Consider the following 241,705-nt stretch of genomic DNA (forward strand, 5'->3'; position numbering starts at 1 on the left):
AAACTTAATGAAGGAATGGATTGGGGGCAGAGGGGTTGGCAATGAAACAAAGAGATGAATCAAAGATGATTTGTAATCTCAAAATAAATATGCTGAGTGAGAGAAACCAGATGAGAAAGAGTAACATGCTGTATGATTCCATGTCTAAAGTTCTAGAATATGCAAACAAATCTAAAGTGACAGAAAGAAGATCAGTGGTTACTAGACAGACTAGGGGTGGTGAAACCTAAGGAAGAAGCACAAGGAAGTGATTACAAAGGAGCATTAGATAACTTTTGTGGTGATGGATATACTTATTATCTTAATTCTGAAGGTGGTTTCCTAGGTGGAAACTTATCAAAGTGTACACTTAAACATATTCAGTTCATCATATGTCAATTATACCTCAATCAAGTTGTTTTAAAAGAAAAGCAAAGACTCCAAGGTTTTTGACCCAAGCAAACTATTAATAGTTGAATGATAATGTCTTTTACAGAGAAAAGAAAGTTAATTCTTATGATATAGCCTATAAGCAGTTTCAAAGCTGCTCTATAGGAATAGTAAGAATAATCTTTCTCCCTGTGAACAGACTGTATTAGTTAGAGATACGTTCAGCTGCTATAATAGAGATCCAAAACAACAATGGCTAAAACAAGATAGAAGTTTCTTTCTCTCCATCTCAATCATCCAGGCAAAAGCAATGTAGGGTAAGTATGTGAGTTCTACAGTGCCGCAGTTCCCAGGCTCCTTCTATCTTATCCCTGTGATCCAAAATGACTCATCACCACCATGTTCATAGCCTAGCTACAAGGAAGGGGAAAGGACCCAGGGGTCGGCAGGAGGGGAGGGGGTGCGGGGGACACTCACTCTGTCCCTTTAAAGGCGTAACCCAGAAATAAAAATGTGGCTCTGTTCATATCACATTAGCCCAGACAGAATCACATGACCATTCCTGGAGACCAGAAAAACTGGGAAATGTAGTTATTATTGTGGGCAATTATGTGACCAGCTAAACACCAGGAATTATATTATTATGAAAGAGAAATTGAAGAGAGATACTGGGTTAAAATTAGCAGTTTCTGACATCAGAGCTTTTCAGCTTACAAAGCCATTTCTTATTTATCAAGTTATTTGATCTTAACAACTTTGTAAGATGGATAGACTCTGAAGGGTTCATTCCATTTGAAAGTTTAGCAGAGTAGTTAAGAGTATAGACTTTGAAATCTGACCTTCTAGTTTCAAATTCTGTTTCTACTATTTTCTAGCTGCAAGATTCAAGGAAAAGGACTTAACTTCTCAAGTCTCCTTCTCTTCAACTATAAAACAGAGATAGTAATAGTACCCATCCCATAGGTTTTTATAAGGATTAAGTGAGATAATGCATGCAAAGTTCTTGATATACAGTTACACCTAATCTACACTAGCTACTATTATGTATCAAGTATTACAAACCTGCAGATAAATAAAAGAGCAGTTCACAGTACAGCAGGTGTCACAGATAAACAGTTATGAAAGAATCTGAAAATTCAGCTGTAGAGAAAGTGACACCAGGAGTTGGAAGAACAGAGAAGAGGGACTCCTAATCCAGGAGTCTTGCAGGAAAAGTAAGAGTTTGCAGCAAAGAAAGTAGAAACAATATGCCTAGAAGAGACTAAGACACCAAGGCAAGAGCCTAGTGTCTTTGGGGGAATACAAATTGTTTGGTATGGCTGAAGCACAGAGCATGTTAAACACTGAGAGAGAAAGGGACAGAGCGATGAGGGCCAGCAGTGGAGGGCCTTCCAAGTCAAGCTCATTGAGTGCGATGGTCATTGAATGCAATGGAGTGTTGTAAGCAAGAGAGTGACTGGTCACATTTATTTACACTCCAGAAAATTGTGGTGGCTGCTTTAGGGGGAGTGATTCCTAGAAGGCAGAAGATGAGAAACCAGATCAGAATAGAGCAGCCATGAAGATAGCAAGGGCCCAAAACTAAGGCAGTGGGAGAGAGGAGAGCCCTAGGGTTCATCTGCTTTTCAAAATTCCTTTCCTTTGAGCAAGTTCTCTCTTAACTCTGCCTTATCTCAGCTGCTTTTGCATCACTTAATTTACTACAGAAACATCTTCTTTGATAATATTTCTATATTCAGGTGATCAACCATCATGGTTTACCCAAGACTATACCAGTTTTTGCACTGAAAGCCCTGTGATCTGGGAAACCCCTTAATCCTGGGCAGGCCAGGACAACCACTCAGCTTACAGAGAGACTGTGTACTGGATAAAAGAAAAATTCTGGACCCAGATTGCCTGGATTCAAATCCTAGCCCAATTATGAATCAAGTATAGGACCTTGAGCAAGTTACTTTACCTCTCTGTAGTTCAATTTCTCCACATGAAAAATGGAGATGATGCAATGTAGTAATTACCTCACAGGGTTATTGTGAAGATTAACTGAGTGAATAATATAGACTGGCCTTTTGTATCTGTGGATGCAATTTCAAGATAGGGGCTAACTCTAAAGGACTTGGACATCCTGAGATTTTGATATCCACGGGATCGGAAGAACCAATATCTGGTGAATACTGAAAGACAACTATACTATTTAAAATTTAGACTGATACCCAGAAAATTGTATTTGCCATGACCATTCTGAAATTATAGCTGTTATAAACCTACTGGGCTTCCCAGCTGGCACTAGTGGTAAAGAAACTGCCTGCCAATGCAGGAAACATAGGAGTCACAGGTTCGATCACTGGGTTGGGAAGATCCCATGGAGGAGGAAATGGCAACCCACTGCAGTATTCTTGCCTGGAAAATTCCATGGACAGAGGAGTCTGATGGGCTACAGTCCATTGGGTCGCAAAGAGTCAGACACGACTGAGCAACTGAACACGCATAAACCTACTGCCTTCTGGTTTATTTCATTTCTGTCCCACACGTCCTCTTGCTCTGTCATTATTTCTTGGATGTCTCCAGATCTTTCATTCAAGCTCCCAGTCACCTTACCCAAGGATGGTGAGAAAAAGTAGTTCTGTGATCCTGGGGACTCTGTTATCTGTGGGTAGCCTCTGGGAGCATTAAATTGAATTTAATAGTGTTGAAGGCCTTTAAGATTCTCTTCCAAGTGGGCTACTTCCTGATATCCTCAGGAATAGGGAATTTGCACCTGTTTCCTCTGAAAATGAATTATGCAGGGGTCTGCCTAGGAGTAGGGTAGGATGGGGTGGGGCATTTGTATGACTTATATGGTTCTGTAAGGGCTTTAGGGACAAGAATAGGGAGTGGTCCTTCCCAAGTGACACATTTGCAAAGAAACTGAAGTAGCTCTTCTGGCTGACAAAGTAAGATTTGGGGCTGGGACATTCCTAGGAGGGAGCCTTAGCTGTGCCTAGCAAATGAAACAGTCATTGTGAACTGCAAAGAGAGGAAGTGAGTTGTCCTAAGGAGGAACAGTCAGCAGCTTTTCCCAGGCACCTGGCCACATTTGATTCAAACTGTTTATGAAAAATCCAAAGAAAGTGGGTACTTTCAATCAATCTGATGATTTAACCTTGCCTCAGAGATGAAACTGGGTAACAGAGCATAACAAAGACTGGGATATTTATCCCATTGCTCACCAGAGAAAGTGAGGGTGTGGGGCCTGGCAGAGGTGAGAGCCAAGAATAGAAGACTCAAGAATAGGGAAGCAATAAAATCAGAAAAATCAAAAGCTTAGTGGAGAATCCATGTCTCTATCGCCCAGCTCACCCTAAATGGAAAATGTTCATTGTCCTTTAAAACAGGAAGAAGAATACAATGGAGTTGGGTTGAGATCTGGACAAAACTCCACAGGCGATTTTTAAATAGGCTCCAAAAAAGCATCAACATGGAAGAATGTTTTTCTGTCCTCAGAGCTGTTCCTAGGACATGGTGACTAAAGCTTTTCCTCAGAGCACTCACATAGAGCAGCTCCAAATTTTTTAAACAAGGGTTTCTAAATTGTAAGAATCTTTAAAACTTACTATTTTTCCTTTCAGAAATTAGAACATGAGTAAGTGTAACACCTAATAAGCAGAAAACTTAGTTGAACAAGAAGCCGCACATTGCCCACCTTGTTATTAACTCTCATCTGTAGTCACAAGCAACTCCAGGCTTCCATTTGACCAGTTTAGCCTCCAAGCAGAGAGAGACCTCTTTCCTTTGTTTCCAGAAAGAGTGCCAGGATTGGATTTTCCAGGCCTAGGTTGGATCATATGCCCATCTTTGAAACAATCACAATAGCCAATGGCATGGCTCTTGATCAGCCAGGAGCAGGTCATACAACCATTTCTGGAAGGTTAGGGGTACAGCCCCACCCAAAAAGCACAAGGATTGAGAATGAGGGAAAAGTGTCTTCTTTACCAAAGGACAAAGTGTAACTATCAAAGAAAGAGGTGATGGATGTCACAAATAGGGGAAAAAATGTGTCCACTACAACTTAGTGTCCAAAATTTCAATTTTCTCAATCCTCTCTCCTAATGACTAGGTCAATTCCATTTCAGTCAATACATGAACTTCATGATAGTGAACCTCTATTCTTCCTGAGATGGTGGAGGTCAGGGACTTCAAGGAAAGAGTTTTATTTTGCAATGGAGTCCTTGGATCATAGAATATGGAGGGTCCCACCCAAGGGCACTGAATCTAAGTTTTAGAATCGTTTGGCGTTTCTAGCTCAGGGACACTAAGGACTATCTCTTTGTTTCATTGATGACAAATTGTAGCAGGCATTGTTGAGGGGATGTGGAAGTTACCACTTCCTTTTGTCCCCTCAGCTAAGGTCAAATGCTAAGGTCAGCTTGGGCTTGGGAAGATGGCAAAGGGTAGCTGGCTGTGGGTAAGTGACCTCATAGGTCTTGGTCTTTCTAACCACAGGGATTAGAAGAATACATAAGAAGTCCCTAGCAGAAATACTTATCCGGAAACATCAGCTTCTGAGGACAGAAAGCCACATAGAATCAGGGGGCAAACTGCAACGGATCCTAATTAGTCCATCCATTTGTCACCTATCCTCTCATTTTATAGTTGAAAATATAGAAAATACACAGAAATATATAGGACAGCATAACATAGAAATATAGAAAATGAAGCTCACAAAAGAAAAGTAGTTTGTCTAGAACATAGCAAATTGGTATCCAAGCTGAGACTAGAGCCCAGGAGTCTTGGATTTCCTTCCAGAGTTCCTTCCATGCCACCTTATGGCCTCTTTTGAGTGGATCCTGGCAAAACTATGCTGAATCTCAAACAGAATTTAGAATCAAAAGTTTCCATTTGTCTTGGGAATATGGGACTCCTTTTTGTAACCACTTACTCTTGACTGGACTTTAACATGCAGATCTTGGAAAAGGACCTCAATCCCAGGGCACAAAGAGAAGTTGGTATAGAAAAAGCTCTAGGCCTCTGCTCCCTAGAAGAAACATGAACCTGGTGTTATTTCAGATTTGGACTACACATGAACTCTGGGGACACCATAAGCACAACTGTGCTTCATGACTCGTGGGATCTTAGTTCCCTAACTAGTGCTCACATCCGGGCCCTCAACAGTGAAAGCACAGAGTCCTAACCACTGGACCGTCAAGGAGTTCCCCAGGAAATCTTCAAAAGCACGATATCTGGGCCCCTCCTCCTGGGGAGATAGATTCAGTGGATCTGTGTGCTGGAGCCCAGAGAACCTGCATGTTACCAGGAACTTACCAGGAAGGAAATATTAATGAAATGCTTTTCTGGAAGAGAGAAAGAAAAATTAGCTCAGAACTTTAAAGCCGTTCTGATATAAATGCTTCAGGTGCTTATTACAAAGAGAAAATGAGAATTCCTGGAAAGGGAAGGAAGTTGAAACCCAAGAAGCCGTAGAGAGAACAGTGGAATTAAGCAGGTGCCGAGTTTCTGCTGTACTGCACTGTGACCACAGGTCATACCCAGCAGATCAGCTCCTAGCCCAGACTTTGTTTCCCTGACTCTACCCACCAGTGACTGTGTGATTCTGTGAATTCCCAGTCCTTAGGGCAGTAGAGCATTAGTGCAAATCAATCCCTTCTTGGTATTTTTATAGTTTCTGAACAAAAACTACTCACACATTGGCTTTGTGCATCTGCTAATCCCGTTAGATTCTAACTCTCAACCCACCCCCCTACACCCCTCTCCCTTGGCAACCACAAGTCTGTTCTCTCAGTCTGTGCTGACTCCAAAATGTAAAGTAGATGCCTCTGTTATCTTCTCAGAGAATCCTACACTTTTTTTCCATGGCATTTATCACAGTTTTTAATATATTTATTTGCATGATTTTTTTTAAATATTTATTTATTTGCTGCACTGGCTCTTCACTGCCGAATATGGAATCTTAGTTGCAGCATGGAAGATCTAGTTCCCCTACCAGGGATCAAACCTGTATCCTCTGCATTGCGTATGTGGAGTCTTAGCCACTGGACCACCAGGGAAGTCCCAAATCACTTTTTTTAAAAAAAAAAAGGTAACTCATGCAATAACCACATATTAAATGAAAACTGTATAAATTATATATAGCAGGGAAAGAAAATTAGCTTCATGCTCCTGACCCCCTGATTCTCAGCTCTTCTTCCCACAGCCAAATGCCATTATATTCTATAAAAATTCTATATAGTTTTGTGGGTCCATGTAATTATTTGTTAAATGGCTATCTCCTATATTAAACTGAGAGTATGTACTGTGTATATTTGTTCATTGCTTTATCCCTAGTGTTTGGCACATAATTAGAAATTCATCAATGTTTGCGGGGTAAAAGAAAGGATCTCAAAAGAAGAGAGAGACTGGGTCAGTATCAGAACTGCCAGCTTTTGCACATCTTCCCTGCCCCCTCAGCTCTGAGCACACAGTAAACTTGACCAAAGTTCCTGCGGGCTCCCAGCTCTCCATCAACACCTTCTGGAGAGTAGCTGCTTACATGATGCTGAAACTGTAGTTCCCTCATCTGTCTCTCAGTTGTCAGTGAGCTCCTCCAGGGCTGGGACCATGTTTAACTCTTTTAAAATGTCATGTTAAGCATCTCAGACATTAACACTTTCCAACTGGCTGCTTAAACTAACCTAACTCATTGGACTGTTGACTCCTTTGCAATTCTGTTCTCAGCCTGTCAGAGCAGCTCAGAGTTATTATTTTTCTGATAAAGACTAGCGTTTACTTCAACATCTCTAGTTTAGAGAGATGCACTTTACCTAAGCCTTCCTGCAGATTCTCATTCCTTTTGGGACTCAGTTTCCTCATCTATAAAATGGGGGTGGTCATGCCAACCTTCCAGGGTTGTTGTGATAATTAAATGAGGGCTTATGTAAAAGCACTGAGCACATCAAGGCGATTGTTCAATTCTCAACATCCTTTCAGCAAGAAGAAGAGTCTAGGTGTCTGTTTTGCTGAAAAGAAGAGAAGCTCTCTCTGTGTAGGAAGTAGGGCAAGCAGACAGGAACTTTCATTCCGACCTACGTTCAAACACTATTGAGACAGTGATGTGCAAATCACTAGTGAAGTAAAAATTGCCCACTTTGGACAATGACTTGAAATATAATGATTGCATGTCAAAGATGCTGCTGAGTGATGCATCCTCAGGACAGAATACAGAGACTTAAGAGGTTCCTCAAGGCTATATGTGGGGTGATTCATATAGGTGATTCAGTGGTTAAGAATCTGCCTGCCAATGCAGGAGACATAAGAGATGCGGATTTGATCCTGGGTCGGGAAGATCCCCTGGAGTAGGAAGTGGCAACCCACTCCAGTATTCTTGCCTGGGAAATTTCCATGGACAGAGGAGCATGGCACACTACAGTCCACGGGGTTGCAAAGAGTTGGACACGACTGAGCACACACGCAAGGCCAAATGCAGTCTGGTCCCCCCCTGCCCACTGTCTCATCTTGCAGCACTTCCTCCATCCTCCCCTCTAGGGTCCAGCCACACTGAACTTCCTTCATTCTTCCACACACCCTTTTGATGCCAGGCTTTTGCACATTCTTCCATCTTCCGGTCACCCACTTATTTTAAGCTTAAAAATTTCTTTTCCAGGAAGAGCTCTCTTGACCTCCTGAACCAGAATAGGTCACTGTTGTGGGCCACCCCACAGAAACCTGTCCTCCTCCTTTCCTAGCACTCATTACATATATAAATTCCCAAAGGGCCTTATTCAACCATCTATGTATTCGACAATCATTTCTAGAATTCCTACTATGTGCCAGGTCTTGTTTGGGAGCCTGAGGATACAGTGGGAGGCTAGATAAGCCATAGACCCTACTCATGATACTAACATTCTAGTGAGGGAGGTAGACAATAAACAAATAAGCCTGCTCTTTTCAATGCTGCATTTGCAGAACTGGACATTGTATACCCCCATACAGTAGATACTCAATAAATGCTTGTTGAGGTGAAGGAACGTAAGTAAGGGTGAGTGGCAGCCAGCCTCAGGGAAGAGGCAAGGGTGGCCAGTGTCAGAATCAACGTGCCTCACTACTGCAGGATCATTTCACCCTGAAGATCTGTTGAACTTACAGGAGGGATCAAAATGGGCTGGAGTCTACCCTCTCCTGTTGGTCTCTAAGAACATGAGCCTGGGGAGGGGAAGAACTAGCTTACCTTCACTTCTGTCTGCCCTGGGCCTGTGTAGGCATATAACAAATAGGGGTAAATGAATGGGCACAAGCTCCAGACTTGCCAGATGATCTTATCCTCTCCTGTGCATTCCTGTGCCAGGCACTGGCTAGCTGGTTGCCAAACCCATTTCCTCTTTCTCATAGACACCCACCTAGACTATGCTTTCCCACTTCTCTTATAGCTAGATGTGACCACATGATGAGCTTTTGTCAGTGGGATGTGGACAGAAGTGATAGAAACTCCCATGCACAATCCTTCATGTTCTTGCTACATCACAGTGACCTCAGAGGTCGAGTCATGTATTAAAGATGGCAGAGATCCAAGATGAAAGGACTTAGGTCCCTGAACTAATATTTGGAGAAGAGCCTCCCATTTATTAAGAACACCCTATTTTTTTTTCCTTTTTTTTTGGCTGTGCTGCATGGCATTCAGAATCTTAGTTCTCCAACCACAGATCAAACCTGTGCCCCTTGCAGTGGAAGTATGGTGTCTTAACCACTGAACCACCAGGGAAGCCTTAATAACACCTATTTTAGACTTGATCTGAGAAATAAACCACTGTGATGGACCACTAAGCTGGGCATTTACCTGTTAAGAGCTGATAGCATTATCTTAATTATATAGTTCCTTACTCTGTCCAGGATGATGATACCTCTCCAGCCCAGAGCCTCTCCTTTGGAGCTAAGCTCCAAACTTAGCTCTACAACTAAGCACCAGACACCCTACTGATAGGGTGGGATGTCAAATGTGGTCAATACTGGGCTTACTCTCTTTATCCCCAACCAGCTTCTACTTCTCCAGTAAGGCCCATCTCAGTGGATGGCACCACAGTCCATCCAGGCACATAAGCCTAAAACTCAGAGTCTTCCTTGACTCTTCTCCCTTTCTCTCCTCCACATGCCTCATAAACATCTCTTGCATTCATGTACTTCTCTTCTTCCTCACTGCTCCCACCATCAGATACTGCTATCTGGTTACTACAATAGCCACCACTAAACAGTCTCACTACTCTACCATTGCTACCCTTCTAGCTTGCTCTCCATACTATAGCCCGAGGCATCTACTCAAAAGCAGATCCAATCACAGCATCCCCTACCCACCCTTACTATTTTTTAATTAATCAAGTTTTAATTGACATATAGTTGATTTACATTGTTTCAGGTATATAGCAAAGTGGTTATATAAAACCTTTTTCAGAATATTTTCCATTATAGGCAGTTATAAGATATTGGATATAGTTCCCTGAGCTATACAACAGATCCCTGTTGTTTATCTATTTATATGTCATATATAGTAGTATGTATCTGTTAATCCCAAACTTCAGATTTATCCCTCCCCCACCTCTATTCCCCTTTGGTAACCATAAGTTTTCTATATCTTCTTTATCCATTCACCTGTTGATGGACATTTAGGTTGTTTCCATGTCTTGGCTACTGTGAAGAGTGCTGCTCTGAACATTGAGGTACCACACTTACTTTATACCCTAGGCTGGCTCCCTATCACCCTGCGGATCCAGTATAAACTCCTTGGCAGTGTCTTGAAGGCCCTGCATGATCTGAGCCAGCCTCCCTCTACCTCCTCGCCCCTCTGCTGACCCCAGCCCAGCTGTCTGCCCTCCTGTCACAGCAAATTCAGTTCCTCATTCATATCATCCTCCCTCCCCCAACTGACTGTTCCTCTGCTTAGAACAAGCTTAACCCCTCTCTTCCCCTGGGCCACATCTGCTCATCTTTTAGGACTCAGCTTGAATTTCACTTCCTCAAGAAGTGGCCTCCTTGACCCCTGGAGCAGGCTCACCCACCTGGCACTGCCTACTGCCCATCACAAGTCTCTTGATACTTGATTGGTGTGACTTGTTTAATTGTCTATCTTTCCTGTTAGAGTGCAAATTCCAAGAGGGCAGGGCCTGAGTCCTGTTCAGTCTTGCGTTCTTAGCTTCTAGAACAAAATAGGAATCACTGTATGACGGTAAATGAACATATGCTCTCAGTAAACTAGATCAGTAACTATCAACTAAAAGTTGCAGTATGGCCTCTCTCAGCAGCCTCTTAGGAATATCAGTGCTCTTTCATGATAGCAGTTAATTCTCAGAGTTTCTCTGTGATCTGAGTCAGTGGTGATGTGCTCTGATTTCTTAATGAGGAAACAGAGCTCCAAGGGAGCAGGTGATCTGCCCCAGGGAAGCAGAGAGGTGAGGCAGTCACAGGGATCCAACTATGACCACACCACCTCCACCTCCCCCCACCCCACTTTTCTTGTTTCTGAGCACCAGGCGGAAATGTAATGTCATGACACACTGGGGGATTTCTTTCTTCCACAGCATTTTTCTGATGTGACTCCAGCCTGGGGGGTTGGGGGAGCACAGGCCACAGCGGGAGGGAGGCGGTGGCGGGGAGGTTCGCTGCCACCACATTCCTCAGCGGCCTCCGTTTGCATAGCTCTGAGAGAGAAGAAAGAAGTTAGCAAGCTTTGGCAGACGCACTGGGCATTCAGCTCCTGTTCTGGCAGCTGCAGAGCCTGGGCCCAAACACATACTCTGCCAAGGCCAGGGAGGCCGGCCCTCTCCCGGCCCAGGCTGCCAGAATGAGGTAGAGGAGGTCAGGGCCTCTGCCTAAGATGGGGGATCACAGAAAGAGTCCCCTTCTTTCTGCCTAGTCTGGCAGCCAGTTGGCCAGGAGCCAGTAAGTGTGCATGCATGGGGTAGGGAAGTAATGTCAGTACTTCAAGGCAAATCCTTCCAGGTTAGAGGGCTGGTGTGGACACTGGAGAGCCTGGGAGGCTATCTCTGCACTTGCACACCCTGGAGATATTGGAGGGGAAGCCTCTGGACAGATGTCCCCACCCAGTTGCTGGGGCCACTGCCACCAGATTCCAGAGAGGGCCACAAGTCACAGACCACAGACCATAGCTTGAGAAAGAACATGCCTTGCTCACCATGGAAACCAGGCTTCCTAGGAAAAGGTCACATAGTTGATGTGGCTGTCATCCAGACACCTTAAAAGAAGCCCTGTTCCTACTTTTTCTAAGGACGCCTGCCCGTAGAGAAGGCCTGAGATAATGGGGATAGCCGCTGACCTATTGTGCCCGGCTCCAGGCAGGACCCTGTCAGAGCTTCCCCCCTCTCAGGAAAGCCCAGTGCTGTATGCACATCCATAGCCTGACTCTGACTTGTACCCGCACAGCCATGAGTCTGGCAAGGAGACTGCCAACAAGATCCACCATGGGAAAAACCAGCAGAGGGCTAGAAGTCGGAGCTTGTCAATAGCTATCCTGGACTGAGTATGTCCTTCACACTGGGTATTATGATAAATGCTTTACATGCACCATAATCCTCACAAAAATCCTAATAGGAAAAGTGAAGCTTTATACAACTAGAAATTATCATACCAAGTGAAATAAGTCAGAAAGAGAAAGATAACATATGATATCACTCATAACTGGAATCTAAAATAACACAAATGAACCTATCTATGAAACAGAAACAGAATCACAGACATAGACAACAGACTGGTGGTTCCCAAGGGGGAGTGGGTTGGGGGAGGGATGGAGTGGAGATTGGGGTTAACAAAGCTAAGCTTTTATATAGGACAGATAAACAAGGTCCTACTGGTTAGCACAGAGAACTATATTCAATATCCTATGATAAACCATAACAGAAAAGAATTTTTAAAAAGTAAAGCTTTGAGAGGTCAAATAACTTGTCTAAGATTATTATACAACCAGAAATTGGCCTGGTCAGGATTTGAGGACTTCCCGGATGGCTCAGCGGTAAAGAATCCACCTGCAATGCAGGAGCCGCAGAAGCTGGGGTTTCAATCCCTGGGTTGGGAAGATCCCCTGAAGGAGGAAATGGCAACCCACTCCAGTGTTCTTGCCTGGAAAATCCCATGGACCCAGCTTTGTCTAATGCAGAGCCTGAACTCTTAACCTCTCCCCTATTTTCACTCATTTCTTTATTCATGCATTCATTCATTTATTCAATTGTCCATTCATGCATGCATCAAGCATTTAGTGAGAGCCTCTGATGAGCTAGGAACTGTGTCAGGTACAGGCAGAGAGAGCTGGAAAAGAACACTCTTCAAAAAAAAAAAAAAAGAACACTCTCCATGACTTCCATGAGCTCACAGTGGGAAAAACAGATGAGCAATGACCATACACAGTGCAATGGAAGCCATGGGAGAGGAAAACCAAAGCTGCTATGAGAAGAGGACCAATTTTCCTTGCATTGTCCAGGCCCAGGTGCTGTGAAAGCGCAGAGGAGGAGTGACAAACGCAACTGGGACCTGTGGACTTTCTCCAGGTGTCCAAACTAGGAAAGGATGTTTGTACCTGCAGGGTGGAACTTGGATCAGGCTTCTCTCGCCTTGAATCTTGGGGTCTGGAGTTGCATCCGCTGGGCAGGAGAGCACACTTACATGCAAATGGACCTGATCAGGCCCTCCTTACCAAGCACAGGGCTTCCCAGGGCCACTGATCCACTCAGTACCACCGAAGAAACAGAAAGAAATCAAGCCTTCCTAGACAGTCTTGGGTGAGAGTGTGGTATACATAACCAGGCTTAACCCAGACACTAATGGCATAAGGAAGAACAAGCTGGTAGCTTCTTCCTTTTTTCACACTCTCAGTGAAGCATGCCTGCTGTTGAAATCTGGAGGACAACAAAAATAAAACCAGTCTCTCATCATAGGGAAACCAACCCAATGACTTCTAGGTTACAAGGAAATGAGGGTTGGGGAAAAGGGTGACTTAATTCCTCCCATCTGTCTGGTTGCTGCACCCACATCATACATCTTTGGGGAAGCCTCCCACACAGACTATGAGCCACTAACTACAGCACTCCAGCTCTGAAAGGAGCCCTTTTCCTTAGATGCCCTGTTGTTTAGTAATGGCCAAGATGCTGGGAGGGAAGAAAGAAGGGAGGGGACATATTCTCTGAAGAGCAAGAGGGCTGGCTTCCTTTACAGCTGTGTGGGTGGCAGTGAGCTAAGAGGTCCCATTTTCTTCTCCATCAGTCAAGGGGGAAATCAAGAAAAAATATGCAATTTTAAAAATTCAAAAAGAAAATCCAAACCACAACAACCTCCAAATTACATTAACATGGTGGTGGCCTGACACTCCAGAAACCAACCATGGAAGGGGCAATTCTAACTTCCCTCTTCTGCTCTCAGACAAGTTTAGCCTTTTCCTTTTTTCCAAGAATGACACTGCCTGGTGTCCTATTCCTAGAGGCCTGTCTCAGCTTGGGCACCTTACCACAGCAAGAAGGAAAACACAGAGCCTTCTTCTCTCTTTGGAGAACAGGGGTCAAGATAGAAGCTTGAGGTCAGTGAGGAGCCTGGGCCCTGCCTGATTAGGCAGCATACACCAAATTGCATTCATTCCTCTGAGTTTCAGGGCCTTCTTCCATTAAACTGGAGATAATAATACTACCCATCTCCCCCAGGCACTATAAGGATTAAATAAGATCCTCTAACAGAAGAGTTGTGAAATACCATATGTCAAGTGTCTTTTCTTTTTTTCCTTTTTCTATCTTCAAGTCCTTCTTATTTACCTTTTTGGTTCCATTTTTCTCCTCCTTGCATCTTTTTCCCACCCATCACTCTCACTTGTAGTGCCTTTCTTTACCTCATTTGGACTTAATATGTCCATGAAAGAATTCTTGATTTCTGTGGCCCTTGTGAACATGCCTGCCCTGTTCCTTCCCATCCTGATGAACAGAACCATTATGTGGCCAGTTTCTCAGGTTAAAATCCAAGAAATCAACCTTGATTCTTCTCTCTCCCACAGTGCCCACCTTTGATCCACCAGCCTATCTTATAGGTGGTTCCTCCAATATGTATCCTGTATCTGACCACCACCTCCTCTGCTCCCACCGTAATCTTGGCCACCATTGTCTTGCCTGGATGACTCCAAAGGTCTCCTAACTTTTGTCCCCTAAGACTCCTTCTCTGTATATCGAAGTCATATGTGTTAAACGTACATCAAATCATATCACTCCTCTGCTCAAAACACTCCACTGGCTTCCAGATTGTTCACCACAGCCTACAAGGCCCCACATGATCTGGTCCTTACCTCCTTTTTAAATCTCCAATGCCTATGCTGCAGCTCAGGGGTTCTTTTTTTGTCACACATACATACTAAGCTTATTCTTTGCGTGCCTGATCTTGTCTTGTCCCAGTTCAGATGTTATCTCCTCAGAGAGACCTTTTTTGAGCCACCTATATAAATTAATTCTACCCCCACTGACTCTCTAGCAGAATACACTTGTATATTTCTGAAATTATTCTATTTCTTTATTTACACATGTATTGTTGATCCACGTGTCATTCTTGTTCACTGTTCTCCAGAAACAGGGATAGTACTTGGCACGTTATAAGTGCCCAGTCGATTTTTTTGAATGAGTAAATGAATGTACTTGCTACAAGACAACTTCTTCTCCCTCCCCTGCTTCCCACAACTCCATCAAAATGCCCTCCCTCTTCTTCAGAGCATGGATTTCATTGGAAGTTGACAGAGAGGCCTCTACAAATATTCACTGAATGAATGAAGCTAAAATGACTTATGTCAACTAAGAATGCTAGCCTCTTAACACATGGCTGTTCCCAGGAGTATCAGCATTCTCAAACAGGAAGCTTGAATTTCAGGCACCGCTGACAAAGGGAAAAATTTCAGGCCAGCCAAGTTGAAGTGATATGTTTGGATTGAGTTGCTGTTCCATGGCTTCTTAAATCCACAGATATTTGTTAAAAACCAAAACTGATGACAAAATGTAAGACAATTGAAAAGTATTGCTTGTTTCTAAGGAAAAGAACTGTGGACTGAGAATCAGAAGCCTGGGTTTCAATCCTGGATGTGCCACTAATTAGCTTTTTGGACAGGTTGCTGATGATAATCAACATTTACTGAGCATCTAACATTTGGCTGGCCCTGAGTAAGGCACTTTACTCACACATATAATTTCTGCAACTCTTCCAGGTGGGTATTTTTAGTATGTCTAGTTTATAGGTAGGAAGGAAGGTTCAGAGAGGTCAGGTATCATGCATGAAACAGTGGAGCCTAGACACGGGCTCAAGTGTGTATCAGGCTACACTCCTGCTCCTCCCCTGGCACCCTAATAAGGCACCTTGGGGCAGGAGAAGAAACTCTGAGGAGCTGCTCTCTCAGATTCCTTTGATGGGATTTCTTCACTATATTGTTTTTGGATTTGGGAGGAAGAGAAGATAAATATGACCCCAAGAACTCATTTGGGAATGTAGTTAGTGGTTAAAGGATTAGGTTAACAGTCTAACTTTACCCCTTAACTTAAGCAACTACAACACAGGAGAGTCAGAGCACTTCTCTCCTAACCCAGCAGACCCGGTTCAGTGAGCACTCAATGACTGTTAAATCTTTATTAACCTGATAACAATGATTATGAACATCATAAAATAAAGTCTCTCCAAGGCTGCTGAAAGGGAAGTTCATAGACAAGAGGTAGATGCTTCTCAGTACTCACAAGGGCCCAATCTCTTCTGCTGACCAATCTTGAAAAGTGGCTGATGGTTCAGAGGCTCCCAGAGTCACTGTATCAGCCAGGTAGATGCCCAAGGGACCTCCTCTGAGGATGCTGAGGAGAGATTTCAGCAGCAGCAGGGGCAGGAGGAGAAAGCAGCTGAAAGGCAGGAAGCCCAGAGCCCACAGGAAACATTAGCTGTGCTCAGAAAAGCCCAGCCCGTGTGAGGACTAGAGGCTTGAAGCTTAGAAGCAGGAAAGGGAGCCCCATGAAGAGTTCAAAGTAACTCATACTCCAATTACTTCTGACATCTATACCATTTTTTCTGACTACTACAGTAATACATTGGTATTTTACAGAGCTTTGCATAATGCAAATAGCAAAAGAGTCCCCTACCCAAGTTTTAAGAATCTTTGAAGTTTAAACAAAAAAAAAGAAAAAACAAAGAAGAATCTTTGAAGTTTAGTACCTATAAAAAAATTGCACAAATCCCACTCAATAAATTTTCTCAAAGGGAGGGGGCCCCTAGGTAGTCAGTACCTAAATCTTGGAATATAACATTATCAGAACACCAGAAGTATCACCATCTGTCCCCTTCCAGTCATTACAGATCCTAATAGCAATCCCTTTCCTGATTTCTTTCCCTATATATTAGTTTTAAAATTTTAAATAAATGGGATCACACAGAATCCTTTTGAGTCTGGTTTCTTTGGTTCCGCAGTATGTTGTGCTGTGTGCTCGGTTATGTCTGACTCTCTGCAACCCCATGGATTGTGGCCCACCAGGCTCCTCTGTCCTTGCGATTTTCCAGGCAAAAATACTGGAGTATGTTGAGATTCATCCATATTGCTATTTAACATTTCATTATATAGCTGCACCACAATGCATTTATTCTTCATCAAATACTCATGAGCAATGGGGTAGTTCCCAGTTTTCAGTTATTGTGAATAATGCTAAGATCATTCTTGCACATACCTTTTGATGAGCACACATACTCATTTGTCTTGTGTATATCCCTGGAAGTGCTTGGTTACAGGTGTGCATGTGTTCAGTTCTGGATATTCAAAGAGATATAAGATCTCTATGTGGGCTCCTGGAGAAACTTCACAGTGTCACAACTCTCTACGAGAAGAGGATGAGGAGGGGGCATCCATTAGCTCTTGTTCCATGGCCTCCCAATGGATCTCTGCCTCCAGTCTATCCAGGGCACCATGACCTGCCCCAATTTCCATTCACCCTGTCATCCCCATCCATCCTCCCCAACAAAGACCCTTCTTTAAACCTAACCACACTTCCAGGGCAGTACTCCATCCCGTATCTGTCCATTTGCTGGCCTTGGACTGGATTTTAGTCATCTCTTACATTCACTTATCCACATAACAAATATTGTGTGCCTACAACTCAATTACACTGTTTTACAATCTGGGATTGGAGCAATGTCCACACCCCAATCTTCATGGAGCTAGCATTCTAGTAGGAAGAGATAGACAAAAACAAATAAGAATATGTTAGTGGTGATGAAGGCAGTGGAGAAAAATAAGGCAGAATAACAAGGAGAGCAAGAGTGGGCTGGGAAGGAATGTGCTATTGTGTAACAGGGTGGTCGGGAAAGGCCTGCAAGGCAGACAAGATCTGGATTATGTTTTAAATGATCACTGAGTTTTATGTTGGAAATGGGCTATATGGGAGTGAGGAGGAAGAAAGGGGACATCACAAGAGTCTGGGTAAGAGAGAATTCCCTGGTGGTTCAATAGTTAGGACTCCACACTTTCACAGCTGAGGGCACAGGTTCAACTCCTGGTCAGGGAACTAAGGTCGCCACAAGTGGTGAGACAAAATCAAAAGTTAAAAAAAAAAAGTCTAGGTGAGAGATGATGGCGAATTTGACTGAGATGATGATGGTGGCCGTGATAAGAAGTGGCTGCACTCTGCATATATCCAAAAGATAGGTCTGACAAGATTGGTTGATGGATGATAGATGGAATGTAGAGCACGAGAGGGGAGTCAAACGTGCCTGTTTCCGCCAGGAGCAATGCCTGCTTGCACAGACAGCATAGTAGGGTCAGGCCCTGAGGCCAAGGTCTGCTGACTGAAAGAGTAGATGTCTTTCTTGGTTACAACCTTTCCTTTGTGAAAGTCTGTTCTCTCTTGCCTCAGATATGCTATCATGTAAGTATTAAGACAAATAATAAAAGTCAGATTACCAGTTGCAGCTCTGTCACTTACCAACTAGGTATCCTCAGGCAAGTTACATAGACTTTCCAAGCCTCAGTTTCTGATTCTGGAAAAATGGGACAACAGTAGCTCCTACACAGGATTGTTGGGGATACTGAGATAGTATAAACAGACTTGATGTAGAGCCCAACAGAGAGTCAGGGCTTAGAAAATACCTACATTAAACCACTTCCCAGTTAAAACAAGCACACAGAAGACTACAGAGTAAGGGTTATCTTTATTTGAATTGCAAAGTATAAACATGAACCAAGTTTGGAAATACAGTTTTAGAAATACAAGTTTGGAAATACAGGTTTGTAACAGTTCAGAAATGGCACCAGAAACTTCCAGAAGGGACCATGACAGCATACCTTTGTAGTTTGGGTGAGGTGGGTGGGATTACACAAAAGCCCTCCCCACCTCCATCCTTCTCTGTAGCAATTGGTAGGTTATCAATTACTAAGAACAGTCAGCTCCAATGTCTCCTGTTCCTCCTCAGCCTTTTTCTTTGCAAATACCTTCTCTAGGTTATCCCCTGCTGCATTGACCCCTGTATGGAGTAGCACCAGAAGAACGGCAGGAGTAAGAGAAATGTCTTGACACAAGGGACAGTGAGTTCCCACTCTGTGGACCTGGGCCCACAGAGAGTGAGGGGCCAGGAAAGCTGGAGGCATGGAAGCCCAACCTCTTCTGGGATTGGGCAGGGAGAGGACACAGGATAACACTGATATCTGTTACATCTTGACATCAGCACCGCGGGCTTTCAAAACACAAACGGTAGACACAATCGCCTAGGCAAGACTGCAGTCCAACTCACAGAGTGGATCTGACAAAGTTAATTCCTACATCCTGACCATACAGAACTCCCCCTGTGGCACTCTGATCATGGAAGATCTTCAGAAATGTGGACAGACAATGGATGACTACAGATGGGTCACAGAGCCATCTCATGTTTGCAGCAGAAGAGTCTAATGTTGAGCCAGATGGTGGGGGATGTGGGGTGGAGGGCCAGGAAATTGCCAAAGTAACAGTCTAGGCACTTGAAAAATTGTTAGATTGTTAAAAACTAAATAAATTAACATACATAGAATAAAATAAATATATAATTTAAGAGGCATTTTACAAACAAACAAACAAAAATAGTTGTTATTTTTCCATCTGGGTAGAAGTCCCAAAATTCAGAGTTCTCAGGTCTATGGTATTTCACAGTTAACCCATCAAATCCAGCGCTGGAGGGTCCAAATGGCAGATCCCTTGGTGGTGACTTGAGTACATGGCTTCTCGATCTTTATTACTTTCTTCCAGTCCCCAAATCTTTCTTTCTTCCTCTCCTTCTGTTTTTTCAGTCAAAGATCCTGGAGCATATGGAATTTAACTGGCATTTTTAATCCAGAAGAGAAGTGTTCAAACAAACGTATGGGGGTAAGTAGGGCTTGGTGCAGGAGAATCAGGACACGAAGGTCCCTCACTTTTGCTTTCTTCTGACCCAGATCCCACTGGACATATTCTGTTTGGCACTTGAAAGCTCTGGTATTTTGGCAAAGCAATTATGGGAGGCCCAATCTAGATGGCAACTGGGGATGAAGGAATCTTCATGGCTAGTTGTGAAGTCCTTCCCCTCTGTAGAATCTGTGATCAACTTGTATCTTCTCAGAGGTAGCAGTCCCCAGCTGATTCCTAAAGTACAAGAAGAAGGTATTTAAAGCTGGATCCAGCTTAAGAGGTCTTAAGAGTCTCCTAGGTCCAGCCCAACAACTACAACAAAAAGAAGTGGAAAGATTTTCTGGGAAGGGGTGGGAAGGAGAGGAGAAGAGGATGGGAGAAGCTGTCTTCTCAGGCATCTCTCTTGGGTATCTCTCTGGCAACTTTCACCCTAAGTAGAGATGCAGCACTGACAACCTTTTTGAAAATAATTCCACAATGGGTCCCTGACTCCATGGAAGCCTGCCCCCTAACTTCCAGGTCAAGAGAAAAATGCCTAGAAAGAAGAATCCAGCATGCTTGGATCTCTTCCTAGATCCAGGAAAGGCGGTGATGGTACCATGGGGCAAAGGATGGACCATTACCTTGAGCGCAGGTTCCTCTCAGTGGGACGTAGTCATGCCCAACTTCACTTTCTCTTCATTTTCCACGTCATAACCTCCTCTTCTGTGGTACCTGAGGAAGGTAAGTTTTGTGAGCAAGTTCTGCCTGCTGTAACAGGGTGTGGGTTCCAGAGCTGGCCCTCCTAAAAGATTCTGGCGCAGTGGTTCTCTTCACACTTGGAAAAACCCAGAGGACATGGTGGGTCAACAGACCTCTGCCCAAAGGTCCAAATGCCCATATCCAAAGGATGCCCGTCTCTTAATTGCAGGCCACAATTTGCCAAGAGTTTTCATCTAATTTATACAATCCTCACAACATGCTTATGAAGTAGGGGAACAGAGATTACAATCCCTGGAAGATTACAGCTCTTAGAAAGACAGGTAATTAGATCCAGGTCTCACAACAGATGAGCTGCACTGCTTATAAATGGGCACAGAGTGATTAATAGGTCCCTCCGATCTAGAACAGAAGCAGGATCAGAAGTGTGGCCTGAGGTCCGGATGCCTCAGATTTAGAAAAATATACCAATAGCACCATTCATGCTCTGTTGACCAAATCACATCCTGATGCCAACAGAAAATAGAGTCAGGAAAAAGAACTGTGTGAAGATGTGGCTTCATGGGAGGGCTGCAGAGCCTGCTAGAACAGGACCTCCTATGACCTGGTGACTTTGGCCCTGGGCTCTAGACACTGGACATACGTCATACCAAAGAAGCCAGGCTCTTGGAGGGCCCATACCCAGGAATGTCAGTCAGGTTCTTAGCCCAGGATTTGGCAGAGGGTAGGGGGGAGTAGGAGGTGGGGTTGGAGGTTTGGAGGGCTCATGTGACCATCAGATAAAAGATCCTAACGAAGGAGAAATAGAAGTGATTTTCAGAAACAGCCTGTAACACTCACCAAAACATGAGAAGCCCCATGATGACCAGCAGACAGACGGATGATAGCACCACAGCCACCACAACCAGGATGGTTGTGTGATCGTACGTATATAAGCGATTTTTCACCGGGAGGCTCAGCCCATGGCACCTCTCTCCGTGATAACCTGGGTGGCAGCTGGTCCAAAACAGAAGAAAGCAGAGACAAAGTTAGTGGTCTGGTTTCACTCCTGATGATGGGCTGCCTACATAAGCCAAACTCCACTCCTCACAGCTTCAGCCTCTCTGTCTCTGTGATCCCTGTTGCTCCTCTATTCTTCTCTAGTACAAGGCTCTTTGGAAGCCCCTCTAAAGGCTCTGTGGCCTTCCTCCTTCACTCCAAGCCCTCCCCTTCTTCATTCCCTTTGGTTTTCTGGCCCCAGAATCCTGCTCCAGGCAGGAAAAAAGAAAGGACTGCAGGTTTTGGCTAGATAGGTTCCACGTGTGGATGATTAACTACATGTGTGTAAAGATGTTGTTTCAGTCAGTTCTGAGGACTTAGGCACATGGGTTGAACTGAGGGGATTCAGTATCACTCTCTCTAGTGAGGCCCCTCATCACTCTGACCCAGAAATAAACCCAGCCTTCCCCACCGATGCTCCCAGCAGCCAGTCCCTCTCTGCCACTGCCCAGCCTATTAATAGGCCTTGTTCCTTTGCCAGGAGTCATTTTTCTCAAGTTTCCTTCATTTAACTCCCAGCTCCCCCTGGGTGCAAGGCCCAACTTGAAAGCTGAATTCTGGCCTTTGACCTCTGAACATCCAGCTATCATCCCAAGACAAAGCAACAAAGCAAGAAAAACATCTTGCCCAGCTGTCCTGCCAGCGCATTTTAGATCATCAGAAACAACCCCCTCGGCTTTTTTCACTCAAGAAATAAATCAGGAGCTTCCCTGGAGGTCCAATGGTTAAGACTCTGTGCTTCCAAGGCAGATTTGATCCCTGGTCAGGGAACTAGGATCCTTGCAACAGGGCATGGCCAAAAAGAAAAAGAAAGAAATCACAGGCAACAGCCTCTTCTAACACAAAACTTTTCCTGGAAGCTCTTGGGAAGACTGAGAAATGCGCACTGTTGATCAGGCACATTCACGTCCCTTTCTTTATCTGAGCAGCCCACAGATCCTTTGATGTAGGTAGGAGCCCATGTCACAGAAAGGCAGAGAAATTTTCCCCATGGTCACACAGCAGGGCAGAAACACAGATGCAGACTGTCTGACGCTGAACTCAGCATGCTGCTCACTCGCATCCACGAATGCCTAGTCAGGGATGTGGTGGCCCTGTCTGCCCATGGCCTTTAGGCCATTTGCTGCAAAAGGAAGCACCAAGAAGTTGGGGGCCCTTTATTCTGAACTGCACATCCTCTGGGGAGAAGGTGAGGCACCTGGTTCCTCAGAGCAAAGCACCTCTTTTTCCTGTGGAAGGGTAGCAGGCAAGTTCCAAGGAACAGACCGACGCAGGCCCAGGGGCAGGCTGCCCCTGCCATCCTGCCCAGCACCTCTTTCTCTCCCATCTCCTGCACGTTTTGAGAACCATCTCATTGCAAGATAAAGGTAGGTCAGGCCCACAGCACAGCACACAGTTCCGTGCCCAGCCTCTCCACACAACTGTCCCATCGACCCAGGTGGGCAAGACAATGACCCCTCTTCCTGCCGGGACATACAGGATGCTCTCAGGAGCACCCTGGAACATCACCTGTGCACCACACTTTACAAGACACTATTCTTATCAACTAGCTTAACTAAGACAACACCCTGGTAGGCAGCGATAGCCTCTTTTACATATTGAAAGACTAAGATTAAGGTCAGAGGAGAGTAAAGAATTTGCCAAATGTTTCAAAACTAGAGAGCAGAAGGGCCAAATTCCAAATTCATAATTCTTTCCATTCTGAACACTGTTACCCCAAGGAAACACATATCTGATGGGCTTGATGGATTTTTGGGGGTTGTCTGACTCTGATTTCTTAATTATTAGTATCTTGAATGATAAATAAATAATAATTAATAGCACACATTATAGGTTTACTATGAGCCAAGTACTGTGCTAATGGCTTTACAAGGATCACTTCTTCTTAAAAATATCCCTCTGAAATAGGAGTTACTATCTCCATTTTAAAGATGAAGGGACAGAGGTTGGACTTCTGTTAGATAACCTGCCGAAGACTACACAGCGTGTAAGTGGTAGAGTCGAGTAAGGATTCAACCCAGTAATCTGGCTGACTTCAGAGACTGTGCTTTCCTGGGGGGAGGGGAGCTGAAGTTGAGTCTGTTTTTCACTTCAAGCCCATCATTCAAACCCCACAGGTACTTACTCAGATGATAGAAATAAAGCTTGGTCTCAGAGTCCCGCAATTCAGTTACATAATCCCTCCACCCCCTCCGCCACCCTGAGTCAAAAGGATAATAATGTAAACATCCTAATATTACCCACCTCCCCCTCCCTTTGTAGACAACTCCTGGCTCCCCCAGGGAAGGGGCATTCCAAGCATCCCAGGGTGGTGACAAGATCATGTCTCTTGCCCAGAGCCGGCGACCCATCAAATTGGGACGTGTTCCTCCTACCCAAGTCTGTGGCCCGTTTCAGAACGTGTATTATAACAGAACCCTCTAGAGTCCAGAGACATCTTCCAAGTTGGATTTCTCCATGCCTATCCCAGGAGGTGGAGGGGCACCATTTGGCAGAGGGGACTCTGCATATATGAGTTCCAGACTGGCTCTGCTACTATTTCTAGCCAGGTGATCTGGAGCAAGGGAGGGTCACGTTTCCAAGCTTTGATTTTCTCATGTGAAAGACAGGAATAATAAGTGCCTACCTCACTAGAGCTTTATGAAGATCAAATGAGATAATATGGATAAAAGCACTGAATAAAGGCCAAATCCCACTTGTGTGGGAGTTAATCAGATTCCAGAGGATACTGCCCATATCCTTAGGAAAGGGGTACCAGAGTCAGAGTCAAGGGGAGGGGGGCTCGCTATTGCTTCTTGGCAACTGGGCAGCGAGGCCAAGTAGAGCCCTCTTTCAGCCCTGAGTCCTCCTCAGGCTAACTGTCCCTAGGCTTCCTCCAGCCACAGGAAATTTTGCAGTCAATTTCTGGGTCAGCAGCTCGTCAGGAGCCCCAGGAAACTGCTCTTTGAGGGTAACTTTTGGCTGGTGACACAAAAGGGTTTTCCTGTGGATGATGGCTGTGGAGGGCTGGTTTAGGAAGCTGGCCAGCCTCAAGCTTACCACGGCAGCCTGGACACACCCTGGCTGGCGGTTGCTGGGTCTGGAGGCTAGAAGGAGCCACAAAGGGCCCCAGATTTAGGTGCCCAGATGTCACATTCTCCCAAACCAGGAGCTCTATGTCTTTTTGCTGTCTGCTGCCCTGAGTACCAAGGGCTGGAGGCAGGAGGCAGAAAAACCAGACACAGAATCCAGCCCCTTGAAAATCTTGCCTTGGAAGCAGACAAAGTAGTCACATCAGACTTCAACATGTTCTTCAACTAGTAAAAGCCTTAAGAGACCTCTAGTATAATAGCTGCTCTCTATAAAACTGTGCTCCAACTCTGTAAGAACAGACGGGGAAGAAGGAAGCAAGCCAACACCTAGTGCAGCCTGGGGGCATGAAAAGCATGTTGGACTGGAAGTTAGGCACCTGAGTGCCTGTCCTATTTCCACCCACTTTATTTAGCTGCTGATCTCAAACCAAATCATTTCCTACTTCCGGGCTCCAGTTTCCTTATCTTTCAAGTAGAGACAGTAAGCCCTGCCTAACCAGCAGAGTGTTTTTGAGAATACAGGGCTATATTTTCCCATCCCCTAGAATAACTGGCACCAAGTGGGTAGTCAACATATACCTGTTGGGCTCAATTCATATTAAATGTAAACTGTTAAGCTCCAGGAAAAAGGAGAGAAGGCATCATCACAGTCTTCATCACCATCCCTAGGAGCACCTTGGCCCTGGACACCATTACCTAGGTTCTTTGGGCTTAGGTGGTCGATCGAGCCCAGGTGTCCAGGAGAGCAGCCTTACAAGGGTTCTCAGCTGAGCAATGGAAGTCCACCCACCGGTGCCCTGGCCAGTTCAGCCCAGACAGATTCCTGGCCTGAATCCATCTTGACAACCCTCAGAGTGACTGCCTCCACCCTGTGTTAATGAGGCCATTTTACAAATTTAAGACAAACATTCCCTGCCCTGTCCCCAGACCTCTGGAAGAATAATATGGGAACTGTTTAGGTTACTCTTAAGCACCCCCATCCAACACCAAGTTCCTGATACAGATATTAAAGGAGACGACCCACAAGTGACTGTGGACATGGAGAGGGGTGATGGATCCTACTGCCAAATACAGGGCAACTCTGCTATATGAGACCAGATGGCAAAAGGAAGCTTTAAAAAAAAAAAAAAAAATCAAAGGATCTGTACCAATCACAGAAGCAGAAGTGCCAGGCAGCCAAGCCTTCCTGCCACGCTGGGAGGCAGTGTGCACACAGTAGTTTCCTGATCTGCCCAGAGTCTCCCAGGTCACAGAGGCTGCCTCCCCATAGAAACTCCAGCCCGAAAGAAGACAGGGCATGATTGCAGCCTGATGTGGGTGTGGGTCTTGGGTACAGTGGTGACATTATGCCTGCCACAGAGCATGGCAGTGTCGTCATCCCTGAGGGACTGCCAAGGCAGCCGTTTGCTGGGCTCAGCCTAGCAAAGTAGCTGGGGAACCCATGGCCCCTCCACCCACACCCCTGCCCAGGGAAGGGGTGGTGCCGTCTGACCGGGGGCTGATGCCTACTGAGATGGGTTCTATTTTCCGTTAATCCTGCACAAAGGAAGTGTTCTCCCACCCCCATGGCCAAAGGTCAATACCCACCACGTCCCCCACATCCTGGCCCTCGCTGGGGTGAGGAAGAAGGGTTTCTCCCTGCTCCCACAATGATTGCTTTCTGTACAATCCTGCCATGCCTTACAATTAACCCACATCTGCTCACTCACATGCACATTTGTCTGAGCACACCTGCACAGCACACGTCCAAAGGCACCTCGTACCTGCCTGCAGGACTTAGGAAAGGAGGCCACGGGAGCTGCACTCCGCCCAGGAGCCCCACTCTGCCGTGTTTCCTACTTGCTTCTCCCATCTGGAGTAGAGCATGAGGCAGAGATGAAGAACCTGCCTTCAGGTGTCAGCTCTCCTAGTCACATGCTCATTTCTGAACAAGCAGGAAATGCCCCCAAAGATGAAAGAGCGTCACAAACCCACGCCACAGGAAATTGCATCCTATGTTGGGGGGAGCCCCTTCCGCTGACTAAAAATATTTCCCCTCCTCCCAACTTCCTCCCAGAGGGTGAGAAGAAACTGAGTGGATTTATGAATTCAAGGAACAGTGATAATGGAAGAACAGCCACTAGGCTGACAGACCGAGCTGATAACAGCCACAGGGAAGGGACACTTACATGCAGGTTGGAACCCGGAGCTCCTTCACGTATTTGCATTCTCCGTGGATGCAGAAGTCCTTGTATCTCCGAAGACATGGGTTTCTCTTCTTCCCTAACCCCTTGCCTTTCTTCTTTCTTTTCCCACGCTCCTCCTTGCTTGGTGTGGCCAGAGCTTGTGGCTTGGAGGAGAAAGCAGCTGCAGTAGAAAAGTACCCTGTTAAGTCTTTGACTCCCTCAAGGGAAAAAAAAATCAGAACAGCACAGTGTTTGGAAGGACACTTTGATTCTACCTAAAGTCAGTCTGGGCAGACCACCCAAAAGTGGTAGAGGAAGTAGAGGCTGGTGGGGGGTCCCAACGAAGGTATTTCACAACCTCATTTTAAGAATCTCATTCTAAGAATGCTAGCTTCAGTAGAGTAATTGCAGCTGATTGGGCAATTCTACCGACCTCACTCCTACCCCTGTCTATACTCAGCTCCTACTCCCCCATACCCACTTGGTTCTATTTTGGCCTTAAATTAGCCTCATTTCCTGATGTTGCACTCAGTGACCCACTTACAGGAAGACAGTGTCAGAGATAAAAACTGCTTCTGGAGAAGGCACTTGGAGGGTATTTTAGAGGAAAGAGGTTTCTAAAATAATAATAATGCCCAGGCGGTACCCTCTGGGGTACCCTGTAGCACCAGGGTACCATAAGCCCAGACCAGAACCCAGCTCAGGGACAGCAAGCAGGCCATCCTTGGTCAGACACTTGCTTCTTAACTTAAAAAAAATTTTTTTAATTTTAATTAAAAAAAATATTATTGATCTATAATTGATTTATAATATTGTGCTAATTTCAAAGAGCCTTGCTTTTTTGACATATTTACCCTGCTCGGGTAAATATTTACCCTGCTCGGTGCTCTTTGCAGTTCACTACTTCTCGAAGGCCCATTTACATTTATCCCCAGATGTCCTGTTTATTGCTTTCTAGGATGGGGTGCCCAAGAGGCAGAAAGACGGAGAGCAAAGAACTATCAAAAGGAACTAGAACAATGATGGCTCTCTCCATTCTTTCCATGCTTCAAAGGAGAAAAACAATCTCACACAGACATCCAGCTGGGACTGACCTTGGGCTATACCCATCAGCCCAGGGGTCTGACGCCAGTCTTCCCTTCCCTGTCCCAGCAGAAGAAAAGGTGCCTGCTGTCTATGGCTATAGGCACATGTCTGGCAGAAGGGTGAGCATCATACATTATTAGATTGAAGGCTTAGGATTCTGAAAGTAGAACTTACTTCAAAATATATGGCTTTCCATTTTCAGATGAAAAACCTGAGGTCCCAAAAGGTACTGACTTGACCAAGGTCATGCAGGTTGGGATCTGAAATGTGGTCTCTGGACTCCATATCCAGTGCTCTTCCCCAACACACTAAGCTGCCTCATACACCCCAGCAGTGTCCTCCTCCAGACAAGCCCAGAGCACTTGGGATGCTGAGCCAGGAACCAGACAATGAATGGGCTCTGAAGTCAGCAGAATGGTGCTCGAATTACAGCCATGTGATCCTGGGCAAGTCCCTTAATCTCTCTGAACCCTGAGGTTCTTGGTAAAAAGTGAACAGGCGTTCCTATTTCAGAGGGTTGCAGCAGGATTAATTAATTCACAATAACATGTTAAGTGACTAGAACACAGAAGACACTTAGTAAATGGTAACAGTTACTTATTTCAGGTGACAGGATCCCTAGACTTGAAAAATAGTCTTTGCCCAGCAAACCTGAGAAAAGAGAAGAGACAGGTGCCAATAGTCCCATAGTCCCCTGTTCCTACCGTGCAGACCCAGGCCCCTTCAGAACTCAGAAGAAGCAGATGCTCAGAGGAAATTAGTGACAACAGTTGTGGTGAAACTGAGGCAGGAGAAACGAGCCAATCAGAAAAGGGAGGGAGAGAGTGACAGGGTGACAGTCAGGCTCCTGCTGGGGAGAGGGAGCAGTGAGTCAGGTCTGCGAGGTATGAGGAGCAGCTGTGTGGGTGGAGAGTGAGTCACAGCCTAGCTCTGCCCTTCCTAGGAGAGGGCCAGGAGAATCCAGGTTGTTCAGGCCAGGGGTGATCCCCGCCCCCTGGAGGGCTACTGTGAAAGGATGGAAGGTGAGAGCCCAGCCTCAGCTTTGGAGTGGACAGCACCTAAGGTAATCCCTGGGTAAGGAAGAAGAAGAGTGGCAGAGAAGCAGGCAGAGTTAGAACAGGTGGGTATCTTTCCAACCAAATATAGTCATTCCGGGGCTCCAGGGCTCAGTCCCTGCTCCACCCTCAAGAATCTCTGCAGGTGACTGGGGGCAGGGAAACAGGCAATACTGGAGGCTCTGGACTCTGCCCTGCACTTGTATGTACTTGGCCACAGCACCTTTGCTGGTTGAAGGATCCCACCTGGCCCTTCCTCCTCTGGAGCCCCTCTCAGGGCCTCCAAGTGGTCAGGAAGTATCCAGGCTTGTGAAGGATTTGTGGACACCCAGCATATCAAAACAGCTCTCTAGGGTCCCAGTGCTCGCCATTCACAGCCTCCCCAAGAGGTGCCGGCCTCACCTGGCAGGACCAAGTGTTCCTCATTCCCCACTGTTTCCCCAACCTGGAGACAGGTGGATGCAGGAGACTAATCCTGCACACCTGGTATGTGCCTAGCACCTCCACATCTGTGATTTTATACATAATAGTCAATTAATGTGGAAATTAGATCTTGTGCACATTTTTATATAGAAACTCTAGGGAAAGCATCTCAACCAGTCCTTGTTCCTGTCACCTAGCTTACCTCAGAGAAGAACACACAAAACCCAAGCACCTTGCCTGTCTCAATTTGCCCCCAAGTATGCAGAAGGGCAGCAATGTGGCATGTGAGACCCGAGGACAAAAAAGATAACAGGACCTACGTTCTAGGATCCCCCAGGGAGCTTGTCAGGCCAAGAGGCTTTTCCTTGAAGTCCTCTCTTGAAAAGCTCCAAACCACAACTGTGCCCAATCGGCATAAATGCCAGATCCTATGATACTTCAACTGACCACCAGGGTCCGAAGATGGGCAGCCCCCACACGCACCTCTGAAAAGGTCCAGGTTTGCCTCTTCCAAGTCCAGGACTTCCCGGCCTTGGCCACCTCCCGCGGGCAGCAGCTGGTCCGTAGATTGAGTAGGGGTGTCCAGATTGCTGGTTCCAGCAGCCAGGCCTCTCCGAAGCCGCTCCAGGCTCTCGCCAGTCACCAACGCCGAAAGCACTGCGGGTAAGGGGCGAGGCCGCCTCAGACCCCCAGCCCAGACCCCAGTCGCCATGCACCGCGGCCGGCTCCCGCAAGCCAGGGAGCACGGGCCCCACCAAGTGGCTCGCGCCGGGGACGCTGCAGCGATCTTCCCCCGTGCCCCCAGCAGAGTCCCCATCCCCCCAGACCTCCGGGAGCGGCGGCAGCCCGCTTACCTGCAGCAAGAAAGAGCTTCAGCACCACCGACGGCAGCAGCTTCATGGTCCCGGACTCGGCGGAGGCGAGGCAGCAATCACTTTGGGGGGCGGCGACCACCGGACGCTGGCACGGGAGACGGGCGGGAGAAGCTCTGGAGATCCCGGCGGGCACGGTCGGCTGCCGGCCTCTGGGTGCAAGCCTGCCTGGGATTTGCGCGGAGCTCGCGGCCGCTGGGCGTCTCTCTATTCACTCCGTCTGTCCGACCGCCCGAGCCCTAGTGCCTCAAGCAAGAGAGCCAGCTGCTTGCCGCGCGCAGCTCCCTGGGTCGACTGAGCACTCCTCGGCGTGCAGCCTGGAATAAGGCTTCGGGAGGCGCCGAGGCTCCGCCCCGCCCCCCGCGGCCCCCTCCCGCCTCCCGCTCTGGGATGCCGGCCGGGCTCCAGGCGCCGACCGCTCAGCCCCCGACCCCGCGGGCGCGGCGGGGAAAGGGGGCGGGAGAAAGGGGCGGCGCTCACATATTTTGGGACTAGGCCAGTGCAGCCGCGGCTTGACTGTGGGTAGGGCTGCTGACCGGCAGGTGGCGGGGACCAGTTCCTACCTTTCCCCAAATGCTGGTCCGCCGCTGCAACCTTGTGACCGCTGAGCTGCGCTTCGCCCTTGGACACCCCTCGTTTTTTCTTCTCTTCCAGGCCTGGTCTCTTCGGTTATCCGTACTCTAAACCAGAGATCTCCGCCCATGTCTTCTTCTGAGTTTCAGAAACCTGCTTCTTTGCCTACCCACAAATCAAGGAGTAAATAATAATTAATTCATTTATCATTTAAAAATTAAACACATGAATGCCAGCAAGTGCAGCTGCAGGCATCTGGTATCAACCCAGCAAAAGCAAAGGAAGTTAGTATTCTTCCATCCACTGGAGTGGCTTCTTTCCATCTTTGTCCCAGATGACATAGTCTCCATTAGGATTTTTGAACTCTGGATTATAATTCCCAGGCTTCTGGGATTGAAGAAACACAGGCTGTGAAACAAGCCTCATACTTTTCTTTGTCTTTGAACGCCATCTTCTTCAACAGAAAAGCTGAGCCCCCTCCCACAGGACCCAGCTGGCTGGCCTAGGTTGCCACCTTCAACAGGTGCCAGGAGATTGATGTGTTTCTCTAACAATCTATGTATTTTTACAGAAATCCTCTGGAGTCAATGTCCTGACCCAAAGAAATAACTCTCAGTAGGCATTTCAGCTCCCAGGGACATGCTGGGGCGGGAGTTGTATGACACAAGGCTGGGTTGGCATTCAGAGCCCTCAAATTGTGCCAGATAGAGCTGCTTGCCTGCTTCAGCCCATGTGTAGGGATAAAAACAGGCCTGCTATTTATACACAGCCTGTTCCACTCTCCCTCCCCATCCATAATTCTGCAGGAGTCCATGGGGCTCTGGCTTCTTAACTTGCCCCTAGCAACTACCCCCAGGTTTAGGTTTCCACAGTGCCCTGGAATCACTATAGACCTTAGCTGGAATCCTGACTTGGCTTCTTACTGTGTGACCTTGGACAAGATGTTTAATCTCACTGAGTCTCAGTTTCCACGTCTCTCAAATGGGAATAACAAAAATAATAATGCCTACTTTATAGAGAGCTTCTTGAAGATTGATCAAGGGAACAGACATGTTCTAGTAAATGTGCCATATTATTATCATTATTATTACTAAGCATTCTACATTGACCATTCCATTTCCTTAGAGACTTCTTTTCTCTCCCTTCCCCACAAGTCTGAGGCTTCATGTGTGGTTGGGCTGGTTTTAGGAGGAAGCTTACCTATCACCTATTTGGCCAAGCGCCACTGTGGGATTGTTCCTTTGGGTGATCAGTATCGGGCCTAGGACCTCAGTAGACAGTCACCACCCAGGCCACACCTTTGTTCTCCTTCAACAGCTGCCTGACAACCTGCTTCCCCACAACAAAACTGCCTCAGGGTTAGGGCTCTCCCCAGGGGAGGGTGGGGGGAACACTTCCTGACACGCAGCCAGGTCACCCCTCCCCCGGCCCCTGCCAGGGCCACACCCTGCTCTCCTGTCTCAGCCTGCCTCTCACAGGCTCTGTCCTTCCGCCCTCTCACCCTCACATCAGTCGTAGCCCATTCACGGGGCAACTCCAAGTTTTCATCACACCTGTGAGCCTCACCCCAGCTACGTTTGTATGTCATTCACTTTTTACAGGAAGGACCTGGAGAAAGAATTCAAAAGGCCTGGAATGGTTTGGGGACAGTCACTTCTCTCAGAACTTTGAGTGTCCTCTAATCTGAAAAAGAAATCACGGACTTACCTGGTGGTCCAGTGGTTAAGAATCCACCTGCCAACGCAAGGGACACAAGTTCGGTCCCTGGTCCCAGAAGATCCCACATGTTGCAGAGCAACTAAGCCTGTGTGCCACAATTATTGAGCCCACGAGCCCCAACTACTGAAGCTTGCGGCTAGAGCCTATGCTACGCAACAAGAGAGTAGCCTCCACTCATCACAATCAGAGAAAGCCCACGCACAGCAAAGATCCAGCTCAGCCAATAAATAAATTAATTTTCAAAAATAGAAAAAGGAGGGGCTTCCCTGGTGACTCAGTGGTAAAGAATCTGCCTGCCAACGCAGGAGATGTGAGTTCAATCCCTGGTTCAGGAAGATCCCACGTGCCACAAAGCAACTAAGCCCAAGAGCCACAACTCTTGAGCCTATGCTCTAGAGCCTGGGAGTTGCAACTACTGAAGTCTGGGTGCATAGAGCCTGTGCTCCTCAACAAGAGAAGCCCGCAGTAAGAAGTCTGCACAACAACGAACCCAGCAGAGCCAAAAATAAATTAAAAATATTTAAAAAATAGAAAAAGGAATCACAATTCATTCTGGGGCAGTATCATTAACTCATTTATTCCACAATCACCGAACACTTTTCAGGCACTAAGAGACAGCAAAAAACAAGACAGCCAAGGATGTGCTATTATGGAGCTCACATTCTACAGTAGGGGGAGACAGGCAACACATTAAATAAATTAAAAAGGAAAATAGATCCTATGATGACAAATACTAAGATGAAAGTTAAATTTTAATGGTATACTCTAGGATGCTATGTCCCAGTGCTCGGAACAACACTTTAGATTTGGTGACTGATTAGCAAAGGTCTTTCTGAGCCTGTGACCTGGAAGCTGATGCTTGAATAACAGAAGGAACCAGCTTTGTGATGATCCACTGCTGAAGTATTCTAAGCAGAGCAACTCGGGCAAAGACTTTGAGGTGGAAACAAGCCTGGAGCACTCAGGGAACAGCAAGAAGGCCAGAAAGGAGGGAGGGTTAGATAACATTAAAGCAAAGACCAAGGACAGATAACAGAGGATGTTATAGGCCCCAGGTTGTTGTTATTGTTTATTTGCTAAGTCATGTCTGACTCTCTTTGAAAGCCTTTGAACTGTAGTCCACCATGATACTCCTCTGTCCAGGTAAGAATACTGGAGTAGGTTTCCATTTCCTTCTCCAGGGGTCCTCTCCTGCATTGGCAGGCAAATTCTTTATCACTGAGCCACCAGGGAAGCCCCCAAGCCCCAGGCAGATGCTGGTTTTTATTCCCTATCTCTGTGAGCATCAAAGGCGATGTCAGTGGGAAAGCACAGTTATAAAGGATTCTTTCACCTCCTCCCCTTTCTCCACCCAGGCCTCCTCATGCTCTCTGGCATTCAAGCACCAAGGACACACTCCTGAGGAAGCAGACAGGCCACTCTGCTTTCCCTAACTATCTAGTGATGGACAATGGGCAACTGAGGCTTGGAAACCTGCTGGCCCTGGGCCACCAGTGAGTCCCAAGGGGGCAAATCCACAGCAGAAACCCTGGCATCCTGCTTCCCAGCTCTGTGCTGGCTTCCCAGGCCTCTGGAAAGGCAGGCTTCATGGGACCCTGAGTGTCACTGACTCTCTGCTAGGCCACACAGACCTACATTTGGGAAGAGCACTTTCAAGCCAGTGGGGAGGAGGTGCTGGTGGTGACAAGAAAGGGGAGAAGGGGACATGAAGGGACCCACCTGAGTCCCTTCTCCAAATGTGGCTGAGATGTCTATGCAGGTCAATTGTGCTCCCACACCTGACTGTGCATCAGAATTACCTGAGAATTTATTTAAGATAAAGAGGTCCAAGCCTCATCCCAGTCCTCCTAATTCAAAACTTCCTGGGGTAGGGCCCAAACATTTACATTTTGAGCATGTAAGTTTGACATCAACCAGGATTTAAAGCACTGGTCTACATAATTAACTAGGGTAACGAATTAAGCATCTGAGCAAAATCTGAACCTCTGAGGCAGAGACGGTCGAGCTTTAAGCAATGACACTTCCCATGTGCTCATAATCTTGCATGATCTTCACAACTGCCCTAAGACTAGATACTCCTCCCTATTTTAAAGGGGTAAAGCAAAAAACAGGTGAGTAACAGCCCAATGCCACCCAGTTATCAAGAATCTCAGACTCAATTAGAATTCCTCTCTTTCTTCTGGGCCTGTGCTCTTAAGGTTCAGCGCTACTCTGAACAAACACATGAGACGATGGCCGCCCTCCCTCTGCCTCTACAGACAGTAACGTCCTCAGCTTCACTGAGGCTCAGTGCTCCATCTGTCCTGGGGGAGGTGGTAAGAATCTCTGCCTCACAGACTGGAAGGAGGCCTAGGTAAGAGCAGCAGGGCAGTTAACGAAATGGGTACACTCTCGGGAGCCAGACTGTCATGGGTTCAAATTTGGGTTCTGCTATTTTTCTAGCTTTCTAACTTTGGACATGTTAGTCAATTTCTCTTATCTATAGTTTGTTCATCTGCAAAATGGGGGCAATAATTATAGAATATGATGCCTGGCCCATTGTAGGTGCTGACTTGGTGACAGCTGCAGTTAAGAGCAGATTTGCTTTCTTCCTCTTTATTCCTTCCCCACTTCCTTCCTTTCTTCCTTCATTCTTCCCTCCCTTCCTTCCAGTGGGAGTTTAGTAAGGTGCTGCTTTAACCTGGACCAGTCATCCTCAGTTGAAGTGGTCCCTCTCTGCTGGGAGATGGCCATAATTACCAATGAGACAGTGGCTCTGCAAGGCCACTCAGAGTTTCAGAAACCTCCACCCAAGAAAGCAGTCCTGACTCACAACATGTGTCCCATGGGGGAGGGATACAGCTGCCTTCTCCTTCTATTCTGACCCGGAGAGGTGAGTGCTAAGTGGACCCAGAGCTCAGCTGGCTGGGGAGACTGCTAAGGGAGGGGTTCCTCCATGGAAGATACTTCTATCACCAGGTGGCCATGGGCCCAGTTACCCAAATTTGGAAGCTCAGGGTAAGGGGTCATTGCTCCTATCCCAGTATGATTTCTCTCATCCATATCTCTTTCCCCATCAGAGCCCGTTGATTCAGCAGTTTTGGGGGTGCAGCTGGATTTGAACTCTGGTCTACCCTTTGAAGTCCCCTTGCACCTCCTATGCAAGGGGACTGGGGGCCCCTGGAGGAAGTGCCAGATAATGCTTCATGCATATTCAGGGGGTGGAGAGGCTCTGCTGTCTGATTGCCTGGAGTCAAGATCCTTTGAATAGGGTGAAAGTAGGGATGGATGGAGGGGGAGGTTAGAGGATGTCTGGAACCCATGTCATCCACAGAAGATGTGGAGGAAAGGGATTTATGATGTGCTTGGCGAAGGCCTGGATTCCAGGCCATCCTCCATCATTTCTGGGCCCATTTCTGTGACTTCAAGAGATTTAAATTTCCAGTCCCAGGACTTTACCCCTTCAGTCATCCCCTAGCATAGACGGCTATGTGATTCTTGTGCATCACACAACCTGCCTCCCTCCTCAAGCCTCAGGTTCCTCTGTGTAAAATGAAACTTTGAAACAATTGTTCTGTATTCAGGCACTGGCCAGTGATGTCCATCGTGAACTGTTTGCAGTCATGTTGCTGTGAAAAGGCTTGCCAAGACAATTCTATGACGATCTACAGTGCCTGATCTACAAGATGTGATAAACTTTCTATGTGATAACCTTTCTCTCTGTGCCTCAACTTTGTCTTCTGATGGGGAGAGAATAACAATCTTCTTAGGGGGCTCTTGACAATTGAAGGAGATAGCATCTCCGAAAGTGCTTGGCAAAAGGGAAAGCACTATATGAATAGGCCAGAACTACTATTAACATCTCCAGAGCTCAGTCTTGGAACAAGATCACATCACATCCTGTACCAGGAATGTGTAAGTTTCATTCCCCTTAGAAATGTGGTCGGGGCTTCCCTAGTGGCTCAGTAGTAAAGAATCTACCTGTCAATGCAGGGGACATGGGTTCTGATCTCTGATCCAGGAAATTCCCACATGCCTTGGAGCAACTAAGTCCATGCGCCACAACTATTGAGCCTGTGCTCTAGAACTTGTGAGCCATCACTACTGAAGCCCGTGTGCCGTAAAGCCCATGCTCCGCAACAAGGGAAACCACAGCAGTGAGAAACCTGAGCACTGAAACTACAGAGTAGCCCTTGCTCGCTACATCCAGAGGAAAGCCCCTGTGGCAATGAAGACCCAGCACAGCCAAAAATAAATAAATAATTAAAGAAAAAAAAGGAAAGAAATTTGGTCACAGAGAGCTGCAATTTAACAACATCCATTTGCCTTTTTATTATTTTATTTTATTTTGGGGGCTGTGCCTAGTGGCTTGCAGGATCTTAGTTCCCCAACCAGGGATCAGGCCCATGCCCCCTGAAGTGGAAGCACAGAGTCCTAACCACTGGACCACCAAGGAAGTTCCATTTGTTCTTTTTTATAACTTAGGATTGATCTAAGACAATGATTCACAAAGGAAGAGGTACTAAGTCTTAAGGAACATTTTAGAAATCTGTGGGAAAGTTTTCATTGTCACCAATTGAGGAACCCAGACAGAGAAGCCTGGTGGGCTGCAGTCCATGGGGTCGCTAAGAGTCGGACACAACTGAGCGACTTCACTTTCACTTTTTACTTTCAAGCATTGGAGAAGAAAATGGCAACCCACTCCAGTGTTCTTGCCTGGAGAATCCCAGGGACAGGGGAGCCTGATGGGCTGCCGACTATGGGGTCGCACAGAGTTGGACACGACTGAAGCGACTTCGAAGCAGCAGCAGCAGCAGCAGGCATTTATTTGTGAGGGAAAGCTGTTGGGCTCACACTATTAAGAACTGCCTGTTGTGGAGAAGGAAATGGCAACCCATTCCAGTATTCTTGCCTGGGAAATCCCACAGACAGGGGGGCCTGGTGACTCTCTACAGTTCATGGGGTTGCAAAGAGCTGGACACGATTTATGGGGACTAAACAACAGCAATGTGGTATCTATTCATAGGTAAATCTTATAGTATACTATGGTTACTTTGTCTTTTCCAGTGCATTTTGTTTTCCCTGGAGTGAAATGATTTTCTGGCATTTTTATATTGGGTTAATTTTCTATGTACTTAGTAGTAATTCAAATCCAAACACTTCCTCAGTTATGTAAATCTCTTTTCAAAATCTTCAAGTTCATTGAGGGTTATGTTAAGTTTGTCTTCTTGAAGAAATCACTCCTAAAGTTCTCTAACAATGTGGGTTCAGTGTTGTCTTAGCCTGGTTCCCCGTTACTGTCACCCTCAGGATTCCTTCTGATTCTGCCTTGCGTTGGATCTTCTGAACCCCGGACCCCCATATCTGTATGTATTCGGTCCAAACCTCTGTTTTTTGGTAGACGACATTCTCCAGTAGTTTTCTAATAAAAGGAGTTTGGGAGATGGAAAAAAAAGAATTGCCCCTGGGAATTGGAGGATGCTTCAATGACATTTAAGATTCTTGATGGGTTGTTTGTAAAGGTGACTTGGACGGATGTGTCAATAAGCAATTTATGAGGGAAAAAATTGCCGCACATTCCACACTGCTGTTGAGTGTCTCACCAGACACTCATATGGGTAAAACTCTTGATTACAATTACTTGAACCTAGGTTCATTCCTAATTCACACAGAAACACAAAAAGAGGGACTTCCCTGGTGGTGTTGTGGCTGGAACTCTGTTCTCCCAATGCAAGAGGCTTGGGTCTGATCCATGGTTGGAGAACTTCTGCAGCTAAGAGGTCACACGCTGCAACTGAAGATCCAACTTGCAGCTAGGACCTGCAGCAAGGCCAAATAAATAAGTAAATATTTTTAAAAACACAAAAATGGTTTTTGCACTGTTTTCCAGGAATGGAATTAAGCGTGAATTATTAATGTTGGTGGTATTTGAGTTGCTGAACAAAAAACCTATATTTATATTTGTAGTTGTCACATTCAAGACAAGTCTGTGTAGGTGCAAGTAATGGGCTACTTCATTGAGATTTCTAGAGTAGTTGTGGCCAAGCATTTGATATTCAAATATCATATTTTTAATCACTTTTATATTAATTAGGGTATTGACTATATATATATACACACATATATACATACGCACACATATATATTTTAATGCTTAGAGCACACCACGTGGCACACCACGTGGGATCTTAGTTCCTCAACAAGGGATGGAACCCATACAACCTGCATTGAGAGTGTGAAGTTATAGCTGCTGGACCGCCAGAGATGTCCTGGATATTGACTTTCTTTAAAGAGAAAAGTGTGCAGATAGGATATTATTGTTAACTTCATTTCAGAATATTAAAGGGTTGTTAATATATTTGTAATAAAAAAGGAAATACTGATTCAGAAAGGGTTGAGAACCACTAACATAAGACATATTCACATGGAATATGAATATCTGTATCCTTTATAAAAGCACTGTTCTAGATATTACTACATATAAGGCCCCTGGCCAGTGCCTGAATGAAGTACAATAAATTCTCTTGTAGCTCAGTGTTAGAAAGTTTGGCTCATCTGGTATCTGGTAGAAGTACTTCCTTTTATGAGACAATGCAAGTGTAGAATTCATATGTTCCCTTTTTGCATCCACCGCCAGGAAGCTCACAGTTAAGCTTTGATGCTCAATTACAGCAATTATCCCCTATTCAGCATTTTGAGGACAATTATTTCTTTCTTCTCCAATTTCATTTCATTACGGGGTTCTTTAATCATTCTCTAAATACTTGTTTCTATGTCTCTTGCTGTCTAAACCTTTTCTGGAAGTAAGGGGAGCATAAGTAATTACTCTGAAACTCAACAATCACATACCTGCAGTTGCCTTTCCAACAATTCCTGAGCCTGGCAGTCTGGGTCAGAGGCGCCTGGTAGAGCGATTTAGGCTCAGACAGTTTTGCTCTTTTTCCTCTACTTCGTTCTTTCAAGTGGTTCAGAGGTAAAGAATCTGTCTGCAATGCAGGAGACCTGGGTTCAATCTCTGGGTTGGGAGGATCCCCTGGAGAAGGAAATGGCAACCCACTCCAGTATTCTTGTCTGGGAAATCCCATGGACAGAGGAGCCTGGCAGGCTATAGTCCATGGGGTTGCAAAGAATCGGACATGACTGAAGCAACTAACACGATTTCCTTTCATAGGCTCTCACTCTTCCGCTCCAGATGGAGTCTGGGTATTGTGAGAAGTGGAAGCAGGCTCCAGCTGTTAGGGTACACTCCCAAGTCTTGACTGGATGTTGGTGGTCTGGGGTCAAAGTGGGGTCAGAGAAGGGCACCCCAGCTCCAGGACGAGAGAAGCCCAAAGCTCCAGCTGGAGAGACCCTCCTTCCACACACATTCCACACCTTGTCTGAATCTTTCAGCGAGGAGCTTTGAAGCTCAGGTTGAGGCATGCAACTGACCCCTTTTTAAACCCTGGGCCAACCAGACCCTAATTTTGATCTTGAGCAAGGTACCTCTCTGAGCCTCATCTGCTTCCTCACCAGAAATGAGAATGTTAGCTATCTCAAAGGGCTACTACAAAGACTCACTGAGATAACCTGCTAGGTGTTCAGGCAGTGACTGGAACATAACAAGTGTTCAGAAACCACCAGTGGCTGTTCATTCCAGTCTGCTCTGGGTTGGTATGACTCATAGGCCTGTCTGCTGCCCCACAGCTGTGAGCTCCTGGAGGCAAGAGTATGCATTCAATCGTGGCTCCTCATTCATAAGCTTAGTGACTATGGCAAAGTGCTTTCCTTTCTGAGCCTCAGTGCCTTTACAATAAAATAAGGATAATGAAATACACCTAAAATTTGTGGTAAGAGTGAAAATTTGAGGTATGGGCATTTGAAAATTTATTTTAGTTTTAATCTTATGAATATTTTCTGTTTTTTTCTATAATGTGATGTGAAGTCGCTCAGTCGTGTCTAACTCTTTGCGACCCCATGGACTGTAGTCCACCAGGTTCTTCTGTCCATGGGGATCCTCCAGGCAAGAATATTGGAGTGGGTTGCCATTTCCTTCTCCAGGGGATCTTCCCGACCCAGGGATCGAACTTGGGTCTCCCGTGTTGCAGACAGACTCTTTATCCTCTGTGCCACCAGGGAAGATATTTTCTATAACAAATATAAGTTATTCATATATTATAAGTCATTTTTTTCTAAAAAATGCTTTTTTTCTGGGGAAAAAAAAAAAACTTAAATTTATTGAATACTTGCTACTCAATTTTAGGTGCTGTTCCAAGCACTTTACATACATTATTTCATCTCATTCTCACTCCCATTTTATAAATGAGAAAACCAAGTCTTGAGGAGCAATTTGTCCAGTTGGGTGTAAGTGAATCTATACATATGATAAAATTGCATAAAACTATACACACAAACACACACAGACACATGAGTGCCAATAGAAACAAGTGAAACCTGAATAACGCCTGCAGTCTAGTTAACAGTGTTGTACTTATGTCATCATCCTGGTTTTGATGTTGTACTGTTGTTATGTGAGATGTTACCACTGGGGGAAGCTGGATGATAGGTACCAGCCAGAGACTTACTTTTTTTTCTTGCAACTTTTTCTATAATTAGACTCACATAAACAGTTTTTTAAAAATAAATTAAAAGTTTGTAAAAATAAAGTTTTTTATTTTATTTATTTTTTTTAATTTTATTTTTTTTAATTTTATTTTATTTTTAAACTTTACATAATTGTATTAGTTTTGCCAAATATCAAAATGAGTCCGCCACAGGTATACATGTGTTTCCCATCCTGAACCCTCCAAAAATAAGGTTTTTTAAAAGCTTGTCCTAAGGATAATATAAGAAAATGTGCCACGCACAGTGGTTGGATGCAATTGACATTTCAGCATACATTTTCTTTTCTCTCCACTCTAGAAGTGACTATATTCATCATTTTTAATAATAACAGCCTCCCTTTATTGTGTTTACTATTTACCAGGCCTATTTTACATGCATTGTTTCTTTAATAAAGCCTATGAAGTTGGCACGTTTATTATTCCCCTCCTGCTGATAGGAAAACTCGGGTTCTGCGAGGATAAATCTCTTCTCCACTTGCTAGACAGTGACCAAGCTGGAATTTACACCCAGGCAGCCAGCTGATGACACGGCTCCCCCATGTACTGCTAAAGGTCTGCTTTAAACACTGTCGCAGTTTTGGTAGAAGAAAACAGGCTCAGAGGCGGGAAGAGCTTTGCTCAAGAACACCTGACAAGTCTGTGACTGAGCCAGGAGGAGAACCAAGTCTTTGCATCCTGGGCCAGGGCATTTTCCAGGGCTCATGCCCAGTACTGATCTCTCAGACAGCACACTTTCACTGGCCCTGTCTGGGAGACCACTGATGCCCACAGACAGATCTTCACTCACTCCCTCATCAACCTGTGCAGCTCAGAGCACTTGAGACTTAAGAGAAAAAAGGGTCTGGAGAGGATGGAGGCATGGTGGCCTTCTACTATAGGCAGCCTGGGGAGCCAGAGTAGCTGGGGCCAGAGAGGGCAGGGCAAACCCTCTGAACTTTAGCTGGAGTAGGGGTGGGAAGGGAGGACATGTTTGTGAGGGGGTATTCATGCTAAATCCAGCTCCTGTCCCCCTCAGGCTCCCTTGAGTCACTGGCCCCTGGGGTTAGGACGCATTCTTGAAGGAGTGGTCACAGGGATTCCCTGAACTTTCAGTTCTTAGGCCAGTTTCTATTCATCCTTGATTGAAACCAATTTCCCCCCTCAGACTCAGCACCCATTCCCAACTGGTAATATGGTGACTCGATCCTCTAATTCCTGCCCTGGGACCTCCGTGAACTTGGAGATATTTGCCACAGGTCCAGACCTGGAGTTGGTGGGGAGGACTGGCCTGAATCCCATTTCTCAGAGAGGAAATGGGTCCCAGGTATCTAGTGGGGGGTTTGATTGACCCACATCAGATGAGCCTGATGGGTCTCTCGCCCCAGGCCGTTGCTCCCCGCTACACCCCAAGGCAAGGCAAAATATTCAAGGACCTCCTTCGGGCCGCCCCTCCATCTGTGCACTCTGCGGGCCCGCTCAAGAAGCAAACTCCGCCGCTTGGCCCAAGGGAGCGGCTCTAGCGATCCTGTCCGCGGGGAGCAGCGCCCTCGTGTGGTCTCCAGAAGAAGCGCAGCGCTTCCCTTAGCCCCTCCCTTTCTATGAGCTCATTGAACAGGTATTTATTGAGTGCCACTAGGTGCTCTAGGGGCAGTGGTGAAGAAGATAGATAAAATATCTACTTTGTGGACTGTACATTCCAGTGTGTGTGTGCGCGGAGGGGTAGGCAATAAACGATTAAAAATAAATAAATAAACAAGGCAGTTACTAGTAGTGACAATTGCTGGGTAGAAAATAAAACAGAGAAAAGTGATGAAGAAACTAAGAATTCCATGAGTAGGTAATGTCTGAAATGAGACTTAGGTGACAGGGATGCAGTCCTGTGACAATCTGGGGTAAAAACCCTTCTTGCAGAGAGAAAAAGTGCTGCACAGACCCTCCCTCAGGAACAGGCTTCACGTAACAGAGGGAGGCCAGTGTGGCTGGAAAGGAGCGAGCAATGACAGAACAGTAAGAGCCCATCAGGGAGGTGGGCTGGGGCCAGACTATAGATCAGATCTTCAGGTCATGACAGAGTTTAATTATTCTACTAAGAGTAATGAGAATGTATTGTGTGGATTTTCAGCAGAATAAAAGGACCATTACGTTTGAATGAAATGGAAATGTAGTTTAAACATTAAAAATAAAAATAATAGGGCTTCCCTGGTAGCTCAGTGGTAAAGAATCTGCCTGCCAATGCAGGAGACACAGTTTCGATCCCTACTCTGGGAAGATCTCCCATGCCATGGAACAACTAAGCCTGTGCACCCAACTATTGAGCTCAAGCTCTAGAGCCCAAGCTCTGCAACCAGAGAAACCACTGCAGTGAGAAATCCACACCTTGCAATGAAGAGTAGCCCCACTTCATGCAACTAGAAAAAAGCCCTTGAAGCAACGAAGACTCAGAACTGCCAAAAATAAATAACAAGATTATTAAAATAATAATATAATAGGGCTTCTCTTGTGGCTCAGCTGGTAAAGAATCTGCCTGCAATGCAGGAGACCTGGGTTCGATCCCTGGGTTGGGAAGATTCCCTGGAGAAGGGAAAGGCTACCCACTCCAGTATTCTGGCCTGGAGAATTCCATGGACTGTATAGTCCATGGGGTCGCAATGAGTTGGACACAACTGAGTGACTTTCACTTACACTAATAATATAAAAAGGTCCTCTTGGTTGCTTTGTGGAGAATGAAAGAGTGGAAGCAGAGAGATCTCCATAAGAAATTAGAAAGCTGCTGAAATAATTCAGGTGAGACGTGATTATAGCTTGGAACAAGGAGGTAATGTTGGAAGTAGGGAGGTGTGGTTGAATTCTGGGTCTGTTTTGAAGGTTGAGTCAATAGGACTTGCATGTTAACAGACCATGTTCTCCCTTGCTCATCTAGCTCCAGGAACTCCTCCACACACACACCCTAGGTGGCTCCTCCATCTTCACTGGGGGGCTGAGTTAGAGAGGCCAATACCAGGCACACAGCTAAATTAGGAAGTTTCCAGGTGTGGCTGAACAAATGAAGTTAAGATGCGGACCTATGTTCTCCATGAACGGCCTCCACTTTCCATCATTAGCTCATTTAATGACAGGGTCTCTGCTTGCTGTCTCCCTTCTTCGTTAGTCTGCCTAACTTCTACAGACCCAGTTATTTAGTAGGCCTCTGTTTCTCCAAATGTATATCCTCAGGGTGTGTTGGTGACACCCAAAACAGTCCACTGTATTTTGTGTTTGTATTTGATACAGAGTATGGGGTGGTATAATCTGGGGGTCAGTCCTCAGACCCAAGCCAGTGATAGACTCCCATTAATTTACACAAAATACAATAGGGTCAGACCTGATCCCACAGGAAACACGCATAACACTTTTGCTCCAGGTTGGGCGTTTCTGGAGAGCCTGGAAAATGTTAGGTTGGCCTCACACTCAGGCTAGCCAAGAGGGGAAAACAACCACAGGGGAGGTGACCAGTTGGCTCTGGAGTCAGCAGGTCTGGCTCTGTTTGTGTTGTATGGCGGGGTGGGGGGTGCATTATAAATGCAGCCAGCCAGAGGGCCCCTGGCCTCAGAACCTAGGACCACACCAGTCCCTGAGAGTTTGTAGAAGCTTCACTGAGATGAAGCTGCCAGGTCAAGAGGAGTCTGACATCTCCAGTGCTAGTGAAAATGTGCCCACAGGAGAGCTGGACAGTGGCCCTGGCTCTGGCCTCAGCCCTGATGGCCCCTTAGACACAGACAGCAGGGAACTGGAGGTACCCAAGGACCCTCCGCTCTTCATTCAGCTGAATGAGCTGCTGGGCTGGCCCCACGCACCCGAGTGGAAAGAGACAGGCAGGTGAGTGGGATCCAGGACAGTTTTATTGGGTCCTTCCCTTTCCCCCATTGGGTCCTCCTCCATGACCCCAGCTCTTCCTGTGTGCGGGGTTGGTATTATCACCTCCAATCATGAGTTTCTTTTTGTGTTCCCCATTTCAGACCCTCATGCTCTATGGTGCTCAGCCTTTTCTGCAGTCTGGTTTTGAGTTCCCCAAGATCCAAGATGAGGGGGTGACTTCCCTGGGGAGGGGCTCTGTACCACTGGGCCCATGACTTCACCCTTGTCTCACCTTCCTTGGCTCTCCTGCATCCTCACTCTTGGACCTGGGAGAGATGCCCCCAGTAACACTGTCTGCCCCTCTCACCATAGGTGGGTGCTGTTTGAGGAGAAGTTGGAAGTGGGTGCAGGCCGGTGGAGCACCCCCCACGTGCCCACCGTGGCACTGCCCAGCCTCCAGAAGCTCCGCAGCTTGTTGGCCAAGGGCCTTGTCCTGCTGGACTGTCCAGCTCTGAGCCTCCAGGAGCTCACAGGTGCCCTGGGACCCTTTGCTGGGAGGGCCTGGGCATCCTCATGATTTCTCTAAGATTTTCCCCATGAAGTCTTAGAATTTTCCAGAGCCCACCCCACCCTACTCTTGAGAATTATCCACCCCTGTATCACAAGGAAGAGGTGGAAATGCAGAGGGGAAGAGCAAGTCCATTGGTTGGACTTGTGTTCCCTGAGACTCTTGGAAGGGAAAGGAGCCTGGGCAGAGGGGAAAGGGGAAGAATTCAGGGGCAGGGAGTTCTCAGGAAAGGATGGGAGCCCCACCTCTGTTCTCCAGAGCAAGTGACCAGAGTGGAGTCGTTGAGCCCAGAGCTGAGAGGGAAGCTGAAGGCTTTGCTGCTGCAGAGACCCCAGCACCTCATCCAGACCCCATGCACCGGCCCCTGCTGGGGTAAGAGGGCCCTCCCTGGGCCCAAGACCAAAATCCCTGGGGTGGGAGGACCCCAGGTCTCCCCTCACCTTCCTGGACCAGCAGTGGCCTGGCATTGGGTCAGACCTCAACTTAGGACTCGAGGGTGAGAAGCAGCAGGGGCAGTCCTGAGGGGAGAGGAAGGGCTAGAAGCACAAGGGCCAGAGCTCCATGAAGAGATGTTCTTGGCGGGCATCGTGGTGAGCTTTACACACAGCAGATCATTTCATCTTCACAACAACACTGGGAGGTAATACCATAATTATCCTCATTTTAGTGATGAGAAAACTGAGGAGTAGCAGGGGGAAGGTGTGCTCCAGTTTCCATAACAATGCAAAGCTGGTCAGGGAACCCTGGTGGATCCACCCCCAAGTCCTGTGGTTTTTTATAATATATAGATATTCAGTTTAGTTCAATTCAGTTGCTCAGTCATGTCCGACTCTTTGGAACCCCATGGACTGCAGCATGCCAGGCTTCCCTGTCCATCACCAACTGCCGGAGGTTACTCAAACTCATCTCCATTGAGTCAGTGATGCCATCCAACCATCTCATCCTCTGTCATCCCCTTCTCCTCCTGCCTTCAATCTTTCCCAGCATCAGGGTCTTTTCAAATGAGTCAGCTCTTCACATCAGGTGGCAAAAGTATTGGAGTTTCAGCTTCAGCATCAGTCCTTCCAATGAACACTCAGGACTGATCTCCTTTAGGATGGACTGGTTGGATCTCCTTGCAGTCCAAGGGACTCTCAAGAATATTCTCCAACACCACAGTTCAAAACCATCAACTCTTTGGCACTCAGCTTTCTTTATAGTCCAACTCTCACATCCATACGTGACTACTGGAAAAACCATAACCTTGATGAGACAGACCTTTGTTGGCAAAGTAATGTCTCTGCTTTTTAATATGCTGTCTAGGGTGGTCATAACTTTTCTTCCAAGGAGTAAGTGTCTTTTCATTTCATGGCTGCAGTCACCATCTGCAGTGATTATGATATACTGCTGCTGCTGCAAAGTCGCTTCAGTCGTGTCCGACTCTGTGCGACCCCATAGACTGCAGCCCACCAGGCTCCCCTGTCCCTGGGATTCTCCAGGCAAGAACACTGGAGTGGGTTGCCATTTCCAATGCATGAAAGTGAAAAGTGAAAGTGAAATCGCTCAGTCGTGTCCGACTCCCAGCGACCCCATGGACTGCAGCCTACCAGGCTCCTCTGTCCGTGGGATTTTCCAGGCAAGAGTACTGGAGTGGGGTGCCATTGCCTTCTGCAGATTACGATATAGCTTTTATTTATTATTATTATTTGTTTGGCTGTGCTGGGTCTTCCTTGCTGAGCAAGGGCTTTCTCTAGTCACAGCAAGTAGGGGCTGCTCTCTAGTTGGGTTAGTTGCTCTGTGGCACGTGCGATCTTCCCATACCAGGGACTGAACCCATATTCCCTGCACTGGCAGGTGGATTCTTAACCACTGGACCACTAGGGAAGTCCCCAAAGCCTGTGCTCTTAAACATAATCCTGTTTTGTAGGATCTGCCCATCCAAGAGAGGCTTCTCAGGAGGAGGAAGCCCCCCTGAAGGAACAGGTTTGTGGCCCTTCCAAGGGCAGGGCTGGGAGAGAGGTCAGGGGAGCCACCCTCCACTGGGCTCCTTATCAGTCAAGGTCCTGCCTACATCCTCTCCCCTGAATAACCTTTCATCGTCTGTGTCTCCTTGAACCCCCACCCAGCATCAGAACCCTCTAAGACAGAAGTTCGCTGCAGGGGCTGAAGCAGGAGCTGTGCTGGCAGGACAGCTGGGCTTCCTGGAACAGCCACTGGGGGTCTTTGTGCGACTGAGGGATCCGGTGGTACTGGGGCCCCTTATTGAGGTGCCCCTCCCCAGCAGGTGAGGTGGCTGAGTTGGGGGTCAGGGATCCTGGAATCCAGAAAAGGCCTTTACCCAGGAGGGTATTAGGAAGTCTTTGGGACCAGTTCTTTAGGGTGTGTGGGGGGTGGTGCTTAGGGAGGGGTAGTGGTTAGAGCTGCAAAGACGGTGTGAGCGTGTATACGGGGAGTAGTAATGAGGTCAGAGGCCAGGGCTGCCCTGTGAGATAGCAGCCTCTGATTCTCTCCAGGACCTGGTTCTTTCCTCAGGTTTTTCTGCCTGCTCCTCGGTCCCCCTACACTGGGAAGGGGCTACCATGAGATGGGCCGAGCAGTGGCCATCCTCCTCAGTGACCTGGTGAGCTGGACAGGCATGTGTGTCTGTGTGCATGCACATAGGCTTGTGTCAAGTGAGTGTGTGTGTACTCTCTAGGTGTGACTGAGTACGACAGTGAAGCAGAATGTGGCTTCCTGTCTGTGAGCAGGAGGATTGAAATTGCCTTGGCTACCACCACAGCCCCCCTTACCTAGCACAGAGCTGGCACACAGTAGGCACCCACAGATACTCCCTGAATGCATGCATGCCTGAATGAATGCTTAAATGACTCATCTGCCTATGTGACCTGTGTCTAGTTTTGAAACTGTGAAAATGCATGTAAGAACAGATCTGTATTTAGACTGTATTTAGTGCCTCTCTGTGCCCCTATCCCCAGCAATTTCAGTGGAGAGTTCGGCGGGCCAGCAGCCTTCATGACCTTCTGGCAGCCCTGGATGCTTTCCTAGAGGAAGTGACAGTGCTCCCTCCAGGTCGATGGGACCCAACAGCTCGGATTCCCCCACCTAAATGCCTGCCCTCTGAGCACAAAAGGTATCTGGGGGGTCATCATGCCATAGAGATCCTTCCAGTGTTGAGGAAGGGAAGTGGGGGAGGGGGGCGAGAGGAAAGGGTAAGACCTGCGTTCTGCTGGACCACTCTGTGGCTGTGAGACCTTGAGTACCTTCCCGTGCTGGAGCCTGGCTTTCACTATTAGAAGGCGACCTGGACCTTGTGGAGTTGCGGCGCCCCCAGCCCGCAAACACACAACCCGCCGCCAGGGGGCGGATCGCCGAGAACTCTGGCGCCGAGTCGCGGTCTGGTAGCAGAGCCTTAGCCAACTCGGGTTCCCCTGGTCCTCAGGCTCCCTTCGCAATTGCGGGTGGCCAAGGGGCCCTCTGTCCGGAGAAGGACCCCAGCTGAGGACAGGCACGGCCGCAGACAGCACGCGGCTAACCCGGAGTTGCAGCGGACAGGCAGGTGAGGCGTGCTGAGGTGGAAGCCAGGGTACCTTGGGTGGGGGGGGGCAGTGGGGTGTCATGGGCTTGAGGTGTGCAGTCACTGTGGGGGACGCGGGGGGAGGCTCACCTGGCCCCAGGGACTTGGGATGCTGAAGCCTGGATCACTGACAACCCATGGGCGGGAGGCTGTTCGGGGGCCTTGTCCAGGACGTGCGGCGGAAGGCCTCGTGGTACCCCAGCGACTTCTTGGACGCCCTGCACCCCCAGTGCTTCTCGGCCGTGCTCTACATTTACCTGGCCACCATCACTAACGCCATCACTTTTGGGGGTCTGCTGGGAGAAGCCACCGACGGTGCGCAGGTGGGTGGGTGGGAAGCAGGCCTATCTTCTGTGTTCAACCAGCCGTGCCCTACGCCCTCCTCTAGTGTCTATGGTTGGGCTGAGGAGGCTCCCAGGGAACTTGGGTACCTGTCCTGACAGGGGCCATTGTTGGCTTCTAGGGGGTGCTGGAAAGCTTCCTGGGCACGGCAGTGACTGGAGCTGCCTTCTGCCTGATGGCTGGCCAGCCCCTCACCATCCTTAGCAGCACCGGGCCAGTGCTGGTCTTTGAACGTCTGCTCTTCTCCTTCAGCAGGTAGGAGAATTCCCCCACCTCACCTGACCTCACTAGCACACCCTCAGCCTGGTCTCAGCTGGGTTAGTAGGGGAGGGTAGAAACTGGCTCCAGGGGCACCTGACCTGGGTTAGGTTGGGAGTAAGAGTGGGCCCAGGCAAACCCTGCTGTCTCTTACCTCCCCCAGAGATCACAGCCTGGATTACCTGCCCTTCCGCCTGTGGGTTGGCATCTGGGTGGCCATCTTTTGCCTGGTGCTGGTGGCCACGGAGGCCAGCGTGCTGGTGCGCTACTTTACCCGCTTCACCGAGGAAGGCTTCTGTGCTCTCATCAGTCTCATCTTCATCTATGATGCTGTTGGAAAAATGCTGACCTTGACCCATGCCTATCCCATCCAGAGACCTGGCTCTCCCACCTATGGCTGTCTCTGCCAGTACCCAGATCCAGGAGGTGGGTGAGGGAACTTGTTGTTGTTTGGTCACTAAGTCATGTTCAACTCTTTTTGCAACCCCATGGACTGTAGCCTGCCAGGCTCCTCTGTCCATGGGATTTCCCAGGAAAGAATATTGGAGCGGTTGTCATTCCCTTCACCAGGGTATCTTCCCCACCCAGGGATCAAACTCACATCTCCTGCATTGGCAGACAGATTCTTTACCACTGAGCCACCTGGGAAGCCCGAGGGAAATAGGGAGCTTGGCAAAATAAGGGAGGATGCAGGAAGGGTTGTTGTCCCCTTAGTTAAGTTCAGCAAAATGCTGAGTACCTACCCAGTAGCCAGCAGCAAACTTCCTTTCTTTGGTTCTGAGTCAGATGAAAAATAAGTCAACAGAGCAGGCCTAATTTCATCTTTTACTTCTGCCAGTGCTAAGAGAAGACCATGGTTATATCTATGAGTATGTGGGCTTCCTAATGATGAAACCAAAATTGGATTGACTTACTCACCCAGTCATGGCCATGCTGGACAGGGACTGTCTCACCCTAGAGGAGCAGAGCTCAATGCATGCAGGGTGCTTACTCCCTAGAGAGGGAGAGGAAGGGGCAGGACCAAGCATGCCCAGCTTCTTCTCCCAAAGTCACCAACCAAATAAATCACCACTCTTCCCCTGGGCCATGTGAGTGACAGGGTGGAGAGGAGCTCGGACTATTGCACCAGCACATTTCCTTCCACATGGCCAGGAACACCAGGACTGGGGAATAGGCATCCTCTCAAGAGTGCCAGACTCTGTACCAGGCACGAACAACAATAATTCTGATGCTGGTGGAAACACACAAATGTGTGTGCTCAGTCATTTACTAGGCACTTGCTTTGGCCGGTCCTGTGCCAGCCACCAGGGATACAGATAGGGAGGGAATTTGAAGGGATAAGGGTAAGAGGCAGTGTCCTGAGAACAGACTGGGTAGTGATTGGAGTCAGCAGACAGATGAGTCAGAACAAAGAACTCTCTGGTTCAGCTGGACCTGTGAAATTAGGCTTCTAATTAAGGCTGGAGAAGGTTCCCAGGGGAAGAAAACTCACTTGAATTCTCTGCTTCCCAGGAAATGAGTCTCAGTGGACAAGCACAAACCCTAAAGACAGAGATGACATCTTGAGCATGGTGAGGGCCTGTTCCTGGGAGGGCCTGAGAAAGAGAGGGTGGAGGTCAAAAAGTTAGTGGTTCCAGGCTCTTCTGACCCTTCATAGGCCACTGAGGCCCAACCATTTGCTATGGCTGGAGATCTCTTATCTGGTGTCCTCAGTCTCATTGGGCATCAGTGGACCTTTATCTCACTGCCCATAATCCCAACCTGGATGACCTCTCCACACAGGACCTAGGCCTGGTCAATGCATCCTTGCTGCCCCCACCTGAGTGTGCCCAGCGGGGAGGCCATCCTCGTGGGCCCGGCTGTCATACAGTCCCAGATATTGCCTTCTTCTCCATCCTCCTCTTCCTTACTTCCTTCCTCTTTGCCATGGCCCTCAAGCACGTAAAGACCAGTCGCTTCTTCCCCTCCGTGGTGAGTGTCACCTGGACTTCTGTGGGAGAGAACTGGCTCTTGGCCTTGGGCCCTGTCTGCAAATGGGAAAGGGGGCAGAAGGAGGGGGTGGTGGCCTGAACCTGACTGAGTGTCCGCTGGGTGGCCAGGTACGCAAGATGCTGGGTGACTTCTCCTCGGTCCTGGCCATCCTGCTAGGCTGTGGCCTCGATGCCTTCCTTGGCCTAGCCACACCGAAGCTCATGGTGCCCAGAGAGTTCAAGGTGAGAGCTGGGCATGAAGGGGAGAGGGCAAAGCAGAGTCAGCAGACAGGACCCTAGAGGAGGAAGATGAATCGATACCACACTTCTCTAGCCTTCCGTTTTCTCATTCATAAGATAGAAATAGTATAATAATGGTCTTACAGAATTGTTGTGAGGGCACATTGTGTACCAGACACATAGTAAGCCTAGGATAGGTAGCTACTGTTGCAGGTAAGAGGTTAAAAGAGTGGGTTCTGGTTAGCCAGCCCTGGGTCTGAGTCCCATTTCTGTCACTTCCTAGCTGTGTGTCTTGGGAAAGTTAACCCACATTCTGAGCCTCAATTTCTTCATCTATAAAATGGAAATAATAAATAACAATAGTTTCTGCCTCATAGCTTGTTTTGAGGTTCACAGAAGATCATAGTCCCAAGCACTGTCACATTACTGGGACTGACTCATACCAACACCTCAATTAATGCTAGTTATTGTTGTTCTGTGTTCTCCCTACCCTCGGCATGGCCCTACTTACTACTCCCCACTCTCTACTTTGCACCCCCAATTGCCTGCTCTGATGGGGTCAAGCTAGAGCTCCCTGCCCAGGGCATGACAGTGCACAGGACAAGGCTCAGCGCTCACTTAGTACCTAAACTTTGTCGGTGCATTTGGAGACCTCCCCTCCAGCTTCCCTCAGGACAGGAAAGCAGGGTGGCTCCAAGGCTCCAAGGCAGCCTTAGGGGCTCAGAACCCAAGATAGCAACTGAGGCCCTCCCCGACACAGACGCCTTGTAATCAGAGCAGACGCAGACACACCCAGCCCTATCCCTGCCCCAGCCCCAGATCAAGGCAGGTCTGAACCTGAGTTGCCCGGCTCTTGGTGGGGGAGGGGGGTGGTTGCTTAGGGAGGAGTGCTCTGTACATCAAGAAGTGTGGGTGGGCCTCATCCACTACCTCCTCCTCTTACAGGGAGGGAAGGACCCTAAGACTCAAAGTCCAGAGCCCCTGGTTCCAGCCCAACCCCCAGGCTGGTCTCCGTCCTTCTGCCCTGGGATGCGCTGAACCAGCTGTACACACACAGACTGCTCCCACCTAGCATCCAGTGTCTTACAGTGGGTGGGGAGGGGGGCATTGTGGAAGAATGCCATGGCTAGAGTGTGTAGATGAGGTGTTCTTAAGATAGCCTCTCCAATTTGTCCATGGACTCCTCTTCCCCAGCCCACACTCCCTGGACGTGGCTGGCTGGTGTCACCTTTTGGAGCCAACCCCTGGTGGCTGAGTGTGGCAGCTGCCCTGCCTGCTCTGCTATTGTCTATCCTCATTTTCATGGACCAGCAGATCACAGGGGTCATCCTCAACCGTGCTGAATACAGACTGCGGGTAAGGCCTGCAGGGTCAGACCCCAGGTCCCTAGCCCAAGGGACAGGAGCTCCAGGGTGGGGTCTGGGTTCCCCCTCTCTCACCCCAGAGGACAGAGGGCCCAGATCTGGGCTAGCTTCATCCTCACTGCCCCACACCGCCTGCAGAAGGGAGCTGGCTTCCACCTGGACCTCTTCTGTGTGGCTGTGCTCATGCCCTTCACATCAGCGCTTGGGCTGCCCTGGTATGTCTCAGCCACTGTCATCTCCCTGGCCCACATGGACAGTCTTCGGAGAGAGAGCAGAGCCTGTGCCCCAGGGGAGGCTCCCAGCTTTCTGGGCATCAGGTAAGGCCAGTATTCAGGAGACTGGAATGAGACGTGGGCAGCAAAGTCAGGTACTGGGTACAGCGCAGAGTTATTTGGGCAACTTAAATTCTAAGCTGGTGACTCCAGAGGGCTCTCTCACTGCCCCATGAGCACTGAAGTGGGGTGAATGGGTGGGTGCTGGGCTCCTTCAGTCATGGCACTGGGAGGGGCCTCCAGGGGAGCATCATGGAGGTGAGTGTGAAGGCTGAGCAAGGATGAGGTGCCACCTAAGAATCCCACTCCGTGTAGAAGCACCTCATTGATATTATAGAGTAACATCACAAAAACAATTTTATTGGAAATGCAATCTAATTGTTGAGAGTATGGGAAATCAACTTTGTACATTATGAAGTAAAAGTTTTTATGGTGGTATAAGATTGCTTAATTTTCCATCAAAATAAAAACAAAGACCAACTTTGAACTTGAGCTGCTGAAGAGGACTGGGACCCTCATATAGAGGTAACCTGTCCCTTCTTCTCCACCAATTTTTCACACCAAGCTCAGATCCCCTCCCTTCCAGGGAACTATCAGGGGATCCCTCCACTTCCCTCATGCCAGGGCCCCAAACCTGGCACCCCAGGGGCTCCCCCAGAGCTAACTCCTCCTTTCCCCACAGAGAGCAGAGGCTGACGGGCCTGGCAGTATTCATCCTCACAGGAATCTCCATCTTCCTGGCACCTATACTCAAGGTACCTTAAACAAGCCAGCATCAGGGTCAAGGCAGTAAAAATAATAAATATAGCAAGAATTGACATTGGCTGAACATTTACTACATACTGGGCACTGTGTTAAGTTTTCTTCACCCACAGTCTCATTTAATCCTGGCATAACCCATGAGAAGCATATACACTTTTAAAGTGAGGAAGCTGAAAGTTAAAGAGGTTAAGGAACTTACAAGAGACCACCAAGAGACCTGGTTTCTCAGATCTATCTGAGAACCTGAACTGTGACCCAATTGGCTTTCTACCCAGTGGAGCCAAGTAGAGACACGCCATCATCCCCAGGGGCCAAGCACTAGCTACTCTTACTCCATACTCAATGAGGCTTAGACTAAGAACATGATCATCACAATCCAGGAAAACTTCTGAGGCAAAACCCCTTCACATCTCCCTCACCAGATGTTTATAGAATACCTGCTGGAGTGCAAGGCTCTGAGAGGCACCTGGGAGAAGGGAATGGGAAGGGGAAGGATACTGAAAAAGAATATGGAACCAAGCCCCTGTCAGCAACACATACACATGAATAAAAATTATGTAACAAGTAACAGCAGAAAGGTTCAACAAGCCAGTACAGCAGAGCAGTCAAGGAGGGTGTGGAGAATTGTACACAAGAGTCACTGGCAGGATGACAGGAGGTTAGGGGAGGGAAAGGTCATGGAAGCTGGATGAGAGGAGAGTAGTTGAAAGAGCCAGATGGACTGGATCAGCCGCTGACTAAACTAGGTGACTCCCGTTCAGCAGATATTTACCGAGCATAAGCCATATGCCAAGTACTGTTCCAGGGACCGGGGATATAGTGGTGATCAAAAGAGGTCATCCACATCTTGCATTCTGGTGAGAGGAGACAGATAAAAACAATTAAAACAATAAAATAGGATAATTTCAGATAGTGATAACTTCTATGAAAATAAAAGAGGGTGGGGTGATCTTAATGGTGCACTTAATGGCAAGGCCTTTCTGGGGTGTCATGACAGGAGTAATGAGAGGGAGGTCAGGGAAGAGCATTTAGGTGGAGGGACTAGCAAAGCAAAAGGCCTTGCAAAGGGGTAGAAGTAAATGTGGGCACATTGAGGAAAGGAAAGGGGGCCAGTACAACAGGAACAGAGAGAACAGAGAGGAATGCGAGAGAGGAGTGGAGAGGTAATGGGCAAGTTACTTAGCCTCTCTGAAATCCAACTTCTCCATCTGTAAAATGGAGACAATTATAGAATTTACCTCATCTGACTGATGTGAACATTCAATGAAATCAGGCATGCAAAGTGGGTATGTTTAGATCTTGGAGGCTGGAGGCTGGAGGCTGGGGTTATCTGGGCAGCTAGCAGAGGCGAACTGCTTTGCCAGCTCTCCAATTCTCTCTACCAGTTCATCCCAATGCCTCTTCTCTATGGCATCTTCCTGTACATGGGGGTGACAGCGATTAGCAGCATCCAGGTGAGCCCATTACTTCCTGCCTACATTTGCTAGTTCTCCTCCTCTTTTCCTGCTTCTCCTGGGCACAGAGCCTCTGCTGCCACACTCTGGATGGAGAGGGGACCAAGGGAGCCTTCTGACCTCCAAGCTAGGCTTGGATAGCTAACAGTGACACCCTCCAGACTACCTGAGTACCCTGTTTTCTTCCTCCCCTTGTTCCCCCAGTTCACGAAGAGGGTGCAGCTATTATTGATACCAGCGAAGCACCAGCCAGACCTTCTGTTCTTGCGGCATGTGCCCCTGAGCAGGGTCCACCTGTTCACAGCCATCCAGCTTGCCTGCCTGGGTCTGCTTTGGATAATCAAGTCTACCCCTGCAGCTATCATCTTCCCCATCATGGTGACTTGTGGCAGGGTTGGGTGGTGTCCTGGTGGCTCTGAGCCTGGGAGGGTGGTCAAGGCCTCACAAGAGGAAGAATCTCTCCTCTGTCACTTGTCCTGGCTCTGCCTGGTTGGGAATCTCAGGACAAGGAAAGATGGCCAAGGGATAACTGTGAGGCTCTGGACCTGGGATATCTGGTTTAATTCCTTTCCCAACCTCTTTGGGCTCGTCAACCACAGGTAGGGATAGAAGGCCCAGAAGGAAACTGAGGACCTGGGAGAGGCAAGGCTGGCACTCTTTTACCCAGTTAGGTGATACTGTAAGCTTCTGGCTTTGTTCTTACCAACTGAGGAAGTTAAGAGTCATGGGCTTTGCTTTGGAACCAATCTGGTTACTACATCTCAGTTCTGTGACCTCTGAGAAGTTAGTAAGCTCCCAGGGTCTCAGTTTCCTCCTCTGTACAATGGAAATAACTATCATGTCTACCTCATATGAATGTGTTAGCATTCACTGAAACTATACACAATGCGGCTGTTGTTAACGTTCCTGCTGCTATTGCTGACAGCCCTTGGCTTTGTTTCTATCCCTGCAGTTGCTGGGCCTGGTGGGAGTCCGAAAGGCACTGGAGTGGGTCTTCTCGCCACAGGAACTCCTCTGGCTGGATGAGCTGATGCCGGAGAAGGAGAGAAGCATCCCTGAAAAGGGAGTGGAGCCAGAGTACTCGTTCAGTGGAAGTGACAGTGAAGATGTGAGCTCCTGGAGAACAGGGCAGGGGTTGGGGAGAGAAGTCATCTCCAGGAGTTTAACTGAAGTATAATATCTCTATTAAGTCTGAAGATCTGATCAACACAGTGACTCCTCCTAGTTCTGTATTAACATAGGCACACTGAAGGAGTGAGGGAAATTTTTCTTCATATGAGTCCAGGGCTGTATGAGGGTTGGAAATGGTCGGGGACAAAACTCTTAAGTGGATTGTCTTACCCAGGATCTTTGTCTTAAGGTGGATTTATATCCTTTCACTCTCTGGGTCCTTTTCTTTCTGCTCTTTCTCTCAGTCTTTTGTCTTTTTATTCCCAACTCATCTTGAGATCTCTGTTTCACAGTCAGAACTGATGTATCAGCCAAAGGCTCCGGAAATCAACATCTCTGTGAATTAGCTGGAGTAGCAGTATGGAGTTGAGACCCAGGAAACTGAGGTAAGGGTGTGAGGGAAATGCCCCCAGGGTCGAGGGTGGGGCGGTGGGGGCTCTGGTGGTGGAAAGCTCGTCTGTGTGCTGAATGGCTGTTTCCTCTACATGTTCCAGTCCTTCATGAACCCCAGAGTGGGAGTGGGTAGGAGAATCTCTCCAGAGGAAAGCTGGAAACAAGAGAGGGTACCTGGGCCTGGCTCCCTGTGGCACTGAAGTCTAGCCAGTAGAGGGAGCTCAAGCTCACATCAAGCTGGCAGGGATGGGAACTGGGGAAGGGAAGGGTTCGAAGATAAAAGAATGGAAAGGAATGGGAGGAGAGAAAGAGAGGATAAAGCTCCCAGCAGCTTGCTTGCTTGCTGAGCCTTGGAGGCTCCTTCCAGAGGCTGCCAAGAACCACACTACAAACAAGTGGGGGTGGGGGGTTCTTTGTCACTTGCCCTCTCTGCCATTCTTTTATTTTATTCATCTATTTCTCAAAATATTTTCTTAGCACTTCTGGAGTGTCCAGGTACTAGTGGTATAATAGTCACGGTTCCTGACCTCAGGAAGTTAAAATTCCTGTGGGAAAGACACACTGGAAACTGTTAGAGTGGGCTAGTGCTGGCTCAGGGAAGGAGAGGCTGTGGCAGCAGAGAGGCCTCCAAGGAGGGTGGTGAAGTGGTGGGAGCTGGGTAGGGCTTCCAAGAGGAAGTGGTCCATAATTTGAAAACTGAAGAACAAACAGAAGCTAGTCAGGATAAGATGAAGGGAAAACGTTCTAGGCAAAGGGTGCAGCACGTGCAAAAGCCTAGAATTTTTCCCCTTTGATAAAATGAACTCTTTAGGGTTTGTCCTCTCCATGGTTCCCCAAGTCCAAGAACCTGAGTCCCCACCAGCTGCAGTGGAAAATTCTGGGGGCTAGAGGGAGACAGGGCAAATCATGGTCTAGCCCAGAACGAGATCTCCTGAGCTCGCCTTACTCCCGGTTACTACTGCTGGCTGTGTTCGTTGTTTTACTTGTGTCCCTGAGCACTTGCTCTGACCCCACTATGTCTTCTCTCTGTTCACAGGTATTTATTCAGGAAGTCAGGAAATTACTGGCCTTTGGCTTAACTGCCAGATGCTCAGTCAGCTGGGAGCCTGGAACACTGGGGCAGGACTGGAAGGCAGCTGGCCAAGACCTCAGTCACCCTCCTGAGCTGGGGGTGGAGAGTGGCAGGGAACAAGCAGGCTTGCTTTGTGGTTAGGAAAGTCTGGTAAGTCAGAGGGACTGACCAGGCCCCATTTACTCTTTACTCCATTAAAGGAACCTAAGTCTAGCAGCCCTTCTCATTTTGAAACTTCTATCCTCACAGATTCTCTTTTATACAATCAGGGGGTTGCCAGGGAACTCTTCTCAGTTTGCGAAAGGGAAAAATGTCCCTCTTTCCAGAATAAGTACTCCTCTATTTTAAAGTGTTTTTACATGTTTAAGAATAAACTTAATTTTTTTTAACCACAGAAGTGAATGAGATTACTGCAAAATATTGGAACACTCTAGAAATGTATAATTTTGAAGTGGAAACCATTCCAGAGATAACTAGGGCTCACCTTTTAGTATATATTGTTCAGGTTTCTTGAGTTCTATAACATGCTTGATACTTAGGATGCATTGGATGTTTTCCCCATGTCAGTACTGCATACATATCCAACTTATTCTTTTTGCATAGAATAAATAACTTTATAAGCTGGGAAAGATATCATATATATAAAAGAGTATATAAAATGTCTTCTGCAAGGGCAAGAATTTCTCCAGAGTATATACCTAGGAGTGAAGTTAAGGAGTAACAATAAAAAGAACACCTGCCAAAGAAGATATAGAGATGGCCAACAAACACATTAAAAGAGAATCAACACTGCCCGTTATTAGAGAAATATAAATCAAAACTACAATGAGACACCACCTCACACCAGTCAGAATGGCCGTCATAAAAACATCTACAAACAATAAATGCTGGAGAGGGTGTGGAGAAAAGGGAACCCTCTTGCACTGTTGGTGGGAATGTAAATTGATAAAACCACTGTGGAGAAGAGTAAAGAGGTTCCTTTAAAAATGAAACTACCATATGATCCAGCAATCCCACTACTGGGCATATAGCTTCAGGAAACTATAATTCAAAAAAACACATGTAAAAAATAATAAAAAACAAAAAGCAAACAAACAAAAAGACACATGTACCTCAGTATTCATTGCAGCACTATTTATAATAGCCAAGACATGAAAGCAACCTAAATGTTCATCAACAGATGAATAGATAAAGATGTTGTACATATGTACAATGGGATATTACTGAGCCATAAAAAGGAATGAAACTGATCATTTGTAGTGATGTGGATGAATCTCGAGTCTGTCATACAGAGTGAAGTCAGAAAGAGAAAAATATTTATATTGACACATATATATGAAATTTAGAAAGTAGCACTAATGAACCTATTTGCAGGGCAGGAATAAAGATGCAGACGTAGAGAATAGACTGTGGACACAGAAGGGGAAGAAGAGGGTGGGATGAATTGAGAAAGTAGCACTGACATATATACACTATCATGGGTAAAACAGATAGCTAGTGGGAAGCTGCTGTTAAACACAGGGAGCCCAGTCTGGTGCTCTGTGATGACTTAGAGGAATGGGATGGGATGGGGGAGAGAGGGGATATATGTATACATATAGCTGATTCATATTGTTGTACAGCAGAGTGTAACACAATATTGTAAAGCAGTTATACTCCAATTAAAAAAATAAATAACAGACAAGTAAATAAATAAAATTTTTAAAAGAACACATGTATCCAACACTCAGGTGAGAGGTATCCTGTCATTGATGGTGGCGTTATTCAGTCACTAAGTCATTTATGATTCTTTGAAACCCTCGGACTGCAGCATTCAACGCTCCCCTGTCCTTCATTATTGCCTGCAGTTTGATCAGATTCATGTCCGTTGAGTCAGGGATGCTACCCAACCATCTCACCCTCTGTCGTTCCCATTCCTTTTGCCTTCAATCTTTCTCAGCATCAGGATCTTTTCCAAAGAGTTGGCTCTTTGCATCAGATAGCCAAAGTATTGGAGCTTCAGCTTCAGCATTAGTCCTTCCAATGAATATTCAGGGTTGCTTTAGTTTAGGATTGACTGGTTTGATCTCCTTGCATTCCAAGGGACTCTCAAGAGTCTTCTTCAGCACCACAATTCAAAAGCATCAATTCTTCGGTGCTCAGTCTTCTTCATGGTTCAACATTCACACCTGTACCTGACCATTGGAAAAAACATAGGTTTGACTATATGGAACTTTGTCAGCAAAGTGATGTCTCTGCTTTTTAATATGCTGTCTAGATTTGTCATAGCTTTCTTTCCAAGAAGCAAGTGTCTTCTAATTCCATGGGTGCAGTCACCATCTGCAGTGATTTTTGGAGCCCAAGAAAAAGAAAGTCTGTCACTGTTTCCACTGTTTCCCCATCTATTTGCCATGAAGTGATGGGACTGGATGCCTGATCTTAGTTTTTTGAATACTGAGTTTTAGGCCAGCTTTTTCATTCTGTTCTTTCACCCTCATCAAGAGGCTCTTTGAGTTCCTCTTCACTTTCTGCAGTTAGAGTGGTATCATCTGCATATCTAAGGTTGTTGATATTTCTCCCACAGTCTTACTTCCAGCTTGTGCTTCATCCAGCCCAGCCCAGCATTTCAAATGATGTACTCTACATGTAAGTTAAATAAGCAGGGTGACAATATACCAGTCACCCCCGACCAGTAATGCTGAAGAAGCTGAAGTTTAACAGTTCTATGAAGACCTACAAGACCTTCTAGAACTAACATCCAAAAAAGATGTCCTTTTCATTATAAGGAACTGGAATGCAAAAGTAGGAAGTCAAGAGATACCTGGAGTAACAGGCAAATTTGGCCTTGGAGTACAAAATGAAACAGGTCAAAGGCTAACAGAGTTTTGCCAAGAGAACACACTGGTCATAGAAAACACCCTCTTCCAACAGCACAAGAGAAGACTCTACACATGGACATCACTAGATGGCCAATACTGAAATCAGATTGATTATATTCTTTGCAGCCAAAGATGGAGAAACTCTATACAGTCAGCAAAAAAAACAAGACTGGGAGCTGACTGTGGCTCAAATCATGAACTCCTTATTGCCAAATTCAGGCTTAAATTGAAGAAAGTAGGGAAAACCACTAGACCATTCAGGTATGACCTAAATCAAATCCCTTATGATTATACAGTGGAAGTGAAAAATAGGTTCAAGGGATTAGATCTGATAGACAGAGTGCCTGAACAACTATGGATGGAGGTTCGTGACATTGTAGAGGAGGCAGTGATCAAGACCATCCCCAGGAAAAAGAAATGCAATAAGGCAAAATGGTTGTCTGAGGAGGCCTTATGAATAGCTGAGAAAAGAAGAGAAGCAAAAGGCAAAGGGGAAAAGGAAAGACATACCCATTTGAATGCAGAGTTCCAAAGAACAGCAAGGAAAGATAAGAAAACCTTTTAAAGTGATCAATGCAAAGAAATAGAGGAAAACGATAGAATGGGAAAGACTAGAGATCTCTTCAAGAAAATTAGAGCTACCAAGGGAACATTTCATGCAAAGATGGGCTCAATAAAGGACAGAAATGGTATGAACCTAACAGAAGCAGAAGATGTTAAGAAGAGGTGGCAAGAATACACAGAAGAACTGTACAAAAAAGATCTTCATGACCCAGATCATCACGATGGTGTGATCACTGACCTAGAGCCAGACATCCTGGAATGTGAAGTTAAGTGGGCCTTAGAAAGCATCACTACGAACAAAGCTAGTGGAGGTGATGGAATTCCAGTTGAGCTATTTCAAATCCTAAAAGATGATGCTGTGAAAGTGCTACACTCAATATGCCAGCAAATTTGGAAAACTCAGCAGTGGCCACAGGACTGGAAAAGGTCAGTCTTCATTCCAATCCCAAAGAAAGGCAATGGCAAAGAATGTTCAAACTACTGCACAATAGCCCTCATCTCATACGCTAGCAAAGTAATGCTCAAAATTTTCCAAGCCAGGCTTTAACAGTACATGAACCGTGAACTTCCAGATGTTCAAGCTGGATTTAGAATAGGCAGAGGAACCAAACTGCCAACATCTGTTCAATCATCAAAAAAGCAAGAGAGTTCCAGAAAAATATCTACTTCTGCTTTATGGACTACGCCAAAGCCTTTGACAGTGTGGATCACAACAAACTGTGGAAAATTCTTCAAGAGATGAGAATACCAGACCACCTGACCTGCCTCCTGAGAAATCTGTGTGCTGGTCAAGGAGCAACAGTTAGAACTGGACATGGAACAACAGACTGATTCCAAATCAGGAAAGGAGTATGTCAAGTCTGTATATTGTCACCCTACTTATTTAACTTTAATGTAGAGTCCATCAAGCTAAATTCTGGGCTGGATGAAGCACAAGCTGGAATCAAGATTGCCAGGAGAAATATCAGTAACCTCAGATATGCAGATGACACCACCCTTATGGCAGAAAGAGAAGACGAACTAAAGAGCCTCCTGATGAAAGTGAAAAGAGGAGAGTGAAAAAGTTGGCTTAAAACTCAACATTCAGAAAACAAAGATCATGGCATCTGGTCCCATCACTTCATGGCAAATAGATGGCTAAACAATGGAAACAGTGACAGACTTAATTTTGGGGGGCTCCAAAATCACTCCAGATGATGACTGCAGCCATGAAATTAAAAGATGCTTGCTCCTTGGAAGACAAGCTATGACCAACCTAGACAGCATGTTAAAAAGCAGAGACATTACTTTGTTGACAAAGGCCATCTAGTCAAAGCTATGGTTTTTCCAGTAGTCATGTATAAGATGTGAGAGTTGGACTATAAAGGAAGCTGAGCACTGAAGAATTGATGCTTTTGAACTACGGTGTTGGAGAAGACTCTTGAGAGTTCCTTGGACAGCAAGGAGATCCAACCACTCCATCCTAAAGAAAATCAGTCCTGAATATTCATTGGAAGGACTGATGCTCAAACTCCAATACTTTGGCCACCTGATGCAGAAAACTGACTCATTGGAAAAGACCTGATGCTGGGAAAGATTGAAGGCAGGAGGAGAAGGGGACGACAGAGGATGAGATGGTTGGATGGCATCACCAACTCGATGGATATGAATTTGATATAGCTCTGGGAGTTGGTGATGGACAGGGAAGCCTGGCATGCTGAGTCCATGGGGTCACAAAGAGTTGGATGTGACTGACTGACTGAACTGAACTGAACTGAGAATATACAGCCTTGTTGTACTCCTTTACCAATTTTTAACCAGTCTGTTGTTCCATGTCCAGTTATAATAGTTGCTTCTTGACTTGCATCCTGCTGCTGCTGCTGCTAAGTCGCTTCAATCGTGTCCAGCTCTATGCGACCCCATAGATGGCAGCCCATCAGGCTCCACCGTCCCTGGGATTCTCCAGGTAAGAACACTGGAGTGGGTTGCCATTTCCTTCTCCAACGCATGAAAATGAAAAGTGAAAAGTGAAAGTGAATTCGCTCAGTTGTGTCTGACTCTTCGCAACCCCATGGACTGCAGCCTACCAGGCTCCTCTGTCCATGGGATTTTCCAGGCAAGAGTACTGGAGTGGGGTACCATTGCCTTCTCTGTGACCTGCATCCTAGTACCTCAGAAATCCCTCTGTATGTACCTTACATATTGCACCCCCAATTCCATTAAACACATCTTAATCTTATGGTAATTATTTTCTTGCTTTTCCTTATAGTTTTAACATTTATTGATGCTTGCTGCTGCTGCTGCTAAGTCGCTTCAGTCGTGTCCGACTCTGTGCGACCCAATAGACAGCAGCCCACCAGGCTCCCCCGTCCCTGGGATTCTCCAGGCAAGAACACTGGAGTGGGTTGCCATTTCCTTCTCCAATGCATGAAAGTGAAAAGTGAAAGTGAAGTCGCTGAGTTGTGTCTGACCCTCAGCAACCCCATGGACTGCAGCCTTCCAGGCTCCTCCATCCATGGGATTTTCCAGGCAAGAGTACTGGAGTGTGGTGCCATTATGTATTTATTATTTTGCCTATTTAAAAATTATTTACTTATAATTTATTTTGACTGTGCTGGGTCTTCACTGCTCTACTTAGTCTTTCTTTGGTTGCAGTGGGCAGGGGCTACTTTTTGCAGGTGCATGTGCTTCTCATTGCAGTGGCTTTTCTTGTTGGGGAGCAAGGCTCTAGGTGCATGGGCTTCCGTAGTTGCATCCCTCAGGCTCAGTAGTTGTGGCTCACAGGCCCCAGAGCATACAGGCTCCAATAGCTGTGGCTCTTGGGCTCAGTAGTTATGGGCTTTAGTTGCTTCTTTGAGTGTGGAAGCTTTCAGGACCCGGGATCAAACCCGAGTCCCCTGCATTGGCAGGTAGATTCCTATTCACTGTACCACCAGGGAAGCCCTGTTTTGCCAATTTTTGAATATTATATAAATGTAATCACAGAGTATGAGTTCTCTGGCTGCTTCTTTTAACTCAACATTGTTTTGAGAATCTTTGATGTGATGTCTGCAGCTGTAGTTTGCTCATCTCATTGCTGTATAGCACTCCATTGTATGTCTCTACCATGATCAATTATCCATTTTTCTTTCAACTCCAAGAATTCATTCCTGAAGCCATCTGGACCTGGTGCTTGCTTTGAGAAAAGTTAAGTTCATTCAAATTCTTTAATGGCTATAAGATTTTTTTAAATTGAAGACTATATATTTTTAGGATGGGAAAAAATCTAACTTTAATTTATAATTAACAAAGGTAAAATGAAGTTTGATTTTTTTGTTTTTGTTTTTTTCTTTTTTGGCCTTGCCGCTTGAGGGACCTTTGTTCCCTGACCAAGGACTGAACCTGGGCCCCCCAGCAGTGGAAGTGACAAGTCCTAACTACTGGATCACCAGGGAATTCTCAAAATGAAGGTTTTTATTGGATTATTTGACAGCCTAAAAATTTTTCCCCAAAACATGACAATCCAAACGTCCTGTAAACAATAAACTGTGGTTCCAAAGCACACAGCCTTTTTCATTACTGAAAATACTATCTTTATCTTATTTCCATTGGTCCAAGGTGGGTTTTAGCGGCATTATTTTGGTAATTTGGGCTTCTCGTTGCTTCATTTTTTAGCCCTCAAAAATGAAAATTACTGTCTCTTTTGCCATGCTTTCCCAGAATGATTTAAGAAATCTGCTTCACTGTTTGCAACACTGGTTGAGAGTAACTTTTGGGGGAAGGTACACAATGCAAAAGACAGTACATAGTCTATTAATATTAATTTATGACCTCAAATAAGGATTTAAACAATTGGAGGGGACTTCCCTGTTGTTCCAGTGGCTACTCCAGGCTCCCAGTGCAGGGGACTTGGATTCAATCCTCGGTCAGGGAACTCTATCCCACATACTACAGCTAAGAGTTAGAATGCTGTCAACAAAGACTGAAGATCCCAAGTGCCCAAACTAAGGCCCAGTGCAGCCAAAGAAAGAAACAAACATGGGAGCCTGAATCAGTGGTGTAATTTTTTCATGGTGATGAAAGGCACTAAAACAATGACATCTGTATCCATAAGAGAAAGGAAATATGAAGTATTAAGTTCATTTTTTTTTTTTTAGTTCTATCAGTTTATTGCTACCAACCCATCACCCTCCACCCTCATGCACACATGCTCAGTCATGTAACCCCATGGACTGCAGCCCGCCAGGCTCCTCTGTCCATGGACTTTTCCAGGCAAGAATACTGGAGTGGGTTGCCATTTCCTTCTCCAAAGTATTAAGTTCTTAAATGTAGTTTTTAAAATTGAAGAGTCCTAATTTTCCCTTTCATCACATAGGCAGCACTTTTGAAGTAAAAATCCCTAACTTGATCAGTTTTTTGGAATGCAGATCACAGTATGCCCCAACCTAGCTTCTGATGGTTAGCTGTATCATAAGCTCCATGGCCTCATCTCTGGGAAAGATTATACTTTTTTAGCACAGTTTTAGGTTCATGTTACAGATTATAGGATTTTCAGGCTCTTTATTTCTTCTTTAGCCAGTTTTGTGGACTTGTATTTTTATAAGAATCTATTCATTTTATCATGTTTTCATATTTATTGGCATAAAGTTATCAAAACCTTTGTCTGTTTAATCTATGTAGCACACTTAGCTATAGTCCCTTATCATTTTGTTGTTGTTGTTGTAAATATTTATACATTTCTGAATTTTTAATATCATTTGCATTTTCTATTTCTGTTCTTGGTCACTCTTGCCAGAAGTTAGCTAGTTAGTCTATTTTATTAGTCTTTTCAAATTAACTTCTGGTTTTGTTGATCTTCCCTATTAATCCTTTTACTTCATTAATTTCTACTCTTTATTATTTCCTTCTATTTTCTGTGGTTTATTCTGTTAATTTTCTAACTTCTTAGCTCATTATTTTGAACTTTATTTCTGCCATTGATTTTCTTCATAGTACCGCTTTAGCTGCACCCCAGTTTTGATATAGTATCCTCATTACCATTTATTTCTAAGTATTTTCTAATTTCTACTCTGAATTTCTCTTTGACCCACAAGTTGTTGAAAAATATATTTTAAAAAATTTCCAAATAACACTTAGTAAAGTAGGCACTTGAAATTCCAGGTGGAAATTCAGAATGTATATGTATTCAGAATTCTTCTTTACAAATATAAAAGAAGAAACAAATTTTCTTTACAAATATAAAATCTTTCATTAAACAGGAAAGTCTTAAATGCCAGTCAAAGCAACTTACTTTTAATAAGCATTCTTAGACGCAGTGCTGTCATAGTAAATCCATTGCTGGCTAAGATACCTATCCGAGATTAAGATATATTTTCTCCATGTCTCCGTGGGGGGTTTGGATATAATACAGAAGACTCTAAGGGTATATAGTTAGCCTCTTAATGGCTCTAGTAACCGTTCTCAGTTTACTCTGCCTTCCTCCATAAACATGTATTAAATGAAGACCCTCTCCAGCACCAGGACACAGCCAGCAACAGCCTGTGCTGAACGAGACAAGTGTCAGGTGTGTTCCTAAGACTCTTCCTGCCCTATTGGAAGCTCCACGACTGAGGGCAGATGGGTCACATGGCTGCCACTGAGGGACGGGGTGAAGTGCTTCAGCTTTTTCAGAAATCACTTTCATAAAGCTTGGACAGCAGGCCAATCTGCTGAATGGGTGGAAATCTTTTCTTGTCATTCTTTCGGATGATAGAGGTGAAAATAAAAGATGGAAGATACAAAAAAAAAAAAAAAAATTCCAGGGACTTCCCTGGTGGTCCAGTGGTTAAAAATCTACCTTCCAGTGCAGGGGATGTGGATTCGATCCTGATTGGAGAACTAAGATCCCACGAGCCACAAGGCCCACAAGCCACAACTACTGAGCCCATGGGCTGTGGAGCCCAGATTAGCCAAAAAAAAAATTGTTTCCAAACATATGACTTTTTTCCCCTTATCTTTTTATAGCTGATTTCTTTTTTTAATTAATTAATTAATTTTTATTTTATTTTTTAACTTTACAATATTGTATTGGTTTTGCCATATATCAACATGAATCCACCACAGGTATACACGTGTTCCCCATCCTGAACCCTCCTCCCTCCTCCCTCCCCGTACCATCCCTCTGGGTCGTCCCAGTGCACCAGCCCCAAGCATCCAGTATCATGCATCAAACCTGGACTGGTGACTCGTTTCATATATGATATTATACATGTTTCAATGCATTCTCCCAAATCATCCCACCCTCTCCCTCTCCCACAGAGTCCAAAAGACTGTTCTATACATCAGTGTCTCTTTTGCTGTCTCATATACAGGGTTACTGTTACCATCTTTCTGAATTCCATATATATGCGTTAGTATACTGTATTGGTGTTTTTCTTTCTGGCTTACTTCACTCTGTATAATAGGCTCCAGTTTCATCCACCTTATTAGAACTGATTCAAATGTATTCTTTTTAATGGCAGAGTAATACTCCATTGTGTATATGTACCACAGCTTTCTTATCCATTCATCTGCTGATGGACATCTAGGTTGCTTCCATGCCCTGGCTATTATAAACAGTGCTAGATGAACATTGGGGTACACATGTCTCTTTCAGTTCTGGTTTCCTCAGTGTGTATGCCCAGCAGTGGGATTGCTGGGTCATAAGGCAGTTCTATTTCCAGTTTTTTAAGGAATCTCCACACTGTTCTCCATAGTGGCTGTACTAGTTTGCATTCCCACCAACAGTGTAAGAGGGTTCCCTTTTCTCCACACCCTCTCCAGCATTTATTGCTTGTAGACTTTTGGATCGCAGCCATTCTGACTAGCGTGAAATGGTACCTCATAGTGGTTTTGATTTGCATTTCTCTGATAATGAGTGATGTTGAGCATCTTTTCATGTGTTTGTTAGCCGTCTGTATGTCTTCTTTGGAGAAATGTCTATTTAATTCTTTGGCCCATTTTTTGATCTAACTTAACTGCATTTGGAGATCCAACCAGTCCATTCTGAAGGAGATCAGCCTTGGGATTTTTTTGGAAGGAATGATGCTAAAGCTGAAACTCCAGTACTTTGGCCACCTCATGCGAAGAGTTGACTCATTGGAAAAGACTCTGATGCTGGGAGGGATTGGGGGCAGGAGGAGAAGGGGACAACAGAGGATGAGATGGCTGGATAGCATCACTGACCTGATGGACGTGAGTCTGAGTGAACTCCGGGAGTTGGTGATGGACAGGGAGGCCTGGCGTGCTGCGATTCATGGGGTTGCAGAGAGTCAGACACAACTGAGTGACTGAACTGAACTGAACTGAACTGCATTTAGACATTTGTTAGGTTAACTTTATGTGTGTGGTTGATTTTTGGAAATGTTCCCATAGATGCTTGAAAAAGAATGTTTATGCTCCAATTTTTGGGAGCAATTGCTATCTATTTCTATTAGGACAGCCTACTAATGGTGCTGTTTAAAATGTTCTATGTATTTCATAACTTCTTTTTGGGTCTGTTTGAACTATCAAATACCAGAGGAGGTATTTCAATATACTTACTCTGATAATAAATTGATTAATATCTCCTTGTAGACATGTCAAGTTTTGCTTTTATATCTTTTTAAAAGCTGTGGTATTGGGCACTTTCCAGTTTAGAATTGTTATATTTTCCTGGTTAATTGTTATATCTTCCTTGTTAATTGGTTTATTATTTTGTAATGACTAGGAATGCTTTCTGCTTAAAAGTTATTTTGTCTTCTAAAAATACAGTTAATTCAGCTTTGTTTTGGTTAGAATTTACCTATATTGTACATTTACAGTCTTTGAATTTTAGTCTTTCTGTGTTTTGATATTTTAGGTGTATCTATTATAAATAGCACATAGCCAGATAGTTTAATTCAATTTGACAATCCGTCTTTTAGTTAGAGAACTCAGGACATTTATATTTAGAGTAATTACTAACATAGTTGGTTTTCTATTCTGTTTCTCTGTTTCTTTTCCCTTTTCTTATTTAGAATTGATTGTGATTTCTTGTCTTTTATTTCTCTTTTTCATTTTCCTCCCTCTGCTCGTTTAGGATATGAAAAAAAAAATGGAAGTTAAGGATGACTGCAATGTTTTTCACGTAAGTAACAGGAAGAATGGAATTGCCATTGACTGAGTTCATATTTTAAGTATAATGCTTTTTAGATAAAAAGGCAGAGATGTCAAATATGCAGCTGGTCATGGAAATCTGAAAAGTTCAGTGGGGGAGGTCTGAATCAAATAAAAATTTATAAGTTTATTAGTATATAAAGTATATTTAAAATGGACTAGGTAAGATGGCCAAGGGAATGGACTTAGAAAAGAGATTCAGGGATCAAATTTTGGAACACTCCAGTGTTAGGAGGTTAAGGAGCAACTGGGAAAGAAGAAGACTGAGAGGCTGGTGACATGGAAGCAAAGCCAGAAGAACATGGTGTCATTCTTGTAGCAAGAAAATGTTTTACAGAGACGTGTTTGTTTGGGGATCATTCTCTTTACTATTGTACCAGTTCATCTATGAATTTTAAAGTTAAAAAGTATATTTAACCTAGCATTATATTTGTTTAACCTAGCATTTAGTGTTTAGGTTGTTTGGAAATTTTAATCCATATAATGCCAGAAATGGAAATTCTGATGCTTTATTTTAGTGTTATAAAGAATAGTCCAAGTGTCTATTGATTGAAAGAATATGTACCAAAAGTATCATTTAAACTTTAGATAATTGTATATTTTGTTCATTTTAACAGCATCTATATATTGTTGAAAGCACCTTCATTTAAATGCTTAAAAATTTTTTAAACATTTCTTTTTAAGTCATTATTGAATTTGTTACAATACTGCTTTAATTTTAGGTTTTTTGGCTATGAGGCATGTGGATCTTAGCTCCCTGACCAGGGATCAAACCCACACCCCCTGCACTGGAAGGCAAAGTCCTAACCACTGGACCACCATGTAAAACCCCTAATATTTATCTTTATTTATTTATTTGGCTGTACAGGGTCTTAGTTGTGGCATGCAGGATCTAGTTACCTGACTAGGGATTGAACCCAGGCCTCTTGCATTGGGAGTGTGGAGTCTTAGCCACTGGACCACCAAGGGATTCCCAGAAAACATCTTCACTAAGACTTATTTAAATATTCAACAAACAGTTACTGAACGTCCACAGTGTCCTATCAAATAAGGTTTCTGATTTCATGGAATTTACATTATAGTGAAGGAGAGAAGTAAAAAGCAATGAATAAGATCATCTCAGATAATGGCAAATAAAAATCAAATAGGGTAGTATGATAAGGATGGGAAGAAGACATTATTTAAGATGAATGTTCAGGGAAGGCTTCTCTGAGGAGGTGATCTTAAGGTAAGACCTGAGTGACAAAGAATCAGTCAAATTACTATCTGCCTGCAGTCAAGGAGTGGTAAACATACACATGAATTTAGGAGCTCTATCGTCTTTTTTTTTTTTTCGGTTGTGCCAGGGCAACATTTTAGTTCCTTGACCAGAGATTGAATCTGTGCTTCCTGAAGTGGAAGCATGGGGTCCTACCCACTGGACCACCAGGGAATTCCCAAGAGCTCAACAGTCTTTAGATTGGGAACCACTGTCACAGAGCAAAGATTTTGCCGTCAACACTGGCTTCAAACTTAGCCCTTATCTTGCTCAGTCCAGACCATATGAGCCTGAGATATTCCTTTCCAGGCTCTAACCCACAGACTACAGTTTTCTGTCAGTAAAATGGGGCCCAGAGCCTAGATTCTAGGGTGCTACAAGAGTTAATTAATGCCTATAACATTCTTTAAGTTCTTTAGATGAAAGACCTACTGCTACATAGAGGGTTATTAGAGCCTCCCAAGCCCCAGGGAAAATGTCTCCATATCCTAGGTTCTCTTCTCTCCAGTCCGTAGCTATGGAACAGTGGTTCTCAAACTTCAATGGGAATTAAAATCAAAGGTTTTTATAATGTGAATTTCTGGGTTCTCTACTTCAAGTTCCTTGTTTGTCTGCTTGAAGTTCTGATTCTCCCTAAGGTTCTGGTTCTCATCTTCTTGGTTCTGTGTTCTTCTGTCCTCTTGTCCTGTGCCTCATACTTCCCATTATTCCAGATTTTTGTCTTTGCAAATGGACCTGAGTGCGCATTTGTCTATATATACTATGATCAGAGACATTTTTGGTCATTTTTTCTGAGAGTCATTCAGAGCAGCTATTGGGAGAGGCAGGAATGTGTCTGTATCTACTTCTCAAATGTAGTCATGAGTTAGAAGGAGGATTTGGGGAAAACTTTTTTAAAATATATTTATTTATTTATTTTTGGCTGCTTGCACTGGGCCTTGTTGCTGCAAGCAAGTTTTCTCTAGATGTAGCGAGCGGGAGCTTCTCTCTAGTTGTGGAGCACAGGTTCTAGGTACATGAGCTTCAGCAGTTGTGATGTAAGAGCTGAGTTGCTCCTCGGCATGTGGGATCTTCCCGGACTAAGGATCAAATGTGCGTTCTCCACAGTGGCAGGTGGATTCTTTACCACTGGACCATGAGGGAAGTCCCAGAAACTTTCAAATAAAAGGAGGAGGAATTGTTGACTGGTACTAAATGGGAGATAAATACATAGAAAGTACTTAATCCTGATTTGAGGACAAGTTCACTGCTTCTTACTTTTTTTTTTTTTTTGGTGTTGTATCCCAGTATATGGGCTGTGCAGGTCTTGAGTCATCAATTCATTCATTCAACAAATATGTATGTATTAAATATCTATCCTATGTCAGGTAGTGTTTATGTGTTGGAATTCACTGTTAAATCAGATCTCTTTTTTTTGTGGAGTACCCATTCTATTAGGATGAGACAGAAAATAAATATATAAATATACATACATAAGATTGTTTCAGACACTGATAAATACAATAATACAAGCTAATGTGATAAAGAGGGTGAGTGACTACCTTAGATTAACATTTGAGCAGATACCTAAATGACAAAAAGGAAGTCTTGAGAATAGGGAGGAGGGAACAGAGGGGAAGCATTTTTGGCAAAGTGAATATCACTGCAAAGGCCTTCAGGCAGGAAGAACTTCAGAATGTTTGAGAGACTGAGAAAAGGCCCATATATCTAGAGTGAAGGAGTGAGGGAGAGAAAATTTCAAGATGAAGCTGGAGTGTCTGAGGATTAGGGTTGTAGGTATAATGTATACCTTGGAAGAAGTAGTGCTGGTGAGACCTTGTCCCTTGGGGTAAGAATAGGAGAGGCCAATTCAGAATTGCCAAAACAATCTTGAAAATGAAGGACTGTATTGGGGGACTCACATTTTCCAATTTCAAAACTTAATTCAAAGCTACAGTAATCAAGACAATGCAATACTGGCATAAGGAAAGACATACAGAATTGATAGTCCAGAAACAAACCCTCACTCTTATAGTTAATTAATTTTTGATAAGCGTGCCAAGACAATTTAATGGTGAAAGAATGGTCTTTTCAACAAGTGATACTGGGAAAGCTAGATATCTACATGCAAAAGAATAAAGTTGGTCCCTTCCTCACACCATATGCAAAATTTAATTCAAAATGGATCAAAAATCTAAATGTAAGAGCTAAATCACCTCTTAGAAGAACACATAGGTATAAATTTTCATGACCTTGGATTTGGAAATGGTTTCTTAGATATGATACCAAAAGCACAAATAACAAAATAAAAAAATTAATTGGGCATAACCAAAATTTAAAACTTCTGTCCTCCAAATGACACTGTCCAGAAAGTGAAAAGACAACCCATAGAATGGGAGAAATATTTGCAATCATATATCTTTTAAGGGACTTTTATCTACAATTTATTAAGAACTCTTACAAAATAATAATAAAAGAGACAAATAACCTGATTTAACAGTGGACAAGGGGGGAACATCCCTGGTGGTCCAGAGGTTAAGAATCCACACTCTACTGCAGGGGGCATGGACTCAATCCCTAGTCAGGGAACTAAGATCCCACATGCAGTGCAGCATGGCCAAAAAAAAATAAATAAATAAATGTTTTTTAAAGTGGACAAGGAATATAAGTAAACATTTAGACATATAAATGGCCTATAAGCACATGAAAAGATGCTTAACATCATTAGCCATCAGAGAAATGCAAATCAAAAATACAATGAAATACCATTCATATCCACTAAGATGGTTATAAATAACAAGTATTGGTAAGGATGTGGAGAAACTAGAACCCTCACACATTGTTGGTGGGAATGTAAAATGGTATAGCAGCTCTGGAAAACAGTTTGTGTTCCTCAGAAAGTTAAATACAGGATTAACATATGGCCCAGTAATTCTACTCCTAGGTATATACCCCAAAGAATTGAAACCAAGCACTCAAATACACACTTGTACATCAGTGTTAATGACCCAGCTACTCAAACTGATGAATAGATAAACAAAATGTATTATATCCATACAGTGAACTATTATTCAGCAATAAAATGGAACAAAGCACTGATACATACTACAACACTGATGAACATTGAAAGTATCATTCTAACTGAAAGAAGTTAACCACAAAGGACCACGTTGTATGATTCCATTTATATGAACTAGCCAGTACAGGCAAATATATAGAGACAAAAGGGATACAAGTGGTTGCCTAGGACTGGGAACCTAGGATGTTGAGAGATAATGGCTAATGGATTTAGGATTCCTTTTTAAGGGTGATGAAAATGTTCTGAAATAGATATGATTGTTATGCAACTCTGTGAATATAATAAAAAGTCACTGAATTATACACTTTGGATGAATCATGTGGTATGTGAATTATATTTCAATAAAGGTGTTTAAAAATAAAAAGAATGGTAGGGGCCAGAACCTGGTATCTAATTAGCAGAGTCACAACAAGGAGGCTGAAAACCTCTAGGGTCTCCAAGACCAAAGGAATTACCACTGCTGGGCAAGAACTGGGGAATTCTCCAATACCAACTCTAGGAACATACTAGTTAAGTGAGCCCAAGGGAAGAACCATAGCCTTAGGAGGTTTCTGCAGGTTGTTTTCAGAAACCTGTGTTTGTTCATCTCCCATGAATATATCCATGTCCAAAGGGGATAATATGTAGTGATGCAAACTAGAGCTATGTTCCTTCTCTTGATCCTCTGCTCTTTTCAGTGACAACATATTTATTTCAGAATCCTTAACTCCAGCCTGGACATATCTCCTGTTTATTGATAACTATAGGATCACAGAGCTGGAAGATCATCTCATTTGAAAGATACAGAAACTGAGTGTCCAGAAGAAATTGACCTGCATGATCACACAGCCAGTAAATGGCACAGTTGTTGTTTAGTCACTAAGTCATGTCTGACTCTTTGCCACCCCATGCACTGCAGCATGCCAGGTTTCCCTGTCCTTCACTATTTCCTGGATAGTAAAGGAGTTTGCTCCAAACTCATGTCCATTGAGTCAGTGATGCTATCAACCATTTCATCCTCTGTTGCCCCTTTCTCCTCCTGCCCTCAATCTTTCCCAGCATCAAGGTCTTTTCCCAAGGGACTCTCAAGAGTCTTCTCTAGCCCCACAATTCAAGAGCAATTCTCACATCTGTACATGAATACTGGAGAAACCATAGCTTTGACTATATGGATCTTTGTCAGCAAAGTGATGTCTCTGCTTTTTAATATGCTGTCGAGGTTTGTCATAATTTTTCTTCCAAGAAGCAAGCATCTTTTAATTTTATGGCTGCAGTCACCATCCACAGTGATTTTGGAGCCCAAGATAATAAAGTATGTCACTGTTTTCACTTTTTCCCCATCTATTTGCCATGAAGTGATGAGACTGGATACCATGATCTTAGTTTTTTAAATGTTGAGTTTCAAGCCTGCTTTTTCACTCTCCTCTTTCACCCTTATCAAGAGGTTCTTTAGTTCTTCATTTTCTGCCCTTAGAGTGATATCATCTGCACATCTAAGGTTGTTCATATTTTTCCCGGCAAGCTTGATTCCAGCTTGTGATTCATCCAGCCCAGCATTTCACATGATGTACTCTGCATTGACATAAATAAGCAATATATAGCCTTATAGACAATATACAGCCTTGACATAGTCCTTTCCCAATTTTGAACCAGTCTGTTGTTCCACGTTGGTTATAACTGTTGCTTCTTGACCTGCATAAAGGTTTCTCAGGAGGCAGGTAAGGTTGTATGGTATTCCCATCTCTTTAAAAATTTTCCACAGTTGTAATCCAGAGTCAAAGGCTTTAGCATAGTCAATGAAGCAGAAATAGATGTTTTTCTGGAACTCCCCTGCTTTTTCTCTGATCCAAGGGATGTTGGCAATTTGATCTCTGGTTCTTCTGGCCTTTCCTAAATCCAGCTTATACATCTGGAAGTTCTTGATTCATGTACTATTGAAGCCTAGCTTGAAGGATTTTTTGAACATTACCTTGCTAGCATCTGAAATTAGTGCAATTGTATGGTAGTTTGAACATTCTTTGGCATTGCCTTTCATTCCTTTGGATTGGAATGAAAACTGACCTTTTCCAGTCTTGTGGCCACTGCTGGGTTTTCCAAATTTGCTGACATATTGAGTGCAGCACTTTAACAGCATCATCTTTCAGGATTTTTAAATAGCTCAGCTGGAATTCCATCACCTCCACTAGCTTTTTTGTAGTAGTGCTTCCTAAGGCCCACTTGACTTCACACTCCAGGATGTCTGGCTCTAGGTGAGTGATCACACCATCGTGGTTATCCGGGTCTTTAAGATCTTTTTTGTATAATTCTTCTGTATATTCTTGCCACTTCTTAATATCTTCTGCTTCTGTTAGGTCCATACCATTCCTGTCCTTTTTGTGCCCATCTTTGCATGAAATGTTCCTTTGGTGTCTCTTTTTCTTGAGGAGATCTCTAGTCTTTCCCATTTGATTGTTTTCCTCTATTTCTTTGCACTGTTCACTTAAGGCTTTCTCTTATCTTAATGGCACAAAGGAGACTCAAATCATGGTGAAATGCCTTATGCCTAAATTCCCCATCCTAGTGACTATATCCCTAATGAATCAGTAATGGCCTAAGGGAAGAAGGGCTCAGACCAGGAGAGAGGTAGGAGGTAAAGGAGAAGCTTAGGTGAATGTGGAGATAGAAGGGGAGAAATAAGGAAAAGTAGCAGTTACTATTGTGTTGGTTTACATTTTTTTCCTCTTTAAGTTTGATTTCTTTCCATTTTGATTTAATTAACTATGTGGTACTATGGCCCAGAAGAAGTGTTCATTCTTAAGGCCATTGAAGGGTCTGTGCATACTTGCTCAGTCGTGTCCGACTCTTTGCAACCCTGTGAACAATAGCCCACCAGTCTCCTCTGTCCATGGGGATTCTCCAGGCAAGAATACTGGAGTGGGTTGCCATGCCCTCCTCCAAGGGATCTTCCCAACCCAGGGGTCGAACTCAGGTCTCCCGCATTGCGAGCAGATTCTTAACCAGCTGAGCTACCAGGGAGGGTCATTAAAGGGTTTAGGCCATTTTAAGAAATAGGCCAAAGCAGAAGGAAGGGAATCCAAGGATTACTGCTTTAGGGATGTCGCAGGCTCCTTCCTGTCCATGCTATTGAACCCAAGTGGACCAGATGTGGCCCCTGACAGTTTGTCTTTACTGGCTAACTCTGGGGTTTCTAAATAAACTCCTTAATGGCTGTCAAGGTGCATCACTCTCATCTGCCCTTTCCTAGACTCTTTACTCAGCATAACCCATAAGTCTTATCTGGAGACTTAGACAAGGAGAAGAAGGGAAAGAAGTACCTTTTCCCTTTCACAGACTGATATCAAAGATACGCAGAGCACAGTTCAGACCTCTTATTCCCATGCTCGGCTAATGATGAGTGATGGCTGATTGGGAAAAGACTGAAAACCCAGCAGAGTCTCCACAGGTCATCTACTCCACTCTTCTGCCTCCACTGGAACTGCTATACTACAATGCTGCAGCAGCTCTGAAACTTTTTGGTCTCAGAACCCTTTACACTCTGAAAAATTATTACAGACTCAAAGAGCTCTTATTTATATATGTAGGCTTTGTATATTGATATTTTTGTCTATCAGTGTTTACTGTATCAGAAATTTAAACTGAGGAATTTTTTTTTTTCAGCCATACTGTGTGGCATGTGGGATCTTAGTTCCCTGACCAGAAATCAAACCTGTGCCCCCTGTATTTAAAGTGTGAGTCTTAACCACTGGACCGCCAGAGAGGTCCATAAACTGAGAATTTTTTTTAAATCTGTAATTTGATTTCATAAATGTGAACACTAGTTACATATTTTTTATGAAAAAATGTATCTTTCAAAACAAAAAGAATTTAATGAGAAGAGTGGAATTTTTAATGTCTGGCTTAATAAAGACAGATGGACTCTCTTATCTGCTTCCACATTCAGTCAATTGCAATATAGCGTTTTGGTTGAAGAATAGGAAGCAAGTTTGGACTCACACAGATATGAGTTGGAAAAGGGAAAAATATTTTAATGGCTTTTCCAGATAAGCTTAGTTATTTTCTTTAATACCACACCAAAATTAAATGACTGTTAGTTTTGTAAATGTTTAAAAGGTAACTATAAAGTTTTCATGCTCTGTTACATTAAAATCCATTGGTCTATCTTTGGATGGTTCTTTTATTCATTTATGGGTTTGCAACATCAAATATTGATCATTCGGGAAATATTGGTCCATTGAGTTATGAAGGACTTGGAAATACTGACACATTTAACAATATAATTTTAAAAAACCACATTTGTTAACATTATAATTATCTCTTCAGAAAAATCTTTATGTTTTGGGAAACAGTAAACCAATGGTTGTGGATACAATTTTTCAAAATCCTCATTTTTGCCCCAAAGCCTGAATTTTATAACTGGAAACAGATACTGTCAGCTGTTTCCTTTCAAGTGGCAGGCTCCAGAAAATGTCTGCCAAACACACAAGTCTGAATTACCAAAATTTATCTGTCAGTCACACTTTCAAGTAAAAATGGTATTACATGAAAAAGTGGTTAGTTCAGCTTTGCAACTGGAATAGTTGCCTAAGTGATTTTCCTTGAGGCAATCAATGTATCGTAGACAAGCAATGTATAGAAGTGCTTTATGTATATTTCCCATTTCCTCATGTAGAATGTTTAAAATATATATACTCAAGGGTTGAGTTTTAATAAAATTAATTTTACTACTCCATTAAGGATATTCATAGTAAACTTGCCTTTTTTCCCCTTTGAGTGCTGATTAGGGAAGACTACAGTAACTGCTAGTACAGTTTGATACCATTGCCTTGAATAGTGCTAAGGCACCAGCAGTTTGAACCCACCACTGCTTTTGTACTATCAGAAAGTCAACATGGTGAAATGTAGTATAGAATGATAATGGAAACAGTTTGACTCACAGCCCTGAAAAGGCTCTGGGGCCTCCAGGAGTCTATAAACCATACTATGAGAACTGGCAATATATGCATGTGTGTATGTATGGAAATATATGTAAAATAGTTATCTACTAAGTTGACATTTCTCTGAGTTAAATATAATTCCCTACATTTGACCTAAAAAAAGGTGCATTCTAAATTTTAACTAATTTGCTTTTCCCCCAAGTTTAATTTATTGGATAAGTAACATAACAACAATAAAGATATTTTAAATTAAAAAAAATCATCTACCAATTTCTATAGTTTAATTTTAAGGTAGTAATGGGAGTGCTTTTGGAAATCTTTTATTACAAAAGTATCGTATTCTCATCATAAACAAATTCAAACAATAAATGTACAAATATTTTTATTCAGAAGCAGAAATAATTGCACTTTTTCACTCAGCAGTTTACCATGAATATGGGATTACTCACAGGGATTAACTTGGTGGTCCAGTGGCTAACACTCCACACTCCCAATGCAGGGGGCCTGAGTTAAATCCCTGGCCAGGGAACTAGATCCCACATGCCATAACTAAGATCTGACATAGCCAAATAAATAAATGTATTTTTAAAATTTTTACAGATTTCACTCATTCTTATTAACAAATACATACTAAGTTATTTTATAGCCATACTGCAACTTATTTAGCCACTTTTTTTTTTTTTTAGCCACTTTCTTATTGACAGAGAAGCAGGATTTCAATGAATCAGTTCAGTTCAGTTCAGTCGCTCAGTCATGTCCGACTCTTTGTGACCCCATGAATCGCAGCATGCCAGGCCTCCCTGTCCATCACCAACTCCCGGAGTTCACTCAGACTCATCGAGCCCATGATCCAGCAGATGGACTCATGACGTCCATCGAGTCAGTGATGCCATCCAGCCATCTCATCCTCTGTCGTCCCCTTCTTCTCCTGCCCCCAATCCCTCCCAGCATCAGAGACTTTTCCATAGAGTCAACTCTTCGCATGAGGTGGCCAAAGTGCTGGAGTTTCAGCTTTAGCATCATTCTTTCCAAAGAATACCCAGCGCTGATCTCCTTCAGAATGGACTGGTTGAACCTCCTTGCAGTCCAAGGGACTCTCAAGAGTCTTCTCCAACACCACAGTTCAAAGGCATCAATTCTTCGGCACTCAGCTTTCTTCACAGTCCAACTCTCACATCCATACATGACTACTGGAAAAACCATAGCCTTGACTAGACAGACCTTTGTTGGCAAAGTAATGTCTCTACTTTTTAATATGCTGTCTAGATTGGTCATAATTTTCCTTCCAAGGAGCAAGCGTCTTTTAATTTCATTGCTGCAATCACCATCCACAGTGATTTTGGAGCCCAGAAAAATAAAGTCAGCCACTGTTTCCACTGTTTCCCCGTCTATTTGCCATGAAGTGATGGGACCAGGTGCCATGATCTTCGTTTTCTGAATGTTGAGTTTTAAGCCAACTTTTTCACTCTCCTCTTTCACTTTCATCAAGAGGCTCTTTAGTTCCTCTTCACTTTCTGCCATAAGGGTGGTGTCATCTGCATAGCTGAGATTATTGATATTTCTCCTGGCAATCTTGATTTCAGCTTGCGTCTCCTCCAGCCCAGCATTTCTCATGATGTACTCTGCATATAAGTTAAATAAGCAGGGTGACAATATACAGCCTTGATGTACTCATTTTCCTATTTGGAACCAGTCTGTTGTTCCATGTCCAGTTCTAACTGTTGCTTCCTGACCTGCATATAGGTTTCTCAAGAGGCAGGTCAGGTGGTCTAGTATTTCCATCTCTTTCAGAATTTTCCACAGTTTATTATGATCCACACAGTCAAAGGCTTTGGCATAGTCAATAAAGCAGACATAGATGTTTTTCTGGAACTCTCTTGCTTTTTCAATGATCCAGCGGATGTTGGCAATTTGATCTCTGGTTCCTATGCCTTTTCTAAAACCAGCTTATACAAATATTTCTGAGCTCATATGTGAGTGTCTCTGTGCACTATACCCCTCAGAATTGGAAGTGGACTTGCTAATCAAGCAGTGTATGTACATTTAAAAATTTGAAGGCATTTCCAAACTGATTTCCCTAAAGACTGTATCAATCTACACACCTGATAAAGGTATATGAGAAAGCAACATAGGACTTTTAAGTGTAAAAAAACCTTCCCTGGTAGCTCAGACAGTAAAGAATCTGCCTGTAATGCAGAAGACCTGGGTTCAACCTCTGTGTCAGGAAGATCCCCTGAAGTAGGAAATGGCAACCCACATCAGTATTCTTGCTTGGAGAATCCCATGGACAGAGGTGACTGGTGGGCTATAGTCCATGGGGGTCACAGAGAGTTGGACATGACTGAGCGACTTTCACTTCACATGAGACAATCAGGGTCTGAATAGTGGTCTCACTATTTTTCTCCAGGGTATTTTTTTTTTTTTTTTTAATATTTCTGAATCCTTTGGTCACTCTTCAGGGATCCTAATACTCATCGAAAATCCCTACTAGATAGATAAATATTGCTGCTTTCTTAGGATTCTCTATTATGGCTCAATTTTGTATAAAAACCCTGCCAGATTATGGGCAGAGGCATTGGGACAATCAAGGGCTTTAGCCAAACCCCAGAGGCCACTGACAGGCTTGCCCACTTCTCAGACATTTGTCCCACATAACTCTTGTACTGATGAAGCAATCTTCTTCAACTGACAAACCTTTTGCATCTACTTATCTCTGCTGGAAAAGTTCAACTCTGGCTCTTTTCTTTTTGTCACTGGTGTGCCAATGCCAGGATTTAAGAGGGCTCTCTATGTGAGAAGTTTCATTGCAGAGTCCTGAACAGTTTTTCTTGTAGCTTCTGTGAATTTGTACCAGATGCATGTCTCAACTAGACTGTCCATAGGTATCTTTTCGGGGCCATAGCAGACACTATGCCACTTCTTTAGGGCAGAACATCTGGGAGGTGGCATTTGTAGCTGCCCTGCAGGTGAAAGCCATGCTGCGTCTCCTGATTTATGAGCCTGCCTTGATGAGCAAGGGGTGTGGTAAACTGAGTTCAGTTCAAACACTCCACAAGAGTCTCCAAGATCAGCCTTCGGAATGACTCAGTTCTCACGTGTAAGCCAAAATTCCTCCCCGAGCTGGAATCCTGGGCTTGCTGTCTTCTCACTTTGGTAAGCAACAATGTACCTCGGATTTTTATAGGAAACAGAGGGTTAGATAGATGGGGTCATATAGGAACCAGAGATTTTCCTGGAAGATACTGACCCTAATACCCATTTCTCCCGTTCCTCCTTTATTAAAAGGAGGAGTACTTATTAAAAAGACTAAAGGACTCCTTAAGAGCTCTTCTGATTCAAAACTGCTGATTTACTACATGCCAAAATTAGAGATACCAAGGGAATATTTCATGCAAAGATGGGCTCAATAAAGGACAGAAATGGTATGGACCTAACAGAAGCAGAAGATATTAAGAAGAGATGGCAAGAATACACAGAAGAACTGTACAAAAAAAGATCTTCACGACCCAGATAATCACAAAGGTGTGATCACTCACACTCACCTAGAGCCAGACATCCTGGAATGCGAAGTCAGGTGGGCCTTAGGAAGCATCACTACAAACAAAGCTAGTGGAGGCCATGGAATTCCAGTTGAGCTATTTCAAATTCTAAAAGATGATGCTGTGAAAGTGCTGCACTCAGTATGTTAGCAAATTTGGAAAACTCAGCAGTGGCCACAGGACTGGAAAAGGTCAGTTTTCATTCCAATCCCAAAGAAAGGTAATGCCAAAGAATGCTCAAACTACTGCAAAATTGCACTCATCTCACATGCTAGTAAAATAATGCTCAAAATTCTCCAAGCCAGGCTTCAGCAATATGTGAATGGTGAACTTTCAGATGTTCAAGCTGGTTTTAGAAAAGGCAGAGGAACCAAAGATTAAATTGCCAACATCCGCTGGATCATTGAAGAAGCAAGAGAGTTTCAGAAAAACATCTATTTCTGCTTTATTGACTTAAGCCTTTGACTGTGTGGATCACAATAAACTGTGGAAATTCTGAAAGAGATGGGAATACTAGACCACCTGACCTGCCTCTTGAGAAACCTGTATACAGGTCAAGAAGCAACAGTTAGAACTGGACATGGAACAACAGACTGGTTCCAAATAGGAAAATGAGTACATCAAGGCTGTATATTGTCACCCTGCTTATTTAACTTATATGTAGAGTACATCATGAGAAACACTGGGCTGGAAGAAGCACAAGCTGGAATCAAGACTGCCAGGAGAAATATCAATAATCTCAGCTATGCAGATGACACCACCCTTATGGCAGAAAGTGAAGAACTAAAGAGCCTCTTGATGAAAGTGAAAGAGGAGAGTGAAAAAGTTGGCTTAAAGCTCAGCATTCAGAAAACAAAGATCATGGCATCTGGTCCCATCACTTCATGGCAAATAGACGGGGAAACAGTGGAAACAGTGGCTGACTTTATTTTTCTGGGCTCCAAAATCACTGTGGATGGTGATTGCAGCAATGAAATTAAAAGACGCTTGCTCCTTGGAAGGAAAATTATGACCAATCTAGACAGCATATTAAAAAGTAGAGACATTACTTTGCCAACAAAAGTCCATCTAGTCAAGGCTATGGTTTTTCCAGTGGTCATGTATGAATGTGAGAGTTGGACTGTGAAGAAAGCTGAGTGCCGAAGAATTGATGCTTTTGAACTGTGGTGTTGGAGAAGACTCTTGAGAGTCCCTTGGACTGCAAGGAGATCCAACCAGTCCATCCTAAAGGAGATCAGTCCTCGGTGTTCATTGGAGGGACTGATGTTGAAGCTGAAACTCCAATACTTTGGCTACCTGATGCAAAGAGCTGACTCATTTGTAAAGACCCTGATGCTGGGAAGGATTGAGGGCAGAAGGAGACGGGGACGACAGAGGATGAAATGGTTGGATAGCATCACCGACACAATGGACATGGGTTTGGACGGACTCCAGGAGTTGGTGATGGACAGGGAGGCCTGGCGTGCTGCAGTTCATGGGGTTGCAAAGAGTTGGACACGACTGAGCAACTGAACTGAACTGAATGAGACCACTATGACTTGAAAAATAAGTTGATTCTTGCTGTGGGGGTTACTATTTAACTGTTCTCTCATCAGTTGCTACTTAACTATGCTCAAACCATGAGATTCCAAACTTTTGCCAGTCCTGGGACTTTCTAAAGTCTATGGAAGAAGGCTGTGGTACCATCCAAGAAGAGCTTCTAGAGAGGATGGATGTGGCTGCCCAAGCTGTAGGACACAAGCGGATGTTTGGAGTGGTTAGCCTCAGGTTCTCTAACTGTGGAACAGGAGAGGTAGGAGCTTCATTGTGATGCACATGGTAGGGTTCTGGGTTTCTCCAAGGCATCTATTGATTGCATTCTCTTTGAACCCTGTTCCTGTCAATGTACTTTACACCTGTGGACTAGTGCATCTCGGCTGAACCAGAACCCCTACATACTTGCTGGTTCTTATTCCTCAGTGTTATTCTTGATTTTCCCTTTGAATTAGTACTGAAGGATGGTGGGAAGCACACAGAATTGCTACTAGTAACATTTGCAGTATGTATGTATCTTTTAGTACAGGCAAAACCTAAAACATGTTCTCCAAGGACCCACCTCAGGGGTAAGTGACTTAACTTTCATTGCTAACCACATGACTTTTTGCAAAGAGATGTTTCTTTTGTGAAAAGCTACAACTTGACATCTTTTAAAAATTTGTTTCCAGTTATGGTAAAGACTACATCTGCTTCTGTTCAGTATATTTCTCTTGAGGGTTTCTTGCTGACTTACCATGCAATGTTCTATATTGGCTAAGTTCCTCACATTGCTTTCTGAAACAAACAGACTTCTTCATCTGAAAAAGAATCATTCCTGCTTAATTTTTCTAACACTGCCAATAAATATCCTATTTGATCAGTTACTTGACTCTATACCAAAAGTGATTTTTTTTACACTTTTTACACAATTTAACTTTATTAAATTTTTCCTGATCACTAGAGTAATATATTACTTATAGAAAATTTGAAAACATAAATAAAATAAATAAAAATCACCCATTATCCCACCATCCACAGATAATCTCTCTCCTGGTGTATGCGATTTTGATGTATGGGAATATTCTACTCATTTTAGTGTATTGGGATTACTACATACCCTTTGTTTTATAATTTTATCTTCTATTTAATATAATGTGAACTTCATTTTTAGTGACTATAGGATCAAATTGTATAGCCACATTCAGCTAACATCAATCAATTCCTGTTAGATATTTAGGTTTTATTTTTTTTTGCTATATATTTTGTGCCATGTCTGATTAACTCTTAAATTCCTAGAAGTCCAAGGAATAAGCATTTTCTAAAAGAAAAATTTATGAGAGTCGATCTTAAAATTCTCATCACAGAAAAAAACTAAAACTATGTAAGGTGACATTTGTTAACTAAACTTATTGTGATAATAATTTTGCAAATATATACATATATCAAATTGGGCTCAGCAATAAAGAATCCACCTGCAATGCAGGAGACAAAGGAGACACAGGTTCAATCCCTGGGTTAGGAAGATTCCCTGGAGGAGGACATGGCAACCCACTCCAGTACTCTTGCCTGGAGAATCCCATGGACAGAGGAGCCTGGCGGGCTATATTCCACAGGGTCACAAAGAGTCAGACACGACTGAAGCGACTAAGCATGCACGCATGCACATATATCAAATCATTATGTTGTATACCTTAAACTAATACAATTAGTGTCAAAAATTATATGTTAATTATATGTCAATAAAACTGGAAAAACTCAATAAAAACAAAATAAATGAATGTAAGTAATTAAAATTTAATTTAAAATGAAAACTTTAAATTTTGGAATAGTTTTAAAGAAAAGTTGCAAAGACAGTACAGAGTTCTCAAATAGCCCATCCTGTTTCCTCTGTGACTAACATCTTATATTAGTATGGTGCATTTGTCACAATTAATGAGGCAACACTGATATATTATTATTAGCTGGTTGACACATTATTATCAACTAAGGTCCATACTTTGTTCAGATTTCTTCCTTGTTTACCTCATATCCTTTTTCTGTTCCAGGATCCCATTCAGTATACCACATTACATTTAGTCATCATGTCTCCTTAGTGTCATTTTGACTGACATTTCTCAGACTACTTGCACATAATGTCAAGGATATATACTATCAACATGGTTCATAACTGTTGATGTTAGTCTTGATACCTGGCTGAAGTAGTGTTTGTCAGTTTTCTCTACTATAAAATTACTGTTCCCCCTCCCTTTTCCATACTGTACTCTTTAGAAGGATGTCACTAAGCACAACCTACACTTAAGGAGAAGGGAATGCTTCACCTCCTTGAGAGCAAGTAACTACATAAACTTGGAATTTTTCTACATGGAAGACTTATCTATTCTCTCCATTCATTTATTCAGTCATTTACTTATATTCATGTGAACTCATATTTATTTTATACTTTGGGTTATAATCCACTACTATTTATTTGCTCAAATTGTCCCAGCTTTGGCCATTGGGAATTCTTTCAGTTAGCTCCTGTATCTCTGAGATACCTTCATTATTTTGTGTATGATTAGTACTTTCTTACTTTCTGGCACTATGAGATGATCTAGGCTCATCTTGTATATTTCCTGCCCCAGTCCCAGAATCAGTCATTTCTCTAAGCATCCATGGTTCCTTTTATTGAAGCATGATATTAAAAACCAAGATCTGGGTATAAAGTGTGCATGTTGCTACTGGAATGTCATTTCTAGCTGACAGAGCAAGAAAAAAAGTGTGTATCTAACTTGTGTATATATAAATACCTACATATATTTCTACATGTATCTACCTGTAACTATATTAAACTGAGTTCATACTGATGTTTCCAACTCTGACAGCCATCACCTCACAGATCACTGTAGTCTATTCCGCTTGTTTATCTGCCATGTTCCACTCCAACAGTGAGAAAGTAGGCTCCTACCATCTGTTATCTATTTACATAATTGTTCAATTCCCGTACATATGCATAGTTGTTTCAAAACTGCTAATGTGTATCTCCATGGGAAACAACTTGATCAACAATAGTACAGTGCTTATGTGCTGTTTCTTTTGTTTTTAGTCTTAGAGCCACTCACCAGTCTTCTTTGTCCATGGGATTTTCCAGGCAAGAATACTGGAGTGGGTGGCCATTTCTTTCTCCAAGCGATCTTCCCCACCCCGGGATCGAATCCAGGTCTCCTGCACTGCAGGCAGATTCTTTATCAACTGAGCTACCAGGGAAGCTCAGCCCTACAGCCACCACTCATTTCCAAAGTTACATAGATCAGTATATTTTCCTCTGCTCCCTTCAGTGAGGTTGTTTCACACATCTGTGATACAATTAGATTCTTTAGTCATGGTCTGCATTCCATTCTGGGATCCCCTGGCCTACTAAATGATTAAAAAAATTTTTTCATATATTAAACGTCACTCTTTGTACTGTAATGTTCTATAGGTTTGTTAAATGAACACCATCATATAGAATACAATATCATAACAGAACTGTACCACTGTAAAAAACCCTCTGCTTCACTTATTCAACTCTTCCCCTACTTCGATCCCTGGCATATTGATCTGTTTACTATCTCCATACTTTTGCCTTTTCCAGAATATCATATAAGTAGAATCATACAGTATGTGGCCTTTTCAAACCGGTTTCTTTCACTTAGCAATTTGCATTTTAAATTCATCTTGGTCTGTGCATAGTTTGACAGCTCATTCCTTTTTATAGTATTCCACTGTATGGCTGTATCACAGTTTGCTTACCTGTGCATTTATTGAAGGACATCATGGTTGCTTCCAGAAACAATGATTATGAAGAAAGCTTCTATAAACATCTCCGTGAAGGATTTTACATGGATATAAGTTTTCAAATGAGTGTAAATACTTAATACTGCACTTGTAGATTGTAAGAAAGAGCATGTTTAGCATTGTAAGAACTTTCCAAACTCTTTTCCAGAATGGCTGTACCATTTTGCATTCTCAATCAGTAATGAATGAGAGTTCCTGTTGTTTTGCATCCTTATCAGCAATTGGTACAGTCAGTTCTTTTTTCCAGTAGTCATATATGGATGTGAGAGTTGGACCATAAAGAAGAATTGTGGTGCTAGAAAAGATTCTTGAGAGTCCCTTGAACTACAAGGAGATCAAACCAGTCGATCCTAAAGGAAATCAACCTTGATATATATTGGAAGGACTGATACTGAAGCTCCAATTCTTTGGACATCTGATGCAAAGAGCCAACTCATTGGAAAAGGCACTGATGCTGGGAAAAATTGAAGGCAAAAGGAGAGGGGGCAGCACGGGATGTGATGGTTAGATAGCATCATTGACTCAATGGACATAAATTTGAACAAACTCTGGGACACAATGAAGGACAGGGGAGCCTGGCGTGCTGCAGTCCATGGGGTTGCAAGGAGCTAGACATAACTTAGCAATTGAACAACAACAATAGGAGGAAATAAAAATTTAAAGAAAGGATCTTGATCCACAGTGCCACATTTCTCTTCAGAAAGTTTGTACTTATTTCTCTGAAGTAACTTGTTCCTAACTCTATTGTTCCCCACATTTCATCAGGCACCAAGTCATGCTGATTTTTATGCTTGTTGACAGTTCCATTCTCTCCATTCTGAAAGCCACTCCCCCGATTCAGGCTTTCATTACCTCACACTGGGACTAAACACAACAGCAAGACTGCTTGTTTCCTAGACTCCAGTACCTCCTTGTTACATATCCCAACCATACAATGCAGCCCAAACAAAACAAAACAAAAAGATGTAATCTCCCTGTGACAATTTTTATCTTGGTAACTTTTTCTTTTCAATAACTATGAAGTAAAATTTAAAGCCCTTAGTCCAGTATTCAACATTTCTTTAACCTAATTTCTCTTTAATCCTCTTTCTGATTTCCCTGCACTGACCAAATTAGTCTTTTAGCCATTCCTTTCCATTTGGAAGGCTTTACTTTTATTTTCCTTAGTTAGTTCCAAGTTCAAAATGATAATAATCAAAGCTTTTGCCTAAACTTAATGTATTTTGATTTCTCTTTTACTTTCTATCTACTCAATACTGCAAAATAGTTTATTCAGTTCAGTTCAGTTGCTCAGTCGTATCCAACTCTTTGTGACCCCAGGGACTGTAGCACACCAGGCTTCCCTGTATATCACCATCTCTCAGTGCTTGCTCAAACTCATGTCCATTGAGTCAGTGATGCCATCCAACCATCTCATCCTGTCGTCCCCTTCTCCTCCTGCCTTCAATCTTTCCCAGCATCAGGGTCTATTCCAAGGGGTCAGTTCTTTACATCAGATGGCCAGAGTATTGGAGTTTCAGCTTTAGCATCAGTCCTTCCAATGAATATTCAGGGTTGATTTCTTTTAAGATTGACTGGTTAGATCTCCTTGCAGTCCAAGGGACTCTCAAGAATCTTCTCCAACACTACAGTTCAAAAGCATCAATTCTTTGGTGCTCAGCTTTCTTTATAGTCCAACTCTCACATCCATACATGACTACTGGAAAAACCACAGCTTTGACTAGATGGGCCTTTGTCGGCAAAGTAATGTCTCTGTTTTTTAATATGCTGTCTAGGTTGGTCATAGCTTTTCTTCCAAGGAGCAAGCATCTTTTAATTTCATGGCTGCAGTCACCATCTGCAGTGATTTTGGAGCTCCCCAAAATAAAGTCTCTCACTGTTTCCATTGTTTCCCCATCTATTTGCCATGAAGTGATGAGATCGGATGCCATTATCTTAGTTTTCTGAATGCTGAGTTTTAAGCCAGCTTTTTCATCCTTCTCTTTCACTTTCATCAGAAGGCTCTTTAGTTCTTCTTTGCTTCCTGCCATAGGGGTGGTGTCATCTGCATATCTGAGGTTATTGATAATTCTCCTGGCAATCTTGATTCCAGCTTGTGCTTTATCCAGGAGTCAAATTTGCTTTTCTGTTGTTTAATACTATTCTCTATTATTCCCACTTGCATTTTACTACCTAATCTTAGTTAATATGTATATTCATCAGTGTAACTGAAAAGAGGTACTTTAAATCATCTGCTTCTTTTATGTTTTCTCTAAAGATTTGGCAAAGTACCATGTATAACAGGAATTAAATAAATGTGAGTTGAATGAATATGTGAAAAATTGCAAAAGTAATTTGAAATATTTTATTTGAATTTTTATTACACAAAAAATATATCTTCACTGTGGAAAAAAGAAAAGTCTAGAAAATATAAATATTCAAAAAAGAAAAAAATTTAAATCTCCATATAATTCCATTATCCAAAGATAATTACTATTAACAGCTTGGTTTTACATGTAACATATCATACTTTTTCCATACATGTATGATATTTGATTGGAAGTGATGACTATGCTTTGTAATATGGAATGTCTCTTAAGTTATGTACCTTTAAAATGTACCTCAAGGGGCTTCCCGAGTATCTTAGTAGTAAAGAATCTGCCTGCCAATGCAGGAGACACAGTTCCATCCCTGGTCTGGGAAAATCCCACATGCTGTAAGTAAGCCTATAGCCCACAACTATTGAGTCAGTGCCCTATGGCCCAGGAACCAAAACTCTTGGGTCCACATGCCACAATTACCGAAGCCTACAACCTTAAAGCTCATGTTCTGCAACAAGAGAAGCTATCACAATGAGAAGCTGATGCACTGCAACTAGAGAGTAGCCCCTGCCAATCACAACTAGAGAGAAGCCCATGAAACAACAAAGACCCAGTACAGCTAAAAATAAATATTTTTTAAAAAAGTATTTAAGAAAAAAGAGAACAAAAATTAACTATAAAAAATAAAGTGTACCTCAAAAGGTCAACTGGACACACAAAATTTCTTGGTCAAGGTGCATAGCATCACACACAGAAGTATACTAGTCACTTGAAGTAGACTTGGTATTTCTGATTCCCAGTTTAGAGACCCTCCCATCAAATCCTACTTTCACTCAACCCTACTGCATATTTTCCTTGACATGTTGTCCTTTATCCAGCAATTTAAGGATTATGGAATCATGACAGAATCCCAAGAAAGAAAATGGATATTAACTGTTTTCTCCTCTCTCCATCATTGAGAACTTCAGTGATTCTACCACAAGAGGTATTTATATACTTGATAGTTTTACAAGTTTGAAATACACACACACACACACACACACACACACACAAGTGTATTTAAGTGTATACATACATATACTTTTCCCATTTTGGGGTAGGCTCAGTAAATTTTCTGAATAATTTGGTATAATTTTCTTAGGCGGTGTGGTGGGTAGTCCAGCTGCAGGCATAGCTCATTATTTTTTAAAATATGCTTGATTCATACATCTTGCAGGTATATTCAGTTATGGCGTAAATAAGTGGTAGCTTTCGATTTAGTTGCAATTGTATGGTTTTTCAATTGAACAAAGTTGTGCCCAGAACTTCCTGGAGGATGGACAGTAGGTTAGAAAGTTAGGCATCAGTAGCATTGTTTTCGGAGAAGGCAATGGCACCCCACTCCAGTACTCTTGCCTGGAAAATCCCAGGGACGGGGGAGCCTGGTAGGCTGCAGTCCATGGGGTCGCTAAGAGTCGGACACGACTGAGCGACTTCACTTTCACTTTTCACTTTCATGCATTGGAGAAGGAAATGGCAACCCACTCCAGTGTTCTTGCCTGGAGAATCCCAGGGATGGGGGAGCCTGGTGGGCTGCCGTCTGTGGGGTCGTACAGAGTCGGACACGACTGAAGCGACTTAGCAGCAGCAGCAGCATTGTTTGGTTAAAAAAAAAGGGGTGTGGGGCTTCCCAAGGCTCAGTGGTAAAGAATCTGCCTGCTAATGCAGGAGACACGGTTCAACCCCTGATTTGGAAAGACTGCACATGCTGAGGAACAACTAAGACCATGAGTCACAACTTCTGAGCCCACTGCTGAAACTACTGAAGTCCAAAGGTCCTAGAGCCTATGCTCTGCAACAAGAGAAGCCACCACAATGAGAAGCTTGTGCACTAGCCTGTGCAACTAGAAAGTAGCCCCTGTTTGCCGCAGCTACAGAAAAGCCGGAGTAGCACAGCCAAAAATAAATAAAGTTATATTAAAAAAGGAAACAATCTAAATGTTCAACACTATATAGAACTGGATAAACACTAAATTATTGTATCCCTGGTTAACAGAATACTGTGAAGCAGTAAACAAGAATTTCAGAGATCATTATATATACTGGAATATATATATATATTCCAGTATATATAATGGAATATCTCTGGAATATATTAGGTGAACAAAACAAGATACAGAAGTGTGGATTGTAAGCTGCCATTTATGTTAAAAAGGGAAAAAATAGACATGTACATAATTGCTTATATAGGTATAAACACTTCTAGAAGGAGACTTAAAAATCTAATAACATGGTTTACTTACAAGAGGGGTTCTGGGTGTTTAGTGGATAAAGTAAAAGGACATCTTTCATTGCATTTTTAAAATTCTTTTTGAAATGTGAACTATGTGAATATATTACTCAGATTTTTTAATGTGAAATTACATGGTCTAATAAACTAACATAGTTGGAGAAACCAGAAGACAGTTTTAAATTAAATGTCTCCAACTGTTACGAAAAAGAGATCAAATACTGAAGCAACTTAGCAGCAGCAGCAGCATGCTAATTGTTGAAGTATTATATCAGTTTACCTGATTGATGAAGTTCTTCTGCCATTGAGTGTACCATGGAATCAATGTGATATAGTGGGAAGAACATGGGTTTTAGGAGCAGGCAGAAATAAATTCAAATCCTAGCCTTTTTCATTTTTTGGCCTTGGTGGGCCATATATCGGAGAAGGCAATGGCACCCCACTCCAGTACTCTTGCCTGGAAAATCCCATGGATGGCGGAGCCTGGTAGGCTGCAGTCCATGGGGTTGCTAAGAGTCGGACACGACTGAGCGATTTCCCTTTCCCTTTTCACTTTCCTGCATTGGAGAAGCAAATGGCAACCCACTCCAGTGTTCTTGCCTGGAGAATCCCAGGGATGGGGGAGCCTGGTGGGCTTCTGTCTATGGGGTCGCACAGAGTTGGACACAACTGAAGAGACTTAGCAGCAGCAGCAGGGCCATATATGGGATCCCAGTTCCCCAACCAGAGATTGAACTCCCACCCCCTGCAGTGGAAGTGCATAGTCCCAACTACTGGACCACCAGGGAAATCCCATTCAAATCTTAGCCTTTTAATATACTGGCTTTATATGTTTGGGTAAGCTATTTAACCTTTTTGGAGTTTCAATTTTCTTATCTGTAAAATGGGTGAAATCTTGATAGGGTTATTATAAAGGTTAAATGACATAACACCCAACAGGAACAAATTGGTTGGTTTACTTAGCCTTCTCTCCTTACATGGGTGAACTGAACTGAGATGAACTGATATGCAGAAATTAAATGTCCTGAGAAACTGCAAGTTGCATGGTAAAGTACTACATGTGTCTAAAGGCCCTGTATCTACAATTCAGTTGTCAATCTCATATTTCTTATGAGGAATAAATTCTTTTATTACCTCATAATTTAAAAAACCCTTGGGGGAATTCCCTGGTGGTCCAGTGGTTAGGACTCTGCACTCTCACTGCTGAGGGCCCAGGTTCATTCCCTGGCTGGGGAACTAAGATCCCACAAGCTGTGTGGTGTAGCAAATAAATAAATAAACAAAAGATGCAGTTTAAAAAAAAAAAAAAAACCCTTGGGCTATACAGTCTTCCCTTTTGCTTCTCTGTCTGAAAGATGATCAAAAGGAAGACAGTGCTTTGCAACACATTACAACTACACCTTAATAAATATTCCCACTGGTTTTCTGTGGGAAATATTTTATTCTAATGTTAATTTCCAACAAATATACTTTTAAGAGGGATATTGTACTCCACTACTTATTCAGAATTTGAAATATCAGTGTATCTTTTTTTTCCCAGTAGTAAATACCATCTTAATATATATCAAAACCAAGGTTACCCATTAAATCACATTAATACTTACTGATATTTTACCCTGAATAAGACTTTTTTTTTTTTGCTGCACAGCACAGGCTGTGGGATCTTAGTCCTCCTAAGGATCAAACCTGTACCCCCTACATTGGAAAGCAAAGTCTTAACCACTGGACCATCAGGGAAGTCCTGAGAATGACTTTATTTATTTATCAAATGTGTTACTTGATATGATGATTTTTCAATTAGTTTTCACATTTGTAAAACCACAAGAATTTTGCATATATGGAAATATTAAATTATATTTAATGTAGACTCTTTATAGCAGTCACCAAAATCTAGGAGACTGAGAGGTCCTAACTCGAATACTGACTGTCAAACTACTGACAAGTGTCTCTGGTACAGTTCTTGGTGAAACAAAGGTCATTGCTCAATCATATTTTCTCAGTTATACTCAGGATAAGTTGTTAGGAACTAAGTAGAGAGTGTATTTTTCTTTTTTAAATATACTGGGGGAAATGTATATATCCAGATTTTCTTTCTGTCAGTCCTTGAGATTCATTACATTTGTTTAAATGAATTTAAAGAGTTTGTTCAGGGAGCTTTATCAGAAATTATATTTGTATTAGTGGTAAGAATGACAAACAGTTCCTTTGTAGTGTTGCACCAGTCAATACCTGTTTTTGCCTAAGGATGTAGCCATACCAATTCTGGATAATCCAGCTTTGATGTGGGTTGGGCAGTGCTGGGTTTCTTTTGTTGGTGCTATTAATTTGAGTTGTGACCTAGTCACACATGCCTACTGAAGATATAATGTAATTAAGCTCCATAAATTCTAACTAAAGCCAGTGTACATGGCATTTTACATCAAAACAGTTTTCAAGAAAAGGTACTTTTCCCCCACTTTCTATGATGTACTATCTAGAAGGAATATTTACCTAAAATGTTCTGTTCATGGAAAATAGTCTCTTTTAGGCATGTGAAATGCCAAAGCAAGCATTTACCAAATGTTCACCATCTTCAAAAAGCTCTTTAAATAAATGTTTGGCAGAATTTATTTTAAAAGTCATTTTCAAAATAATTTTTTGGTAGAATTTTTAGATTCCAGTTCAAGGGAGGTGAAATTTTAAAAATTACACAATCAAGATATACAAAGCCCTTTGTTAAAGCTGCAAGAGAGTAGCCAATACCAAAGTTTTTGTTTTTAGCCAGTCTCTCATGGTTAAACTCATATGGACATTCTCTGGGTCAAAGAATATTCGCCATTCAAACTTTTAAAGCCCTCACTGACAAAGGCGATAGAGAAAGATAATAGAGGTAAAGAGAACGCTCCTTAAAGCTAAGGGTAGAAGACCCCCTTAGCTAGCCTTGTTTCGCATCAGAGACCTGACAAAAATTAGTTTGGCTGCCAGGGGTAGGTGGAGGACTCCGGAAAAGTGACTAAAAAAATGAGTCTTTGCTATAAGTTTGGCACTTTGCTAAGAACCTGAAGTTGTTACCAATTTATTCAAAACAACAAGTCAATCAGGGAGGTACTAATATTATCCGCATTTTGCATACGGACGAACTGAAAGTCACAGAGATTAAACAACTAACGCCGGGAGGTCACAACAGCAAGTAAGTGGCGGCACTAAAACTCGAAACTGCGCCAGAGCACGCACCCTGAACCATTGCGTTCTGCCCCGCGGTGTGATTCCGCACGCTGTCGCGGCCTTCCCACCCTCCTTCGTGGGACAGTTCCCAGTACTGAGGCATGGCGCTGTCCAGCCCTGAGGCCCGCCGCCTTCAACAGGCAAGAGAACGTAGCCCCGCGGGGCGACCCCGCCCGCAGGTTGTAGAACAGCCGCGCCCAGCCACGTCCAGGCAGGCAGGCTGGCCGAATCGCCTCCCGGCGGTCATCCTCAGCAGCCTCTTTGGTTCCCTCAGCTCGGCGGTCTAGGCTCCGCTCGGAAAGGCTGGTGGCACGCAGCCGGAACGTCCCCGCTCACTTGCCTGTCCTAATCCCCCACTCCCACCCAGAGACTGAAGCTGAGTTTACACAGCCTCACCTGTCCCAGAGGAGGCGACCTCTCTAGTGACTGACGCACCGCTTCTCCAACCAGGGATTGGCAGGAAGGTGGAGCCTAGCTGAGACTGATAGCTTCTTCCCTCCAATCCCCGTGCAGGAACTCTCCGCGCCTGGCGGAGAGCGACAGGTGGGAGCTGCGTTACCTCCTTGCCTCTTGCACACTTGACGTAAGAGCCTTACTAAGCCCTGGGTGAATTCACTCCAAATCTCACCAATTCTTGCAGGTCGTCACTGCAGCCGTCATTTTAATCAAGAGTGGAAATTCCCCAACCCTTTCCCGTCACCTCAGATGGGGGCGGGATGAATGGTATCCTTACTGACCAATTGTACCACGCGACGTCCTGTGACAAAGTGACCGACACTTTATGTCGCCAATGAAGTTTCCCATTGTCTGGGGTCACTGTGACTGACCACAAGGCCAACTAATCCACTTTAAGGTCGTGAGGCGATAGTCAGAGAGACTGGCCAATAGACATAGAAAAAGACCGGAAGTCGGCGCGTGGGGAATAGGAGGCGGGTGTTCGCAACCGCCTAGGCCTGCGCTGGTCAACGCAGCTTGAGGGCCTCGAGCCAGCGAACAGCGCGTGACGAAGAGCCTGAGCGACGGGTCACTTTGACCAATGATCTGCAGCCGCTGGGGAGCTGCAGCCAGTGGCGAGTGTGCGGGGCGGGAGGCAGCAGGTTAGGCAGTGAGAAGTTAGTGGCGCTGCTGGGACGGGGGGAAGGAGACGCTTCTTCCTCCTGCTGCTTCTCTCGTTCCCGGGATCGGCGGCGGCGGTGGCCGCGGCCGCGAGTGACTCGGCAGCGTCTCCGGCTCCGCGTGCGAACCATGCTGACCGACGGCGGAGGCGGCGGCACCTCCTTTGAGGAGGACTTGGACTCGGTGGCTCCGCGATCCGCCCCAGCCGGGGCCTCGGAGCCGCCTCCGCCGGGAGGGGTCGGGCTGGGAATCCGCACTGTGAGACTCTTCGGGGAGGCCGGGCCGGCTCCGGGAGTCGGTGGAGGCAGCAGCGGTGCAGGCGGAGGGGACGCGGCGCTGGATTTCAAGTTGGCGGCTGCTGTCCTGAGGACCGGGGGTGGAGGTGGTGCCTCTGGTAGCGACGAGGACGAGGTGTCCGAGGTACGGCTCTAGGACCCCTGCTTTCTACACAGCTTGAGACACGAATTCTCTCTGGGCCGGCGCAGGGCTCGGGCCACCCTCCCGCTGCCCAGATGGAGTCGTTCACTGTCAGCGATCGGCTCCCGGGCTGCAGTGGCGGCGGTGCGGGCCTAGTGCGCCCTCGGCTTACTCTTCGGCTCGAGTCGGACCGGTTCCCGTCACCATCCATACACCCACAATAGGGAGTCCTTTGGTCTCTGAGCTTCGCGCGGGAAGCGGGACTCCTCGGGCACCTCCCGCCCACCCCGCTTTGGAGACGAGGGTGGGGGCGGGGTCTTGCCAGAGTCCCTGCCCTTGGTACTGAGAGAGCGGGACAGAGAGAGGGTGAGGGTGAGAGACAGACAGAGAGGGCTGGCTTGCGTAAAGAACGTTGCCACTGTACTGTGTCTCTTCTCTGAGTTGAAGGATTGGGCATTATTTGCCTTATGCCTTACTTGTGTGCTAAAGGAGGGTTCTTAATTCCAGTTTGGTCTGAGACAGGTGAGTACTAAGGAGCTCTCTGCTTTTGCGCTGAAAAGTCACGTGGGTCCTTGCACCTGGGACTGTGTGAAGTTAGACAGGAAGAGAAGGTTCCAGTTCTCGTTTGGGCTTCGCAACAGCTGGATAGCTGAACTCTGGAGATTTTTAGGCTTGGAGAAGATGAGATCCTCTTTGGAAACCTTTTGCAGTGAGGGAAATTTGTTATCAGGACCTTCATTCCTTTCAGCTCTTAGGCGCATACTGGACATTTTTAGGTCTAGGCAACCTGGAATGGGAGGCATCAACTTTCGGGCTCTAGGGCTAAAGGAGATATTTTACGTTTGTACTTTCTCCCCCTGACTATGGCTTTGTTATAGTTCTGTCCTGTGGTGACTGTTGTTCTAAGAGCTCAGAGTATTCTATTTTGATTCTAAGGTGCCTGGTTCATCCCCTATGACCAATTATTTTAACCTCTGATCTTGGTCTTAAAGTACAGGGGCTTCTGTGTATGTACAGCTGTTCTGGCTGTTGTATTGAGAGGAATAAGGAGAAACTGTATTTATGGGTTGTAGAATACAATTAGTGCAGTCTTACCATTCTTGATCTGAACAGGAATTCTTTTAGTGTTTTCTAACCCCAGTATTTTGCTTGGAATAAACTTTGTGGGTTGTAAAGGAGACAGTTCCTTGAATGTCTCTGTCTTTTATTTTCACCAAAAGAGAAATAACTTCTAAGCCAAGGTGGTACAGGATTTTGAGTAGGCAGTTATGGAGAGTGTCTCTGGGGCACTTCCACTCCTGAGCTTGTGGAAGGCTTTCATTTAGACTTTGAATGAAAATTGATGAGAGATGAACCTAGAATATAGTTACTTTTTACCTAGGAAGTAAAGATTAGAGTCTGTTTTTCTTTGAAACTTGTTAGACTGAAAAAGTTTGCTTTGGTCTGAATGTGATAGAAGGATGATGTTCTTGATTTTCTGAACCATTTTTGCACAGTTGTCATTGATGAAGTGAGAGATCACACATTTGTTTTTACTTCAGTAGTAGTCTTAAATTTCGTCAGAGGTAGAGTGCTAGTGAGCCTCCATAGTTATGAATCTCTAACTCTATGGGCTTCTGTGTTATATCTGGAGAAATGAGCTTTTGAAGTAACCAATTTTGCAAGGTTTGTTCATACACACAGCTTATTTCATTTGGAGTCTTCACACTAGGCTGTTAAAAGCTGTGAGCAGAATTCACACCTTTTGTGTGATTTTCTTTGGTGTTATCATAGAAATTATTCACGATTCCTTCAGCCAGTTAGGCTAATGGTAGAAGAACTTCTTCTTCTCCTAAATTTTCTATGCTTAAAAGATTTAGATATTAAGTGTATATAGGTAGACATCACTTTTGGATAGAGATTTCTAGAGTACCCACAAACTTGAGCCTAGTCTAAGATAATGCTCAATATGCATATAGATTCTTTCTTAACCTGAGGAGAAAGGAAATTTTGTTTTTATGTCCTATTCATCCATATCATATAAAAAAGAAATTCCTGGAATATCTAGTGTATGTTGAATGTGTGGTAGGGTATAGTCTGTGCCTTTGTGAGTGAAATGACCTTTTTTTCTCAAGCAGATTTCTTGGATTTTCTCATTTCTCTCTGACAAGATCATAGTCTTCTCCCTTATTATTACCTTTGAGTTTCATTTAGTGTAAAAAGATCATAAGTAATATTCTTCAAAAAATACTTACCCAACTGGCATTTGATGAATAATAGTAGAATTTTAATTTTCGTTATACCTCTAGATGTTTTAGAACCAAATATTTAGAATGTAGACATTCAGAAGAGTATGTGAGTGAAGTTTGTCTTGTTCCCCAAGTGGGGCAGGAGTAGGTGAGAAATGAATAAGAAATATGGAGGCTTAGAGCATTTGCTCTAGAATTAGCTGAAGGATTTTGAGTAGGGAGTAGATATTTGGTATACAAAGATATAAATACTTTAAGGATTTCTTTTCTATTCATTGTTAGAGCCTACATCTGAGGAAAAAAAAAAAAAAAACAAGGTACTTTCTCTTGCTGGCTGAGTCAAAAGACCTTTTAGTTTGAAGAAGAAGCTTGGATCTTTTTGTAAATTTCTTATATTAGAATTGATTCTTGTTGCTTTAAACATTGGGGTGGATACCTGTTTTGTATTTCTTCAGACATGTTGAGCATGTTCATTAGCTGTCAAGGGCCTTGAACAGAGGAGTCAGAACTTGCCCTGGATTCCTTTGAAATGTACCCATTTTTCAGAATAGAAATCAGGTTGAAAATTATTTAAAAAATAATTTTTAAATGTTAATTTTAGATTTGTAATTTTTTTTTTTTAAAGTAAGGTAAAAGGAAAATAAAGTTCTAAAGAGAGAATTTTAGATTTGTAATTTTTTTTTTTTTAAAGTAAGGTAAAAGGAAAATAAAGTTCTAAAGAGAGGGTTTTGGTGAAGTTTATGACCTTTAATTTTTCTGTGTTAAGAATGTATGCATATACTGTATGTATACGTGTGTGACATCTTCCTTTTAAAATTAAAAAAATAATAAAGTAATATAATCTTATGGTTAAAAGTTCAACAGTGTAGATAGTAGATATAATATGAAAAGTAAAAAGTTCTCCTCACCCCTACTGACCTTTCAGATCCCACTTAGAGGTAATGAGTATTACAGTCTTCCTTTGAGTAAAATTTCTAGGCCTATATAAGCCAATGCATATATGTTTACCTGTTCCTATACACACTTAAAAGATTATAAATTAGAAATCATTGCAATTAGAAAGCATTGTTGAGGCTTTTTAATCTGAGGCAGATGCTATATTTACAATTAGGTAAAAGCAAAAGGAAATTGGGTTTAACATTTTATAGCAAATTATAGCAAAAGCTTTGTAGGGATTTTTTTTTTCCCTGAAAATTATGTTAAGAGTCAAACGCACAAGCCATACAGAGGTTCCTTCTGATTTTCTCTAATAGGAGATGGATCATTTCCTTTAGGGTTATTTACAGTCTACTGTATGGAGCAAAGTTTCTCAACTGAAACGTATCGAAATTTGGAGCTATATTAATTCTTTGTTGTGAGGGGCGCTCCTGACTTTTTAGCAGCATCCCTGTCCTTTTCCTACTAGATGCTGGTAGAACACACCTAATTAATTGTGACAGCTAAAAATGTCCTTGTTGTTGTTTAGTCACTAAGTTGTGTTCATGTCTTTTTGCAACTCCATGGACTGTAGCCTGCCAGACTTCTCTGTCCATCGGATTTTCCAAGCAAGAACACTTGAGTGGGTTGCCATTTCCTTCTCCAAGGGATCTTCCCCATCCAGGGATCGAATCCTGCTTGGCAGGTGGATTCTTTCTTTACTACTGAGCCACCAGGGAAGCCCCAAAATGACCTTAGACAAAGCCAAATGTCTTTGGGGACAAAATCACCCCTGAGAACCACTGGTCTAGAGGCCCACTCTTATCTGGGATGGCAATTTTGTCATCAGTACTCTATATTCAAAGTTCAGGTAAACAAGGTGAGTCACTGCTTTTAATAACATCTCAGGGCTTATGTTCATAACTGAACAAGAGAGAAATTGAAAGAGGGTGGGTACTGACAGGTTTAATGTTATAAATTTTCCATGATAAATTTATAATTTTAGGAAACTTTAAAATGCTATGTTGTTTTTGAAAAATTCATTTATTGCCCATGAAAATGAATTTCTAAAAAACTTTTATGGGGACTTTGTTAAAGGTAGAAAGGCCTTATTCCATAAATTATCAGCAGTAGTGATAAAACAGGGTTTTCCAGGTGACACAGTGGTAAAGAACACACCTACAAATGCAGGACGTGCAAGAGATTCAGGTTCAATCCCTGGGTTGGGAAGATCCCCTGGAACAGGAAATGGCAACCCACTCCTGTATTCTTGCTTGGAAAATCAAATGGACAGAGGAGCCTGGTGGGCTACAGTCCACGGGGTCGCAAAAAGTCGGACACGATTGAGCTCACACACACACACACACACACACAGTGATAAAATAGGAAATATACCTTTGTATTCTAGTGAGCAGATTTTGGAGAGATGAGAATGTCAGTTGAAGGAAAAATGACGTATTATGACAATAACAAATTTTTTATATTACATGAGTACCAACCTTGCACAAGTTTCATTCTATAAAGCCTTTGGACTTTACATAAAATCATTCATTGATGAGTATAGTTGTATGAATGGCAGGTCAAAACAGAGTTGACTAGGTATGGGTAGAGGAAAACCTTGTTGTGAAACTTGAAGTATGTAGAGATTTTCTTTTGGTTATTATTTAGTACATTTTGATAGGTGATTTATATTTGCATAGTTCATAAGACTAATGCAAACACAGTAAAAAGGTCTTGACCTGCCCTTTATACTTTTAATGTCTTGATGTCCTATCAGAATATCATTATGGAAATACAAATGTATAGTTTTATTTTCCCCATTATTATACAAAAGATAACATACTATTCATGTGAGATTTTTAAATGGTGAATTTGATAAGAATTTAGACTTTTTATCTAATCAAAGTGATAAAACATGTTAAGAATGAAGCTTTGGAGATGAGTTTAGGCACATTCTTTTCTGAGCCTATCTGGTGGTAGAATGATGACCTCTGAAAATCAACTCTGGTCTTCTGATTCAATGAGATAAGATAAATAAAATTTTAGTATTAGTCTTGAGTTGGAAATTTACCTTCCTACAGAACCAAAGTTTTAATAAATTCTTTATCTTTTTTTCAGTGCATTATAAATGAACTCTTCCAATATATCTTCTTGGACATTATTATTTACAATTTTCCTCTCCTGTTGCTTGTCTATATAGTCACAGAATCTTGGTGATAGTCCTGTCTCATCTCATTTTTAGGTAACTGCTACCGTTTACTGAATGCTTATTATAGTCCAATACCATATATATAAGGGCTTCCCAGGTGGCTCAGACGGTAAAGAATCTGCCCGTAATTCGGGAGACCCCAGGTTCGATTCCTGAGTCAGGAAGATACCCTGGAGAAGGGAATGCAACTCACTCCAGTATTCTTTCCTGGGGAATTCAATGGACAGAGGAACCTGGTGGGCTACAGTCCATGGGGTCCCAAAGAATCAGACACGACTTGAGCGACTAACACACACACCATGGTATATACTTCGGTTATTTTATTTAATCACTCAACATCCGTTTGAGGTGGGTATTATCTACACTTTGATAGATGAATAAATGTAGGTTCAGAGAAATGATCAATCCAGAAAGCAATAAAATATGGTTAGTGTTATTTATACAGCTAGAAATCAATAAAGCTAGGATTTGAATCCAGAACTCATGCTATTTCACATTAAGAAGTAGGCAGAGTTTTTGGTTACCAATGCTCTGCCTCCAATAATTACTTGCTTAATCTATATTGAAGTTTTATAAGTCCATAATGAAGTCAGAAAAGTAAGGACAATGTAGTGAAATTCTCATAAGCAATCTTTTCCCACTTTTTTTCTATTTTGAGTTAATGCCCTTTGTACTGTTATGAAAATTAATTTTTAAAATATCTGTGTTTGACAAAATATCAAATTGGAAAGTTCATGTTAGGACTCTGGGTAAAGCCTCAAAAGTCTGGGAACCATTGATCTGAATAACTTGCTCAGGATCACACAGCTAATTTATAGTAGAAAATAGGTCACGTGACTCCTATTGTACTTAACTGCTGTATTGTCCTGCTGACTATTTCTTTTCTGACGCATGAATTTATTAATAATTAATTGCTTAAGAAATGCCTATGAGCTTCCCTGGTGGCTCAGATGATAAACAATCTGCCTGCAATGCCTGAAACCCAGGTTTTGCCCCTTTTGGGAAGATCCCTTGGAGAAGTAAATGGCAGCCCAGTCTAGTATTCTGCTTGGAGAATTCCATGGACAGAGGAGCCTGGTGGGCTACAGTCCATGAGGTCACAAAGAGTCTGACACCACTGAACAACTAACACTTACTTAAGAAACATATGTCTCAAACTAGCATATAATCTGTAGTTGACCTTGTTGAAAAGCTTTTATATTATATAATGAAATTGATGACTGCCATGTGAATCAATTTATTTTAAGAAGGCAGTCAAAGATGTACCATTGGGGATCAGAGTAACACAACTTTAAGGTAATTTTGTCATTGTGCTTAAACTTGAAAAGTTCAGGCCTTCTCATTATTCATTTTAAGAGAATTAAATATTAAAAGTACCAATATAGAAAGGCAGATACCCAACTTTGCACCTTTGCCACTAATAGGAAACATTGGTTTTAATTTATAAAAATTAAAATCTGTGTGCTGTCTTATAGTTACTTACAGTGTACAGTTCTTGTGAATGAAGATCATTTGCCTTATGATGGTTGACAGGTTTACCTTTTTTTCTGGTCAACTTTACCTAAACCAGGAGTAAAGCAAAGTTGTATATAAAGCTTTTTTACTTGATAAGCTGAAATTTAGCAACAGTTTATCAAGAGTACATTATGCTCTTCCTCCACTGTATATCCTCCTGTTCTCACAAAGTTTTCCGCTGAATGGATGCTGCTTTTGTTAGTAAAAATGGGTTTTTTGGTTTGTTTTTATGTAGATATCCCACTGTATCCTAATGTTTTGATTCACCTGCATTAGTTTGCAGTTTTTAAAAAAAGCAAGTAAACTCCCAGGGATTAGCCCCAGGAACCAAAGAGCTGAACAGAACAGTTTATTAAATTGTTATGATGCTATGTGATGAGGACAGTTAGGTTGAGAACAGTTTTTTAAATTGTGGTAAAACATAACAAAATTCACCATTTTAACCTTCTTTTTTTCCCCCAATTGTGGAGAAGGAAGTGGGAAATGGCAACCCACTCTAGTATTCTTGCCTGGGAAATCCATGGAGAGAGGAGCCCAGTGAGCTGTGTACAGTCAGTCCCTGGGGTGGCAAAAGAGTCGAGCCCGACTTAGTGACTAAACAACAAAGTCACAAGTACTGTTACCTTGGAAATTAAAATCTAAAACTTTGGCTATATTTCAGGAGCATACACATAACTTACTAAAGCTGAACAGAACCATTAAAATTAACCTTGCTGTATATTTGCAGAAAATAATGAGTTGAAAAAAGTTGCCTTTGATGTTCTGGTTGAAAAAAACTTCCTTTGTTTTAAATATGTTTGTATATGTTTCAGTACATGTATCACATATGTACTAAACTAAAGTGATGAGAAGTAACTTTGTATTTACTTTGTAGGAGTTACTGTGTAAATATACAGACAAATGTATTTTGGATTGTGTGTGCAGTGAGTTTTTTGTTGGATCCAGCTTATAAATATGCCAATTATATACCCTCATATACTTGTCTGATTTGAGTTTGTAAAATGAGGACTCTTTTTTACACACTTAACAAAGAAGGAAAAGGGCTAAAAAAAATTGTGTTAAAATATGTGCAACAGAAAATTTACCTGTTTTTTTTGTCACCCTGAGCATGTGGGATCTTAGTTCCCAGACCAGGGATGGAACTCACATCCCGTGTGGTGGAAGCAAGAAGTCTTAACCACCTGACTACCAGAAAAATAAAAAATTTACCATTTTAAAGTGGTTATAAGTACATTCACATTGTTGTGCAACCATTACCACTAGCCATCTCCAAAACCTTTTCATCTTCCAAAACTGAAACTCTGTACCCATTAAGCAGTAACGCCCTGTCCTCCCTTCTCCAGCCCCTTAATCACAAGTAACTTCCTTTTCTGTGATTTTGTCTACTCTAGGTATCTCAAATAAGTGAAATCATTCAGTTCTTCTGCTTTGGGTGATTGGCTTATTTTACCTAGCATAGCGTCTTCAGGGTTCATCTATGTTTGCAGCATGTGTGAAACTTGTGCTGTGCTTAGTCGTTCAGTCGTGTCCGACTCCTTGCGACCCCATGGACTGTAGCCCACCAGGCTCCTCTGTCCATGGGGATTCTTCAGGCAAGAATACTAGAGTGGGTTGCCGTGCCCTCCTCCAAGGGATCTTCCCAACCCAGGGATCAAACCCAGGTCTCCTGCATTGCAGGCAAATTCTTTACCCTCTGAGTGAGGAGGGAAGCTTGTGTGAAACTTAACTGAATACTATTCTATTGTTACATATATAACATTTTTGTTCATCTGTTGATGGACACTTGGATTGCTTCTCTACCTTTTGGCTTTTGTTAATATGCTGCTGTGAACATGGGTGTATAAATACCTTTTTGAGTCCCTGCTTTTGATTCTTTTCTGGTATATACCTAGAAGTGGGATTGCTGGATCATCTGTTGATTCTATTTTTAAGTTTTTGAGGAACCACAGTACTGCTTTCCTATAGCAGCTGTACCATTTTACATTCCCACTCGCAAAGCACAAGGTTTCCAGTTTCTCCATATTCTAGCCAATCTTCTTGTTTTCGATTTTGAGACTAGTCATCCTAATGGGTGTGGTTTCGATTTGTATTTCCCTAAAAATTAGTGATATTGAACATCTTTTCATGTGCTTCTTGGCCATTTGTGTCTCTTCTTTGGCGAGATGTCTATTCAAATCCTTTGGCCTTTTTTTTTGGCCACATCTTGGAATTTGTGGGATCTTAGTTCCCTGACCAGGGATGGAACTGGCCCCACCCACCCCCACAGTGAAAGTGCTGAGTCCTAACCACTGGATTGCCAGGGAAATTCCTCCTTTGCTCATGTTTAGTTGAGTTGTTTTTTCATTAATTGTAGGAGTTCTTTGGATGTTAATCCCTTATCATATCATATATATATATAAAAATATAATTTACACACATTTCTCATATTCCACTGGTTGCCTTTTTACTCTGTTGTCCTTTTGTGCTTAAACAGTTGTAATATTATTTATTTGACTGCATTGAGCCTTAGTTTTGGCACGTGGGGTATTTGTTGCATCATGCAAGATCTTTTGTTGGGGCAAGTCTGCTGTAGTTGTGGCATATGATCTCCAGAGCACTCGGGCTCAGTAATTGCTGTGCAGGAGCTTGGTTGCCCAGCAGCACGTGGGATCCTTAGTTCTGCAACCAGGGATTGAAGGTTTTATTCTAGGGACTTCCCTGGTAGTCCAGTGGCTAAGACTGAGCTCCAGTGCAGGGGACCTGAGTTCATTTCCCACTGGGGAACTGGATCCCACATACTGCAACTAAAAAGTGCTGCACCTAAAAGATCCTGCATGCTGCAGCAAAGATCGTAGGTCCCACACCCCAACTAGGATCCCGCACAGCCAAATTAATAAATAAAAGAATTTTTAGAAAGGTTTTAATTTAGATGAAGTTCAGTTTATCTGATTTTTTCCTTTATTGTATGTGCTTTTGATTTCATATCCATAACGTGCATGTGTGCTAAGTTGCTTTAGTCTCACACTGTTCTCCATTCAGTAGCTATTTACTGACCATCTAGTGTATGTCAGGCACTGTGCAGAACAACTGGGTATAAACAATGGTGAAAAAAATAATCATGAATCTTGGCCTTCATAGATCTTCCAGTCTAATTGGGAAGTGAAAGTGAAAGTTGCTCAGTTGTGTCCAACTCTTTGAGACCCTATGGACTGTAGCCTGCCAGGCTCCACTGCCCATGGAATTCTCCAGGCAAAAATACTGGAGTGGGTTGCCACGCCCTCCTCCAGGGCATCTTCCCAACCCAGAGATCGAACCTGCAACTCCTGCATTACAGGCAGATTCTTTACCCCTGAGCCACTGGGGAAGCCCTTTCATATCCATAAAGTTGTTGCCAAATCCAGTGTCTTGAAGATTTTTTTCCCAATGTTTTCTTCTAAGAATTTTAAACTTTTAGCTCTTACATTTAGATATTTGAGCCATTTTGAGTTAATTTTTGTATATGGTGTAAGATCGCAGTCTTAACTGTATTCTTTAGCTTGTGGATATCCAGTTTTTCCTGTACCATTTGTTGAAATGACTATAATTTCTCCTTTGAATGGCCCTGACATCCTTGTTGAAATTAATTGGTCATATGGGGGAGAGTTTTTTCTGGACTTTCTGTTCTATTTCTTTGGTTTTTATGACTGACTTTATACCAGTATTGTACTGTATTGATTGCTGTAGTTTTTGTAGTTAAGTTTTGAAATTGGGCAGCATTAGTCCTCCAACTTTGTTCTTTTATCAAGATTGTTTTTGGAGAAGGAAATGGCAACCCATTCCAGTATTCTTGCCTAGAGAATCCTGTGGACAGAGGAGCCTGGTGGGCTGCTGTCCATAGAGTCACACAGAGTCGGACACGACTGAAGTGACTTAGCATGCATGCATGCATTGGAGAAGGAAATGGCAACCCACTCCAGTGTTCTTGCCTGGAGAATCCCAGGGACCGAGGAACCGGGTGGGCTGCCGTCTATGGGGTCGCACAGAGTCGGATATGACTGAAGCAACTTCGCAGCAGCAGCAGCAGCGGCAAGATGTCACATTTCCTTAAGATTGCTTGTGGATTTTAGGATTGGTCTTTGTATTTCTGTGAAAAATGCTGTAGGATTTTAATAGGGATTAATGGCACCCCACTCCAGTACTCTTGCCTGGAAAATCCCATGGATGGAGGAGCCTGGTAGGCTGCAGTCCATGGGGTTGCTAAGAGTCGGACACAACTGAGCGACTTCACTTTCACTTTTCACTTTCATGCATTGGAGGAGGAAATGGCAACCCACTCCAGTGTTCTTGCCTAGAGAATCCCAGGGACGGCGGGGCCTGGTGGGCTGCCATCTATGGGGCTGCACAGAGTCAGACACGACTGAAGCGACTTAGCAGCAGCAGCAGCAGCACTGAATCTATAGATTGCTTTATGAGAACAAGTTTGAGTATAGATCTTACTTAATTGATTCACCACAGTTGATATTAGCAAATCAAAAAGCTTGAGATTGACAAAACATTCGAAACATTGGAAGACTGAACTTTCACTAATGTCTTCCCAAAGCCATTGAATCCAGTTCACGTGGAATACTGTGCTGTAAGTAGATGTTCCTCTAATATGGTGGGTTTTTTTCCCCAGTTTGTCCTCATATTAACTAATTTGTGACTGATCACAATGCTTCACATACTGATTAAATGCTAGAAATAATAATTTTTATTCTTTTTATCACTAGAGGTGAGTTCAGTTTTGAAAAAATTATCTCGATCTGGTATTAAATCTAGATAAATGAACCTGTAGTATTTTCTTTAATAATGTAGAATTTTAAAGTTTTCATATAGGCATTTTATGAAATCCGAGTCAGAAAGTAAAGGCCATGTCAGTTGATACCTTGAGTGGTACACTGTACTTGCAGCACTTAATCAGCTTCTAATTGACTTTTTTTTCTCATGTTTACCTATTCTGCTAAATTTCTGATTTTGCCTTTTAAAAAATATACAGTTGCTAATTCAATGACATGTGACACAAACTATCATTATCAAAGAGCAGATACCAAGGATATATTCTCCCTCTTTTTTGCTACTTTTTATTTTGATATAATTTCAAACTTACTAGAAAGTTGCAAGAATAGTACAAAGAACTCCCCCCCATATAACCTTTGTCCAGACAGACCAATTGTGTTCATTTTATCCCTTTCCTGTATCCTTCTGTCTCTCAAATTTATTTTCTGCATAACTTGAAAGTAGGTTGCATACATCATGCCTTTTCTCTTACATAACCACAGTGTATTTATTTATCAAGATAGGAAATTTAACAAATTTCAAAAGTATTATTTGAATTCACATTCCTAAAGTTGAAAAAATTGAAATAGAATTCACATAGTATAGGATTCACTCTTTAAATTGTACAATTTCAGTTGTTTTTAAATATATTCACAGAATTGTACAACCTTCACCATTATCTGTTTTAAAACATTTTCATCACCCCAAACAAAACCTTGTACCCATTAGCAGGCATTTCCCATTCTGCTGTCCCTGCAGCTTTTGGTAATCACTAATCTGTTTTCTGCCTCTCTGGATTTGTCTAGTCTGGAAATTTCGTATAAATGGAATCAAACAATATGTGATTTTTTTGTGTTCATGTCTTTCACTTATTATATTGTTTTCAAGATTTCTACATGTTGTATCACGTATCGGGCTTTCCTGGTGGCTCAGCTGGTAAAGAATCCACCTGCAGTCTACGGCTATACCACCCTGAATACACATGATCTCGTCTGATCTTGGAAGAATCCGCCTGCAATGTTGGAGACCTGGGTTCAATCCCTGGGTTGGAAAGATCCCCTGGAGAAGGGAACAGCTACCCACTCCAGTATTCTGGCCTGGAGAATTCCATGGACTGTCTAGTCCATGGGGCTGCAAAGAGTTGGACACAACTGAATGACTTTCACTTTCACTTTATCATGTGCCAGTACTAAATTGAAATGTTTTGTGGATATACAACATTTTGTTCATTGGTTGATGTTTGGATTATTTCCATCTTTTGACTATTATAAATTATGATACTATGAACATTGGTATGCAAGTTTTTTATGACGATATCTTTTCATTTCCCTTGAGTGTATAGCTTGATCACATCATAACTTTTATTTTCTGAGAAGCTACCAGGCTGTTTTCTATAGCAACTTCATGACTTTACATTCCCACCAACAGTATATGAAGGTTCTAATTTCTCCACATCTTTGCTAACATTTTTTTAATAGCCATCCTAGTGGGTATGGAGATTATTGTGACTTTGACTTGCATTTCCCCAGTGACTAGTGAAGTTGTATCTTTTCACGTGCTTGTTGTCCATTTGCATGTCTTTGGAGAAGTGTTTTTTCAAATCTTTTCCCCATTTCTTGGTTGGATTATCTTTTTATTGTTGAATTATGTTTGTTCGTTTTTAGGGGAAAAAACCCCATGTATTCTGGATACTGTCCCTTATCAGATACGTGATTTTGAAATATTTTTTCCCATTCTGTCAGCTATCTTTTCACTTTCTTGATTGTGCCATTAAATTTAAAATCTTTGGTTGGGCCCAGTTTTTATATTTACCTACTCTTTCTTTTGTTGCTTGTGTATTTGGTGTCATGTCTAAGAGACCATTGCATAATTCTGAGTTATGAAGATTTACTCTTGTTTTCTTCTAAGAGTTTTATACTTTAAGCTCTTACATTTAGGTCTTTGATCCATTTTGAGATTTGAAGAAATTATTTATTTTTGGCTCTACTGGGTCTGTGTTGCTATGTGTGGACTTTCTCTAGTTGTGACAAGTGCGGGCTCCTCTGTAGTTGTGGTGCATGGCTTCTCATTGCGGTGGCTTCTTTTCTTGCAGAGAGCATAGGCTCTAGGGCTCATGGGCTTCAGTAGTTGTGGCTTGTGGGCTCAGTAGTTGTGGTTCGGGGGCTCTAGAGTGTGGGCTTAGCAGTTGTGGTACACAGGCTTAGTTGCCCTGTGGCATCTGGAATCTTCCCACAGCAGAGATGGAACCTGTGTCCCCTGCATTGGCAGGTAGATGCTTAAACCACCAGACCACCAGGGGAGACCCATTTTGAGATCTTATAGATGTGAGATAGAAGTCTAACCTCATTCTTTTAAATGTAGATATCTAATTGTCCCAGCACCATTTGTTGAGAAGACATTTCTTTCTCCATTGAAGTGTCTTAGCCCCCTTTTCAAAATTCGTTTGACTTTAAAATATAATGGTTTATTTTTGGAATGTTTATTTCTGTTTTATTCCACTGTTCTGTATGTCTTATGCCAGTTCCATACTGTCTTGATTACTACAGTTTTTTGGTAGTAAGTTTTGAAATTGGGAAGTTAAGTCTTCCACTTTGTTCTTTTTTCGAGATTCTTTTGGCCTTTCTGGGTTACTATATATGTTCTTGTTCTTTAGTCTTCAGAAGAGGCTTAATAGAGGGTGTTTTGTATGCTACAGAATTTGTGGTCACACACAAAACCCACCCCTTCTCCATTAATAATGTTCATCTCTTGAAATTTCTGCTCCTCTTGTATACACTGAAGGTGGATGGTTGGGAACTCTTATGATTAAACCTGTGTTTGCAAGCTATCAGAAGAACAAGTTGTTGTAGTGTCTTTTTATGCATCCCCTCCCAGAAAGAAACTGGGTATATATTTGAGAGGAGACTAACTTGAGGAGGAAGGAGGTGGTTAGTTTGAATAGTTGTAGTCTAAGTGCGTCTGATGTGGACTGTATATATAGCCTCAAGAGGAATATGGACAGAATTTCTTTTTCCAGAATAATAAACAGGTAACTAGAATAAAGTGTAAAACATGTCAATTAGAGTGTTTGCATCTGGTATCTTCTGACAGTTGTTTAAGAGGTATGAATTCAGTATTTGAGTAACATACTATTCGCTTGACACCCAAGCCAGTGTTATCACCTGTGTTATTACACAAACAAATCTTAGATATTACTGCCCAAATGGTCTCAATTATGTTAATTTACTAGTTAGTTTGGCTCTGAATAGTGAGAATGTGTACTATCTTTTAGTACCTGATGTGCTTGGGACTTGACTGACAACAAAGAAAAGTTTATTTTCTTTTGGTTTGAAGAGATTATTATTTAAGGCTATACTTAAATCAGGAGCATGGATTTGACCTATTACCACCCTTTCCCCCACAAAATTTTGAATAATATAAAAATACATTATCAAAAGTACTTACTACTGTGTATTATCTCCTTGTTAGTCTGTTAAAAGCATGTTCTCAGTCTCTACTGAGGAAAATCAATGTTTAGTTTGGGGTAGGGCCTCTTTCATGAACTCACATCTTACATAATAAAATTATATCTTTCAGAGATTAGAACCCTTGGCACTCTGTTTAAGAATTCTGATTGGTATTGCAGATTCCACAGTAATTTAACTAGAACCTGCTATTTGTTAAGCTTTGTTCTGGGCTTTAGGATTAGATTACAAAGATGAAAAAATATGGTGCCTACCCTTAAAGACATCAGGCTTTTCAGGAACATGAACATTTCAGAGAAATGTGAAACAAGGTAAATTATTTATACAAATTATATTTCCCCTTCTAAACTACTTTTACATAGTAACAGATTATATTTGAGTGTTTGTTCAAGGCGTGTGTACCTTAATTGCATAACCTCATTTAATATTTTCCTAGTCTTGTGACAGCCTAAAATCCTTACCGCAGTATAGGGATCATTGCCCTGTGTTAGTTGGATGATCACTCTAAAGGTTGATGTTTGAGTGTTTTCAAGAGTTTGATGGGCTTTAAGTGACAAGTTTAAAGGGGCAGTGATTTAAAATGAAAGGATACAAATTTCATTAGCATAAGACATTTGAGCAAAACCACAACTACTACATTATGTTCTGTCAACTCTCCAAGCATGTTCTGCTCCAGAGCTTTTGGCATTTGTACTTCACTCTCATAGGAGCTTTCTTCTCTTAGATACCTGTATGGTTTCCCTCTTTTACCTATTTTAGTAGTCTAAGAGCATTTCCTACTGCCTACTGTATGTATGTTCCATAAACATCTCAGATTCAAGTCCTAAAACTGAACTCATCGCTTTCCCCCTCCCCCGCCCTCTCCCCACCTGTAAATTGCATTGCCCTAAAACTAGTCAGTGTAGTTAGAAACCTTGGAACTTGCATCTGCTGTTTGTTACCACACACATCCAAACAGGCACTGAACCCTGTAGTTTCTTTCTTAACATCTTGTTTATTTGTTTCTTTCTCTGTATTCTCATTGCTTCTGCTGTAAATCAAACCATCATCTTTGACTTACACTTACTGTAGTAATACCTGGCTCTATCTATTCAATACCTCTATGATTAAACCTCTAATTCTTCTCTACCCTGCTATCACAGTAAATTGTCTAATGCCAGTTCAGTCATGTCACTCCTTTGGCAAAAAGCCTTCCCGTTCCTTAGATAAAGGATAAATCAAATTCCTTGGTGTGGCATACCAGGTTATTTAGGATTTGGTTTCTGTTTCTTTCCTTGCTGTATCCTCCTTTATTTGCTTTTTATATTTCAGCCATACCAAATTTGCTGTAGTTCTCTGAACATAGCAAGCTATTAAACGTCCGGAGTGAATTACTTCACTGCTTTGGGTTCTAGTATCAGGATAATAGTTACTACATGCTAAGTTTTTATTGTCCAGTGAACTAAATGCTTACCTTTATATTCTAAAATAAACTTTACAACTATCATATGAAGAAAGTGATATTCCCAATTTATAGATGAGGAAACTGAAGCTTAGAGACGTTACATAATATGCACAAAGTTATACATCTAGTAATAATGGAGCCAGGGTTTGAATCAGGTTTCTTGGAATATAAAACCCATGCTTATAACTACTACTCTGCAGCTGTTACAATGGCCCTCTTCCCCATCCTGTTGGATACTTTCTTGTTCCATTTCATCAACTCTGATTTCCTTCATTACTGCCCCAGCTAGAACTGACCATTTCTTCCTTCCTCTGTGTTCCCATGTTGTCCATATATAACTCCCTGTTAAACAGCATCTTTAGTACTTTATTGCATTTATTTGATTATCTGTCTTATGAGCAGGAGTCATGTCATTTATTTTTATGTTCCCTGTATGTAGTAGAATGTCTGGCACATAGTGGGTACTTATTAAATGTTGGATTTAATAAGCCAATGTATCTTGAATATATATGTATAGTGTTTAATATGCTCAGATTACTTGTTAGCCTAAGACAGTGTAAGGGATTTTATATTTTTGTGGAGTAGAGAGTAAGAGATAAACTGACCTTAATAATAAAAAAGGTAATAGTAATAACAGCTATTTTTTGTTGAGTGATTACCAGGTGTTAAGTAAGTACTGCTGTGCAGTTTTAGGTATAGTGTCTTGCTTAATCATCAATAACCCTGTGATGTGGTTACTACTATTATCCTTATTTTATAAGCTGAGGAAAATGAGGCTAAGAGCGGTAAAACGAGTTAGCTAAGATGGCACTGTCAACAGTGGGCTAGTGTTTTAAGACTCCTTGCTCTTAGTCATTATGCTCTCCTCCCATTATTGGTATGAATTGGAGGTTTATGGGTGTTTGAGGCTCTTTTTAACTTACTCAAATCAAGTATTTCTTTGGAGTGTTTGATGCTTATTTTTTATTTAGAGTAATGAGTAGAAGCCAGGACTTCTCTCTAACCTCAGTCTTACCCATTTATTATGATAGGGCAGATACGATGTTTCTATTTTCAACATTAAGATTTTCTTGGACTTGATTGCCAGGTTCTTCATTCCTTGTGACTTTCCTAGTGAGTATGTGAGCAAGCTTCTTTTTTTAAAAAAACCTGTTGTGGCACAAATTTTGTTATATGTTTGTTTGTTAGAAATAATGTAGTTGTAGCTACCAGAAGTATTTAAATAAAATCATGCTTTGTCTGTGTAAGAACTCTTTGTGGCTTGATAATCTATCACATTTAAAGATTTTTTCCTGACATTGCTCTTACTTTTAAACTTTGACATTATGATACTTGTAGATTCTCTGTTTAGTACATATTTGGTTAGTATGTAATTGTTTTAGTCATACTCCAATGTTTAGAACAGTCACTTAATACAGTTTATTTTTTTATTTTTTTTTTAAATATTTATTTATTTGGCTGCACCAGATCTTAGTTGCAGCATGTGGGATCTAGTTCCCTGACCAGGGACTGAACTCGGGACCCCCTGCTTTGGGAGCACAGAGTCTTAGCCACTGGGCCACCAGGGAAGTCCCTTAATACAGTTTAGTCTGGTGAAAATGGTGTGAACTTTGGAGTCTGAAGTACATGGCTTCAGATCTGCTCATGGTTATGTCATCTTGGATAAGTCTCTTTGACTTTTCTGAATTTCAGTTAAAATGAAGATGTTAATCTACTTCATTGAGTAGTAAAGATGATTGAGTGGAATAATATATGGAAAATGCACTTAATGGTAGCTATTATTTCCTTTCTCCCATGTTTAGAAACTTTAAAAAATAATAGATTCAGTATTAAAGATACGGTTTAAAAATGAAGTTTTTGTGGTTGACCAGAGTGGAGTACTATCTGCCTGCAATGCAGGAGACGCAGCAGAAGCCTCTGGTTCAATCCCTCGGTGGAAAGATCCCCCAGAGAAGGAAGTGGCAATTCATCCCAATATTCTTGCCTAGCAGGCTACAGTCCATGGGGTCGCAGAGAGTGGGACACAACTGAGCAACTAAATAACAACAATCACCACAAAAGTGGAGTTAATTTTCTTCAGCTTTAACTGAGAATTAGGAAAAGCCTGGTGGTTCTCTCTTGTGCTTATTGAAGTTAATTAACTTCAGAAATCCCAAGATAACATTGATGTTTTTTTGAGAAGAGGATTGTGGATCTGAAGTTTTTGTGGCAGGGTGGATAGTCTTTTCATTCCATTATTTCCAGTGTTGCTGATTATATTGGGCCTTAACAGTATTAGCAAAACTCTTTGCTAAATTTGTCATTATTTGGTCTCAAATTGCAACTGTATTACTTTTTCCTTTTGAATGGATCTTGGAGCATGTTTGTGGTGAATGTGACTGTTTGGAGTACCACCTTTTTTGCAAAAAGGAATTACTGTGTCCTTCAATAATTATCTCTGGGAATGCTGACCCATCCTTTTTGCTGCTCCAAGTAGAAACCAGTATTAAGCCACCTGCATTCTAAAATTGGTGTGATTCTGACTTAGTTGAGGGCTTACTTTGGGTGGGAAAAGGTAAGACAAGTTTATCTCTCCAGATACAAACTAAACAAGAGAGAAGAGAAGTAATAGCAAATACATTTAAACATATATATAATATTTTGGATGTTTAAATATTTTATTTAAACATTTTCATTTTTAATGATCAAATCTGAATTTCTTAAGGAAGCTTTATTTTTAAAGGTTTGTAAGAAGAGTTAGTGAAAAATAAAGATTTAGCCCCTTCTCTTAAATAGCTCTGGTGGGAATTCATGGGAGTGATGATTATTCTTAAGGATTGCCAGAAGCAATATTTGTGACTACTAATATTTCAGTCCATAACTCAAAAAACAAATGTATTTAACATGTTAAAAATTTCATAATTTGTAAGTGAAAAGGCATTTGTTGGTGTTCTTTATTTGCTTTTTGCATGATATGACCATATAACTAGAGAATATATAAACAGAAATGTTACATACCTGTTTTATGATAGAATGTTTTTTACTAACCTATTTCCTCTATTAACTAGCCCTCACTATTTCCAGAAATTTACCCTTAGAGAAGGTAACAAATGTACAGGTGAGATTTTATTTTGCTGTCATATGACTTAAACCATATTAATATTATTGAAAATGTTAATTTTAGCACTATTTACTTGATAGAAATTGTGTTTTTTTGTTGTTTGTTTTTCTGGTGGAAGTAAGTTTTGGCTAAATCATAGCTTAGGCTAATTAATGGTTTTTTTCTAATTAGATTTTGGCTAGGGTTGCTGGGTTTTATTTTAGGTGATAATAGCTGAGTCTGTGGTTATTCTCCCTAGTAACTATTGCCATCCAGTGGTTTATTTTTGAAATGTCATATGGGACAAAATGCTTATTCCGCTCTTTTCCCTTCTCGCTGTTTAGTCGCTAAGTTGTGTCCAACTGTTTGCAACCCATGCACTGTATGTAGCCTGCCAGGCTCTTCTGAGATTTCCCAGGCAAGAATACTAGAATTATTTAAATTCTAGTTGAAGCTAAAAACTGGACATATTTTTTTTAGAAAAAGGGAAGGATAAGAAAGACTTTTGACGAGGAAGACCTCAAGAGTTTGCCTTTAGCATTTTAGATGAGATAGTTGTGAAAGATGTTAGATGAAAGATGTTTAGATGTTGTGGAAGTGTTAGTCAATCAGTCGTGTCCGACTCTTTGTGACCGCATGGACTGTAGCCTCCCAGGCTCCTCTGTCCATAGAATTCTCCAGGCAAGAATACTGGAGTGGGTTGCCAATTCGTTTTCCAGGGGATCTTTCTGACCTAGGGATCAAACCCAGGTCTCCTGCATTGTAGGCAGATTCTGTACTGTCTGAGCCACCAAGGATGCCCGTAAGGAAAAAAACCTATATGTAAGGAAAAAACATGTAGTTTTTTGTGGGCCAGATTTCCTCACATCCTTTTTCTTCCACCTTTTATTTTTGTACCTAATCAGAAGTAGGAAAAGAAATCTGCCATGTTTAAGACTGGAAATAAACTTTTTTGCCATTACTATAAAAACAGTACCACTGTAGGTTGTTGCATTATGTTTGCTGCTCAATGTAGCTGCTGGATAGGGGTGAGCTTTCTATCTTTAGGCAATAAGGAAATTTCTGTGATCCTTTAGCTGTATTTGATCCATAAGCTGTGTGTTGCTTCTTCATCATTTGCATAATGAAGACTAATTTCATTAGATATAACATTACTTTGAACTTATCTATTATTTAGACATTTTTTGTGTTATATCATTGAGCCTTTATATTAAATGTATGGTATTGGTCTTAATTAACATTTCCATGTTTCTGAAAATGGTTTCCATCTTGACTGGCCAGATACATTTTGAGGTAATGCTGTTGCAATTTGCATTGCAACAGTATGTGCTTCAGCAGGTTTGTCAGGTAAGATATTTATGAACTGCCAAAAGCAGTCCTCCAAATAGTCCCAAAGTAATGGGCATAACTGGATATTTTATCCTTTTATTGATCGCATGTTGAGACAGGCTTTTGTTTTTTTATTTAAGTTAAAAAAAAAATTGGCTGCGCTGGGTCTTTGATGCAACACACAGGCTCTTTATTGCTTCACCTGGTCTTTATCTAGTTGTGGCGAGTAGGGGCTACTCTCTAGTTGTGGTGCATGGGCTTCTTATTGTGGTGGCTTCTTTTGTTGTGGAGCCCAGGCTCCAGGGTGTGAGGGCTTCAGTAGTTGGAGCACTTGGGCTCAGTAGTTGAGGTGCATGGGCTTAGTTGCCCCTCAGCCTGTGGTATCCTAGTTCCCCGACCAGGGATTGAACCCATGTCCTCTGTGTTGGCAGGTGGATTCCTAACCCCTGGACCACCAGGGAAATCCTGAGACAATTAAGATTTTACAGAGAGTAGGGCAGAAAAGTATGAGAATTGAGTACCTTTTGGCACAAATCGGCACAAATGTATTCAAGACATTTTTGTGTCTAGTTATGTATAACTCATTCTGGGAACTTAAGATTTTCCCCACAAGTGTTACAGATATTTAAAATTTGATCTTTTGGGTCAGAAGGTAAATATAAAATGCCTAAAACTATGTTTAAAAATTTAAGTGGATTCTAACTAGGGAAAAAAAATTGTAATTATGTGAGGTGATAGATGTTAACTTATTGTGGTAATAATTTCATAATACATACTGTTAGCAGTCATTCCCATTCCTCTTTTGCCGGCTCTTCAGTAAACCACTAATCTTTCTGTCTCTTTGGATTTGCCTGTGCTGGACATTTCATATAAACGAATTTGTACAGTATGTGACTTTTTGCATCTGACTTTGTTCATGCTAAGCACATGAACTTGGCTGAATAAAATTCGATCGTATGGATATTATTATTCTGTTTATCAGTTTACTGGTTAACATATGGGTTGTTTCCACTTTTTGTTTACTATGCTTAATGCAACTATGAATGTCTGTGTACAAAGTTTTGTATGAACATGTACATTTCAATCTTCTTAGGTGTATACATAGAAGTGGAATTGCTAGGTCGTATTCTGTGTTTAATTTTTGAAGAACTGCCAAACACTGTCCCACAGGCACTTCATCTTTTATGCTTCTACTAACAGTGTACAAAGGACCTTATATTTTTGAGGGTGGATCATTCGTCACTTTCTAAATGCATCTTCAAGTCCATTTTTTAATTTCATTCCCTTAGTCCCCACCTACATGTCTGACCACCTGTGCAATTCTATGCAGCCTTCAAAGCCTAGTTCAGATTCTACTTGTGCAAAGTCTACTTAGAGTACTGGGGCAGGAAGTGATTTCTCTCTCTTTAATGCATATAGTTTTACCGTTTATTTCTCTTGGAGGCCTTTTGTGACAGTTGTTGGTGTCTTTGACATTTCTTCTACCACATTTTTGTATTCTCATAGTAGTTTGTATAAAACAGGACTTGAGTAAATATTGGAGAATGAATGGGAGAAAATTGGATATCCTTAATTTGGATTTTTAAAATGTTACATGATAGATGTAATCTGTATTTATCTTTGTAATATGTGTAATGGTGTATGAGACCAGTGCTTTTATAAAATAGACATATTAGCATCTAAATACTGTTTTTAATAAATTCAGAATTTTAATAAATTTTAAAAAATAAATTAAATTTTTAAAAAATTTTTAATAAATTTCAGAATTTGTAATGGTGGTTTTAACTGTCCTTACAACTGCAGATGTATGTATCTAAAAATATGTAATAATTTCCTGTGCTTGCAACAAGCTCTTTCTTGTATGAGCAGTTGCCTTTCAAATCACTGGAAAACTGATAGTATACATTTATCTGTTGGCTTTGATCTAGAATGACATCTTTGTCTATAATTACATATTAAAGAAGTTGTATTAAAACACAGTACATGGCTCAGTGTTATTGGATATGATGTTAAAGATTTACTTTAAAGCACATCATTGGATAAAAAATATATCAACATCATTTTAACTTTACTGTCTTTATTAGGATATCTTTATTTGGTATCCATTGTGAAAATTGATCACCAACTAGTCAAATATTCCAAATAATGTAATCCAAATACTGTGGTACTTTGTTTATGAATGTGTTACTATCTATTGCTTAATGTCTAAGAGTCACATGGCCTGTGTTTGAAATGTGACTTTGCCATTTATTAGCTATGCAGCCTTGGAGAAGTACTTAACCTTTCTGTTCCTGTTTTTCTGTCTACAAGTATGTTAACCTGCCTGGTTAGACATATTTATATATTATAGGCATATATAGGTATATAAATATGTATTCATGATTATATATACATGAGTACTCATATGATCTTCTTTGCATACATATACATACATACTTTTTGCAAAATAAAGATTGTACTCTTAAATCTTGTGGTTTTCACTTAATTTTATGACTTGAGCCATTAAACATGCTTCAAAAAATATTATTCTTAATGACTGCATAGTGGTCCATCCTATGAATATACAAAATGTACTTAACAAATCCCCTGTTGTTTTTTTCACTTCATTTTTGGAATTTTAGTTAATGCTGCAATGAACATCCCTGCGCATTTTTTCCTAGCATTCAGATAATTTTTTAAAGATGGAAATGGAAGTGTTATTCACTCAGTCGTGTCCGACTCTTTGTGATCCCATGGACTGCAGACCCCCAGGCTCCTCTGTCCATGGGATTTCCCAGGCAAGAATACTGGAGGGGGTTGCTGTTTGCTTCTTCGGAGTATCTTCCCGACCCAGGGGCTGAACTCAGGTCTCCCGCATTGTGGGCGGATTCTTTTCTTTTTTTGACTGTGCCGGGTCTTTGATGCTGTACACGCTTTTCTCCAGTTGTGGTTGAGCAGGGGCTACTCGCTAGTTGGCGCAGGCTCGGACTTCTCATTGTGGTGGCTTCTTTTTTTGTGGAGCATGGGCTGTAGAGCGCGCGGCTTCCGTTGTCGTGGCTTGCGTGCTCTAGAGCACCGGCTCTAGGTAGTTGTGGCGAAAGGGCTTAGTTGCTCTGCGGCATGTGGGATCTTACTAGACCAGGGATTAAACCCGTATTTCCAGCACTGGCAGGCAGATTCTTTACCACTGAGCCACCAGGGAAGCCCAGGTAGATTCTTAGAGATTTCTTTAAATGAAATTACTGGATCAGAGAAGTACTTTTTAAAGCATTTTGATTCATTTTTCCAAATTGCTTCCCCAAAAGGTTGTACATATTTTATTTGGTAAGAAAATTTAGAAATAATTTAAAATTATAGGGTTGCATGTTTATTTTTATAAGTTAATTTTACTTATGCTATTCATTCAACAAAGTTGTATTGAATAACAAGATATTCATAGGCTCAGAGGATAGAGCAGTGAACAAATGGCTATGATTCCTAACCTAATAAAGTTTTCCTGTCTAGAGCACTTAAGATATTTGACAGTAGATTAAATATTCTTTTCTTTAGTGTAAGAGTCAGAATTGACTATATTGACTGGAAAAGAGGAGAAACTATACCTCAATGACCTGTTTATGCTATCTAATCTTTTTACTATCTAGTCCTGTATATGTCTTCCTAGGGGCTGTGTTGATGTACTTGTTTCATTTAAAAAATGCTGCTTTTCAGGCTCTGTGGTGGGCACAGAAGATTCATTGCTCTCCAGGAAACTTGAATCTGGTGTGTCTGAAGAGGCTCCCTAAAAGTCCTTCCCCATAATCTCCTGTTTTTGCAGTAATTTATTTGGTTATGTTTAAATTCCAAATCAGAAGTCCTATGACCTTCAATTGTAGTATTCTAACTATATTAAGATCAGCTTTATGAATATTGCATCTTTAATTCATAAACAGGTTGAATCATTTATTTTGGACCAAGAAGATTTGGATAACCCAGTGCTTAAAACAACATCAGAGATATTCTTATCAAGCACTGCAGAAGGAGCAGACTTACGCACTGTGGATCCAGAGACACAGGCACGACTAGAAGCCTTGCTGGAAGCAGCAGGTACTTTATTTTTTCTTTTCTCTTTCTCATCTCTTTAAAAGACTCCAGAGAACTCCCTGGTGGTCATGGTTGGGACTCCACACTTCCACCGCCAAGGGCCCAGATTCCATTCCTGGTGGAGGAACTAAGATCCTGTGAGCAGCAAAAAAAAAAAAAAGACTCCATCTCTATTCAAAGTTATACAAGATTATCACCAAATTATATACTATATAAAGTTTGAAGTCTGTAAAACTTATGGTTTTTTAAAAATTTCCTAAAGAAAATGTTCACATTTTATGTTTAAAAAATTCTTGCTTGAAAGTTCTCAATGAGTGATTTCTAGGCTCAGCACTAACTTTTTTTAAAATTGAAGTATAGTTGATTTACAGTGTTGTGTTAGTTTCAGGTATACAGCAAAGTGATTCAGTCATATATATATATGTATTCTTTTCTATTATGGTTTACTGCATGACATTGAATATAGTTCCCTGCTGTACAATAACACTAGCATTTTTAAAGTATTAGATAAGTAGCTAGTTATTAAGGAAAACTTATTACCAGTTACATTGTAAAATTAAAATGCGTGAGGTAAATTAAATCCATCAAATTATGAGTCTTTTAGCTGATTTAGGGAACTGTGCACATGATTACTGACTTTAGTCTGTAACTTAATTGTAGATTGCTTTTTTTAACTTCGAAGACATTTAAGTAAAAATTGAACACAAAATTGGACCAGAATTTACCAAACTCTGTCAATTTCTTGTTTTGAAGCAACAGAAAAATAAATTCTGTGATAAGCATGCTTTCTCAAAGTAATATATACTTCTATAATAAATAACTATTTTATATTCTAAAACCTTCTCACAATTTGCCTAACAAAATTTCCATCACACTGTAATGAAAGCCTTTCATTTCCTAAAATTGTTTTAAGAGGGAAGTTATCTTTTTCTAATCTTTGTATATTGCTTTTGAGATATGTTTACTTTGTATGATATTCCCTTCTTTTATTGTTGTTGTTGTTCAGTTGCTTAGTTGTGTCTGACTCTTTGTGACCCCATGGACTGCAGCATGCTAGGCTTGCATGTCCTTCACTATCTCCTGGAGTTTGCTCAGACTCGTGTCCATTGAGTCGATGATGCCATCCAATCTCATCCCTATATTTATTTAATGTAAATACATGTGTACATTACACATACATAAGAATTTAATCTAGAAGAATTTACAGGTGTTTTTTCCTTTTCTGTTGGCTCCGGTGTCTTGTTGGGTCTCCTAGGCTCTTCATTGCTGCATGCGGGCTTCTGTCTTGTTGTGAAACAAGGGCTCTAGAGTACCTGGGCTCAATAGTTGTGGTACCCTACATGTGGGATCTTAGTCCCCCCACCAGGGATCAAACTCTCATCCCCTGCATTGTAAGGCAGATTCTTAACTGCTGGATCATCAGGGAAGTCCCTATCAAATGTTTTTTAAAATGTACTTTCGAAGCCCTGTCCAAGGCAGTTGCTTAATGAATACTTTCTTTTTGTGTATTAGTATTTTCATTTGTTTTTTTGTACATTGCATGAGCCTATAACATTTAAGAGGAATTTTTAGACTTATGTTTGTTTTCAATTATGAGAATGTGTTAAATATTACTAGACTTCTAAAGATAGGTTTTTTTCCTTTATAAATATATTTAAAAAATTTTTTAATTTTTTAATGAAAGATAATTGCTTCACAGATTTTGTAAACATCAACATGAATCAGTCATAGGTATACACGTGTCCCCTCCCTCTTGAACCTCCCTCTCATTTCCCTCCCCATCCCACTCCTCTAGGTTGATATAGAGCCCCTGTTTGAGTTCCCTGAGACATACAGCAAATTACCATTGGCTATGTATTTTAATTATGGTAATGTAAGTTTCCATGTTACTCTCTCCATGCATCCCACCCTCTCCTTCCTCCCCCCATCCTATGTCAATAAGTCTGTTCTCTATGTCTGTTTCTCCATTGCTGCCCTCCAAATGAATTCATCTGTACCATCTTTCTAGATTCCATATATATGTATTAATATAAGATATTTATTTTTCTCTTCCTGGCTTACTTCACTCTGTATAATAGGCTCTAGGTTCATCCACCTCATTAGAACGGACTCAGATGTGTTCCTTTTCATGGCCAAGTAATATTCCATTGTGTATATGTACCACAACTTCTTTATCCATTTATCTGTCAGTGGACATCTAGGTTGCTTCCATGTTCTCACTATTGTAAATAGTGCTTCAGTGAACACTGGGACACATGTTTCTTTTTCAATTTTGGTTTCCTCAGGGCATGCCTAGGAGTGAGATTGCTCAGTCATATGGTGGTTTTATTCCTAGTTTTTAAGGAATCTCCATACCGTCTTCCACAGTGGCTGAATCAATTTACATTCCCACCAACATTGCAAGAGGGTTCCCTTTTCTCCACACTCTCTCCAGCATTAATTGTATGTAGACTTGTTGATGATGGCCATTCTGACCAGTGTGAGGTGATATCTCATTGTAATTTTGATTTGTATTTCTCTAATAATGAGCAATGTTGAGCATCTTTTCATGTGTTTGTTAGCCATCTACCTGTGTATCTTCTTTGGAGAAATGTCTGTTTAGGTCTTTTTCCTACTTTTTGATTGGGTTGTTTGTTTTTCTGGTATTGAGTTGTGTGAGCTGTTCGTATATTTTGGAAATCAATCCTTTATCAGTTGTTTCATTTGCTATTATTTTCTCTCATTCTAAAGGATGTCTTTTCACCTTGTTTATAGTTTCCTTTGCTGTGCAGAAGCTTTTAAGTTTAATTAGATCCCACTCGTGACTTTTGTTTTTATTTCCATTACTCTAGGAGGTGGGTCATAGAGACTCTTCCTTTATTTATATCATCAAATGTTCTGCCTATGTTTTCCTCTAAGAGTTTTATAGTTTCTAGTCTTACATATAGGTCTAAAATTATGAAATGCTTCATAAATTTGCGTGTCATCCTTGCACAAGGGCCATGCTAATTTTTTCTGTATTGTTCCAATTTTAGTGTATGTGCTGCTGAAATGAGCACTAAAGACAGAATCCTTGACACTATTTTAACTGAAAAAAAAAAGTTGAAAATATTTTTTAAGGTTGTTTGAGAATTAAGGCCATTTCAAGAAGAATTTTTTAAAATTCTTTTCTAAATTATAAATGTAATATATAATACAAAATCACATGGACCAGAGCCTTGTATAACTCAATGAAACTATGAGCCATGCTGTATAGGGTCACCCAAGACAGATGGGTCATGGTGGAGAGTTCTGACAAAATGTGGTCCACTGGAGAAGGGAATGGCAAACCACTTCAGTAGTCTTACCTTGAGGACCTCATGAACAGTATGAAAAGGCAAAAAGATAGAACACTGAAAGATGAACTCCCTAGGTCAGTAGGTGCCCAATATGCTGCTGGAGATCAGCGTAGAAATAACTCCAGAAAGAATGAAGAGACGGAGCCAGAGCAAAAACAACACCCAGTTGTCGATGTGACTGGTGATGGAAGCAAGGTCCGATGCTGTAAAGAGCAGTATTGCATAGGAACCTGGAATGTTAGGTCCATGAATCAAGGCAAATTGGAAATGGTCAAACAGGAGATGGCAAGTGTGAACGTCGACATTTTAGGAATCAGCGAACTAAAATGGACTGGAATGGGTGAATTTAACTCAGATGACCATTATATCTACTACTGTGGTCAAGAATCCCTTAGAAGAAATGGAGTATCCATCATAGTCCAAAAAAGAGTCCAAAATGTAGTACTTGGATGCAGTCTCAAAATGTAGTACTTGGGTGCAATCTCAAAAACGACACAATGATCTCTGTTCGTTTCCAAGGCAAACCATTCAGTATCACGGTAATCCAAGTCTATGCCCCAACCAGTAACACTGAAGAAGCTGAAGTTGAATGGTTCTATGAAGACCTACAAGATGTTCTAGAACTAACACCCAAAGAAAAGAAAAGATGTCCTTTTCATTATAGGGGACTGGAATGCGAAAGTAGGAAGTCAAGAAACACCTGGAGTAACAGGCATATTTGGCTTTGGAGTACGGAATGAAGTAGGACAGAGGCTAATAGAGTTTTGCCAAGAGAATGCACTGGTCATAGCAAACACCCTCTTCCAATAACACAAGAGAAGACTCTACACATGGACATCACTAGATGGTCAATACTGAAATCAAATTGATTATGTTCTTTGTAGCCAAAGATGGAGGAGCTCTATACAGTCAGCAAAAACAAGACCGGGAGCTGACTGTGGCTCAGATCATGAACTCCTTATTGCCCAATTCAGACTTAAATTGAAGAAAGTAGGGAAAACCACTAGACTATTCAGGTATGACCTAAATCAAATCCCTAATGATTATACAGTGGAAGTGAGAAATAGATTTAAGGAACTAGATCTGATAGACAGAGTGCCTGATGAACTATGGATGGAGGTTCATGACATTGTACAGGAGACAGGGATCAAGACCATCCCCAAGAAAAAGAAATGCAGAAAAGCAAAATGTCTGTCTTAGGAGGCCTTACCAATAGCCGTGAAAAGAAGAGAAGTGAAACGCAAAGGAGAAAAGGAAAGATATACCCATTGGAATGCAGAGTTCCAAAGAATAGCAAGGAGAGATAGGAAAGCCTTCCTCAATGATCAATGCAAAGAAATAGAGGAAAACAATAGAATGGGAAAGACTAGAGATCTCTTCAAGAAAATTAGAGATACTAAGGGAATATTTTATGCAAAGATAGGCTCAATAAAGGGCAGAAATGGTATGGAACTAACAGAAGCAGAAGATATTAAGAAGAGGTGGCAGGAATACACAGAAAAACTGTACAAAAAAGATGTTCACGACCCAGATAATCACCATGGTGTGATCACTCATCTAGAGCCAGACATCCTGGAATGCGAAGTCAAGTGGGCCTTAGAAAGCATCACTACAAAGCTAGTGGAGGTGATGGTTCCAGTTGAACTATTTCAAATCCTAAAAGATGATGCTGTGAAAGTGCTGCACTCAATATGCCAGCAAATTTGGAAAACTCAGCAATGGCCACAGGACTGGAAAAGGTCAGTTTTCATTCCAATCCCAAAGACAGGCCATGCCAAAGAATACTCAAACTACCACACAATTGCCCTCATCTCACAGGCTAGTAATGTAATGCTCAAAATTCTCCAAGCCAGGCTTCAACAGTACATAAACGGTGAACTTCCAGATGTTCAAGCTGGTTTTAGAAAAGGCAGAGGAGTCAGAGATCAAATTGCCAACATCTGCTGGATCATGGAAAAAGCAAGAGAGTTCCAGAAAAACATCTATTTCTGCTTTATTGACTATGCCAAAGCCTTTGTGTGGATCACAATAAACTGTGGACAATCTGAAAGAGATGGGAATACCAGACCACCTGACCTGCCTCTTGAGAAACCTGTATGCAGGTCAGGAAACAACAGTTAGAACTGGACATGGAACAACAGACTGGTTCCAAATAGGAAAAGGAGTATGTTAAGGCTGTATATTGTCACCTGGCTTATTTAACTTATATGCAGAGTACATCATGAGAAACGCTGGGCTGGAAGAAGCACAGCTGGAATCAAGATTTTTGCGAGAAATGTCAGTAACCTCAGATATGCTGATGACACCATCCTGATGGCAGAAAGTGAAGAACTAAAGAGAATCTTTGATGAAAGAGGAGAGTGAAAATTTTGGCTTAAGCTCAATATTCAGAAAACAAAGATCATGGCATCCAGTCCCATCAGTTCATGGCAAATAGATGGGGAAACAATGGAAACAGTGTTTCCATTGACTTTATTTTTGGGGGCTCCAAAATCACTGCAGATAGTGACTACAGCCATGAAATTAAAAGATGCTTACTCCTTGGAAGGAAAGTTATGACCAACCTAGACAGCATATTGAAAAGCAGAGACATTACTTTGCCAACAAAGGTCCGTTTAGTCAAGGCTATGGTTTTTCCAGTAGTCGTGTATGGATGTGAGCTTTGGACTCTAAAGAAAGCTGAGTACCGAAATTGATGCTTTTGAACTGTTGTTTTGGGGAAGACTCTTGAGAGTCCCTTGGACTGTAAGGAGATCTAACCAGTCCATCCTAAGGGAAATCAGTCCTGAATATTCATTGGAAGGACTGATGTTGAAGCTGAAACTTTAATACTTTGGCCACCTGATGTGAAGAGCTGACTCATTTGAAAAGACCCTGATGCTGTGAAAGATTGAAGGCAGGAGGAGAAGGGGACGGCAGAGGATGAGGTGGTTGGATGGCATCACCGACTCAATGGACATGAGTTTGAGTAAAGTCTGGCAGTTGGTGATGGGCAGGGAGGCCTGGTGTGCTGCAGTCCATGGGGTTGCAAAGAGTCGGACACGACTGAGCAACTGAACTGAACTGACTGAAAACAGAATGAGATGTATTAATTTGATTGTAAAGGTTTATGTATACTTGTCAGGATTTACATATACTTTCAGACTTTCACTTGTAGTTTTATAAATACATGATTTTTTTTTTAAGTTAAATAGGTTCATATTAACAAATCATAATTTTCCTTTTTTTAACTTTTCTTTTTTGGACTTCCCTGGTGGCTCATATGGTAAAGTGTCTGCCTAAAATGCGGGAGACCCAGGTTCGATCCCTGGGTCAGTAAGATCCCCTGGAGAGGGAAATGGCAACCCACTCCAGTATTCTTGCCTGGAAAATCCCATGGACAGAGGAGCCTGGTAGGCTATAGTCCATGGGTTCACAAATAGTCAGACACGACTGAGCGACTTCACTTTTTTTCACTTAATTTATTGTGTTCATCCTTCTATAACATTATATGTTGATATTTTTAGGTTATTTCCAATTTTTTTATATCACAAATACTGCTATAGTTTATATCCATATATATCCATGACTTTTCTTGCTTGTGCAAGTATCTTCATAGGACAGAGTTTTAGAAAGTGATACTGCTAGGTCAGAGGATATTTTTGCATTCAAAATTTTGATAACTTTTATCAATAGAAATGTCAAGTTTATGTCAGTATACCTTCCTATCAACTGTTTGAAAGGGTCTCACACCTTTGTTCTTTTGGTCAGTTTCATAGTTTGTGTTCAGTCAATGTTATCAACAAGTTGTGTGGTAGTTCTTTATAAATGATATAAATTAATTGTGTGTTAATTTTTCCAGTGTTTATTTTGCCTTAATTTTATTTATAGTGCCTTTAATTATATAGAAATTTTTATTGAAAATAAACATGTTTAGTATCCCATTTACTAATTTTTTACTTTATAGCTTTCGTGATTTGGTCTCATGCTTAGAAAATCCTCCTTAACATCAGCAATAGAAGAATACTACATAGTATAATAGTACTTTTCAGATTTCATTTAAGTCTACCAGGTTTTTATTTTTGTAAATGGTATGAATTTGAGATCTTACCTAATTTTCAAATAGCCAACTTCTGAACAGTGTTTAGGAAATAAGCTCTCTTATCTCCATTGATTTGAAGTGCCACCTTTGTCATATATTGAGTTCACAAATAATCCAGGATCTTGGGGGCTCTATTATATATCCTTGATAGAATTATTTTTCTGTGCAGGTGTCATACTATCATACTGTTTTAATTGGAGAGCATCACAATGTCTATTTTTTCTCTTATTGTGCAATTTTTCCCTTCTTTTTTTTTTGTTCTATAAATTTTTATTGGCTATTTTCCTCTCATTTTCAGCAGTAACAGGTGGTGATATTATCAACAAAGTTTTCTGTTACTGATTCCTCACTGAATCTAGAGAAAAAGATTTATTGGCAGCCTAGACCAACCAGATTGTGAGCTCTGTAAGGACAGGAGCTACGTTTTATTCCTTTATGTCTGGTACATTTAAAAGCACATAATAAATGTAAAATATGATAATTTATTTTAATTTACCATGTTTACCCAGAAAATGGTTCTAGGTGGCTGTTCAATCAAAGGAAAAAACTGTTGGATTGTTTGTTGTAATATTAAAGAATATTTCCTTCATTACTACTAAAAATATCAATAGATAGATAGGATCTTATACTTTAGATCTGATGCTGTAATTATACTTTGATAGAAATCTCATCCATTTTTTTACAGTAAGCATTAAGTTATATTTGGAGTTAGGTAGAGGACAAATTAGTGTTATGTGAATTGTAAAGATGAAAAGACTAAAACATAGGTAGTTATGAATGGCCTTTTGATGTTAGTGGCAAAATTTAAATTGTCAGCCTTACACATGCATTTTGCCCTAGATAATAGTGTTAAGAAATGTAATTACAATTTATACATTTATGCTTCTTCTTTCCCTGCACCATCTAATTGATGCACACTGAAGGAATTGGCAAATTGTCAACTGCTGATGGTAAAGCCTTTGCAGATCCTGAGGTACTCCGAAGACTGACATCCTCAGTAAGTTGTGCACTGGATGAAGCTGCCGCTGCACTGACGCGGATGAGGGCGGAAAACAGTCACAGTGCAGGACAAGTAGACACGTATGTGTTTAATGACTTCTGCTGAGTATTCAATTCTGTATCTGATTTTCATTTCTAATGAAGTTACTTACTCCAAAGGTTATAGTTGAAACTCTAAACTGACCGCCTGAGTAATAATAAATGAAATGGGTTGCTAATGCAGTAATCTAGGTCCTTGCTATTCAAACATGGCACTTGGAACTAGCAGCATCAGCATAACCTGAGAACTTATTAGAAATGTAGAATTTCAGACCCCACTTGGATCTACTGAATCAGAATCTACATTTTAACGAGAAACATGGGCTGTTTGTATGCACATTAGAGTTAGAGACTCACCGATTTTGTTAGTCATTCTGCAATAAAAATTTTATTCAGATTTTCATCTTCTATTACCTCACTATTACCGAGTAAAATTTAAGATAAATACGTCTTTGGGAATCATAACATTAGTTTAAAAACTTGTTCATCTAATGCTTTATACAGTTTATTTAAAACTTAATATGACATGACAATATGACAGCTGTTTTCACATTTACTTATTGCTTTCTGGCTTGGTCCACATACATGAAAAATTAGTATGCAAATAAATATTCAAATAATTTTTTTCTTACAATATCAGCATTTTTCTTGGTATAACTAACTGTATATATTTAATACAATTCATTATCATAGGACCTTGAGTTTTTCTGTGTTGGTTTGTTTTCAGTCGCAGTCTGGCAGAAGCTTGTTCTGATGGGGATGTGAATGCTGTTCGTAAACTGCTAGATGAAGGCAGAAGTGTAAATGAACATACTGAAGAAGGAGAAAGCCTGCTGTGTTTGGCTTGTTCAGCTGGGTATTATGAATTAGCACAAGTAAGCAGAAGTAATCTTTAGTGATCAGAATTGTGGAAGATTTTGATGTTTTATTTATTTTTATCATTAATAAAAAAATCATCATTAGAGACCAGGGTCTTTCCTTTTTTGGCAGTAGGTTAAATAGAAACTGATACATAATTAATTTTTGTTCTCTGTGCATGCAACTTGTCATGGTCCATTTTTTCTGCCACTTACTCAAAAATAGTCCTAATGAATGAGAGACACATAGGGAAAAAAAGGAAAGGAAAAAAAACCACATAGAGATAATATTAATAATAGTAAATTTTAAACTTGCCATTAGAAATAATATACAACTATAATGAAAAATGTTGATTTACTTTCATTCCATCTGGATTATCCCAATTCTTTTTAGTTTTTTTTTCTGTTAGAGCAATATTGGGAAATAGCCACGTGTTTACCAATTAGTTTCTGTCTTGTGAATAGGTTTGCTGTTCTCTTGCTAGATAATCCTAAGCATAATACAATTTTTTTGACAGTAGCAGTTAAATTTTATAATTGGATGGTTATATGATTACCTACTTTACTTAGAGATAATATGTAATGGTATTATAAAATATAACATTTAACCAGTGTTTTTTTTGAGCAGTGAACACTAGCATATTTTCCCCAAAGGTGATTATTTTTATTTTTACTTGTCTCCATTCTAAAAGAGTATCTTCCCAGATTCAGTATATTACCTAGAGTACTATTAATTGTAAGAATTGACAGTTTCTCTCCATGTGCCTATGTGTTTTAAAGGTATTGCTTGCTATGCATGCTAATGTTGAAGACAGAGGGAATAAAGGAGATATAACTCCCCTAATGGCAGCATCTAGTGGAGGTTATTTAGATATTGTGAAATTGTTGCTTCTTCATGATGCAGATGTCAACTCACAGTCTGCAACAGGTATGTCGAAAGTGATGTGTTCATTTGAGGAAAATAAATTGATGTGAATAACTATAACCTGAGAGAGAAAAAAATTTGATTCCTAGGGATAGTTGGTTGTAAATATACAGAAAAATCGTAGCCATTGTTTAGAATTTCTGAGTAAAATATAGATTAATTTGTTATCTTCAGAAGTCTTTGGAATACTCTTACATTCTGTTTGATCAGGATTGACAGTTTTTCTGCTGGAGACAATTTCTTTGCCACAATGATATATAATGTTTTCAAGAGGCAAATTAATGAACTGTATCTTTCACAATTCTTTGTCTCATTTAAATAGCAACTACCTTGTATATATTAACCTGAGAGTCAAAACCTTATAGAGTTTTTTATGTCAAGTGTACAGAATGCATTTACTAATAAGGTATTTTCCTGGCAACATGAAAGCTACTCTAGTAAGGTTCTTTATTACTCTTGGTCATATGTCTTGCTGCTGCTGCTAAGTCGCTTCAGTCGTGTCCGACTCTGTGCGACCCCATAGACGGCAGCCCACCAGGCTCCACCGTCCCTAGGATTCTCCAGGCAAGAACATTGGAGTGGGTTGCCATTTCCTTCTCCAATGCATGAAAGTGAAGTCGCTCAGTCGTGTCCGACTCTTCGCGACCCCATGGACTGCAGCCTACCAGGCTCCTCCGTCCATGGGATTTTCCAGGCAAGAGTACTGGAGTGGGATGCCATTGCCTTCTCCGCATATGTCTTGAGTTGCAGAAAATATACATTTAGTAATGAGATTCCTAAATCTCAAGCAAGCACATGGTTTAAAAAACAGTTTCAATAATGAAAACATATCAGTGTTCCATTAAGTGACATTTGAGTATATGTTAGCATACTTAAATAAATGTTAAATGCAACCTAATTTATTTTTAAATGACCATGACTTCTTAGAAGGGATTGTAGGTCACTTTGCTGACCATTTTGCCATAGTTGTAGTAAAATTAATATCCTTAATGTCTGAGACTGTTAAAACAGTTGAATTCTGAACAACTTTGGCTTTGAAATGATAATTTTCTTGCTGAGCCTTTAAAACAGTCTTCTTCAGTCTCATACTATTGGGTAGTTAAACCATTTCCCTACTCCCTTTAATAATAAAAGTCCTCAAAACAAATCAAGAAAGAAATAAGTAGCAGATCAAAGAATAATGACCTTTTAAATAAATTTTTATTTTGAAGGAGTTAAGCTGAGGGAGATTTATTTCTGTCTCCTTGGGTCTCATAAATGTAGGCTAAACATATATTTCAGAAAGAAAATGTATCTAGAACAATGAATTGTGTTATGAATAAATGTTTAAAGATAAAGGAGAAGTAAAAGAAAATTAAGAAATGAATACACATAGAAAATGTTAAGTGTTTCTAAGTTGTGTAGTGTTGTAAGAAAAAGCAATACTTTGATACATTAGAATATTTTATTTTAAAATATATTGAAGTAATTTTTCAAGATGACAATCTTATTTTACAAGCTAAGGAAATATGAAGAGAGGTAAATTGGCTCATTTATAATAAACCTTTTAATTAGTGATAAAATTCAGATGATGCTTCTAACCAATACAATGAAAAACTTGAGATAATAATTGTAGTGGTTTATGTAAGGTAATTGAAGCAATAGAACTAGAGCAGTAGTATAATAGGAATTGTATCAGTTTTATCATAATTTTTAATTTCTTTTTGTTAGGCAACACTGCATTAACTTATGCCTGTGCTGGAGGATTTGTTGATATTGTGAAAGTGCTACTTAATGAAGGCGCAAATATAGAAGATCATAATGAAAATGGACATACCCCCTTAATGGAAGCAGCCAGTGCAGGTCATGTGGAAGTTGCAAGAGTTCTTCTAGATCATGGGGCAGGCATCAACACTCATTCTAATGAATTCAAAGAAAGTGCTCTTACACTTGCATGCTACAAAGGTACTCTATAAATGTATATATGTTTATAGAGTTTTTTCATAATAACTTTGAATATTTAAATATTTGGATACTGAGTATGAGTTAATTTTTTATTGTTTATACTTTCCCTGTGCTATAAAATTATCTAGCTTCTGAGACATTATATAGAAAGTCCATTTTAGCCTGTATTTCCTATAGTATAGTTTCATAGTATATGTTTTCTTATTATTTTAATTCAAAATTTACTCAACTAGCTGTAAAGTCAACCGGAATTCTTAGCACAGACTTAGAGGGTTTCCATTCTTTAATAACTTTTGTTTTATATGATTTTTCCAATCTTTATTTCAAAAATAATACACACTCAAATAATAATAGTCACATGATATATAAATCCTAAAAAACAGAATAGTGTAAAGAAATTTTACAATGACATATAATGTTACCATCTAAATATTTAAAAAGCATATAAACAATATTTTAGTATAGTTACTTCCAGCGTGTTTTTTAGGTATATTTATAAACAAATGTATACACACTTGAGTCTTACAACTTGGGTTTGAACTGCACAGGTTCACTACATATGGATTTTTTTCAATAAATATGTACTGTAGTACTAAACAGTTCAAAGCTGGTTGAATCCTCGGATATGGAACCATGGATACAGAGGGCCAACTGTGATGTGGATTTTTGACTGTACCCTAACCTTCCACATTGTCCACAGGTCAAAATGTATATATACATTTTAAAAACTAAATGGTCATACTCTAACACTTTTATAGTCTGCTTATCACGAACACTTCCCCATCTCAATAAGTATTTTTGTAGTACAACTTTTGATATTCTCATGGTATTTCACTATTTTAATTAGGAGTAGATTTGGCTGCTTTTGTTACAAAACCTAAATTAATAATGATTTGAACAAAAGAGAAACTCATTCTCATTTATATAAAACAATTCTGGGAATTCTCTGACAGTCCAGTGGTTAGGACTCCATGCTTTCACTGCCGAGTGCCAAGTTCAATCCCTGGTGGGAGAGCTAGGATCCTGCAAGTGGTGTGGATTAAAAAAATTTTTTTTAAGTTACAAAAATAGGCTATCTAGAACTGAAAAGGCAGTTCCATTTTTATTAAGATATCAGCATTCTGCTCCACCCATCCTAGTGTGTGGTTTCTGTTCTCAAGGTTACCTATTATCTGTGCTCAAAGATGGTAGCTAGGGCTCCAGCAGTCCATATTCTAGGAAGGATGCAAGGGGTAAGGGCAAAATGAGGAAATGCCTTCCAACGTCAGCTATCTTTAAGGAGTCTTCCTGGAAGTTCTGCCTTGTAAGTCCCTCCTACATCCCACTGGCTACACATAGCAGCAAGGGAGACAGGAAAATGTAGTCTTTTAGTCAGGCATGTTGCCACTGAGATGAAATCAGGATGAAAATGAAAGAATGGATATTGGGTAGGGAATTAGCAATCTCTGCCAAATACATCAAATGGATGCACCATAACTGCCTATTGTTGGACACTTGAATTGTTCCCAGTTTTTCACTATTATTAAAAACACTGTGATAACATCCTTGTGCAGACATCTTTGCCTAATCTCTGATTATTTCCTTAGGATAAATTCCTGGAAGTGGAATTGCTGGGTCAAAGGGTATGGACATTTTTAAGGCTTTTGATACATATTGCCAAATTGCCTTCTAGAAAGGTTGAACCAATTTACACTCCCACCAGCAGTGTTTGAGAGTGCCCTTTACCCCACCCTACACCCTCACCAACACTGGGTATTATCATTCTTTTTAATATTTGCCATTTTGATAGTAAAAAATGGTGTCTCATTTTAATTTGCATTTGTTTAGTAGGAAGGTTTAATATATTTTTCATCAGTTTAATATTCATTTTCATTTCTTTTTTTTGAATTGCCATTTCATGTCCTTCATCCATTTTTCTACTGGAGTGTTTGTCTTTTTCTTATTGACTATTAAGGCTTTTTATATACTAAATGTATCAAGAAGGTTGAAATTATTTTAAGTGGAGTTTTCTGTGCCTGCTCATTGCCACAGTGAGTTTATGGTTATTGTTTTAAAGCTTTATTTCTGAAAAATATGATCCAAACGTACTTTACTTGGCATTCTGTTTTATTTCAGTGTTTTGATTTATAGTTTATATAGATTAAATCAAAGTATAAGTATTACCATTTTATTGCTTTACCTAGCTTGAATTAATGTGCTTTGGACTAATTTGATCTTTAAAACCTAGATAAGACCTTGATGAGAGCCTGCTTACTATTTTGGATTGGCTTTGTAGAATTGTTGATTTATTGAATGCAAAATAAGTTCTCTTATAAATTTTTGTATAGACATCTGAAAGAAAAATATTTCCCATTTTAATACTTATATATTAAATTGATAGTTCTTGAGAAATATAGTTTTAAAATTTGTTTTCTTCTTTTTTTAAGGCCATTTGGACATGGTTCGCTTTCTGCTTGATGCTGGTGCAGATCAAGAGCACAAAACAGATGAGATGCACACTGCCTTAATGGAGGCTTGCATGGTAATTTTAAATTGCACTTGAGATTATATGGGACGAAAGAGTCATATGTATTTAAGCCTTTGAGAATTATTACTATTTTTTGGAAAAATTGTTATGAGATGGTGAGGAATCTGAAAATTTTGTACGTTATTAGAGGCTGAAGGGGATGTGTGCAGTGTTTAGCTTTTCATAGTAAATCTATTGATGTAGGAAATCATACGAAAGGCAGCCTTAGCTATGTTATTTCCAGCACACTCATGTACTTTTATTTTCTTTCCAGCTTTCTCATCATGGTAAAATACACATGTCATAAGTATAATTAAGAGGATTACCACTACCATACTGTTTTCTACGGCAGTATATCTTCTAGAGAAATGTCTATTCAAATCGTTTGCCCATTTTTGAATTAGCTTGTTTTCTGTTGATGAATATTAGAAGTTCTTTATATTGTCTGGATCTTAATTCCTTATCAGATATATGATAAATATTTTCTCTCATTTCATGGACTGCCCTTTTACTCTGTTCATAGTCTCCTCTGTGCACAAAAGTTGTGCTTTTGTTGGTTTGTTTTTCAGAAGTCCATCTCATCTATTTTTGTTGTTGTTTCTTGTGCCTTTGATACCATATCCAAGAAGTCATTGCCAAATCCAGTTTCATGAAGCATTAGTCCTGTGTTTTCTTATAGTTTTAGCTCTTTTTTTTAGGTTTTTAATCCATTTTGAGTAAATTTATATATGATATTAGGTTAAGTGTTAAATTTCACACTTAGGCATGTGACTATCTGGTTTTCCCAGCATCAAAATTAGAAAGACTGACTTTTCCCATTTGAATCATCTTGACACTCTTATCAAAAATTATTTGACTGTACATGCAAGGTTTATTTCTAATCTCTCTGTTCTCTTTCATTGGCCTGTATGTTTGTCTTTAAGTCAGAACCACAAAGTTGTAATTATTGTAGCTTTGTTTAAGTTTTGACATCAGGAAGTATGAGTCCTCCAGCTTTGTTTTTCTTTTTCAAGTTGGTTTTGGCTATTCAGGGTTCCTTTAGATTGCATATGAACGTAATGATGAGCCTTTAATTTTTGGTTTCACTGATTTTTCTCTGTTTTTCTATTCTTTTTAAATTTTATTTATTTATTTTTGGCTGTGCTGAGTATTCATTGCTGCACACAGGCAGTGTAGTAGTTGTTTTGAAGTTCTTTTCTTCTATCTTGTATATCTGATTCAATTCTGGGTCAATTTTTATTATTTTATGTCTTGAGGTCAGTCACCTTTTCTTGCTTCTTGATTTGTCTAACTGTTTTTTATTGTAAGTCATATGCTGTAGATGATCCCTTTTCAAGGCTCTGGATTATCCTGTCCTTCTTTTAAGACTGTTAAATTCTGTTCTATCAGGTACTTAAATTACCAGTGAATCACCCTGATCCTATTGAGGCTTAATTTCAGCATCGCTTTTACTCCTAGGTCTTTAACTCTTTGGTCCTAAAGATGTTCATTCTTTGTTTAGGCTTTATTTCCTTGGGCCATGGTTTGGAAGATGCCTAAAGAGAAAAAGTTAGAGTGAATGTAGCACTTATCTCATATGCTTCCTTCTTTCAGTGATTATAACTCTAACCCTAGCTTGGTTGCTGTCCAGTGCCTCTAGTAGTTTTATCCCAATTTTTATAGTTTGTGATAGGAGGGTAAGGCCAATCCCAGCTACTGCTCAATGGCTAAGACTGAATTCTTAGAATTAAAAAAAAAATTAATATTGATATTAGGCCTTTAAGAGTGGATTATTATTATTTTATTTATTTATTTTTGGTTGCTCTGGGTCTTCAGTGCTGCACGGGCTTTTTCTCTAGTTGAGGCGAGCAGGAGCTACTCTGTAGTTGCAGTGCGTGGGCTTCTCATTGTCGTGGCTTCTCTTGTTGCAGAACATGGGCTCTAGGGCACTCTGGCTTCAGTACTTGTGGCCCCTCAGCTCTAGAGCACAAGCTCAGTAGTTGTGGCACACGGGCTTAGTTGCTCTGTGGCATGTGGGATCTTCCCAGACTATAGATCGAACCCATGTCTCCTGTACTGGCAGGTGGATTCTTTACCACTGATCCATCAAGGAAGCCAAAGAGTTGATTGTTCTTAGTACGTTGTTAGATGCCCAGGGGCCTGGGGGAGGTGGGAGGAGGAATGGGGACTTAGTGGTTAATGGGAACAGAGTTTCATTTTAGGAAATTGAAAAATTTGGGAGATGAATGATGATGAGAGTTGCATAACAATGTGAATGCATTTAGTGCTGCTGAACTGTACAGTTAAATATGGTCAAATTATTTTTGTTTAAAGAGTGGATTATTCTTTTTTAATTTTATTTTCGTATTCTTTTTTCCTTTGTTAGAAATAATACTGCACATTAATATTTAAAAAGTTCTTAGCACAATTTCACTGTTAAGGTCTGTACTCTAGGTATGTTAGCACAATATACAAAGAATCTTCAAAAATTAAATTCATACAAAACAGTTTCTTGGGAACCTAAAGAAGCTGGGTGCAATAGTAGTTCCCTGATTTGTGGACACTTATAAACCCTTATTTTCTTTTAAATTAGGTGTATATTTCAGATACCAAATAACTCAATATAGGAATTTGGTAAAAATGTGTTTTATTTTAATGTGAAGTATTTGTTCATATTAAAGCTAAAGTGATTATAACTAACTTATTTATTTAAGTATAATAAAACTCTAGATAGATACTGAAACCTAATATTTAAGGTTTCTTTCATTAGTTCTTCAGTAAAAGAGTTTCCCAACCTTATAAAACCTTATTTTTCTATTCTGTTTACTTTTCATTAGCAATATTGGGTCATTTTTTAAAATAAAGAACAACATACCAGCTCTATCTTTATTTTCCACAGGAGTTAAGACCCATAAAATTTTGAAGCAAAGAATTTGAAATTAAAGAAATGTATTTATGATGATAAAGGGGTAGAATGGGTACCTCCATGAGAATATTTTGTTAATTGCCTATCTATGCAGATAGGCTCATGGTAAAATTATTTACAAGTGAGTAATTTTTGCATCTTTGTAAAATTCTTTGCCTTATTACAACAAACTAGTGATAAGAAAAAATATAAGATAGTATCAGTCCACAGGGATTTACCTTGGTGATATAATCCCAAATGATAATGACTTCACAGAATTTGTTGTTATTTTTTCTCAGTCTTTGTTTCTTAAATAGATCTAACACAATTTCTACACTTAAACATGACACTTAAGTTTGAGGCTATAGCTACATTTGACCCTGGCTGTAGTATAAATAGTAATTATTTTATTTTGAGTTACTGATGACTATGGATTTAATACTTTTTTGAACTTCAGAGAATGTAGAAATTAAAAATTATTTGAAATTGTAACTGTATGTACCAAGTTTGATTCTTATGGAAAATTTTGGGCTTACTCTAAAGTAAGGTAAAATAATTTTAATGGACTTTTGATAAGACAGATTTCAAAACTTCTCAGATGTGTATGATAATATATATGCATCTAAGCTGCCTCTCCTTTTCTTCCCTCCTGTCTTTCCACAATCTGTTGCTTTTCTTCTCCCACTTAAAAAATATCAAAACAAAAATTCTTTTCTTCTTGTTTTACTTCTGAAAATCTGCAGGATGGACATGTAGAGGTAGCACGTTTGCTTTTGGATAGTGGTGCTCAAGTGAATATGCCTGCGGATTCATTCGAGTCGCCGTTAACTCTGGCTGCCTGTGGAGGACATGTTGAATTGGCAGCTCTGCTTATTGAAAGGGGAGCAAATCTTGAAGAAGTTAATGATGAAGGATATACTCCTTTGATGGAAGCTGCTCGGGAGGGACATGAAGAGATGGTGGCACTACTCTTAGCGCAAGGTAAAATAGTTCTACTTCTTTAATTAAAAAAATCAATTTCCTTTGAATTTTTGTGTCAGTATCACTGAAGTTTATTACAACTAAGATATTGTTTGCATTGATGATAAAATAAGTTTTCAACACCCTGGGTGGAACACCAGAAACAGAAAAAATAAGAGATAATTATCAGAAATCAGAACACTTAATTGTAAGTCTTTTGTAATTATAGTTTTATCTATTTTTATGCTTTTCCCAGGAGCAAATATAAATGCTCAGACAGAAGAAACCCAAGAAACTGCTCTGACGTTGGCTTGCTGTGGAGGTTTTTCTGAAGTTGCAGACTTCCTGATTAAGGCGGGGGCTGACATAGAACTCGGCTGTTCCACACCTCTGATGGAGGCTTCTCAGGAGGGACACCTGGAGTTGGTTAAATACTTACTGGCTGCTGGTATGTGGCTTTAATAACGCCTTTTGGAGAAAGAATTTTATATTGCTTTTCATAACTTTAACAATTAACTCTATTTTTTTCATTTCTACAAAGGTTGAAAAACAGCTCCACAATTTAACTCTCGTCTTAGGCTTTTAAATCTCCAAAAATGTCTTAAAAAAAAAAAAAAAGTTTTATAAAGTAGTTAATGTTTGCTTAGTGATGGTAAGACTTCCCGTTGATCTTCTCTTTCCATTGAATGATTTGTAGTTTCTGAAGGGGAGAAATTAGCTCCTTCTACAGTCTTTCAGTGAGAGAATATAGGGATGACATAGAGGTTATAATTTGATAACCTCTATAACATTTGACAATGTCATTTCTTGACATTTCTTACTTCTCAAAAAAAAAAGAATGAATGAAAAAGTGGAAATTGTTTTTTGGCAGAAATATTTGGTCTTTATATAAAATAATTTGTGCTTTATATATTGTGAAGTAGTAGTAAGAAATCAGTGTTTTTACATATAGTTTTATATAGAGCAAGTTAAGAATATATCAAAAAATTGATATATATATATTGATCCAGGCAGATGTAAGCCTTTATATTTCCTTTGAAAGTAATTTTTTTAAATCCATGTCTAGTAAATTGTTTAAAACTTGATGTATAAGGAAATTAATGTATAAAGGGAAATGAAATATTAGCAAAACTTTATTGATCCTTTTTGGGCTTTCACTGTTAATTTGATTATAACCAGCATCAATTTTTCCTTTGAATTATTATTAAAATAATTTATTAATCCAGATCATTAATGGTTTGAATGATTGTTTAGATTTTGAACCATTGCACAAACCAACCATACAAGCTGACCTCTTCCTTGGCTCAAAAATTATTATTTGCTATAGATAGTATATGTATGTATATTATTCAGTTACTGTTCTCTCATTATTTTCTGTAATTGTCTGTGTCCTATTTAAGAGTCTTTCTTCACCAGTCTTCATTCTTCCCACATCCCTCTAAGTAGTCATGGTATTGTTAAAGGACTTTTAAAAAAAGGAATAAATAATGTTAACTAAGAAATCACTGGATATCAGACATTCTGCTCAGCTCATGTGTTCTCTCTATTAATTACCATTGGCCACTGGTCTGTTAAGAAATATTACACACATCTTATAGATACAAAAACTAATGTACAATCATGTTACATAGCTTCTCTAAGCAAATCAAGCTAATAAGTGACAGGGCCAATATTCGAACTTAGAGCTCCTGACATTGTCTTTTCTATCATCTCACCATTAATTCTCACATTTAGCAACTTTTGCTAATTTGAAGTGGGTAGTTTATGAAACTGTCTCGTGGCTTGAGAATCACTTTTTATGTAATCATAAAAAGTATTCATAAAATTTTTCAGAAGAAACTAAAACTACTGCCGATATGATTTCTGAAAACTTATATTTTTTGTATTTTTTGTTTTAGCAGCTCTTTTATTTCTTAGAGTATATCTTACTGGGGATATATAGACAGACTATTATAGTTTTTAGTTGTTTGGTATAGTTTCTTTATGGCTAAAAGCATTTTTTCAAAGCATTTTTAAAGGAAAATTAGGATTCTTAAAATATATTCTGATGTTTTCATATTTAGAGTTTATGAGTTTCACCAAATTATAAAATCAAATTATCTAATATAATTTTAAAATTCACAGAATAAATGTGTAATTTTTTTTGCTTGCCAGGTGCTAATGTTCATGCTACAACAGCAACAGGAGACACAGCTTTAACCTACGCTTGTGAAAATGGACACACGGATGTTGCAGATGTTTTACTTCAAGCAGGGGCCGATTTAGTAAGAGATTTTTAATTTCACATATTTTTGTATGAATGTTAATTCCTTTATTTTTAACATTTAGAAAACACTAGTAAAGCAGATCAATAGTTCGCATGCTTTATATAAAATAACTTGAAAATCTGGCTACTTGTTCTTCGTTGTTGCATTTGTTAAATGTATTTGAAAATAATTTTTAAAAGGGCATACTGTTTTTTTCTAGGTAAAACCATTTATTTCTTTCTTTCTCTCACCCCAGTCCCATTTAACATTCCTGAACCTTTTTAACTGCCCTGTATGAGTTATAATGCAATGATTTGTTTATAGAATAGAATAACCGTTCAAATCACTGAGTGATTTTCTTATGTTTTTCTAATCAGTTAGACATTTAAAATAAAACTACTGTCATCTTCCTAACAACATTATAGAGCATTTCATTCTTTTTCTATTATTTTAATATCTTCTATTTTGGCTTTTTAAAGTTTCAAATTAGATGGCAGGTTCATAAGTATAATAATCCTTACAACAATGGGAAATTGTAAAATAATATCCACTAGAAGGTTTATGCTTCTTGCTGAAATGTTTGCCTTTTGTGAGAGTATTTTAAACTGCTTTCTGAGGTTTCTTCCACAATTCCTTTATGTATTTCTTAAAAATCTATGTGAGGCACACATAGTTAATAAATGTTGTAGACAATCAACTTTACTAATTTCCCTTATATAGAGAAAACTTTCTAAGTATTGTCTTTTAATCCATTTCTTGTAACAGCAGTTCCTCCCAAAATCCCTCAGAACATTGTGGAAAATAGTTATTAACTAAAATAAGAATATAGTGTAATTATGCTATTTGTTTATCATGATTTCTACTACTACTAACTATGGTAATGATAACACTAGCATTCATTCTCATTAATGAGGTTCTGCCAGTTAGAATTTCTAAGAGGTGTAATTTTTGTGTTTGAAAATTATGACAGGTATGTTAAATAGATCTTAATCTTCTGCCTTCCTTAAGAGTTGCTTTGGGTCATCTATAAAAATTAAGAATTGAAGTATTTGATCACTTGAAATAAATAGGATAGAGCATAAAAGCTTAGATACTAGAAGCAAATTTAATATTCTTATCCTCTGAATTCTTATAAAATTCATTGTTCTTCCATTTTTCCATAGCAAAGTCACTTCCTTAATTTATTTGCTAGGAGTTCTTCTAAAAATATTAAATAGGAAAAAGAAAAATTACCTGTTAAATGCAGTATAAAGTATAGCAAAACTTACTGATTTTGACAGTTAAAAATTTGTTATGAAATATTTTTAAATGTCTTATAGTCCTCTGTAATTAGGTCAGTTGCTTGTGATTAAAGTTCCTTAGAAGAATTTCATTAAACAAGCAGATAGGTTTTCATTTGTCATATGTTTACATTCAAAATATAAGATTAAAAAATGGCTTAGATAAATATTTATCTTAAGTACAGAGCTAATGCTGTTATTCTAACATAATTGTTTTCTACTTTATAAACCATCTTTGTATTCACATTTATATGTAATTATAATTAAATTACAATTTCCAGCTGTGTGTTCTATCATAATCTTTTCCTTATTCCTACATATTCTCTATGTTTGTAACTTGTCCATAATATTCCATCAAGTTGATGAGCCATCATCATTCACTTATTATTGAACTTTTACTTTTTATATTTCACTGTTGTAAATTATTAGATCTAATAATTTCATGTGCATAACTTTTTCCTTTTTTCTACTTTTGAATTATTTCATATATAATTTTCCATTGAAAAAAAATTGTTCCTGTTTCATGCTTTTGCTGTCTGGGGAAAGATATTTCAATTTTAATGTTATTTTCCTGATTGTAAAAAGCAATTCTTGTTCTTTATAGAAAATGTGGAAAGTTTGGAAAAGTATAGTAAGTTTGATATTTAAAACCTATAAATAATTTCAGGATTTAGTATAAGCCAGAGGTGGGCAACGAACGACCTACTGAAAAACAAGAAGTGCAGGCAGATCAGTCCTTGAATCCTGAGGAAAAAATGACTGATAATTCTTGCTAACTGGACCTAAAAAGGCAGCATCTTTCTTGTCCTTCATTCTTTTCTGTCATCTCCTAGTGTCTGTTTAGGACTGTGGATTGGAATTGGAAAAACTCTATACTCCTATTGCATGGACTTGAGTTGTTTAACATTTCTGGATCCCATAGATGTGTTCTCGATGTCTAGGTTTGGTAGTTCTTTAAGGTAAATAGTTTTTTTTGAGAATCTTCATTTTGTGGGTAACTATTTTTACCTTCAGTTTTAAATAAGAACTCACAAGTCAGTGTTTGAAACTCAATCTGGACTAACCTCATGTTTTCTTAGATTTTTAGAGCTTAACTTTTGCCACAATTCAAGGCTTTGTTATTATATGTTTTTTAAAGGAGCTTAAAAGCTGTTGTCTCTCATTCTTTAAAATATTCTATACTAGAATCAGGATGTTAATTATAGTTTTATAAAAATGTAATGCAACTATTTGAATTCCTTTTATTGTTTTCTGAGATGAAACTGGGAGTTTTTAAGGCTTTTCACTCTACTTGTTTAGGAGGTATACTTTAGAACTTAGTTTTAAAGGAAATCTAGACAGTTTTTTATTTAATGCTTTCAAAAAAATCTTCAGCCAGAACTGATGGTATACTTGAGCTTTTCAGGTAGATCCTCAAAATATGTGCATATTCTCATTTGAATCTTAGTTATTTGAGGTTTGATTTTTTTCTTGTTTTAAAAATATTTAAAATGAAAAAGTATTTATAGATATTTTTAATAAAAAAACCACTGAATATCCATCATATTTAGAAGATTATGAATTGATATGTAACTTGTCTAACTTTGTAATAATTACATAAATGTCAATAGTCCATTATTAAAAACCTTTGAATGAGATTAGTAGTCTTAAATAAGCCATTTAAAATGTTCCTTTTAGAAATCAAAAATTAAATGAAATAAAAACTGTCTGTTAATTGCAGAGTTTTTTGAAAATTCTCCCTATTAACATGCAGAATCATTTTAACTACTCAATAAGTAGAGAGCCTTGAACAAATCACCTAATCCATATCTCCCTGCTGTTTGTACCTCTTGTTACCACTGTAATGGGAATCATTGTATACTGAAAGATAGTATTCCTTTATGTGCTACTTTCTCAGCACAGCATCTTTTATTGGGCCCAAATTTGTTTTTAGTATTTGATATAATGACAGGTATAATATGATGTAAATCCATTGTAAGAAAGTTTTTTATTAAAAAACATTAGCATTCTGTAATATATTTAAAATCTAAAAGGAATTTTTTAAAAAAGAGAAGACACCTGCCTTTGAAAACTAATCTTGTTTCTCTGAAAAGAAATGTACTATCAGTGTCCTTACAAATTTGTTACTCAATTACTTGGCAAAAAATAACTAATAAATACCATTTCAAAACTGAAGTTGAGGGACTTCCCTGGTGGTCCTGTGCTTAAGATCACGGTTCCACTGCAGGGGGCATACATGGACAAGTTTCATTCCTGATTGGGGAACTAAGATCCCACAGCTGTGCTGCCAAAAAGTAAAAAGTAAAACTAAAATCAACATCTACAGTATTAGAAAAACAAAAACTGAAGTTGATTCAGTTCCATAGTCTTTGAGTCACTGTCCTGGTGTCCTGTATAGTTGTTACTCTAGGCCTTTCTCCCTATTTACTGGTTTTTAGACCAGAAGACAGAGTTTTAATGTTTCATTCTTGTTCGTATCTTGATAGCTTACTTCAGCTAAAGCACTTACATGGCTTGATTTCTTTTACCACAGTCCTTTAGCTCCCTGTTCACTATTACTTTTATGTTCAAGGTGGAGAATTTGCATGAACTATTCAACAGTATAATTTGGATTGTAAAACACTATTCTGCTTCTTTCTCATTTTTTGGCTTGCTTACTTTTAAAAGATTAAAAGATTACTTTTAATCTTGACTTACTTTGTTATCTTTGTTTTCCTGGCTTCCATGTCCAACCATTTTATTGTTAGAGAGTTGTTCCATGTCTATGAGAGATGACTGCGTCAGGTCAGAGTTTACAAAGGCCCTAATAATAGTATGTTTAGGTGGCAACACTGTGTTGGTTAACATGTCAGTATTGTTTTTTCTGTTTTTAAGTGAGAGAGAGAGAGATATATATATTTAATATATATATTTATCTATATATATTTTTAAAAATATATATATTTATCTCTATATATAGGAGTTTTTATTGTGTTTTATTTAAAAAAATTTTATTCCAGGTTTATTAAGATACATTTGACATACAACATTGTATAAATTTAATTTGGGATTATCATAATAAATTACTGAACATATATCATCTCATATACTGTGTGTTCTAAGTCACTTCAGTTGTGTCCAACCCTATGGACTATAGCACACCAGGTTTCTCTGTCCATGGGATTCTAAGGCTAGAATACTAGAGTGGGTTGCCATGCCCTCCTCCATCTCATGTAGACACAAAGTTAAAGAAATAGAAAAAAAAATTTATTTCTTGTCACATGATCTATTAGGATTTGCTCTCTTAACAGCTTTCATATATAACATACAGTGTGAATTATATTTACCATATTGTATAATACATTCCCAGTACTTACTTATAAGTCGAAGTCTGTGAAGAGTTACATTGATTTTGTGTGTTTGTGTTTTTCAAACCATTTGTGAAGATGGTGGAATCTTTCTATTTTCATCATGGCATGTTAATTTCAACACTAAAGCTTTGATACATTTGTTAACATAAAAGAAATACTTGTCATCTACAGAATTTTCCTTCACAAAGTTAAGGTTGGAAAGGGAGAATAATATATAAATTAGTATTCCTTCCTTGTCTCCAGCTCCTTGGCCTTTCATTTTAGAAGAGGAACTCAAGTAGTATTTCCCATAATAAACAACTGACATAGATGTTAGAGAAAGTAAATACATTCTAGTTGTATTCATGTAAAGATTTTTTATGATCTATTTTAGCATGTTATAGGCCTTCATTGCTGTTTGAAAATAAATCAACTAAAAGGTAGAAGTACCTGCAGAAAGCACCCTGTAATCCTGTATCTAAATGGAGGGCTACACTTAGGTTATTTAGAAAAAAGTCTTCATTAGAGATGCTCTGAACATTAGACAAGACCTAAATTTTCATTATAGCCATAAAACCACTGATCTTAAGTAAATAGTTGCTTCAATAATTTCATCTGTAAAATGAAATCTAGTATTATTTTCTGGACTATTTTACCCAAGTCATGTAAATATTGTTTCTTTGGTTCTGCTGAATGTGCTAGCAAATCACTGAGACTCCCTAGGCTTTTTTTTTTTTTTTTTTTCTTTCTTCCTCTTCTCCCCCCTTTCCTTTTTTTAATGAGGGGTTTGGACCAGAAGATCTTTAATGATGTGTGTTAAGGAATCTAATTTTATGTTTTTTTAAAGAACAAGTTAAGCAGCTACTTGTTTGGAGGTATTGAATGGACTAGATGAGTGCTTAGCCCAAGAATGTGTAAAGTGCTATAGGATTCTTGAAGAAAATGAAATTTTAGTTGCGACTCATCATTAAGAGCAGTGATATGTTACACAAATGATTCTATCTCTTGAAATCTTTGTGTATATTAAATGTATTAAATTATTTAATTTTGGATGGTGTTTATAGTTAATAATTAGCAGATTTAGCTTACTATAAAATATTTTAATAGATAAAAGTTGCCAATCCCTAGAAAATACAGTAACTTGGCAAGGCCACCCCAGTAAGGATTATTTGGCAATACAATGCTAAATCATTATGTCTTCCACCCTGTCTTTTTACTATCAATATTTTTTCCTATTTAAATACTGTCAAAGAAGTAGGAAGAGTTTCCTTGACATGAATTTTTAAGTAAATTGTTTCCTTAAGAATAAAATCTCCAGTTATCTTTGGAATTATTCAATTAAGAATTTATTCTTCTTTTCCTTCAGTTAAATTTTATTTCAGGTAGCAGAATAAACTTTTGTTACATCCTCTTCTCATCTTATGTGGCTTCAAACTTTTCAAAATTTCTTTAAGATACATATTCAGTGGCTGGGAATTTAGAAATACTGTTTTGCTTCAAGATGTTCACCATCTTGAAAGTAAGGGTGGAAGACAAGTTTTTCCAGGGATAAGATAGGACATGGTTTCTTTCTTTATGTTCATAATCTGCTATAGATGCAGTATCAAAGAAAATAAGTAGAACCAACCTAAAGAAGTGTAGTAGGTACACAATGTTGCTAATTCTGCATCTTTGCCGTATTGAGTAATAGTTGGTCTTACGCAAATCAGTTGTAGTTTTTCTTATTTTTTAAATAGGTAATGCCTTTACATGGTTCAAAACTTGTTATGTTTTAAAGTGTCTCATGGGCACCCAGTTTTCCTCTCTATTAGCAATCAGTGTTGTTCTTTCCTTCTATTCTTCTGGAGATATTTTATATAGATATGATGAAAAGTCACATATTGAAAGAAATACATACTCTAATTAATGCTTAGTGCTTTGTATAATTCCTTACTTAAATAGAAAATTGGTTTTTACTATACTGATTTTCTTTGTAGAGTTGATCATAGCTTTTAAGGTTTATTATTTTTAACATTGGAGTAAAAATTGAAGCACTTCTGCACTGAGTAAATTGGGCCCCTTGAATATATTGTAGTGGCCTGTCACTGATTTTCCTCCCTAACCATAGAAAGTAAGCTCTCTGACCTCTGTTGGCTTTTCTTAGACTATTCTACCAGCCAAATGAACTTTGGGGGAGGATTTCCTAGAATAGTTGAACTAGTGGAAACTGGGTATTTTGACTGTGGATATATTAGCACCCTCTGGTTTCTTACTTCTGGAAATTAAGATTTGATATGGACTTATCTTAAAAGACAAAAATTTTGAAAGATCAGTTTGTTATCTGTATTAAATCTTACAAAATAGAAATCTTCATAAGATTTTTTTTTAACTTGAGCAGTATGTTGTGTGTCTTTCTAGATATTTCTGTACACCCAAGCATGTATATATTCTGTGTTTGTGAGCTGTGTCTCTTTTTTATATGAATAGATTTGTTATCACGTATACTGTTCTGAAACATTTTTCTTTTTAATATAATATTTTTCCTATCAATCCCTAAGATTTCTCACTCTTTTTCACAGGTTTCCTGTGTGCTGTGTAATTGATTAACCACTTACTTATTCATAAACATTTGAGTTATTATAATCTTTAAATATTACAAATGGTGCTACACCAAATATTGTTATGTACATTTATATATCTTTGCTACTTTTGTGAGTTTATCTATAGGGGTAAATTCCTAGAAGTGAAATTGCTGGTTATCAGAGGGTCCACATCTAGAAATTTGATAGCTGTTGCTAAATTGTTCAAAAATGCTGAACCAGTCTACACTTCTGTTAGCAGTCGAGGTCTCCAGATTCTTAATTCTCCTTAAAATGAGTTAGATTTCTTCTGTCTTCCTTCCTTTCTTTTTTTATAATTTAATATTCTAATCTCTGATCATAGCCCCCATGTTCTTTTATCTTAAAAAATCACAATGTTCCAAGTAGCCCTGTTAGCTGCTCACTAATTGCTCCCAAAGCTTTGGTGAACTATGTAAAACACAGATATAAAGTTATTTCCTGGAGAAGTATTCAGACATCATGTACAAGTGCAAATTTTGAAATATTTTGTTACTTTCTTTTTAAAAAACTGATTTTTAAAAAATCTAATATTTAGACAATATTTATTAACTCCATTCTGAAGAGGAGATTGTGTCTTACATTATAGAATTTTCATGAGTTATTTTATTTTTACATTGTTATGATTTTACAACATTTATGTTCTGTTTTATGATCCTATTTCTCAAAGTTGTTTAATTGTATATTTAGGTGGATTCATTGTTTACCTTACTAGTCTTTCATATTATATAGATTCTGAATTCCTGATTTCCTGAACTTGACTCAAGTTTTGGCTGGCTGATATTAGTATTTTGTTTTGAATTTACTCTCCTCCACCAAAAAAGTTTACAGGTGTTTGCATTTTTAGGACTATTGTTTGTTGTATTTATAAATGAATGTGCGTGCGTGCATGCTCAGTCACTAAGTTGTGTCTGACTCTTTGAGATCCCATGGATTATTGCCCAACAGGCTCCTCTGTCCATGGAATTTCCCAGGCAAGAATACTAGAGTGGGTTGCCATTTCCTCCTCCAGGGAATCTCTTCCCAATCCAGGGTTCAAACTCGCGTCTTGTGTGTCTCCTGCATTGGCAGGCGGATTCTTTACCACTGACCCACCATGTAGCCATATATAGAATTATTGAATCACTGGGTTTTTTCCTCTCAAAATTCTAAGCCCTCTGTTCTATTATCTTCTGGTATTAAATATTGCAAAAGCCTGCTAGAATATTCCCCAGTGTATGTAAGTATATGTAAGCGACTTCTTTTCTGCCTGGATTATCATAAGATTCTTTCATTATATTAAATGTTTATGATTTCTCCAGGATGTATCTTGGTGTGTATTATTTTATAATAGTTTTTCCTGGAAAATCATGAATGCTTTCTATTTGAAGATTTTAGTTCATCCTCTTTCCTTTCTCCTTTTCTTTCTCCTCCTTATCATCCTTCTCCAGTTTTCTTCTAGTATCATCCTTCTTCCAGTTTTCTTCTTCTTCAGTTTTCTTCTTCTATAGAACACTTCTTTTTCTATTCTTTTTTCTCCTGGGACATTTATTATCCATATATTGAATCTCCCTTATTTGTATTATCTTTATGTCTGATTCTTTTCACTTCTTTTTTTTTTTCCTCTGTATTCTTTCTTAATAGGGATCATCCATCAGGGCCCTATTTTTTCTGCAAAGTTGTCGCTGCTTCTAATGTGGTTTTCATGGTTTCCTCATTACTTAGTATCTTCTGCTCTTCCAACTCACTTTTAAATTTCCTCTTGCTGTTATATCACTTTGTCCCACTGTTTAAAGCATTTGTATTCCCTTTAATTTTTTGAAAGTGTAGGGAATATTTGGGTTAAATTTTCTTTCTGTTTTTTTAAGAACTTCTTAATATGTTCTGTGTTGGATACTTTGTGCTTATCTATTCATATTTGAATGGGACTTGTTTTTGTTGAAACTCATATGTGGATGAGAAAGGAAGAACAAGTGAGCTTTAACAGTCAGCTTCTTCATATCATATAGTTGTCTCAGAATATTTTCTCACTAAATCTTTGCCATAGGAGCATGCACCTTCTTAGGTAAGCACATCTTCCAGGGTAGGAGGTAGGAGTGACTTAGAGTGAAGATTTCTCTAGGCCACATCTCTTTTATTTGGAGATATAGTTGACTCTGGTCAGTGATTGCAGTGCTCCTTGCTGTTTCTTCAGCTATATTCCTGTCTCATCTGCAAGAACTTTCTTCCTATCTGGAGTCTAAGATCTAGAGAAAATACAGATATTCCATCTCTCAAGTTCTTTCAAGTCTCCTGTTTTAGTTGAAGTGTGAGGACTGACTGCATTTATAATGGGAGGAGGAGGTACTACAGAACTGTTTAATCATCTTACAATACTTTCCCTACTTTTTCTCTCAGTTTCTGATATTCACAGATCTTTCAATTTAATTATTTCCCTTGGTTAGATATTAAGATACTGCTCTTTTTTTCCTGTAGTTTTAGTTGTATTTGAAGACAAAGGTATGAATTCTAGACATTTAGCAGAATTATGTCTGCATATGTTAAGGTTTATGTTAAAATTATATTGGTAGAGACCATATTATCATGCTGTTAAAGAAATAATACTCTGTTCATGAGATTATGGTCTCTATATATGGGAATCTTTTTAGCTGAAGATCCTAAGTTAACAAAGCCCAGCACCTGAAGTACCAGTCACAAGGTCTTCATGGCCAAATGTGATTTTCATTTTTGGAATTAGATCCGTGAGTTCTTCTTTTTCCTTTCACAGGACAAGCAGGAGGACATGAAGACTATTTTGGAGGGCATAGATCCGGCCAAGCATCAGGTGAGGGTGGCCTTTGATGCTTGTAAGCTACTACATAAAGAATAGATGATGTAGGTAACCAGAACTCTGGGTATCTGAATTCCAGCCAAGAAGTTCCAGGACCCTGCTGGGTGACAAAGGAAATACTCTTCAATTGAAAAAGATTATGAAGTTCCAATAAAAAGAGATTTATATTACTAGAGGTTTGCTTCCTTAGTATTCATCTATGTAGTATTCCTAAAAAACCTCTTAGGTGAAAATAGTTTTTCCTATTCAGATAGTTCTTTTGCATTCTCCTTTATTGAGAGAGTTAAGATATCCCTCAGTCATAAAGCCCTTTGTATTCAGCTTTGTTCAACAAAAGTCTGAAACTCAGATTTAGAGTGATACAGTGGATTATTTTTTATATAATCCTCAAACAACAACAACAAAAAATAGTGACACATTTACTAGCTGATGCCCTAATTTCTGTAAAATTAAAATTTTCTTAATATCCTCTCATGTAGCCTCATTCTGAAATTGTTGTTTATAAACAAGCATTTCTTTTCTTTTGAAAAAAATGTGTGGAATTTTTGCCCTAATGGTTTTAAAAGTCAAGCAAATTTAATATCCATTATAATTCAGAGAGATTTGTTTACACTCAGGAGCAGTACTTAATTTTTAAATTAAGAGTGAGTTGTGATTGTATCACAATTTAGGCCATCTAAAATAAATTTTTCAGTATCAAGCCACTTTTAATCATAATGCTTGTTAAGGATCACCTTTATTGGCTTTTGGAACAAGAAGTTGTTATATATTCATTCTATTTGGAATAGAGTAAATAAATTTCTTTCACAAAATATTAGGTGAAAATGTAAACTTTTGCTCAGTTTATGTAGTAACTCTGGCTCCTGTCAAGAATGTAAAACTGAGTGTTAGTTCACATAAAGTTATTTCTTTCTCTCTGGGTTTGTTAAAGGAAATGTGATTATAAATCTATCTCTAGCTGTAAGTCTTAAGACTTGGGATTTTTATTATTATTATTTATTGGAGGATAATTTTAAAAATTAGGTTTGCAGCCCTCCTTTTAGAGGTTCAGATTCAGCAGCTCTGAAATGGGGAGTCTGCACTTTAGATGATATACCAGGAGATTCTCATTAAGTCCTTTATATTCCATACTTTGAAACACTGCTATCTGTCTGTAGAGACTCTGCTGTCTATACTGTAGAGTCTGTAGATTATTCTGCATCATTGTTGAGTTCTGTTCTCATCTTTGCTTTATTATCATCCTTCCTCCATCCAAACTGAATGAACTTGGTTTTTGTCTTTGTTACATGTTTTTAGAAACTGAGCTAAATACAAGCACTAATATGGTGCCTCTTAATCTTTCTCCATCTCAGTTCTATTGAAGGATATGAATCTGATCAGTAACAAATTGCTAAGGTAATGATCAGTATACAGAGTAGTGGGTTGGAAGAGCATATTCACTAAGGGAGATGTAAGAATCCTTTAGTACATAACATAGTATAAACAATCTCCTTTTCCTCCCTCTGATTCTGGTCCTTACCCCAAGACATTGTCCACCTTCAACTCCAAGAAGCACTGTCTCTGTGATATAGTGACAATCTTGAACAAATACCTTGGGTGGCCCGGACTGTGGTTTTTAAGGAAATTGACTTATTTTAAAGGAAAAAAACCTTAATCTAAAATTTTTGTTATCTTAAGTCAAGTAGAAAAAAACTTGTACCTTTTTTCTCATAGTATTTATGCATCAGAACCAGAACTTTGCAGTACATTTTTTATGAAAAAAAGTGTAGCAGACTTGTAAGTTCTAAATATCTACTTATCAATATATTTTAAGTATTAGTGGTTAGTTTACCTTAATAAACTAAATAGGACCTCCCAGTTTTTAAATAACTTTTCACTAAGGAATAACATATACATATTTTAAGATTTTACTACTTAAAGCTGGAAAACTTTTATCAATTTTTTCTTGATCTCTAAACTGTGCAATACACAAAGCTCCTGATAATTTTTTTTTAAAGGCCAAAAAAATTTTCTCTTTCCTTCCTATTGTATGTTGAATTAATCCTGTCTCAAATTTGTTTAAATACAAGTAACAAATGACTTCCTTTCAAGAGGGTAAAGTCTCTTAATATATTTTGAAACCTCTCTGTTCTGTGTCAAGTACATAGATACAGTAAATAAAATATGGGAGGGTAACAAACTAAACTAAAAACATGTAGCTATACTCAGAAACAAGGTTAAAGAACTGTGGACTAAAAATGGACTCTGGATCTACAGTTGAAGCTATTTGGGGCTTGAATTTCATCTTTAAGGGAATAAGAACTGAATGTATCTCACATAGAGCAGGCCAATAGATTTAGTCTACTTGATTGAAGCATGAAAGTGGTACCTAATTTATTATTGCCCAGCTTGTGAAGCAGGGTGGGAAAAAAACTCAAAGAACTGCCCAGGATTACTGTTAGAAATTAGCAGATTGTTCTTCATAGAGGGAAGAGGCAAAGACAGCAGTGTAGCTAAGAACTTGGAGGACATCATTATTTGATATAGTGAGAAGAAAGAAGAACAGAAATAACCTCATGGGATAAGAAGCTTAAGTTGCCAGGTAAAGGTCTACTTCTGAAACGGACCAGATTAAGGTAACTTTCAGACCATCTGATGAGAAGGGATAAGTTTATAAATGGAAATAAAAGAAAAAAAAAACCAACTCCCATGCAAAATGAACTTTTTCAAATAAGAAAAATTGTAAAGCTCAGGAGCAAATCTACATCAAGAGAGATAGTCAAAATGCAAGCAAACAGCCAGCAAACTAGGAGAATATAGGCCCAAGAAAATTGAAATAAAAGACTTTAATCAGAGATTTTAAACATGCTTAAACTATGAACAGTAGCCATAAAAGAATGAGAGGCAGTGAAATAGGAGCTGATAATTATGAATTAAGGTCAGGTAGATATGAAATACTTAAACTTTCAGGTAAAAAATTTTTTGAAAATAAAAATGTATAGGATACAGATTCATGTTGATGTATGGCAAAACCAATACAATATTGTAAAGTAATTAGCCTCCAATTTAAATAAATTTATATTAAAAATGTATAGGATAAACAGTATGTTGGACAGTTGAATAAAGATTTAATCAAATGATAAATAAATACAGCACAAAAATAAAGAGATGGAAAATATAAAAGAGAAATTGAGAGAAATGAAATAGGCTCTACCATATATTTATTTGAAGTTGCTGAAGGAGAAAATAGAAATAGCAAGCAAAGGCAATGCTTGAAGAGATAATGATGGAGAATTTTCTAGAATTGAAACCTGACATGAGTCTTAGAAAAAAATCACTAAGAAATGCTTGAAGAGATACTGATGGAGAATTTTCTAGAACTGAAGGCTGACAGGAATCCTTGGTTGAAAAAATCACTAAGAAGAACAAATGAAACTGCAGAATTTTAAGGATAAAGAAAAAAATCTTAAAAGCCATTATAGGAAAAATGAATTATTCTCAAAGGAAGACCATTTACCTTTTTGACAATAGATTCTCATCAACAATAATAATTACAGAAAACAACAGAGGGTAATATCCTCCAAATATCAGAAGATAATAGCATGATACAGAATTCTGTACTCTGCTAGCATTCCAAAGAAGAAGACATACTTATATTTTCAGATGTAGATATTTTCAGATCTACAAAGAATAAAAGAGTTTACCACCTCAGACCCTTGCCAAAAGAACTACTAAAATATATGTACATCAATAAGAAGAAAAAAGAACCCTGGAGGAAGGTGTGGGATGCAAGAAGCCTTGGTAGGCACAGAAGCTGGTAAACTATAAATACAAATTTGTGAGTATAAAACTTAAATTTTTATGCTTAAAAACAAAGTAGTGCTAAAATCTAGACAGAAATAGTATGTAATTCAGCAGGATATGTTAGAAAGTTTAAAAACCGTGTTAGAATTCTTGTGTTGTTCTGGAGAGAATAATCAGGTACTGAATAACTTTAAAGAATCTTTTTTTTTTTTAAGAAAAATTTATTAATCAGAACAAATACAAATCTATTCAACTCATTTGTTAAAAGGGCAGAGAAGTTTGAATTAGATTCAAAATCAAAATCTAGTGAATTCTGTTTTCAGGAGAAAGAACTAAAGCAAAATGACAGGGAAAAGATTGACAAAATAATGGAAAACGTTATGTAAGACAATATTAATATCAAACAAAATGGAATTTTAAGCCAAAATTATTTTTAGAGATAAATAAATGCTCCTCCCATTAGTATAACAATCAGTCACTTATCAGTATCTTAACATCTACCCTCCAACTAAAATAGAAAATTATAGTTACAAGAAAATTAGTTCTACATTTCTGCTCATAGGATTTTTTTCCCACACTTCTCCATGAAACTGACAGATAAAACAATTGCTAAGAATAGAAAAATCAAGTTTGTTCTTATAGAGAGCTATAATTTTGTTTCCAATAAATATGGAATATATTTTCCAGTGCATTGAATATACATAAAAATGATACATGGTAGCCCACAAAAAAAGTTTTTAAAACAAACTTCTTCATGCTATGAACTACATTCTCTAATCTTTTGTAGTTTTAAAATTACAAATTGACAATAAAACCTTTTTAAAAATAATCCCATACAATTAGAAAATGAGGAAATATACTTTTACATAATTCATGAGTTTAAAAGGCAATCACAGTAAAAACTACAAAATAGTTGTTATCACCAAAACTACACATTAAAACTTGGGAGAGAGGATACAGCTAAAGTGGTCCCTAGAAGGAAAATTGTGTGTGTGTGTGTGTGTGTGTGTGTGTGTGTGTCTATAATGAAAGGAAGTGAATCTACTCAAAGAACAACAGCACAAAGAAGGAAGGATATAAGGTTAAAAAAAAGTTAATATTGAGTAGTAAACAAAAAAAGAGTTTAAAAAATAGGGGTAAACAGCAAAATAAAAGCTGATTTTTAAAAAATTCTGAAGTAGGTAAGACCAGCTTTTTTCAAAGGGGCAAAAGGCACAGATACATGGTATAAACTTAAACGGAGTTATAACTTTGATATAGTAGAGGACTAAATTTATAGGGCAGTATGAACAATCAGTTTGAATACTTAGATGAAATGATTGATTATTTTCTATAAATATAAATTATCAAAAATGATTCCAGGAAATTCCCTGGTGATCCAGTGGTTAGGACTCTGCACTTTCACTGACGAGTTCCCAGGTTCAGTCCTTGGTTGATGAACTAAGATCATGCAAGCTGCACTGTGCAGCGCAAAAAAAGGAAGTTCTAGAATCACATACCTTAATAAAACAATAACTTTTACAATTGAGTCAGTAGTTCAAAACCACCCATCTCCTAAAAGGGTAAGAGCATCCCAGAAGGATTTATCAGTGAGCTTTACCAAAAGTTCAAAGAATAGATAATCCCTTTATTTTTTAGTTTTCTTCAAAAGAGAAAGAAAAGTTAAACTGCACAGTATCTAACTTTGTAGCCTTGAAAAGTAATTTTGTTGCCTTGAAAATTAATTTTGTATATGCAGGGGAAAATCGTGATTTCTTTTCTAAAATTTTATTGATACTGAACAAATATTGGCTGAAATAATAAACCCAACATTCGTAAGTGAATAGTAGTACTATTCATTAAGTAGCCAGCAGACCTTCTAACAACATGGGGGTTAGGGATGCCCACCTGTGTAGTGGAAAATTTGCATGTAACTTTACCCATGTAATTCTGGTTTCTGCATCCCTGTGATCAACCAACCACAGATCATGTAATGTAGTACTTAGTTATCAACATATAAATGGACCCACACAGTTCGAGCCCCATGTTATTCAAGGGTCAACTGTATAAACAAATTTGATTTCTATCCTAAAAGAAAGATTTAGTGATCAGATATTTTGGGTCAAGTGATATAGGTTGTGGGATATACATTTTTAATTTTAGGACAAGAAGTGTAAATCCATTATAAAGTTGCAGCATTGTCTTATCAGCTGTTTCCTCAAACATAATTGTTCAAAACCAAAGGAATGGATGTATATTTATAGGGAGGAAAATAAAATAGGCAGCTTTTAACACCTTTTATTTCCAAAATTTTATTAATATGTTGAATTTTGAAATTTCAAAATTGAGGTGAGGCTCTTTGATTTCTTATTTTTAACAGCTATGGGAATATTTTAAATATACAGAATTAACAGTTAATTAAAAGTTTATTCTAAACAGGGCTTTCAAAATCTTTTGTCTTTGCCACTATTCATGGGATCTGGTTGCTTTGATGGATGTCACTGCCAAGCTTAAGAAATGAGAAAGCCTCCCCCCAAAAAAGGAAAAACGACATTAGTGTTGCCCACCCATGATCTAATAAAATGTATTATCTGATGCAGATAATCAATTTCTTAATCTAATTTTAGCTACTACTTTTAATTTATTGTTAACTTCTCTTTCTCTTATTTACCTAGTAGAAAATTTAAACTTCAAGCTTCATTTCTGTGAGAGGGAAGATTTGAGAGGTCAGTTATGCTTAGGTACCTTCTTGGTAAACAGTATTCAAGTACTTAATCATTTTAGATATTAGGTATATAATAGTAAGCAGAAATGGACATGATTGCTGTTCTTATGAAGCTTGCATTTTAGTGGTGGACATGTAACCCTAAATAGTTACACAAACTAATATGTGTTTGAAACTTAAAAAGGAGCAATTCGTAGAACTCTTTATAAGTTGATATTAGGAAAATTGATCTAGTTAAGAAGGTTCAGGATGATCTTCCTTGAGGACACAACACTTGAAACAATCAAGGATGAAAAGGAGCTAACAAGTGTTATAGGGAAGAGATAGCAGCTTAAGGAAAAGGGCCCTGAGACAGAAGGTAAATAGCAGTTGCTAAAGGGAGCACTTTCTTTCCAGTGTTTAGCTGATAGAATTCCAGTGTATAGTGTATTGACATGACTTTCTATGTCTTTCTGAGTAAGCTCTTCATGATGTGTATTCTGTTTTGTTTGAAGTTAATGGCCGGAATATTACATTTATCTACACTTGAATTTTCAAGTTCAAAATCCATTCTAAAACCACATTATTTTGGCATTGTCTATAGTTATGCATTCTTCATGTGTGTGTGTGTGTTAGTCACTCAGTCATGTCCAACTCTTTGCGACACCATGGACTGCAGCCGTCCAGGCTCCTCTGTCCATGGGCCCTTAGAGTTAATAAAGAATGGTTGGAAGCTATTTTATCATTCATTCTTCTTGCTGGTAAACTTCCTAGGAAGAACACAATCTTTCTGCTATTATAAGACTGCTTCTTTTGCCTTTGGCTGTTCAAGCATTTAATTTTACTCTAAAAAAATCTGCTCATTTGTGTTTTTCTTTTTCCTTTTCCCTTTACTCCTGAAATACCACAATGTTTGACTGGTTTCTCACCTTTGATACAACTCTTACTGGCTTCTGATATGATGTGATCCTCATAATCACCTCATAAAATTAAGGTTCCTTTTTCAGAGTTCAGATGAATAATTAGGGAAACAGTATTAGGGAAAAAAAAAATGCAGTTATTTCTTTTTGGGAATCAAACTAAACATAAGTCTAATTTTTAATGGTTACTGTTTGGTGTGCAAAACTGAACTTGCTGTTAGAAAGTTACACTAACTAGTGTGGACTGAAATTAATCCTGTATTTTCCAGGATTTGAGGTAGGTAACAGCAATGGTACCCCACTCCAGTACTGTTGCCTGGAAAATCCCATGGACGAAGGAGCCTGGTAGGCTGCAGTCCGTGGGGTCGCTAAGAGTCGGACACAACTGAGCGACTTCACTTTCACTTTCCACTTTCATGCACTGGAGAAGGAAATGGCAACCCACTCCAGTGTTCTTGCCTGGAGAATCCCATGGATGGAGAAGCCTGGTAGGCTGCAGTCCATGGGGTCGAACAGAGTCGGACACGACTGAAGCGACTTAGCAGCAGCAGCAGCATAAGTGATTGCATTGACTGAGTATTAAATCTTCATTATTTCTTATGTCATTGCTACTAAGTATTTAAGATGGATGGTTAATGAATTGGCACTAACGGATTATTTTATGTCTCTTTAGGAGCATGAATCTGAAGGTGGAAGAACACCTTTAATGAAAGCTGCAAGAGCTGGTCATTTGTGTACTGTGCAGTTTCTTATTAGCAAAGGTAAAGAAAGTACAAATGAGAATTTTCAAGAAGCTGCAACTTCTGTAAAAAGTTCCTAAACTGTTGTAATTTATGTTAAAGCTACTTTACCTGTAGTCTACGTATTGAATTCTAGTCTCTTATTGCTGTATATTCTTAGGAAGCAGAGTTCATAAGGTACTTTGCTGGAATCTTTATTAGTTTCAAGTTTGAATTTTCATCAACCAAACAGTATATACTTACTCCCAAAAGTTGGAAAAGTCAAATGTAAAATGTCCAGCTATGTATAGTAGATACAGTATTGTTCAGCACTTAAGGCAGTTCTGCTGGAAATAGGGAAGGATAGAGGGGAGAAAGTCTACTACCATTGTTTATGGTTTATATAGTTAAGTCAGCTGTATTAACAGCTTTAGAAATAATCTCATGTTGCTAATGTAAGGATGCTTATTGATGTACCTTGCCTTTCCCAAATGTACTTTCCCCTCCCCGCTAAATGTACTTTAATGTAAGTTAGGATTAGGTTCAGCTGGGTAGTTTTGAAAATTAAATAATTATTAGTTTCCCATAGGTTTATTTTTCTTTCATAAAATAAATCTGGTATTAAGGAAGAAGGAGGACCAAACATTGCTGTAGTCTTATCTAATTGGATCCATTGGGATTTTAAAAGGTAGTTGAACTAAAAATAAAGTCTTTTTTTCCTGGCGATCAAAATTAACTTACCAAAAAAAGAGGCTAAGAAAAGATTTTGCATTTAGACTTTCTTTAGATTATATTGTACAGAGCTATTGAACAACTTACTAAATTGCCTTTTAATATATTCAGATGATCTTATGTCTTCTCTTCATATCCAGGTCTCTAACTTTTAAAATACACAATATGAAAAATTATATTTCTCTTAAGTATTGTTTCAAAAGTTCTCTACCTTGAGACCTGGCTATACTGCCACATTTTAGAAGTAGATCAAAAATGTCTTTAAAGAGTTACATACAATGGTATTATTTGGTGCTCGTATATATGTTAAACTATATATATTTATTAATCTAGATTTTTCATCTTAGAAGTGGTATTGAATGAATGGACTGCAACAGTGTAGATGACTCTCACAAATATTATACTGAGTGAAAGAAGCCAGGCACAAAAAGAGTTCACTGTGTGATTTCATTCATATGAAGTTCAAAACCTAAAATCAGTTTGGAAGTCAGGATAGTACTTATCATTGGAGGGGTGGGTAGTGACTGAAAGCGTACACAAAGTGGGGCTTCTGGTATGTGGATAATCTGTTTCTTGATCTGGGTGCTGGTTACACAATTATGTTCACTTTGAGAAATATTTCAAAGTATACGCGTATGATTTTTGTACTTTTTTATGTCTATGTTGTATTTCAGAAATGTTTCAAAAATCATATTGTCTGAGCTGGCTTTGCTAAGATTGCTTTTTTATTTTTCTTTGAAGGTGCTAATGTGAATAGGGCTACAGCCAATAATGATCATACAGTAGTGTCACTGGCATGTGCAGGAGGTCACCTGGCAGTGGTGGAGCTACTCTTGGCTCATGGGGCTGACCCTACTCATCGTCTCAAGGTATTCTACTTCAAAATAAGGAAATTATATATCATTATTAAAATATATTTCAGATATTTTAGTGCTTAATATTATTAATATTCATTACTGTTTAAGTTTTGATTTTATATGAGCTAAGAAACTAAATTTGTTTAGTAATCATATTATTAAAAGAAACTGACAATTAATTACAATATCAATTTTTCTCAGGATGGCTCAACAATGCTCATTGAAGCTGCAAAAGGTGGTCATACTAATGTTGTTTCTTATCTTTTGGATTATCCAAACAATGTTCTGTCAGTTCCTACCACAGATGTGTCTCAGCTTACCCCACCTTCTCAAGATCAATCTCAGGTAATATAAAATAGAATTTAAACTTATAAATATTCTTCAAATTGGAAATTTTGTTTAAAATTAGTCTTAGATAAAATAGGCTTATTTCTCTTTTAAAATTTGAATAAATCTTGTCCTAAATTCTTTTGAGATTTTCTTGAAAAGTACATGGAAATTTTTTAATTGTCTTTATTTACTGAAAATAGTGTTTGGTTTAAAAAAAAAAAATGCACACTTAATACCATATAAGCATTCCAAGTTGTCCTTTTATTCAGCTAGGTCTTTAGAGTTGTTAACCAAGAGAAAGCTTTTCCCTTAGTACCTCCCAAGACTGTTAATTATCCTGGTTGTTTTTATTCAGTTGTTAAGTCATGTCCAACTCTTTGCGACCCCATGAGCTGTAGCATGCCAGACTCCTCTGTCTTCCACAAACTCCTGGAGTTTGCTCAAACTTATGTGCATTGAGTTGGTGACACTATCTAACCATCGTATCCTGGGCCACCTGCTTCTCCTTTTGCCTTCACTCTTTCCTAGCATCAGGATCTTTTCCAGTGAGTTGGCTCTTCACATCAGGTGGCCAAAGTCTTTTTTGGCTTCAGCAGAAGTCCTTCCAATGAATATTCAAGGTTGATTTCCTTTAAGATTGACTGGTTTGATCTCCTTGTAGTCCAAAGGACTCTTAAGAGATATACTGGAAATACCTTTTCTAGAGATATTCTAAAGATAGCTACTCTTATCAACCAGGAAAGTGTGAGTGATATATGCACCAAAAATTCATTAATTTTTAAAACTACCTAAAAATACAGAGAGTATGTAGAGAGTATAATAAGTATACAAAGTTCAGTGATGTCTTAAGTTCTTTTCTACAACAATATCCTGAGAACTGCTAAAATACACTAATTTGGGAAATGTGTTGGATTTTTTTCTTTTGACCCTATAGAATTTGAACAAGGGTAAATTGGTCAGTTGATCATGTTACTTTTATTCCTAGCTATAATTAAAACCAGCAAGGCTGTCTCCTTAACAAGAGAGTGATATTAATTCCATTTAGCTTAAATCATGGACTATGTGTAGATTGCCTGAATTTGCCCTATCAGTATTCTCAGAAATTATTGCTTGGTAAACAATGCTGCTGCTCCTTCTTTTTCATCTTCCTTTCCCTCTTATTCTTTTAAAGAAACAAAAAAGTTAATTTGGTGGTATATGAAGAAAATCTAAAATAAGATCTCTGTTTCATTGGGTGGTATATGAAGAAAATCTAAAACAAGATCTCTGTTTCATGTATGGACCTTTGTTTTATTCTTTGGTCTGAGATCATTTTTTTCTGAGTTGATTTTTTAGGTTCCACGTGTGCCAATGCATACACTTGCCATGGTTGTACCTCCTCAGGAACCTGACAGAACTTTACAGGAGAACTCTCCTGCTGTTTTAGGAGTACAAAAAGGTTAGTTCTTGAATTATTTTCTTTAAAATGGGCATTTTTATCACCTAATGTATGAATTCATAAAGATACTTTCATGGTACACAGTTACTGTATATCTAGAATTGAGGTAGGTAATTCTGACAAATGCTAATCATCTTGTATACCATTTAAAATAGGAAAGACAGAAGTACTAGGAAAATGATTTATTAAAATGGTAACATACTTCCAGGTGTAGTTTTCATCTGGCAATGCCAAAAATAAGCATATACCAAGTACTTCATTTTATTAAAGTAGCAAAAATGTATCAGGCATTCATTTTTCATTTCACAATGCTTTAGCTAAATAATACTATAATATGAGGAATGAAAATATGTGTTTGCTGTCAGTCAAGTCCTAGTATCATTGATGCAATTCAGTGAATGTCAATTTAAGAATTATATTTAGTTTCTTTCATGAAATCCATTTCACTGAATGGATTAACATCTGTCAGTATGTGAACATAGACAAATAACTATTAAAAAGTATATGAAAAACAGTCAAATGGAATATTGAAGAGGATACACTGTTTAAAGGACTCAAGTTTATGAGCTCTGTTTTTTTTCTGCTATATTTTCATTTGTAGATATAAAGTACCTTCACTTGATAATCATGTATGGTTGTCATATCTGAGTTCTCTGAAATAAATAGGTAGTATGTAAAGTATTAAAAACTACTACAGATAAAACCAACTTATAAGCATATTTCATCCATTATATGACAAGTTCTAGATGTTTGAAATCATAATCAAGTGTGTAAGTAGGTTTCAGTATCTTTAATACAACTTTTTTAAAAAATATAGCTTTAAGTAAAGTTGGTAAGGCGACTGTACAGCACCAAACAGAAACTTCTTTCAAATTTAATGTCAGTTTTAGTAATTTAGAGTATTGAGTGCCTTTACCAAGGATTACTTCATTTCTAAACTATTAATTTCAAAAATAACCTGCAGTCTCTCCAACTTAAGCTAATTCTAGCAGTTTTCCATTGGCTACCGAGCTATTCTAACTTCAGAAAATGAAGACTGCTATTTTTAGTCTTAAGAAATAAAAAGCAAATTAAGCATGTACTTGTTAAGAATCTGAGGATCCTAACCAGCTAATAGACTTTAGTAAAGTATTTGAACCTAAAAGCCTCAGTTTTTGTTGTTTTTTTGTTTGACTATATCCTATAGAAGACTGTAGTAACTTTGAGTAGGGAAATTCAGTACTACGTAAGAAATAATTGAAAAAATATTTATTGACACAGAGCCACAGAATAACCAAGAAATGAGCTAGGAAGGACACAGTATGTACAGAAAGGAAGTAAGGCATTTTAAATTTAGATCTACTATGTAAGTCAACTGAAATGTTTGGGTCATGATTTCTAAGTTGATACTTAAGTGAGTAATTGTATTTTTGCTTACTGAAATATCTTCTTATACTAATATCTACTTATTTTCTTCACTTTGATGTTTTATTACTTACTGAATAGTATTAAACTGAACCTACCTTTTACGGAATCTTTCATTTTACTAAATTATTAGGGCAGGAAAAATTAACACTTGTATCTAGACACTTGGCACTTGCTGTTGCCAGATACCAAGCGGTGTTGCCAACCCCAACATTTATTTTTGCAGGATGAAGGTGTAATAATGCGTTGTGTTTGAGTGCATCATAGAATATTATATGATTATAAATTAGGAAAAATAAATTGATGATGTAAAAGTACACCTGTGTGGATAGAAAAAGCTATCTTAAATTATTAAAGATATATTATTTTCTCCTTAATTTTTCTTCCTAAAATTTCTCACTTATGTCTCTGGAGAAGTTCCTTTGAGTGTTGAATTTGCTGTTTGATCCTTTTGTTTTTGTTTTTTCTAAGTCCATAGATATATGCATTGCATATGTAGCTAGGGATGGAGAGAGGATTCTTATTCTCTAGGACTCTTTTCCTCTTAGCAATCATCTTTTCAAGTTTATAACATTTTACTCCTATCTGAAGTCTTTATGCATATTTGCATCCTTTTAAAATATATTCATGCCCATAAGTCTTACCCAGGTGTTTTTTTATATATTCTACTCAAACATTCTTCTTTCATGTGCACCATTCGTCCAGGCTCCATCCATCTTGACTATAGTCTCCTGGTTTAGGCAACTAATTTCACTTATCCATTGTTAGTTGTCAAAGATTTGAGATCCTAGCTGACATTGATAGAGGCCTCAGAAATACCTTTATAAAAAAAGAAATGAAGCTGGGTAAGAGTGATATGCTCAGTTTCATAGCATTGTTTAGCTTTGTCATCTATAGTTATGAGTACACTTGGGAAAGGATATATAAGTAATATCAAACCTTTGTCTTTCCATATTTAATTTTTTAATAAATTTATTTATTTATTTTTGGCTGCACTGGAGGAGTCTTCATTGCTGCACATGGGTTTCTTTAGCTGTGGTGAATGGGGGCTACTCTAGTTGCGGCGTGCAGGCTTCTCATTGCAGTACTTTCTCTTGTGATACACAGGCTTAGTTGCCCAAATAGGAATCAACATGTTCCCTGCATTGACAGGCAAATTCTTAATCACTGGACCATCAGGGAACATTGGTTCCCAGGGACCACCACCACCCAAATTTAATTTTGTAAAGAAATTTGTTGACTGAAGCCACTTCTTGCATGTAATTTATTTGTAGTAACTGATTCTACTGAGATCCTAAATTGTGAGTCTGATGATTCTATGTAGTTGTATAGCTTAGAACTAACTAATCTATTGCAAAACATTAAAATGATATCAAGATAAAAAATACACTTCTTTTGTGTGCACCTCAGTTCCTCTTGAGGAGTCATTTCTTTTCTCTGAATTCCTGTGGTACTTTATTGGATCTTCCTTCTGTTTATGGTCACTCCTGCACCTTCACTTCCCCTTTGAACTTCAAGTATGGAAGGTTGAGTTAATCATACTTAATTCCTGGACTTTGTCATCATGGTTCCTGTCTTGTTTTACTTTATTCCTTTTTATCCCTCTCTCCACACCCATACTTCCCCTTAGGCAGTCCTTCTAATGTGTTTAATTTGTAGATTTTTTTGTTCTTACAAGTTCTTATAAAATGTTCACTTCTTTATGTATATTTTAATTTACGCAAGTGATATTATGTTGTATGTCCTGCTTGGTTTTTACTTTTTTCATATATTATTTTTTCAACATTATTTTTATTTATTTATATTTTGCTGCACTGGATCTTCTTTACAGTGTTCAGGCTTCTCATTGAGGTGGCTTCTTTTATTGAGGAGCACAGGCTCAAGGTGTGCAGACTTCAGTAGTTGCAACATGTGGGCTTGGTAGTTGTGGTGCATGGACTTAGTTGCCCCACAGCATGTGAGATCTTCCTGGACCAGGGATCGAACTCATGTCCCCTGCTGTAAGGCAGATTCTTAAACACTGGACTACCAGGGAAGCCCAACAGTTTTTAAGATCTATCCATATGTCTACCTCTAGATTGTTTCTACCTGTAGCATAGTGTTTATCCTGTATATCCTGTTTTTCACTTGTCCTTTCTCTCAGTGATGGGTACCCAAATTGTGTCTCATTCCCCACCAACACAGACAATGCTATGGTGAAAATTCTGGTACAGTCCCCTTATGGATCTGTATGAGAATTTCTTTGGGATAAACTCAGGAGCAGAATTGCCTGTCATAGAAAACCATAATGTTTATCTGACAAAGTACTATGAATTCACTCTCTAGAATGCTACAGCAGTTTACACTCCCACCAGCAATTGGTAAGGTTACTATATTTTACACCCCATTGCATTTCCATACCTGCCAATGCTTCAGTTTGTACATTTTTATCTCCCCTTTTAGACTGTAAGCTCTTTGAGGGCAGGGTTTATGTTGCTCGTCTTTGTATGGTCCACTGTGGCTTGCTTGTACTAGCTGTTAAATATTTGTTGAATAAGTTAATAAATGCCAGGATAAGAATATAGATTATTCTGAAGGCAAGAGAAAATTATTAAGAATTTTTAAGCAGAGTAACATTGTGTTTAAACAGGATGTTTAAGAACTTAAGCCGGAGTATTCTAAATTGTAGGGAAAAGATTGAAAACAAATATACATGAAAAGTAAGCATTAGGTTAACATACTGCTTTATATCCCTGAGTTGTTTATTGGAGTAGGTAACATGAAAAGTTCTCAGTTTAATAGCAAAGCATTAAAATTATATAGAAAAAGTATATGTACAGTAAATGAGGTTGAATATTCCTCTGGAAGATTTACTAATAATATTCTGTAGTAGATTTCCATTAGTAATCATGGCAGTATGGATTTACATTTGCCCAAATTTAATAATATCTTTTCACATATAACTGCTTATAGTAAAAGCAGTTGATTTAATCTATTGGCATATAACACAGATACTCTATTTTTGGACACTTGCTTAACCTTGGTGGTTGTAGGTCATTCATTATTTTCCTTTGGCCATTATTTTTCTGTTTCCCAGAGGACTAATTGTTTAGACACAAAAATGATTAATAGAATTAAACTGATTTCTGTAGTAAACCAAATATTTGACAAGTATATAATCTACCTCATTTTCTCACTTCCAATAAAAAATAAAGGCCACATTCCAAGCTCTCTCTGTATCAAAGTTTCCTATTGGAAACATTTTTAATTAACGGAGGAAAAGTGAAAGTTGAGGAAGTAGGATAGAAACCACGCCAAAGAGATAAGATGGTAACTTCACCTATGTTCCTAAATATTTATGAAATCACTCAGTGCTACCAAATGAATAGATTTATTTATTTCTCTCTGACTGTACAAGATGTTTGAGGAAGAAGGAGCTCTTTTATATTCTGACATCTTACGCTGCTACTTTCCTACATACTGAAAACTTTGTTGCTAAAAGGACACTTGTTTAACATTCTCTCCTTTTCCTCCAAATTGAAGGAGTTGCTTCAGCTTCTAGGAATAATTTGTTTTTCACCAACTTGACTTATTCATGATATTATAGCTTTTATTAGTGCTTTGATATGTATCTAGGCAATCGCACACTTCTATGGTTACTGATATTCAGTCATTGGATGTTTGGGGAAGAACTGCCTTTTGTGCATTAATTTCACCATCCTCTGCTTTTCCTGCTGCCTAAATTTAGGGCTTTTCGTCTCAATTTCAGTTAAATACGTTACTCTTTTTAATCTTCTGCTCTTTGTATTTTGTTAACAAGTTAGAGCCATTTCTTTCTGTTACTATTCTCAAAATTCTTGTCTTATTTTGGATCTTACTATTTATATAAGATTTTAAATCTGAGAATGTCCAAAGTGGTCATAATTAATTACCAGTCTTAGTGTTGAACTCTTAACCTAGTTTTCTTAATCTTAAATACAAATTACATAGGAACTATACAAGGGTGTTTTAAAATAATGTTGGAGGAGCTTGCGGAACTTAAGAATTTACTCTGCTGATGTCATTGAATTTGTTACACAACTGAAAATTTCCTTGCTGAGCTTGCAGATTCTGTGGCAGTTAAACTCCTTTTTCCTACCATTAATTGTCATGAGGTACTTTGAACAAGTAAAGCAAACCATGGTTTCCATATAATCTTAAGGAAATAGGTAGAAAATTATCTTACAAGCTAACAGCTTTTGCTCTTTAAGGATAAAATCTCTTCCCACCACTTTGCTCAGATAGAAATATAAAATTGAATATGGGTAATTATCATAGTGATTTTGGAACTGTGATTGTATGACCTTGTTAAAGACAGTATTTAGGGGAAAATCTGTTAGGCTTTTTATGATAACATGTTGCAGTTATTTGAGCTACCTGCAGTTTTGAGTTCTAACAAAGAAGCAGTTAAATCTCTGATTGTTTTGTCCAGTAGTTTTGTCGATCTCTGGCAGTTCAGAGCAATTAAACATCTAAAGGATTATTTTTTTTTCCTTTTGGACCTAGGACTCATTTTGAATGCATTGGATGAGCTAGTTTTTAAAACTCTGAAGTTACATATGTTATTCATATATATTGACCACAATCCTTGAGAATAGACAACTATTTTTCACCTGTTTTTTTTTTAACAACTTTAATATTGCTTAATTTTCATACCATAAAATTCATTTAAATGTACGATCCAATGACTTTTAGTAAAGTTACAGAATTGTGTAATCATCACCTCCATCTGGTTTTGGATCCATCACTCCAAAAAAATCTCTCATGCTTCTTTGTGATCAGCCTGCATTCTCACGACTGTAATCCAGGCAACCACTATTTTCCTTACCTGTCTCTCTAGATTTGTCTTTTCTCTATAGATCTGATATAAATGGGATTGTACAATATATGGTCTTTTGTGCCTGGACTCTTCACTTAGCATAATGTTTTCAAGGTTCATCCATGTTGTAGTATATATCAGTAGTTTGTTCCTTTTTACTGTAGAATAGCCCCAGTTCTTCCTAAATAAGATTAAACCTTAAACTGGCCTCAAAGTGGTTATTATATATTTCTTCCATTTTATGTCCATGTTAGGATTATTGATAATTATTTTGCCTTTGGGGAGTAAGTTTAAGTGTGACTGAAAACCTTCACTTAAATGTATAATTATTTCATTTTTAATGTACACTGCCAATATGAGTACTCCTGTATGGGAAGTCTGATTTTCTCCCAGGTAATGTTCATTGTTTCTCTCATAGATTTTTACGTGAAGTATTTACTTAAACTCAGAATAATTGTCCTTTGTAATATAAGTTTAATACAGTGTTCAGGTAGTGAACTTAAACACTTATGGAAGTATTTGACTTAATTAATGAACAATTTAGAAGGTTATATCTTAATTAATTTCAACCTATATTTTAAAATAATAAAAGAAACATTTTGGTAATTTGAAAAACACTTTTCCCCACTTTGATCTACAAGTTATAATTTCTTGCAGTAATCTGTATGTACACAGTTAATATTGTAAAAAGAAAAATTGGTCAGTTAAGCTAACATTTATGATACCCTCAACATTATTTTGGTTCTGCTTTAGATTTTATGTTCTTTAAAAAGTCCAATTTAATAAGCAGAATTTTGAGATTCTTTCCTCTTTGATTTTCCTTTTCTCCCTACCCCTGTCTTGTTTTCCAAAATCATCCAATCCTAAATATTGCATTTTTTAAATTTAAAAAAGTCACATTTTTTTGAATTGGCAACATCCCTGTTTGTGCTATGTAAAATCGAAGAGTCTGGTCATTAGCTACAACTGGTGTGAATCTTTGAGCGTTCGTCTGCAGCGCTAGTTATATGGGTTTGGGAGGGAGGATGTGGGGGGGGTGGGGGTGGGGAGAGGGTGGGGATTTTTTTTTCTTTCTTCTTCTTTTTATTTTTATTTTTTTTTTTAGCATGGCACATTTTCAAACATTTTTCATGTGCTTAGGTACATCCAAGCAGAAGTCCAGTTCCCTGCAGGTAGCAGATCAGGACGTACTGCCACCTTTTCACCCATACCAGCCTTTGGAGTGCATAGTAGAGGAGACTGAAGGAAAACTGAATGAACTGGGACAAAGAATTAGTGCTATTGAAAAAGCACAGCTTAAATCATTGGAGTTAATTCAAGGTGAACCTCTGAACAAAGATAAGATAGAAGAACTTAAAAAGAACAGAGAAGAGCAAGTCCAGAAGAAGAAGAAAATACTGAAAGAACTGCAGAAAGTGGAAAGGCAGTTGCAGATGAAAACACAGCAGCAATTTACCAAAGAATATCTGGAAACCAAAGGTCAGAAAGACACAGTATCTCTACACCAGCAGTGCTCTCATAGAGGAGTCTTCCCAGAAGGGGAAGGAGATGGTAGTCTCCCAGAGGATCACTTTTCAGAGTTACCTCAGGTTGACACAATCTTATTTAAAGATAATGATGTTGATGATGAGCAACAGTCTCCACCATCGGCAGAACAAATTGATTTTGTCCCAGTCCAGCCTTTATCATCTCCACAGTGTAACTTTTCCAGTGAATTAGGTTCTAATGGGACAAATTCTCTTGAACTTCAGAAAGTATCAGGTAATCATCAGATTATAGGACAGCCTCAGATTGCTATTACTGGACATGATCAGGGGCTGTTAGTGCAAGAACCAGATGGACTAATGGTTGCAACTCCAGCCCAGACGCTTACCGACACTCTTGATGACCTGATAGCAGGTGGGTTAAGAAATATACCTATAATAATTTCTCTTTAATTTTTGTGCTCAACTTCTTTACACAACTTTCCAAAAACACCAACTTGGTATTTTTCCTTAGAACTATGTTTATAAAATCATTTCTTGAGGTGTTTTGGAAGTGACTTTAACTAAACTCAACAGCATTAAAACACAAAAGTGTGCTTTCCCTCTTCTTTTTCATTATTTGCAAAAGCAAAGAAATAAAGTTGTCATGATCCTTTATTTTAGACCTTTGGTATCAAAATCACCCTGTCTCATGTCTTGGGTAGGAGATCTCAAAATAGAATTTCTTTGCAGGCTTTAGAGATAATCATATAAGATTAGACATTTAATTTTCCTATTGGTGATTTTCATATTTGGAAATGAGAACTCTAAATCACATTGCTTTTCTTTATGATTTTATTAGATCAATTTAAACATTCTAATTAAAAGGGATATTCAGAAAAAAACCATAAGCATTCCATATTGTTAAAATATGTGTGATTAGAAGATCTAATGTACATTGAAAGTATTGTCCATTTGATAATGATTTGGAGATTGGGCTTTTTGTAGTAACTGTCTTGATGAAAGCGCACAGACATCACACACACACTCAAACACACACAGAGGTAATCACCAAAGCAAAAAAGAGACCAGCCTTATAAACTTAAAGTATATGTTTCTGTTTATTGTTGTGTGGAAAATTACAACTAGATATGAAATGAGGTGCACAAGTTTACTTTCCCTTTCATTGTCCTTGCAGCAGTGGGAAAACAGTGCAATTAATCATTTACCTTCCTAAAGATGGCTGGTGAATGTATCACCTCCATGAGAGCGCAGTTCAGAAATGCAGCCAGAATGGCTGTTGACAGTGGATGAAGACCAAGAACTAAGATGTAGCTGGAGTGATATTCAAAGGCAGGCCAGTCCTCTGTCTCTTGATTGCAACATTTTTTTTTTCTTTACTGTTGTCTGTTTCTTCTTGTCATATTCTCCTCCCCTCCTCTCATCCCAGTTATGCTTTCCCAGTTTCCTTTCTTCTTCTGTGAGCCTTTAGTCTTCCTAATCTTTACTGAATCTTTTAAATGTGGAATAAAATTACTTAATTCAGGAATTTTATTGGGCATGTGTATGACTTCCAGTGTTTATTGTAAGAGTGCCTTTGAGGCTTCTCTGATATGTAATAGGTATCGCTGTGCAGAGGAGGAATGTCTTAGTTTTCATAAAGAAAATTAAAATGCTAGGAAATGTTTTAAGGAGTTAGATTCTTTATTCTTTAATTTTATTTTTTATATCTTCAGCCCATAGCCACTTCACTCAGATTAACTTTGTGTTATTAGCATTGCAAGTTGTTATAAATATTGAATAACTTTATAGTTCATTTATGGTTCTGATTTCTAATTTGGTTAAAGCAGATATTAGAGTGTAAAGTATGATTAGGATTAATAATAATGAAACTCATGACCTGGAAGGAACATTTTTAAGACTTAGGGTTCTATAAATATCATTATAATCTTCCTAATTAAGTACTCCATTTGCAGTTATGAAACCCATATTACTGATCAGTTTAGTTTGTTGGAACTTAGGACCTGTCCTTTTATTTTTAAAGAATGGAGAAAACATCTCTAAAGGGTACTTGTAGGTGTTAACTTTATGGTAGTATTTAAGGCTATTTCTTGTGGAGGAGGTCAAATTCTGTTTATTCCATGAAGTATTTGTTAAATTGAAGTGACCTTTTATAAAGTTCACATGAAACTTCAAAAAATCAGTTTAGAAAACATCTTTTAATTATATTTAACATTAATCTAAATGAATAAAATTTAATTTCTTTTAGACATTAATGTCTCCTGACACAGTTGGCCCACCATACTGTACAATATTCTTTTGTTAATAAGCTTTAAAGTATAAATCTGTCAATACATTAAAAATTATATGTTGCATAGCTTGTGGGATCTTAGTTCCCTGAACAGGGATCAAACAAACCCTGGCACCCAGCAGTGAAAGTGCAGAGTCCTAACCACTGGCTTGCTAGTGAAGTGAAGTGTTAGTTGCTCAATCATGTCCAACTTGTTGCAACCCCATGGACTGTAGCCTGCCAGGCTCTTCTGTCCAGGGAATTCTCCAGGATTGCCAGGGAATTCCCTAAAAATTATCTTTATTTAAAAGCTTTTCATTTTGTTGAAGCTTATATTTTAAAATATATAACAAAAAGGGTGACTTGCCTCAAAATTTAAAATGTTATTTTATTAAGTCTGAATTTCTCTTAATTTCTTAATTGAAGGTGAAAAAAATTAAATAAGGATGAATTAGGTAAATACCTAGTTCCATGATTATACAATATGTTAATATGTCAGTAAAATTATAGGTTAGGCCAAAGATGTAATTAATTTTACCTATATCAAATCTAGTTATCATGCCTTTATATGAATCATGCCTTATTAATAAAAGAGAATACATCTTAAGATTTTACTTTAGATAATGGCAGTAAGTTTTACTCTTAGAAGGGTTTTTTTATTTTTTGTTTTTCCCAGCACGCCAGGCATGTGGGACCTTAGTTCCCTGACCAGGGATTGAACCCTCACCCCCAGCATTGGAAGGCAGAGTCTTAATTAACCACTGGACCACTGGGGAAGTCCCAGGATTTTTTTTTTTTTTTTAACTGCTGTTCTATCTCAAAATATTTGTCATGAAAGCTAGTTAGTTAGATACATAATTTATTAATGTCATAACTTCACTAGTTGACTGACAGCAGTTTAGTATATAGTCTTAGATGTATCATACTTGATATAGTCCCAACCAGAATATATGTTTACTCTCAGATTGGAAACATGGTTCTTCAGGTCCATTTCTTCCGAAAATAAGTGCTGGGCTTTCGAGGTTATCATAATAGCAAGTGATTCTCAGTTCAGATGTCTAGAATAAAGGTCTAAAAATAAACAGCAATTTAAAGAAATTCAAAATAGCTTTGACCATTGAGCACTTCTAGAAACATCTAGCAAAATTTTCATTCTTAATATATAAAGTTCCTTAGTTAAAAAAAATCAACTAATACCTCTTTATTTACATTTATTGAGCACTTGCCATTTACCAAGCTCAGTGCTAAATGCTTTTATATATGTAATTTCATGAGCTATTTAGTAATACTAAAAAATAAGTCCATTTCCCATCTATTTTTCTGTTGAAAACTGAGGCTAATGGAAATTAAGTTGCTAGTTAAATGTTAAGATTCAAACTCAATTCAGCCAGGTTTAAGAACCTTAGATATAATATGCATGCATTTGATTCAACTGGAAGTTCTGAGTTTATATTTAAGATATTATTTTCTTAGAATTCTAAATTGTATCAAATAACAATTTCCCTTGTTTTTTTTATGTTAAGATATGATTTGTATATAAGGTTTAACACAGTTTTATGACTTTAGAACATTGCTAATGTTGTTGGCATCTTAATAGGCTCTCAACATGTACCAATTCAAAAGTATCTTGCTTCAAGCAATCTGGTGATAGTCAATTTAGGTTTTAGAATGAAGTAATTGGAAAATTATCTTTGAGGGAATTTACAATAAAATATCTTTAAGTAATCATTTCTTCTAGTAGATGTTAATATTTTATTTATAGATTGTTATTTATATGGAAATATTTAATATGGTTACTGTTACCTAAATTGGATTACAGTGATTTAATGTCTTAAGACCTTGCAACATTACTGTCTTCCATATTGCCTACAAAACTGTCTTAAATTTTATAAAGAAGTAAGTAAAGTATCACCCCATTTTAGGATAGTACATAAATTTAATTTGAATTATGTAGTGACTTTCATGATAATGATCTGTTTTGGTCATTTTCAGAGGCATTTTGTTCAGACGTAGGAAGCATTTTAGGATTTTTGAAATTGTTATAGTCCTGGTATAATTTTATCTTAATAAATCCTTTATTCCACATATACTTTTAAAATCTTTGCTATTTTCTAGTTTTATCTTTAGAACTTTTCATATGTAATTTATCCTTTTAATGTCACTTCTGTGGAATGTTTCTGATTGTCATTATTATAAGGAGGAAAAAAATGTTCCTAGGGTACTGCTGTACCAAAATGTACAATCAACGTAGCAACACTTTTTTGATAATAGAGCTGTTAAATGTACAAAAGTATTTTTTAAAAACCAACTCTGTAAAAAAAAGTCTTTTATACCATCACATTCTGACATAGCACTGTAGTCAACTATTTAAATTTTTTTGAATATCTGTTTTTCATAATCACAAAAAGAGATAGCATGAATAAATTTAACAACGATAGAAAAGTAATTCTTTATTAACGTGTTAATGATTATGAGACTGTTGTTAAAATCTTAGTGTTACAAAGGTGCTATATATCAAAGTTTAGTGTCTTGTTTCTGGAACTTTTTTCCAATCTTATCAGCTGTTTTGAGGGGGGCAGCAAAATACTATGTGCTTTTAATTCATTCAGTGACAGATTTTTAAAGCTTTGTTTTCATGCACATTCTTGTAAGGCAAAACAAATGTTTATAATCATTTTTATTTATAACCATACGGCTAAATATTTGTGTATATTTATGTGGTAACAGAAGCTGCAGAAATTCATATGATCAAGATGATTTTATATATATTGGTTGGGAGGAGGGAGGGACAGCTCATGTAGAAACATCCTTAAAATTTGCTATTATTTATAAAGAAGTAGCATACTACACTTAATCTTTCATACTTGTGGTCATACGTATCCTTGATTGGGATTCAGCCATATCAAAATTCTAGAGAGAAAACATTCTCCAACCATTGAAATGCTTACATTTTCCTTTATGACTTATGTGTTTTTGATTGACTTTTAGCATGGGTAAGAGGAAGTTAATTGCCATCACTGAAACTTTGTTGTCTTTTTCTATATTATTGATTATATATTTTTTCTGAGTTTTTTCTTTCTTGAGTGAATTATAATGTTTTATTTTTCAATGCAGTGATTGATAGTAACTGAAGTCCTATAAAATATCTGATAATTACATATATTGGGCACTTACCGTACCAAACACTTGTTAAATGCTTCTTTTATACATTATCTCACAGACAATTCACAATATCCCTCTGAGATGGGTCCTGTTTCCCCCTCCATGGGGCAAACTCTTGTCTTTTATGAAAGAAAAGAAATATGCAGAGCCACAAAGATAAAATTTCATTTAATTCAGTTTCAGACACTAGATTTTGAGGTCCCAAATAAAAGTTCCAGTGTTCATTTTTAAAGCAATTTGATTTCAGACACTGATTCATTTTAGCAAATTTTCAGAGTAAATATTGAATTTTAAAAATACATACTCTCTGTTATTTATGAGAGAGATACTCTGACTTGTTCTTTCCCTTCTTCTACATCTTCTATTTTTCTTCTTCTTTTTTTAAAATTTGCATTATTTTCAGGATATTTTTATCTAATTGCCTTTTATAAACTAAGATTTACAATTCTTTTTTTCAATTGGAAACTATTTTCTTCCTACTGACACTGTAAAAGGCTGCTATTTCTTCTGTATTCACTAAATGCCAGGTACCATGCTCAGTATTCTATTCCCAACAACCTTACAATGGAGGTACTATATTTATCATCCCATTTTACACATAAGGAAATTGAGGTTCTGAGAGTTTAAATTACTTGCCCAAGATCAGAAAGTCATTGGTAGAACTGGGATTCAAACATATGTCCATCTGACTCAAAAGCTTGTGATTTGACTACTACATTGTATTACTGCTATAGAATATTCTGTTTTCTGTGTTTTTTTGTATACAAATGACTTTACTTTTAAGTAGAATTCAGCAATATGAATATTGTTTTTCAGCTGTGAGTAGCAGAGTGCCCACTGGCTCAAACAGCTCTTCTCAAAACGTAGAATGTCTTACACCTGAACCCTGTTCTCAGTCTCCAAGCAATGTGGCTTCTCAGTCTATACCCCCTGTGTATCCTTCAGTTGACATTGATGCACATGTAAGTAGACTGCTTTATTTATATTTATTTTTTGCATATTCCAATTTTCTTTGGAAAGGAAAAGATTCATTGTACATTAATTGTGGAAATTAACATTATTTGCTCTTCAATCAATAACCCCACCATAAACAGAAAAAAGTTTAATTCTTTTTTTTTTTCCTTTTCCTAGACTGAGAGCAATCATGACACTGCATTAACCCTAGCTTGTGCAGGTGGCCATGAAGAACTTGTATCTGTACTCATAGCACGAGATGCTAAAATTGAACACAGAGACAAAAAAGGTAAGAAGTGTTAGAAATAAAGTCTTGAGTGTCAGAAAACAATTTCTTTTTCACTATGGGTAAGTAGTTCCTGGACTATTTAGTGGAAAGATGGGTTAGCATATTTCAATTAAGTATATCCATATTTGTTCATCTACAGAGCCAAATTATTATTCAGAAATTCAGGGAAGTACAGCAAGTTGTGTTTGCTTTTTCCTTGGTCCAAAAGTAGAGCATACAAAGGTATCAAAGTTTATTATGATTATAAGCTGGAATAGTTTTCTTTGACTTAGCATTTTCTTTTTATCAAGTATTTATGGGGTTTTGTCAGTAACAAATTAAGGTTTAAAGCAGTTTTATGTTAAATGATTTTAAGTATCTGTCCTAAAGATTTCTTCCTCCTAAAACAATAGAGAATTAAAAAACAGTGGCTTAATAAGTAAAAAACACAAATTTGACTGAGATTTTTATTTTCTGATTTAGGTTTCACACCACTGATCCTGGCAGCAACAGCAGGACATGTTGGAGTTGTTGAAATCCTTTTGGATAAAGGTGGAGACATAGAAGCACAATCTGAACGAACTAAGGATACTCCTCTTTCATTAGCATGTTCTGGTGGACGTCAGGAAGTATGCTGATGTTTATTTTCACTTTGTAAACATTTTATTTGTATTTTAAATATGCATGTGCTTAGTAGTTTAGCTACATGAATAAAACTTGCATGCGTTTTGAGATATTCTTTATATTAAATTTAGTGAGAATAGTAAATGTCCTTTTAAAGAATCTATTCTGAATGGAGCAAAATCGTAACACATGAAATGCAAATTTGTCACTTAATAATTGAGGAAGTGAAAGAGTAACAACTTGTTATTTCAATATAATTAGGATTTCATAGGTCTGAATTCCTTGATATAAAATTGAATTCATTTATCTAGTACTGGTATTTGAATATTTACTATCTGATTAAAATGTTAGATATTTAGAGAACTTAAAGAAGCACAAAGATTTCTTTGTGCTTCATTCATTATAAGATGAACCCTTGGTGTAAACTAGATTTCTCTGTTCCTATTTTACTTTGTAGGTGGTAGACTTGCTGTTGGCTCGGGGTGCAAATAAAGAACATAGGAACGTGTCTGATTATACACCGCTGAGTCTAGCTGCATCTGGAGGATATGTTAATATCATTAAGATTCTGCTTAATGCTGGGGCAGAAATTAATTCAAGGTATCTATCACCTGTTCATTTTATTATTCATGATTAATAAATTATGACCTTAGAGTTAAGTGTTTTCCCCTAAATATTTAGACAGATGCCATTTTTAAGCAAGATAATACTAAAATTGCAAGGCCAACAATTATTCCTATAGTAATCAGAGCTTATTTCAGCTAACATGGCTGTTTTCAAAGAGGTTTCATTTCAGAAAACTGTTATATATAGTTAGAAATTTATAGCCTCTGAATAGGGGTTGTGTTTTTAATTGTGAGATTTTCCTAATTATGAGATTTTCTAATTTTGAGACTAAACAAATAAAATCTATTCTTTGGTGTTAGAAAGCTTTCTTTTCACTGAAACTTTTACATTTTTTATGTTCTCTCTGCTTTTAAAAAAACAACAGGCAACATATTATTTTAATTTTCTGAGCACATTTCCCCCCTTAGGACTGGGAGTAAACTAGGTATTTCTCCCCTGATGTTGGCTGCAATGAATGGACATGTTCCTGCAGTGAAACTGCTGCTTGATATGGGTTCAGATATTAATGCCCAAATAGAGACCAATCGGAACACAGCTCTCACCTTGGCCTGTTTCCAAGGCCGAGCGGAAGTAGTGAGCTTGCTTCTGGACCGAAAAGCCAATGTTGAACATAGGGCAAAGGTAAGCATTTTATAACTTGTCAACTACTTCAGACATATTTCTAATAGAAAGAGCATAATATAACATAGCATAGCACACTCAAATTGAATGTGCTATTTTAAATTTTTCTAAGTTAAAATTAGGAAATTCCTGCCCCAGTGCAGGATTGTAGAATAGTGCTATCCAGTGGTCGTTGACACACTGTCACCATTCCTAACTTTATTAAGGACAGCTAAGATCTCCTTTAATGAGACAGGTGCTTTACCATTGGTAAAAATCTCAATCAAAAATTACTTTATAAATTACAAAACTGAGGGAACTAAAATTGAGGCAACTATAATCTGCTTGTAACAGATTATGACAATTTAATGACAGTGTAGCATTTAGAAAGTAGGAGTTAGTATGTCAGTGTTTATAATTTCTCTTCTTAGCACTATTAGGTACTTAGACCCCCTGAAACATGTAGCTTATGTATAATTCTTTATAACCAGACAATGGTCAATTTAGTAGTCATTCCAAATTGAAAATGTCTGAATGAAAGTCTCTTATTTTTTCCCCTGATTATCACTTTTTTATTTCTTAAAAGAGACAGTTACTGTCTCATGTAGATTTATAATAACAGAGATGTTATGAACTGTTTTTTATTACCATAAGGTAGTATAAGTTAATTTAGTCTAGCATGTCTTAACAGAATCTAACAATTTTCACTTGCTATTTTAGTAAAGCTTAAGAGTGAATTTTGCTTAGCTCTCTTGGGAGAGAAAATAAGAAATAGAATCCACTTATAAGTCATTGTTTCAGTCCTTTAAAGAAATCAATGTAATTTACCCACATAATTTTTTGGTTTAAACAGACTGGTCTTACCCCCTTGATGGAAGCTGCTTCTGGGGGATATGCAGAGGTTGGAAGAGTTCTCCTAGATAAAGGAGCAGATGTCAATGCCCCCCCTGTGCCTTCCTCAAGAGACACTGCTTTAACAATAGCAGCGGACAAAGGTCACTACAAATTTTGTGAGCTCTTGATTAATAGGTAGGTAAATTTTATATTTGTAAAAATTTCCTATGATCCCTTTCACTTTTCAGAGCCTTTACAGTTAATAAAATTGTTTTACTTTATTTGACATTTAAAAGAACAGAGTATTTGCTGCTTTATAAAAGAGAAAAGATAAATTAGAGAAAAAAAGGAAAAGTTAGCCACTTCTCATAGGAAGCAAGCTATACTAACATTCTTTGATTTGTACAGGGGAGCCCATATTGATGTTCGTAACAAGAAGGGAAACACACCACTTTGGTTGGCATCCAATGGTGGTCATTTTGAAGTGGTGCAGTTGCTAGTGCGATCAGGTGCTGATGTGGATGGAGCTGATAACCGGAAAATCACACCTCTTATGTCAGCATTTCGAAAGGTAACTTGATGTGGACAAAAATGACAGAATTTGTTTAAAACTACTGAATTTTAAGTTGAAGTCATAGGAGAAAGATAAATTGGTCTTGAGGAATTGACGCTGTTTCTATATACACACCCCTGCTATCTGTACTCTCTTTATGGCCAAATCTAAGAGCTGTATGGTAGTTCCCTATAAGCAACTTTGCTGTTAAATAACTTCATATCTTGAAGAGTTTTGTTATATTTTTGTACATAAAACATGAGATTTCAGGGCAGATATTACGGGTAGATAGATGTTTAAGAGGAACAAAAACAAGTAGACTCTCATAAAAATTTATTATACCTCCTGTATACATTAAGGTTTACTTCTCTGCTGTATATTACAAAGCTTTCCCATTAAAATTGTGATAGACTATAAACTACTTAACATGGCTTACAAAGCCCTGTATGATATGGCTCATGCCAGCCTCAGACCAGTCATTTCTACTGCCGTACCCCTTTGCTCACTACACTTCAGCCACTGGCCTAGAATTCACTAAATTTTTAACTTCCTGAGGCCCTTTGCTCACTTTCTTTTCCTGAAATATTCTTTCACTTGCTTTTCACCTTGCTCACTTCTCGTTATTCTTTACGTCCACTCCTTAAATATAATTTCTCAGAAAGTCCTTTCCTAACTTGCAATCTGAAAAGTTTCTCTTGTTCTGTTTTATAGTTCACCATTATTTTCTTATCTCATTTTGTAATTATACATGCAAACATGTATTAGTTTTTTAATGCTCCTCTCCCCAGTTAGGGGCTTCCTTTGGTGGCTTGAATAGTAAAGAATCTGCCCCAGACCCAGGTTCAATCCCTGGGTCAGGAAGATCCCCTGGAGAAGGAAATGGCAACCAACTCCAGGATTCTTGCCTGGAGAATTCCATGGACAGAGGGACCTGGCAGGCTACAGTCCATGGAGTCGTGAGGAATTGGACATGATTGAGTGACTTTCACTCTCACTCCCTAATTAGACTGGAAGATCTATGAAGGTGAAGATTCATGATTGTCTTTTTCACCACTATTTATACCTAGTTGTTCAGCACAGTGCCTGACACACACTAGATGGTCAGTAAATAGCTATTGAATGAAAGCAATGTAAGTTACCTGTCTTTTAAAAAATCTTAAATATTTTTTCCGATTTTTTCTTTCCTTTAAATTGAGATATAACTTATATATATTAAAAGTGCACAAATCTAAGATGCTAAGTTTAATGAGTTTTAATAAATGCATATACCTATGTAACCCACATCCCATAAAGATATAAACTACTTCCATAATCCTAGAAACTTTAATCATTCCCATTCTCAGTTAATTCCCTGCCCAAGAGGCAACTACTTTTCTGGCTTTTGCCACCATCAGACTAATTATTTTTTATTGTTTTATTTTTTGGCTACACCATGGCACGTGCAAGATTTTATTTATAGTTATCCCACCAAGGATCAGACCCGTACACATGCACTGGAAGCACAGAACCTTAACTACTGGACCACCAGGGAATTTTCCCCATCAGATTACTTCTTGAAGATGTTTTAGAACCTTAGTATTAGGGGAAACTATGCAAGTTTGGTTGTTAAAATAGATGTACTTTTAATGATTACAGATCATCAAGCCTCTGATAATACCATCTAGAAAATGTTTCACCTAGATTCAAGTCATAGGACTCAGATAAATATGACAGTCCACCTTGTTTAGTTTAGTAAGATAGAGCCAAAGTTGTTGTTGTAGTTCAGTCACTAAGTCGTGTCTGACTCTTTGCAACCCCATGATCTGCAGCATGCCAGGCTTCTCTGTCATTCACTGTCTCCTGGAGTTTGCTCAAATTCATGTCCATTGAATCTGTGATGCTATCTAACCATCTCAGCCTATGCCACCCCCATCTCCTTTTGCCTTCAGTCAAGGTCTTTTCCAGTGAGTTTTCAGAGTTAATTTCCTTTGGGATTTACTGGTTTGGTCTCCTTGCAATCCAAAGGACTCTCAAGAGACTTCTCCAGCACCACAATTCAAAAGCATCAGTTCTTCTGCACTCAGCCTTCTTTATGGTCTAACTCTCACATCCGTACATGACTACTGGAAAAACCATAGCCTTGACTAGATAGACCTTTGTCAGCAAAGTGATGTCTTTGCTTTTGAAGACACTGTGTAGGTGTATCATAACGTTCCTTCCAAGGAGCATGCTTCTTTTAGTTTCATGGCTGCAGTCACTGTCCCCAGTGATTCCAGATGCCATGATCTTGGTTTTTTGAATGTTAAGTTTTAAGCCAGCTTTTTCACTCTTCTCTTTCACCCTCATCAAGAAGCTCTTTAGTTCCTCTTCACTTTCTGTGGTTAGAGTGGTATCATCTGCATATCTGACATTGTTGATGTTTCTCCTGGAAATCTTGATTCCAGCTTGTGATTCATCCAGCCTGGCATTTCGCATGATATACTCTGCATATAAGTTAAATAAACAGGGTGACAATATACAGCCTGGATGTACTCCTTTCCAATTTTGAACCAGTCAAAATTATCAGTTCCATGTAAAGTTCTAACTGTTGTTCTAACTGGAGGAGGGAATGGCAAACCACTCCACTATCCTTGCAGTGAGAACCCCATGAACAGTAAGAAAAAGCAAAAAGGGGCAAAATAATGCTTTGGAATTTAGAATATCCTCTTTTAGATCTAGTTTCCCTTTTATATTGAGAGATATTTCACATCACCAGTTTTTATTTTATTAATAGATTTATTTCTATTTCTATTCAAAAGTATTTCTATTTTCAGTGGGATGTGAGCAAATTAAATTTAGGAGAAATGTCATTTGGTCTTCCATGTATTTCCCATCATGTTGTACTTAGCTCTCTCTGTTCATATTTTCATAGTTTCAATTGTTAAGTTTAGTAAATTCTGAAGTGTTACTATACCTTTTACTCTTAAGTTTTTAAGGATATGGGCCAGCTTTCAGTGCTTTCTTTTGTGTACTTTTTGTTGTACTTTTTACAGGGTCATGTAAAAGTTGTTCAGTATTTGGTTAAGGAAGTCAATCAGTTCCCTTCTGATATAGAATGCATGAGATACATAGCAACAATCACTGATAAGGTAGGTTTAATATGCTGTTGAAGCACATTTTTATTCTTTATGGAATTATATACCAAAGTATATGTTAACAGCCTGTTCTTTTCATCCTTTATAAGACAGATAACCTGATTTTTCAGTGATTAGTTTCTCCATTTGCAAATGAAGAATGAGTATAATTTATAAATTATTTTGAGATTTTCTGCCTAATACAGACTGTAATTACAGCAACTGCATCTAAACTTTATCATTAGATTATTAGTCTGATTAGACAGTTTTCTAAGAACACATAAACTTTTTAAGAAAATGGTAGCTTATTTTGATTTTTCAGTCTAACTCTAGATTCAAAGGATAACTTGATTTGGTTTAGTAAATATTCAATAATTTGGGCTTTAAGCCCTGAACTTTGGTGTACTTACCAACTCAAGTTTTATTGGCCTCTTTTTGTGTTTCCATATTTATATAATTCCATTTCTGGTATAGGAACTGTTGAAAAAATGTCACCAATGTGTTGAGACAATTGTGAAGGCTAAAGACCAACAGGCTGCAGAAGCAAATAAGAATGCAAGTATTCTTTTAAAGGAACTTGATCTGGAAAAGGTGAGTGAGAAATATAATTTTCCTTTTTAGAACTGGTTGAAAATCTAGTAGAATACATTTGCTACTTATAGGACTATAATCTTAACAAAATCTCTTTTTATAAAATGATAAATTATCAAACTACCATCAGTTTTTTTTATTCTGACCTGTTATACAAAACATATTTTTAACCATATAAGTGAAGAATTAGTTTTTAAACACGTCACAGTTTTCTACATGATATTATTGCCTAAGCTGTTTTACCATTAGTGTAGGCAGAAATTTATTAAGACATTGGAAATCTTTCTTTATTATAAGATCTGGGGTATCGGTTGTTTATTAAATTCTTAAAGAGTAAATGTCTAAGTTTCCTTGGATGTGCTAATATAATGGAAAATTTTTTTTAAAAGATCACCTTTCTGAGGCTCAGTGTGCCTCAGAAAATGAGGGTGTTCTTATGAACCCAGAAGTTATATTAAAAGAATAAATACTATAATCAAGTAGAGTTAGAATGTGTGAGATAGCTTAACATTAAGATATTTCATTGATGATAAAAGAAAGGGGAAAAATCATTTTAGAGATGCCAAAATTTTGATACCAATTCTTAGTTTGTTTAGGAAAAAAAAAAAAAAAACTTGTTAAAAAAAAGAATAAAAAGTTGCTTAAAATCAATAAGACAAAAGATAACTTGCCCAGAATGAAAAATAATTTCATGGGCAATTCACAGAAAAAGAAATATAAATTTTCAGTAAATAAATGGAGAAGGCACAGCTTCATGAATAAACAAAGAAATGCACAGTGAAAGAGTGATTTAAATTTCCTTTGCCAGACTAGGGAAACTCAAAATTTAAATGTTTGGGGAAAAAACATTTAAAGGTTTGATAATAGCTGTTGATGGCTAGGATGTGGAGAAATTAGCACTTTGGTATGACTTTTGATACATGGTATAAATTAGTGTAATTATTAATGGAGATGATTTGACAAATTAAAAAGAGAGCATACCTTTACTCCAGTCATTCCTCTTTTAGAAATTTAGCCTAAGGTAAATACTTTGACAGATGCTCAAAGATGCATTCACTGTTAAATAGCTTATAATAAGGGGAAAGGTAAAAACCTTAAAGTTTTATCATTAGGAAATTAAGTAAATTCTAATACCTCCATGATAAACTTGATTATAGTTAAAATCACAAGTGGAAAAAATAATACTCATTTTAAAATAAAGGGAAGTTTAAAGTTTGATGACTTCTATGGTTCCTTCCATGTCTGTAATTTTATTTTTGTGTAACTACCCAGGGGTATGGTCAGCAATTCCCTGAACAGCCATTTTGCTCTTATGCTACAAAAATGATAAAATAATTGTTAACTGAATATGCAGTTTCTTCTTTCAGTCCTCAGACCCTTTCTCATTTACATAGGCAGTTTAGAGACTTTATTTTTTTTTTCTTTCTTTGGCCACACTATAAAGTGCAGAAGAGTAAAATTTGGGGCTTTGTAGGCCATACAAACTGTCATGACTCTCTGACTCTGCTGTGGTAGTATGAAAGCACCTACAGACAGTGGTTAAATGAATGTGTTCCAGTAGAATTTTATTTATGGACATCAGAATTTTAATTTTGTGATATTTTTGCATGTCATGAAATGTTTACCTTTTCATTTTTTTCAACCATTTAAAATGTAAAAGTTATTCTTAGCATTCAAGCCATAATTTGCTGATACCTAGTTTTGGATAAATAAAAATGTTAAAAATAGCTTATTTGTGACTTAGAATTGTAAATTATAGTTTTGAGGAAAGTGCTTTACCAGGACAACTGGACTTCATTGTCAGTTTCATATGGTGAGGATTTTTTAGATAATTTCCATAGAAATGTGAGTAATTTGATGTGTTTTCTGTTTGTTTCAAGCTTTCTTTATGATGTGAGGCAACCACTGTCATGTTCCCCTTTCTGAAAATAAATAATTTCTATAATGGCCTCCTAAGGACATTTTCATAGTGAAATTTGTTAATATCTTATAAAGATTGTAACAGCTGCATTTTAATTAAACAATGCCACATAAATCTAGGTAGTCAGCAATCTACTTTCTGTCTCTATGGATTTGCTTATTCCAGACGTTTGATATTTGGAATCATCATACAGTATTTGGTCCTCTGTGACTGGCTTCTTTTGCTTCATGTTTTTAAGGTTTATCCATATTGTAGCATATATCATTACTTCATTTTTTTATTGCTGAATAATATCCCATTATATAGATACACAACATTTGGTTTATGCATTTATTAGTTGTTGAACATTTAGTTTGTTTCCACTTCATAGGTATACAAGTTGTTTGTTTTGTTTTATTATGGAATGTTTCATGAATTTGTATGGCATTCTTATGCAGGAGTAATGCTAACCTTCTGTATTCAATTTTTTTTTGTAAGTTTGGTGCCAAAGCAAGCATGGCATACAAGTTTTTGTATGAATATGTTTTCATTTCTCTTGGGTATATATCTGGGAATGGAATTGCTAGCTCATATGGCAGTTTTGTGCTTAACCACTTGAGAAACTGCCAGATTGTTTCCAAGGTAGCTGCATCATTTTATAATCCTACCAGCAGTGAATGAAGTCTTCAGTTTCTTCTCATTCTAACCATGATTTATCTGTCTTTTTGATTAGCCATCCTAGTGACAGTGAAATGGGTGTCTCATTGTGATTTGATATGCTTTTCCCTGATGGTTTGTGATATTGAGCATCTGTGTTTATTGGCCATTTGTATATTGTTTGTAGAAATGTCTCCAGATCCTTTGCCCATTTTTAATTGATTGATTTGTCTTTTCATTATTGAGTTATAAGAGTTCTTTATCAATTCCTGATACAAAACCCTTACCAGATGTAAGATTTGCAAAAATTTTTTCCTATGTTTTTTCACTTTATTGATGATCCCTTTGAAGCACAACAACTTTTAATTTTGATGATATCCAGCATATCTGTTTCTTCTTTCGTTGCTTTTATAAATGTGTGTTAAGAGTGACATACATGAGAAACCCCATGTATCATAAACAAAAGCATCATTTCATTATTTATTTTGAATCATTGCATTATTGTTAAGATGAGATAAAGAGTCGGGAAGGACTTAGTGACTAAAACAACAATTTTATTCACAGTCAAGAGAGGAGAGCAGAAAGCAAGCTCTTGCAGCTAAAAGAGAGAAAAGAAAAGAAAAGAGAAAGAAGAAAAAAGAGGAGCAGAAAAGAAAGCAGGAAGAAGACGAGGAAAACAAACCTAAGGAGAATTCAGAACTACCGGAAGATGAAGATGAAGAGGAGAATGAGGAAGATGGTGAGAAATGGACCGTCTGAATTAATGATAAAAATTCTTTGTGTTTATCAGCTTGGGAGAAGGCAACGGTACCCCACTCCAGTACTCTTGCCTGGAAAATCCCATGGACGGAGGGCCTGGTGGGCTGTAGTCTGTGGGGTTGCTAAGAGTCGGACACGACTAAGCGACTTCACTTTCACTTTTCACTTTCATGCACTGGAGAAGGAAATGGCAACCCACTCCAGTGTTCTTGCCTGGAGAATCCCAGGGATGGGGGAGCCTGGTGGGCTGCCATCTTTGGGGTCGCAGAGAGTCAGACATGACTGAAGCGACTTAGCAGCAGCAGCAGCAGCTTCATTTTGAGTGCTTTTTGCTCTCAAAACTAATTCTAGTTAAATATTCAATTACTTTAATCTGAAATTGACAGTTGACTTCTGTATTCAGTATTTCACATTGTAAAGTGACATAGACAAACAGAAGGGGAAGACATTCAGGTGTAATTTAAGTTCCCTGTAAAAACATTATGTATGTCCTAAAGTGATACCATAAGAGGTTTGCCAGCTTTTCTTCAGGTTCTTCCTTACTCTCTCATTCCCCAGTTAGAAACTGGGGAGAGGTCTAGTTCCTCAGTTAACTAAGGTTTAGTGTTGAAGCTGTATAGCACTGGGGCCCATTACTCTCAAAGAATTGTTTATTGTACAGTCTGGCAGTTATAGTAATAGGCAAATGATTTTGCTCTATTCGAATTCTAATTCTAAAATGCTATTTTAAAAACTTCTTAAATCCAATCTGTATTGTGATTTTTGGTTAGTTCATGAGACTAGCATTTCAAAGCTTAAGACTGTTAATGTTTTTGTACTGAGTTAGACATCAAAATATGATACTTTCATTCTCACAACTGTAAAGATTTGTTTATTTACTAGTGAATACTGATAAAAGGAAATTATGACTAAGAGTGAATTATGAATTATTAGGTATATTCTGTCACAATTTGTTTTGAGATCCGTGGCGCTCAGTGTGATTTATATCCTTTTTCACAGTGGAGCAAGAAGTTCCCATAGAACCTCCTAGTGCGACTACCACCACCACAATTGGAATCTCTGCAACATCTGCAACATTCACAAATGTGTTTGGGAAAAAAAGGGCCAATGTTGTGACAACTCCTAGCACCAACCGCAAAAATAAGAAGAACAAAACCAAAGAGACTCCTCCCACTGCACATTTAATATTACCAGAACAACATATATCCTTAGCACAGCAAAAGGCAGATAAGAATAAAATAAACGGAGAAAGCAAAGGTGGTGGTGCAGGTGGGAATAGTGATTCAGATAACTTGGACAGCACAGATTGCAACAGTGAGAGTAGCAGTGGTGGTAAAAGCCAAGAATTAAATTTCACTATGGATGTGAATTCTTCTAGCGATAGGAGATACCCCCTACTGCTACTCCATTCCCAGGAGGAAAAGACAAGTACCGCTGCTTCCAAAACTCCAACACGGTAAAATTTTCTGACTTGTTAACTCTGTACCTACCTTTCCTTTTGCATACCTGGCACAAGAACTTGAAGTAACACAAGTTGTGTTAAATAATTTAAGTCTACCACATTATCTGTCTTCAACATTTAAAACTGAAACATTTAAAACCGGTGTCCTCCTAATCGTGTGCTAGTTATGAAAGGAAATTATTAGAACTTTTAAGATTTAATTTTGAAGTTGAAAATGTTAGCATACCTTGGTTTTACTTTAATTATGTCATTTTATTGATTATATATAGTCCTTTTGACTTCTGAATCCATTTTAATACTAAAATAAATGATGGATTCTTTGCCCTATTTCTGTTTTTCTGAATTGTTAATAATTTGATGTGCCAAATTTTAATTCAAATATTTCAGCAAATCTCTTGAGCTTCTATCTTAAAATTTATCTTTTATTGGATTTGATATTTCTCTTAGACTTGAAGGCGAAGTGAATCCTAATTCCTTATCAACAACCTACAAGTCAGTGTCATTGCCATTAAGTTCTCCAAACATAAAGCTGAATCTGACTAGCCCTAAAAGGGGGCAAAAAAGAGAGGAAGGATGGAAAGAAGTTGTCCGAAGGCAAGTACAATTAGTCTCATCTTTTTAACTTATCTCCTCGTTTTCTCCTATTGTGAGATGGTTACCCAGTTAATTAATGAGTAATTTGAATGTGACTATTATTTTCAACTATAATGCCATACTATATCCAGAGTGGACTAAAGCAAAATTAGAAACAGTATGTAAATTTTATATGTATATTTTATATGATACAAGAAATGTTGGCTTTAGGAAAAACAAAAAATACTTTATTAAAGCATAAGATATAACAGTTTACAGACAAATCATACAAAAAGGTCACAAACTTCTTAAGAGAGATTCACTTGACAGCAAAGTCACAATGTTATTAGGGCTATGATATTGTTTAATGGTCCCATTTTGAGTCAGGCAAGTTTGTTCATCTACATAGAGTTCACTAAAGAATCGTTGTCTACTTTTAACTAATGCAGTTAGATCACTGTAAAAGGTGGGGAAAGAGCTCATAAAATTAAAACTTCCTTCTCCTTCAAAAAAATAAAGACAAATAGAAACACCCCTGCAGCTAACTTTGACAACTCTCTTTATTCACACTGCTCTATACTTAAACCATGATGAATAAAAACAGAGGGGGACCAGTGCTTTAAAATGTTTCACACAATCCAGAAGGTATTTCAAGCCTCTGCTCATGCTTTACAACAGGGAATTAGGACAAGACACAGATTTACTAGTGTGCACTTTATCACCAAAGGACTAAGATGTCTGAAGTTTTATTGTATAATTTTTCTAAGACTTTTTGTCCATTAGAAGCAAACAAAAAAGGAAGAAGTCTTGGCAGAACAGGAGAAATGATGTGCACTTAATAATTAGATTGATTTAAGTATTATACTATTTATGGCCTAGTCTATGCTCTAGCTTTCAAAATGTCTAGTCTTCCCAGTTTGTCTACATTGGGATATTAAATTTTGATCATGAAATGTATTTTAGAGTCTGCAACTGGGTATTCTTCTGGACGGTATAGTTCAAAGTTTGAGGGTGGAATCTTCAAGGGGGTAATCTTGACAGTCAGCAGTGACCACATGAAAATAATGGATGTTGCTTTCCTTTGGTTCTGCCAGCAAACACTGAGTTTCCACAATAATCCTGCAAGAGACCCAGGCCATCTTGTCAGATCCCAGTGTCAGCCTCTGGTGTTCTCTCTAGTTCCACTTGCCTCAGATCAGATCAGATCAGTCGCTCAGTCGTGTCCGACTCTTTGCGACCCCATGAATCGCAGCACGCCAGGCCTCCCTGTCCATCACCAACTCCCAGAGTTCACTGAGACTCACGTCCATCGAGTCAGTGATGCCATCCAGCCATCTCATCCTCTGTCGTCCCCTTCTCCTCCCGCCCCCAATCCCTCCCAGCATCAGGATCTTTTCCAATGAATCAACTCTTCGCATGCCTCACACAAGTGGAATTCATACACTTGTGAGTTGTTTTTTATGTAATTCAACTCCGAGGCTTATTGCTTAGTAAAGTCGTTGAAACTGATAACCTGCCTGTACTCATTTTCATATAGAGTTTAACAATGTGGTATGCATTATTTTAATTTTGAAAGTATCAATATATATGATCATTGCCATTCAGTTAACATGTGATAGTTTGAATGCTGAGATCGTGAGTGACTTAAGTATAATTTTTTTCAAATGGCAATGTGTTTTTCATCTTTACTAAATTAAATTCAGTATAAGAGGTCAGTTTCTAAATAAAAGCCTCTAATAACTTCCTCTTTAAGGTTTGATAAATACTATTCTCCAGATACTCATGAACATACTTACTGAGACATGTTTTTTTTTTGAGACATGTTTTTTTAATAAATATTTTTGTTTCATATGCTCATGTATGTGGTCTTCATTTTATAGGTCAAAAAAATTATCTGTTCCAGCCTCAGTGGTTTCCAGAATAATGGGAAGAGGAGGATGCAACATCACTGCAATTCAAGATGTTACTGGTGCCCACATTGATGTGGATAAACAAAAAGATAAGAATGGCGAGAGAATGATCACAATTAGGTGATTATGAAATATATATATATATATATATATTTAGTTCTGTGAGGAAGTTAAACTGTATTAGAAGCACATTATTCTTAGCCATGGTACTATCAGAATTTTAATTCGTGGTAAAGATTACCTAGTTTTTTATGATTTTGATCTTGTTTTGTTTTTTGTTTGTTTTCTCCCCAGGGGTGGTACAGAATCAACAAGATCTGCAGTTCAACTTATTAATGCACTTATTCAAGATCCTGCTAAGGAACTGGAAGACTTGATTCCTAAAAACCATATCAGAACACCTGCCAGCATCAAAGCCATTCATGCAAACTTCTCATCTGGAGTAGGCACCACAGCAGCTTCCAGTAAAAATGCATTTCCTTTGGGTGCTCCAAGTCTGGTAACTTCACAGGCAACAACATTATCTACGTTCCAGCCCACTAATAAACTTAATAAGAACGTTCCAGCAAATGTACGTTCTTCTTTCCCAGTTTCTCTGCCCTTAGCTTATCCCCACCCGCATTTTGCCCTGTTGGCTGCTCAAACCATGCAACAGATTCGGCATCCTCGCTTACCCATGGCCCAGTTTGGAGGAACCTTCTCACCCTCTCCTAACACTTGGGGACCATTCCCAGTGAGACCTGTGAATCCTGGCAACACAAACAGCTCTCCAAAGCATAATAATACAGGCCGTCTACCTAACCAGAACGGAACTGTTCTACCGTCAGAGTCTACTGGACTAGCTACTGCCAGTTGCCCTATCACTGTCTCTTCTGTAGTTGCTGCCAGTCAGCAACTGTGTGTGACTAATACCCGGACTCCTTCATCAGTCAGAAAGCAGCTGTTTGCCTGTGTGCCTAAGACAAGCCCTCCAGCAACAGTGATTACTTCTATGACAAGCACTTGTAGTTCCCTGCCTTCAGTCTCCTCTGCACCTATCACTAGTGGGCAAGTTCCCACCACATTTCTGCCTGCAAGTACTTCTCAAGCACAGCTTTCTTCACAAAAGATGGAGTCTTTCTCTGCCATGCCTGCCCCCAAAGAGAAACTGTCAACACAGGACCAGTCCACGGCAAACCTGTGTCCCCCCTCTTCAACTGCCAACAGCTGCAGTAGCTCTGCCAGCAACACCCCAGGAGCTCCAGAAACTCACCCATCTGGTAGTCCCACTCCTCTGTCCAATAACACACAGGAGGAAGCACAGCCATCCAGTGTGTCTGATTTAAGTCCTATGTCAATGCCTTTTGCATCTAATTCAGAACCTGCTCCATTGACTTTAGCATCACCTAGATTGGTTGCTGCTGATAATCAGGATACCAGTAATTTACCTCAGTTAGCTGTACCAGCACCTCGAGTTTCTCATCGATTGCAACCCAGAGGTTCTTTCTACTCAGTGGTACCAAATGCAACTATACACCAGGATCCCCAGTCCATTTTTGTTACAAATCCAGTTCCTTTAACACCACCTCAAGGCCCACCAGCTACAGTGCAGCTTTCTTCAGCCATGAACATTATGAATGGTTCTCAGATGCACATTAACCCAGCAAATAAATCTTTGCCACCTACGTTTGGCCCGGCCACGCTTTTCAATCACTTCAGTAGTCTCTTTGATAGCAGTCAGGTGCCAGCTAACCAGGGTTGGGGAGATGGTCCTCTGTCCTCACGAGTTGCTGCAGATGCCTCTTTCACTGTTCAGTCAGCATTTCTGGGTAGCTCTGTACTTGGACACTTGGAGAACGTGCACCCTGACAATTCCAAGGCACCTGGCTTCAGATCACCTTCCCAGCGAGTTTCTACTAGTCCAGTTGGTAAGTTATTGTAACTATCATGACTGCGCAATTTGGGGCTTTAACAACATAATCTAACCTTCCAAAGATAATAAAGCATTTATTTTATACATAATATTTATTGCATGATCATGAAGAAATAAGGGTGTTATCATAAACAGTAAAGACCCCTTAATGACTGCTGATTGAGTGGACAAAAAACTAGTTGTAGGTTAGTCACTCAAATATGAACTGCTTTATATTCTTTTTTATGATCTCTCTGTACCTGTTATCAAGGAAGTTACACCTTATGTCAGTTCATTTTCTTAGAATTGATATAAGATATTCATAAAAGGGACCCATAGGATGCTTCAAGGATTCCAAATTCACAGACATTTTTTAAATCAAAGTGAGTGTTTGCATTTCTTAGATTTAAAAATGTTGGATTACAATTCATAATCTACATTCTTTGTTTTCAGTCATGGGTGCTCAGAATGAATATTAAATGATGTCTTAACCCATCTTATTTATAGTAGATGGAGCTGCTTGAAGAGATCCAGTCGTGTATGCGCTCTTACTTTTAAAAAACAATTTCAAATCAGCTCTTTGTTCCTTGAAATTAGAAATTAGCTACTGAAGCAGTATAAGAAAGATTTGGAAAGATAAGAGGCTAGTGGTGGTTCAAAGATATTTGGAAAGCCAGAATCTATTTTCCAGAGTCTAAGGGCCAAAATTTTGTTCCAGTTTGCTCTATAATGCTCTGATTTAGTCCAATCTGCTCTAATAAATGCTAAAAAACAAATTAGAAATTGTGGCTGACCTAGAATGGGGGTAAGAAGTGATAGTGCCACTTATTTAGCATTTTTTTTCCAGTTGGAAAACTTCCCAGAGCCCATTTCCATTTTATTAATTATAAACTGATCTAAGTTGTTTAAAATTTGTGAGTTTACTAAACTTTGTGAGTTTACTAAAATTTGTGAGCCTTAGCATTTCTATCAGATACGTTTCCATTTACTTTTCAGGAAAACATAGCTGTTATATCATCTTTCAAATAAAAATAAATATTACATAAGACCATCTGTGGTCCAAAAATATTATTCTCCAGGATTTTTTTTTCTATAAATAGGTGCTATTTTAACTTTTCATTTTGGTCAAAACTAATAAAGTTTTCAGAGGCCCCAGGATGAAAGAAGAGCTCATTGCCAATGCTCAGACTGTGGTAAAATTTAATTAATTTTTAAATTAGTCCTTCACGTGACTGGCAGTAACTAATATGTGAATTTAGATGCCTTAGCTAGAGTTGAGCTTGAGATCTTTCATATTCCAGTGTTTGAGCTCTTTGCACTCTAATACTATATCCCAGAAGATGTACAGATTATGAATGGCTGGAAGAAAGAAAGTCAAGGAAATCATCCATCTAATTTGGTAGTAAACCAGGTTTGGGATCCTTATTATTCAGATCTGTAACATCAAAATTACTTATTACTAATTAAAAAACAATTTTTTTTTTTAAAGCAAGCATTAATCCTTGACCTTCATTCCAGGGTCCAGGATTGATTAAGCTTGGCTTCATTTCTTAACTGCCTGGGTGGTTTCTTTCGTTGACCTTCTTTCAAAAAACAAGAAAGCATGTAGAGAAATTGGAACTTTCAAACTCTGCTGGCAGAAATTTAAAATGTTACAGCCACTTTGGAAAAATAGTTCCTTAAGAAATTAAAAAGGGTTACCATATGATCCAGTAATTCTTCTCCTATGTATACCCAAGAGAAAACATATGCCTACACAAAAACTGGTATCCTCATGGCAACACCATTCATAATAGCCAGAAAGTGGAAACAATCCAATGTCCATCAATTGATGAATGGAAAACAAAATGTGGTGTATCTATATAAGAAGATATTATTCTCAGTATAATGTATATTCGATATTATGAGATAAAGTAAAAGAAATGGAGTAGTTATTTGTGGTACAACATAGATAAACTTTGAAACCATTTTGCTAAGTGAAAGAAGCCAGTCACAAATGACCACATATTGTATAATTCTTTTTATATGAAATTTCTAGAATAGGCAAATCTAGAGAGAAAAAAAAATGTTAGTAGTTGCTTAAAGGTTCAGATATGGATCAGGTAAAGGAGGATGGAGAGTGACAGGTAATGCATACATTTTCTTTTAGTGTGGACAAAAATGTTCTAAAATTGACTATGGTGATGGTTGTACAACCCAGTGAATATACTAAAGACCTGCCTGAGAATTTTGAATTTTTTATGTTGATGTTAACTACTTTTTCCTGAAATGAAATGAGCACCTATAATCCTTTTCCAGATCCTTGCCCTCTTTCCCTACTATATTCTCCAGAGAAAGCAATGGAATTTGAGAAGACTATCAAATTCAGACTTATATAAACTAGATATTGATAGAAATTTTGATGTAGTTTGCAACTTTTGATTTTCTTTTTTTGGTAAGATGGAGTTCTGAAATTATCTTTAGTTTAATAGTATGCTTTTCCTCCTTGTCAGGAAGAAAAAAATTGGTAGATTGTTATTCATTTTGCATAGGGAATGACTATAATTATAGAGATGAACAGCTATTCTTCCAAGTAATAGGTAACACTTAGTCACAACATGTTGTCATTTCATATCCCCTCCAATGAAGGCTTTGAGATTTATCTGAAACATACTCCAGGTAACTGCCATTCCTAAACACTGGACTTTCTATATCTAGTGTTGCCTGAGGTATTCTTCTCGACTGCAAGAAAAAAAAATGGGTTTGGGACATACAGTGTGGTATAAATGGATTCTTGTTGCTGTGATCCACAGAATAAACTGTGTGCTTTCTTCTTTTTTAAAGAGGAATTAAGTAAACTTTGGACTTTCATTTTTTAAAGCCTTAGCTAATTTGATTTCTTGGACCTGTTTTATTTCAGGATTACCGTCCATTGACCCATCAGGCAGCTCCCCATCTTCCTCTTCTGCTCCTCTGACAAGTTTTTCCAGCATACCAGGAACTCGGGTTTTCCTGCAAGGGCCAGCTCCTGTTGGGACCCCTAGTTTCAACAGACAACATTTTTCTCCCCACCCTTGGACGAGCGCCTCAAACTCATGTAGGAATCCTGGAGGAAATCGTCCCAAAGAATCTCTAATAAGTTATTAAATCATTTGTTATAGGGAACACCATATTGTAATTTTAAGTAATCTAAGTTATATGCAAATACCCAAGGTTTGTATTGCAGTCATGTCAAAAATTATCAGTCGTTTATAGGATAGAAAACTTGAGAAGGGTCAGGCTATTCTTTCAAGCCAGACTTGAAGTTACACTGAGACTTGGATCAAGAAAAGAGGTACAAAGAAAAGAGAGAAACTGAGGAAGAAGCTGCTTACCCTCTTGGTTTGAGTTCAGCTTTTTTGTATCCTCTATTTTCTGATGAACCATGGCATTTTTATCAAGAGTCACCTCTTTTAGTATCCAAACCACCACCTAAGGATCTAGTTACTTTATAGCAATCTAAGCATCATTTGTTATTAACTCATTCAGTATATCTGCCTTGAGTTTAAAAAAAAAAAAAAAAAGGGAAGTAGTTTTATAAGATGCTTTGAGGACAGTATTGTGAAATGGTTGTATTTAAATATCTAATCAGTTTGGTATGATTCCTCATTTATTTTTACATTTGAGGAAACTGTATTGCCATTTATAAGTAAAAATATTCCCCTGTTCTGACTTATTTCAATATTTAGAATAGATGAAGTTCTAAAAGGATGTGAACAGGATTTGATTTTTTTTTTAATGAGCATCATGAGGTAGTCAGTGAATATTGGTCCTTTGACAAAAGAACTACAGCAAGAATAAATAGGGCCTTCTTCCTTTCTAGCCTTGTTCAGTTCAATTAAAAAAAAAAATTTAGACTATTTGTACTTGCTTCAGGCAGTAGTAGTATAGGATAATGTATATATAACTCATATATTTTCATTTGAATGATCTTGCAAAATGAAAATTTTCTTTCCAGAACCTGTATTGTGGAATAGATCTTTCCAACAAGGTTTCTCATATTTTTATAATTTGAATTTTTATATGTAATAAAACAATAGAGAAATATTTTGCCACCAGGTGACTCTCCTATTCCATCTGTTTCTTCGGGATCATCTTCACCTCTTTCAGCCACTTCTGCCCCACCAACATTGGGCCAACCAAAAGGAGGCAGTGCCAGTCAGGATCGAAAAATCCCTCCCCCCATTGGAACAGAGAGACTAGCCCGAATTCGACAAGGAGGGTCTGTCGCACAAGCCCCTGTGGGAACCGGTTTTGTCGCTCCTGTTGGACACAGTGGAATCTGGTCATTTGGTGTCAATGCCATGTCAGGTACAGTTATAGTGCCCTCTGTCTGGAGGGATATCGAGTAAATTGTGAGATTTTGCCTTTTAAACTTAGTTCCTTATCTAAATAAGCTTAATTCCTACACTTAACCAGTAGGATTGTTTAAACCTTTGAGGAGCCCAGTCCAGTCTCAAAGTCTGGAATGTTAGTTTGGGTTATATATTAATAATAGATGTAATGTGTATGATAGTAATAAATATAATAAATAGTTAATTAGAAATTAAAAATTCAAAGCATACTTCCTTTCCCTCTTAAGCTTTTCATTGGAGAATGGGACAATCATTTGATTTCTTTCAGATAGCATTTAATCTTTTGAAGGACAAGGTAGAGTGTTTGGGATATTCCGAAGACTACATCCAGTTACAGGAACTTGGTTTTTTTTTGGATTGCAAAGATTTTTATGAATGTGTCCTGAGCTATCAAAGGAATGCTTTTGATTAAATTTAGTATGAAAAACTCCAGTGGTAATGTTTTGTTATTTTATCCAGATAAATATCTAACTCTTGATTTCAATTCTTTTTATAGAAGGGTTATCAGGTTGGTCACAGTCTGTGATAGGGAACCATCCAATGCATCAACAATTGTCAGACCCAAGCACATTCTCTCAGCATCAGCCAATGGAGAGAGATGATTCTGGAATGGTAGCCCCCTCTAACATTTTTCATCAGCCTATGGCAAGCAGTTTTGTGGATTTTTCTAAAGTGAGTTGACAAACATCATTGTACTTGTTTAACACTTTGCCAGCCAATGTAGTCACATGTTAAGGAGTAATTTGTACTGAAATAATTCTCGTTTTTGGTTATAACTAGTTTGTTTCTATGAATTTGTCAGATCTTTTATCTATTTTCAAAAGTGGGTTATGTTGTTTATGTTAGTTTGTCCTCGAACTATCCTGAAGATGCTGCCATCTTCTTTCCAAACCTGGAAGATTTGACTTTTGCTGCTTTGCATCTGGCTGCCACAGCTGAGAAGGGAGGCCTCTCCCTCTCTGGAAAGCTGGCTCTGAGCTCACCATTGCGCTCTTGTCTGCTCTGAGAGCTTCCAGGTTGCCGTAAAGCCAGACTGTGGCTGCAAGCTATCGTGTAGAATTCCCTTTTCTTAGCACAAGCTTAAGTAAATCTAAAATGTGGAAAAGTTGGGGTATTATATGTTCATAAAATATTGGAAATTTCCCAATCATTGAATATTGGGTTTAGTTGTTTTCTCTATTCTCAGTGAAAATGTGTTGCTGACGTAGATAACTACTTTCGGTTTCTCAACACTGTACAATGGTGCTGTACATACTCTGGAGTTCTTTGAATGAAGGGAAATGAGAGAGATCTATGCTGGTATTATGGAATCATCATTTACAGTCACTTTATGATTACACCATTCTGCTGTTTTAGGGTCTACCAATTTCCATGTATGGAGGCACCATAATACCCTCCCATCCTCAGCTTGCTGATGTTCCAGGAGGCCCTCTGTTTAATGGACTTCACAACCCAGATCCTTCTTGGAACCCTATGATAAAAGTTATTCAAAATTCAACTGAATGCACTGATGCCCAGCAGGTAAAATGAACTTAATGCTCTTTTATTTTTCAGATTTATCATGTCATCCTTTTAATTCTTTGGGTAATACAAGTTCTGAATATCAAAAGTCAAGACATCTTACCACCTTGATCTGAATTAAGTTTTTCAGTATCAAGATAATGCTACTTAACATTTTGTTTCATGTACTGTATTCTTTCTAGGCAGAAACAGTGAATTGCCATTGCATTTATATATTCGTTTTGTAAATGTCTAAAGATTCCTAATTAGAAATTCCAATTTTTCCTCCCCCTTTTCAGATTTGGCCTGGCACGTGGGCACCTCATATTGGAAACATGCATCTCAAATATGTCAACTAAGTTAGAAGGTCTTACTCTTTAGCCTTGTTTGAGAAATTTTGACCTTGGAAGAACCCTGGGGATTTTTTTTTAATGTGCCTAAGAAATTTTCTCTGAGGCTTTAGCAATGGAAATTTGATTGCCCCTTGTATAAGAACAAATTGATTTCCTAACCACCTGATTATGTTCTCTGGTTAGTTTAGCCATTTTGAAATTAGTGCTTTGGGCTAAACATACTGAATGCTACTTGTATGCAGAAAAGAATTAGATGATTACATATTTCAACCTTTTAGGGTGGTAAATACATGTACAATTGTTTACATACTTAAAAGGAAAAAGTTGAGTAAATTTCTTGTCATATAGTGGCTCTACTTAATGTAGCCTGTATTAATGTGAAATATTTACCAGATATTCAATAAAAAGATGAACAGTGTTTAGAAGTGGGGTGTGATCCTTTCAGTGGTCATGCAGGTACTGCCCAATCCACAATCATATTGAACCAAGTTGTTAATACTATATTTGTAATAGTCTTCTCACATTTTACACTTTAGAGTTCATTCTTAGATTGCCTTGCAAAAGCACTTTTAGAATAAGTTGTATACTTACTCTGTTAAACTTCCTTGTTCTTTGGTTTTCTTGCATATATTTTTATAAGTGAGAATGTTTCAAGCCCCTGTAATGTATCCTATCTGATTTTAGCAGATAGGCCATTAAAAGGTTTAGCTCTTTGTGGATCATGAATATGTTAATAAGAACAGTAGGATTTCAGTCAGATGACACTGAACAAACTTAAGACACCCAGATCACCCTTCAGACTCCTTTTGTGCTTCCTGACTTTTTAATCTAAAGATTTATTTTGGTTATAGGTGTTTAAGTTTTGAGTTGGGACATAGGAGGGGGTGGGGTGACTCATGTAATTCTGTTGTATTGTCAAATCAGCTGAATGTTTATAAATATGTGACTAATTCTGAGCTTAGTTTCATGAAGAGCCAATATGGTCAACAAACTAAACTCAGGAACCCTGGAATGGATTGCTTTGGCCAAACTATAGGCTATGCCAAGAATCTGATGCAATAGAGAAGAAAAAAACTATCCAAATGAAAAGAACAGTTATCAACTTGTTCATGTTGTAACGTGGTTGAATTACTTGGTCTTAGATAAAAGCAATCTAAAAAAGAAAACAAAATGTTGGAGACTGATAGAGAAGCCAGAACACACTTTAAGGCAAAGAAGCTTGCACAGAAAAATAGTAACTAGGAGCACAGCCATACCAGAAACACTTTTCTACTCTCATACCAACAGGAGTTCTTAATCTTCTCTGCCTTCCTCCTAGAGCCACCACTAGATGAGATACACAATGTTGTTCTATGTTAGACATACCTGGTTCTTTTGTCTTCTATATTATATTACATATGAAAGATTTCTTATTTTCTATTTTGATTGGATTTAGAAACTATCACTGGTGTTGAAGCTACTGCCTTTGTAATGCTTAATAACCACATCAGGTAGTCTCAAGAGACCTCCTCACCTTGAGGGGAACAAAGGAACCCTAGGATCACCTGCATATCTTGCTGTATCCAGTTATCACTAATAACACCACCCCCCCCACAAAAAAATCACCGAATATTAGTGAAATGAATGGAACTACTCTTGATGAAACATATAGTGAGAGATAATATTAAGTAAACTATTCAGTGGGACAAAAAGTAAGTGGTGTTCTATCTTAACTAATTAAAGTACATTTGAATTTTTGGAAGAGCTCTTCCAATATCTTCTACACCCTGAGGACAACAGAATGAGAAACTTTATCTCAGGTCAGGAACTAGAACCCAAAAGAAGAAGATACAATTATAAGAAACCCCCTAGGAGAATTAGGAACAGATAGCAGCTGTGCAGTTTGTAGCAGCTATTTAGGATACCCTCCTTCCTGTCCTTTTATCTGTACTGCCTTCTTTTCTATTTGAATCCCAGTAACCTACTCCCCACTACATTTTGCCTGCTATAATCTCTTCTTCCTCTGTCTTGCCTCTTCCTGGCATTACTTTACTGCTATTTTACCAACCTGAACCTTGGATTAAACCTAGCTCAGGTAAGAACTTAATTATTTTCAAATATACAAGGGATTTGTGGGGAGGCAGAGTGGGTAGAGTGGAACAAGTTCAGAAAACTAAATCCTCTTTTCATTTCTGTTACTCAATACTGTGTGACCTTAGGCAAGTCATTTCTCATCTCTGGGCTTCACTTTCCTCATCTGAAAATGAAATTTAGTATAACTGAACTCAAAAGGGTCTCCTAGTTCTAACAGATTTACTTGTCTCATGAATGAGAATATGCGGTATAGGACTGCTAGAATCTGATGCATTGCTGAGGTTTGAGAGCCCCTACTATTTGTTCTTACATGGAATCAAAAGCCTGCTGTTGTGAGAGCCATTATTGATTTTGGGGATTTAGTGGAGGCAGAAGAAAACCTTACACACCCATAGTGAGCCCTCAAGTCATTAAGAAACATCCTGCTGAAAAAATAAAAGGAACATCCTGCCGAGGCATAGATCAAACCCTGTGAATAACAGCTCATTCAAGAAATAAAACTGTATCATCAAGGTTTCTGAACCTACTTATTTCAAGTAGTGTTCAATAAAATAAAATCCCACCACCAATAACAGTATTGATGTTTTTAAGACCCTTTAAACCTATTGTGGCTACAGTGTGCTGACTTGCCCTTTTATAGGCCAGTCTGCTTCCTTCAGTCCCTGCTCTCAAAGGGGAAATTTCATCACCTCAGCTAACCAGACCGAAGAAGAGAGTTGGACAGCCAATGGTGGCCTCTCCCAACCAGAGGTAAGAGATCTCAGGACCTGGAACTATAGTTTCCATCTTGTAAATTCTCACCAAGTCTTCCCAACCTCAAAATTAGTATAGGAGGTACCATCCTTAGTTTGAGGTGACTTTTAGAAGGGGAAAGGCTGATCATATTAGAGTTTCAAGCCAGACAGGGAGGACTACTTAGTATACACAGTTCTGTCCCACTGTTTTAAGACCTTTGTACCACATTGTAAACCTAGGAAGAGACAAACTGTATGAAAACAGCCTCTGAACATCTTGTTCTCTAGCCCTGGAGTTCTTCTACCAAGAAATGTGGCTGGTTGTGACATCTTCCCCGTGGACCCTGTCCTGGGGTGAGAGACTGTAATAATGCTGCATTTTCTATTCATGCTCAAAGATTTGTCACCATGTGTCAATGTTATTGACAGGTTACTTTGCCTTCACTCTCTCTGATAGGAAATGGTTGAGTATCCAAAACTTAAGTATGTTAAGACCACATCCAATAAAGGCAGGAGCCTAAGCTTAAAGACCTAATTTGGAAAACAAGATTGTAAATCTAATGATGAGATTGCAAACCTATTTTGTGATTGCTTTTCATCTCTTCCTGTTTTATTTTAATGATTCTGATGTTAGTTCACAGTAATTTGCCTGGTGGCAGAGACCTGGTATTTCCCTACAGGTTTAATCAGATCTCTGAGTTTAAGTTGTTTTTCTTTTTAAAGCTCCTGTACTCTGATGGTCAGTAAGTGTTGACAAAATCCTCTGATTTCTTGGTCCTTCATGCAGGTTGAATGGATAATGGATCTGGCTTTCTCTCTAAAATCCAACTACCTATTCTCTAGTTCCCCAACCCTTGTAGCACACAGTGTCTCAAGAAAAGTAAGCTTCTGGTGGTAGTCTTATAGTAGTAGTAGTAACTGCTGCTGTTGTTTTATAGAAGAGATTAATAGATGGGAGACCTCACTTCCATACTGATCCTTCTTGACAGCCTTTGACACTCGTCTTGTAGTTCTTCTGCTCTCACTGGTCTTCCCCAGTCTCCTTTGGTGAAATCCTCTTCCTCCACTACCCCTTAAAGAAATGTTGATGTGCCCAGGTCTCTTCTTTTGGTGTATCTTCTCCCCAAGGAATCTTATCCCACAGCCTTAGATTTTACTCCACCCAAATCTGAATCACTAGCCCAGAGTTCTCCCTCTGTAGCTTCAGACCTGTACATCTGGCTCCTTACTTAACATTCTCCAGTGTTTTCCATCTGAACATTCCACACACATTTTATACTCCCCAATATAGTATATGCCCCTCCCCTTGTTTTCCTTATTATATTGCTGCTGCTAAGTCACTTCAGTCGTGTCCGACTCTGTGTGACCCCATAGACGTCAGCCCACCAGGCTCTCCTGCCCCTGGGATTCTCCAGGCAAGAACACTGGAGTGGGTTGCCATTTCCTTCTCCAATGCAGGAAAGTGAAAAGTGAAAGTGAAGTCGCTCAGTCGTGTCCAACTCTTAGCGACCCCATGGACTGCAGCCCACCAGGCTCCTCCATCCATGGGATTTTCCAGGCAAGAGTGCTGGAGTGGGGTGCCATTGCCTTCTCCATCTTATTATATTAGTTGGTACTATAAACTACCAAGACTCTCAAGTCAGAAGACTGGGACTTATCCTAGCTTATCTCCTTCCCACCCTACCCTTAAATCAGTCACCTTATCCTTACTCCTCTGTGTATCTGGATCCCCTTCACTTCTCTCCGTCCTTGCAGCCACTGTCTTCTTGCCCACCCCATTTCACTAGGCTGGAGTCTTCACCTTCAGTCTTAGTATTCTCCATCCCATCTCCCACTCTCCTCATTAGACTACTTACCTTGCTTAAAAGTTGAGTTATCATAGACAGTTCCTCGCAATCTGATCCCAAGCCTTATGCTCCAGCACTTATTATTAAAACACTTCTTTCAGGTATATACCACTTTATAAGAGGCTCAAAAGCCTTTTTGGAACAATACAACATTCATATCCTTGCTACCTGAAGTGTGATTCTAAGGACATGCAAACCTAAGGGTCGGCATCACCTGGGATTTTATTAAAAGCCTAGAATTTCAAGTTCTAATTACTGTATCAGAATCTTCATTTTAGTAAGATCTCCAGGTGATTTATGTGTACAGTAAAATTTGAGAAGCAGTGACTTGTAAAATAGTCTTTTTTTTTTTTTAATAAATAAAGAAATCAGAGCTGAAGGAAAATTTGGTGACGCCAAAGCTGAAGTAATACTGATAAATGCATGAAATCAGGTGGCCTGTAATTAATTGGCTGGAGGAGAAGGGGGACACTGGTGAAGGATATACTGATTTTGAGGAAGCCAAACAGCAAACTAGATCAAGTTGAGATTTTTAGTATACTCAATTTAGTACTTACTCTCTTACCATCTCTTTCATGCCTTCTTTCACATCACCATGCCTACATCAAAAAATCCTTTAAGAGGCCACTCTTGGGCCAGTGGTTAAGACTCCACACTTCAGTGCTTCCACTGCAGGGAGCTTGAATACCATCCCTGATTGAGGAACTAAGATCCTACATGCTTGGAGACTTGGCCAAAAAAAAAGCCAGACTCTGTCTTGCCAGAGGGCTAAAAAACCAAGCCCTCCTCTCCAGCCCCCAGCCCTTCTTTAGTTTTCTGAGGTTGTGAGGTTAGCTAGGAAAGATTAAAGGCAGGAGGAGAAGGGGATGACAGAGGATGAGATGGTTGGATGGCATCACTCACTCAGTGGACATAAGTTTGAGTAGACTCCAGGAATTGGTGATGGACAGGGAGGCCTGGCGTGCAGTCCATGGGATCGCAGAATCAGATACGACTGAGAGATTGAACTGAACTGAGGTTAGCTGTGGCAGAGATCAAAGAACAGGCCTATTGTATCTTCCAACCTTTATTCATCCTTTAATCAGTCCACTTACTCCACAACAAATGTCTGTGCACCAGGCCATCAAGGCACTTTAACCCTGTACTGAAACTGATTAATGGGGGGCATAATAGCTGTGCTTAGGGGCACACACTTAAATCAGACACACTCAAGTATGAATACTTGTTCCTAATACAAGATCCATGACTTCCAACCATGACGTAACCTCTCTGGGCTTTGGTGTCCTCACTTGTAACTTAACTAATAATAGTGTCTTACTATCCAACTGTTGAGAGGAATGGATGAATACAAGCAAAAAACGTGTGCCATACCTCACGCGTTCCCAGCACCCGCTGGAAATAGTAAATAGTAAATGACTGAGTGACTGCAGCGCTCATAGGCAAAAGCAGGCTGGCCTGTTTGGGGCCAGGAGGAACTGGAGGCCAGGGCAGGTCCGGGGACACTCTCAAACTTTCGCTGAGTTTGGGGCTTGCTTCCACGAGGGTAGGGCGGGATCTTCGGGTTGAGTGACGGCCGGCCCGCCCCCGCCGTGACGTCGTCCCGGTGTTGTGGCTGCGACCGCACATGGTAGGCAGAGTCCGCGACAGGCTGCGCTCAGCGTCCTCAGCACCAGCCACTGCCTTCCTGCTCTTTCCGTTCGCTATGCCCCATCCACCAGCTGCCCGATTCATGGGGGCAGGGAAGGGCTGCCCGACTGCTACGGCAGCACGCCGGGGGCGGGCCGGGGGCACGCTATACGCCGCAACCCCCGGAGGTCAGAGGGCCGGGCCAGGGTCGACAGGCAGCAGGCAGGCCTGCGTGTGCTTGTCGCGGAACGTGGGCGGGGAGGTGCGGGACTGGAGTTGTGTGCAGGCCCCCTTGCATATTTTAGCTTTTAGCGGGGTGCGTTCTTGGAACCTATGTTCGGTTCCCTAAAACCTGGAAGTGATGCAACATGGCCTTCTGCCTATTTTCCGGGTGACTCTGGGCGGAAATCATCACTGTGGCCTGGGTTCTGGGCTCCTTGTTCACCCACCCCTGCCAGTATTGCTGCCTGGGAGTTATAGCAGGAGCTTTGGCCCCTTGGCTGTGTGGCCTCAGCAGGAAGCAACTGGGTTTTGCAAAGCTGCAAATGGTGGGGATCGGGGGCTGGAGGTGGGGGCAGTCGGGGGCAGGGGCTTTAGGCCGCTGTGCTGGCTGGGTTGCCTGGTGCATGATTAGTGGAGCAGCCTGGAATCACACCTACTTAGGGGTTCCTGCCACGCAGGCAAAGGGGAGGAGTGAGAAGAGGTAGGGCCTTGTGAGGACATGGCAGGGGCCAAGTCCTCTGGGCTGAGCTGAGCCTGACAGGACTTGGGAGGGGTCAGGATGAGAAGAGCCTGTCCCTGGGTTTCAGAGGAGGAGCACTGCCCCTCCCTGTCCAAGCCCAGGTGGCAGCACTAGCCTTCACATCTGTTCTTCGGCTTCCTCATCCACCTGGGGCTAAAGGGCTAGGCCCTACCTTTTGAACCAAATAGGTGAAGTTCAGAGCCAGCAGAGGACAGGAACCTCCAGAAGTTCTTGAGCTCCAAGTCTGGTGGTGCTCCTGGAGCTCCCCTAAACCAAAAGACCCTGCCTAGACCAGCTGGGATGCCCCACTTGCTCTATGGTGCTCAGACACATCTTGGTTAGGCCCAGAAGCCTTCCAAGTGCTATGAGAGCTAGTCAGCTGAGATCCTGACTGGGCTGCAGAGCAGTAGCCCTTAAGAAAAGGGGAGATGTAACCCCTTGGCACCTAAAAGACCTGTGTCTGGGGGTCCCAAACAGCTTTGTACCCAAGCTCCTGCCTCTTACCTAGCCCCTACCCCTTGACAGGCACCAGGATCATCTACGACCTAAAGTTCCTGCTGGAGTGCAAGAACTCGCCCACTGCCCGGAGGCCTCCCTGCTGCCTCCCCCAGATTCCCGGGGTCACAGCGCCTCCAACAGCCCCACCCCCCAAGCTAGAGGAGCTGACGGAGCAGAAGGAGACAGAGGAAGAGATACCCGGTAAGGAAAGCAGGCCCTAAAATTTTAATATGGCTTTGAACCCAAAAGCCCCAATTACGTAGATTGGGGGTGGGGGTCAGTTCTGAGGGGGCTGTCTGAACTAACACCGAAGCCACAGACTGCCAGCCCAGCAACCAGTCCTGCCCTTTCTCTCCCCAGATGATGAACAGTTTGGAATGGACATCTGATCCAGTGCAGATGACCACATGTGGAATGAGAGGATTCCGTCACGCTGCTGCCGCTACCTCCTTTCTCTGGGGTATCCAAAGGCCTACTGGCCTCATCTAATCTGGAAGGGGGTGATATGTTGGTTCTGGGCCTCCATGTTGGGTCTGAGGCAGCTAGACCAGGGATAGGAGTAGGCAACTTGCCAAGCCCTTAGCTCTACTTTCTTTGGTCTGTAGCCACTCCTCCCAACCCCTGGCACTTGGTTACAGCTGAGGCTGGGCCAGGGGAATGGAGAATGTCACTTTCTGACTGCTTAGTAAACATTCAAAGAAATGTCTTGGCTCCAGTGTTCTCCTCAATGTTGATCTTCCCAGCTCAGCCATAATGTAAGGGCCCCAGCAAACCTGGTTAGGATTAGAGGTCCCAGGTCCCTTCCTAGCTCCCTCTGGGCCCACTTGGAACAGCAATTAGACCCTGAGGCAGACTTTGGGGACAGGTCATAGGAGCTGCCAAACCATAAACAGCAATAGCCTGACCCCTGCCGAGGGCAGTTCAAGCCTTTCCAGGAAGCACCCTTCCCGGAATCAGCCTCTCTAGCAGTCCCTCCCTAGTTGTTTCAAAGCAGGAAACAAGAGGCACTGCCCCAGCCTACAGCCTTCTTTGGTCTCTCCCCATGCCTTTTCTGCCTCCTACTTGTAAGTACCAACCTTATTCCAACACTGAAAACCTGTACTCTCCCTTCTCACAGCATGATGTGAACCTCCTGGCCCCTTCCACCTGGTTCTGTTGTCCTCAAAGTGTTAGAAGACCTTAGGGCCCAAACCGAGGCAGCAGCTTATTTGGTGAGTCAGATAAAGAGTCATAATCCTGCTCCCCCTCCCCTGCCCCCATGGGGAAAAATCATGTTCCCATATTGCAACAATCTGGTCCTTTTCACCTTCAGTTTATATAGCTATGTTATAATCTCTGTAGCACTTGCATACATCAAGGGTGATGCAATGCAAATAAGCAGTCTCCTCCTTTTAAGAGAAAAAAATCTCCCCATGCTATTTGAGCCTTTGTTTCCATGTTGAAACAAAGTCATCCAAACATAGATGACTCAGCCCAGAAAGGGATGTATGTTTCCATGTAATTTGGGGGAAAGTGCCAGGTGATAATCTACTCATGCTTAGCAAGGCCATTCATGATGAATAGAGGAAAACAAGAAGCAGAGCAGTCAAGGACACCAGAGGGAACATATGAAGGGCTCGCTCATCTCTCCTACCCAGGGCCCACTATATTGAGATGTTTTTATTGAAATGCATATGGTATGATAAAGCAACCTCGTTGCGGTCCAGGTGAGACCTCTTCCCCCAGAAATGGGTCAGGCCAGAGTTTCCCATGGGCAGACCGTCTTCCCAGTGGTAAAAAGGAGTCAAGTTAGAGAAGCCTCCCATGCCAAGGCACAGGAGATGGTGTGAGATGAGTCTGGGGAACCCACAGGATCACAGGTCATGCTGGATGCCTGGTACAGTTTGGTTCTGCTCAGCTGTGGCTATGGATTTCTCTTCATTGGCCTCCTCCTCTGAAAACAGACTCCTCTTTACCGCAATTAATCTTTTAACTCCCACCATCCACTGACTGACCTCAGTCACATGGTCAACCATGAGTGAGCGGTGGATGTCATCTGCTGCATCCCACTGGTGGCTTGAAAGCTCTGAGGAGAGAGAGGGGCTGAGCAAGCAACCTGGAGCCAAAGATATAGCTGCCACTCCTCCCCCCTCCCCCAGTCAAAATCTCAGCACCTAGTCCAACTCGGACAACCATGGCAGGATGAGGGGTTAGGCTATACCAAGGGACCCCACCACACCTTGCACCAGCAGAGCCATCCTCTTCTTTACAGGCATTGACAGCTTCCCTCCAGCCCATTGTTCCTGCAGCAGAGCCAGGCGTCGGCTGATGTCATCACATACCTGCTTCTGCGAGACAGAAGCACCCTCCAAGTCAGTGCTGCCAGCCCTGCAGGGGCAGGGTAGGCAGCACATGCTCTGTCTGGCCCAGGAACTTTATACTCAATCTGAGTTATGGTTCTTTACGAAAAGATTAGAGGCCCCACTAAGAATCTGATGAAATCTATGGATCTCTTTTCAAGGAAAATGTGTGTATGGCTAGAATTTTTAAATTTCTGGAGTTTTTCAGATGGTTAAAAATTAATTCTATAGTGTTGCTTTACAATAAGGAAAGTGAAAGTGTCAGCCGCTCAGTTGTGTCCAACTCTTTGCAACCCCATGGACTGTAGCCCACCAGGCTCCTCTCTCCATGGGATTCTAAGGGCCTAAGACCACTCTACTTTGCTTTAAGACTGCTCATCAGGTCAGAGGGTCTACCTTTGGGAGCCACACCTGCATCTGGCTGTTGATGGGAGCTTTCCCACTTACCTTTATGTGGCCACGGCAGTCCTCCAATGCCCGTTCCAAAGGTCTCAGTACATCTTCCAGCAGAGTCTCAGACTCAACGACTGGGGAATCCATGGGCTCCGTTCTGGAGGGAGGACAGCTCCCCACAAATTGGGGGGGTCTGGAAGCCTTACTTGAAGGAGGTGGAGGCCCCATTGGGGGGAGCCCAGGAGATGTCTCTGAGGTAGGGACTGAAAAGATAAAGCAGGATCAAGCAAATATGGCTTATATACAAAGAAATAAAAATGGATGCTGTGGTAAAGCAGAATAGTAGTAGAGGACCCTACCTAGACTGTTCAAGGAAGGCCTTCTAAGGTGATGTCAAAGTTTGCCCTAATTCAACACAATGTGACATCTGGCAAGTTACTTTTAACCTCTGAGCTTGGGTTCCTCTTCTATAAAATGGGGATATTACAGTAGCAGCACTTATTTCACAAGGTTACGATGATTAAGTGTAAGAATATAGGTACAGCTGCTAAAGTGAGTAGCAAAAAGTGCTCACAAAGTTAAGAACTTGGATGAGATAGATGCAGTCATTAAGAGTTGAAGGAACCAAGTACGAGGGTATAGGTAACGGCAGTGCCCAAGAGAAGGGAAAAGTCCTGATGTTCAAGGAACAGAAACAAGGCCTGTGTGGCTAGAAATGCTTAACACAGAAATTATGAGCTTTCACTGGAGAGGTAAGTAGGGGTCCAGACCCTGCAGGACTTTGGAGGAGTTTGGTCTTGAGCTGTCTGCGCTTAGTCGCTCAGTCATGTCCGACTCTTTGCGAGCCCATGGGCTGTAGCCCACCAGGCTCCTTTGTCCATGGGTATTCTCCAGGCAAGAATATTGGAATGGGTTGTCATGCCCTTCTCCAGGAGATCTTCCCAACCTAGGGATCAAACCAAGGTCTCCCGCACTGCAGGTGGATTCTTTACCGACTAAGCCACAGGGAGGCCCAGGAATACTGGAGTGGGTAGCCTATCCCTTCTCCAGGGGATCTTCCTGACCCAGGAATCGAACTGGAGTCTCCTGCATTTCAGGCGGATTCTTTACCAGCTGAGCTACCAGGGAAGCCCAGTTTTGAGCTATTACTCCATTAATGGTAACAGGAAACCATTGCCAGGTTTATAAAAGCAGGGGGTAATGTCACTAAACTTGTGTTTTATGGCGTTCACTCTTTATGGTCTGTGAAAAGTCGATGAGAATAGGTAAAGAAGGGCAGGGATACCAGTTGGGAGGTTAACAACAGTCCAGGAAAGAGAAGGCTGGCAGGGACTAGAGTGAGAGTAGACAAGGGGAAATGGGGTGGTCTGATTTATTTAGGAGGAGACAGAACAAATCTTGATGGAATGGGGGTGAAAGACAGGAGCCAAGAGTGACTCTTGGTATCTGACTTTGATGACACGATGGCAGAATCACTATGAAAAATGAGAATACTGGAGAAGAAAAGTCAAAAATTACTTTCATGTATTAATATGCACATGGATGATAATTCATCTAATTGGTCTGTCAATTTGACCTCACCTCCAGTGACCACTCTCCTTCAGCATCTCATCATCTGCCTTGTTCTCAACAACAGTGTCCACCCCTCCTACTCTCTAGCGCAGTTACTCAGATTTTCAAGGTGCATTAAAATCACTCCCTTTAAATTGATATAGCTACAGGGACTTGCCTAGAGAAGGCAATGGCACCCCACTCCAGTACTCTTGCCTGGAAAATCCCATGGACGGAGAAGCCTGGTGGGCTGCAGTCCATAGGGTTTCTAAGAGTTGGACACAACTGAGCGACTTCACTTTCACTTTTCACTTTCATGCATTGGAGAAGGAAATGGCAACCCACTCCAGTGTTCTTGCCTGGAGAATCCCAGGGACAGGGGAGCCTGGTGGGCTGCCGTCTATGGGGTCGCAGAGTCGGACACGACTGAAGCGACTTAGCAGCAGCAGCAGCAACACAGGGACTTCCCTGGTGGTCTCCCTGGTTGAGAATCCACCTTCAATTGCAGGGAGCATGGGTTTAAATTCATAGCTACAGATTTTAAAAAACATCTAACACTGCCTGAAAATCCTATACTTTGCCTCTTTTTTCTCCTCTTCAGAACAATTATTTCCACATCTTATCGCCTATAAACTTTTCTACCTTCTCCCTTTATTTTCCTTTCCTTGATGTCTACTTCTGACCCTGCCTCACATTTCACCGAGAAAATAAAGGTCATTAAACAGGAACACTCATCTTCTCACCACCAGTTCTGCCTACCCACCTGCACCTGGAGCTACTTTCCTTTCTCTTCTAGTAGATGAAAGGCTCCCGCTTCTCCCAGAGGCTCTCTCTCCAGCTGGGCTCTACCCACCTCTCTTGCCTTCTCTGGGCTTTGCTCCTGCAGTCATCCCTTTCCCCTGAGCAATCAGTTCTCCCTCTACTGAGCCATCCCATCAGCACGCAGAACTCTCCCTTACCTCACATTCCATCCTCAGGTACTGCCCTACTTCTCATCACTCCTGAATGCTTCTGTTAGGATCACTGGTGATTGCTACGTCTGTCAAATCAAGTGGTCCCTTTTCTCCATCTTACTTACTTCTCAGCAGCATTCATCAGGGTTGAATCAAGATACTACTCTCTCCCAGAGAGTAATTCTACTTTTCTTACTTCACTGGTCATTTCTCAGCCTCCTTTGCTAATTCTCTCTTCAACCTTGAAATGCTAGAGAACCCTAGGGTTCTGTCTTGAGTCCTGTCTTTACTTTTTGCACTCAAGTTCATGACATTAAATACTATTCATATGATAGTGACACATTTCTATAATTCAGGCCCAGAGCTCTCCCCAAAGTAGCAGCCCAAAGTCAACATGGCCAAGACAGAAATCTTGCTTTTCTCCTACCCTGCCAAAACCCAGTTATCCCATATCAATGAACACCATCCAGTTCCTCAAGTGAAAAAATGTAAGTTACATAGCCTCTTCTTTCACCTCACCTATTGTATCTACTCATTCCTACTGACTTTGTCCATATCCATCCAATTACTACTACCTCTAGTACTCCTACCCCTGGCCAAATTATCATATTTTACCTGTGTTATAGTTTTTTTCACTTCTTCCCTAAAATCTGTTTTCCACAGAGCAAACACAGTGATCTTTTTAAACATGTAAGTCAGTCAGTGTTTCTCAATCTGGGGAGATTTTGCCTCCAAACCTCTGGAGACACTTTTGACTGTCACAACTTTGGGTGGGTGCTACTGGCATCCAGTGAGTAGAAGCCAGGGATGCTGCAGACATCTTACAATGTACCTACATGTACAAGACAATCCCTCACAAAAAAGAATGATCTGGCCCAAAAGGCCAGTAGTGATAAGGTTAAGAAACTGATTTATATCGTAACTCTGCAATGTTATAGGTGTGGATAATAGAGGGATGAAAAGAGCTGAATCTGAGCCCCCTATTCAGGGTCACATCAGTCATCACTCAATCATGTCCCACTCTTTGCAACCCCATGGACTGTAGCCCACCAGGATCCTCTGTCCATGGAATTTTCCAGGCAAGAATACTGGCGTGGGTTGCTATTTCCTATTCCAGGGGCTCTTCCTGACCCAAAAATCGAACTTGTGTTTCCTCAATTTCCTGCACTGGCAGGCAGACTCTTTACCATGGTGCCACCTGGGAAGCCCTTAAAGTGCCACAGATCATCTTCAACTCTATCCCTAGCCCACTATGCTCTAGCCATCAGATATTCCTTTAGTCTAAATTTGCCAAACTTACCTCTGGGCTTCTGCACTAGCTGTTTCTAATGCCTGGAATACTCTTGCACCTGATCTTTGCATGACTGCCTTTTTAATCCTTCAGGTTTCAGCTTAAATGTCAGCCCTTCGGATACCTTAGTTACCCAATGACTCTCACATCACCCTGTTTTATTTCTCTGCAGAGTCCTTACCACCATTTCATCTTTCTCCAAAGTTTCATCTTTCGCCAAGAAAACAAAACTTTTTGTCTTGTTCACTGCTGTCTAGTTTGCCTTCAAACACAGCAGGTGCTCAGTAGATGATACTGATTACATGAATGACACGTTAAGTCTGAGATGCTTATCATACAGTCCAGTGATGAGGTAGAACATACAAATGGATGTACCACCATGGGGTTCCGAGAAAAGATCCAAGTTTGGAACAGAATTTGAAAATAATTTGGTAACAAAAACTACATTAAAAACCGTAAGTCTGGATGAGGTCACCTAGAACGAAAGCAGATTCTTTGGAGACAAACCTGGGCAACAGACAGTTCAGTTCAGTCGCTCTGTCGTGTCCGACTCTTTGCGGCCCCATGAACCGCAGCACAGCAGACCTCCCTGTCCATCACCAAGTCCCGGAGTCCACCCAAATCCACGTCCATCGATTCAGAGGAGCTCAGAAAAAGGCCTGAACCGAGCCCCTTTCTGGGACTCCAACCTCTCCCTCAGTAAGTCCTCAGAAGAGAAAAATAGGCTAGCGGGGCAAGCTTATCCCGGCACAGCCCATTCTCGGGGGGTCTCGGCACACAGGGCTCTCACGCACCTCTGGGGGATCCATCCTGGGGAGCGGCGACCCTCTTGGTGAGAGGCGAGCGCTTGGGTCCGCCAGCCTGGGTCTGCAGCCCATAGGAGAACTGCGGCGGATCGTTCCAGCCGCGCTCCGTGTTGCCTGCAAAAGTGAGAAGACGTGAAGCGAGCCCGAGGGGGCGACAGAGGGTCCGCACCCCACACGGTAACCGCCCCCAGCCTGGGCCAGGGGAGGACCCAGCTCCCTAGCCCACCCGCCTCGCTCACCCGGCTTCACATACAGCTCCGCCATCTCCACTTCCGCACGGCCAGCGGGGCATCACGTCATTTCCGGGGCGGCCGCACCCAGCCGGCTAGGACACGCCCCCGACAGGGCAGAGTTCCTGGACCCTCCAGGATGGACAATTCAGGAACGCTGAAAATCGCCGTCGAGACCCTGCTCCAACTCCGTCTATTTCAGCTACTTAACAGTCGGGAGTGCTGACTATATGGTACGAAATGGGGCTATTTTCCAGGAGGTGCTGCTCTAGGAGCTTAAGTCCCCTGTGGGTTCCCTCTCCAAATCACAGTTGCTCTCAGAAGCAAGTTTACACCACCAGAAGCTCCTGCCCCACATATGCCCCACTGTGATCTAGCCAAGTGGACTTCCAGAACTTCTGTCCACTTCCCTGAACGTTTACACTCTCTTGGTTGGAATATATTTATCTGGAAGCCTAGTACACTTTAAAGTGTCTCAGACCAGGTACTTCTGAGGTGTCTCACCTGAGCTCCCACAACCCTCTGAGACTTCCCAGTTGTACTGCATGTTATCTTCAGTCCTTGACTTTCGTTTATTTGACAGTCTCAGAAGGTGGAGCCCCTATTTGATTATACCTCCAATGCCGACTTAATGCCTAGCACAGAGAAGTCCTTCAGAAATATACTTGTTAAATGAAGTCAGATTTCCAACTCTCCCATCCCCTTATGTGACTACCAGCTGCCACCAACACCAAGGACAGATACAGACCCTCATCTCATACAGGCTGTTAACTCCCAACCCTGTCCCAGGCCCAATATACTTACATCCAGTGAGGTCACCGAGGGATTTTTATTTGTACTGATTTTGCTATAAAGTGTTGCTGAGGTAGAGCCAACTGTCCAGGGTTGGACAGGGGCAAGGAACACAGGGACCCAGGGAAAGGAGAGCCTGCAGCCTAGGTTGTGGTACAGGGCCTCTCAGTCACCCATACAATGAATTGGGCAATAGAGGGTGGGCAAGTGTCAATGGGGCACGCAGAGAAGGCTCCAAAAGGTGAGAGCTACAGGCCCCTGGGGAAAGAAGGGGTACAGAATTGGGCGTGGACCCAGAGCCTCCTTCCCCAGTCCTCCCCAATTAACTTAGGGCATGTGGAGCAGAGAGGGTTTCAGCCGGAAGGCATCAAGAAAAGAGAAGACACCCCGCTTTCGAGGGGCTGCTCCTGCACCCCCAACCCCTCCTTTGAGCATGGGAAGTGGCAGGGGACCTCCTGGGGAGTCCACAGAGCTGGTCCGCTTGAGCCGCAGGCGTGCGCGGGCCTGGGCACCCCAGGCCTTGCCTCGAGCTGCAGAGGCCACAAGACACTTCTGGTACTGAACCTAGGGAGAAGAGGAATGTGAGGATCCAGCTCCTTCTGGCCCCTGGACTCCCTGAAAGCTTCCGCAGGACAAGGCCTCAGGAGGAAAGAAGCGGGTAACCTGCCATGTCTGGAGCCCCTACAACATTTACAGGTAGCTCATTAACAAAAAGTCTAAAACCTGGCATTTACTGAGCATTTAAGGAAAGCCTGACACTGTGTTAAGTTCTTTGCATACTCTACTTGATCCAGTTATTTATCAGGTGTTATAATCACCATTTTGCAAATAAGAAAGTGAGATTCAATGAGAATACATGATTTACCCAAGGAAACAGAATCAGAAATTGATGGAATTCAAAACTAGTTCTGATTGTAGGGCCTGTGTTCTTAACCATACCTACCACTATGCTGGCTTTCTCTCTCTCTCCTTACAGTGGACTGGCCCCTGGCAAAGTGGAATCCCTCGTCAAGGGGACATTCTACAACCCAGTCCCAGTGCAAAACTGCCCTGTTCTTCTCTCTCCTGAATTCAACAGGGTTTACAAGGTCTTCTTACTCCTCTGGTGTCTTCCAAATCTTAAACCTGTACTGTAGTTTAAGTCATCTTCCAAATCCACAAACTTGACTTCACTGTCTTGCTCAAAACCTTTCAATGACTCATCGTGCCTCAGGATGAAACAACCTCATCACCCGACCCTGTAAGTTCTTCTGTGACCTGGATTCTGCCATTCTTTCTGCCCCTGTCTCTCATTCCATCCATCCTTCCTCCACCCACCAACCCTACCCCCACTGGTGTATTCCAGGTAAATTACACTCTTTCAGACACTGACATCCCTCTCACTTTGACCACTGTGGTTCCCTGTACTTGACAGCACATCTTTGAAACCACTCCCCTTCACTTGGATAACTTTCCTCTTTGGACTTTGAACTCTCAGTTTTCTATCACCTGTTTCAGAGAGCCTCCTTGAACCTCTGAAGGGGCCAAAGCATCCATCATCCTGTGATGTGCAACTTCCTTCTCATCTATCTCTGCTCTAACCTAACTGTTCTGTGAGGGAAAAGACCATGCTTTCCACACCACTGAATTCCCAGGGTCAAGTATGGTTGAGTTCTAGCAACTACTTATATTTCAGTGAGTAAGTGAATTGAACTGAGTGCAAATATCCCACATTCATATGCCCAGATACCAGAAAACAACCTAAATGAGAGAAAACAGGAAAGAGAATGTTCACCCTATAAGGCACAGCCCTTACACAATTTTGCTGAAATGTACGCATATGGACCCAAGTGTCAGAGCTTCTGACATTTAAAGAAAAACAGGAATAGCTATTATTATGTGAAATATCCTGGCCTTTAAATATTGACAACTAAAACCTACTAAAAACAGGGTGAAGGTTAAATAAAATACTCCCGAACCACAGTCAGCCCTGGCGTGCTGGTCTGTGATCTCTGGAGAGGCTGCTAATCCTGAACCCCAGTGAACAGAATAGAGCAGCTGCAGGGCAATCCCACCCACCCATTCCCACCCCTGACTCACCATGCAAGCCGCCTGCACAGCTTCAGAGAGTCCCCCTGCATGGGGCTGGCACCAGAAGGCTGCACACTGGAAGCTCTGATGGCCCAGGTCGGCAATGAGACCAAAGGTGTGTGGGTCACGACCAACACCAATAAAGGTCACGAGGCGCACAGGACACTGCCACAGTGGTTCCTCCTCTGCACCAGCCTCTGCCTGACCAAATCAGGCCTAATCACTGAAGGGTCAGATACTAGCTGGACCCCTTGACCACTTCCAATAGCAAGCAATAACCACTTAGCATCCCCGCCCACCCCTCCACAGCTCCCAACTTCACCCTTTTCTGGCTGGTACCTGAATGGGATGTGCAGTCATAACAGAGTCAGACACACTGAGCATGGCAGGGACCCAGGTGTCCCGGTCCCCACGGGTGGTGAGCGTACCAATGGCCTCGTTCAGCACATCCATGCCTAGGGGGGACATGCCCACCTCAGTGTCTCCCAGGCGTAAAGAAGGATCTGCAAAGGAGTGTCTAAGCCCCTCTCACTGACTTAGGATTCAGAGAGATGGGAACAGAATAGCTGGGATCAGGCTTCAAATCCTAAGTGGAGAACGGCAGTACATCCCAGGCTACAGAAGGCCATGGGAGCACTCTGAGAAATGGTGGTAGATCCTTCCTTTTCTACCTTCCACTTCCCTTACACAGCCCAAGCCCTCCAGCCCACTCAGTTCTCACCCATGGCTTTGGTGACTGGCAGGGTCCCCATGTACAGTGCCTCGTACTTCTGAGCAGCCTGGCTCACAGCATCCAGTAGCTCCACTGAAATACATACACCAAGTTGGTCTGGGTACTCTCTCAATGACCCCTTTCTCCACCCTTCTAAGGGAACTGGAGCAAATAGGAAAAAGGCCATGGATGTTCCTCCAATTTAGGGTTTGGGATCCCTGGGAAAGGATACCTCAGAAGTCCTCTATCTGCAGAGAAGTACTAAACATCTCCCTCCCCATCTTTCACCAAAGTAGTCTGTTTTTGCATTGCAGCCCTGCCCCCCGCCCCCCATACCTTGTCGAGGCAGGTCTTCAGGGGTAATGGGGTCTAGTGAGCAGCAAGGGGAATCACCACTGACCTCCACTCGCTCCGACAAGATCTGAAACACAGTGTAGACAGCATGCGGTGAAGGGAGGGGGAAGTGAGGTAAGGGAGCCAATACCACCCTAACCCAACAACCTTAGCAGCTTCAGACCCAGCTCCATACCCACACTCCCTACCCGACTCCTGGCCCTTACCTGGGCACAAAGCCCATGTAGGGCACTGGCAATGGCCTTAGCAGGGACGTCACAGCGAAATACATGGCACTTGAGCATACAGCTGTCTTTGTCACCCGCCACAAAAGCGAAGTCCCTGGCAGGGTCAGAGATGGGGGTAGGGCAGGACTAGAGATGGGGCTGGGGTAGGGGTGGGGGCCCTGCAGTGTCTGCAGGAGGCTGGAAGTCAGAGTTAACGCAGGGATGGAACAGGGAGATCAGGGCTGGAGCTCAAGGCACTTGGCTGTCACTCACCTGTCACTGTTCCAGAAGCATGTGGGAGCACAGGAGAGAATCAGCCCAGCCTCTCAGACTCTCCCCTGTCTGTCCCTGCTGGGCTGGAGCCCACCCTCCCCAACCAGGGCTGGATCAGGCAGGGGAGGCAGAGCTTGGGTCCATGTCAGAGGACCTGTGTCCGGGGGTTCAATACAGGGAATGAGCATCAGTGGGGATCACAGCCTGCAAGGGGGAAGGAGAAGCAACTCTCACTTGTAAGGATGCAGGGGGTCCTCACCGGCCCTTGGAGCTGCCCACACCCCATACACGGATGTGCACCAGAGGCTGGCAGTGGATCAGACTGTGGTCCAGGGGATTCACCAGGCTCATGGCATCCTTTTTCAGGATCATCAGCATGTTCTGGCCCTGCCAAGGAGAGGTCAGGCCGGAGCTCAGATGAAGGTGGCTGCCATGGGGAATAGGCAATTCAGGGACAGCCACCTCTGCTGGATGCTAGGTTGAATACCTCGAAGGGTCAACCAGCTCACCTCACCCCAGGCACCATCTGGGGGCTGACTGCGGCTTCGGGTCTGGGCCAGCTGCTGGATGCAGTTATTGACAGCGATACTGCTCTTCCCCGGTACCAGGTCCTCTTCAGGTACTTCCACCCAGCCCAGAGAGCGGACTGCAAAGCACTGACGGGTTGAAGGAAAGGACAGAAGGCCCCTGAGTAAGGGAAGCAGGATCAAGAAGGGTGGGCAGGGTGTCACAGGCTCCACATATATAAACCCTCTGGAGACCTCCCTCTACCCTTTATCACCTCTGCTCAGCCCAGTCTCACCCCTGACCTTTCCCTGGGGGACCCTCCCCAAAGTCCTGGGCTGGCCCTCAGGCTTAAGTCACTACCTTAGCCCCTGGCTCCATTCTCTGGATGTAGGATTCTTCACCATACCAGGACAGAGAGTTACTGGAATAGAGCAGAGCTCATAAAAGGATCACAATTCCTACAGAAGGCACAATGGTGAGAACCAGACTACTTGATGGGCACAAGATGTGGGATAAGAAGCAGAATATAGAGTCCCAAATGTAAACTCAGAGGGAGACAGGGCCCAGGACATATTAAATAAGTGTAATATAGAGCATGGCTTAAAAATTGAGGAAAAATTCAACACACGGGACATAGAATATAACTTACAAACATGCAGCAGGGTCCAAAATGTGGACCAGTGCCCCAAATCAGGACAAGAAGACCCTTGAACACAGGATAGGAACCTCCATGGACAGAAGGTAGGGTAGTCAGCAAGATGTAGAACATGACAGGTCAGGACCCAGAATACATAAAACAACCATACAGCAAAAAACAGAGCTTGGATCAAGAAACGAAACACTGGGAGAATCAAGAATATGGGACAGAACCAAGAACATAGTGTGTATGTGTGTGTGCTCAGTGGCTCAGTAGTTTCTGACTCTGCAACCCCATGGACTGTGGCCCACCAGGCTCCTCTATCCATGGGACTTCCCAGGCAAGAATACTGGAGCAGGTTGCTATTTCCTCCTTCAGGGGATTTTCCTGAACCAGGGATCAAACCCACGGCTCTTGCATCTCCTGCATTGGCAAGTGGATTCTTTACCACTGTGCCACCCCAGAACTTGGGCTGGAAAGCAGACTGTAACAGGTCCAGCTGCATCTTTGAGTGCTATGGAACCCCAGGCTTTTCATTTCTGCCTGGCCTCTCCCCCTTACCTCTGGTCCAGTGAGCTCTCCAGGCTGGAGAAGGATCTCCCCTTGGGAGGCCGAAGTCCCCAAATTCCCTCTGTCTTCTGTAGAGAGAGGGATAGGTCAGTGTGGCAAGCTTAGGTCCACACATGAGCTCAAGCCCTCTCCTCGCACTCCACCTACCTTGCCTGGGTCCTCTGCATCTCCTGACTCCCAGGTTGGGCGCTGCCACTGAGTGCTACCGCTGGGTACATGCCAATAATAAGTACCTGCAGCATCGCGGATCTTCCTCCAGCCAGGGGGCAGGCCTGGCTCCCCCTCCAGACTCTGGTCCCCCCACAAGTCGTCTACAGGAACGTAGGATTGGAGAGGGAGGGCTTATTTGTGGACTCAGAATAACACTGTCATAACCCTTCCTCCAACCCATATTTGCGCTTCCAACCTTGGATACTGCATTACAAAGATCTGGGTTCATTTGTCCCCTGGTCCTCATCCCAAGACATAACGTACGCAAGTAACTTAAAGGCAGGCTCCCTGTCTTTGAGCCAAAGGTAGCCTTTCGCGCTCCCTCGTTTTCCCTCAGCTCCCGACCCTCCCATCTGGACCCTCTGTGCACACCATCGCAGTTGACCAGAATGATGGCCAGCATGTAATCCTTGCCCAGCATAGCCCTGGTCGCGTTCCCGCCGGCCTTCGCCGGCCCTCACTCAGCCCAGCACGCCTCCGGAGCTGCTGTGCCTACAAGTCCAGCCTCTCTGCGCTGGAATCCGCCAGGCCAACGGGCGCCGCACAAACACAGGGAGGAGCAGAGGCCGGGTCCTAGGGGCGGGAAAGGACCCGCCAAGGTAGCGCCTGGAGTCTAGAGGTGGCGCGTGTAAACAAGACGTCCAGATCTCCCAGTGGCTGCGCGTTCGCGTCCGAAAGTCTAGGGGAGGCTCAAGGACCGCGGCGCACAAGGTGACGTCACCGCTCAACAGTGAGCTCATCAAGCGGCGGAAGATCCTCCAGGAGAATGGACGCAGAACGTACACGCGAACAAGTGAGATCATCGCGTTCAGATCGTCTGCGCACGCGCTCACGAAGCCTGGCGCGGCTGGGGTGCAGCTCAACGAGAGAGGTCACGTGGGAGTATCTGCGAAAAGAGGACCGTCAGGAAAGCGCCTCCACCTTTTCCTGAAATGCCCCGGAAGTACCTGTGCCCTCAGTAAAGATGGCGGCAGCGTTTGCCAGGAGGGAGGCGGTGCTGCGCCTGCGCAACAAGTTCTGCAGGGAAGATGGCGGATGACAAGGTGAGTGGACATCAGGATTGTCTGCAGTCGGGGGTGGGCTTCCCGCCTTTTTAGTCCTGGGGAGAGGCGACAATTGGAAAGGCTCCTGGATGAGGGTGCCCCTTGTTTCTTCTGGGGGCAAACTTTTACTCCTGTGAAAGTTGCTCAGTCGTGTCCGACTCTTTGCGACCGCATGGACTGTACAGTCCATGGAATTCTCCAGGCCAGAATACTGGAGTGGGTAGCCGTTCTAGGTATCCCGTTCTCCAGGGGATCTTCCCAATCCAGGGATCGAACCTAGGTCTCCCGCATTGCAAGAGGATTCTTTACCAGCTGAGCCACAAGGGAAGCCCACAAGGGAAGTTACTCCTGTCAACTGCCTCAGTAAAGGGAAGTGGGGTGACAGCATTACGCGAGGCAAGCAGAGCCAGGGATTCTCCCAAGTGTCCCCCCACCTTCCACTCTTGGACCATAGCGATTCTTAAGTTATTTGCAGACACTCCTAACTCTACTCCATTCCTTAACCCCCGAAATTTTCCTTCTAGAGATGGGAAGTTTCTAGACCACAGAGACACATCCGTTTTCTATCACATTCCTTGGGCACTTACTAATTTCATACTTACATACGACCAGAATCACTGAATTCATTTACTCATACTCCTGCAGACATCCACCTTCCCTATCTCCTCACCAAACTCCAGCTCATACATCCACACATTTCGTTTGGGGTGGCTTTAGGGAGGAAGGGGGAGAAGCCTAGGTAGAAATCAGGTTTACCCCCAAATTGTCCAAGGAACTGCCTCAGGCCATTACTCACCATTAGTCTGGAAGTTCAGCACCGCTCATACATTTACTAAGTATCTGCAGTTCCTGTGTTAGGCCTCCAAACACACTGGATGAGACAGACTTTCAGGTAGCTTATACTCACTAATGGGCTTCCCAGGAGGCTCAGTGGTAAAGATTCCAGTGCAGGAGACGCCAGAGATTTGGGTTCAATCCTTGGATGGAGAAAATCCCTGGAGGAGGAAATGGCAACCCACTGCAGTATTCTTGCCTGGAAAATCCTGTGGACAGAGGAGCGTGGAGGGCTACAGTTCATAGGGTCTAAAGAGTCAGACACGACTGAGAGACTAAGAATGCACACTTAACTCACTGACTGGTGCTCTCCTGATAAACCTAACTAAAGGTCCCCTAGCTGTCCCTTCAGAGAAGGCAGTGGCACCCCACTCCAGTACTTTTGCCTGGAAAATCCCATGGGCGGAGGAGCCTGGTAGGCTGCAGTCCATGGGGTCGCTAAGAGTCGGACACGACTGAGCGACTTCCTTTCACTTTTCACTTTCATGCATTGGAGAAGGAAATGGCAACCCACTCCAGTGTTCTTGCCTGGAGAATGCCAGGGACGGGGGAGCCTGGTGGCTGCCGTCTGTGGGATCACACAGAGTCGGACATGACTAAAGTGACTTAGCAGCAGCAGCAGCTGTCCCTTCTCCTCCCCTATACACTGCTTGCTGTATAAAGTTCCTGTAAAAGTGTTTGTAAGTTACCAATGCAAATCCCATCTGTCATCCCTTCCTCATGTGAATTCTTTATTTTTCAATGCCTTTCTTCTTTTACTACTATCACATCAGGAAAGTTTTATAGGAAGAGGTTTCTCAGGCTCAGACTTGAGCAGGGTAGAGGGCTGTGTCAGCCTTCTGGAGCCAGCCTCTTCTTTGTCCTAGGATTCTCTTCCCAAGCTTAAGGACCTGGCTTTTCTCAAGAACCAGCTGGAACGCCTGCAGCAGCGTGTGGAAGATGAAGTCAACAGTGGTGTAGGCCAGGTAAAGAAAGGTGTGCCTGCTGCCTACCACCACCACCCCACCCCCCTTAGGCTTTATTATCCAATATGCTTTTGAATGGGTGGTAGAGATTTATTCAGCAAGTTGTTGTTTATTGAGTTCCTGTTCTCTGTGACCCCAAAGAATGTTTCCTTATAAATGGCAGTTGAACTAGAATCTTAAATAGGGATTAACAGGGTAAAGAGGGGAGGAGGGAACATTCCAGGCAGGTGGAACAGCACAGGCAAAACCCTTGTAGTGGGAGGTAGCATGATGAACATGAGAGGTGAAAGCAGTTTGGTCTGGCTGCAGTAGGGGCAGCATTCTAGGAAATAAGACTGGAGAAGCACGCAGGGCTCAGATTCATCAGGGACATCTCTCTCAGTGGGCTTCTCTGGTTAGAGTTTTCAGACCTCAGGGTTCTGACATTGTGTGGTCATGACTCCTAGGTTCTTTTTCTGCCCCAGAATCTTGAAAAACTTCGGGGAGCATACTACAGTTTTCCAGAGTAAGGAGGAGTAGCTAGTGGGATGTGCTAAGCTCGGCTTGAGTAGCTTCTAGGTAGAGAAGGGGAAAGCCAGGCTGACTTTTCTCCTACATTTTCCTCTACAGGATGCCTCATTCTTGTCCTCTCCATTCCTCAAGGGCTTCCTGGCTGGCTATGTGGTGGCCAAACTGAGGGCATCAGCAGTATTGGGCTTTGCCGTGGGCACCTGCACTGGCATATATGTAGCTCAGGCATATGCTGTGCCCAATGTGGAGAAGACATTGAGGGACTATCTTCGATCACTGCGCAAAGGGCCCGACTAGCTCTGGATTCCATGAGGGAGGCAGGATGAGCAGCTGGGGGCAGCAGGTGGAGGCCTTCAGCCACAGATGCCATATCTGGCCACCCTGGCTTTCACCCATTTGCTGTCTCCAGCTTTCCCACCACCTTCAGCCTTGCTTCCTTTCCTGCAGAGACTGGACAGTGGCTCATCAGCCAACACCCTGAACCCTTTGCCTCCATAACCCCATGGGACTGGCCCCAAGACTATCCACCCTTCCTCTTCTAGCCCTTACTGTGGAGTCTGCAGCTAACTCTGACTCTCAGTATTCTCTCTCAAGGCTCCTCCCTCCTGGGAGCCAGCTCCATAACTTGATTTTCCCTGAACGTGTCACAACCCCCAGCCCACCACACCCCGCCTTGCTAGCTACACAGGCCACCCAGGGTCTAGTTTGGGCATGAGTGTAGAGGACGGGGGTGTGCCAGGCCTGGGCCGTCCCAGGAAGGCCCGCTGGACCCTGATGCTGCTCCTGTCCACTGCTATGTATGGTGCCCATGCCCCATTGCTGGCACTGTGCCACGTGGACGGCCGTGTGCCCTTCCGACCCTCCTCGGCTGTACTGCTGACTGAACTGACCAAGCTGTTGCTCTGCGCCCTCTCCCTCTTGGTGGGCTGGCAAGCATGGCCCCAGGGGACCCCACCCTGGCGCCAGGCCGCCCCGTTTGCACTGTCAGCCCTGCTATACGGCGCCAACAACAACCTGGTGATCTACCTGCAACGTTACATGGACCCCAGCACCTACCAGGTGCTGAGCAATCTCAAGATTGGAAGCACAGCCCTGTTCTACTGCCTCTGCCTCCGACACCGCCTTTCTGCACGCCAGGGCTTAGCGCTGCTGCTGCTGATGGCCGCCGGAGCCTGCTATGCAGCCGGGGGCCTCCAGGACCCAGGGACCACCCTTCCGGGGCCCCCCTCAGCAGCTGCTACGAGCCCCATGCCCCTGCACATCACTCCACTGGGACTGCTGCTTCTCATCCTGTATTGCCTCATCTCCGGCTTGTCCTCTGTGTACACAGAGCTGCTCATGAAGCGGCAGCGGCTGCCGCTGGCCCTTCAAAACCTCTTCCTCTACTCTTTTGGTGTGCTCCTGAACCTAGGTCTGCATGCAGGTGGTGGCCCCGGCCCGGGCCTCCTGGAGGGTTTCTCGGGATGGATGGCACTCGTGGTGCTGAGCCAGGCACTGAATGGACTGCTCATGTCGGCCGTCATGAAACACGGCAGCAGCATCACACGCCTCTTTGTCGTGTCCTGCTCTCTAGTGGTCAACGCTGTGCTGTCAGCCGCCCTGCTGCGGCTTCAGCTCACCGCTGCCTTCTTCCTGGCCACACTGCTCATTGGCCTGGCAGTACGCCTGTACTACGGCAGTCGCTAGCCCCTCACCACCTCCATCCTGACTCCTGACCTGTAGGTTGGGCACCACCATCAGAGCCACCTCCCAGTGCTGACCCCTCCCCTCAGCAGCCCTGTAACAAGTGCCTTGTAAGAAAAGCGGGGGAAGTGGGAGCAGCCACGTTAGTCTCTGGAGGTAGGTTATCCCTGGGAGACTTGAAGGCTGGGTTTGATTAAGAAAACTCTTCCACCCCCCACAACTACTTCCGGACTAAGGAATTAGGGGAGCATCCGTTCAGAGGCCTGAGAAGTTATCCTATGCTGATGGAGGAGGCATGCTGCTTCATCCTGCGTGAATGCAGTTGGCTCTCCTTGCCTGCTGTGATCACCCCAGCAGACCCATAGCCCCCCAGGCCTGGTGCTGGCTGCTCCAGCCCAACCATGGTACATGGCTCCCCCATAACATAGCTCATCTCCCAGTCATTGTAGGAAAGCCCAGTTGCCGAAGGTTCTGTGTATGTTCATCACCCAGGCCTCTGCCATGCTTCCGTGGCTCCAGCAGCATCTGGAGGTAACACCCCCTGCTCTCTCCACACCTAGCCTTTGTTCTGGAATCCTCAGAGAGGACTGGGGCTTGACTCATCTCAGGGAATGTTGCTCCTGGACCCTGGCTTGAGTCTACACTCCTGATCTCTCTGCTCACCCTAAGGGCTCTCTCAAGGCCCACTGTCCCCTCTGAAGCTCCTCGGAGGTATTATTCTTCCCTCTCTGGGTCCTGCCCTTTGCTCGCAGCGACCCAGCTCCCATCTGCCTGGGGAAACTCTACATGGAGTGGCCTGGGACCAGGCACAGGGAAACTTGCTTAACTCAATCAGTGTCTAAATGCAATAAGGTCTTAATAAAGTGCTCTGGGATGTAGGTGATTCCTACAGTTGGTCATGATTGTCCTGTGTCTTCTGTGTTGCATAGCTCCTCTCAAACATAATTCATTCCTTTGATTCCCTGAGTGTCTTAATCCTGGGGTGACTTACAGATTAAGAGAAAAGGCTGCTTTCTCTCAGCTCTTGCCAACATGGTAATTTCCTTTGAGAGCTCTGTGAAGCCGAATTTTCTCTGGCACAGAGCTTTGGAAATTTCTCTGAAGTACAAAACTTGTTTAGTTGCTAAGTCATGTCCAATTCTTTTGCGAGCCCACAGATTATAGACTGTAGGCTAGAGAACTCTTAGGACTCAAGGTAGTTTTGGTTCTCATTCTCTGAATCCCTCACTGGTATTCCTGCCTGTCGTCTCTTCTCATGACCAGAGGGATGTCAGGCCCCACTCCTGTGGTGAAATACCTGGTAAGCTTGTAGAGGGGATAATATCCCAGTCCTGCTGAAGCAGAATCTTAGGGATTGGGGTTTGGGAATCTTTTTTTATTTCTTTTTTTTCTCTTCAGTAAGTTCCCTAGGTGATTCTGATGGACACTACTTTTGAACCACTACTGCCTGCAGTGTAGAACTATAGCCAACCAGGCTTGAGTGTTAATTTTGGCTCCAGCACTTATTAGCAGACTGTCCTTGAACAGTCACTTAACCTCTCCTAGCTTTAATAGGCTTATCTCTGAAATGCAGCTTGAATGATACCTACTACAATATAGGGTAGTGTGTGTGTATGTGTGCATGTGCGCACTCAGTTGTGTCTGACTGTTTGTGACCCCATGGACTGTAACCCTCCTGGCTCCTTTGTCTGTGTCATTTCCTATTCCAGGGGATCTTCCTGACCCCCAGGGATGGAGCCCATGTCTCCTGCATCTCCATATAGGGTAGTGGAAATCTCTAAATCAAATGGATATTAGGTGTTTAGCAAGGGACTGGCACATTGCACCCTGGTTAGTGATGTGATTATTTATCTAGTAGAGGTAAGCTTGGCTGTTGTGTCCCAACTGCCTCTCCCTTCTAGGACCTTTACAAATGAGAAGAGAAGAAAGTGCCCCTGTTGGATTCCTGATCACCAGATTTCTCCTCAGGGCAGGTATCCAGTACGAGCTCTGCCAGCCCGGTCTGCTGAAGTTGCTTATTCTGGGCTTGGAGCTCCTGGTTCTGTGTGGCCAAGCTGATGGAGTCCTGCAAGATGCCGGCCAGCAGGCTGCGGTAGTGATGCTCTGTGGTCATGGCCTGCTCCTCGCACAGCCCCCGCCAGGCTCGAAATACCTGTGCCCACATTCCAAGATTCCCATCAGTCAGGTAGCCTTAGGACCAGCTCAAGGCCTGCCCCCTGTCTCTCCCAACTGACCTGCAGCACATGGCATGTCTGAGCCCGGGCAGCCTGCACGTGTAGGTCATAGAGGGCTGTCAGGTCCTGCTCTGCGGCATCCCGTTCTGCCTGAAGGGCCTCCAGCTGACATCTCAGCACTGTCTGCTCCCGGTGCCATCTCTGCCTCTCCTTGGAGTCCTTCAGTGATAACACATGCTCTCTGTGGAGTGCAGCCTGTGTGCCAGGCTCGGCTCTACGTACTTTATATTATGATTTAATTGAGGTAATGATAACCTTTGAGGTAGTTGCCATTTTATAGATTTGGAAACAGTGGATCAGAGAAGTGACCTAACTTGCTCAAATTCACATGACTAGTGAGGGACAGGACTGAGATGACATGCCTTTCAACAGTTCACCATCATCCTCGGTGTAAAGCCCAAATCCAGAGTGTTGACACCAGGTGGTCTCTTTAGCTTTGCCTCTGACGGCACACCTGCCAGGCTCCAGCCAGATGGAAAATACACAACATCCAGAACCTACTTTGCCATTGCTTCCCTTTGGACTTTTGCTCCTACGGAATTCTCTTCTCAAAACATGTCTCCCACCTCCCCTGACCCCACCTCTGTGCACACATGTATTGTTTCTTGTTTAAACAAGTTACCTTTACCGGATGCCTCTATGTGATGAGCACAAACTGCCCTGTGGATCTGAATCTAGTGCATTTCTCTGGCTGATTTGTTTGTCGTTTAAGCCTCAGCTTAGATGCCATCTCTGCTCCATTCCAGCCTGGTCCAGGTACACCTCTTTGTTCCAGTGAGTCACTAGCTCCCTCTTTCACAGCACTTAGCACTGAGAATTGCCTCATTTGTCCCCACAAAACTGTGAGGGCCATGAGAGAGGGTGTCGCCCAGTCTTTGAGGCTAGATCCCAGCCCCCAGCCCTCTGCTTGGCCAGGGCCCTGGCCTACTAGGCCCTACTGGGCCCTACTGGGCCCTCCTCACCTCTTCAGCCACTAGGCCTTTGACCTGGTCACCTGCCACCACCTCTTCCTCCTGTTGCATATGCTTCAGCTCCTCTTGGATCCACACTTGGTGCTGTTCTCGCAGTCTGTGCCTCTGGGCCTGAGCCAGGAAGAAGTGTAGGGCCACATCTGGGGCCTGCTGGGCCTATGTGACATCGATCTAGGTTCAGCCAGAAGCCCATGTGTGCACACAGTCTTGGGATAAAGGGCCCAACCTTTCCAGCAGAGCCCCATTACCAGGGCAGCCCCTAGAATGGCATCAGGAGGCTAGCTGGCCTGGAAGAACCTGTGCCCTGGACAGAGACTCAGGCCGTGAGGGAGGAGGAGAGATACCAATTTCTGCCAAGAGGTGCCATGGAGGCCCTAGTAGGGAAACAGCCCCTTCCTATGCCCATCCTTAGAAATCCAATAGCTCTACAGGCCCTTTATTTGCCAGAAGCTCTGCTTTTTTCCCTGATGTTAGGGCAAAGTAAGCAGGAGACATGTTATTGGCACTCTGTGACTCTTTACTTCCAGTTATTCTGGGGTACATGAGGTGTTATTACCTGTTCCTCAGAGTCCCTGAGTGGATGCATTTGGTGGAGATCAGGTCCTATAGATGCTGTTCTTCCTGCCACTGGAGGAGAATGCAGTTAAGTAACCAAAGATGGAGAAGACCTCCAGCTCCACCCCAAGCACCAGCTTCACCTTGAGGCTCCTTCTGGAGACCTGGGCTGGGGCTTGCTGTTGAATGTGTCACCTGCTGAGAATATATTATGAGTGAGAAGTCTGTACCTTTCCTCCCAGGATCAGGGTCCCAGCCCCACCCCACCCCCTTTTCTTAGCTATATGACCTCAAGCAGGTGGCTAGTCTTTTGAGCCTCCGTTTTCTTATCCATGAAGTGGCGCTGATAAAAGTTGTAGAGAGCCTTAAATGAGAAAAGGCACCCAAAGCACTAAGCAGTGGCCAGCTCTGTTCAATAACTTGGAGTTTATAGGCCTAATCCCCAAGGCCCAGGGCTGTAAAAAATGAGTACTAAGTAATTATGAAAAGGGAAGGACCAGAAGTTGGACAGAGGCGACCTTCTAGCCACCCTGTGACAAATCATGGAAGACAGTGCCACCTTCTGCCCAAGGGAGGCCATGCATCCTAAGAGAATGAAAGCACTATTCTGGGTCTGAAGACTTGGATGTCTGCACCTCTGCTGCCTTTGATGACCCCAGAGACCCTGGATTACTCACATCACTTCTCTGAGTTTCCGTTTGCTGAAAAGTGGGAGCAGTATTGTCATCCTTGTTTAAAATAAATTGTGGCTTCCCCTTGACCTTCAAGGCAAAGTCCAAACATCTCAATATATTTACAAAGACCTGCATGACCAGGCCCCTGCTTCACTCACCAATCCTTCTCCCTGGACTTTCTTCCTCAAACTCTATCCTCCAGCAGATTGAGCTGGTTGCAGTCCCCCAAAGAGACCAAGGACTTACCTCTGAGACTTTTCCTCTTATTTTCTCTGCCTGGAATGTCCTTCATTCATCTTTGCTAGTCACTTCCTTCAGGTTTCAAGTTTCCATGAGATCACCTTCCCTCTCTTGCCAATACTAACTTGCGTGCCTGCATAGAACCCTTCGGATAAGCCCTTAAGAGCACTGATCACGGAGTAATAGTTTCTCTCCAGAGGATTGTAAACTCCATGAGGACAGGGGTTTTCCAGGGCCTGCATGATGTTATACCCAGTACATAGTGAGTGGTCAGTGTAAATGTTTGAGAATGAGAACATTAATGAATGAAGGAAGGGCTGCCTTACAGTGTGCTATAGACAGAATAAGGCAGCAGACATCTAGGGCTCCCAAGAGTTTGGATGAAAAGATGTACCTGTGGTTCTGGGAGCCCCACAGCCTCAGTTTTGACTGCTTTGAGCATCCAGCTTCCCCAGCGCTGGCTCCAGGCTTTTACCACCTACAGAGAAAGGATTCTGGGTAGGCTCTGGCCATTGCTGGCTCAGGCACCCCCAGGCCTCACCTTGCTCACATGCAGCTCCCGCAGTGCCCTGCCCAGCTGACTGAGCCCACTGTCTGTCAGGGCGTCCCCAAGGAGGCCTGATCGCAGGCTCTTCAGACCAGCTCGGCGGGCCCGGGCCTCTTCTACTGCATCCCACAGGGTGGGCCTCACATGTTTCACCTTCCTCCTCCTTTCTGCAGCCCCCAACAAAGCAGACTGGAACAAGCTCAGGGGGTTGCCTAGTAAGGGGAGACACAGAATGAATCTCTCCTTCCTCTGAAATCCAAAGCACACTGTTTGTAATACTTTTAATTTTTATTAAGAGTATTGTTCATAAAAATAGCTAACACCTATCAGGCATTTACATGTGTTTGATGGTACTGTGCTAAGGCTTTCTGTGGATTGTCTCCTTTTATACACACAATGCTCCAATGAGGCAGCAACTCTGATTTACTCTGCCTCCCTCCACATTTTCCAGATGAGGCAACTGGAGCTCAGAGGTCAAACAACTTCCTGGTGAATGGCAAAGCTGAAACTCAAGCCAGGTTCTGTCTGACACTAAAGCCTGTGCCCTTAACCATGATCCCAAACTGGTCTGTACATAAACACACTTCTTTCACTCCCTGCTTTGTCCTTGAGAATGTGAACTGCCCCAGCTTATTTTCCTTATTCCACAGGGCCTGACATAGGGTGAGGTCTGGGAATACGTTGGCCAAATGAATGTATGTCTGTTGATTTTGGAGACAGAGCACCAGACTTTTTTTTTCCCACTCTTATTAGCAGAAAATTTCAGACATATGCAGAGTCTGGGAGGTCCATTCTCTTATCATCCAGCTTCAACAGTTATCAACTTAAGACCATTCTTGTTTGTTCTATACCCTCCACTTGACCTCTTCCATATCTCTGACATCATATTTCACAGAGTCCTGATCTTTTAAAGAGTGTGTGAAAATAGGCAAGCACCTCCCCTTCTCTGATCCTCCCTTTCCTCATTTATAAATTAAACCTGTCTTCCTTTCCACACCCATGGATTTGATCTGCCTCATGAGGTTGTGGTAATAATCAGAGGTTTTAGTCACCATAAAAATGCTTGGTACACCATTGAAGGCCACTGAAAGGGTGAGGCTTTTACTGTTGGCCCTACCTTTCCAGGCTTTGGCAGCTGAACCCTTCTGGGACTTTTCTGAATCTTGGCCCTCCCATCCCTTTCTGGGCTTGCTAGGGTTGGGGCTGCAACTGGTTGGGTGACAGATAATGCCAGATCCTAGAGCTTCCCAAAGAAACCACACCCTACCCCAAGCCACCTTGAGGATCCAGGCGAAGAAGAAGGCCACTGTAGTTGTTTCCTTCCAGAAGCCATGAGGCAATCCAGGTCAGAGAGCCCTCCACCTCTTCACCAGCCACATTGCCAGCTAGTACCTGCAGCAGGGGACAGTCTCTGCCAGAGGGAGGGAGGGAGGGAGAAAGAAAAGAGATGCCCACTGATAGATGGGGAGAGAACTGGCTCAGATCACACTCTGATGAAAGGTTGACTATTTCCAGTCACTTTTGTGTACCACCAGACAGATTTGCGACCTTGTATAGATCTTTATTTTATTATTTTTTAGGTTACACAAATAATACATCCTCATAGTAAAAAAGGATTTAATTGTATATTTGACAAGGGACTTGTATCCAGAAGATATAAAGAACTCTTACACTTCAGTAATGAAAGTACAACTTGAGGAATTCTCTGGTGGTTCAGTGGTTAGGACTGTGTGCTTCCATTGCAGGGGGGAAATACATACATACATAAAAATGCAACCCAATTTTAAAATGGCAAAGCAAGGTGACATTAACAAAAATGGCAGAATAGGGAACTCTAGGGCTTTGTCCCTCCTCAGAACCATCTGGCAAAAAAATGGTCAGAATCAACCTTACTGAAACTCTAGGAGTTAGTCAAAGGTTTACAGCAATCAAGTGAAGTTTAACCAGGAGAAAGCAACTTAACTATGGTAAGAGGTCTTTGTGGTGTTTTTAAGTTACTCTACCCCCAACCTTCTCCCCAGTACAGCCCACATTTCTGATGGCGGTACCTGGTTCTGAAAAGAGCGGAGTAGATCTCGTTCCCAAGGAATTGTGTTTGTTTTGACTGTCCGGGTTCACACAAAGGACTGACAAAGGAGTTTCCCTTTGTTTCCCTTGTCTTAGAATTTCCTTGGGGCAGAGGAGCTATGCCAGAGGGTGGTCCCTCCAAACTTTGAGAGATGAAAGAACAAGAAATAAATAACAGGGCAAGTAGTAGACACATGAAAAGACTGGGCAGAAAAGTTGGGTAGTGAAATTTGGGGGAAATAAGAGTTTTTGAAAAATTGCCGTGTGTACTAGGGGACCCAGAAAGTCACACACGTGTCCAAGGCAGTGTGCACGGTGAGAAAAGAGCTGAGAAGACCATAGGCTTTCACCTCTGGCTGACTTAGGGCTCAGTGCAAGCAGGATGTAAAGCTAAGGCAGAGCTGTAAATGGCCTGGCTAAGCACTGAAGGACTGACCCAACACACAGTCAGTGTGTAGAAACCTAGAGGATTTTTTTTCTTTGTCTTTCTTCCTTTATTTCTCCTATCCTCCTCCCCACCTCCTGCTTCCTTTCATTCCTCTCTCCTCATTCCCTTTCCCCTTCCTCTCTTCCTTCTTCTTTTTCCTCCCTTTCCTATCTTCTTTTTGAGGTAGGGATGCATTCTTGGAGGTTAGGGAATTCTGTGTCATTGGCTAAGCACTGAGATAACAGAATGAAGATTTCAGTGACTGCAAGGAATACAGTCTTTGCAAAAATTGTTTGGAAAAGTAACTTAGTAAATGGATGGCTGATGCCCACAGTAAGCGACAAGTCAAACCCTGGAAAGGAGGGAGAATCCAACGTTCACAATTACCAGGTTATCATGTCTAAAATGTTAGAGCACTGAGGAAAAAGAATGGAGACTTAAGGGACCAGCACAGTAAATAATATAGTCTTCACAAAAATACTCAGATTGGTCAGTTTCCAGGAAAAAAAATTAAGCATGTAAATAAGAAAATATGGCTCACTCAAAGGAAAAAAAAAGAAAAAGAAATGAATAAAAACTGCCCCTGAGGAAGCAGACACTGGATTCAATAGACAAAGAATTTAAATCAACTGTCTTAGATATTTTCAGAAAACTAAATCAAGAAAATGATCTCAGTCATTATCAATAGGATAGAAATTATAAAAAGGAACCAAGTAGAAATTCTGGAGCTGAAAAGTACAATAACTGAAATTTAAAATTCACTAGAGGGCAGATTTGAGCAAGTAAATCTGGGTGCGGTTGTGGTGGTTTAGTTGTTAAGTCATATCTGACTCTTTGTGACCCCATGGACTGTAGCCTGCCAGACATTTCTATCCATGGGATTTCCCAGGGAATGGGTTGCCATTTCCTTCTCTAAGATAGGTCAAATAAAATTATCCAGTCTGAGGAGCAGAAAGAAAAAAAAAAAAAAAAAGGAAAATGAGCCTGAGAGACCTGTTGGCTGCCATCAAGTGTACACACGTGTACATAATGGGAGACCCAGAGGGAGAAGAGGAGAAAAGGGTAGAAAGAATATTTGAAGAAATAATGCTCCCAAATTACCCCCAAACTTATAAAAGACTTACTATGTACAAAGGATCTTCAATAAGATTAAAAACCAATTTCTCACTAGAAACTATAGATCCCAAAAGGCAGTGCGATAACATAGTTAAAATGTTGAAAGGAAAAAAAACCTGTCAACTAAAATTTCTACATCTGGCAAGAAATAAGATCTGCCCAGATAAACAAAAAATTTGAGGAAGTTCATTGCTGGTAGACCTACTTTACAAGAAATACTAAAGGGAGCAAATCCTTGAGCATGTCAGAGGTGAGGGAAAGAGGAGACTCTGATGCTGCCCTGGGCCTCTACATCCATATTTTAGCCACCCCCTCCCCAACCCTTCCCTAAAGCTATTAAAAACCTCCATGAGACTTACACTTCTCCTGGAAGCTGCAGGATCCGCAAGGCTCCTTGCCACATGCCCTGGGTCCCAGGCCCCTCAGGAGGGTCAGGCCCCAGGCAGGACATGGTGACAGTGAGCAGAGAGCAGCTCCTGTGATGGAGACCATAGGATCAGGCCAAATGACCAGGGGGGGTGGAGAGGGGGATGACAGGGGTTCTCCTGTCCTCACCTGCCTGCTTCACATGCAGCCCGCAAGTACAGCTCTGATGCAGCTCTTGAGTCAGATACCTCCACTTCACTGGCATTTTCCACCACCCTGGAGGAAGGGAAGGCTGAACTCAGCTCCTAAGCACAAGGGTTCTGTCCAGCCCCCAGAATCTCTGCATGGGGAGCCCATGGGCATCCCTAGAGGCTATAAGAATCATCCCCAAGGCTCCAAGCTCAGTATGTCCCCTAGAAGCCTCTCATCCTCATGATCTTATTTTTTTCTCCTATTATCTGCCCAGTGTGGGAAACAAGGTAGTTGGGATTGCTCTCGTTTTATAGATGGATAAACTGGAGTTCTGTTCAGTGAGATGCTCAGGTCACCTGGGATGGTGATGACAGAGTTGAGGAGGTATAAGTGGATGGGGTGGAGAGAAGAGTGAGAGGGATGAAGGGAAGACTGTGAGAGGGAGTCCTGGGGGCAAACCCAGGCCCTGTAAGCAAGACCCCAAGTTCAGAGCCTCTCTTCCTTGGAGTGGCAGTGGGGAGAAGTCTCCAACAACTTGGTTTGGGGTGTCAGTCCTGCCTAAAGATAAGCGCTCTCAGACCTCACTGGGCTTTGGACACTCACAAGCCCAGAGGAGCCACATCCAGCACGGATAGGTTCCCTGCCCCTGGAGTCAGCAGGTCCCGGATCCTCCCACTGGTGCTGAGCTGAGATCACACAAGCACAACATCTGTTACAAACCAAATGTTTACTCAGACTTTGGCTCACATGACTCTCCCACTGGGGCCCTGTGAGCCAAGCAGGACACCAAAATTCAGCCATTTCAGGCAGAAAAAAGGAGAGCCCAGCAAGGCAAGCCAACACTGGTGAGCAGCAGAGACCCAAGCCCTTCAGGTTGCCCTCGAGTCTCAGGCTCTATGGCAGCATCACCATGGCCTTGGTTCCCCAGGTTTCCCCTTCCCCAGGGCCTCACCTGTACTAGGCTAAGAGTGCTAAGCACAGCGTCAGAGCCCTTGAGGGGCAGAGCTTCTTCAAACAGCATCTGTAGCAGCTGAAGTAGAGAAAGGGGTCCAGTGCAGATTGAGAAAGGATTAATTTCTTTTTCAACATTTCCCGAGGGCAAAGTCTATGCCTGACCCTGTGCTAGGTGCCATGGACATGGTGGCCAAGACAAAAATAGCCCCAGGGCTCATGGTTCATAGGAAGCCAGACAAGTGAGCAGATATTTTCAGTGGGACCTGGTGTCTGCAAGGGTAGGGGCTCATGACAAGGTTTTGAGGCAATTATTTTAGTTTGGGGGCATTCTGATGAAGCCTAAAAACAAAACTTTCAACTTTATTATCAGTATTAGTAAGAACAGTGAAAATCATATTTGCCTGAGTATTTGATGTTTGCATATCACCCCTCCCTGACTCACACCCTATGTACCCCAGCCTCCCACCTTCCCTGACCTCTCAACAGCTTCATGACTGATGCTGGCAAAACAACCTGTATGGACTCTGGGGCGCTATAGGAACCCCGAGGAGGGACATCTAGTCCAGCTAGGGTGGGGAGGGGAAAGTTCTCGGAGGTCTCCTGGAGGAGGCAACATGTGAGCCTCGAAACAGCTATGCCTGATGCCTTCTCTGGGACTCACCTGAGGCACGAGCCGGGGCGCCTCTGTTTCCCGACCCCGAAGCAGTAGGGCCACACTGTACCCTCGGCCCACTGAGCCCAGTGTCGGCCGGACTCGTGCTAACAGCTCCTGCTCTGCCTCCTGCCGGAGACACAGGCACACCCCCAACTCAGGTGCCCTGACCCAGCCCGCCCTGAGCAAAGAGCTTGGGAAACACTCAGCACCCCAGGATCAAGGGTTCTGAGTGCTCCCAACCATCTCCCATCACCCTAGCAGATACCCCTACCTGAGCAGCATCAGAACCCAGGACTCTATCAAAGGTGATGCATTGTTCCTGTGAGCAGGACAGGAGTCAACAGTGTCACTGCCATCTTCCCCTGTACTCACACACACCCCAGCCCAGCCCATATCTACCTGACTCTCCAGAGGCCCAGGCCAAAGTAGGCGGATGCTCTTGGCCCCCTCCAGGAGGAGCGTAGGGAAGCAGGTCTCCTTGGGGCCTGAGACAAGTGGACTTCATGTCAACTCTCCTGGGGGACACTGAGCTCCCGGGACCCCCGAGTCCTGCCCTCAACCTTTGCCTCAGTTTCCTAGTGAGATGATCTTGCCTTACCCCCCTCCCAGGAGGCTCTCCCAGGCTGTGTTACTTCTGAGATGAATGTGTGGGGGCTTCTTACCAGATCTTGTCCTCTCTACTTCCACCACCACGGTCAACTGGGCCTGTGGGTTGTCAGTGAGGGCTGTGGGGGCTGAGGGGCCCTGGCCCAAAGGGGCCCCTGTGCCCATCGCCTCTCCACACTCCATGGCTTCTGTGCCTCTCAGATTCCCCTCAATAATTCATCTCCCCGACCTGAGGGCTCTGGGCAGGGCCTCTAAACAATAACTAAGGAGTGACGGTCCTCTGTTTTCTGAGTGAGTCAGCCTGTTGCATGGAATTTTTCTTTTTTTCCTCTTATGAAAATTTCAGACATTAACTGTGAAGAGAATAGTTTAATGAAGCTCCAAGCACTCAGCTTCAGCCATCATCAACTTAACGGCCAGTCTTATCTGTTCTCCTTTCCACCCCTAGTGGATTCTTCTGAAGCATCTCCCAGACACTTTATATTTCACACATAGCTATTTCAGTATGTATTTATAAAAGATAACCACTCTTTTTTTTTTAAATGATAGCTTTATTGGGAGATAATTCAAAAACCATATAATTCACCCATTTAAAGTGTGTGTTTCAATGGTTTTTGGTATGTTTGCAGACATGTATAACTATCACCACAGTTAATTTTAAAATACTTCCATCCCTTTATAAAGAAACTGGATTTCCTTTACTGTAACCTCATTAACCCCCACCCTATGCTGACCCTTAAACAATCACTCATCTACTTTCTGTTTCTCTAGGTTTGCCTATTCCGGACATTTCATATAAGTGGACTCACATGTGTTCTTTTGGTGACTGGCTTGTAGCATCTGTCAGGCCAGTGTATGCTCTCCGGTTCTTCTGTCTCATCTCAACAAAAATTTGAAGCAACAGACGTTAGAGACCTCGGCCTGTCACAGCTCTCGGACGGACCGTGTTATAGCTCTCAGGTCTCAAACAGACCGTGTTATAGCCCTTAGACAGATCAGTGTTACAGCTCCGTGTTACAGCTCTATTTGTTTAGAAAATAGCAGGAAAATACATCCTCGAGGCATGAGGGAATGCCGTTCCAAAGATGCGAAGAGAAGAGAGTGGGGGAGCGTGCCAGCACACGGGAGAGAGAGACCCCCAGCCCTTTGGCTCCTCTTTTTATACATTTTTTCCTCCCCACTAGGCCTGCCCTACGTAAGTTGGGCTAGCCAGGAGTACTGTTTGTTCTACCTGAGTTCCTCATTCCGGTCCTCGGACCTTCCTTTATTCCATTTTCGTGGGCTTTTCCCTTCCTTGTCTTTTAGCCGCTGCCAATCTGGATTCCTGTTTCCTATTCTAACTACCTAACACATCTATCAGTACTTCTTTCCTTTCTGTGACTGAATCATGTTCCATGTAGGATGAAATTGCTTCTGTCACGAGATCCCCAGAGTCTGGCCAAACTTCACAGGTGAGGACACAGTTGCAGTAAGACTGCCCTAACTTCAGACGCTTCTTCTGCAGCTTCCATACTTTGATAGAATGACTTACAGAACTCAGCTGTGCTGTGCTCAGTCACTTTTTAAGTCGACATTGGACAAGGCCTGGCAGGGTTCTGAGTGAAGGATCTCGTTTCTATGGAGTGAGGGTGTGCCTTCCCAGTACATCAGTATGTTCACCAACCAGGAAGCTCCCTGAGCCTCATTGTCCTGCATTTTTCAATGAGTCATGATTAATTAAATCATAAATTATATGACTGAATCCAACTCCAGCCCTTTCATCTGCATTTTTTTGTTGTTGTTGTTGTTGTTGCACTCGTGGCCTGCGAGATCTTAGTTCCTTTACTAGGGATCTAACCTGCGCACCCTGCAATGGAAGCTCAGAGTTTTAATCACTGAACTGCCAGGGAAAGTCCCTGAATTGTTTTTTTTTTTCTTTTCTTTTTTCTGGTGAGCAACCTCCTCCATCCTGAAGCTATCTAGGGACCCTGCTGGAAGTTATCTCATTAGCATAACAGAGAAATTCCTATTGCTTAGGTAATTACAAAGGTTTTTGAAGCTTTGTGCTAGTAACTGGAGAGGAAGACCAGATATGTTCTTCATTATATCACAAACCACTCTGGTTTTTCACCAAGGATCTGTTACAACCAAAAGAATCATACCTGTCTGGCCATCTAATTCCGTGTTCAGTTTGTTCAGTTCAGTTCAGTCGCTCAGTGGTGTCCGACTCTTTGTGACTCCATGGACTGCAGCATGCCAGGCCTCCCTGTCCATCACCAATTCCCAGAGTTTACTCAAACTCATGTCCATTGAGTCAGTGATGCCATCCAACCATCTCATCCTCTGTCTTCCCCTTCTCCTCCCTCCTTCAATCTTTCCCAGCATCAGGGTCTTTTCCAGTGAGTCAGTTCTTCACATCAGGTGGCCAAAATATTGGAGTATTCAGTGTACATCTATATAACAGGTGGAGCAATAGTAACAAGATGAATACGCCTAACCTTTGGAGGAATCAGTTTGGGGTAGGCATAGAAGGCTTGTATTTTCCCATACATTTGCCTATCAA

The 241,705-nt window shown here is 40.9% G+C and overlaps 7 protein-coding genes, 1 long non-coding RNA gene and 2 other non-coding genes across 26 annotated transcripts; 5 read left to right on the top strand and 5 right to left on the bottom strand.

Moving 5' to 3' along the window:
- Positions 1–18,509: 18,509 nt before the first annotated feature.
- HBEGF (heparin binding EGF like growth factor) lies at positions 18,510–30,876 on the bottom strand. 2 transcript variants are annotated; one of them, XM_070793691.1, is made up of 7 exons: positions 30,125–30,876; positions 29,754–29,927; positions 28,390–28,443; positions 26,710–26,887; positions 21,273–21,428; positions 20,357–20,447; positions 18,510–19,967 (listed from the first exon to the last, which is right to left on the bottom strand). In XM_070793691.1, exons 1-6 carry the CDS (start codon positions 30,168–30,170, stop codon positions 20,375–20,377), a joined length of 681 nt encoding a protein of 226 aa, XP_070649792.1. In that variant the 5' UTR covers positions 30,171–30,876; the 3' UTR covers positions 18,510–19,967; positions 20,357–20,374. The 2 variants fall into 2 exon arrangements, with proteins under 2 accessions (XP_070649792.1, XP_019820604.1); XM_019965045.2 differs by lacking the exon at positions 28,390–28,443 and having other exon boundaries at positions 30,125–30,515.
- Positions 30,877–44,632: 13,756 nt separating this feature from the next.
- On the top strand, positions 44,633–58,431 carry SLC4A9 (solute carrier family 4 member 9). The gene is given in 23 exon segments (XM_070793710.1): positions 44,633–44,849; positions 45,130–45,186; positions 45,189–45,362; positions 45,656–45,769; positions 47,304–47,359; positions 47,503–47,660; positions 47,909–47,996; positions 48,352–48,506; positions 48,816–48,932; positions 49,099–49,273; positions 49,414–49,547; positions 49,714–49,976; positions 51,063–51,121; positions 51,333–51,521; positions 51,650–51,763; positions 52,955–53,116; positions 53,263–53,441; positions 54,079–54,151; positions 55,544–55,612; positions 55,817–55,990; positions 56,565–56,720; positions 57,076–57,168; positions 58,212–58,431. Coding segments are annotated over 22 exon segments (2,937 nt in total). The 3' UTR covers positions 57,130–57,168; positions 58,212–58,431.
- A 935-nt stretch (positions 58,432–59,366) lies between these two features.
- LOC139184179 (uncharacterized) lies at positions 59,367–96,626 on the bottom strand. Its single transcript, XR_011567713.1, has 2 exons — positions 96,047–96,626; positions 59,367–60,421 (listed from the first exon to the last, which is right to left on the bottom strand). It is a non-coding gene; the product is annotated as an uncharacterized lncRNA (long non-coding RNA).
- TRNAE-CUC (transfer RNA glutamic acid (anticodon CUC)) lies at positions 93,610–93,682 on the top strand. Its single transcript has one exon. It is a non-coding gene; the product is annotated as a tRNA-Glu (tRNA).
- Positions 96,627–96,747: 121 nt separating the features above from the next.
- On the top strand, positions 96,748–209,332 carry ANKHD1 (ankyrin repeat and KH domain containing 1). Of its 11 annotated transcripts, none has more exons than XM_070793692.1 (37): positions 96,748–97,186; positions 122,048–122,201; positions 130,520–130,676; positions 131,362–131,509; positions 132,272–132,419; positions 134,127–134,360; positions 136,787–136,881; positions 140,494–140,731; positions 140,967–141,158; positions 142,865–142,974; positions 152,909–152,965; positions 161,031–161,118; positions 162,550–162,677; positions 162,867–163,010; positions 164,331–164,433; positions 171,815–172,573; positions 178,406–178,551; positions 178,721–178,832; positions 179,295–179,440; positions 179,893–180,035; positions 180,470–180,683; positions 181,516–181,691; positions 181,905–182,067; positions 185,061–185,156; positions 185,616–185,732; positions 188,854–189,028; positions 190,048–190,504; positions 190,958–191,104; positions 192,964–193,113; positions 193,288–194,900; positions 197,784–197,960; positions 198,962–199,213; positions 199,754–199,929; positions 200,614–200,778; positions 203,824–203,933; positions 208,658–208,831; positions 208,991–209,332. In XM_070793692.1, the coding sequence occupies exons 1-37, from the start codon at positions 96,896–96,898 to the stop codon at positions 208,992–208,994; spliced, it is 7,959 nt and encodes a 2,652-aa protein (XP_070649793.1). In that variant the 5' UTR covers positions 96,748–96,895; the 3' UTR covers positions 208,995–209,332. The 11 variants fall into 11 exon arrangements, with proteins under 11 accessions (XP_070649793.1, XP_070649794.1, XP_070649798.1 ...); XM_070793693.1 differs by having other exon boundaries at positions 199,013–199,213; XM_070793697.1 differs by lacking the exon at positions 197,784–197,960.
- Positions 125,130–125,236, bottom strand: LOC139184341 (U6 spliceosomal RNA). Its single transcript, XR_011567918.1, has one exon. It is a non-coding gene; the product is annotated as a U6 spliceosomal RNA (small nuclear RNA).
- Positions 191,310–216,914, bottom strand: SRA1 (steroid receptor RNA activator 1). Of its 4 annotated transcripts, XM_070793708.1 has the most exons (6): positions 216,698–216,914; positions 216,203–216,350; positions 215,952–216,077; positions 211,417–211,625; positions 210,849–210,957; positions 210,275–210,725 (listed from the first exon to the last, which is right to left on the bottom strand). In XM_070793708.1, exons 2-6 carry the CDS (start codon positions 216,225–216,227, stop codon positions 210,484–210,486), a joined length of 711 nt encoding a protein of 236 aa, XP_070649809.1. In that variant the 5' UTR covers positions 216,228–216,350; positions 216,698–216,914; the 3' UTR covers positions 210,275–210,483. The 4 variants fall into 4 exon arrangements, with proteins under 4 accessions (XP_070649810.1, XP_070649809.1, XP_070649808.1 ...); XM_070793709.1 differs by lacking the exons at positions 210,275–210,725; positions 216,698–216,914 and adding an exon at positions 191,310–192,202 and having other exon boundaries at positions 216,203–216,263; XM_070793707.1 differs by having other exon boundaries at positions 216,203–216,914.
- An 89-nt stretch (positions 216,915–217,003) lies between these two features.
- APBB3 (amyloid beta precursor protein binding family B member 3) lies at positions 217,004–223,273 on the bottom strand. 3 transcript variants are annotated; one of them, XM_070793704.1, is made up of 12 exons: positions 222,897–223,273; positions 222,462–222,625; positions 222,306–222,382; positions 221,468–221,528; positions 221,110–221,256; positions 220,860–220,987; positions 220,328–220,442; positions 220,104–220,188; positions 219,777–219,860; positions 219,395–219,558; positions 219,065–219,256; positions 217,004–217,549 (listed from the first exon to the last, which is right to left on the bottom strand). In XM_070793704.1, the coding sequence occupies exons 1-12, from the start codon at positions 222,943–222,945 to the stop codon at positions 217,313–217,315; spliced, it is 1,503 nt and encodes a 500-aa protein (XP_070649805.1). In that variant the 5' UTR covers positions 222,946–223,273; the 3' UTR covers positions 217,004–217,312. The 3 variants fall into 3 exon arrangements, with proteins under 3 accessions (XP_070649805.1, XP_019820606.1, XP_070649806.1); XM_019965047.2 differs by having other exon boundaries at positions 219,395–219,510; positions 222,897–223,272; XM_070793705.1 differs by lacking the exons at positions 222,462–222,625; positions 222,897–223,273 and having other exon boundaries at positions 221,468–221,565.
- A 134-nt stretch (positions 223,274–223,407) lies between these two features.
- On the top strand, positions 223,408–226,185 carry LOC109562098 (SLC35A4 upstream open reading frame protein). The gene is made up of 3 exons (XM_019965048.2): positions 223,408–223,567; positions 225,268–225,366; positions 225,976–226,185. Exons 1-3 carry the CDS (start codon positions 223,553–223,555, stop codon positions 226,171–226,173), a joined length of 312 nt encoding a protein of 103 aa, XP_019820607.2. The 5' UTR covers positions 223,408–223,552; the 3' UTR covers positions 226,174–226,185.
- A 402-nt stretch (positions 226,186–226,587) lies between these two features.
- Positions 226,588–228,456, top strand: SLC35A4 (solute carrier family 35 member A4). Its single transcript, XM_070793706.1, has one exon. The coding sequence runs from the start codon at positions 226,588–226,590 to the stop codon at positions 227,560–227,562; it is 975 nt and encodes a 324-aa protein (XP_070649807.1). The 3' UTR covers positions 227,563–228,456.
- The last annotated feature ends 13,249 nt before the right edge of the window (positions 228,457–241,705 follow it).

The sequence above is a fragment of the Bos indicus genome, chromosome 7 (genome assembly GCF_029378745.1).
Source record: "Bos indicus isolate NIAB-ARS_2022 breed Sahiwal x Tharparkar chromosome 7, NIAB-ARS_B.indTharparkar_mat_pri_1.0, whole genome shotgun sequence".
Taxonomy (NCBI): Eukaryota; Metazoa; Chordata; class Mammalia; order Artiodactyla; family Bovidae; genus Bos; species Bos indicus.

Excerpts from the sequence above, each read along its gene's own strand:
- HBEGF (XM_070793691.1), bottom strand. The coding sequence starts at position 30,170 with ATGAAGCTGCTGCCGTCGGTGGTGCTGAAGCTCTTTCTTGCTGCAG. Across the intron at positions 29,928-30,124 it reads GAAGCTCTTTCTTGCTGCAG|TGCTTTCGGCGTTGGTGACT; the intron begins GTAAGCGGGCTG and ends CCTTACCCGCAG. Across the intron at positions 26,888-28,389 it reads GATCCTGTCACCTGAAATAA|CTGCTTTCTCCTCCAAGCCA; the intron begins GTAACTGTTACC and ends TTTCTACTGCAG.
- ANKHD1 (XM_070793692.1), top strand. The coding sequence starts at position 96,896 with ATGCTGACCGACGGCGGAGGCGGCGGCACCTCCTTTGAGGAGGACTTG. Across the intron at positions 162,678-162,866 it reads ACCCTACTCATCGTCTCAAG|GATGGCTCAACAATGCTCAT; the intron begins GTATTCTACTTC and ends AATTTTTCTCAG. Across the intron at positions 185,157-185,615 it reads TAGCAACAATCACTGATAAG|GAACTGTTGAAAAAATGTCA; the intron begins GTAGGTTTAATA and ends TTTCTGGTATAG.
- SRA1 (XM_070793708.1), bottom strand. The coding sequence starts at position 216,227 with ATGGCGGAGCTGTATGTGAAGCCGG. Across the intron at positions 211,626-215,951 it reads CCAGGATGGATCCCCCAGAG|TCCCTACCTCAGAGACATCT; the intron begins GTGCGTGAGAGC and ends TTATCTTTTCAG. Across the intron at positions 210,726-210,848 it reads GATGGCTCTGCTGGTGCAAG|GTTGCTTGCTCAGCCCCTCT; the intron begins GTGTGGTGGGGT and ends CTTTGGCTCCAG.
- APBB3 (XM_070793704.1), bottom strand. The coding sequence starts at position 222,945 with ATGCTGGGCAAGGATTACATGCTGGCCATCATTCTGGTCAACTGCGAT. Across the intron at positions 219,861-220,103 it reads TGAAGACCTGCCTCGACAAG|TGGAGCTACTGGATGCTGTG; the intron begins GTATGGGGGGCG and ends TATGTATTTCAG. Across the intron at positions 219,257-219,394 it reads TGACTGCACATCCCATTCAG|GCAGAGGCTGGTGCAGAGGA; the intron begins GTACCAGCCAGA and ends TGATTTGGTCAG.
- LOC109562098 (XM_019965048.2), top strand. Across the intron at positions 225,367-225,975 it reads TCAACAGTGGTGTAGGCCAG|GATGCCTCATTCTTGTCCTC; the intron begins GTAAAGAAAGGT and ends TTTCCTCTACAG.
- SLC35A4 (XM_070793706.1), top strand. The coding sequence starts at position 226,588 with ATGAGTGTAGAGGACGGGGGTGTGCCAGGCCTGGGCCGTCCCAGGAAG.